This window comes from Tiliqua scincoides, chromosome 3 (genome assembly GCF_035046505.1).
Source record: "Tiliqua scincoides isolate rTilSci1 chromosome 3, rTilSci1.hap2, whole genome shotgun sequence".
NCBI classification, from domain to species: domain Eukaryota; kingdom Metazoa; phylum Chordata; class Lepidosauria; order Squamata; family Scincidae; genus Tiliqua; species Tiliqua scincoides.
The window spans coordinates 68,309,836-68,598,193 of record NC_089823.1 but is presented as its reverse complement, the minus strand read 5'-3'; the positions used below and the strand labels follow the sequence as shown (position 1 = coordinate 68,598,193).

Below are 288,358 nucleotides of genomic sequence, written 5' to 3'. Positions count from 1 at the left end.
ATTAGCTTATTTGTAGTTTATCAGTATAGGTGGGGTTTTTTTGTGATAACTAAATACAAACACATAGCAGTGCTTTCTGCAGTTCTCATTTTTGTAAAAAAAAAATTTTTTTTAAAACCATTCTCTAACACTTCTACATTCATGTGGCTGCATCTGCTGACACTATATCATCTATGTTGCCTACCTAGTACACTTTTAAAACAATTATAATTATAGTTTATAAAAATGCACCCTTGGAATAAAAATACATAACATCACTTTCTCCACTTCTAACTTTGGAAAACACCAAAATCCACCAAAAAACAACAACTGTTTTCACCCATCTCTATACCAGGGTCCCCCTAACTTACCTGGGGGAAACCTAGAGGGAACAGGCTTGCAGGGTGAGAGGGAAGCTCAAGGCAAGGAGGAGACAGGGCCCAAGGCCAGCAGCAGGTGGAGTACTTGCCTGGAGAGCGGAGGCACACCAGGCTCCAGCCTTTTGGCTCTCACAAGCAGTGAGGAGAGGGGCTGGGAGAGGCCAGTCAGTGTTTTAACCCTCCCATGGAGGAAGGGGCAGGGCCTGGAGGGGCTGGTCATGAGCATAAAGCCCAGGTGGGCCAAGGATGAAGTCAGTCTGGGGGTAGGCAGCTGGAGGGAGCAGAACCCAGCCTGCCTATGCACCAAAGATTGGCTAGGAGCCCAAAAGCCCTAGCAGCTGGGGGAGAAGGGTCTGGGTGATGCAAGCCCCTTCCCCCCACACTCTCTTCTGAGGTCCCAGTGGCTGTGATAGAAGGTAATAAAGAATGAAGGGTAATATGCTATTAGGGCAAATGCTTAAAGGTAATATGCCATTTAGAGCAAATGCTTGGAGGCTTGAAAAGCCACACTGTTTTCTTTTAGGGAAAAGCCTGGAAATTGCTAACTTGGCAAGCTCTGCTAACTATCAAGGTTGCTCAAGGTGTCTAGTTACTGGCAAGAGAACAACACATAGATAACAGGAAGAAATAGAATGCTAGGGAGGCTTCTGCCTTTTCGGCTCCCTGTTTGAATGGCCAAACAGATAACAATGAGCAGAAGAATGCCCAAAGGCAGCTTAACAATAATGATATTTATATAACACCTTTCTTGGTCATCAGATTTCTCCTCAGACTTTATTCAAGGTGGTTTACATAGGCAGGCTATTTAAATCCCTGTAGGGTTTTTTTTACAATTGAAAGAAGGTTCTATCTTTCAAGAACCACAACATTTCAGATGTTTCTTTCTGATCTGGTTTCACATTCTGGCCTCCATCCTCCCACGCTCAGAGTAGATGGAATAATTCCGCTCAGCTTGTCAGCTGCTTCAAGGTGGCCTCAAATTGGCGACCTGTGGATGTTATCTTCAGGCAAACAGAGGCTCTACTCTCTAGACCAGACCTCCTGTTTACAGTTTTAAAAATGTTATTCTTTCATGCTTTTTAGAGCAAAGGACAATGTTATTGTCTTAGCCAGAAGCCTTACATTAAAACACTGGAAGAATTATTTCAGAACACAGAAGTGCCAAAGATATCACCATGTTTGTCTGTCAGTTATTCTTCCAAAGCTTCAAAATTAGTCTTTGTCCTTAAAGTGTAACCTATATATATATACAGTGGTGCCTCGCAAAACGAATGCCTCGCACACCGAAAAACTCGCAAGACGAAAGCGTTTTTGCGGTTTTTTTCTGGTGACTTGCAAGACTAATTTTTCTATGCCGTGCTTCGCAAGATGAATTTTTTCTATGGCCGTGCTTCGCAAGATGAATTTTTAAAATTAAAAAGTTGAAGTTTTGTGCTTGAAATTTTTGAAATCCTCTGTACAGTATGTATGCCTTTAAAGAGCACTTAATAAACACTTTGTAAACCAAATTTGACTTTGTTCTGACTTTTTTTGCCCATAGGAACGCATTAATTAAATTTCAATGCATTCCTATGGGAAACCGCGCTTCGCAAGATGAAATTTTCGCAATACGAAACGACTTGCGGAATGAATTAATTTCGTCTTGCAAGGCACCACTGTATTGCCTGATTTTATTAAAGGCTTGATTAAAACAGAAACACAAACAAATAAGAATAATGAAAACTATGTCCAGCACAATCAGTTAGCCTCACAGAGAAGCAGCTTAATAAGCAGTTTTGCTGGGTTCACAGACATGGGAATTTGGGCAAAGAGAGTTGCATCTCAAAGATTAAACTCTTTTTTTTTTTTGGCAACAGTATGTGGGCAAGCCAAGATGTTACAAGATGGGAAAGCACACATATTTGCAACAGTGTTGTACAGAAAGGTTTTGGTATTATCAGTTGGCAGGCTGAAATAGGGTTTTTTAGCTAGCAAGATACAAACACCTGCAGAGACCAGTTTAGAAAAGAAAACATTCATGAGAAAGCCCCTGTTTGAGTTGTAATTGATATGGAGAACATGTAATGTGTTTAAAGGTAAAGGTAAATGAGAAATGGATTACTCATTTGAAAGAAATCCTATATACAGTGAGAGTTTGGTTTGTTTATTTTAAAATACATGAAAGGTATATCACTATAGACCCCTTAAATAATACAAATAATAATAATACAGGTATTTCTATACCACCTTTCTTGGTCCTCAGATTTCTCCTTAGACTTTATTCAAGGCGGTTTACATAGGCAGGCAATTTAAATCCCCGTAGGGATTTTTACAATTTGAAAGAAGGTTTCTATCTTTCAAGAAACCACAACATTCAGATGTTTCTTTCTTGATCTGGTCGAACATTCTGGCTTCCATCCTCCTACGCTCAGAGCAGATGGAATAGCTTGGCTCAGCTTGTCAGCTACTTCAAGGTCGCACAGTGCCGGTGGCCTCGAACTGGCGACCTGTGGATGTTATCTTCAGGCAAATGGAGGCTCAACTCTCTAGACCAGACCTCCTGCCCCTCCTTTTAAATGTACTCAAAGTAACAGGTCACAAATAGAATTAAGGCATAGAGTAAAAGCAAGTTCAAAGGATGTTGCTTAACAAAGGTTGGCAGAAAGCCCCACAGTGTTTTGCTGAGAACAGGAGAAGGAGTGAAGGAGAGATAAGCAGGTGGCTCAACCAAGGCCATCCTTAATCAAGAAAGAAGATGTATGCCAAGAAATAAGGTCTAAAGACTTGCCAAAAGGCCAGTTCAAAATAAAAATAAGGTTACAGTGCGCTCTACTGGTTCTTGAAAACTCTATATTCCATATGTTTAAATGTATAATTTTGCCTTATTTGGAACCTGTAACTTGAAGCTCACCAATCAAATGTCTCTAAGGCCATCTACAGCCTATGAAGAGTTAGCCCCATCTATGATGTCAAACTTCAGCCAATGGGAAGTTCAAAATCTTCAAACAAAGGACCCAAAATGTTATAAAGCAGGGGTGCTCACACTTTTTTGGCTCGAGAGCTACTTTGAAACCCAGCAAGGCCCGGAGATCTACCAGAGTTTTTTTACAATGTTCACGCCATCATAACATATAACATTTATGTGTACAATGTATGTTGGTGTACCTTGCATAACCGCATGAGCCAATATTGCACAACACAACATAATTAACTATAAACATTTTTTGTAATTACTTGAGTTTACTTTGATGACTTACACTGAAGTGAATCAGCCAAGGATGCATAGTCTGGGCAGTAGCTGCTGACAGCCAGCCTCAAGCACACTTCCAAATGTTCATCAGTCGTGGTGGAACTATACTTGGACTTAATGATCTTCCTGTAGGAAAAGGCTGACTCACATAAATAAGTGGAGCCCTTCCTGCCTCAGGTGCTCTTATATCCCTGAGGGCCCTATTGCCTTCAAGTGGCTGCAGCTGTGCAGCACACTCTGCTGGATGCCCAGGCCTTACCCTTAAAGGGGCCATTGCTGACACCACATCTACCTCCTCACCAGATCTTGCTTGATTCCAATACAAGTGGGGGGGGGGGAGAAGATCTCTATACAGAACAGTGCAAAAACAGGGGAAAGGTGTGGGGGAGGGAAGATCCAGTGCAAAACCCCTTGCACACAGAACCAACAGATGGAAGTTGGGGGGGGGGCAGATCTCCATACATACCAGTGCATAAACAGGGGAAAGGTGTGGAGGAGGGAAGATCTCTGTATAGACATCACAGCAAGACCAGTGCAAAACCCCTTGCACACAGAACCAACAGATGGAAGTTGTGGGGGGGCAGATCTCCATACATACCAGTGCAAAAGCAGGGGAAAGGTAAGTCAGCCCCAGTAGAGTCAACAGGGCTCACTCCCAAGGATGTGTGGACAGGAGAGAAGCCTGCCAGCGGCTCCCCTCCCAGGGAGGAGCCTGTCAGGGGCTCACTCCCTGGGCTCACTCCCTAGGCTCCCTGGGCTCACTCCCTGGGCTCACAAGCCTGCCAGGGGCTCACTCCCAGGGATGTGTGGAAGGGAGAGAAGCCTGCGATCGACTCATTTTGTCTCGTGATCGACTGGTAGATCGCGATCGACATATTGAGCACCCCTGTTATAAAGGGTCTGGCTAAGATTGACACTTGCTCTCAGTGCTTTGGACAGGAGTTCCTTGAGATACCCGTTGCTGGCAATGTAATAAAGGCTTGCAGACGATCACCCTGACTACTGAGTCTTGCTTTGAACCTTGCAACAGCTGGACCATTGCTCTGGGAGACAGAACCTCCAGGAACCAACCACTATCTCTTGCAAATACAAGGGTCCCTCCTCAAGCCAGGACCCCACATTCTATTTATGTTATTTGATTATGTGATTGTTTGTGAGCTGCACTGAATGCTTCATATTGAGGCAGAAGTGTAGCATATAAATGATTTAAAGAAAAATAAATATCCATGCAGATTCTGAAATGGTCAAAGTAAACCTTGGTAACTGAAAAATTCCATTATATGAGAGTCTGTGGTATGCATGAGAAAAGAGAAGGAAATTTAAGCAGGAGAATACCGGTAGTATAAAAAAATTCATATTAATGTGGCTGTAGAAAAGAAAATCATATCTCTGTAGGATGGCATGATCCACGTTCCCCTTTAAAATAACTCATTTCCTGTGATCTATTTTTGCACAAGATGGAAATAATGATGGTGCCCCTTTTCTTTATTCAGCATTTTTGTTCTCATGCAGGAAATCAGTAATGACAAAGTTGAAACAGAATGCAAAATAGGTATGGCAAAACATTATTGACCTCTCTAGATCCAGTACCTTCAAAGTTAATGGGTGCTTATTCTTTGACATCAAACAGAGCAGAATTTGACCCTTAATGTATACAATGACAGTGTTTTAAAACTCCATTAGCTGCAGAATTAAAACAAGGTTAGAAAAATCTAAATACAGAAAAGCAAGGAAATGCAAGGCACCCAAACCCCATGATCAAAACAGAAACCTACAGCCCAATCCTAACTGGGTCTTGCACTGCCAGAATGCTCATTGACACTGATACTTTTAAATTGCAAAAATATATAAAATATTACAATTTCATGTGTTAATTTATATTCTTAAAGTATTAAATCAAGTTTAGATTCGATAAGTCAATATTGCATAAATTTCAATTTCCCACCAAATTTCCATTTTTGTTTCTGAAAAGAGAAAGAAAAACCCATTTTTTCCATGGCTTTGACATTTCTTGAAATTTTATATCTCTAGTCCTGTCATTGATCAAATTAATTTTGCTGTCTGCTCCAGTTCAGAAATTGCTAGAAAATACTTCCTTTGTTACACTGACCACACAAGGAAGGAAGGAATCACTTGCAGCCTAATCCTATTCAAATATCATCCCAGTGTTGCACAGATGCTGATGTGGTGTCCATCATATCCTAAGCCAATTCAGCAACTTACCCCTCACAGTAACACTGGCACAGTCTTTCCCAGCAATGTTGACAGTGCCCGTGGAAACCCAACACAGCCCATCACCCATGGAGCAGCACCCTGACCCCAATATGTTGTTGGCACAACGTATATTCCTGTTTGGTCTCTCTGCTGGTGGAGTTGCACTGGCATCAGAGTTATATATAATCACAGTTTCATCAGAAGCATATATGTATATCAGAAGCATTTAATCAGAAGCACACACACACACACACACACACACACACACACACACAGGGCTTTTTTTCTAATGGAACATGGGGGGACGGAGTTCCGGCACCTTTTTGCAGGCGCCCCTCCCCTTTGGAGGCATTCCAGGAGGGGGGGAGCAAAATAGAGGCATTTGCTGGGTGGGTGCTGGGAGGTGCAGGGTGGGTGGGCGCCTGGCCCCTGCCTGACCGCACAATGACCCGCTCCTGCCCCCATCTCCAAGCTCTTGCCTCAGCCCAGCCTGCCTCCCCTCCCCCGCGCTCTGCTTCCCAGCGCAGCTTCCAAGCGGTGGAGGGCACGGGGGACACGCGAGGAGGACAGGCAGCCAGCCGCCGCCGAGGAGGACGGACAGCCAGCCGAGGAGGACGGACAGCCAGCCAGCCAGCCAGGGAGAAGGGCTGCGGCACCCATGGAACGCCCAGGTACTGGCTTGGCGGAGGAGGAGGGGAAGGAAACTGGCTGGTGCAGCCCCGTGCCAATCTGCAGCACGAGCCTAGGCGTGTCTACTCAGAAGTATGTCTCATTGTGCTCAATGGGGCTTGCTCCTGGGAAAGGGTGCATAGCCTTGCAGCCTGAGAGCCCAAGCCTGTCTACTCAGAAATAAGTTCCACTGTGTTCAATGGGGCTTACTCCCGGGAAAGTGTCATAGCCTTGCAGCCTGAGTAGACAGGCAGAGGAAGGGCTCTGTGGCTGCAGTCCTCTCCACACTTTCCTGGGAGGAAGCCCCACTGCCTCTAATGGGACTGACTTCTGAGTAGACAGGCACAGGATTGGGCCCTGAGGCTGCCATCCTATCCACAGTAAGCCCCATTCACTAAAGTGGACTTCTGAGTAGACATGCATAGGATTGGGCTCTTAGGCTGCAGTCCTAGGCACTTTCCTGGGAGTAAGCTCCACTGACTAGAACAAGACTTATTTCAGAGTAGACATACCTAGGATTGGGCTCTTAATCCTGGCAGAGATATATATCTGCACCCATTTTCACATGCTAAGGGCAGGTGAAAAGGGATTCTATGTGTGTACACATGCTGTCCAGCCTTGCCAGAGATCCTCCTCATCCTTCCCCCACAAGCATGTCCTCCGCCAGCCAGCCAGCGTTTGCAGCTCCTCTCCAGCAATGCACAGCAGCTGCTCAGGGCAGCATACAATTGCATGCCAAGCGCCTTCCCAAAGACACAGAGTATTCTGATACCTGAATTAAACCATATTTAATTGCTTGTTTGCAAACGTAGCTGTTTCTATGTGCACCTAAGGACCCCTCTTGTGTAAGAATTCCTTTTTTGTTCTTACTCCCACAGTTGCTTAGAGTAATTTTACTACATGGAACTCATGTAAGCCATTTTTTGGAATCCATTCACTGCTTCCTCTCCTCGAAGTAGTGTCACACTACATACTACATGCTACAAGTGCACCTGTACAGTATTTTTCCCCATGTGTAGAAAAAGTAGCTAGGGGGAAGGGGATGTGGAGATTGACAGCCCAATCCTACGCATGTCTACTCAGAAGTAAGTTCATCTTTAGGGGGGAAGCACAAAAAAAATATTTTATTTCTCCAATAAAAAATGGTTTATAAATAAATAAATGAATGAATGAATGAATAAATAAATAAAAGATTAACAAGTTGTGAGTTCCTGCACCTTTTTATTTACAAAAAAGCACTGTGTGTGTGTGTGTGTGTGTGTGTGTGTGTGTGTGTAAATTCAGCATCCATAGTGTATTTGTCAGCAGGCAGACTTCTACATCAGCAGGGCTGTCATTGCACAGGTGTAGGTGGAGATATGTTGGTGTATCTCAAGGCTAGGATTGGACCTTTGATACTCTCACCTCATCCTATATTTTACCAGCTTTCCATGGTCCGTCCATTAAGGAAACATCCAGGACCATTAAAGAGTTGTTTGCTCCTCATTCAAATATATCCTTGGGCCATTTACCAATAATCTGTTTAACAGAAGCATTACCCACTTGCAGCCATTACCTTATCTCATAACACCAGATTATGACAGACACTATATAATTCAGCACCACCAAAGGCAACTATTTCTGTAAAGGCTGCCATGAGGAAGATGGAATGTGAAACAATAAAAATATTTCTTCAATATAAAAACAATTATAATAATAGCAAATATTTGATCTTCATAAAATAAGGGACTTTGCACAGTGAAACTATTTTTCATTACAATAGAGGATTACCCTCATATTTTTATAGAATTGCTTTAATTGTTATTCCCCCCTCACTTTTAACTGAAAGTTGGTTTTCAATCACACCAGAGGGTGGGTTTCCAACAACACTAATTATTCTGGATTTTGCACTTGAAAATTCACATCGTCTTATCACAATTTCATCAAAGATTACCCATGGTGTTTTGTTTTTTCAGATACTTTAATGTGGTCAGATTCTGGAGAGAAAAAAAAGAAACTGAAGATGCATACAGATGTACCTCAAAACAGAAACTGGTCCATTTTTTTCTGCTGCAGGGTGAGCCCAGTTTCCCCTTGTCTTGCACTTCAAGTGACATGTACTTTCTTTCAATTTCAGATCCTATTAGTTTTGACCCATTTCCCAAGTGGAAAAGCTGTCTGTCTCATTTTTTTAATGGCTTAAAATGTCACTAGTGTATTTATCCATGTAAATATTCATTTGGCTTTTTCCCCCCAAGCCAATCTTTTTTTCCAAACGTTGGAGGGAGACGGAAGGTTTCTTGGTGACATCACAACTGCCAGCCAATCAATGCTTTCTACAGTTGACTTCTGCTACAAATTGATGGGGCTACTTTCTGGCCTCCCAGGCAGGCCTCTAGCCAAAAATGTTGTGGTCAGTTGGCCTACAGCAATAGTTCCCAAACTTTGTCAACTGGTGGGTCCTTTGACCTACTGGGCCATTTGCGTTGTTCCCTATTAGTGCTATAATCCTATTCAGGCATGCTCCCTTATAAGTAGGGGTTCCATTCTGGACCCCCCTTCCCGTGAATAGCTGAAATGGCAAATACAGGCAAATGCCCATCTCTGTGTTCTGGAGGGGGGGCGTCCTGCTGGAGGGCTTCCCTGGACTTCCCAATACGTTATAAGGCATTAAAAAGTCACTTCCAGTTTGTCCGTGAAACCAAAAGTTACGGGTTTTGAGCCTCAGAGCTCAGCTTGGCACAGACCAGGGCCAGATATCCTCAACCAATGCTGAGCTCAGGGGCCCCTCCAGAGGCAAGGGGAGAAGAAGGTCACATGGGGGTGTGCATTGGGTGGAGGCGGACCCGATCTGTAGATAAATGAATCCATGGGATATGGGATCCATGGATTCCCTGTACATTTCTTAGGGCAGTGGGTTTTTCACAAGGATTCCGCAACTCCCCTGGCTGGTTTCTGTGGCTCCCCGGGGAACCAAAACTCACATTTTGGGAACCACTGGCCTACAGGGATGAGAAATCACAGAACAGCTAAAATATAATCTATTTAAAGTTATTCACTTGTATCACTTTTATGAGCATCTGGGAAGAATACTGCCTGTTCTTTCCGTATAGCTCCTTTCTTCACAAGTAAAAAGACTGAAGGCTTTTTTTCTTCAGTGAATGCTGAGCATTTATGGAGGAGCCTTAGAATTACTGAGAGGCCACGACCCCTATGGCTATGGTCCTGCCCCCAGTCATAGATGCCTGGGGCTTGTTAACTCTCCGGTGTTTGCTGCCTGTCTGGGACTATAAAAACAGGAGGGTTGTGAAGCACCTGGGAGGCCAAAACACATGGCTGAGGACTGCATAAGTTGTGCAGACCTGTTATGTTATATTAGCATCAGCCAAAGTATGCTGAATGTCAAGCTGTGCCTACTTCAAAGTAGAACAAATGACAGAAAAATTCAGTATCCAGAACAGCATTTACCCCTGAGCACGTATTATACATACATCCAAGAAAAATAATCACATGCATTTGATTAGGCGCATCAGCCACAGAGAACCTTCCCTTGACTAGCTCACACATCTGCTGGTCTTGCTCATTGCTACAAGTGAAAGGAACTAATGCTGGCAATGCCTTTTTGTGCAGATGTCCTCTTTTTCCAGGACATGTATTCTTTTTTTTAGCCTCGTGCCCTGTAAAAGAACTTATATGTCCTTTTTTTCTCTGCTAGTGGGCCCCTGCAGGCAGCACATAGCCTTCTCGTAATTAATAAATTATGTTATAAATTATATGTAATATAGTTTTAAATTTAATAATAAGTAATATAGTGTTTAATAACCACATGTAATCAATATACGAGTGTTTTTAGCTTTTATTTTGCCGTGTCCTACATTTTTCTTGGATGTCCTACATTTTGGGGTACCTTATCCTCTTTTGTGATCATGACATCTGGCCAACCTGTTTTTGTGTGATCAGCTATTCTGCAACATACCAAACAGATAGTCTAATAATGTCCGTTACTTTATCATAGGCTCCCTAATCAGTTACGTGTCCCTCAAAATCTTTTTCTGGAAACTTCTTGGATAGTGTTCTTGAAAATGTATGTGTCCTCCTCTCCCCCATTTTTGAATTGTTGTTTAGTAAGGCTTATTTTATTATCTACAAAATCACTCTTGTTGCTCTGTGAAAGAAAAACAGCACAAAGTTACCTGCTGTCCCGCAGCAATACCCCCCTTTTCCATGACATTTTATATATTTTTAAACCTCTTTTTATCAGAGAAATGTTTACAGCACTCTCCACTGAAAAAGCAAAAGTCTTGGTTGTGGTGGTTGTTCTTAAAGGTGTGAGGAGACCACCACCACCAACACTGTGCTGCAGTTTCTCTCTCCTCCCTGAAGAAAGGCTTCCCCCTTTTCTTTACTATAACTGATATGTTTATGAAATTACTGAAACAGGATTGAAGACAGTGGCAAGGTAGGGAGGGAGTCCTCTGCATTCAGTTGCTCCACAGAAATCATCTTTGTGTAGCCCAAGGGATACAAAATAGATATGGAGGCACACTCTAACTTCTGTTACTGTACAAAGGGCATAGAAAACATTATTATACAGCTCTACCACCCCTACATTGCACCTCATAAGGCTTAAGAAAATGAACATTTTCTGAGTTAGCAAGCCCCAAAGGTTTATAAAAGATTCCATGCAGATAAGCAAAACCTATGGTCCAATCCTGTCTAACTCCCTGTGTGACGATGCAGAGGCACCAGCCCAGCTTTCACTGTATCCTGCAGAGGAATCCTGCCTCAGGAAAAGGGGACATGTGTCCCGTTGACGCAGGGTAAACCGCAGCACCCACTATGAGTCAACTCAGACTTGTGCCAGCTCAATCACTGGCACAGGTCAGGCCTGGGAAGGGGGTTGGGATTTGGCATGCACTGCCACTGCTGTTTCTGCCCCCCTCCTTGGCCAAATCTTCCCTCCTTACCGTCCTGTTACCACCTTGTTCTGTCCACCCCCCTCCATTCCACCCTCCCTCGCCCTCTCCCTGCCCTGTTCCACCTCTGGCACTGATTTGCCTGCTCTGGCAGGTCTCCATCGATCTACCAGCATTGGCAGGAAGGCTCCATCCTTCCTGCCAGTGCTTCAGGAGTGCATGCTTTACAGCTGCTTTGCAGCAGCCAGCACCAGTGGAATGTGCGTTTTGCCAGTGGGGCAGCCCAGTAGGATTGGGCCGCTCATGCCTAATGTTATGCTATGCATAAAATTTAATTGCTTAGCAAGTTTTAACACTCTTCCTTATATGGAATAATGGAATCCCCTGTAGCTGTCTGTGATTTTCCTCACATAATTTCTGTTCCCTTGCAGAAGGAAAGTGGCTGAGGACCAGATAGCTCCTATAAAAGAAAGAAAATGCATCTGGGAACAAGAAGATACTTTTCTCAGCTGAGAGCTCTGCAAGGATCCTACTTAGAGGAAACTGATTTCATGCGCATGGAATGTGGAATACGCATGGTTTTAACTCCTCTCATTATGTGGATGGATAACAAGGGGGGCAAAAAATTAGGCCAGATCCTGGTTCTGCCAAATGAGGAAATGGAAGAGACAATTCTAGAGTTGGGTGTACGATGACTGCAATCCTATCACATTTAGGGCCCAATCCTGTCCAATTTTCCAGTGCTGGTGCAGCTGTGCCAGTGGAGAGGCAGTCACAGAGACCTCCTCAAGGTATGGGAACATTTGTTACCTGACCTCGGAGCTGCATTGCATTTGCACCGGTGCTGGAAAGTTGGGTAGGATTGGGCCCTTAGGATCAAACCACACTGAACTCACTCCCATGCAGAGAATGAACTGTAAAGGTGACAATAAACACAAGGTAACACTCGGTGTTTTGTTTGGAAGAGGCAGAATGTTGGATATATTTCTCAAGAAGGATGCACTGTTTTATTACTCAGATTGTGTTTATATCGAATACAGTTATCCTTTCAGCAAGAAATTTCTTGCAGCAAATCTCTTCCAGTCACTTATAAGACACTGTGAATCAGAACAGAATAGGAAAGAATATCGCTAAGATTTTTGGAAAGGTTTCCAAAGAATTAGAAAAGATTTGAACAGCAGCCTGATACCAGTGTAATAATGCTAGGAACCCATGCAAACATTTCTGTTTCCAGAACAGATGTGTTCTTTTATGCAGACACCTATTATATGTTCACATAGAGTTTTAAGACAAAAATGACTGTTCAGGAACTTATGCAATAGCATCAATGGAATTCAGCAAAATGGACTTTTTATATCTTTTGCTGCAGCATATGAAAACTTTGCTCTGTTAATAAAATGAGTACTAAGGACGCACTTGGACTCAAATATTCAGTATCTAAAAACCAAAGACAGGACCATATCATAGGATTCTCTGAGCTTCCTCTGTTGAATTCTAGCCTTGGCAGTGAGCACTGACAGGGCTGCCAACCCTCCAGGAATCAGTATCCATCTCCAGGCAACTACTGAAAACAATCTTGGAGATTTCCACTGGGGCGCCAGGAATTTCCAACATTACATCATGTTGGAAAAGAAACCTCCAGGAATAGCTTCAGTGGGAGCTGGCAACTCTATGCCTTGAGGGAATTGTATAGCTGCATATGCTTTCCTAAGTGTGGATTGGCTGTGAGCACATCACTGCAGTTGGATGCATGATTAGGTGGCTGCAATGGCATACAAAAAGCCTATGTGCTGTACAGAGCTGAGCTGGTGGCAGTCACATGACAATATTAGCACAAAACCGAGTATTTTCTAGTCTAGTGGCAAGCCAGTCACACAACTTGCCTCTTCATGCCTACATTAATGTATACTTTGTGACTCTTTATATGAGAATAAAAGGCAGTGGTGCTTCAAAAAAAAAATTACAGACATGTCAGAAAGGCACCCAGGCAGCCCTCAAATATGAGAAAAGTCTTAAGTTAGAATATTGGTTGGGGGGAAAGAAGAGGTGTTCTTCAAATGAAGCAGTAACCAATCAAAAATTTATTTTTAAATTTAGATGAAGCAAATGAGAACAAGCCTGGGATTGGAAAATGAACTGGCTTCTCACTGACAAGGGCAGTTACTTACAGCTTCAGCACTGCAAACAATTATAACAGGGCAATCTTTATGATCATGTGGAAAGACTGAAATAAACTCTAAGGGCTGGACACCTTTTGCTGTGTCTGGGAATGTGATCATGTCAGTGGCTGAAGGTCAAGTTTCTTGGAGAGCTAATGTATCCAAAAGGTGTTTGTTCATCACAACACAGCTCATAACTTAACAACGAATGGGCAGATGAACAATTAAAGGAGATGAACAATGGGCAGCACAATCCTAACTTGCTCTGGAACAGGCTGGCCAGCAGGTCTGCACTGTATCCAGCCAAAGTCTGGGGCTGGCTGAGGCTTAAAAAATTCCCCTTACCCTGGGAAGAGCCACAGTGGTCCCAATGGGTCTACTCAGATCTGTGCCACCTAAATTGGTGTTGTAAATCCAAGCAGAACAGAGCAGCCTGGAGCCGCTCAGCACCACCCAGAAACAGGGCTAGGATCTGGCACAACTGGATCTTGTCCCCACCTCCTGCTCCCCGCCTGCCCACTCACAACCCACCACAACCCAATTTTCAGCAACAGTGCCAGTGGAGAAGGAAAGATGCCCTCCCATCTTCATGCTTGCTTTCCAAAGAGACTGAACGAAAAGAGAATGAGGCAGCTGGCAGCATCTGGATGACAGTCCCCGCAAGACACTCCCCCCTCCAGTTTGCCGCCTCCTTCAACCTGCTATCCAAAATGAATGCTTCAGTGAATCTCATCATGGCAAGGCACTTTGATATTATTTTTCAACTACATAGCACTTTTAATATGCAAGGTATGTGCAAAGTTTTCTTTCTCTTCTTTACAACAATTTGCTAGGCAAGTGATTCCTCCTGCCTGACAGATCCAGAACTAAAGCTGAGAGGCAGTAACCTGCCCAAGGCCACCAAGTAAATCTATGATATCTGGGATTAATTTCATTCTTGGCAAGGTGAGTCAATATCTCTGATCAAAGCTCAAGCATGATAAATCCTGGAATCAATTTCGTTTCCCTTCCAACTCTGCTAACTGGTTTGCTTCTAGCTAGATCGTTCTAGAGCAGCAATTTGCAACCTTTTTCTTTTCACAGCACACTGACAAAGCACTAAAATTGTCAAGGCGCCATATCTGTTTTTTTGACAATTCATAAGGCACACCATGCTGCTGACAGGGGCTTATATCCCCAATGGCCCTATTAATAAATGACCCTCCCCCAAACTCCCACGGCATACCTATGGAGCATTTGCAGCACACCAAAGTGCCACAATACACTGGTTGAAAAAATCACCTAGAAATTTGGGCACAGACTCAGCAAGGAAGCTAAAAATGTTTTCTTCAGTGCATGTACTATAGTATAGTGTGTCTGAATATAACAAAGAATGTGTAGTCTGAGCAGTCATATTCCATAGCTATGTCTTACCAGACCCTGAACAGTCCATTAAGTGGCAGTGACTTAATCAGAGATAGGAAAGTTGCAGTGTCTTGCATACATATTAACTAATGATCATATCTTTATACCAATCCAGAACAAATTGCCTTGAGAAACACATCATCTAATGGCAAGTTATACAGCTACTGCTGGACATAGCCCAGGCTCTGGTGCATATAATAGCATTATCATTGTGTTTATTCATCACTGGCAGCACAATGAGAAAGAACTTAATTCCAGCTTAAAACAGAAACCTAAATGTGGACAGCTTGACTGCCTTGCTGTTTAGCATCTTCATATACTACATAATACTTTAGTGGCATACTTTACTGAAAGGCAGAGCATAGCTTATATAAATAAATGTATAGCACTAGAGTGGACTCTTAAGTGTTTGCAGAATAGTGCTAGTTGCTATTTTCCTTCCATTCACAGTTCTCTGGCTCCAGCTCTATGATTTGTATCCGAAGCACTGAACACAGGTTCCACTGCAGCTAAGGTAGGCTGTGACAAAAGTGCCACTGAAATCACAAAAACAAGTTGCTTGTTACTAATTGTTATTAGTGCCCTTGGCTTCAATGAGTTTTATGACTGATTTAGGGTGGATTGAGGATATAACGTCTAATTGACATGCAACTATCTTCATCTGTCTCAAACTCTTCTCACACAAGGGGTTGAATGTCACTGTATCACTTGCAGATGTCAGCTACAGTACAGTTATAGCAGCACTGATTTGCAGTCCTTTTGGGGTCAGGGAATTCATGGAACCTAACAGATTTTATGTCAAGGAAATTGCCTGTTTCCTTTAAAGTATTGCTTCCAAGCTATAGAAAAGTAGAAGTCCATTCAGAGACAATAAAACTTTCCCTTAATTCCTCCTGCACAGCCCCTCCTCAAACACTTACTCCCTCTCTCTGTCTTTTTAGGCATGGCTCATTTGGCACCAATGGAACCTTCCCTCCCACGGGTAATAGCTTCAGGAGTGCAAATTTCATCAGGATTATAGTGAGTTAAATATATCCTCTCTGCCTACCATGGTCCTGATCCTAATCTCTCTCTCTCTCACACACACACACATCTCTCTCTCTCACACACACACACTTCACACACACACGCACGCGCGCGCACACACACAGCATTGGCAGGCCAAATTACGCATTGACTTAACAGTTGTTCATTAAGCATATTCATTGTTGCATATAAACTATCCACTAGTCCAGTGTTTCTCAAACTCTGAGTCAGGACCCACTAGGTGGGTCCCCATTCATTTCAATATTTTATTTTTAATATATTAGACTTGATGCTATCATGGTATATGACTGCATTCAGGGAAATGTTACAGATCTGCCCTTTTAACAGGCTACTCTGTATATGCATTTAACAATGAAAGTCAATGGGGCATAGTCCTGGGTATATGTGGGTAAGATTGCAGTCAAGGATTGTTAAAAATTTTCCTGCTTGTTAAGAACATAAGAACAGCCCCACTGGATCAGACCATAGGTCCATCTAGTCCAGCTTCCTGTATCTCACAGCGGCCCACCAAATGCCCCAGGGAGCACACCAGATAACAAGAGACCTGCATCCTGGTGCCCTCCCTTGCATTGGCATTCTGACATAGCCGATTTCTAAAATCAGGAGGTTGCACATACACATCATGGCTTGTAACCCGTAATTGATTTTTCCTCCAGAAACTTGTCCAATTCCCTTTTAAAGGCACCCAGGCCAGATGCTGTCACCACATCCTGTGGCAAGGAGTTCCACAGACCGACCACACGCTGAGTAAAGTAATATTTTCTTTTGTCTGTCCTAACCCTTCCAACACTCAATTTTAGTGGATGTCCTCTGGTTCTGGTGTTATGTGAGAGTGTAAAGAGCATCTCCCTATCCACTCTGTCCATCCCCTGCATAATTTTGTATGTCTCAATCATGTCCCCCCTCAGGCGTCTGTCACTTCCGGTCATGACATCACTTCCGGTTCTCATTCTCATTCTAAAAATGAGATTCTCATTCTAAAAAATGGGTCCCAGTGCTAAAATTGTGAGAACCATTGCACTAGTTTAAAAAACAAACAAACCTTTCCTAGGATAGCTTTTGTCAGAGCACCACCTATTCTAACTTATCTTTTGCCTGGAATTCAAACTTGGGTTTTGCTGATGTGGAAATCAGGGGGAAAGGAAATCAAAGGAGTGCTGGTAACTGATTTGAAGTGCATTTTTTAATATGGCATTTTCTATATTTCTAATTATGCAGGTAAGTTTTAGTGCAGTTTCCAGTCAACTTAATTTGCTGGAGGAATTTGCAGCTGGCTGAAGCCTATGAGCTAAGGCTTGGAAAGTGTAATGTGTGCCTAGATGGACACAGCTTGCAAGAAATGGCTGCTTCATTATTAATAATTTGTATGGTCTTTGTGAACTATGCAATGTATTTTTCAGTCCTTAAATCATTCAACTGCATATCAATCCTGAGAGGCCTCTAGATTTCAGAAATTGTTCCCCACAACCCTCTTATCAGCATCTGGGCCAGACATTTTTTCCTTCCAGGTAGTAACCTTGACTTCTGCTTCCTTATTCACAAAATAGGGAAAACAATACAAAATGTACCTTTATATCTCACAGAAAAGATGTAAGGCCTGGTTAATATTTCTGAGGTATCCCTGAGCACGTGTAATGTGTCATTATTTGATTTTATTATTTTACTGAACACTAGGAAACACCTTTTTCCCATTTTCACTTAAATTTATAGGAATATGATTTGCTTGTGGGGCTTTTGTTGCTTGTACCACATAGACTTTCATTTCTTTCAGATATTAAAAATTCAAATGAAAAATAATTTTCTAGTTTAGTTATGTCATTTACTGGTTTGCTAAGCTATATCATTAGGTGTTAATGAGGCAAACATTATTCCTTAATGTTTTAATGCTGCCCAGCACATTGTTGTTCTGAGTGTGCATTTTAAATCTGCTTACCATTGTTGGAACTATAAATACATGTTTTATCTTATTGTACCCTTTCCATAGCCCAAACTCTTCAAATGAAGTCTTATGAAGTGTTTGCTTTAGTTGTTGGGGAAACTGTTCCCCATGCCTTTCTCAGGATTGCGCCTTTCACCCAACTTTCCAGCATCAAGGTAATGACAATGCAGCTCTGAGGGTAGGGAACAAACATTCCCTTACCTTGAGGAGGCCTCCGTGACTGCTCCCCCCAACTGACTTTTTCCCCAGTCAGAACTGTACTTCCTATTTTACAGTTAAAAAAAAAATTATATTCTGCCTTTTGTTTAAAAAACCAAAAGCACAAAGCAGTGAACAATAATTTAAAATCTAATACCAACATAAAAATAACTATATAGTAAAAACAAGAGTTAAATTAGCAGCAATTCCTAAAAACAGAAAAATTAATAACAGAAAAATATTCCATCCCACGCTCTAGAACCAAAATATAGTTCCAAAAGTTCAATGAAACATGTCTTCCATTGTGAAAGGGAGAAAATAAGGTGCATATCCCTAAGGTGGGAGTCCAAGATGTTGGCACTATGGCTAAAAGATCAGTGGGCACTGATCCCACTGTGCCCCACTGTGCCACACTGATCCCATTGTGCCCACAGTGGGCACAGTTGCCCACTGACCTTAGGTGGAATAGACTTGCAGAGTGGGGCCTCCAAGGAGGGTATGCTCATAAGAGAGAAGGGGTCCTTCAAGTATTAAGGACCCAGATTCTTTAGGATTTAAATGTCAATTCAAGTCCTTTGAATTGAACCTGGAAACGAATGCAGCTCTTGTAAAATAGGTGTTCTCTAAATGGCTAATTCCAGCCAGTAACATTCTCTACCAGTAGAAGTTTCCAAACTTGTCAAAGGCAGCTCCACATAGAAAGCATTACAATCTAGTAGTCTGACTATGTCCAAAATACGCATTTCTGTTTTCTGGTTATTGTGTCAGAAAAAAACGGAGAGCCTTACAGCCCAATCCTATCCCCGGCGGCTCTACCAGGTGCAGCAGTGCCAAAATGGCTACTGCAGCATCCAGAAGCACCACCAGTACTGCCTGAGACCTCCTCAGTAGAAGGGGACATTTCTCCCCTTCCACAGGGGCCGCAATGGGTTTTTGCCAGCACAGACTGGAAGAGAAAAGTATCTGACTTTTCAGACCAGCATGAAGGATAGCATATGGCAGAGCATGGCTCCGCTGGTCCCACTGCCTCCCGCCCCAGTTTCTCCCCCTGCCCCATCCTCCTTCCACCCTGGAACACCTCTCCCCTGCCCCCACGGCTCTCACTGCGTCCTGGAGTTCCTATTGTGCTCCAGGTGGTGTCTGTCCAGTGCTGAGCTCAGTGCAGACTGGTACTGGGCCAGCACTGGTGCTGATTCCTCTCAGGGTGTCACGGACATGCCTTATGGTGCTGGAGCTTAGCGCTGGCATTGAGACATGTGAGGATTGGGTCCTAAATCAGTAGGCTTTCTGTGTAAGTACACAGGTGGGTAGAGCTTATATGGAACTCATGCTAAGCCAGTTTGTGGCATACCAAGGGCTATGAACCAACAGTAGGCTCAGCATCATGGGTGTACTGTATCCCATCCATCTGAGAAGAATGGCTCCATGGGGTCACCCAGACCACTGCATTCTGCTATCTAGTCTCTTCAAGCCCCAAGACAAGAAGACTTCAGGAACAGTTCACCATTAAAGAATACTGCACACAAGATTTTCTTCAGAAAATATGATCAAAGGGCAATGTTTACATCTAAATCACCTTGAATATCATAGCTTCACTACTAATCCATACTTAGGGTACATTTTTAATCATGAACCTTCTGCTTTTTTTACTTGATATGTCATGTGGGTGCAGTTCTGTGTAAGTGTACTCATATACTTCATGGTCTTACAGGGCAAAGGAGATCATGGTCATCATATTGAGGTCATCATATTGTCACCTGTGTGACAGAACAGGTCACAAGATCAGGAGCACTAAAACTGCAGGTCCAAATGGGTTACAAAGTCTTGCATGGGCTTGAAAAAAATGTTACATTGGAAATGTTACATCAGTCAATCATCACTCTGCTTCAAAGAAAGTTTGCTTCAAAAGTTTGACAAGATCTGTAATGGCTCTGTTTTCCTTCTGTTTTTTGCCTATCTTTTCTTATTTTTGAACGTTTGTAGCCCTCCAAAGGATTTGGGGTGCTATAGCTTCTCTAAAGCAAAACTGCGTCATAGTCGCGTTTACTTGCAGGTAGGCAGACGGCCTTGGCTGCTGGTCAGGCCAGGCAAAGGGGAATGTGAGGACATCAGAAGGGTCCTGATCCGATGGAGCTGGAGTGCAACAGAAGGCAGCCTTCCCCCCTGCCCCAAAAAGAACAAGAAAGAGGCTTGAATGGTAAGGGGAAAGTTTTCTATTTTGCACTTGCAAAGCCAGGAGGGTCTTTATTCTGATGTGCCTGAAATAGAACAACTTTAAACTGGGTACTGGGGAGGGCTGGAAATCTCACTAATTCTTTGGGGGGGGGGGTGTTATTGCAGGCAGACTACAGATTAAGCCCCATTGACCACTATGGGACTTACTTTAGAGTAGACATGCTCTGTCTACTCACCCAATCCACCACTTAGGATTGGGTTCACAGGCTGCAATCCTACCCACACTTTCCTGAGAGTAAGCCCCATTGACCACAATAGGACTTACTTCAGAGTAGATTCACTTGGTGGAACAGGACTGGCTCCCCCTTATTTAATTATTTTATTTTAATTTAATTATTTATAATTATTTATTTTAATTGCTTGATGATGTCACTTCTGGCCATGACATCACTTCCAATGGGTCCTGGACAGATTGTCATTCTAAAAAGTGGGTCCCAGTGCTAAAAGTTTGAGAACTGCTGCAATAAGTTGTTAGTAAGTTGACACCGGGTGTGTGTGTGAGAGAGACTCTACAAGTTTTCAAAATCACTAAAATCAGAATTTGGAGGAATAAGACCATATGTATTGGCAACCTTCAGTCTCGAAAGACTATGGTATCGCGCTCTGAAAGGTGGTTCTGGCACAGCGTCTAGTGTGGCTGAAAAGGCCAATCCGGGAGTGACAATCCCTTCCACACCGGGAGCAAGTGCAGTCTGTCCCTGGTCTGTCTCCCTGGCTATGGGCCTTCCTTCTTTGCCTCTTAGCCTCAGACTGTTGGCAAAGTGTCTCTTCAAACTGGGAAAGGCCATGCTGCACAGCCTGCCTCCAAGCGGGCCGCTCAGAGGCCAGGGTTTCCCACTTGTTGAGGTCCATCCCTAAGGCCTTCAGATCCCTCTTGCAGATGTCCTTGTATCGCAGCTGTGGTCTACCTGTAGGGCGCTTTCCTTGCACGAGTTCTCCATAGAGGAGATCCTTTGGGATCCGGCCATCATCCATTCTCACGACATGACCGAGCCAACGCAGGCGTCTCTGTTTCAGCAGTGAATACATGCTAGGGATTCCAGCACGTTCCAGGACTGTGTTGTTTGGAACTTTGTCCTGCCAGGTGATGCCGAGGATGCGTCGGAGGCAGCGCATGTGGAAAGCGCTCAGTTTCCTCTCCTGTTGTGAGCGAAGAGTCCATGACTCGCTGCAGTACAGAAGTGTACTCAGGACTCAAGCTCTGTAGACCTGGATCTTGGTATGTTCCGTCAGCTTCTTGTTGGACCAGACTCTCTTTGTGAGTCTGGAAAACGTGGTAGCTGCTTTACCAATGCGCTTGTTTAGCTCGGTATCGAGAGAATGAGTGTCGGACATCGTTGAGCCAAGGTACACAAAGTCATGGACAACCTCCAGTTCATGCTCAGAGATTGTAATGCAGGGAGATGAGTCCACATCCTGAACCATGACCTGTGTTTTCTTCAGGCTGATTGTCAGTCCAAAATCTTGCCAGGCCTTGCTAAAACGATCCATGAGCTGCTGGAGATCTTTGGCAGAGTGGGTAGTGACAGCTGCATCGTCGGCAAAGAGGAAGTCACACAGACATTTCAGCTGGACTTTGGACTTTGCTCTCAGTCTGGAGAGGTTGAAGAGCTTTCCGTCTGATCTGGTCCGGAGATAGATGCCTTCTGTAGCAGTTCCAAAGGCCTGCTTCAGCAGGACAGCGAAGAAAATCCCAAACAAGGTTGGTGCAAGAACACAGCCCTGCTTCACTCCGCTTCGGATGTCAAAAGGGTCTGATGTGGAGCCATCGAAGACAACAGTGCCCTTCATGTCCTTGTGGAAAGATCTGATGATGCTGAGGAGCCTGGGTGGACATCCAATCTTGGGGAGAATCTTGAAGAGGCCGTCTCTGCTGACCAGGTCGAAAGCCTTTGTGAGATCTATGAAGGCTATAAAGAGTGGCTGTCGTTGTTCCCTGCATTTCTCCTGCAGTTGTCTAAGGGAGAATACCATATCAGTGGTGGACCTGTTGGCTCGGAATCCACACTGCGATTCTGGATAGACGCTCTCTGCAAGTACCTGGAGCCTCTTTAGTACAACTTGGGCAAACAGCTTTCCTACAACGCTAAGGAGAGAGATGCCGCGGTAGTTGTTGCAGTCACCCCTGTCACCTTTGTTCTTGTACAGCGTGATGATGTTTGCATCCCTCATGTCTTGAGGTACTCCACCTTCTCTCCAGCAGAGACAGAGGATTTCATGCAGCTCAGTGACAATGATCTCTTTGCAGCATTTTAGGACTTCAGCAGGGATGCTGTCTTTTCCAGGTGCCTTGCCAAAGGCAAGGGAGTCCAGGGCCACGTGAAGTTCTTCTAGGGTTGGTTCACTGTCAAGCTCTTCCAGCACAGGCAGGCACTCAATGTTGTTCAGTGCTTCTTCGGTGACTACATTTTCTCTGGAATATAGCTCAGAGTAGTGCTGCACCCAGCGTTCCATCTGCTGCGCCCGATCCTGGATGACCTCGCCTGTGGCAGACTTCAGAGGGGCAATTTTCTTCTGTGTTGGACCTAGGGCCTGCTTGATACCATCATACATCCCCTTGATGTTGCCCGTGTCAGCTGCTATCTGTATCTCAGAACAGAGCTGGAGCCAGTAGTCGTTAGCACATCTCCTGGCAGTCTGTTGGAATAAGACCATCATGTTATATATCAATCAATGCATAATTTCATGCAGAATGCAATGTAACAATCCACATTGAAATATCTGTGTTCTAACGAAAGGTACAGCCAAAAAACCGGTGGGGGCAGGGTGATGGTACATCACCACGCCCACCTGGAGCGTTGCCCTGCCCACTACATGGGGTGATGCGAATCCTAGTGATGCCACTGCAAACAGTTGCATGCACAAGATGTGAATTGATCTGTCATCATGCCTGGGCTTCTCCAGAGACAAGAGCTCCAAGGCCAACCCTTCTGCTGAGATTGGGCATGTGTTACCAACTGGGAAGTCAAGCCCACCTATCTAGGTAAAGGAGTGCAAGCAGTTGCCAGGTGAGTTCCCATCATCCAATCATATGGCCTTATAACATCATCAAACCAAGATGCGTGAAGATCATGTTCAGATGCTTGGGTGCATTTTCTCAGGTCTGCCATTGGAACTAGCTGCTGGTTTGCAACTGGTGTGCAGAAGGCACACCACTTCCTCCCCTTCTGATGTGCAGAAGGCACACCACTTAGAAGGTCAGCATTTCTCAACGTAAGTCAACTAGCAATAGGAACTATATTTCCAGCTAGACATGTTGTTTTGCTTGCTCTTTCTACTCCAAGTTGGCCTGCAAACTTTCCCAGTGCAGCAATACATTGGGGTTTTGTGTGCTCTTCTCTCAAGTAGCTACTAGGCTCACCCTGGTGGGCATTACTAGTTACTACATCCAATTTTGTCAAGCTTGCTCTTTGTGGCCATCTATTCAGGGCAGTGCAACCAAGAATGCCACCTGATGCCACCTTGGGTCTGCTGCCTCTGCACTACAAAGCAAAGCAAAACCTTTGCCTTGCACTGTTGTCAAATTCCTTTGCTCCTTCATTCCCATTGTCCCTAGAAATAAAAGAGAATATTATCACACTTCCAGGTTTGGTGCCAGCATCTGAGGAGCACGATAAGGAAGGAAATTATCTTTGTCTTGCTCGAGTGAGCAGGAAACCGATTATTGTAGCTTGCATTGGCAGTGGATTGGAGGGACACACAGTTTCTAATACTGTTAATAAATCTATTGATTTTGAAATGCTGAAAACCCTAATACTGTAGCTTTTTCATTCATTCCAGAGATGTATAGCAAGAAGAAAAGGGTGTATATAAACTTGCACCTTATTTATATGGTGAATATAGCTAAAATCTATGAATGTTTTAAAAAACAGACAAAACCTGGAATATTCATATTTTGTCTGGAAACTGGAATAGGAAAAAACCTAAAGACATAAAATTATCAAGAAGTGAAATGGACCTCAAATTTCATATTTTGGAAAACCAAAAATAGTCTCTCAGACTGGTATTCATGCGAGCTGAACACATAATCATAATAATTGACCACACACACACAAACATTCAATATGCAGTTGAAGAACGTGACATATTTTTAAAGACCACAAGTCTGGTATTTTAAACCCTAGAGTGTTATACAGTGGAATTAATTAGATAATACATCTATTTGACTTGGAAGTTATTTCACTTGTCAGAAAGCAAACTTGGACTGCAGACAGATGACACTGTTCCAGCTCACACTGAAACTGCAAGCAAGGACGAGAAATAACAGGCAACTGAGAGGGCTGACAACTTTCCGCATTGGAGCTGTCACAAGTATAAATACTGCAGATCTGTAACCTGGGTGCAGAAGCCTTCAAATGAGTGGCTGGCCTCTCAGAAGGCTAATTGTGTAACAAAGCAAACACTCTGGAACTTTTCCAGTCACTTGACAGTATAAGAGTGGTTGTCAGCCTGATATTTTAGGCATATATTCCCTTATGCATCACAGATTACGAGGCACTACAGAGGAAGCATCTCTGTACAGCTTCTTTTTGTTTTATGTTTTCGTTCTTAAAGGAACGAGGTTTTACTAAAGCCTAGTTCACTGTTTCTCAAACCATGGGGTGGGACCCACTAGGTGGGTCGCGAGCCAATTTCAGGTGGGTCTCCATTTCAATTTTTAATTTTTAATAAATTAGACTTGATATGGTATGTGGCTGCATTTGGGGAAATGTTACAGATCTGTACTTTTAACAAGCTACTATGTAAGTTCTTTTAACAATGCTAGCAAATGGAACTTACTCCTGGGTCTGTGTGGGTAGGATTGTAGCCTAGAATTGTTAAAAATTTCCCTGCTTCATGATGTCACTTCTGGTCATGACATCACTTCCGGTGGGTTCTCAAAAGTGGGTCCCGCTGCTAAATGTGTGAGAACCACTGGCCTAGTTCATCCATCCCCTTGGGATAACAGAACAAAGCTCCTGAATTCTGTTCTGTAAGGGAAGGAACAGAGGGCAAAATGGGCACAGCTCCTAATGGTTAGCAACAGCAACCTTTTCCTTTGCTCTCCCCTGTACTGAGAATGAACTGGGAAAAAGTCAGCATTTGCTGCCACCATCAAAGCTAGGAAACCCAGACAGGAAGAGGCTGCCTTGGGAAAGCTCTCCCCTAAGCTGAAAGCCCCTAAATCTGAAGCATTCCTTAAAATCAAACAGAGGTTAAAATGCAAGAGCAAATAAAACTATAATCCCTGACAAAGCTAACTGGATACACTAGATACCATGCTGTTCCAGGGACTTAGTTTTAACACCCTCTTTTGCAACAAGGTGAGCAGGCAGTCTCCTCTTGTGAAAAAATCAAATGCTTCCAACATTGCACCTGGGCAAATCACAAAGGGAGTATGTGTGCCTTGCTTTATATAGCATGGAGGTGCTTTACCTGTGTAGTTGGATATTGGAAGAGAGTCACCTGGGATCCTTACTTTTGTGCTCTTGGGACTCAGGTGGTGTTTAGGATCTAATGAACTGGCTTATGGTTGTTTTTTGTCTAATAGTTAGCTAAGAATATGCTCAAACAATAAACAACAAAACTGTGGGGATAGGAATAGCTACTGTGCCTGGAGATGACCAGCAGCCTTTCAGGATGTTGCGGCCTCACAAAAGTTTCTGGAGTGCTGAAAAGATCAAGAAATTAGATGAAAAAATTAGGGTTTTTACCACATATCTTGTGTGGCCAGGATCCAAATAATACTGTAATCAGTTCTGGATTTGGATATTTACATCATCAGCTTCTCATGCTATATATACCATGGCAAACCACATTCTAGTTTCAAAAGCAGGCTGTAATATGGGTATGAGCAGTGTTTTTTTTGTAAAAAAAAAAAAAAAGGAAAGAAAAGAAAAGAAAAGATGCAGAAACTCACAACTTGTTAATCTTTTATTTATTTATTTATTTTTAAACCATTTTTTATTGGAGAAATAAAATATTTTTTATGTGCTTCCCCCCTAAAGATGAACTTACTTCTGAGTAGACATGCATAGGATTGGGCTGTCAATCTCCACATCCCCTTCCCCCTAGCTACTTTTTCTACACATGGGGAAAAATACTGTACAGGTGCACTTGTAGCATGTAGTATGTAGTGTGGCACTACTTCAAGGAGAGGAAGCAGTGAATGGATTCTGAAAAATAGCTTACATGAGTTCCATGTAATCAACTGTGTTCTAAGCAACTGTGGGAGTAAGAACAAAAAAGGAATTCTTACATGAGAGGGGTCCTCAGGTGCACATAGAAACAGCTACGTTTGCAAACAAGCTATTAAATATGTTTTAATTCAGGTATCAGAATACTCTGTGTCTTTGGGAATGCACTTGGCATGCAGTTTGTATGTTCTCTGCTGCCCTGAGCAGCTGCTGTGCATTGCTGGAGAGGAGCTGCAAATGCTGGCTGGTGGAGGACATGCTTGTGGGGGAAGGATGAGGAGGATCTCTGGCAAGGCTGAACAGCATGTTGTACACACGTAGAATCCCTTTTCACCTGCCCTTAGCATGTGAAAACGGGTGCAGATATATATCTCTGCCAGGATTAAGAGCCTAATCCTAGGTATGTCTACACTGAAGTAAGTCTCATTCTAGTCAATGGAGCTTACTCCCAGGAAAGTGCCTAGGATTGCAGCCTAAGAGCCCAATCCTATGCATGTCTACTCAGAAGTCCACTTTAGTGAATGGGGCTTACTGTGGATAGGATGGCAGCCTCAGGGCCCAATCCTGTGCCTGTCTACTCAGAAGTCAGTCCCATTAGAGTCAATGGGGCTTCCTCCCAGGAAAGTGTGGAGAGGACTGCAGCTCAGAGCCAAAGCCTATGGCTGTCTCCTCAGAAGTCAGTCCCATTAGAGGACTTTGAAGCTGCGCAAGGAAGCAGAGCGCAGGGGGAGGGGAGGCGGGCTGGGCTCAGGTGAGAGCTTGGGGGTGGGGGCAGGAGGGGGTTGTTGTGCAGTCAGGCAGGGGCCAGGCACCCGCCCACCCCAGCAAATGTCTCTTTGCTCCTCCCCCTTCCTGGAATGCCTCCGGAGGGGAGGGGCCCCTGCAGAACAGTGCCGGAACGCCATCCCCCTGCATTCCATTAGAAAAAAAGCCCTAGGTATAAGTACCTGCTGCTGAAAGAAAAACAATCCTACCTTATGCAGGAAAGCTCTTGGGTGTGCCTACAGAAGCTCTTCCGGATCCCACAGCATTAACTGCAGAGCTACTGTGTTAGGATAGGGCAGTTAACTACAAAAAATAAAGAAATGCAAATTTGACCCATTCTTGCTTCAGTGGTCAGTGTTGCTGGCATGAGCTAGTAAAATGAATCAAGATCTCAGAATTAAAATAGGTTTCTAATAATAGTGTGAAACATGGACATATGAAAAAAGTAGCCCAATCCTATCCTCTGCCACATTACAGCATGCAGCTGTGCCAATGAAGTAAGAGCTGAATGGGAGGGGGTAATGAAGTAAGAGCTGGTGGGGGGGGGGCGGACAGGTGTAGGCTGGCCGATTGTCTCTGCATCTCCTTGGACCTGTGCTAGCCAATTTGCTGGTGCAAGTCCAAGGAAAACCAGTGAGTGTGTTGGGTTGCAAAATGTATAGGAGCCAGTGGACGTCGCTACTGCCTGATCCACCCCCTCCTGCCCTTGACATGCTCCCAATACCTCCCACTTCCCACCCATGAATTCCCCCCCACACACACCAGCCTACCTGCCTGTCTGGGGTCCGTGTTGGACGCTGTAGCTGCTTTGAGACAGTGATATCAAATGGCCTGGCAGCAGTGCAATCTTTACACAGTCACGGAGCCTTTTATACAAGCGGGTCACTAGTCCCACTGGTGTAAAAGGGCCATAGGACTGGGCTGTAAGTATGACAAGTTGAAATTCATGAAACAACCATGTGTTAGCTGAGAGAGAAATATGAAAAGTAACTGAGGCCCCAATGCTAACCAACTTTCCAGCACTGGGTGAATCCACGAGGGACACAATGGAGCTCTTCAGAGCGACAGGAAGGGAAGGGAGTGGTGATGCAGGTGACCATGGAAAGGAGGGAGAGATTGGCCTAGAACAGTGATTTTCAACCTTTTTCATCTAATGGCACGCTGACAAGGTACTAAAATTGTCAAGGCACACTATCAGTTTTTGGACAATTGTCAAGGCACACCTTTCTGTTGGTGGGAGGCTCATATCCCCAATGGTCCTATTAATAAATGATCCTCCAACAAACTCCCGCGGCACACCTGGGGCCCATTTGCAGCACACAAGTGTGCCAGGGCACAGTGGTTGAAAATGGCTGGCCTAGAAGATCTCCTCAGTGCAGCTACCCCTCCATTCAGCCTGCTCTGGTTCATGCACACAAGGGCCTCATCGCGCCTTGAGGGCACCCCATGCGTCCGGACAACCGCAGGGACCCTCTAACCCAGTGTGGCCTGGTTGTACTGACTTGGCTGCCTCTCCATCCATGCCTGCAAGTTTCCCTTTCAGGCAAGGTCTCTTTTTCTCCCTCTCTGACTCACAGGGCTGGCTCAAGCTCCCCTGCCTTCCAATGGGGGCAGAGCCCCAACCCCAGCCCGACCCCTCCTTACCATGACACACCTGCCCCAGCCACACAAGTGGCTCGGAGACTGGAGCCTGCAGCTGGTCAATGCAGATGCTGCAAGCAAAGGTGGTGCATCTGCATGGACATCACTTCGCCCAGCTTCTAAGTCAAGGACATCCTCAAGCCAAAGCAGCAGCACCTGGGGGCCCCCTTGAATGACCCTTCCCTGCTGCTACCCTTGTCTCTTGCCTCCTGGACTGCCACTTTTAGATGGGGAGAACAAGGAGAATGATGACTGTCGAAATGTCAAGGAGACATAGGACTTTAGCTGGGGAGCTACGTGCAGGCAGTGCTGCAGGGCACCTGTAAGCCCAAAGTTCTGGCGAGGGAGCCAATGCAGGACTCTGAAGCCGGTGAGTCCCAGACCGGCATGGCTAGGGTCCTAAAGGGCCACATAGATGAAGGGAAGGCTTTGTTGGGGAATAACCATCAACCCATCAGGTAGGCCCAGCCAAGTCTGGCTTGCAGAGTGCCCCAAGATCCACACTCTTCAAGCCCCAAGACCATCAATTTCAATGTAGATTTTGATACTGCTATTGAAAAACTTGCACACCATTGAGTAAATTTGTGTACACTGGCATTAAATTCTTTTACTTTAGTTACAACGCTCCAAGGGTTGGGGGGTGCAATACTTGCCTTGCCCCGGGTGCAGGCAACCCACGCTACACCACTGGGTCTATGGGCCTATAGGATGGACTATGGGAAGTAATGAGTAGGTGGGGCAAAGGCACGAGTATCTTTGCTTAAAGGGTGGGGTGAGGGGGGAAGAAACCAGGGTTGCGTGGTGGGTGGGGAGGCAGGTGAGGCAGAGTCCTTTGGAAAGCACCGCTGCCATGGGAGGCACCCAAGCACCCACAACCCATGCGCTCTGCTCTGCGGCGGCGGTGCTTTCTGAGGGACTCCAGAGGGGAGGCTCTGCCTCACCTGCCTCCCCACCCACAGCACAACCCAGGAAGCATCACCTCTGCTGACAGGCACTGTGATGCATGTCCATCTATCAGCTCACCACAACCCCCTTGAAACACGCTGGTGACTGAGGCTGCAACCCTATCCACACTTGCCTGGGAGTAAGCCCCACTGACTGTAATGGGACTTACTTCTGAGTAGACCTGAATAGGTTTGGGCTCTGACACCCCTTCTGAAGGTTAACCTCCTTCACTGCATCCAAAAGCATGGGAGGAGCCCAAACCCATGCAGGTCTACTCAGAAGTAAGTGCCAATATAGTCAATGGGGCTTACTCCCAGGAAAGTGTGGGTAGGGTTGTGGACTCAGGGTGCCGTCTCCCCAAGGACAAGAATCATTAGCGTCATTGAGCATCACGAACACTCCCTGGTGAGCCTCTGACTAAGCTTGTGCTCAGCCCTCAAGCGCCCCACCTGCGTGGTCCATTTCACTCTCTGTTTCGCTTAGCTCTATAATCAGGTGCCCGTTGCGAGTCTGCTAAGCTCTCATTGAACCAACCGCTTGTCAATCAGAACGCAAGACTTGCGTCAGAAGGAGCGAAGGGATCCCTCCTTTCGGAATGTCGTCCCGTCACTAAGGAGACAGGTCCAGCCGCCTGCGGTGGAACTGTTTCCCTCACGCAAACTGCGCATGCCTCTCGTTCTAATTTGTGAATGGCTAAAGTGGCTGTCAGTCACATTTAAGTCCTAGAACAAGCTCCTCCTCCAGCTCCTTTGAATCCCGTGACCCACTGAAGAAGAATCGGTGGGAAGATTGTTATCCAGGCTCTATCATTGGTCTAAAGGTCCTGTCAATCAAGGTGAACCGCGCCTTCGCTCCTGATTCTAGAGTATGCGCTTGATAAGTGGTCTATGCGGTTGTCAATCAGCGGTGGAGGCGGGCCGGGCTGGGATTGTGTAGCCGGCTGGTTGACACTTCCTCTTTCCTCTGAGCCTGGTTAGGTGGAGGGGTGTTGGTGGCGGTAGCAGCAGCGATGGGGTTGTGGCGGGCCGGGATGACCTTTTGGGCGGTGGCGGCCCTTGTGGCAGGTGAGGCTTCGAGTCCGCTGCCTGAACTTCCCGGGTCGTTGTCGGGAAGGCAGCAGGCCTGCCCTGGCTCAGTCCCCGGAGGCTCCGCTCCATCAGCAGTACCGTTGATGGGGGGAGGGGGAAGAAGGGCCACCTACAGCCCTAGACTGTGCATGTGTACTCAGAAGTAAGTCCCATTATAATCGATGGCGCTTACTCCCAGGTAAGTGTGTATAGCATTGCAGCTGTGCAGGCCAATGCTATGCATGTCTACTCAGAGGTAAGTCCCATTATAGTCATTGGGCTTACTCCCAGGTAAGTGCATAGGATTGCAGCCATACAGCCCAATCCTATGCAAGCCTGAGAGGTATGTCTCATTCTAGTCAATGAGGCTTACTCCTAAGTTAGTGTATATAGGGTTGCAGCTGTGCAGACCAATCCTATGCATGTCTACTCAGAGGTAAGTCCCATTATAGTCATTGGGCTTATTATTAACAGTTTTTATATACCGCTTTTCAACTAAAAGCGCTTTTCAACTCCCAATGGGCTCCCAATTGGGCTGTAGCTGTACAGCCCAATCCTATGCAAGCCTGAGAGGTAAGTCCCATTCTAGTCAATGAGGCTTACTCCTAGGTTAGTCTGTATAGGGTTGCAGCTGTACAGGCCAATCCAATGCATGTTTATTCAGAGGTCAGTCCCTTGGTCAAGGGAACTTATTTCTAGGTAAGTGTGGATAGGATTGTAGCCTTAGTAAGGATTAGATGCAGGGCTGTGCTTGGGGAGTGTCCAGGGTCATGCTGGGTAAGAGCCAAGAGGCTTGATTGAGGGATGCTCCATGTTGGGGGGTGGGGTGTTGAAGAAAGCAGGGCTGGGTTGTGCTATGGAGTGAGTAGAGGGGAGGGTGGGTAGGTAGCTGGTAAGTGGTTGTAGTGCAGAAAAGTATTGAAGGAAAAGAAGTGCTGGGATATTGCGAAACCACAGTGGGGTTTGGGGTTTTTCTTCTGTTGTACCTGTGTGTAACTTGGGAAGAGCTGTTCTCAGGGTGGTGGCTAGCCTAGGAATCTGCCTTATACCAAGCCAGACCCTTTGGTCCTCTAGGTTAGTAGTTTTGATAGATCTCTGGAATTTCAGACAGAAATTTTTCTCTGCAATTTTTCAGGAGTTTTTCTGTATGCCAAGCAGATGTCCTGCCACTGAACCACAGCCTTCCTCTGTGACAATTATGAGCTACTTAGAGTCTGTTTTCCTTTGCATCTTTGTTGTTGGTGTAATATCTCTAAGAGGAAGATTCTAGAGGAAGAGGGCTGGTTCAGGTTTCAGGGTTGCTTAGAATGTTATGCAGCACGTACTGACCTAACACTAAACTTGTAACTGAGAAGAGCTCGTGCTCCTAACAGAACAGTGACATTCTGCCTTTACTCTCTTGTCTGCCTAGTGTGCTCCTTGTATTGGTACATACATGTTGAAGGGTTGTTGGTTGAAGGTACATACATGTTGAATGTTGAAGGGTAGCTTAAAGTTCAGCTTGGCTACCTCTGCCAAATTACGTGACAGAGGTTTGCATGTAACTGTCTCCTGATCTGTCTCCCTCTCTTAATGAAAAGCTGTGGAGGAGAAGAGTAGTCCTTAATCCTCTGGCCTTGGACTGTTTTACTACTCAAAGCTGTGTGGAATTCTTCCATCTATGAATGGAATATTTTCCCCTTATGTGTTTAAATACAGTAGGGGGCAATTTTGAGTGTCTGTTTTGAGCACCCGCTATTCCAGTATACCACGTGACAAATGCTCTCAGCACTCTCTCTCTCTTTAAATAATGAGAGATTTATTATCTACCCATTAAACCCATCAGATTATTATACCCTTGGATAATACCCAAGGAACCAGGGCAAAGAGTGAGGACTTGGCAGCTCCTGTAGAGCAGCATCATTCACTGTCCTAGTTATTACAGTTAACTTTTTGCTTCAAACAGTTCTGCTTCTACTTGGGGTATTTCATCTTGTTCCTTTTGTCAGTCTTGATCTTGGCTAGTCTGAGGAAGTTCAGCTTCTTTGCCTTGTATGGAGTGGGAATGGGAACAGGATCTTGTGACATGGTTTGACTTGTTGGGACAATCCAGGCTGCTGTGGACAAATTCATTTCTGTACTTTCTTTCACTAGTTAAGCCAAGCTCAGATTCAATATGAATCTGAAGACTGTATACATCAAATAATCTATTTTACTTGTTTGCACAGTTAAACATAGTAAACAGCATTGATTCAAAGTCGCTTAAAACTAGCATCACATGCCTTTGATGGAAGAAAGAATCATATCTGTGAATGGCAAAACTAAAAAACATGTGAGGGAAGACCTTTATAATTCATGATCAGCTGACCACATGCAGCAACTGCTAGCAGCTAGAGCTGTCAACTTGAGCCCATGCTATTTGAACAAAAATGGACTTTAAAGATATCCAAGGAGACAATTCCATTGACCTTTTTATTTACTAAGTGGACTGCATGTTTTCAGCCCATCACATGACTCCTTCATTTAAAAAGTACAGAATTAAAAAGTACAAATCTGTGAAGAATGGACTTGTAAGCAAAATATATGCTAATAAGCTTCATCTGGGATACAGAATGTAGAACATTTGTTGTACATACATAGTATGAACAGTCTTAAACTTATGTTCAAACGCAGCAAGTATGTTCAAATATCTAAAATAGCATTGGGTTTGAAAAGTCCAAAGTAACTGGTTCTTCTCATTTATGAGAAGTGTTTTTTTTACTTTATATAGATCATGGCTGTAAACATAATTCCAATATTAAAATCTCCATATATGTTAATTGTAATTTTTTATATCAACAACCCAATCTTCCTGTCCGAAACACTGGGAAAAAAGGGTGTTATCCTAATACTAAATGTACAGTACTTGTAAATCGGTTCCATTGACTTTAGGAGGCCTTGCATCCAAGTAAAGATGCTTATTTCAATTAGGGGGTCCATAGCTGAAGTGGGAATCCACTTCAGTATACTTTTATAGAAACAAATATACTTTTTGGATTTTTCTCTTGAATGAAAGAAAACTTCCCCTTTTTAGGAGAAGGAAAATACTGTGTTTCTGAATCTTAAAATTGTACACACTATTCAGTAGTTTATGTAACTGAACAATACTTGTTTCCATAAGAGAATTTTAAAAAATGCTTGCTAGACTAAGTAGATCTTTGGAGGCAAATGCAACCACCCTTGCCTTCTGTGTCAGCAAGCTATCTGCAGATCTCCCTTAGGCAATGTACTTTACACAAGCTAACCTACATATTTTGTGATAGCTGTAGCACGTTTAATTTTCTAATAGAATTCGTAAACTGTTAATGATATGGTTGATTGGTGCCATCTTCCTCAGTCTTTAGACAGAACAGAGCAACTGATCTAAGAAAAAATTCCAGGATTTATTTAACAACCTTCCCTGAAACTAGTATTTTTGTTTGTCCTTTGTCCAGATGACCTGACGGGTGGATAATGTTTACAGATACCACACTGTTGGTGTAAGCTAGTACTGGTGTTTTAGAACAGTATATGTTTACTGTAAATACTGTAAATACTCTGTTTTCACCATAAAGCTTTGAATGTGGTTTAGACTTGCTCTCAAGGTTAATGAGATCAGAGTGATGGAAGAAGAATGTTGCAGCTGAAGAACAGTGCTGTATGGAGGCATTTGCATGGTGTTTGTCTTATCCTATGAAGCACCATTCTGCTTCCAGAGCCTGTAGGGCCAGGAACAGTAACTGGGAACTGTGGGCCAAATCTAAGAGTTGTCACCTAATCCCCCAGTTGCCAGTCTAGTGACTAATCAGGTGTGGAGAAAGTGACATCTATAGCAGTGGAACAAAGAGTTGGGGGCTGAGGTGCTGTCCCATAGCCTCTCTTACTCTGTGAAAGTGGCTCTCCAGAAAAAAACTAGGAATGTAGAATCTGGTGTCAAAGGTCCTAGGATAGGAAGGAGAGAGCACCTACCCATGGACTCAGCCCTAGATGATAATTGTGTGTGTTTGTGTGCCAATGGCTCTGTGTAGCCCAGCTCTACAGCAAAATTATCTCATCATTGGAAAGCTAATATACAAATAGCCTATTGCTTTACCTGTTTTTATCTTTATTAATTGACACTTTTGCTTATTTGGTACTCTGTTTTGGCTACCTTACTGAAGTATATATAAATGTACTGTCCTATAACTAGGTAAGAAGATGTTCAGAGAGCCAAAATTCAACCAGAGCTTGGTCTGAAACAGGGGTGCCCAAACCCCTTGAGGTTTGTGCCCTTGAAGACTCCCAGTGCTGACCTCAGGGTCCAATGAGCCTCTGGTCCTCCGGAGACTTACTGGAGCCCACACTGGCCCTACACAACTGCTTTCCATGTGAGGGTGACTGTTTGACCTCTCATGTGAGCTGTGGGATAAAGGCTTCCTCCACTGCTTCCTGTTTCACGTCTGTGATGCAGTAGCAGCAGCAAAAGAAAGGCCAGCCTTGCTTTGTGCAAGGCCGTTTATAGGCCTTGAGCTATTGCAAGACTTTCATTCATTCATATAAGTTCATCTTTAATATATTCATTTATGTAAACTTATGTAAATGTATTCAAATTTGAAATGTAAATTAATCCTTTTTTTCCCCCGGGCCCCCGACACAGTGTCAGAGAGATAATGTGGCCCTCCTGCCATAAACTTTGGACACCTCTGGTCTAAAATGTGTCAGAGTAAGATAGCTGAAAGGATTGCACCACTTTAAAATGTGAGCAGGGAGTTGCCTTTTTAAATACTCCCAATGTAAAAGCAAACCCCTCTCTCCAAACAGAAAATGAGCACTGTAGACAAGGACTAGGGTTAGAAACTTCCTGGATGTGCTTGTTTACTGTTTGCAAGGAAGTTTAAATGCAGTCTTGTGGACAAAAGAAGTAGTATCTGCTATTTTCACCTGAAGCAGTGCAGTCCATTCTCCTACAATATTTTTGACTCAGCCAAAGGATCCTGCCACCCAAACAGTGAGGAATTGTTCAGAGTAGTATCTTCATCAGTATTATCCTTCTATTTCAGGTACTTTTGCAAATGAATTCAATGTATTAAGATCTCCCGAGTCCGTTGTTTTTCGTGAAGGAAGTTGGCCAATACCCGGAGAGCGAATTCCAGATGTGGCAGCATTATCTATGGGCTTCTCTATTGAGGAAGTATGTGACTCAGTGTGTCTTTCAGTACTGTGATTGATGTATGATCACCACTTCTGGAAATAATGAAGCAGACTTGACCTATACATTCACTACACTTTTTTTAAGTACTTTGCTATTTTGGGAATTTTAAACAGAAGCACAATCTGATTTCCTTCTGTTTTATCAAATCAAGATATTATTGCTATGCATGAACTATCACAACAATATTGCTTATATCTACTAATGTCAAGTAGCATGAACTCTGCATACCCTAATTGTTACTTTCTTCCCTGTTTGCATTACAGATTGAAAATAACAAGTTTATATGAGCCTAGCTTTCACTGTATTTTGTGTGTGTGTGTGTGTTATACGCTTTATTAACAAAAAAATGTATCTTAATGTGTTGTAGGACCTCTCCTGGCCTGGACTAGCAGTGGGTGACCTCTTCCGGCGTCCTCGAGCTACAGTTCTGGTCACAGTAACAGGGATAGATAAGCTAACGCTGCCTCAGACTGGCATATCTTATCCAGTTGAGAATGTAAGTACAGTCAAGCTCTAGATTCAGGTGTTGAAAACCTGTTGGTATAGAAAAGAGTTTTTACTTTACACCAGTGTTATTCAAACTGTGAGGTGCGGCTCATTAGGGAGGCGCCAGGAACTCAAAGGGGAGGTGCCGGATGTGCTGTCACAGCGATACAGTCACACCCCTGGGCAGAATACTCTATTGATTCAATAAAATACCCATTTACTCTAATGGGACTTACTTCTGAGTAGACACACGTAGACTTGAGCTGTGCATCTCCTAGTATAGGAGACAAAACAGCTTCCTAACCAAACCCTTATCAGCTCTGATATATTTTCATGGTCTATTTTTGTTTTCCCCACCAGCTGCTGGAAAAATTATAATTTCATTAAATTAATAAAGGGTTCAGTCCTATCCAAGGAGAATGGGAGAAATGACTAGTTGGATTGGGGTCCACAGGGGTGTGTGTGTGTGTAATGTTGGTCGGACTGGTTGTTCACAAAGTTCATTTGATAAAATAATTCTATTGGTATGCGTACAAAGTTAAAAAATGTATCTTCCTAGACCAGACAAAATCTGCCTACTCCAGTATGCTGTCTCCAACAGTGATCAGCAGCTGATAATTTGTAAAGCATGTATATTGCTGTGTATTAATAATATATTTTTAAGATCTGCATTTAATTAATGATTTAATATAATTAATATTAATATAGTTGATATTTCTGGCCACTTCCTGTTTAATGATGTCACTTCCAGCCCACAGGAACATGATTGGGAGTCATGGCCAACAGCCATGGGGGTCAAGGGAGCCACTGGCCGGAAAAGTTTGAGTACCACTTTTTTTACACAGATCTACTTCTTTCCTTTTGCACTTTGCATGCTTCATTTCTGTGTTTCTCAGATGAAGTGCAAACTTTGGTAGAAGAATAGAAGACTGAAGTCTGACCAAAGTTTGTGTTTTTAATAAATCGGCAGAAGCCAAAGACAAATTCTATGATGACCTGATCACCACTATCAAGAAGATCCCCATAAAAGAGCCATTGTTCATCCTCGGCGATTTCAATGCTAGGGTTGGTGCTGATCACAGTTCATGGACCACTTGCCAATGAAAATGGCCAACGCCTGCTAGAGTTTTGCTATCATCACGGTCACTGTGTCAGCAACACATTCTTCAACATTAAGCCCCAACATAGAGTCTCTTGGAGACACCCAAGATCAAAGCACTGGCACCAGCTCGACCTGATTCTCACCAGATGCTCCAGCCTTCCCAGCATCAAGATCACACGCAGCTATCAGGGTGCTGCCTGCGACACTGACCACTCCCTGGTGTGCAGCAGAGTGAAACTGCAAATAAAGCAACTGTACCACACGAAAAAGGAAGGAAGACCTCACATTGATACCAGCAAGACCGGGATCAGAGAAAAGTAGAGGAATTTGCACAAGCGCTTGAGGAATCTCTTCCAGGCCCGGCCAACGCAAACGCATCCAACAGATGGGAACATTTCAAGAATGCCGTTTACAACAACGTCCATATTTGGCAAGAAGACCAACAAGATGGCAGACCAGTTTGAAGCCCACTCTGAGGAGTTGACACCAGTCATTGAGGAAAAGAGGAGAGCTCTAGCAGCATACAAGCCCTGTCCCAGTGAGTGCAACCTGCAGGTCCTCTGAGCTGCTCGCAGCAAAGTCCAGCAGACTGCCAGGAGATGTGCTAACGACTACTGGCTCCAGCTCTGCTCCCAGATACAGATAGCAGCTGACATAGGCAACATCAAGGGGATGTATGATGGCGTCAAGCAGGCCCTAGGTCCAACACAGAAGAAAATTGCCCCTCTGAAGTCTGCCACAGGCGAGGTCATCCAGGACCGGGAGCAGCAGATGGAACGCTGGGTGCAGCACTACTCTGAGCTATATTCCAGAGAAAATGTAGTCACCGAAGAAGCACTGAACAACATTGAGTGCCTGCCTGTGTTGGAGGAGCTTGACAGTGAACCAACCCTAGAAGAACTTCACGTGGCCCTGGACTCCCTTGCCTTTGGCAAGGCACCTGGAAAAGACAGCATCCCTGCTCAAGTCCTAAAGTGCTGCAAAGAGATCATCCTCACTGAGCTGCATGAAATCATCTGTCTCTGCTGGAGAGAAGGTGGAGTACCTCAAGACATGAGGGATGCAAACATCATCATGCTGTACAAGAACAAAGGCGACGGGTGACTGCAACAACTACCGTGGCATCTCTCTCCTTAGAGTTGTAGGAAAGTTGTTTGCCCTAGTTGCACTAAAGAGGCTCCAGGTACTTGCAGAGAGCGTTTATCCAGAATCACAGTGCAGATTCCGAGCCAACAGGTCCACCACTGGTATGGTATTCTCCCTTAGACAACTGCAGGAGAAATGCAGGGAACAACGACAGCCACTCTTTATATCCTTCATAGATCTGACGAAGGCTTTCGACCTGGTCAGCAGGGACGGCCTCTTCAAGATCCTCCCCAAGATCGGATGTCCACCCAGGCTCCTCAGCATCATCAGATCCTTCCACAAGGACATAAAGGGCACTGTTTTGATGGCTCCACATCAGACCCCTTTGACATCCGAAGTGTCGTGAAGCAGGGCTGTGTTCTTGCACCAACCTTGTTTGGGATTTTCTTTGCTATCATGCTGAAGTATGCCTTTGGAACTGCAACAGAAGGCATCTATCTCCGGACCAGATCAGATGGAAAGCTCTTCAACCTCTCCAGACTGACAGCAAAGTCCAAAGTCCAGCTGAAATGTCTGCGTGACTTCCTCTTTGCCAATGATGCAGCTGTCACTACCCACTCTGCCAAAGATCTCCAGCAGCTCATGGATCATTTTAGCAAGACCTGCCAAGATTTTGGACTGACGATCAGCCTGAAGAAAACACAGGTCATGGTTCAGGATGTGGACTCACCTCCCTGCATTACAATCTCTGCACATGAACTGGAGGTTGTCCATGACTTTGTGTACCTTGGCTCAACGATGTCCGACACTCTTTCTCTCGGTACCGAGCTAAACAAACGCATCGGTAAAGCAGCTACCACGTTTTCCAGACTCACAAAGAGAGTCTGGTCCAACAAGAAGCTGACGGAACATACCAAGATCCAGGTCTACAGAGCTTGCATCCTGAGTACACTTCTGTACTGCAGCGAGTCATGGACTCTTCGCTCACAACAGGAGAGGAAACTGAACACTTGCCACATGCGCTGCCTCTGACGCATTCTCGGCATCACCTGGCAGGACAAAGTTCCAAACAACACAGTCCTGGAACGTGCTGGAATCCCTAGCATGTATGCACTGCTGAAACAGAGGCGCCTGCGTTGGCTTGGTCATGTCGTGAGAATGGATGATGGCCGGATCCCAAAGGATCTCCTCTGTGGAGAACTCGTGCAAGGAAAGCGCCCTACAGGTAGACCACAGCTGCGATACAAGGACATCTGCAAGAGGGATCTGAAGGCCTTAGGAGTGGACCTCAACAAGTGGGGAAACCCTGGCCTCTGAGCGGCCCGCTTTGAGGCAGGCTGTGCAGCATGGCCTTTCCCAGTTTGAAGAGACACTTGGCCAACAGTCTGAGGCAAAGAAGGAAGGCCCATAGCCAGGGGGACAGACCAGGGACAGACTGCACTTGCTCCCGGTGTGGAAGGGATTGTCACTCCTGAATCGGCCTTTTCAGCCACACTAGACGCTGTTCCAGAACCACCATTCAGAGCGCGATGCCATAGTCTTTCGAGACTGAAGGTTGCCAACAACAACAGGCTAACTGCCTCTTCTTCCCCCCCCCCCCTGCAATTTCTGCACAAGATTGTGGTCTGAAGCTTCTGTTTTGGTTGTTGCTGTTCTTTGTGTTGCATCCCAGCTACTTCAGGTGTAGGGAGCGCGAAGAACATTCTCTTCTGTTTCCTATTGTGACATCAAGATTAGATTATTATAATGCGCTCTACATGGGGCTGCCCTGAAGGCGGTCCAGAAGTTACAGCTAGTACAGAATGCAGCGCCCTGTGTTGTTGCTGGAGGTCAGTGGTTTGACTCTGTCACACAGCTACTTCGGTAGCTGCACTGGCTGCTGGTTCATTTCCAGGTCCAATTCAAGGTGCTGGTTTTGACCTTTAAAGCCCTAAATGGCTTGGGACGAGCATATTTGAGAGACCGCCTTCTCCTGTACAATCCGGTCCGTTCTCTTAGGTCAGGGGTCAGCAACCTGCTGCTCTAGAGCCGCATGTGGCTCTTTCAGCTGTCTGCTGCAGCTCCTTCTGGTGAAAGTGGCAAAGGGGTTAACAGGAGGTACCTGTGTTGGGAGGGCAGGCTGCTTCCCTCCGTCCCCTGAGCTCACTGCCCTCCTCTCCCTTCACCCCCACCTGCCCCGCATTGGTTTCCCTTTTCAATTTTGCCCGCTCTGCAGGCTTAAGCTTCTTGTTTTTCCCTTCCCCAACTCTCCAGCAGGCTCAGCCAATCAGCATCCAGCAGGCTCCTGGCTTTTTCTGTTGGAATGGCTCAGGGCCCTTCACTGGCTGACCACAGGCCAATCCTGAGCTGCCTTCCTCCTCAGCCATTGCGAGCCCTTGCAGCCTGCCTTTCCCCAAGCAGGTCCCCACCCAGTGCAAGGAGAGGCTTTTCCTCCACAGCAGAGGAGACATCCTGTGTGTCTACTCAGTAGTAAGCCCCATTACAGTGGATGAAGCTTGCTCCCAGGAAAGGGTGCCTGGGATTGCAGCCTTGGCACCTGCTCCTATGCGTGTCTACTCAGTTGTAAGCCCCATTACAGAGGATGAAGCTTACTCCCAGGAAAGGGTGCCTGGGATGGCAGCCTTGAAGCCTGCTCAAGGCCAAGCGCAAGGACAGGTGAGTGGGAGCCCGAGCAAGTCTGTTCCAGAGTAAGCCCTGATGTAGTCCCTGGGCTACTCCCAGGAAGGTGTGGAGGGCTGTATCCTTAGCCTCCTCCTGTGCATGTCTACTCACAAGTAAGCCCCGCTGTAGTCAGTGGGGCTTCATCCCAGGAAGGTGTGGAGGGCTGCAGCCTCAGCCCCCTCCTATGCAGGTCTACTCACAAGTAGTCAGTGAGGCTTCCTCCCAGGAAAGTGTGGAGAGGACTGCAGCCTGAGAGCTCCAACCAACTTGTCTGCTCAAAAGTCCCATTGTAGCCAATGGGGCTTACTCCCAGCTTAGTGTGGAGAGGGTTGCAGCCTGAGGGAGGGAGGGAGGGAGGGCAGGCAGGCAGGGCAGAAGCTGGCCTGTGGTCGCCCCCCCCACCTTCCCCCCCAGCTCTGGCTTCTTCTCTTCCCCACCTCTGGAGTCTGTGTCCTTTTTTCCTTCCAGCAGGGTGCCTCTGGAAGGTGGGGGGAGTTCTTTAGTATCCATGTAAGATAAGCAGATGTCATAACCGCCATATGTATTGGAATCCTGGATGATCTGGTGAGGAGGTAGATGTGGTGTCAGCAGTGGCCCCTTTAAGGGTAAGGCCTGGGCATCCAGCAGAGTGTGCTGCACAGCTGCAGCCACTTGAAGGCAATAGGGGCCTCAGGGACATAAGAGCACCTGAGGCAGGAAGGGTTTGTGGGTTGTAGAAGGAGTGCAAGTTGGAGAGGAGGGCTGGGCTGATTGACTTTGACTTGGATACTCTGACTGATTTGACTGGCTTACTTTGGAATCTGACCTTGGACTGTGACTTGGCTGATTGACTTTGGACTCTGCCCTGGATACTCTGACTTTGTTACTAATGGACTGCTGGAGACACTGGAGTCTGAAGTGTGGCTGCTGTGCCCAAGACCTGCTGAGGACCAAGGGTCTGCTGTAGTGGTGGGAGGGAGGCTGCTGGCAGGAGAGAGGACCTCTGCAGGTTGAACAGGCGAGCTACCCTGGAGGTGGGGTCCAGCAGGAGTGCAGGGCAGAACCAGGTCATTTGTTGGGGGAAAGAAAGAGAGCTAATTTGCTTAAAGTGGGCTTAATTCTCCAGGCAGAGAATGGCCTTGGAATCAGGCAAAACACCATAGAGGAACAGGCATCTGAAAACACAGGACAAGAATGTATGACAAAACTAACTAAAAGCTACAAGAGGGGGCTACATTATAAAAATGGGACCTATAAGAGCATAAAGGTGAAAAAAAAACTATATATGCAGTGTTATCTTCATTTTAGATGTCAAAAGGGTTTTGTGGCTCCTGAGGTTTTTTTTCCTATGGAAAATGGGTCCACATGGCTCTTTGAGTGTTTAAGGTTGCCGACCCCTGTCTTAGGTCATCAGAGGAGGCCCTCTTGGTTGTGCTGCCACACAGAGGGTAGGGAGATTGCAGCTAGAAACAGCCTTCTTGGTGTGTTAAGGAATTCTCTCCCCTTTGAGCTGAGAACAGCTACCTCTTTGTTAACCTTCCAGCAAGGTCTGAAGACATTTTTATTTAGGAAAGCCTGAGGCCCTATAATGGCTGCTTTTAGGAGTTTATTTAATGGTTCTTACTGCTGGATGCTCTGTTTTATATTTCCTTTAACTGTATTTTACAGTTTTATCTGTATTGTCATTTTTTAATGTGTTTGATTTTTAGCTGCCTTGGGTGCCCTTTAGAGAGAAAGGCGAATTACAAGTCACATAAATAATAAATATTGTAGCTCTGAGAGTCACAAAAGGACTTTTAATATCCTGATTGTGTGGTATATTCTGGTTCTGTTGCTTACAAGGAAAATCCCTTTTTGCTCAACTGAGACCAGTTGTTTTCTCTCCCTCCCCCACATGTGCATGGGAGTCTGCATAAGCAGCGCAAAGGGGCATTAGGGTGAATGGGAGACTTGTGCGTCTCTTCCATTTTCTTGTCCAGCTCTTTGTCTTGATTCAAGTTACCTTATCCTTTGGAACTAGAGTGGAGACCTAGATGGGCATTTCAGAAGCTCTCACTGTTTTCTCTCATCCTGATAGCCTTTTGCACTTCCTGTGCATACCTTACAGATGGAAATGGCTTTAAGCATATTGAAAGCCTCTATACAAGGATGCTTTGCTTGCATTGATTGGGAATATGCCCTTTGTATTCATTGGAAGTATTCTACAAAGCAGAAATACAACAGAAAATAAAAGTGCTGGTCATTTTGTTTCTTCCTTATTTTGTTGATTGTTATACAAATGTAAAAGCAATAAAATTTATATGATTTTTCTGATATGTTATTTGCTATGAATTTTGTGAGCTGCCTTGAGCTTTTGGAGAGACAGGCTATAAATGCCTTAAATAAATAATGCCTTAAATAAGTTAAAGCCCCAAATTTAAAATGCTGAACAACAAACCAAAGAACGAAGCTGGACATGGACTGTATTCTTGGCGTGTAATTGGAAAAGTGCAACTTGCCCCACTTTGGTTTTATCTGTACACCAAAGAAGAATGCACATTAACTTTATTTAAAACTCCTTTAATAGAGCTATTTGCATTAAATTATCAAGTACGATGGCATTTTAAGTAGAGATCAGTCATCTAGCAATCTATGTATCCAAGTAGAAATTCAAGCTCAGTACATTTCCAACTTAAACCTTAATGAAATTGCAGCCTTGCCCCATGAGGACACAGTTATGATTTGTGGGGTAAACTAAATGGGGTATAACAGTACACAGGAAACTGCCTTATGCTGAGTTAGACCATTGGTCCATTTAGCTAAGTATTATCTTCACTGGCAGCAGTTCTCCAGGGTTCCATACCTGTCTTTCCCAGCCCCAAGATGGAACCTTCCTCATGCAAAGCTTGTGCACTGAAGCTGAACTACAGCCCTATCCCCATCCCGTGCCTTAATCTTAGTCAAATGTATTTAATCAATTCCCTGGGGTCAAATGTATAATTCCCTGGGACCAAATGCTGTTTGCTTTGGTAAGCTGCATGAAGATCCTGGGATCTTATACCACTATTTGTCTTGTAAAGAAGTGCAGTGGTAATTCTAATAAGATAGAAGACTATCTTAGTACTGCTTCTTAAAATCATGATTTTATACATATTTTCAGCGCAGCTGCTTTTAAATCCTGATCTTAGAAAAATACTTCTGTAGTTTTTAGGAAAATGGGTAATATCTTTATGGTATATAAATTGATGCCACATTACAGAAGGCTATTTTTGTGAAAGTTTATGTTTGAATTATGTTGGGGACAATTCATAAGCAATTATATATGCAGTGAAAAGTTAACCTTCCACCCCATAAATGTTAGAAAGTCTTCCTTACTGGCATTTTTCTTTATGTTCTAGGCAGTTCCTTTCAGTTTGGATGGTGTGGCAAATGCAATTCATACCTTGTTTTCTGAGGAAACCCCTGTAGTGGTACAGCTAGCTCCTAGTGAAGAGGTAAGCACACATTCCTTCCTGAAAACCCCAGAAACAATTTAAATTGCATGCTTTGTACCCTTCCCAGCAGCACAGTGGTATACAACTTTTCATATTGGAGAATAGCTGCTTTATCAATAGAAGGTATTTTTTTTTCAAAGCACTAATTCACTTTCATCACGATTGTTCTTTCAGAGGGTGTATATGGTGGGAAAGGCAAACTCCGTATTTGAAGACCTTTCAGTCACACTGCGGCAGCTTCGGAATAGATTATTCCAGGATAATTCTATTCTTGCTTCCCTTCCTCTTAACTCGCTGAGCAGAAACAATGAGGTAAGTCATGAGATGTTGGGCACAGTGTTACAGTGGTTAGACTGTTGATACTTGGACCAGGAAGACCAAATCCTTATGTAGTCATAAAGGTTACTTGGGCCAGTCACTATGTCTTAACCTAATGGACCTTGCAGGATTGTTGCAAGGATAAGAGGAGGAATAACAGATGCCACCCTGAGCAACTTGGAGGAAATTTATTTTTCACAGTAGTATACTATCTATTCCGTTCCTTATTTGATAAAAATGCTATTGCTTTGCTTTTTCAAATGATATATGCTCTAGTTTGGGGTGTTTTGCATCAATAGGGCCATAGTTCAGTGGTGGAGCTCTGCATGCAGAAAGTCTCAGGTTCAGTGCTTGGCATCTCCAGGTAAAGGTGGGAAAGAGCCTGTTAGATATTCCAGACAGTCAGTATAGACAATGTTTCCCAACATGGAAACACGGAATTTTCCTTTGAGGGACGTGGCTACCAGCGGTGATGGTGGGACAGTGGTGGTGATGGTACTTTCGAGTTTGTGCTGCTGCCGCCAGATTTTTAAAAGGGTTTTTTCCTTATCTGGCAGTGGTGGTTGAAATCTGTGAACATCACATTTCTGCTGCTGCCAAGTAAGTCCAAAAACCCCCTTCTTTACTGCAGTGGCACAAACCTCAAAGTGTTGTCACTGATTCCAGGGATGGCCCCACAAGGACTTAGTGGTTTGAGTAAAGGTTGGGAACCACTGGTATAGGCAATTCAGAACAAGATGGACAATAGTCTGGCTTGGTGCAAAGCAGCTTCATATGCTTATATTTTCTCAAGCATTTGTTCATTCCAACATTGAGCATTATGTGCATACTGTTAAAGTTCTAGCTGCAAGTGGTGGCTACTTGCACTTCTGGCACTGACGTGCACATCTCCTCTGCGCTCAGATCTGTGCACTTGACCATTCATCTCAGGTCTTGATCAAGCCATGAGATTCATTTGCCAGTCACTTGTACATTTTGAGCCATCAGGCAAAAGTGTGAGAGTGATTCTAGCACCTGTCATTAATATTTTTTTGACTTTTGGACTCTTTGGCATAAATTAAACCCTCACTTGGTTCCTGTCCAAAAAAACCTCAACTATTCTTTCCTTAGGTTGATCTACTCTTTCTGTCAGAATTGCAAGTCCTGCATGATATCACAAGCTTGGTAAGCAAAAATTCTAAATAAACACTTAATTCTCCTATCAGATTGGCGTAATCTAAGCAAAAAAAAAAAAGGATGCCAATTGGCACCATGGTGGCAGCCACCATTTTCTGGCTGTGTAATTTTTCAGACTGTTTGAAGCCAGTTGGCTAAGGAAGTCTTAAAGTGGAAAGAAGTGTATATGCAGGTCACAGGAACTTCAGAAAGGTCTGTGATAACTTTGTGGTATATTGAAATTTGTGAGAATATAAAACTGTTGTGTAGCTTCATCATTCCAGATGAATTGGCAGGCTGTCAAGCACCAAGAAGCAATCTTCTAGAACAGCAACTGCCAAAACCTGGCCCATGAACCTGATCTGGAGTCTGCAAACAGCCTTCCCTGTCGTGCACAAAGCTTACTGTTCTTTGCTGCACCATCTTTCAATCCAATTGTCTCACAGAGCCGTGCTGAGCAGTTGCCTCCACTGTTCATCGCCCAGCAGGCTGTGTGCCCAGATTTCCAGGTGGAAGCAGCTGCCCAGCATGACTTTGTGAGACTATCAGATAGAAAGATAAGATGGTGCAGCGTGGAACGGTAAGCTCTGCACACGATGGTGAAGGCTTTTCCCTTATACAGCGGTCTGTGGTCTGGAGACCACTGCTAGAAGGAGTTGTTAGGAAATGCTGCTTGGAAGAAACCTGCTTTTTCCTTTCTCCCCATTACCTATCCTGATTACATTTTTTTCCTGTTGTCTCCCAAGCTATCCAGGCACAAGCATTTGGCAAAGGATCATTCACCAGACCTATATTCTCTAGAGCTGTCAGGGTTGGAAGAAATTGGTAAACGATATGGGGAAGATTCTCAACAGTTCAAAGATGCCTCTCAGATTCTTGCAGACTCTCTGCAAAAGGTAACAAGCAGACTGTGTAATTTCTCGCAAAGGTTTGAAATGGTAGCCTAAATCAAAGGAACATGTTGCTGCATACTGCCGGATTGCTTTTTCCCTTTAGAAATTTTTAACCGTTAACAGATTTGTGTGGCAAATCTGTTTAGCTTTTTAAAAATGGAAGTTCCTTGGATGAATGCTTTTTGGGCACAATCCTATCCTGCGCTGGAACAGGCAAGCCAAGAGGCTTGTGCTGTATCCAGCGCAGCATTGTGGCCCCAACGGCTCAGCCAAAGGCAAGGGGAAACATTTCCTCTGGGTAAGGGCTGCTGGTGCCTCTGGGTCTCCTCAGATTAGGGCGCAACTCTGAGGAGAGCGGAGCGGCTTGAAGCTGCTCTGTTCTCCCTGGGAACGGGGGTTGGGATCCAGCCCCACCTCCCGCTCCCTGCCCGCCCTCCCCCTGCCCAGGAACACCTTCCTTCCGCCTCCCCCTACCTACCTTTCCTTCTTGCATCTGCCCAGGTGGACCGACACAAGACTGAGAGAGGAAGCCGGTGAGGAGGCTTGCTTCATTCTCCGCAGGCCTGCGCTTTTTGGAGTGCTGGCCTGGCTCAAGGAGGCGCAAATGTGCCTTACGGCATGTTTGTGACCCTGCTGGGCCAGCACAAGGGACTTGTGTTGGCCCAAGGGCGCATTTGGATTGCGTCCTTAGTCACAGAATTTTCTTCTCTGGTCCATTCTTAATTATGAATTTGTAACTAGCAATGTGAGTGAAAAAGAGTGGTGACAGAACTGTGTAGATACATTGATGTTGAGGGAATCTGTCTTGCAGCTACTCAAATCCAGATATTCCTTGCTTTTGTAGACACTAATAGTCTGGCCAGGTAATTACAATTGGCAAAGGAAACCTTCATTTTCAGCAATTTCAAAAATGGGATTAGGACTATAATGCAGAGTGACATTTTTAGCCTGCTCCCTGGCACTTTACGTTTACTTCTTACACAGTAGCTCTTGGTGCCTCACTAGAAAGTGTTTCTGAAGTAATGTCCAAAACTGGCTTCAAGTGATGCATGGCATTTCTGTTAGAGGAAGGAAAGATCTGGAAGTGTGCACATGCACACCTACCCACCATCCTGTCTTCTGGATTGTGACTAAGCAAACAGATGGGCCTGGGTACAGCATGTATTGTGACATCTTTTGTATTTCCTAAAACAATTCATTGTAGTAGAAATTCTTAGGAACATTTTAAATACTTGCAAGCAACTGGTTTCCAGATTGCAGCTTTGACATTACCTTTTCCTAATTAGAATGGTCAGTCTAAGTCTTGTTACCCATTGCATCTATTAGCGGAATACAAATCTAGAATTTGAATGACAGAAGAGGCTTCTTGCTGTTCAAAATCAAATGAAATGGTAGACCTTTTGCCATGCAATTTGTGTGGCTGACTCTTTTGGTAGTGTATCTCTGCTGAACTTAAGCTTTCTTCAGTTTGCAGATGAGATGTACAACCTCTATGGTGGGAATGCTGTGGTAGAGGTGGTGACAGTGAAGACGTTTGACACTCCCTTTGTGAGGAAGTCACGATCCATCCTACAGTCCTCAAAGGTAGTATAAAACTTGGTCTCAACAGAGCACAATCCTTGGGGGCTTCAGTTTCCGTAGAGCACTGGTTCTCAAACTCTCTGGGAGTTTGAAAACCAGGGTAAGACTTTTGTTGGGGCAGGGTGGAAAGAAGCGACACGATCACCAGGATCATGCTGCTGTGGGGGGGGGGGGGAAGGGCTGTTTTTAACTTACCTTACCTGCTGCCAGGGCCCAGTTGGTGTGGGGAGCCCCACAGAGCCCTTGGCAGGGCTCCCCACTAGCAGAATGTAAACCTATCGTGATTCACTTCCATTTTCTCTATCACAACCCAGAAGTGGGTCGCAATAGTTTTTTACATTCTGCAATCAGCTCCCTGCCCCCCTGTACCCTGGCAGCAGGTAAGTTGAAAACAGCCACCTTCCCCCAAAGTGGCAGTCCTGGGGATGGTGGTCAAAGCTTCCAACTGTCCTGCCCCTTAAAGGGAAAGGGGCAATGGTTCTTAGACTGTTGGGTCACAACTCACCTGTTTGAGAACCACTGCCATAGAGCATACAAGCAAATGGCCTAGAATGCGGCTTCACTTACTAAGACTGCAGTTTTATCTACACTTATGGGGAGTCAAGCCCCATTGGCTATAATAGGGATTGCTTCTAAGTAGACATGCATAGGAATCGGGCTTCAAGTGATAACTTGCCTATTACATGTCTTCCTTAATTCTCTTTACTACAATAGTAATTTTGAAGACATTTGAATGAAGCAAGGGTGAACAACTTTTTCTGATCCAATGACTTTATTAGAAATGTCATGAGTCAAAAGTTACCATATCTAACTTGGATGACATCATGCTTTGCATACTTTTGCAGACATGGTAGGCACATCAGTGACAGACCAAGTGCATCATGCCCTACAATATTTTTCTGAAATAAACCTCAGATGTGAAAAAACTAGTGATGAGCTAGTCATCCATTGTGTTCTGAAATCAAATTTGGAAAAATAGGCTAGATGGGAGATGGATGCATGGGAGAACCAGAGGCCAGAAGTGAGACCAAACCGGGAAGATCTATTCTGAAATGTTGTTGGTTCTTGAAAGAGAGAACCTCTATGATTGTAAAAATCCCCTTGAGGGATTAAACGCCTGCCTATGTAAACTGCCTTGAATAAAGTCAGAGGAGTAATCCGATGACCAGAAAGGCGGTAATATAAATACCTAGTTGTTATTATTATTATTAGATTTGACTCTGAACTTTTAAAATGTTTGCATTTTAGAAGTGAGTCCATAAACTGCTTACAAGCTTTGTGGCTTGCTAATGTTGCCCTCTGCTGATATGGAAGAATCTGTATTGGGATTTTACATTGGTTGCATTTTATGCCAATGAAGGTCTTACTGAACTGAACAGAACATTGGTTGCAAGAACATAGATGCTTGCTTGCTTAATGCAAGTAACTCCAGACTCTGCTGATAGTGCTTGCCTGGGTTTTTTTGCAATGGCTTATCCAGAATATCCCTTGTGTTTCCTTGTAGCAATCTGTATTTACTATATTGTTTTGGCATGGGAAGGCAGGATATAATTTTTTAAGAAATAAATGAATAGCTAACCACTCACTTCCTTTTTCTTCCTCTCCCTCTTTTATAGGGCACCTCTGAGAACCCATTTAACATAGGATATCCATATAATTTTAACTATGCTGTGGTCTTCAACATAATTCTATGGATCATGATAGGCCTTGCCATCGCAGTGATTGTCATCTCCTACAATCTCTGGAACATGGATCCTGGATATGACAGTATCATTTACAGGATGACCAATCAGAAGATTAGGATGGATTAAATTTCCAATTTATGCTTGAGAGAAGGAGCAAGGCTTCTTCCAGTGCTTTAGCATGGTTCAGTATGAACTCTTTAACAGTGCAACTATTTCTGTGAAGTATCCCCTTGTGTTCTCCTTGAGGATATATTTTTAAGAGGTTAGTAGTGGACATAGTCCACTTGCAGAGCTGAAATTGTACACTGCTGTGAAATCATGACCTAAATTTTATTGACTACATACATGTAAATGATTCCATTGTGTGGCCAGGCAATAGGCATTGAGTTCTAGTGATGCTCCTTTGTACTGTGTGTGACTAAATATGTGAAACAAATGCACTGAAAGTATGTGAGCAATTTGCATTGTTTAAATTCTTTACACTGGAGGTTTAAGATGTCTCTCGAGGATGTTGTAGATTACAAATTATCTGTAAATGTTTGTTAATGTAAATATTTCAGATTACTGTCTTTAGGTAGCTAGTCTTCTTTAAGCTGAACCTTCATCATAAAAGCTCTTGACCAGAATTATCCCATTAAAATAGAATCTGGTTTGTATGTATACTTATGACTGACTCTACAACCTCTATTCATAATGAATGTTTAACAATATTTTTGCAGGGATTATCTATAAGGGGGGAAATTTAGTACATGTCCATTCAACAGAAAGCAGTGGAAATTTCAGGTGCTTATAGCTAAATGTAATGTATCAGAAGTTCCTATTAGTCATAATTTACAAATTCCTGCTTCTGCTCAAAGGCTTCCTCCTTGTGGGGTAAAATTATGGACCAATTATCAAATGTGCAGCTGTGATCTACTATACTACTGTGGGCAACTTGAGGCATGTGAGAAGTACTATTGTTTTAGTGTACATTGCCCTGCATTGATAATATATTAAATGGCATGTGATGGGCTTGTGGTATGCACAAGATTTGGCTTTCAGTACATGGTGAGAAGACAGCCAGAAGGCGAGTCCTGCATATCACAGGAAGGACACATAACTAGCTTACTATGAGCCAAGTGTTGTCATTTGCAGGTACTTCAACCACCTCACCTGTAGTATAAGACTGAATATGTCTTGAAGTGCCTTTAGGGAGCTGACACACCAAGCGTGTTATGGCTTATGAAGAACATCTGAGAGCCAAGGCTATGACTGCAGTTTCAATGTGCAATAAACCATTCACAAGCAACCCAGCCCCTTTCCAAGCTGTTAGTCCCTCACTTGTGTGACTTGGCCCAGTTCCAATATTACCTTACTAAAGATAAAGACCCTACTCAATTTCACCCTAGCATTTTCCTGCAAATGTAGCTATTCCTACAACTGGATCGTTCAGGGCAAGGGTTCGTTCAGGTGTCTTGTTAACCAGGTCCTGACTTGAATAAAAGGCTCTGTCTACACAAGTAACTAAAGAGACTTAACCATATGCTGGATGGCAACTTCATTTTCTGATTTTCTTCGCAAACTGCAAGATAAAAAAATTTCCCATAATATTGTTTCACGCTAGAGATGAATGTGTTATCTAGGCAATCTAAGATGCATTAAAGGAATAAGTGATCTTGTTGTGGACCAGTAGAGATGAGGCTAGCTAAGGAGTCAATTTCTTCTGATTCTAAAACTGTTTCTTGACCAAGTTGAAAATGGATCAGTCTTTTAGCAAACAGTTGGCAGTCTTGTAATGGGCTATGGACTGGATCCAATCTGGAGTAAGGCACACTAAACCTTTGTGTGTGAGGCACACTACTCATTTGTCCTCTCTGTCTATAAACTTCTTGGTATTGCTCAAACTGCATGTTTTGAGTTAGTTCCTGCAAACTGGGTTCTGGTTTGGCAAGGTTTTGAAAGGGGAAGTGGGTTAAAATGAATAGGACTATTCACCAATATTAACCAATTCTATTAACTTCAGCTGGACTCAACCAGGGCTAACTTTCTCTAGTTTACAGTCCTAGTGTGCAAAGAGCAGGGTTGTCTTTCTACTGCCTTGGCTCCTTAAACAGTGGGGCTCACAGAATGAAGCAAGAGCTTACCAAATTATTCTTGCAGTATCATTAATGACAATCCATTATTTAATATGTTGGAAGTGACTAAATTTTAGATTTGAACAAATTCTTGGACCACTCCTTAGCTTAAAAAAAATTTAGGCATCTAATCTTTGAATATTTAAATAACTGGTTCATTTTCCATATTCCCCAAAGTACATGCATGAATTATAAGATGTTTTTCTAAAATGTGTGGAATAATAAATGTGTTGAACTTGCTGACAAATCTGTGTTTAACTGCACATAATGGATAACTACTCTAACATTTCTCATTTTTGTTCTTGCTTAGCATTGTGTTCGTTTGCCTTCTGAACCTCAGCAATTTAAGAGCAGCTTATTAGAAAATGACTCTTATGTGGTAACATATTCATTTTTGCACTCTTGTTCTGCATACTAGCTCAGCCAGAGGTCTTCTTTTGTCCGTTACTTCATGATCCTAAATTTGACTACAGCAGGATCTTATCCTGCTCTTGGCTGTGTCAATAAGCAATATTTGAATCAGGAGGCATCCATCTGTCTCTGAACACTTTTCTGAAATCGCTTTGGAGGTTATGTTCATTGTCCTGCGTAACAATTGATCCTTTTTCACTGTATGCACAACCTAATGCATATTAATTAGGGTTATCAGGCAAGTCCCAAGAGGAAAGAAGAAAAGAATAGCTGGCTGCTTCCATCTGTTCTTGCCACCTTCTTAAGATTCCACAGCTTAAGGTGTAGCTAGAGCAAGCCTGAAAATTAAGGTTATGAATCAAGTGATAGGGGAGCATGTTACTTTTGCTCTGAGCTGACCAGGCATGTATGGCAGCTGGGATGGTAAATTAAGATAATACTTGAGCACCTTTCGGGTTCTTTGGACCTGAAAGAAATTGGCTGTAAAATAGGAAATAAGAGAGGGGTACTTCATTGCCAAAGTGAACCTTAGTGCTGGTTTTAGTAAAACAGGGCAAGTGCTTAGTGGTGACAGCTGGAGCTGGGCACAATTGAGAAATTTCTTTGAGGTATTGGCTTCTGCTTTAAGAAACCCTTGTGAGGCACTAAAAAAGAAAATAAGTTCATTGCATATCACCAACATTTGGTTCATAATACATATGATCAACTTTCATGTGGAAAAGGCACTGAGCATTATGCAAAGATAGATTATGGCCTTTTTCCTAATGCAGGTTTTCGGTGTGTGTTTTTAGGTCCTACATAATGCAATATCTTATGCCTAATGCAGAACCAAATATAGTAATTGCAAAATGGCTTGCACCATTCTGCTGGAGGAAGTAGTGGGCATTCTCTTGCAACTGGAATTTTCCACTGTTGGCCTCGCTGTCAACCATATTCAAACTGTACAGAGCCAAAATATGTGCATGGAAATGAAATTAAGTCAGTTGCTCTGTGTAGAAAGAGCACAGTGTTAAACCTCTGAAAGCAATCCACTAAACTAAAGGGCTTGGAAATTTGTATAAAGTAATGACAAGTCACTCTTCAGTCGCAATATAATTTACACAATATAAGTCCCACAGCAATATTACTTAAAAAGAGATCATTCTGTTTTAAGACTTCCTTTTGATAACAGTGCTTGACATTTTCACAGTTCTTCATACCACACGCTTCATTTTCACTAAAGGACAATCTAAAATTTAGACAAAGCAACAACAGTATTACTCTTATTCAGCATTAATTTCTTGTCATTTCAGTATTACATACTGGGACAAAAGAGAAAGTTAAACACTCTTAAATATCACTAAAGTAAGTGGGACTAGAGCAGGCAGTTGTGCATTTTGGGTCCAGTGATTTCAACGAAACTTTCAGCTGGATTGCACATATTTAGTTTGTGGTTCATTACATAGAGCAAAGCTCTAGACGAGCTACTTTCAACCTGACAAGGCGCTAAAATTGTCAAGGCACACCTATAGATTTTTTACAATTGACAAGGTGCAGCGCACTGCAGGTGGGGGAGGGATCACATCCCCTAATGGCCCTTCTAATACATGACCCTCCCTGAAACTCCTACAGCACACCTGCTGGCCATTGGTGGCACATCAATGTGCTGCAGCACTTGTTGAAAATTGCTGCTCTTGACTATCTCATAGGGCATTCTAGAAAGAATTCTAAAATTTGTGAGGTTTGAAACCAAGTGTGTAAGATTCTGGCAAACACTATATTGTATTGTACTTGTGGCACTGAACGGTCTGCCACTGATTGGCTGAGCAGGCACAGAATGTTCACGTGCTAGAGGAATGGAACAGTCTGATGTCCAGCTTCTAGGAGGGAAAAGTATGTTTGGCTGGGATTCAAACCTCACACGGCAAAAGGCTGGGAAGAGGTGTGGAACTATAGAGAGACCAGGAAGCAAGGAGATGGAAAGAGGTAGAACAGAACAGGAATCTCAGAAAACAGCCCTATGCGTACAATCCTACACATCATGAACGTAGGCTTTCTGATTGCACGTTCAAGTCTACATGTCTATCTTACATGTGTATCTTATACACTTGTAAAAACACTGCCGCAATCTCATTTTCCCAACATTATTTCATTGTATGCATGCAGGATAGTGTCAATAGTACTACAGGTAGAGCCTATATCTATTCGTTAGTTCCGTTCTGTGACTCGATTAAAAACTCATTGTGCTAAATTCTGTAGAGTTAAGCAAATACGCTGCAGCCTGACACTTGGGGCTGTAAGGAAACTAAGGCAGCTGTTATCCATCCCCTCCCCTTCCCTCTGCCTCCCCCCCTTCCCCCTTTCACAGGTGGGATGCTGAGCTTTTAAGACTCCAGTCCTATTCATTTCTACTCAGAAGTAAGCCCCATTGTAGTCAATGGGGCTTACTCCCAGGAAAGTGTGGATTGTAGCCTAAATCTGCTTGTGCTTGCTGGGCTGTTTTGTTTCTGTAGGCTGGAGCACAGAGAGCCTGCACCATCTTGGGGGGAGAATTGGGAAACACTCCCTGGGTTTTTTAAAGCAATCCCCTCTGTTGCTACGGCACCTGACCCTCTGTGTGTGTGTGTGTGTGAGTGAGAGAGAGAGCGCGAGCGAGCGAGTTCCACCTTGCTGCACGTGCTCTGGCTACATTCTGCACCCCTTCCCCTCTTCAGCCTCTTTGCTGGTTCAGGGGCTCCAAGAGTGTTACTGTTCCTTTACAAGGGGAATCTCTTCCATGGCTCCAGGGCTATTTCCCTGCCTGGGCGAGGCAGAGCCTTTTTGCAGTGTTTTGGGCTGCCTGGAAATGGATGGAGAAGCCAGCGCAGGGGAAAGGTGTGTGTGACTTTCAGTTCCCCCCAACCCATTCCCATTGAGACAAATCTGCAGATTAAAAAATCCGTGGATAAATAGGTTGTACCTGTACTTGATGGTGGCAACGTGGAGCTGAAGAAAGGAGAAAAAGATAATGGGGCGGCAATATTGGCAGGAAGGAAGTAGACAGACAAGAAGAATTTGAAGAGCTGGGGAATGAGAGTCAGGGGAATAGGTTTGCTAGTTCAAGATGGAAAATACTGTCAGTCCTGGTTTCTATTCGTGTTAACATAAGAACATAAGAACAGCCCCACTGGATCAGGCCATAGGCCCATCTAGTCCAGCTTCCTGTATCTCACAGCGGCCCACCAAATGCCCCAGGGAGCACACCAGATAACAAGAGACCTCATCCTGGTGCCCTCCCCTGCATCTGGCATTCTGACATAACCCATTTCTAAAATCAGGAGGTTGCGCATACACATCATGGCTTGTACCCCATAATGGATTTTTCCTCCAGAAACTTGTCCAATCCCCTTTTAAAGGCGTCTAGGCTAGACGCCATCACCACATCCTGTGGCAAGGAGTTCCACAGACCGACCACACGCTGAGTAAAGAAATATTTTCTTTTGTCTGTCCTAACCCGCCCAACATTCAATTTTAGTGGATGTCCCCTGGTTCTGGTATTATGTGAGAGTGTAAAGAGCATCTCCCTATCCACTCTGTCCATCCCCTGCATAATTTTGTATGTCTCAATCATGTCCCCCCTCAGGCGTCTCTTTTCTAGGCTTAAGAGGCCCAAACACCGTAGCCTTTCCTCATAAGGAAGGTGCCCCAGCCCTGTAATAATCTTAGTCACTCTCTTTTGCACCTTTTCCATTTCCACTATGTCTTTTTTGAGATGTGGCGACCAGAACTGGACACAATACTCCAGGTGTGGCCTTACCATAGATTTGTACAACGGCATTATAATACTAGCCGTTTTGTTCCCAAGCATAGAATTGGCCTTCTTCACTGCCGCCACACATTGGGTCGACACTTTCATCGACCTGTCCACCACCACCCCAAGATCTCTCTCCTGATCTGTCACAGACAGCTCAGAACCCATCAGCCTATATCTAAAGTTTTGATTTTTTGCCCCAATGTGCATGACTTTACACTTACTGACATTGAAGCGCATCTGCCATTTTGCTGCCCATTCTGCCAGTCTGGAGAGATCCTTCTGGAGCTCCTCACAATCACTTCTGGTCTTCACCACTCGGAAAAGTTTGGTGTCATCTGCAAACTTAGCCACTTCACTGCTCAACCCTGTCTCCAGGTCATTTATGAAGAGGTTGAAAAGCACCGGTCCCAGGACAGATCCTTGGGGCACACTGCTTTTCACCTCTCTCCATTGTGAAAATTGCCCATTGACACCCACTCTCTGCTTCCTGGTCTCCAACCAGTTCTCAATCCACGAGAGGACCTGTCCTCTAATTCCCTGACTGTGGAGTTTTTTCAGTAGCCTTTGGTGAGGGACCGTGTCAAACGCCTTCTGAAAGTCCAGATATATAATGTCCACGGGTTCTCCCGCATCCACATGCCTGTTGACCTTTTCAAAGAATTCTATAAGGTTTGTGAGGCAAGACTTACCCTTACAGAAGCCATGCTGACTCTCCCTCAGCAAGGCTTGTTCGTCTATGTGTTTTGAGATCCTATCTTTGATGAGGCATTCCACCATCTTACCTGGTATGGATGTTAGGCTGACCAGCCTATAGTTTCCCGGGTTCCCCCTCTTTCCCTTTTTAAAAATAGGTGTGACATTTGCTATCCTCCAATCTTCTGGCACCATGGCCGTTTTGAGGGACAAGTTGCATACCTTAGTCAAGAGGTCTGCAACTTTCATTCTTCAATTCCTTAATAACTCTTGGGTGGATGCCATCAGGGCCCGGTGACTTATTGATCTTTAATTTATCAATGAGGTCTGAAACATCTTCTCTTTTAACCTCTATCTGACTTAACTCCTCGGTCAGGTGGGGCCGTTCGGGCAGCAGTATCTGCCCGAGGTCTTCTGCAGTGAAGACAGATGCAAAGAACTCATATAATTTCTCTGCCATCTCTAAGTCTCCTTTTATCTCCCCTTTCCCTCCCTCACCATCCAGAGGGCCAACTGCTTCTCTGGCGGGTTTCCTGCTTCTAACATATTTGAAGAAGCTTTTATTATTCCCCTTAATGTTGCTGGCCATGCGTTCCTCATAGTCTCGCTTGGCCTCCAGTATCACCTTCTTACATTTCTTTTGCCACAGTTTATGTTCCTTTTTATTTTCCTCATTAGGGCAAGACTTCCATTTATGGAAGGAAGCTTCCTTACCCTTCACAGCCTCTCTAACTTGGCTGGTTAGCCATGCGGGCACTCTCCTGGATTTAGTGGAACCCTTCTTTCTTTGCAGTATACACCTCTGCTGGGCCTCTATTACTGTTGTTTTAAGCAGCCTCCATGCACTCTGGAGAGATTGGACTCTTTTTACCCTCCCTTTCAACCTCCTTCTAACCAGCCTCCTCATTTGAGGGAAGTCTGCCCGTCGGAAGTCAAGGGTTTTTGTTAGAGATTTGCCTGGTATTCTTCCCCCAACGAGCACGTCAAAACGGATCGCAGCATGATCACTGTTCCCCAATGGCTCAGTAACGTTTACATCTCTAACCACAATCACAAGGTGTTGCAGCCTTGTGGCCTAGCAATCTTAAGAAGATCAGAAAGTAGAACTGAAGCCTGAATTTTATATATTGATTTAAACTAGCTAGATGACTATTTGGCTGTGTTTCTAATCTAAGAATATTGTCTGCCTTTCTATACTAAATTCTAATTCCTAGCATCCAAGTAAATATCATCTCAAAGTTACATTTTCTGATTTAATGGAGCTTTCTATATAACTCTTTCCAAATACCTTACAAATCTCATGCATGTAATACAGCTCATTAGAAAAATAAAAACATATTTTAACATGTATACACTTGCCTTCATCCGTCTTGTGCTCATTAGACACTTCCTGGGTGTCTTTCATGGACTCCTTTTGGCTGTACCATTCTTGTCCCAGGTCTTCCAGGTTCTGCATTTCTGCCTGCAAACTACTTTGAAGATCTTGATTGTCCTTTAAGAAGTTCTTTACTATCTGTATTCTGTTTAAATTCTAAATAAAAAAATACATTGTGAAGTTTAAAATGTGAACTGAAACCAAGCTGGTAAAAGTTCATTATTTGGATCTCATTCATCTGTAAAGATCTTAATACCTCACCACAAGCATCTGAGAGTCCAATCCTATCCAATTTTCCCGTGCTGGTGCAGCTGTACCAATGGGGTATGCATTGCATCTTGTGTTGGGGCAGCAGTCACAGAGGCCACCTTAAGGTATGGGAACACTTGTTCCCTAACCTTTGGGCTGCATTGTGGCTGCACCATTGCTGGAAAATTGGATAGGATTGGGCTGTGAGGCAATTCAGACTGCTTCAACAAGGCCACCCAGAGAGCATCAGAGAAGAGTACAGTTTTGAACTGGGAGTTCTGGTCTCCAGATCCAACACTTAATCATGCTGTCTGTCCAGGTTCTACATGTGTGTTGCTCTGTCTTTCTAATGCTTCTTGTAAGTACCATGACACTAATTTAACAGGATTTCCACTAATTAATGGAAATGTGTTTGCTTTCTCCGGTCAGGAAAAAAGATCATTCCTTTTAGTTGCCAATTCATCTGAAACACGCAGTATACAATATGTACAGCCTGTCTATTTTCTCCAGACCTAAAACTAGGATGCTAGTATAGAAAAAGCCATGACTATTTGACAGTAAATCAAAGGATGGCATGAGTCATGCTCGGTGTCTTATGGAAGCACAGGAAAATCCATGTGCAGATTGCAAAATCAGACAAAAATAAATCATGCCACAATTTCCAGCAGCACAGACATTTGCTGACTATGGAGTGGCAAATGAAAGGCAGTCTGAGAAGTTTCTAGAATTGTGTTGCATGGACTGTAAGCCTGAATTTCTGTGTTCCTTCTATATGTACCACAGCAGTGCTAATAAATGGAATGGAAGTCTAAAAATGCCTTTCCCCCTACTCTCTTGGAGGTTCAGACACTGGGTAGTCTCCAATTCTGGGGCAATTATTAAACAAAAACGCTCAGTGTTAAAAGTACAATGTAATGACTATGCAAATGGGTTTTATCAAGTAAAAAGAGGGCAGAACTGTTAGAAGTGATTTTGCTCACAATAAAGTCTCAAGCCTTCATAAAAAGATTAACCCTCCAAAATAATATTGTATATCTGATGAGAATGTTCAGAGCCTCAAGATCAACTTTAAAATAGTCCCCAGCACTGATACAGTGGTACAGCTTCTTGTCCCTATTTTGGAACAATATAACAGGTAGGGACTGTATAGTCTGCCCTTTAAAAATCAAAGTCTTTTCCTCCCAGCTAATCCAAATCCTATGTTACAGTGTAGACTTCCCTGACCTAAAGCATTCACTTACAATTGCATCTTCCCAAATGACACCAGAGGGAAAGATTTTCCTAGGAGATCTTCCTAACAAGCTGGTCAGCTAGTCTAGGCTTGGCTAGTATCTTGCCTACGTTTTTATGATGGTTCGATAATGCTGTTTTATTCTAGAGTTTTCCACGTGCTGGGGTTTCAATGTTGGGGGCTGCCATTTACTTTTTCTTGTTTTATAATTGTATGGTTTTTATAACAGTTTAATTGTTTTAATGCTTTATTAGCACTTATTTTGTAATATTGTTAGCTGCCTTGGGTGCCCACTTATAAATTTATTAAATAATTGTACAGGTTGAGTCTCATTATTCGCAAGGGTTCCCTTCCCAGGACTCACATGGATGGCAAAAAACCATCTAAAGCAAATCAATTTAAAAAACAAAGTCCCTTTGCTCAGGTGATTTAAAAACAGCCTTGCTGATGTTTTGAAATGCACAGAGGCATTCGGTCTCTCTCCAGGTGCTTAGGCTTCACTAGGAGGCAGCAATCCCTCCCTTCACCAAGAGCTCCAGCAAGGAGGAAAGAATGGGTGATAATCACTGGCATTTAGTCTTCTTTCATGTGCTCAGGGGGGAGGGAGGGGTTTGCCTTGTACCTAGAGAGAAAATGATTGATAGATTGTCTGCAGGCTGCCCTCTCTCAAATTAACAAGGCTATTGTTAAAGGGATGTTTTCCTTTAATTTAAAGGGTACTTCTCCTCACATTGAGATAGAAAAATCTATGGATAATCAGGTTATCCCTTTTAGGGAGATAACCCAAAAAGGTTTATCCCTTTTTGGGTCCCTTTTAGGGAGAAGAGCAGGATATAAATAAAGTTTATTATTATTTATTATACCTGTAATCACTTGTATGACTATCTCTCTACAACACTAAAAAGCAGTTTTTTAAACTCTGATTTTAAAGGGATGCATTTTTGCCCTTCTCCAGGGATCAGCACATTCCTTCTCATTTGCAGGGGCCATTCATGTTGAGTCAAATCAGTGTATAAAAAATCTGTGTATAACAAGGTTGAACCTATAACATGTTTGAGAAAAGTGCATAGCAAAGTGCTGTGCAGAAACTGCAGCCCTGTTTCCTGACCACTAGAAATCTTGCAGAGCTTTCAACTTCCCTGTTTCCTTCCAAGATTGCCTGCATGCTTTCAAACCTATCTCCTTAGACGAAAGGTTTGCTATTTGGTTTCCCCTTTTTAAAAAAATAAAAATGAAATCATTTATATATTGTAATTGTAAATTACCTTTCCACTTGTAAAAAACCCTTCTTAAGCAATATATAATGAAAACATTATGAGCCAGTTTTCAAAAATTTCCTTCCAAACCAGTCAAATGAATGGGTTACGTATACTGTATGTATGTGTACAGTATACTGTATGTTGTCGCCTGCTCTTTTCATGCTGCTCAAGAAGGCTGTTATCTCAGGGGCAACTTCAAGACAAGATTCAGAACTCGCACAAAATCATGGAATACATAACCAAAAAAACTGTATCCCACCACTTTCTTTGGGTTGTTGAAACTGATCTGACAGAAGGAATCAAAAAGCCTCACACTTTCACTTTCAGCTTTCCAAATTCTAAAACAAGTCAGCAATACTTTGGTTAGAAAACAAAGATGAACAATTCCTTTGTCATTGAAATAGAATGGGTGTTGTTGTTTTATAGATGTGAGGAGTTAATTATGCAAACAAGGAGTGGTAAAGTGGAAGTTCCGGACCCATGCAGCTCTTCTATAAGCCATAGAGGTCCAAGCCGGCTGAACCTCTTACTTTAGCTATCTGAGAAGAACATTGATATGCCAACTAAAGAAAGAAAGCTTAAGGAGAGAAAAAAAATTTCCCACCACTGAGGACCAAGTAGTTGTTAAGCTCCCTGGGATATTAACTCTCAGCAGACCCTTGCATGTTGGATCCCGTAAAACTAAACTTGCTGTAAAATTCAAAAAGGATGTTTTGAGGTCAGTTGCATTAATTCTGCTTTCCTTAGACTAGCAGTATTCTGTCCATCATCTAGACAGGTTTTACCAGTACATGTTGGTTCAAGTTCAAAACAAATTTTATTCACTACAAAAAAGGAACAAATAACTTTGAAATTCAACCATGAGTGCAATCTTTCTTATAGGTTTTATAATTGTTACCTCTTCTGACATCTTTCCTTCCTCTTCTATGAGAAGACTGATTTCATGAAGTCTCTCTTTTATCAGTTCTTTTTCTATTTCACTCATCTGGCTTTGACTCATTTCATCTTCCAGTCCATCAAGCTGATCTTCACCCGGCACATGAACAGCCCAGTCTGATGACAGAAGCTATTTGGTTGGTAAAGACAATAAAATATCTTGGGTCGATGAAAAAATAGTGATCTAAGACTGGGGTCTCCTAACTTTTCAGGATGAAGGCCACATTGTATATTTTACACATTTCAGTGAACTGAAAAAATTCAGTTTTATAAATGAATGAAATTAGATTTAAATGAATGAATAAGTTTTACTTGGATTGTTTTATAATCAGAATGATATGATTCAGAACAAAAGAGAAATGTGACAATGACAAAGAGACAATGCCATGTATACTTTGAGAAATGATACATAATGAATACAGATGTTGGACATTACCAAATCCTCTGACTTAAAAAAAAAAACAAGCTGTGGCGGGCTGGATAAAATCTTGTGGCAGGCCAGATTTGGCCCCCAGGCCATAGTCTGGAGACCCCTGAAGAAGTCAGATATAAAGCCCAGGTTCACAGTGCAATGAAAATGTGATACTGTTTCCAGATCCATGGCATACAAAGTGGGAGGGTAGTTAGAGCCTGGGCAGCAGGCTGCAGGGTGGTGTCCAGGGGCAGTGGCACATGGAAGGGGATTGGCTGAGGCAATGCAGTGTTCTGGGTGTTTCCTGGGCTCTCTGCAGGAGGAAGTGTAGTGCTCATCACTTAAAGTGGTGAGTACTGCTATGTTGGGCCATCCATCCTCCTACATCTTTGTTTGGCTCTAAACTTGAGCCTTTCCAAAAGCAGAGGGTGCAGCGCAGAGGCAACACGATAACACAGGGGAGCGATGTTTCCATGTCACCACATTGCCCCACCACGTAATTCATGCTATAGCACAAATTGCTTTTGGAATTTGACTCAGGTTCATGAATCATTTGTAGTGGGGCATGGGTGGTAGTGGTGGGGAATGTGTTGCTATTTAAGAAACACAACTTGTCTGGAACCCAGCCAGCACTGTTTGTGACATTAAATATGGTTGTCACAATCTCATCATGACACTATGCTTCAGGCCAATCAGTTCAGGAAACTTTGATTTATTTATTTTTAATCCTCTTTGGAGATTATAACTCAATATGGGAGTACACATTTAAGAACATAAACTTTTAACAACACCAACATGACTATTCCTTGGCAGCAATGTCCCTGTTATTTTCTGAACATTCTTTAAAGAATTGTCCTTTTTACTTCAAATCTTTTGTGATATAGCAAAGTGTCTTGAAACAGAGGGGAATTTCAAAAGCAGTTTGTGATATGTCATTTCTGCTTTAGAGAAAAAATCCCACTAGATGTACTTAATCCCTTGGGTATTCCTAAAGTAGCTTACACAGGCCAACACACATTTTGCTTCCTTAAACGTTACACCAATTCCTGGGTATATTTGGGGTGCTGATTCCAAAAATGGCATCCGTTTTGCCCTATCACGTCTAGTTTTGGAGACAGCATAGCCTCTTTAGTGAATGGTTCAAGCAGCTTCCTCATATCTCCAAAGCTAGACGTGATAGGGCAAAATGGATGCCATTTTTGGAATCAGCACCTCAAATTCATATCAAACCACCATAAAGTTTTGGAAAAAGTTTTCTGACCCTCAATTTTGTAGGCCTGTGTTATTGGACCCTGGCACTATATGCCTTCACATAAGTGTGCATACCCAGCCAATTTTGTTTCAAAATGCTCCAAACAGTACAATATCTGTTACCCACAAACTACTTGCCCCATGGTAGATTTACCCAATCATCTATTATAAACAGACAGGGTATTATACAATTGTCACCAGAAATCACTTGGATGGCTGAACTGGTAATTGCAATAGTTAAACTAAACTGTACCATTGTAAACGAAATCACAAATCAACGAATTCTGAAACAGCCTCATGGCATCTTGGAGCACGCAAACAAGCTCTCAGATTGTACTGTAAACCAAATGGCCACACGTGGTGACACTTTTGTAGTAACTATGATGCCTCACTAGAGAACAGAAAGAAATCATAGCAGCCAAACTACGATAAAGAACTGAAAATGTTACCTTTTCTATCCTTGAAGAAGCTGTCTGAGCTTCTGGAACATGCTGGAATTCAGTCAACAAATTCTGAATATGATTTCCAAATGCTTTTAGCCAGGAAGAAGAAACTTTCATATCTGAAGAATGCATTAGTTCGTTGCGGCACTTAATCACCTATTGATGTAGCATGGATAAATATCTTACAAATGTTACAATCCCCGATTGAAGCCACCAATGTTCCCAGTGGCCCCCCTCATTGGGCTATTTCATTATCTGTCTTAGGTTTAGTACAGTGTTTCTCAAGGTTTGTCCTCCACTGTACCACTTCACATGGTCCACCTATTTGAAGACCCACCAGAAGTAACTGGTGATGACATCATCATCAGTTACTTCTGGGTTGAGAGGCCAGATGCAATGTGACAAACACCAGTAAGAGGCTCAGGGTAGATGGGAGGGCTTTTTCGTGAAGAAAAGCATGCTTTGGAGTTCTGCTCACTGAGTCAAGCCTCCTACCACTGCTTGTGTCATATTCCTGATCTCGCTGCCGGCAGCAGGTGTCCAGGGATCCTATGAGTACCACCAGACACAACAAAGAGGCCCTTAATGCAAAGAAGAGGCAATCAATCTCCAGTAGCCTGTACAGTCAGCTAGTATCTGGCAGGGAGTGTCTTTACATAACAAAGGCACTAGACTGGGCTGAATGTTCACTTAACCTAATTGCATAACAACAGGGATTGGAGAACATATCCCCGTTGTTAAGCAGCCCACACCTGTATATTTTACCTGATAATATTTTACATTTGTAAGCATATGCTATCTACTCTGAAATCAGTTCTGTCTTTCCCATAAGTATGATCAGCTCATTATTCCAGAAATCTTTTCAGGTGCATTGTCCAGTTTGAAAATTCTGTTCTGTACATTAACGAACTCTTCATGAGTACTTCATTTGGAATTAGATAAATTCTAAATGTTTATTCCTTTCAAAGAGAGGAACAAGGAGATTGCTAATGTCTGAATGCTTGAAAAATATCAAAACTGACACTAATAATATGAACACTTTAACCTGCACTTATAATCTTTACAAAAGTAAACATGCAAACTGTTCAACAGGTCAGAAGATAGGGAATTTTGGGATTGTCACTAACAAGGGAATCTATGAAGGCATCAGATAGACCAAGACAAATAACTGACTTGAAGCAAATCATCTATATAACGTCCTCTGATTAAAAGTGCTAGAAGACAGCCAGCATGGTGTAGTGGTTAATCAGCCAAGAGTCAAGGACTCAAATCCCTCACTCACATGCAATCCACTGGGGGATCTTTGACCATTCACTGCCTCTCAGTCTAAACAATCTCATGGTGTTGTTGTGAGGATACTGCTGTGAGCTCACTGGAGGAAGAGTAATTAAATATCTCTTGCTCTTCTAATTAGTCCCTCTTCTTCTATCTTCTTTCATGCTATTACTGCTAACAAGTATCACATGCCCTGCCACTCAAAGGTGATAAAAGTCAAGATTTTTGGTTGTACCCTATGGTGCTTCTTCCACTTGTGGCTTCATTTGCAAACAGAGGGAAAGGGGTGATTTTTGCCAATCTCCCCTTCCCACTGCAGCTTCCTCTAACCTTCAAAAACTTGTTCTGGGGGGATTGAGGGATTCATTGTGTATTATTTCTGGCAGTTGCTCACTGTGAGAAGGCACGGTTTAATTTTTTTTAATTCAACTTCACACCTGTCCTGAGTGGGAGTCATTAGATACTAGCTTGTCCTGCCATTAGTGATGTTCCATGAAACAGTTCTCTGTATTTAGATCAGTATTGAATGAAGCTTGCTTGGTTGTACAGATACATCTACCTGGATCTGCTGAAAGATGAGCTAACATGTCCATACAGGTAATGCCAAGAAACTGGGACCCATCATTTGTAATCATGGCTGACACTCTGACCTGTCCTTGAGTCCTGAAAAACCTTGTAGGAAGGACCAGAAACCACATTTTCCCTTCTTGAGATCTTTGAAAACTGGAAAGAATTTGAGAAAAAGCAGTGGTTTTTCTTCCTATGTGCTGGGTTTTTGTGGGAGGTGCAAGCTGCATATTCTGCTTCTACAAATACTCAATGAGAAGGGAAAGAAATCCTCTTGTGCCCTGAGCTTTCTGCTGCTCAAGCATAGAGGGATCACAAGACGGATCATTGTGCTGTGTATGTTGAGCAAGGAGTAGCTGCACTTGTCAAAATAGGTCGGGAGTGGTCACTGGTCACTAATGATGATCTACTGAACAGATTTATGGATCCCTGCTGAGAATTAACAAATGAAATGTCAGTGTCAATTGTGCATTACCTCTCTGATTTTCTTTTGATCAATGTTGCTGAAGTGATTACAGAAGTTGAAAAGATTTAAGAGTGCTGATGCATCGCACTTGTCTGGACCAGATGTATCTGCTTTCCCACGAGGCATATAAGCCTATATACAACAGGGAAGAATGAATGCAGTTAATGTGTTCATTTGTGTTTCAGAAGCAAGTGAATATTATTCTATTTCTAACTGAACATTATGTCAGAGCTCAGGCCTAGTGGAACAATACAGGGCTTGCAGCTATGATTCTGATTCTAACTCTAGCTTTATCATAGACTTGTGGTTCCCAAACTGTGGGTTGCAATCTGATTTTTGGTGGGTCGACAAAGGGTGATGGAAAGATCAGATAACTAATTGCCTCAAATCCTATTCAAAAATGTAGCCAGTAATTACCCTGCCAAGAGCTCAGATCCTGCAGTTTGAAAGAATGTGTAAATACAGGTCTTTTTCTGGTTATTATTACTTATACATAAATAAGTAAAATATTATTTCTTTCTAGATCTTTTTTTTTAAAAGTATGGAAAACCTTGATGGGTCACAATAGAGTGTTGTTTTAAAAAGTGGATCCTGGTGCTAAAAATTTGAGAACCACTGTCATGGACTCATCAAAACTTGCTGAAGAAGACTAAAAATAATGTCTTGATTCGTAGTTGTCCTTTTTTCAACATAGTCCCATATTATATGACACATCATCTCACAAAATTCCATACTACCTAGGGAGCTACATTTAGGACTTTCCTGATAATTTCTGTCACCAAGAATTGTATAACACTCTCATGGCATCTCTGTCTCCTGAACCATGTACCATTTTCTAGAATGAAGCAGAAGGGTGTAGAAGAGATTTATAGCCTAAAATTAATTTTTTCCAAGACAGTTTCAAAAATGCTTTTCATCACATTGATTGCATTACTATCTATTTCACTGCACATACATATGCTTGAAGCCACAATTGGACAGTTTCTCAGAGTATGTATATGATGCATATCTACAATGGAAAAAACACATGTATGATCACCACAAATAACAGTTTTTCACAATTTTTTTCTTTTCTTGGCAGCATGGTAGGAAATTGAGGTTGTCACCTTCTTCACTAGGACAGTGCTGGGACCTCTGATGACTACATAATAGGCAAAAAAACAAAATATGTTTCCATCACCAGTGCAGCTTCATGCCTCATCTGTTACATATCTGGCTCTCATACAGTTGTTAAAAGCAGTCTTTTCTCAGAAAAAAGCAACCATACTAGTATTTATTTGATTAAATACTGTTTTAAGTTACACCATTTCATTATTCCTATTAAGTGAACCTTGAATATGCTACTGCGGTGAATTCCCTGCACTTTCAAGTCCAAAAATAAATAAGAAACAGATATCAAAGTAAACTTTTTTTAAAAGGCAGGGGAGTGAAGAGAGAATGAGATAGTGATTGGCCACCTAGTTTTCAGAGTCACATGATCTGCATTAGTAGATCCTTGGCAACCATTTTTGTATGGCAGGATTTAGGTCCATCTGTCCTACCCAGATGTACACCTTGCAACCCACATGGATATTACATACAGAGAAGTGAAATATGGAGCAGAATCTGGTTCCACATTTGAAATCTATACTATAAGAACGACAAGGTGTTACCTTTGCAAACTCCCATGAGTTAGAAGGCCAGAGCCAAGGTCTGCAGTTTCCCCAATAAATGTCCCCATTTCTCTGTGTGTGATGATTCAAAATCTCTCTTTTCCACTCTTTACATAAGGAACAGGCAGGCTGAAACTGTAAAGGGAAAAAAAAAAAACCAATACAGGTAACCCTGCACCATGTTAATTAGGAATTTCAAACTTTTTACCAAGGGAAGGGATCACATTGGACAGGAAGACACAGATTCAAATCCCACTCAGCCCCAAAGCTTCCTGGATGATCTTGGGCCAGCCACCACCATTTCTCAGCCTACCTCACAGAGTTGTTGTGAGGATAAAAGAAGGGGGAAGAGTTGAGCTTCTTGGAAGATGCAAAATATATAAATGTGATTTACAATGCTATCCTACTCAGAAGTAAGCCCTACTGATTTCAGTTGGACTCCCAGGTAAGTGTATGTAGAACTAGTCTTACAAGATCAAAAAATCTTGAAAGATTTTCCTAGAGGACTAAACTTGCCTGTCCATCAGCATGATGATACATGTACTATCCCATCACCTCCACTGTCAAAAATTACTACACACCAACAATACAGGAGAAGAATGCATAGTCTGAGGCTAACGACTTTCTCTCATCAAGTTCCTTATTACATTACTGCCGAAACCCCTGGGGGCTGGGGATAAGAATAGGCCCTCAGTTTGGTTGTACTTGTTGTAAGAGGCGACTAAACAGCCACCAGGTAGATGGGACTGGACTCGTCAGCCTGGGAAGGCAGCTCATCTAAGAGAAGGAAAACTCTGATCCCAAACCTCCACTGCCTTGTGGCTACATCCAGTTATGGAAAAGGCTTCAGGAGTCAACCTCGAGGCAAAATCTGGAGCCGGAGTCCCTGAGGCAGTTCATGGCTGAACACAGTCACGTTCTGGCAACTCCTGCAACGCCGCTGGAACCAACCGTATTGGTCTCTGCCTTTCCATTGGACCATTTCAGCGACGTGGAGAGCGCCTATCCTCCATACCTACTTTACCCAGGCTTCGCGCACTGGAGAGGGCACTCTGTTCCAGAACCACCATTCAGAGTGTGACACCATAGTCTTCTGAGACTGAAGGATGCCAACAATACTGCCGAAGGAGGGCGCTGGTTACAAGGCGCCACTGCAGCAGGCCAGCCTTTTGTTCCTCCAAGAGGAGCCTGAGCCCTTCATTCTGCCTCCAACTAGACATGATTGACAGCCTGGTATTCCCAGGTCTCCTTTTGTTACATTTAATTTAAAAGTAGCCTTAGGAAGCTGCCAGTTTAAGGAAAGGAAAGGGGGAGGGCCAGGGGTGGAGAAAAGGGATTGCTTGGCTTTCTCTTCTCCGGTTGTTTTGCTGCTAGAGGCTGCAATCCTATCCACATTCCTAGGAGCAAGCCCCATTGACTATAATGGGACTTACTTCTGAGTAGGCATGCACAGATTGGGCTCATAGACTGCAACCCTAGCCACACGTTCCTGGGAGCAAGCCCCATTGACTATAATGGGACTGACTTCTGAGTAGGCATGCACAGATTGGGCTCACAGGCTGCAACCCTATCCACACTTTCCTGGGAGCAAGCCCCATTGACTATACTGGGACTGACTTCTGAGTAAGTCCTTGAGCATAGCCTTGGGCTCTAAAAGTGTCCACTCGTCCAAGCTGCTCCTGCAGTCATGAGAGAAGGATGTCGGGTACCTCCTGTTTCCCCACCACCCTATCCCAGGGATCAAGGAGCCTCTTCGCAAGATTGCAGCCTGGTCCATAAAAAGTTGCTGGGGAAAGATACCGCACGTATGAGTGCGTGTCGCGTGCACCGTGGGAACCAGCAAATGATGAACGCGTGTCAGCGCAGGTGGAGCCCAGCCCAGCTTCAGGCTCCTGGGGCTGTGCCGCGGCTGAGCACGTACCGTCCTCGCTCCTGGGCGGAGGAGATGGCGCGCCCCACTCACCTGCTTGCCTCGGGGGTTGCAGCTCCCGCTGCACTGGCGGCCCGGCGGGGCGAGGCGAGCGGAGCTGCGGGCGACCAGCTGGCGGTGGAAGGCCTGGACCTGCTCCCCGGCGAAGCGCTGCAGGGCCGCCCGCAGCAGCAGCAGGCTGTGCCCGGCCTTCACCCAGTTCTTATACTCGGCGCAGTTGAGCCGCGCGGCCAGCTCCGCCAGCGCCATGGCCAGCCCGACCCGGCCTTCCGCCTCGGCCCCGCGCCAGGCTCCTCCTCCAGGCTCTGCCAGCAGCAGCGAGCCGGCTGTGGTCCTCCCCTGGCTCAGTCTCCCCTTTGCAAAGATGTGAAGCTCTCTGTAAGGGGACGGGGTAGAGCTGGGGCAGGTCCTTCCTTCCTTGCTTGCTGAAGGACTAGAGGCTGGCTAAGAGCCCATCCTCTGCCTGTCTACTCGGAAGTAAGTCCCAGTATAGTCAATGGGGCTTACTCCCAGGAAAGAGTGGATAGGATTGTAGCCTGAGAGCCCCTGCCTATGCATGTCTACTCAGAAGTAAGTCCCAGTATAGTCAATAGGGCTTACTCCCAGGAAAGTGTGGATAGGGTTGGAGCCTAATGTTTTGGGTAGGGGGCAGTGTGCAGAGGTTAATAACAAAAGCGTAGGAAATCAAAAGTAGTAAACCATGCATTGGCTTCTCTGCAACAAGACTTTTCCATATCCTGTTCGTTGACTGAAAACCAGAGTCTCACACACTCAAACTTTTCTAAAGATTCATACAAGGAAGAAAGGCTAATCTTCTGAGAAGACCCACTCTTTTCAACTATGTAAGGGTCCGATCCTGTCCAACTTCCTAGTGCTGGGCAGCTGCAATGCAGTCCTGGGGTAAGGAAACAAATGTTCCCTTCTCTGAAGGAGGCCTCCCTGACAGTCTCCCCCTATAGGATACTGCACATGCCTATTGGCATAGCTGCACCAGTGCTGAAAATTTGGAAAGGATTGGTCCCTAAATCTCCCCCTCCCACACAGAGCATCTAATGTTTTACAATTGTCAGCTATTACTGTATACATTAAACAGGTTATACTGTTTGCACTGATATACACATCACCTCCCCACCGTGAGTGCAGGGGGGTAGCAACAAGCTTTAGGGGGGCAACAAGCTGAGCTTGACACTAGTGACCAAAATTGTGAAACGTATGTACAAATAATACCATCAGGTTTATATATAATATATTATTATTAATATAATTAATATTATATTAATAATATAATATTAAAAGATAATTTAATGCAGAATGCAATGAAACAAACAGCATTAGAATATCTGTATTCTATAAAAGTTATGGCCAATTAACCAGAAAATGAAAACACAACTGTCTTTTAGAACAAAAAGATTTATTTAACTCAAAACCGACCACTGAGACAATTATCAAGGCCTTCCTCTGGATGGAAAGTCTAAAGCACATGGAATTCTTTAGTTCTGGGGGAAAAATGACTAAGTGGGGTCAGAGCCACATAACAGAGACTTAGAACAGTGTTTCTCAACTAGTAGTACTCGTACCACTGCTGGTACTCCTGGGACCCTCAGTCCCCTGCAATCTTGCAGAGACTAGCAATGCAACATGACAAGCAGCAGTAGAAGGCTCAGTTCAGCAGGCAGAGCTTCAGTGAGCACTTTCTGCACACTCGAAAAAGTCATCCTGTCTGCCCTGACCCTCTTAGTGGTCACATGGTGTCTGTCCTCCCAATCCAGAAGCAACTGGTAAAGACATCATTACCAGTTACTTCTGGTGATACTTTAAATAGGTGAACCATTCATAGTGGTACAGTGGGAGACAAATATTGAGAAACACTAACTTTTTCCTTATTATTGGAAAAAAATTGATAGAACTAGAGCTGAGTCATCCAAATGATAGGCTGCAAGTTTAGGTCGGATAGAACTTCTATTTCCCACAATATATAGCTTCCACTCCCACAAGATGTCATGATAGCCACCAGCCTCAAGGCAAGATTCACAGAAGACAGCCATTTATAATCACAAAAACTTCAGATTCCAGTGTAAACAATGGGGGATGGCTGTTATCTTCAGGCACCACTTGGTTTCTTGGAAGGATCTGGTCCGCCCCAGTGGAAGCAGAATATTGGACTTGGTCCAACAAGACACCTCTTGGACGCCTATTAATTATGTAGTGTATGGTTGCCCTTGAACAGGTATGTCTGCACATTAAATTAAGGTAAATGACTCAAAGTGTTATCTGGAAATTAAACTGAATTCTGGATTGATAATCTATAATATTATCTACATAGCTAAGATGAACCTCCATCCTTTCAATGCTCTTTATTTTTCCAAGCTAGGTTTTTGTCTGTAAAATTCTCCTCAATTATGTCAGTGACATAATTGACATTATTGACAATTGGCATTATTATGTCAATTCTAAATTTCATCCATTTCCATAAACATGGGTTTGTTACAACTGAGTCTGGAGACCAAGTCCTATGACGAAGGTAAAAAAACTTGCTATGTTAAGTCTAGGTTTAAAAAAAGACTAAGGGGGTATACATGTAATCACTTGCATGACAAGGTCCAACATTGTTATACATGGATTTCTTATACACGGATTTGACTCAACATAAATGGCCACTGCAAATGAGAAGGAATGTGCTGATCAATGGAGAAGAGAGAAAATGCATCCCTTTAAAATCAGTTTTAAAAACTGCTTTTCTGCTCTACTGTTGTAGAGAGACAGTCATGCAAATGATTACAGGTATAACCTAATTATCTAAGGATTTTTCTATCTCAATGCTATGAGAAGGGCCCTTTAAACTAAGGAAAACAGTCATTTCACAATAGACTGTTAATGACAATCCATCAATCATTCTCTCTCCAGACTTCACTCCAAGGCAAGTGACCCCTTCCTTTCCCCTGAGCACATGAATGAAAGATAATCACTTTGCTCTGGGTGGAGGGGTCCTGGCACTGAGTGAAGCTTTTCTAAGCACCTGGAGAGAGAATTATTGGATTGTCTTCTTAATGCTCTATCTTACATCACAAGGGTCAGTAAGGCTGTTTTTAAATCACCTAGCAAAAGGACATTGTTTATTAAATGGATTTGCTTTAATGCGATTTTTGCCATCCTTGTGAGTTCTGGGAACAGAACCCTCACAAATAATGAGACTCAAACTGTATGTTAATTGTCTTCAAGTATCTCAAGGGATGTCACATGGAACGTACAAGTGTATTTACTGCCTGTGGCTCCTGTGGGCAGGACTAGAACCAGTGCATTGAAACTTCAGGGAAGCAGATCTGGATGAAACATTTGGGAAGAATTTCCTAACCGTTAAGAGCTGTCTGAGACTAGAAAAGTCTGCCTCATGCAGTAGTGGGCGCTCTCCTCATTTGAGGTTTTCAAGCAGAGGCTGGTCACCTGTCAGGGATGCTCTAGTAGTTGCCTGCATTGTGTGGGGGAGGTTGAACTTGATGGCCTCCAAGTTCTCTTCCAGCTCCATTATCTTTAAATTATTAGTTTCATTATTGTGTTATTGGAATGACAATATTCTATAAAGTATGGATTTTCACATTATGGCTTCTACATGAAAGCTGTTCAATGGCCCCTATGTGATAGATGCACCATGTAGGCATCTTTAATATGTATATAACTTATTACTTGAATTATAAACATGTGGAGCTTCCACACTGCCTCCAGATATTTCTGTGGTTGCTGTGGGTGGCATGGAGAGACAATAGTGGGATACCACATGGTAAGCTACTCTGAAAAGTACAGCTGTCATAAGGAACAAACACCCCAGAGACTGCTTCAAAGTAGTTGCCATGCAACACTTGTAACTTGAAGAATGGTTAAAACCCACAAAATGCCTTTAGGTTCCCACAAGGGCTTGGTACCCTTAGTAGGGCTTCTATCCCCCACATCCCATTATTAAACTGTTTCTTTAACTTGCCTGAGCGTTGATTCATTTGCCATGCAGCACAGAGTACTGTTCTTAAAAAAAAGTCATCACAAGGTCTGGTGGATACATCAAATTAGTTGCAGGTCATGTTGGACAACTAAAGCCATTGCTTTGTAAGAAATTTTTGCAAAGTGAGTGGAAGTATGAAGATCTCATACACACACCACTTTCTACTTGTCAGTTTTAACTTCTAGAGATATCACATTTGTTGAGAGGACACTGGTTATCTCCTACTGCATAATTTGATACACTGAGAAAGGCAATGATGAACCACCCAGAAACAGAATAATATAACTCCACAGCAGGCAGTTTAAGTTCACTGCCTTCACACAAACAATTTTGAAGTGAAAAGTCACAGAAATGTTTAAATCTAGTTTATTAAATATTGCTTCTGGGGGGACATGTTTACAACAAGTCCAATGTTTAAATGTCAGGATTCAAAGCAGTCATATTAAAATACAGCTTCAATATAAAGTTTGTCACAGTTTTACAGTATCCAAAAATGACAGACCTGCCTTTAAAAAAAAGACTATTACACCAAGACATAAGAAAAAACATTTAAATAAGCAAGTTTGGCATTTTCATAATCTTTGTAGTATAAAACAGAATATTAACTCTATTTACTGGCAAGCGGATACATAAATCTATTTCTAGTTTGAAATGTCTCCTTAAAACATTATACAGAGCGGTGTACAAAAAATCTGATGAAAGTGCATCCCTGAAAGTAGGCCAATCCATTGTATTAGCTCTTTTTAAAATGTGACACATGAAAATGTCTCTTCCATTTTATATAACTGAAGGCTTTATTTCAGAGAAATTTTTTTTGTCTCTTCATCTCATTTTTACCCTCTCTTTAAAAATAGCCTATGGACGCCCACCAGGGGGCAGTGTAAGGTTAGCCATTAAATCACGAACAGCTGCAAAGATTGTACATTCACCTAAAACAAGGGAAAGAAACACAAATTAGCTAGTGAAGCAAGCTGAATGATGGCACTGATAAACTTAATGAATTCAATTTGTAATCTGTCGTGTCACAACGCCAATTTTACAAAGATATAAATATACCCAGGTGCAAAATGCCATATAAAACTGCTTTCCAATGACCTACCACAAAGTATTCAGCCGGTTAGTGTAGAAAGTAAGCCAACATATTGGTAAAGCAGAGGTTACTGCACTCTGCTCCAAACAGGCTAGCCTGAATCCTCCAAATGCTAGCAAAGATACTCCTCTGTACACTTAACAGAGCCAACTGTGGCACACATCATGGAGACCAGGATTCAGAATTCAGCTTAGTCATGCAACAGTAGGTAGCCTTGGGTAAGGGCGTATTTCTAAGCCTGACATAATTTACAGGACTGTTGAGGATAAATTGAGATAATCCCCACATGTGCTGCCCTGAGTTTCTTGTGGGAAACAAATGTGATTGATAAATACTCTGGAATACCAAGCAACCCAGTAATGGATGATGTACTACTGCCTCACGAAAAGAATAGTATCATGTACTATTAGAGAAGGACAGAAAAATGAGTCGGAATTAGGCCCTCTTGTTAAGCAGGTCTCTCAAAAGGCATGCAGAAAAGAAATCTATCTGCTGAGTCCATGCAGCAGGCCTAGCCTTTCTTGAACATAGCACACTCCTAATAGGCATTCATACTCAAAATCTCTGAGCCACCATTTCAAATGAAGCAGCTTGAATGTTTCTTGCAAGGCAGAACTCGCATACCCAAGGATCACAAGCTACATAACCTCTGCTTCTTGGATTGTTTTTTCCTTTATGAATCTTGGCAGGGACTTGAATACACAGCAAGCGTTTCTAGAAGACAACCTTTTACTTAAATATGCATTGTGCTTCCCTTTACAATTACAAAATATTGTGAAAAGAAGCTATGTGGTCTTCTTCTACAGTTAATGTGTACATTTATGGATCTGAATTTCACTATAATAATGGGCCAATACTGGAAACTTAATCACCAAATGATTGTGTTCAATAAATATTTCAGGTAAAGCAGCATGAGTAACTCAAGCCAGACTGCCAGTGCCTTGCTGGTAAAGAAAATGCTTATTTAGTTACATATAAAAACAAGTACAGTATTTCTCTCCCATAATTGCCACTGTGTACACAGCTGAAAGGTAATCAGCTTTTTGGTACATACATGGGTAGCATTCACAAGATTCCAATTGCCAGTGACACAGCACAGATTGTGGATAGCTCACCTTGAACCTTTTACCCAACTAGAAACATATGGCTAACTGTCCCCAAATCAGTTACCTCAGTGACGATCTGGGATTCAGGATGGAGCATTACCAAAAGTAAAGGCAAGAATCTGAAGACCCATATCCACACCACATCAATCCCACAAGCTGCTCCAGTGTAGTAAAATAGCACGTACATCCACATAGTGCAGTTTAAAAACTGAGGCACATCTATGCTATACAACTATACTACACTTATCCCACCATATTTAAACTTAATGACTCCAATAATTTCTGTATCTCAATCAAAAGGCAGTTAACAAGAATATTCATGGTGGGGGGTGGAAGAGAAGAATCTGCTGTGGAGAAGTTAGTGTCTCGGGTAAAGACATATCCAGCCAGCTTTAAAAATTCCATACCCAAGAAAAAACTGTTCCAAAAAATTGCTTTTCAAAAGTTTCTAACACTTTTATTAAAGGAAAAATGAAACCAGATACAAAAGAGTTTCTCACAGAAACAGAGCAGGCAGCACAAGATAGAAGATACAGTCAAGGTGAGATGTTAGTCATGGGATACAGAAAGTAAAAGCCAGTGCTGTAATATGTTACTTTGTGGAGTAATTTATAAGTAGTTCCATCTTCCTGCCCTCCAGGCTTTCCTCAAAGGAGTACAGTTGAGAACAAGACAGGTAGTGAAACCTTGTAACAGTAAAATTCCAAGTAGTGGGGAGACATATTCCTACAGTGCAAGATGACTAACAAGCACTAGTTTTCACAGAAATATACACACAGGGCTCACATGACAATGCTAAAATATAGCGTAGCTATGACTACAATAGCATGAGCCAAGTCCTTAAGTGCATTGCACTTCCTTGGTCAATGTCATAAAGTCCATGTTGTGTCAATAATACAACTCTTCTGGCATCACAGCGAGGTATAGTCAACAATTTTTTACAGACATGCATTAACCTGAAACCAGATCTCAGAGATCATTCTAGAGGAAGCCAATAGAAAACAAAGCAACACTCATAGTAAAATGCAATTTAAAAACTTTAAAAGTTAGAGTCTGTCCATTCAAGCATGCAGAAGATTTGACCTACTGGACATGTACAGTACCTGGTCGTGGTGAATTCAGTTCTGCAAACCTCTTTAGAATATTGCTGACCATCATGGGAGCAGCAACTGAAGAGTTTTGCTGCCTGGGAATGTCTGCTTGTTGCGTTGTACCAGAAGCCATATCATAAATGATTGGGACAATTATGCTCACAGCTTCCTGTGACACTGTCGTTTTCTGTGTTAGCTGAAGCTGTGAACAGAGTAAACACAAAGGTGGTAACGATTTTGCAATACAGAACTGCTATAGACTGTTATCCTGGCTACATCATGCTTTTTATCTCAATCCTGGAGCCAGGCCCACTGGCCAGGAGCCTGGTTATTACAACTTGCATGTGAATTCACTTCTTTCTTTGCCCAACAGAAAAATGCAAAGTGAGGCTGCCAACCTGAGACTTAGACCGTTTCAAAACAATTGAACTAAGTGCCAAGAATTTGGTTCCAACTTCTTTATTGTGCCTTTGGGCACAATAGAGACTAATATATAGATACAGGTGGAGCCTATTTATCTGTTCCGTGACACTGCATGATTAACAAAAAACGTGTTGTGCTAAATTCCACAGTTACGCAAATACACTGCAGCCTGACACTTCCGGATGGAAGGAAACTAAGGCAGCTGTTATCAATCCCCTCCCCTCCACTCCATACTCAGCCCTCCCTGTTGCCAGCTGTCCCATTGAGCTTTTAAGAATCCAGCCCTATGCGCTTCTACTCAGAAGTAAGCCCCATTGTAGTCACCTGCGCGCGCCATTGTAGCCATTGTAGTCACCTGCGCGTGCACGCACGTGCACGCGCATGTGTGTGTGAGAGAGAGAGAGAGAGAGCAGAAGAGCTAGAAATCAAGCTCCACCTTGCTGCATGTGCTCTGGCTACAGAGGTTTTCCACACACACCCCATTCCCCTCTTCAGCCTCTTTGCTGGCTCAGGGGCTCCAGGAATGTTCCTTGCAAGGGGAACCTCTTCCAGGGCTATTTCCCTGCCTGTGCGAGGCGGAGCCTTTTTGCAGTGTTTTGGGCTGCCTGGAAAGGGAGCGAGATGCCAGTGTGGAAAGATTGTTGAGATGCCAAAGGAGGCAAAGGTGTGTGTGACTTTCAGTAACCCCACCCCATTTACGATGAGACAAATGTGAAGATAAAAAATCCGTGGATAAATAGGCTGCACCTGTACATGGTTTACAATCTACACTGCTGAGTACAATAAGGAAACTGGACAATTTAGAAAGAAGAATTTAGTTATATTTCATTTGAGTGTACAGAATGGTACAAAACTCTTAGGAATTAAGCAATACTAAGTTCACTATCCATCCTTCTTCAAGTTTCCAAAGTGAACAGTCTAACACTGAGAATGTAAAAGGATACCCAAACTGAAGTAACTTCAGCTGGGTGACTTTTTAAATAATATCGACCATTACAGGCAGTGATTTTAACCACATTTACCAATCTCATCAACTAAGTGAACCTACATAGCAGTTTTACTACCAACAGCCATCTTTACACATGTACCCTTCAAAACCATATTTTTAGGAAAATTTAGGTACCCTTTTGCATACCATCTCAAAACAAAGTTCATTTTAGGGCCTAATTTGAAGATTAATTGCTAGATTGGTTACAGAAAGTTTATATATTGGCCACTACTTTTAGCTTCAGGGTATAAGACAGAACAATTTAGCTCACCAGGATATGGATAATATGTACTGTCATTACGTACCCCAGTCACTACTTCAGCAGTGACTGAAGGAAGACACATTTAGACTACCCATTGCAACTAGGCATGACACTGCCAGAGGTTGCAGCAAACATGGAACAATTAAGGCTAATTTAGCTGCTATACTTACAAAGAACAGCATTTTGGATTTCAGCACAACTGCAGGTGTTCCTGGAGGTGCAATCGGAGGAGCACTTGGAGGAATTGTTAAACAAAACTGTACATTCCATTTCAGCTGGCTTGTTTGATCAGGAAACTGTTTTAATAAAACATACCATCAAGATACATTTTAAAGTGAAGTAAAGCAGCCTGAATGGTGAAGAAAACACACAGAATTTTGCAATAATGTAAAACGAACTTGCCAGCTCTAATTTCATGATGTGTACACAGTCCCGGAGAATATGCGTAGGTGCCCCTAGAAGCTTCGTAAAGGCTATTAGAGTGTTGGCTTTGAAGGGTGGTCCAGCAACCTACAGTAAATACAGTATGTTATCAATATTTGTTTAGACAGCTCCATGATTGTGCACCAGTCCTATGATCCTGCTCTTAATGCATACCATACACCTCAGCCCCACTGAAATCCAACACCGCAAGATGATGCGTATCTGATTGATCTTACAAAATTCAGCAAATCTTGGCTTTCACCTAAGTTTCCAGTACTCACAGTTGCAGAGAAACTTGAAAACCTTGAATATGTGTAGCAGCAAAGTTCACTGAAGTCTGTGAACACAAGTAATCTGACTGCGGTTTCTTGTTGGAGCATGGGGCTACTACACCTGGCAAACTTCCTCACTATGGACTACTGGTTTCTGCTTTGTTTTATGAAAGCCAATCTCTGCCTTTTGCATCTTTTTCTGAATACCCATAAAAATCACAGTCCACCCTCTGCTCTATTCTCTTAGCATCCAATAAAATTCCACAGACTCCTTCCCCTTAAACATTTGCAGGGATAATTACAGAAAATAATGTATACTAACTTTGCCAATTTTCTTAATTAATCCTTCAACCACATATCAATGTTCCTAAAAGAGCAAGAAGCAGGATTATTTAACTAATAAAACAGATGAAGTACATACTCTGGTTTCAAAGAATTTCTCCAAAACAGGCAATTCCTCTGGTTTCCACTGCCCTGCATTTTCAGGCGCTACTTTCAGCTGCAAGGTTTGGTTGGTTTTAGGGTTGAGGGCAACTCTGCACTTCAGGGCATCTGTCTTGAACATTATCACACCTGGTTCATTGGAGTTTATTAGCTGCAGCTGTTTAAAAGGAAACCAAGCATTTAATTGGAATGCCACACAGAAGCTCTTTTCCACACTTCAGTATACTTTTTAAAAAAGTGAACAATACCAATCTTAAGCTTGGCTGCATGTAAATTTAGACCAATTTCATTCAGAATTAGAGCTCACCTCCATAGCAGCAGCAACTGTTGGCTTACCCAAGGTGACAAATGACTTTTGAAGTAGCACACATTGCCCCCACTATAAACAAGATACTCTTCAATGATTCAGCAAGATGCACTAACTTGTTTTCACTTTCACCTGCTGTGAGTAAATTGGCTTTTCTGACTCCACCAAGGTGGTTATTGCTCTATAGAAGAGCATATAAGCAGCCATAACCAGGGGTGGCACAACTCAGAATACCAGTTGATAGTATCTAGGCCTCTACACAAGTATAAAAAAAGAAATTGCTGTATTACTGGAGCAGTTTCTTCACACATAGAAGCGCAGGACTTCTGGTTTGATTTAAAGGGACCATGCAAATGAAATAACTCCTTTGTTCACATAGGTTCCTGTAAGTCAAACCAGAAGTCCTTCACTTTGTATTTGAAGAAACCACACCAAGAACAAGGTACAGAAGTAAATGTTCTGCTTTTGCTTGCTTTTAGTGGGCAGAAAACAGGTCAGCATGGCTGTGGGAACAGGCTGTGGGAGGCCTGGAGTGAAGTACACCCCGAATCCATCACCCCTCAGCCCCTCTGCAATCTGCTGCAGATGCAAACCACATCACTTAATGGATGGGCCATAATTAGCAATGGATCACTTATGGATTGTGTCCCAACTCTCAAAACGACACAGCTTCATTGTCAGAAGCTCCTTCTGCTCCGCAATGTTGCACTCATGGGATGAATCCTTGCATGAGGGCAATAGTCCTCAGGGCCAGTTGAAGCTATTGAGCTACTTCAGTAGCCCAACAGTGTTGCCCTCTTTGCTGTTGCAAACCCCCCCCCCCACACACACCCCTTACCTGCCCTTTCCTCCATGTGGGTTGTTTAACAAAGCATGAAATGTGGAGGCTGCCTACAGCAGCAATTTTTAACCACTGTGCCACAGCACATTGGTGTGCTGCAAATGATGTGCAGGTGTGCTGTGGGAATTTGGGGTAGGGTCATATATTACTAGGACCATTGAAGCGGCAGCATGCTTTACAGTGTGCTTTGTCAACTGTCAAAAAACGGATGGTGTGCCTTGATAATTTTAGTACCTTCAGTTCATTTTAGCACCATGAGATGAAAAAGGTTGAAAATCACTGGCCTAGAGAGCTAAACATTTCAATTCTTTAAATACCGTTTCCTGCTGGATAATCCTCTGAAGATGTCTTCTCATAATAACTGATCCAAGGAAACGTTCAAGTGGCGAACAGAGATAGCTTCCAGCCAGCCCTGGCATAAGCCCAGGTGTAGGAGAGGGCAGCAGCAGAATGTTCAAGGCACTGTGAGTGAGAATTGTGGGTATGGATGCAGCCCAAGAACGGTGAGGTAGTTTACGAGGTGGAGGCATGTTGGATGGCATTACTTGGGAACCTAGTAGAAAGAAAAAAGTACAGTCAGTGGGTCATTGTGCAAAACAGACTTTGCTATTCCTTTCAGACTTCCATAGATTAATCTTCTCCACAGACTTTTCAGCTTATTTCGCATTTTATGTTTATAAGTGCCAGATAAAGATCTTTTACAATTAGAGATATTATTGTTGAATATCTTGATACTAAGTTGACTGAGCATCTTTTCACCTTCCAGAAGTTTGAAGACTTAACAATTCCAGCAGCTTAATAAACCTGTACATTCAAATATGAAGCTTTCCTCCAGGTCAAATGGCAGAATGATCTGCATTGACCTTCACTATGTACAGATGCTATGACCAAAAGTTAAAGCTGATGCCTGGATTTCCTGTCTGAAAGCTCTCCAGGAAAAAGGAAACACAGTAGCAGATGAGGCACCGAAACAGTATGACCCATCCTGTTTCTGTCAGAATTAAAAGCAGTATGCAACATACACCTTTCCTAGCCAAGAAATTGAAACAACCTGGATGATTCACACCAAGACAAAATGATCCAACTATCCCATCAAGAAGTATCAAGCAACTATCTACCAGTGTAGAACACTCTAAAGCTCCCTACATAGATGGATTATTACTAATCCTGGATGACAGCCAAGTTGTATGAACTTTATATGGTAACTCTGAATGCATAAGACAGTGAAAAGTACATTTCAAGGATGCTGGATTTTGTCATTTTGAAGACAGATAAGCCACTTACTGGAGCCTTGTGTGCAGTTGATAAGTTACCAGACCACAACCAACTGTCAAAACTATTCTGGAGCTTAGGTATAATGTCCAAGTTCAACTTGGAATACTCAGTTTCACTGACACTGAGTATTAATTTCTCAATTAATTAATTAGGGCTGGAGGTCTGGTCTAGAGGGTAGAGCCTCCGTTTGCCTGAAGATAGCATCAGCAAGTCAGCAGTTCGAGGTCACCAGCACTGTGAATGGTGAGACCTTGAAGCAGCTGACAAGCCAAGCCGAGTTATTCCACCTGCTCTTTGGTGTGAGTTAAGAAGTGTCTTGTCAGCTTGAGTGGGAGGAAACTGGAGGCCAGAATGTGATACCAGATCAGAAAGATCCATCTGAAATGTTGTGGTTCTTGAAAGGTAGAACCTTTCAATTGTAAAAATCCCTACGGGGATTTAGAACAGTCTGCTTTTGTAAACCATCTTGAATAAAATCTGAGAAGAAATCTGACGACCAAGAAAGGAGGTATATAAATACCTGTATTTTTATTATTATTAATTTACTTGGGTTTGTTTAAGGAGGGAATTATCAATAATCAGTAAACTTCAATCTGCTTGAACTACAAAGCTGGACTGTCATTACAACAAGAGAGTTTTGTAGTGAAATACTGAATCAAGGATTGAACACCCACGGCCTTTATTAGAAATAGATTTTGTCTTTTTGTGCATCATACCCACTGTCAGTATTACTTACTTGTGCCAGCTCGTGGGGAATGAGAGGCATCTGGGACTGGAGAATGTAAAGAAGGGTTGGCTGGAGACATTCCAGGCATCCGTGCTGCTGGAGAGGGACCAGGTACCTGAGGTGAGCCTGGCCAATTGCCTGCACGTTGACTGGGGGACATCACAGTGTATGGTGAACTAGGATCTAAGGTACCTATAGAAAACGCAAGAGATTTGAAGGCCATGTTCTCTGGCAGTAACTCGAGTACTAAAAAATAGCACTGCTGCTAGGCTGCGGGGGCCCTGTGGCAAAGACCTACATTGGGCCTTCTATAGTACTCCTACCCATTTCCTGATGGTGCATTGGGTGTTAACTGCTATCTATAGCAGACTCATGTCATGCTATAAACTTGAATGCTTATAGTGACCTGTTAAAGCAAGAAACACTTCACCAGTAAGTTTTTAAACATTAATGGGTGTGTGGGGGAGGTCCCTGGATCCACTGATAACTGAATGTGCATAGGGGGCCCACCTGCTTGCATAATTTTACTTTGTTTTATTCAGAACAAGTGGTATACTTATATACCACTTTTAAAATCCTATTGGCACTATCATTAATAAGCCCTCTAAAGCAGGTGAGGGACATTTTGGACAGGGGACCATTTCTAAACTTTAAATTACAAGGCTGGGCCAAGACAACATTCCATGACAACACCACTTCCTAATTCTGCAGTAGTGCAAACCTCTGTGCATTTGAGAATTGGCTGCTGCCATTTCAGAGTCAGTATCTCAAACAAGACAAGAGCACAGCCATTCCCAGAGACAGAAGAAGGTGAGCTACTCTGTTTCTCAAGTGTAGATTCTCTCACTCTGTAACTACCCAAGCTTACCATGTGGGCTAGCAAAACTTGCACTTGGTCCCATTGTGATTCCAAGAGATGAGGGGGAAGGAGTTGGACCAAATGATGCTGGTGATGGTGCTCTTAATGCACCACTTGGAGAGCTTGCAGAATGTAGAGTTCCTAAAAGAGATGTTCAAAACAAAACTAATTAGATTACTCTCTAAGATTATGCAAAGTGACACTAAAAACAAATCACAACATAGCACATTTCATTTCAGAACCTTAATGACTCTGAATGTCTAACTCCTGTTGCTGAGGAAAGCCCTCTTACCTGGTGACTGTGAGAGCATCATGGAAGGCGATGGTGTGACAGTATTGTGGTAGGATGTGGGGGGTGATATCAAAGGGTAAGCTCCTGGTGCTCCTGTCTGTTTTGAAGACTGCTGAAATTTAAAAAGTTCATAGTTATAATAAAATACAGGTTTTAAAAATACTCCATTCTTAAGGTCTCATATCTGGGAAAGATCTGATCCTCAGGCATCTGACTTATCCAAAGTTATTTCTGATAAATCACATAGGATGCAGGAGCCTAACTTTAAATTTCCATTTCCCATATGTAGCTGTTCTCTTCCAACTATCTAGTCATGAATTATTTGTCTATTGCAGTGGTCCTTACACTTTTAGCACCCACTTTTTAGAATCAGAATCTGTCAGGACCCACCAGAAGTGATGTCATGACAGGAAGTGACTGTCATCAAGCAAGAAAATTTTTAATAATCCTAGGCTGCAATCCTACCCACACATATCCAGGAGTAAGCCCCATTCACTATCATTGTTAAAAGCATATACAGAGTAGTCTGTTTAAAGTATACATCTGTAACATTTCCCCAAATGTAGTCACATACCATAGGAGCATCAAATTTAATATATTAAAAATAAAATATTGAAATGAATGGGGTCCCACCTGAAATTGGTTCATGACCCACCTAGTGGGTTCTGACCCACAGTTTGAGAACCACTGGTCTATTGTATACTTCCTCATAGGAGCAAAGCCATCTTCAAACTTGTGTCTTGGGCTTTTACTCCCAAATAAAGTTTGAATCAAATTAAAATTCCTATATGTATCAGCTTGCATGCTGCTACAGTCAGCAAACTATCCATGCATACTCATTTGCCAAAAAAGTGATCTACTTAAGATCCCAATTGTATTCAGATGTTGCACCAATGGCACACAGAAGCCACTGCAACATCCATCATATCCTAAGCCAGTCCTGGCAATGACACACCAATGCTGGTGTAAAAAGGGCCAAATGCTGTCCTGGCAAATCAACACTGTTGGAGCCCTTCCCAGTTAACACCCCCAGCATCTCTGGAATGTCTGTGCATCTCAGCATGTCTGTGTGATGCTGGCACATCATCCGTGTGACATCAATATGTCTTCAGTGTATCTCCAAGCCAGGCACTACCCCCAACTATGGGAAGATGCCCCAAGGACACTTCACACAAACACAATATGACGCAAGTATGCCACAGCATCCCCACACCCTACTGGAGTTACAGTAGCATGAGTAGCAAAGGGGAAAAGCTCCTGCACCTAGGGTTCAAGTGCCATCATCCCACTCACACATACCTATCTAAGCCATTGCAAGTTATCCAAGAGATCGCCACCTACCAGTTGACAGTGAGGTTGCCAGCTGCACCAGTTGGTTTACTGTCTATCATGGAGTTTGAACACATCTCTTAGTAGGTGGGCTTCTAAACAGACAGGGCTGCTGTTGCACCAGCATATGTGGAGATACACTGGCAGTTCTCAAAGACAGGATTGGGCCTTTAATCATAGGAGCTTTGCCTTTATTTGCTGTGTAATCTTTCATATTTGTAAACACACAAACACACAAACACACACACACAACCTGCTGCTGAGGTTGAAGTTGTGATAGCAAAGAATCCATCATGTCTCCTCCAATAGGAGAAGGTGGATTATCATCTTCATTGACAGATCGTCTTCGTGCATCCTGATTGCTGTCAACAAACATATTCAGGAATGTCTGTGAATACAGAATATTTAGGTTCATTATCCAACCGTTTCCCATTATGCCTCTCAGATATATAGACAAATTTTAGTAGCAACATATAACAAACCTATATCTATATCAACCTTTCAAGTATTCTACAGCAGCTTCTCTCCAAATCTCCAAGGATTAAAATATAAAGCTGCAGAATTCTATTTCACAATAGGATCAGAAGTCATAAATCCATCTAGTAGTTGCTACTTGCCCTTGGCAACTGTAGCTTTTTCTAGTCAAAGATTTAACAGGATAAACCATTCTACCCTTAAAAGGAAAAAAAAAGTATCTAGCCCAGAATCAAGCATAAAAGTCATCTTGATCTAATCAACTGCACTACCAAAATTAACTAAGCCACAAAAGCTTCTAGAAGTTTAATGTCTTTATTTCCAAATGTAACTGAAGTCAGTCTATTTGACTACAGTATTATGGAACTTAATTCTAACAAATTAACAATGTAATTCAATGCAAAGCTTGGGGGAGGGGGAGAATCCAAGCAAGCTTTAAGAAATGCACACTTATAATGACAGAACCATAAATTGTTTCACAGTCTTGTATTTATACAAATATGAAGTTGCCTTAGAAATCCGTCTGTTGATCCATCCAGCTCAGTACTAGGATGTCAGGAAACCATTTTCAAGACCAGCCTTGCTACCTAAACTTTTTAACTCAAAGACTGAATCTGGGACTTCATGCATACAAAGAATGTGTATTACTTACTGACCTACAGTCCACTTCTGTACTGGTTTCGAGCAGCCTTATATCTAGTGCAGTGTTTCAAAATGTCAGCACAGAAAGCATGCAGCTCAGAGAATGTCACTGGCCAATATCTACACTAGATGCTGTAATTATTCCCCATGATGCAGACAAGAAAAATTGTTTCCTAGTGCTGGGCAACTTACAGTGCAATCCTAGCTTGCGGTGGAACAAGCAGGCCAGTTGGCCTGCGCTGTATCCAGCACAAGTTTCAGGCTAGCTGAGGCTGAGCCTGAGGCAAGGAGAAAAAAATTTCCTTTGCTCCAGGGAGAATCACAGCAGCCCCAATGAGGTTACTTGGATCTATACTACTTGAAGAGGTGGTGCAAATCCAAACAGCCTTGGGGTGGTCCAGGCTGCCTGGAAACAGAGCCAGGATCTGACATAAGTGGATCCGCCTCCTTCCCTCCCCATGTCCCCCTCAGACCCACACACTGGTATGGAAAGGCCAGAACAAACTAAGGAGGCACAACCCCTTTGCGACCCTCCCGGGTCAGGCAAAGGACTTGCACCAGCCCAGCACTGGATCAGATTCCGCCCTTAGATGTTTAAAACTGAAATTTAGAGGGACTATAACAGGCAGTATTTCAAAGGCCATTTTCTCTTAAGCAAAATTTTCAATAAAGTCAATGAGCACCCACCCACAGCCCTCTTTAATTAAACTGCAGGATACAAACACAGTCACCTTTAATCCTGGTGCAGGGTAAAAACCTTCAACGATTTTACTGTTGTCAAAAAGACTATAAGCTCCATCACGAATTGCCACAACCCCACGGCTCTGGCAGTAAATGTCAATGCAATACATATTCCTAAAGGCCAGCCTGATGTGTGTGGGTGACTGAGGCAGGATTGAGAAACACTGATAGGCAGTGTTGGTGCGCTGTGTCAATCCCAGCATTGGCACAGTCGGGAGCTTATTAATAGCATTTAATGGAGCCTGAGTATCAAACAGAACCTGCAAGGAAACAGAGAACTTGCTTAGTTTCACAAGAACAAGCCATAGATACCTAGCCATGAAACACAATTAACATAAATGCTGCTGTGAAGCAATTTTTACATTGGATATTATCCTGCTGGCTTATTCCCTGTGTGTTAAAATGTTCATACCACAATTCCCCCCCACCCCACACATTTTTATTCCAAAAAAATTGCCTATTAACAGCAGATTAACTGTAGCTCTGAGTCACTGGAGATTTCCTCTCCTGCAGCCACAAGTCATTGTGACCCTTGTGTAAACTGAACAGTTTACATGTTCCTGAATTCCTGCTGAACAGTTAAAGAGCCTGTACTTTACTACATTCTGCATTTCTAATTAAATATTCAGTTTAGAAGATTTTTGTTTTTCAGTAAATGACATCCCCCCCCCCAAAAAAAAAGAATGTGTTACCTGTAACAGCTGTACTACATTTGGTGATTTATTGAACATTTCCTGGAGCTGGTGCAGGATAGTATTATGACAGTTACTGCAACCTGAGTTTGGTCCAACTGTTCCCAGCGATATATGGAATTTCTGGTGGGCAGAATTCCACTGAATGCTGATCTAGAAATACAATGAACAAGTTGAGGGGGAAAAAATCCTAATACCAAAAGATAGTTTCACAGCTCTGTATATACACATGAACGCACAAGGATTAAAACAAACAGAATCGGATACAAGTAGATTTACCATATGTCAAACAAAACATAATAGGCATAGCAGCAGTTTGAAGATTTACACAGAAGAGTATTTTCATTTGACAAAACAATTGGCTACCTAGTATATAGCACTGCCTCAGGGAGCTATAACTTAATGGAAGAACACATACTTAGAATACAGAAGATCCCAGGTTTGAATTCCATCATCTTCACTAAAAGGATCTCAGTGAACAGGGATGGGAACAATCTCTCACAGTAGGCTATAATGGGCTAGAGCAGCCATTTTCAAACACTGTATAATGGCACACTGGTGTGCCATGAGCGGTCCACAGGTGTGCCACAGGAATTTGGGGGAAGGTCATTTATTAATAAGGCCAATGAAGGATATAAACCCACTGGCAATATGGTGTGCCTTGTCAATTGTCAAAAACCTGTCAGTGTGCCTTGTCAGTGTGTCGTGAGATAAAAAGGTTGAAAATCGCGGGCTAGAGGGACCAATGCTCCAACACAGTACAAGGCAGCTTTACATGAATTTTGGCACCATTATATTTGATGATCCTATTCTTGTAATTGACTTGGCATTCTGAGAAGTCCAGTGGTAGAGAAGCAGAAAGAACACATTAGTATAGCGTTCTTCAATCTGTGGATTGGGACCCCAATGGGGTCACAAAGCCTCATTTTGGGGATTGCAGCAAACTTTCAAAGCCTGTGCAAGAGAAGGCGTGGATCCAATCCAATCATGGTGCTACCTCATCAAAACTGAGTTCTTGATACAATCCTGCACAGCCTCTTTTTGCTATCTTGCCCTGCAGCTCCAAAGGCCAGCCCTGCTTAGGCTGCTACCTCACAGAGTTGTTATGAAGACACAAAAGGTAGGGGGAAATGGGGGCAGATCAGGTCCTGCGAGGGGGCAAGATTGGCAGCGGGCCCCCAGTCCCATACTTCATTTTTTTATTTACTGGGGTTGCACCATGAAATAGGTTGAAGACCACTGTCTTAGTGGACTGTATTATCCCCATGTGTGGACATTCTGTTATTCCTCCCTCCCCTCATGCTCTGATAAACGAGAGTTTAATCCAAGACTGCAATACAAGCACACATTAGTTTGCTAGCTCAAATGTAATAGCCAACCACGCTTGCCACAAATGAGGAAGTAACTATTTAAGCTGAGCATGTTAGAGTAAGAGGGAGACTGAGGACAGAAGCCTGAGGTTCAGTCATGCAATACCAAACCAAACCAAACCACTTAAATAACTCACTTAAGAGAGGAACTAAAGTATAAGAAAAACGCAGAACAGAACTAGCTGGTGCATACATTAGTATGGGAACAAGTTTTACAATCAACTAGATCCGCATTTAAAAAAAAATGAAAACAAAACTCAAGAAATATTGTTAAGATCTATTAATACAACTTCAAGAGGGTGCTAAAAGAAGAAAAAAGATTACTTACAGAACTTCCCTTGGTAGTTCCATAACAAAGAATTAGCTTCCGGTAATTATAGATCCGGACCTCCGAGAAAACATTTAGATGGCTGGGTATTTCTTCAGGAGATAGAAGTGGAGGTAGGAGAGAAGAGATGCAAAAAAGTATAAATTGCTTCAGTAAAGCTTTCACATCAAAACATGAGCAAAGCAAAATGTCTTCATACCTGGTAAGGTTCGGGCAAATTCCAACACACATTCATATAATCGAGCAATACTGTTCCAGTCATTAAGGAACATCTCAACTACTTTTCGGCCACCAACTGGTTCTGACAACTGGCTTTCATATGTCAAGTAAACATGACGAGTTGGTCCTACAAAGTTAGAGGGCGGTCAAGTAATTCAGACATTTGGAAAGTGAAAGCAGAATGTGGAAAATAAGGGAATTGCAACTCTTACCTTGCTCCCTGGAAGAAGTGCTGTTAAGCGGGCAATTTGCAAATACCAGTTCAGCCACCCATGTGCGGTTATTTCTACCTTGCAATCGGAAAGTGCAATCAAGAAGGGAACGGTCCAGTGCCTTCTGGGTTTCCTCACTTGTACCCTTACATGGAGGAATTCTGTTCAAAAGAGAGGAGAGACAAGGAACTTGATGTAGTCTCTATCCACACAATTCAACTTATCATGCTTAATATTTTCAGGATAACATTTAACTTTTTCAATTAAAAGAAGTGTTATGTCAGGGAAATTTTGAATTGCTCCTCGGAACTTTAAAATACAAGCAGTACACAAAATGCATTTTGAACAATGCAGTTATGATCCTGTACACAGGACTGAGAATAGCATGCAAAACATGATCAGAGTTATAGATTTTAATATAAACATACTGAGTCTCAAGAGTGTATAAACACACAGAAGTGGCAGAATTCCTTCCTAGTGGGCAGGGTCTAAGAGAGGGGGGTCAGAAAGGGGAGGGGACCCAGGAGCCAAAGGAGTGGGCCCAGAAATTCCTGGGATCTGACATTTTCCAATCTCACCAAGACTCACTGCCCATGTGGGTTACTGGGGGCATTATCATGGACACATGGCAGCGACTACTGCCAGGAGCCATACACACCAGGCCCAGGAATGCATACATTCCTTAACAGTGTCACATATGGGAGGAAAGTGAACTGCTACAGCAGCTCTTTCACTAGTGGATCTGCTAATCACGAAGGAGTGTGTAGGAGCTCAGCAACACAGCTGCAGGATTGCAGCTGCTACAGAAGACATTTTTGGTGTACACACGGTACTTTCCATTCCAATGTGAGCCTAAATACAATGATCCGAATCTCCTGAAATGAATTTCTATATTTGAAAGATTTTTGAGAGATTTGGAAATGTGTTTGGTTTTCCGTATTACTGTATCTAGCTGCCAAATCTCGGCAAGCAGGTAGACCTGAGCTCTGCAGTTGGAAGACTGGTAGACCTGGGGTGCAAAGACTGTTACTACTTTCCCTCTGCCTGTTTTACCCCCATTCTGCCCACCCCCATTGTCACCCCCCACTCTGTTTCACCCCCTCCAACTTTGGGAAGGGGCCCAAAAGAAACTTTGTACCCCTGATAAAATTCCTCTCAGAGGCCCTGCTAGTGGGTCTATAATTATCTAATAGCCAACTAAACAAATTTATATTCTAGGAAATTCATTAAAAATTGACTTCAGATAATGCTCTTTGGCTCCAAGGCATAATGATGGCTTAAGAATGTACCTGCACTAGAGTTGGCCAGCAGATGCAGTATGTAAAGGAGGTTTTGGTCAAAATATTTTTTGCTTGTGGCAAAATGGACTGTTTCCACACAGGTAATGTGTGAAAATGTTTTCTGGAACCTTTTGATTAGCCTACCAAAGGAAACACACAGATCATAGAGAAGCCAAATCAGAACTATCTGGTTAAAAACCAATTAGAAGCTTTCAGGGAGATAAAGAGATGGGTCAACAAAGAGATATACAGAGGCGTTACTATTTCCCTGGTTGGGGCAGCAACTTTAATCTTTGTTTAGCGGGGTGAGAATGTATGACAGAACAAAGAGGAAAATCCTCCTAACTGAGATTTCATCTTGTCTGGACTTTTCCTCATCAGACATAATGGGAGCATATAACCCATGTTGTCAGTCTAATGGTCCCTACCTACTCAACTTCAGTTATGCATATTTTGCAGATCCCTGCCAAGGTTTCTGCTTCCTTCAAAGATGAAGACAGTATCTTCAGCTAAAATACAAAAATATTTTGACCGAACACCTTGTTTACATTGAGAAAGTGTTCTGGTTTTAATTCTATGACATGCTGCGTAGCAAATAGTTCTTCCCTTTCCGCTTATACAATATTTTAGTTATTAAAAAGCATAGCAAAATCTCTTTACTTTAATAAACGAATAGCATGACTGAAGCCATCTCCTTCCACCTGGACTCCTTGATGGGGAATCTCCATACTGGATAACTAAAATAAACACACACAGAGTCTGTCACTTTAATTTTACATTTTCATAGCAAGAGAAAGATACAAGTTAAATAGCACCACTGTTGCTGGCCCACATACACAACAACGTGACGTTCTGACACAATAGCAAACACTATAGGACAGTTAAATCCAGTTAGGAGGTAGCAATTCCATTTCTTCAGAAGAGCAAAAAGAAGGGATATCCCCTTCGGGACAGAATTCATTTTTGCTCATAAAAACTGTTACAGTATATATGAAAATTGGGTGAGTATGCTTATTTTATGGACTATCCAAAAAGGGGTAATGCACATTCACAACACCCCATGCAGTGGGAGTTTACATTTTATTTTTAAGCTTCATTCCTCATTCAAAGAAAATAAATCAGTTCTGTAATCCTAAACATCTATTGCATATTTAATACAAGCCATACAACACAGTGATGATTCAGAAGGCACCTGAAGCAGTACCATACTAAGAAGTCAGAATGGTCACAAGAGATTCAAAGAACAGGGGCAGATGGGTTGCTCTGTATGTGGCAATTCCCTGCATCTTCCTGGGGCACTGAAATAAAGATTTGCCTAGATATGTCTAGTTACTGCAGGAAACTCTACATTTCATATCTACTTGACAAACCCTTGCCTCTCTAGAAGCTAAGAAACTGCACTACAACTTACTTCCAACTTCAGAGAGGCCTCATTCCTTCACCTGCTGCACCTGCTCATAGAACTGCATATATGCATTTGCAAAGACTGACAACAAGACCACTGATTAACAATTAAGCACTAGTATTTATAGTTGACAATATCTATTACAAATTGGGAAAACCTTTTACCATGCTGGGCTCTTTTCCATTACAAAGTCCCAATTTAGGAGAGAAATGCTGCTTATCATTAAAGACCCCACTCTCCAGTGGGAGGATGGCATCATCCCATTTGTTACTTACCTCCATACGAAGTCCTATAAATGGCATATTTGTATCACACATTGCTACAATGTGAGCTAGAACTTTATTGAAGGCACACATTTCTCCAGATCGTTTTGGCTTCTTGGGTTCTATAGGGCATGGGTCACCAGACAACTAGAAGATAGTATAATAGCCTCTTTTAGCGAGATGCAATCTCCAGCAGTTTACATAGATGAATCTTTATTCTATGTTTTAAACTATAGGAATGTGGAATACGACATGAAATTTACCCACTATTTATCAAGGAACATATCTGGTTACTTGGTAAAATTTGTAACTGTTACTTCTGCCTTACAAATACTAATTTACAAATACTAAACTCTGACATGTATTTCATAGGCCAGAAAAATCCTAGGTATCCAAATGTCTGGTGGCCAAAATGTTAGTGCTAGCTCATGAGTAACCTAAAATTTCATAACTTTAAATCATAAGACAATGAGTTCTGGCATTTTATTCGTATATTAACATGTGGATGTCTTAGTAACCCATTTTCTGACTGGTAAAGCTTTTTGTCACTTAATCACATGACAACCATTTCCAGAAGAGTAGCTACACTAGTCTATTGCAGCAAACATAAAGAAGTGTCTTATGGCACCCTGAAGACTAATACATTTACTTTAGCATGTTTGTAGACTGGAGTCTACCACCAGATGAATCAACTAAAATTTTCAGTAGGTAGAGTAGCCTAATTATGTGACACATACAAAGTATTTATGATTGTAAAGTATGTAAACAATGAAAATAAAAGGATTAATATGAAAATGCAATTTTTATTGCTTGATATATCAAGCAATTTGCAGCAGTTTGCATCTAAATAGAATAATATTTTGGTTAAAAAAGGCATTTTTAAATATATAGATGAAGTCTGTATGTGTCCCAGCAGATACCATCACATATCTTAGGTGTGTGAGAAATGGGGGAATGCCTTTTTTAAGTGGCACTTCTTATCAGTGTATATATAATAGTATATTTACTTTTTAAGTGTTTTATATATTGCCCAATCATTCAAGGGATCTTTAGTCTATCAAAAGATAGACTTTTACAGCATTTGGGCCTCTTCAGCCTAGAAAAGAGACACTTGAGGGGGGACATGATTGAGACATACAAAATTATGCAGGGGATGGACAGAGTGGATAAGGAGATGCTCTTTACACTCTCACGTAACACCCGAACCAGGGGACATCCACTAAAATTGAGTGTTGGGAGAGTTAGAACAGACAAAAGAAAATATTTCTTTACTCAGCGTGTGGCTGGTCTGTGGAACTCTTTGCCACAGGAGGTGGTGATGGCGACTGGCCTGGACGCCTTTAAAAGGGGATTGGACAAGTTTCTGGTGGAAAAATCCATTACGGGGTACAATCCATGATGTGTATGCGCAACCTCCTGATTTTAGAAATGCATTATGTCAGAATGTCAGATGCAAGGGAGGGCACCAGGATGCAGGTCTCTTGTTATCTGGTGTGCTCCCAGGGGCATTTGGTGGGCCGCTGTGAGATACAGGAAGCTGGACTAGATGGGCCTATGGCCTGATCCAGTGGGGCTGTTCTTATGTAAAAGGTTTAAAATGGATTAATCTAGGGCCATATGACCACTGAAAACAATTTGACCCACTGAGCAGTCATACACGGTCAAATAATTGTCAACTCTTTTTAATGTATTAACTATGAGAACACAAAGTAATCTAATACACAGCTGATCTGATATTACATAAAGTTAATGAATTAGTTGCTTCATAATAAGTAAGCTTTTTAAAAAGTGTAATTAATTATTCTAACTGAACAATGTTAAGATTTCAATAAATGTGATCGGTTTTGTAACAGTTGTGCTATGTAGACAACAAGCCAATTCTTCAAGCATCATCACATCATGACTTCATAGAATATGAGACATTTGATGATGATCAATAACTAGGAGGCCAATTGACAATATCTGACCTGTCAACTGACCAGGATACCAAAGCTAGAAAATCTGCTCTGTTATATGATCCTATTTATTACCCCATTGCAACTTGTATAAGACACTGCAAAAATTTATGAATACAAAATAGTACAGGTGCAGCCTATTTATCCACGGATTTTTTATCTTCAGATTTGTCTCAACACGAATGGGGTGGAGGAACCGAAAGTCACACACACCTTTGCCTCCTTTGCCCTGCGCTGGCATCTTAATCCATTTCCAGGCAGCCCAAAACACTTTAAAAAGGCTCTGCCTCACCCAGGCAGGGAAACAGCCCTGGAGCCCCGGAAGAGGTTCCCCTTGCAAACGAACAGTAACACTCCTGGAGCCCCTGAGCCAGCAAAGAGGCTGAAGAGGGGAAGGAGGGGGCCAAAAATCTCTGTAGCCAGAACATGTGCAGCAAGGTGGAGCTCTCTCTCTCTCTCACTCACTCACACAGGGGCAGGTGTGGTAGCAACAGAGGGGATTGCTTTAAAAAAACCCAGAGAGTGTTTGCCAAATCCCCCCCCCCCATGAGATGGTGCAGGCAATCACAAGCAAGCCTTCCCACCAAGCAAAGCAGGAGATATAGCCTACAATCCTCTCCACACTTTCCTGGGAGTAAGCCCCATTGACTACAATGGGGCTCACTTCTGAGTAGAAACGCATGGGGTTGGACTCTTAAAAGATCAGCATCCCATGTGAAACAAGCCAGGCAGCTGGCAACGGGGAAGGCTGATTACAGAGGGGAGGGGATTGATAACAGCTGCCTTAGTTTCCTTCCTTCAGGAAGTGTCAGGCTGCAGTGTAGTTGCGTAACTCTATGGAATTTAGCACAACACGTTTTTTGTTAATCGCGCCGAGTCATGGAACGGAACTAACGCGGATAAATAGGCTCCACCTGTATGTCCTGATTTCAGAAAACTGTCTAAAAACAGAGAAGAGACATTATCTTCCATCGGCCAGAGAGCTCAAGTGTCATGTTTAAATCAAGACCAGTTAATCTTATCCAGGTATATCTCACAGTTCACCTACAACAAAGAGATGCCATGTACAATCTACACCAAATTCAATACCTGTTGTCAAACACGTACCTTGCGCTTCGTGCCGACTTTTGCTTGTTTCCCACTTTTTGTATCTAAAACCAGTTCCTCAATATTTGGTTTAAACTGCTGCAACAAAACTGCAGTAGCAGGGTTATCATCTCCTTCAGCATAGGTCACAGAGAGAAAGTAATACTTGTATTCCAGTTGTGTGGGATTGCTGGGAACGTCGAACATTTCTACTACCTACATAGTTAAAATCATTACTTTGACATAGCTAGAAAATATTTAGAGGTTAAATCACCCCTCCCATCACATTAGTTTGCTCTAAACAAGTTTTTAACAGCCGACATGGAAGTATTATTATGACTGCAGGCTTCATAACAAATGTACATGTTCAAACCAAAACCATTTGTATTTTTTCATCAACCTGGCAGAGTTCAACCTACAGTTTGGCAGACATGTTTATCTATTCTCGACATTTTTGTAGTACTTCTTCCAAATTACAGTACACAAATCACACATTGAAACTTAACATCCTGGTTATTTTAAATTAAGGATTTAAAAGACAATGGACAACTCATTTTGCATGACAAACAGGACTCATAAGACTTGAGTTTTTCAAACAAAAGCGATCCCTCCCCCTTCCAATGCTACCCAACAAGGTGCTTTTGAAAATTCAGGGAGTTCTAAAAGGCTACTGAAATATGGCTGAGAGGGGACTCCTGTTCCAAAACAAAATCCAAAATCCTATTCTACTCTCTTCTGTCTACTTGCTTGTATTCTAGGTAATGGAGTAGGAATTTTAGACTGGTCTCACTTCCTATTCCCTCAGATTAACTGCCAACCTACAGGCCAGATCGGGTCCCAAGCAACTTGGTTTCGCATGGCTCAAATTTTAATCAGGGTTTGCCCTCAGTTTTACTCATAAGAAAAGTATTTTCAAGTCAAGAAAGGTTCCACACATTCACGTCTTCTTCCTTTTATTTTATATGACGTGTATATGTAATATGTAAATTCCAGAGAACAGAGTGACCCCTGAGAATCCAGAGTTGGCAATACCCTGCCATAGATTAACTGCTATAAAATTAGGCAGTATGCTGGTTGGGAATAAAAGATAATGTGATCATGAGCAACATCCCAGTAGTTTAAAGCAGTAAAGTTTAAGATCAAAGAAGTAACTGCACCTAGCCTATCTTAAAACTACCTGTTTTACTTCATTCATTCCAAAAACAGAGGTTCATTTGCAGACATTCACTTACAATATAGTACTGTGGAAGTCGGGTGAGCTTGATAAAAAGTTTGTGAGTAGAGAGATTTCCCACAGGATGAGTAGCATAATTAGCTAGCTGTAGTGTTTCGCTGCTGACAGTAGGCAAATGTTTTATTGATTGTTTGCAACGCTGCTGTCCAAGCCAAAACCTTAATTAAAAAAATAGAAAAACCAGGAAACACAAAACCATTAGTATTCATGTACTGGAACATTTCTGCTTGCCTTCCACAGATGTTAAAGCTTTTAGAATTTACTAGAATGCATCATGTTTTTGACCTCCTTGCAATCTATAGTATCCAAAGTGAGTGAATCCTGACTAAGCAAAACTGAAACCAATGAGGCAAGCTGAGGTCAGTGAGACTTAAGGTAGTCATGACCAATGGGACTTAGGGCCCAATCCTAACCAGCATCAGGTATCACAAACATGCTATAAAACACGTTTGCAGCACCCAGAATGTAAGGAGTGTAGGCACCGAGCCTCAGCACTGGAAAGAGGACTCTGAGAAGCTGCAGGTGGTAAGTGGCACTGCTGTGCAGTGGTGTGGCTTTTCAGGGTGGGGGAAGATAGGGAGGGTAGAAGTGAGCAGGAGAAGGGAAGCTTTGTAGGGGGATGGAGATGGCAGGCTCTGCCACCATTTTCTAACCTACTTCTCGACCCTGGCATCCCAATACAGACCTCCTCACATCTGTGCCCACCCAAAAGCAGCACAGATTCGAGACACATTGGTGCCATGGCTGTGTTACCCAAGAGACTCCCGGCGCTAGCCTAGCACCCACAGGATCCAAAGGTAGCTATTTCAGTGGCGCTGGAGCCCTAGGCACCACCAGGGATAGGTCTAGGCTGCCCATCAGGATTCATTTTCTTTGGGTATAACCCATACAGAACAGAATTTTAATTCCAAACAAAAAATTTAATAGGGCCATTTCACAAATTTGGCTTTTCAAATGCACACCTAAGATGTTTCACATGTATACATGCACCAACATGACAAATGTGTTCGTGCATATCACACAGGTACACTTGTCAGGGAGTCAGAATTATCCGCAGCTTCTCAATAAGTGTACAGCGGGTAGCAAACAAAGGCTTGCTACTACAGAGCATACTAAATTGCCCATATTATTCCCATAAATATAGAAAGAAGTTTCCACACAAACATGTTGCCAGTTCTGTCCAATTTTACTTCTATATATAGTCTTTGCATTTTGGAAAACTTAAGTTACATGAATATAATTCTTATATATTTTGGACTTATTTACATGGTTCCTAAAATGCTTGAGGCATAAATAGATCTCTGCCAAGAACTGTGTGCAGTTGAAAAGAACTTGGTAAAAAAGGAAAGACTCCAACAAATGGGAAGTCTTTATCTTTGATGCCTTATACTAAGCTTAATCACATGTAGGAGGCATATGGTATCTAAACTATTTACGAACAGTGCACACAAATTAGAAATAGAATGAACACATCATAAGCAACACTACCAAGTAAAAGTTTTCACCACAAACACACTGTGTAAATGGAACAGGAAAAAAGAAAAGGTTCTTGGAAGAAAATGTGTAACCATCTCAAACAAAATTTGCTAATAAATTTATGGCAACAAAGACTCATATGGCCAACAAAACCGCTTTCAACAAATGAAAGCAGTGAAATACAATGCCATTACAAAGTTCTATTTACTTTCAGAATGAGGTTGCAACAGTATTTTAAATGCACATACTACCACAAAAATGGAAAATCCTTAAAAAAAACAATTTTTAACCACCTTGGAATCCAGGTGAAAAAATCCAGTTCTTGCTGATTAATGTTATTTTCAAGGGCTGGAATGATCAACTGACAGCTAATTACTTTCGTCTGCCTCTTCATCTAAGAAGAGTATTCCCCAAACATGTATACAAGCTTCTAAGCTTGGGGGAGGAGGGGAATTAGTGAAGAAAAAGGAGTAAGAAGAAGGGGGTGAGAGGAACAGGTTTGCCAAATACAGTTGCATTTAAAGAGAAAATAACTTTAAAAAAGGAAACTAGAGTTACTGGAAATGAAAGTAATTTATAAATACTAGAGAAGACACAGCAGATAGTATAATGGGTACTAAAATCACAACCACACAGCCTACTCACTTCAGTTGCTGGAGCCAAGTAATGATACGCTTCATGTCATCATTAACAGACTTCTCTATATCATCCAGTGTCTGTTGGTCTACAGAGATATTTTTAAGTGGTAATTAATCAAGTAACACTTTCATTTAATTTGGAAAATTAGATCTAGACTTTAAGGAACACACACACTAACTTAACTATATAATTTAAGTTCAAATATTTAAAAGGTTATCACATTATCTCTTTAAGAAGAATCAGCAATGCTGGAACAAAAAAGTTACTGAAACTTGTTGGGTTCCCCATTACAAACTGATGTGGCACAAGCCACGAATGTAACATAGACAGATTTCAGGCTCTGTTAAATCATAATTTACAGCACTCTGTATGAACAAAATGCAAACTCCATTTAACCAGTAAAGTATTACCTACATGCTTTAGGATGCATTTTAAAATAAACTTTATATGTGTAAAATGAAATAAAGAGAAACTGGGGCACTGGATTAGAACAACGGTGTCTACAGTCCCTTATTTCATTTCTAAAAGCAGCCCTATCCAGGTACTTCAAGATACGTCCTAGCAAAGCATTCTATGAAATATGGTATAGAAAATTTCATTTATATTTCAGCATTCTTCTCTTAGCTAATAAGAAACCAGGATGAATGGATGACACAAGCATTCCAGCTATAAACAATTCCAGTTCCTACTTTCTATAAATTCAGTGTTTGTTTTGGCTTAGCTATCACCACTGCCAGTAACAAGCAGGTCCACAGATAACACTGCTCTATACTTTAAGCGCACTATGTGGCCATTCCTTGAATACACTATGAATCTACATTCCTGCGCCTCCTCACCATTCGATATACTTCATTTCTGTATATAGGATTCTATTTTCATTCTATTTCCAAGGTCAGAGATAAACAGCTAATTCGGCAATCCCTACTAAGGATTTTTAATAAAATTTAGAAAGAAACACATCACTCAAAATACAGCTAGGTCTTATTTACTTACCAATTCCATAAAGCATTAGTTGAAACATTCCAGAATGAAGATCTACAAAAACATGTAGACATTCAGATCGACCACATGGCTCCAGAATAGGTATAACAAGTGTTGGGAGAGCTGTTTCTATAAAAGCTAAAATTAAAAAATTAGTGAGCTGAGGCTCAAAGTTCACTCTTGCATAATCAAATAAAAATTTCCCAGTACCAAAACTGTATAGCCCCACCATGAATATAAATACAGTACTTTGTAAAGAAAGTTTTACACTTAATTATGTTATAGCCAGGCACTAATAAAATTATTTATTAAATATATTATTAATAATACAGGTATAACCTAATTATCCACAGATTTTTCTCCCATGGTTTTATCAACACAATGAGAAAGACCCTTTCAATTAAAGGAAAAAAGGCTCCTTTAAACTCCTTTTAAAAACAGCCTTGCTTAGCAGGCAGGCAATCAATCATTCTCCCTCCAGGCACTTAGAACAGCTTCACCCCTCCCTTCCCCCTGGAGCAGAGGAGAGCATGCGAAGTGATTATCACCTAGGCTGTTGCTTCCCTGGGAGAGAAGCCTTTCTAAGTGCCTGGAGAGAGATTGATTGATTGATTGATTGATTGATTGATCGATTGATTGATTGATCGATCGATTGATCGATTGATTGATTGATTGATTGATTGATTGTCTGCTTGCACAATCTTCTGCATTACAATGGTAAGGAGGCTATTTTTAAATCACTGAGCAAAGAGACATTAGTTTTTTAAAAATGGATTTCATTTAACGCAATGAAATTTTCAGCATCTGTTCTGAGAATGGAACCCTCGTAGATGCCAAGACTCAACCTGTACTATAATACAGTAAATATAATACAATATAATTTGTATAATATTAATAAAATTGTTAATGAAATATGATCAATTCAATTAAAAATAATGAATCATTATGAAATTATTGCTATTTGTGCCCTTTCAATTAAGTATAGTTTCAAAACGGAAGTATATAAAGTTCAGATACCACATACAATTATCATTAACATTGTGACCCTTAAGAATGGCTTTTAGTTCCTGGAGTTTCTGATGAGCTCTTGCATGGACGCTGTCTATCAGGAGCTTCTCTACAGACAAGTGGTCTATCTAAGAAGAAAAGTGTTAAAGCAGTTACTTAAAATACATAACTATCAACAAAACTAAATTTAAACATCAGCTCACAATTGTAAATTATTTTGAGCTGAAATGTCTAGAGCAGATCCAACAAATATTAATACTGGTTTTGTTTCATCTAAATGCAGTAGTATGTCAGTCTCAGTTACAACTCAACTGCCTTCCTAAAATCTGAACTTATATAGTGTCTTTTCTTAAATCTATAATACTGCATTCCATACAGTGAGATCACAAAACGGTCATATAACCACAATATGGTTTGGGAAGCAACTTTCTTTCCGCAACAAGAGCTTTCACCTACATTTCAGTTTCACCTATATTTCACCTGCAGTTCAGTTCCTAGGCTCACAGTTCTCCCTGGAGAGCCAGATGGCAGTGGTGGTTAGGGGTATGCTCACGCAGGCCCAGCTGGTGCACCAGCTGTGACTGTATTAGTCGACCTAACCATGGTGGTCCATGCCCTAGTGACTTCAAGATTGATTACTGTGACACCCTCTATCTGGGCTAACCTTGAAGATGGTTTGAAGCTGCAGTTAGAGCAGAATGCGGCAGCCACGATGGTTACTGGAGCTAGGCGGTTTGATTCTGTCAGACTGCTGCTTTGGCAACTGCACTGGTTGCCCATTCGTTTCTGGACCCAATTCAAGGTGCTGGTATTGACCTTTAAAGCCCTTAATGGTTTGGGGACCAGGTTATTTGAGAGACCGCCTTCTTCCATATATTCCAGCCTGCCTTCTTAGGTCATCTGAGGGGGCTTTCCTCCAAGTGCTGCCTTTCTCCCAAGTTAGGGGGATGGCAGCAGAGGGGTGAGCCTTCTTGGTAGCAGCACCACAATTATGGAATTTCCTGCTGGGGGAATTAAGACCTAACCCATCCCTCATGGTTTTGGAAAGGGCTCAAAATGTTTTTCTTCCGTCTGGTTGATGGGTTGTCTGCTTGCTGTGCCACTGTAGCAGCACCTTGGTTGTTAGTAGTTTGCTCTCCTCCAAATGGTTATTTATTTTTTGTGATTTTATTTGTTGTTTTTATATGTTGCATATTTTAACTGGAAATTGTAAGCCATCTTGGGCATCTGCTTCAGCAGAGGAAAGGTGGGCAAAAAATCTTTTAAGTAAATTTCTAACAAGGCATGAATTTTTATAGTTGCCAGGCCCAATCCGATACTTCACAATTTCCACCACTGCCAAGATGAAAATGAGAAGTTCTTCAATGTTGGTAAAGAAGTGAAGATTAGTAACTATAACAGGTTTAATGGGGATTTGTTATGCATATACCTTAGGGAAACCAGGTTCTTGATGCTATGGAGCAACAACATACCCAAGGACAGTGGTATTACTAGAGGGGAGTGGGTCATACTGGATGACATGCATGGGGGGGTGACACCACTACTGGCCAAAACTGTAAAATCTTGGTATTTTCAAATACAGGTGTACGCCACTTAACGACGGGGATACGTTCTCCAATTCCTGTTATGTGATTAGGCCATTAGGTGAACATTCAGTCCAATCTATTGCCTTTGTTGTGCAAATAGAAAGTACATACATTTAGGCTGTGTGTATGGTATTCTAATTTAAAGGTGCAATCTTAATGATGCGGGGGTGGGGCAATGATGTATCATCATGACCTCCACCCACTGCATCAGGGGTGGTCCATCAGAGGAGTGACGCACTGGTCTCTGGCAATGGTTGACGCAAATTCTTGTGATGCCACTGCCCAAGGAATTAGATGAAGACTAATAATACAGCTACCACCACCCCTTTAGAGATTAACTTCCTCAACTGTTAACCTGAGCAAAAGAAGTTTCTTTAAATAACAAAGAGGATAGTGTACGCTTAGGCTTGTCATCATTGCCCTAACCCAAATACTTTCTTAGCACTCCACTCTTGTCTCAACTTAGTCTTGTCAATTGTTTTGTAACTCCCTGACCCCTTTTAGTGGCTATGACCAATGGGCTGGGACCTCCATATGTGTAGCCTGAGGATTACATCATTGCTGGGCAGCAAGATTCTGTGAGTTCTGACCAGCCACTCACCTGGCTGTAATCTCACTAATTGGGGTAATGGAGGCAAAGGAGGAGGCTCAAAAATGGACAAGAGAAGACAAGGAGAGAGAGGAGGATGAAATAGGAGTGGAAGAAATGGGAAAAGGAGAAAACAAAAGGAGATGATCCCAAGGTGGAATTGAATGACAAAGAAAAGAGAAGTACAGCTGGGAAAAGTGGTACAAAGAACTGGAAGGCACTGAGAAGAAGTGAGAGCTCCCTAGGAGAGCAGAGAACGAGGAAGAAGGGGAAGGGTGAACAAGCCTGGAGGGGGAGATCAAGGCTACAGGAAAGCAATCAGGAAGCTCCCAGCCACTCTTAGACTTCCACTATGACTTTTCTCCACCCTTCCCTGAGCCAGCCCCAACCTAGACTCCTCCCTTCCAGGGAGTGTGGGTGCCCCAAGAGAAGCTTCCTTAGCAGCTGGGGCTCTCGGGCAGATGAAGAGGATTGGTCTAAGTCCAAGAGAAGGGGAAAGCAACAGGTAGGTTTCGCTACAGGATGCTGACAACAGTCCTCTAACCCCATCCCTTATTTGAGTACAACCCCTGCAATAAAGGTCTTGTATTAGCATCATATCTGTGCCTACAGTCCTCTTTGTGCCACTTCCTCTTCTCATTTTGTCACTTCCCTCTCCTTCGGATATAGGGCTTCTATCACGGGGTGGGGCCAAAGGGAGTGATGTGACCACAGTGTCCTTTTTGAGATTGTTCTGCCAAGGCCTTGCTCATACAAATTTTCAGGAACTGAATGCAGTAATATCTGGTCATCCCTCAAAATTAAGACAAAACTAATTGCAAAGTTATACTTCACTTAGAATCACATTATATTCAATTTACTTATGCTTCACATTACCGAAGAGCCAAAAATACTGTCCAACTACTCATGAAACAACCAGTTTTTAAATTCTTAACAATCTGCAAGATGCTTCTCAAGAACATGTGGAATAACTCCACCTCCCATTCCAAAATTTTTATATAGATACAAAAGCGGGATGCGGGAAGAGTGCGGGGCTCAATGCAGCCCCGAGGTAAGGGAATAAATGTTCCCATACCTTGAGGAGGTCTCTGTGACTAATTCCCCACCACAGGATAAGTGCACGCCCCACTGGCCCGGCTGCACCGGTATTGGGAAATTAGGCATAGGATTGGGTCCTTAGTTTGCTAACCCTATTACCTTCAAAAGAGTACAGAGTCAGAAGATATCTGTATGTGGGGTGGGAGAGAGGAAACATTCCAAGAGATTAGAACTGCTAAATTTTGCAATAATGGGCAGACAATGAAGTTCCATCAATTCACTGTACTTGTGGAAGAAATAACTGTTGAATTTCCATAACATATAATTGAGCTCCCTTGACACATATTCAACAAGCTACTAAGCTTAAACAGTAATTTAAATAGAAGTAGAGACAGGAAAGAGAAGCCAAGCACTCTACTGCATAAGAGATATCAACTTTAAAAACATTCATTAAAATTATATGCCAACTGTGCCAAGAACAATATTTACCTTCATAGCCCTTTCAATTAATTTGGAATCACAGGCCGGAAGGGGAGGTTCATGAGAAATTTGCAATGGTTTTGACACATCATTCTCATCAATCTTAATGGTGACCTTATGAAGAGATGCAGTTCCTGTTTTTCTCCCAACAACCTGCTGGCTTAATATAGAAATGGTGGGTTAACTAAATTGTTAATACTCCTGAAGATTCTTTGCATAAAAACATGTCAATAATATTATCATTAGTGAAATTTTTAAAAAGCAGAAAATCCATGTCTGTTCCACCATGAATTCTCATCTCTGGTTCCTGTATCAAGGCTTTAGAGAATCACTCTCATGTGTCTCTCACAGGCATAGAACAGCCTCCTATAAATGTCTGCAATCCAATAAAATTTGTTATTTTGGTTTCTTCAGAACCCATACATATTCTAAGAAACCCATACGAATTACAAAGCCTAATAGAGGAGGCCATTACTAATCCACCTGCTGTGACACAGTGGTTGAAAAGCACTGCTCTAGAGGCACCCAAAATACCGTCAAGTACTTCAACCAGAACAGCTTGGGCAGTAACATTAGTCTGAATAAATAGCAAGACTATCAGCCTTGCAAATGTTTTAAAGGACAGAAATGAGGAACCAAATGCCTACATTTCACATAACACTAAGCCAGTGACTTTCAACCATTGTGCCATGGCACATTGGCCTGCCACAAATGGTCTACAGATGTGTCACAGGAGTTTGGAATAGTCATTTATTAGTAGGGCCATTGGGGGACGCGAGCCCCCTACTGGCAGTGTGGTGTGCCTTGTCAATTGTAAAAAAAAACTGGTGTGCCTTTACAATTTTAGCACTTTGTCAGTGTGCCATGAGATGAAAAAGATTGAAAATTGCTGCACTAAGCTAAGATGAATTATTTTTAAGGAATACTAAAAGATTTGAATACCCCACTAATTCTAAAACCACAGCAGATCCCAAGCACTATTGAAAAGCAGATAATAGATTTAAGCTGTAGAGCTAAACACAGACCTGGTCTAAGACCTAGTAAGTCACCTCATGCTGACTTGATAATTTATGTGTTATCTTGGATCTTTAGCAGCATTATCATGTGCAGTTTCCATGGCATTCCATCTCAGGAACCCACCTCAAAATATCCATTACTGTTTTGCGGGTTTGTTTGGTTTTTTCCCTAATGCATAACGTTCATACTGTTAGACTTGGTCACCCATACTAGGGTCCACTGGATGCAATGGAACTTCCAAGTAAACATGCATAGGACTGCACTGTAAGATACTTAAATTTGATAGCAGAGGCACTCCGAGGCTTTCCATATTCAGGCTGTGAAGTTTCATTGCAATAGTTACACAGTACTGTATTTGGTCACTTAGATGACATAAGATTTCAATGACTTTACTTACTTCCAAACAGAGAGGGAGAGACATTTGCCCGTATGATATCGTTCCACTTGCACAAGGTCACCCCAGCGTTCTCGAATCAGCATTAAAGTCTGTGAATGTAAAACTTCCAACTGCAGTGACAAGCAGAAGGAGTCTGTAGGACTCAGGTTAAGTCAATACAGTAAGTGTTGTTGCAGGCAGTCTTCTTGAGTTCCCATTAAATTTGTTTACTTTTACATTTCACCTTAGGCTTGCTGCCTTTTGCTGTTTCCATCACAAACACTGCTGCTGCTAACTAAATGTTTTAAAGCCAAACACACCACAGAATTATCTAGAGTCCAACACACGTTCTACAACATAAATGAATCTAGACTGATTCCCAAACTTTTAAGCATCAGGGCCCATCTTAAAAAAAGTTACACATTACCAGCTGCTCAAGCCTCTGTGGTAGTGGAGGTAAGTTTGATTGGCTAGCAGTGGTCTGCCCAGCATTGATGCACATAGTCTAATCTGCCTTGTCAATTTCACGGCCTACCAACAATTGGGCTGTTACCCACAGGTGGGCCGCAGACAATTTGGGAACTGCTGATCTAGACCTATATAAAAAAACTTCATTCAAGTACTGAACACACATACAACATCTATTTCAAACATATGCATACTGTTTAACTCAAAGTAACTATGCAGGCAAAATTTCCCCCTCACCCATGTGACTTTTATATTAATATTTCACACAGCAAGAAGAATCTGTCTTCAATTCATACCACTGTTTGCCTATTACTTATTCATGTTGTATCTCATACAGATGTAAAAAACAAACCCCTAACACTGATGCTTTTATTTAGCAGTAACATATGCTTTCTCAAATATATTTATCTAACACGTATTTTGTGCAGATTACAGATCTCTCCCTAGTCTGGCTTTACAAATTGTCAATATGCACCCAATTATTAGGGGCCACTTTACATTAAACATGTAGCTTACTCTTCAGATTATGGTTTTGGCTGTAAACAGCAGGAACAGGGGTTGGTTAAAACTGGGACAGCAATTTGAAGGGAGAGGGTTTTTTGTTTGTTTGGTTTGCTTTTAAATCCTCCAACAGAGTCCTGGTGACAACCCCTCCCTTCCAAGATGCTACTGGCACCAACAGCAACCTGTCTTCCAAGGTTAAATAGCAGCTGGGGATGAGTTTTCATCCCAATCAATCATCGGGGAGGGGTTTAAAACCCATCTCCCTTGTTATGGTTCCAATCATGATCATCTCCCCCCACCACAGCTCTTATATACCCCTTTCTCAAAGGAAGAACAAACTACACATTTAACATAACATGTATTTTGGTCCTAGCACACTTACTAAAAACACCAAGTACCAATCTATTCCTCTCTTGGAAGCAACTCAGGCTACCAGGACAACCAAACCATGATGTCCTGCATTTAGTTTGAATTATTTCTCAGCCACAATAAGAAGAATGAAAGCGGAGACAAAAGGCAAGTAAATGGCTACTGGACTTTCTTTCCCCTACTGCAAAACAAAGGAAAGAACCCCCCAACACCTGCTTTTCTTGCCCCAGAAAATGGTGAAATAGGCGTCCCCAAACAATAAGTAGCTGGATGCCTTTTCAGCAACCACAGGAGAAAAACAGGTTATAACTGTGACTGAAACAGTCCCATAACCTTCTGTGTAACAGAAAGGAAACGGGTATAAGAACAGGCAAGGAAAGAATTAATACAGCAGCAATGGAACAGCTGCAGATTCAGTGAGAATCTGCAAACTACTTATCCTACTCAAAAAAGCCTTATTGTCTGAATGCATAGTCTCATCCCTATTTTACACATCCTATTTTGAGGTACAAATCACAGAGTTAGTTTTAAAGAAGGATACGTAGGCAGTTGTACATGTCCTGAAGTGGTTTCTCATCAGCAAACAGCCGGGACTGGACCAACTGGTGGATGAAGTTGATCTGCATACTGTGAACCAAGGCTCGACCATCTTCCATTAAAATAAGAATTAAAAATAAAATATTTGTTTTGATGCAGCTTAAAACATGACATAATACTACTTAAATAGTTTGTTAAAAGCCTCATACATTACTGGAAAGTAGTGAGGATTTCTAAATGCTTGGAGAGTACCTATTGATAATGTTACTTTGAGAACACGAAACTGGGGATACAGAGTAAAATACTAAAAGAGACATCATCAAGATTTAAGATGGCCAGAAGAATATAATTTCCCTTAAGAACATTTACTCCATTAGAAGAGTTAATGGAGTATATCAGTTTGAGGCCAGCACTCAAAAACAAGCAGCATTCAATTTACGATAATGACTTTTGGTATTACCTCCAGTCTCTTTGTCCTCAACCAGGATTTCCAGCTTGAGAAGGCGCCATGGGACATCAGGGTCATCTCCCATCACTGTCAAGGTGGCCTCAAATTCACCCTCAACACGAAACTTTACACGACCATTAGCTAGAAATAGCCAAGACGCTCTCTTTTAAATGATTCATCATAAAAGAAATCTTGTATTTTTTTTAAAAAACTCAGTTCTTCATGTATTCTACACATGCACTATGTATATCATGCAGTTCCACATAATATTCCTAAAATGGTGTACAATTAAATGGTTAAAACCAGAAAATATAACCATAATAAAAGAAATTAATCAGAAAACAGAAATCTAGTTAGAAGACTCACAACCATATTGCACAGTAGGCACATTACAAAAGAAAACTAAGATGTTTTTTTCCCCAGAAACCCAGCTACCACAAGCCTGAAAAATTAAAACATCTGAATGAGCCACCTGAATGCTGACAATAAAGCACCAAAGTTAGGCACCACAACCAAGAAGGGTTAAAAAGGGTTACTACAGCCTCAATCCTGATTTGAAGTTTGTGTGCTCAGACAGATTTCCCACAGGCAACAAACCTCCTGAAATGACTTAAAAACCTGGAAGGCATAAATAGGAATAGGCAGAAGTGTCTGCAAATGGTGTTATTTATTTTTCTCAGAAATAAGCCCACTGTGTTCAGTAAGACTTAGTTTATAATCCTCTCTCACCGGAAACAAACATCTCTAAGGATAGGTATTCAGAGCCCAAATCTTAGAGGACCTTCACAGTAAACAGCATCTTAAACTGAGCTTAAAAGCAGGCCACTACAACCAAAATGTGTGTCGTGTACTCTCTATGCTTTATTCCATCAACAGGTGGACAGCTTTATTTTGTGCACTGTTGTGAAGTTTATGAACTGTTTTTGCAAGGGCAGCACCATGTAAAAGGCATGGCAGTCAAGGAGAGCCCTTAACAAATCATGAAAGACTGTGGCATAGTTTCCACGGTCCATGAAACAGTACCTATGTATGCAGGAATGGATCCAAGAGTGTTCATACATTGTGAATCTGATCCTTCAGAGGAACCTGAATAGGATTCAAAGAATTCACACTTCCACTAGGTCACAGTGGCTATCATCCATCAGGTACAGTTTTATCAAGATTCAGTTTGCATTTCTCATCAAACCTATCAAGCCCAAGACTTTAAAGCCAATTGCTCTAGACAGAAATTCAGTGGCCCCACTGCCACTCTTGGATTCAGTAAAAAGAAAAGAGTTTGGTATCACTATATTGAGGTTCATACTGCAAACCAAATTGAGAGTCTCCCAGCAGGGAAGAACATAAGAACAGCCCCACTGGATCAGGCCATAGGCCCATCTAGTCCAGCTTCCTGTATCTCACAGCGGCCCACCAAATGCCACAGGGAGCACACCTGATAACAAGAGACCTCATCCTGGTGCCCTCCCTTGCATCTGACGTAGCCCATTTCTAAAATCAGGAGGTTGCACATACACATCATGGTTTGTAACCCATAATGGATTTTTCCTCCAGAAACTTGTCCAATCCCCTTTTAAAGGCATCCAGGTCAGATGCCATCACCACATCCTGTGGCAAAGAGTTCCACAGACTGACCACATGCTGAATAAAGAAATATTTTCTTTTATCTGTCCTAACTCTCCCAACACTCAATTTTAGTGGATGTCCCCTGGTTCTGCTGTTATGTGAGAGTGTAAAGAGCATCTCTCTAGCCACTTTATCCTTCCCATGCATAATTTTGTATGTCTCAATCATGTCCCCCCTCAGGTGTCTCTTTTCTAGGCTGAAGAGGCCCAAACGCCATAGCCTTTCCTCATAAGGAAGATGCCCCAGCCCTGTAATCATCTTAGTCACTCTTTTTTGCACCTTTTCCATTTCCACTATATCCTTTTTGAGATGTGGTGACCAGAACTGAACACAGTACTCCAGGTGTGGCCTTACCATAGATTTGTACAACGGCATTATAATATTAGCTGTTTTGTTCTCAATACCTTTTCTAATGATCCCCAGCATAGAATTGGCTTTCTTCACTGCCACCGCACATTGGGTCGACACTTTCATCGATTTGTCCACCACCACCCCAAGATCTCTCTCCTGATCTGTCACAGACAGCTCAGAATCCATTAGCTTATATGTGAAGTTTTGATTTTTTGCCCCAATGTGCATGACTTTACACTTACTGACATTGAAGCGCATCTGCCATTTTGCTGCCCATTCTGCCAGTCTGGAGAGATCCTTCTGGAGCTCCTCACAATCACTTCTGGTCTTCACCATTTGGAAAAGTTTGGTGTCGACTGCAAACTTAGCCACCTCACTGCTCAACCCTGTCTCCAGGTCATTTATGAAGAGGTTGAAAAGCACCGGTCCCAGGACAGATCCTTGGGGCACACCGCTTTTCACCTATCACCATTGTGAAAATTGCCCATTGGCACCCACTCTCTGTTTCCTGGCCGTCAACCAGTTCTCAATCCAGGAGGACCTGCCCTCTAACTCCCTGACTGTGGAGTTTTTTCAGTAGCCTTTGGTGAGGGACCGTGTCAAACGCCTTCTGAAAGTCCAGATATATAATGCCCACGGGTTCTCCCGCATCCACATGCCTGTTGACCTTTTCAAAGAATTCTATAAGGTTCGTGAGGCGAGACTTACCCTTGCAGAAGCCATGCTGATTCTCCCTCAGCAGGGCCTGTTCGTCTATGTGTTTTGAGATTCTATCTTTGATGAGGCATTCCACCATCTTACCCGCTATAGATGTTAGACTGACCGACCTATAGTTTCCTGGATCCCCACTCTTTCCCTTTTTAAAGATGGGCATGACATTTGCTGTCCTCCAATCCTCTGGCACCGTGGCCGTTTTGAGGGACAAGTTGCATATTTTAGTCAAGAGATCAGCAACTTCATTCTTCAATTCCTTAATAATTCTTGGGTGGATGCCATCAGGGCCCGGTGACTTATTGATCTTTAATTTATCAATGAGATCTGAAACATCTTCTCTTTCAACCTCTATCTGACTTAATTCCTTAGTCAGGAGGGGCCATTTGGGCAGCGGTATTTGCCGTGAAGACAGATGCAAAGAACTCATTTAATTTCTCTGCCATCTCTTAGTCTCCTTTTATTTCCCATTTCCCTCCCTCACCATCCAGAGGGCCAACCGCTTCTCTGGCGGGTTTCCTGCTTCTAACATATTTCAAAAAGCTTTTATTATTCCCCTTAATGCTGTTGGCCATGTGTTCCTCATAGTCTCGCTTGGCCTCCCATATCACCTTCTTACATTTCTTTTGCCACAGTTTATGTTCCTTTTTATTCTCCTCATTAGGGCAAGACTTCCATTTATGGAAGGAAGCTACCTTGCCCTTTACGGCCTCTCTAACTTGGCTGGTTGGAATGCGGGCACCCTCCTGGACTTAGTGGAGCCCTTCTTCCTTTGCGATATACACTTCCGCTGGGCCTCTATTACTGTTGTTTTAAGCAGCCTCCATGCACCCTGGAGAGATTGGATTCTTTTTACTTTCCCTTAAATTGACCCAGTCAATATGAGGATAATTGAAGTCCCCCATGATTACAACCCTGTCCCTCTTTGTCACCTCCCTGATCTATTTCCTCATCTCAAGGTACCCTTCCCGTTTCTGGTCTGGAGGACGATAGTACGCCCCCAGTATTACATCACTCCTCAGGCCTGGTAATTTAACCCATAGAGTTTCTATGGAGTCGGACCTGCTGTCAATCTCTACCAGCAGTCTGGTTCCATTCTGGTTCAAGTGAAGCCCGTCCCTCTTGTACAGGCCCTGCTAATCCCAAAACGTTCCCCAGTACCTAACAAATCTAAACCCCTCCTCCCTACACCACCGTCTCATCCACACATTGAGACCCCTGATCTCCGCCTGCCTAGCTGGCCCTGCATGAGTAACAGGTAGCACTTCCGAGAATGCTACCTTTGAGGGCCTGGCTTTCAGCTTCCTACCTAATAGCCTAAATTTGGCCTCCAGGACCTCACAGCTACACTTGCCCACGTCATTGGTGCCGATATGCACCACAACCACTACCTCCTCCCCAGCACTATCTACCAGCTTTATATATACACATACCCCTTCCCTGCCAACAACAGCGCCCAGCAAATGCATTGCTGCTGTGCTGCTGATTTCCAGTTCCCCTGATGGGTTATGACCCATCAGTTTGGGAACCACTGCATTAAACATACAGTAATAGCCAGCAAATACCATGTATGGAAAATCTCACGGGGCTGAGCAGAACTTGGTCATTGCTCACTAAAACAGATAAGATAATGCATGCAAACTACTTGTACTCAAACAGATAGAGATCATGCTCTAAATAACTCCTTTTGGGCATAGCCATGTCTATTATACATCTAATGGAAGTTCTGGTTGTGTCTTTCGACTCCAACAGCAATCTTTCCAAATCACACTTGAAACTGCCCTTGAAACTTCACAAACACTGTTTGAGTTTGGCAGATTACTAGTAAGAAAAAAGTCTTCTCCAGCGATACTTAGTAAGTCATCCAAGTCTCTGGACCACAGCCCTATCATATTTCAGCCTTTTTATGGATTGAATGAAAGGAAATGTACATCTTATAAGCAGACTTCTAAATCTTTAATGGCTGCCTACCTGCCATTACTTCTAATTCTGCTAACCCACAAGTCTATTTCTACAAACTTTGAATTAAGAAATTCAAACTTTGCAAGCAGCAGTTTGTTCAAAGAAATCAGAAAATAAGTAATTCACAAAAACAGATTTTCTTATCACATAATTTTGGAGGGTAGCTGAAATTAAGAAAAGTTTCCATAATTTGATCAATAAATGATCCTTCCAGATGTTTGAATACAAAAGACATTTCAGAGTCTTCTTAAGTTGTTCATGAACTTTAATCCTTCACTTAAATCTATATTCAGAACTTTAGTTATTCTGAAGTAAAATAGTTAAAACAACTGCTTACCAACTGTAAGATTTGCCAACTGTGGTGGAAGGTCTGTTGTTACCAGCCGATGGCGAAGAATCTGGTTTAACTGATGAAGAGTAGTTTGTTTCTCAATTTTTGTTATTGGATCAGGAGGAATTATTTTATCCTGTGAAAGGTAAACATGGGCATTCAGTCATCCAAAATTTCTTTAAGCAAGTAGTGAGAACAAAACCCCAGTGTCCAGATTATATTGTCATATTGGCCACGATTCAGAAACGAGTGAGCTCATGCTTACAGTAAATTGATGGAACTTTTGTCACTCTTTCAACCGCTGTCTCTCCATGCCATATCATGTACAGTACTCCTTTTAAAATAAAAGGTGTTTCAAAAGCAGTTTGCTGAGTAGTGGAGCAAATATTGGAATATAAGTCTAGGGCCCCCTTGACTGGAAGCTTATGGAACTAGTTACACCACTTTGAAAACTTGCAATTGTATAAACAAACAGAACTTATCAGAATATATAGCCATGTTACCAATACTAGTCCCATCAATTCACAGAATCCATTACATTTTCACTAGTGTCTCACACAAAGCATTATTTAGGCTGCAATCCTAGGCACACTTACTTGTGAGTAAGTCCCACAGAATGCAACAGAACTTGCTTCTGAGGAGACATGCATTCGATTCTACTCTAAAGGAACTGTGAAGCAACTGGCACACAAGGCTTTTGGAGAACAGAACGCATGATGTACTGAGCCTTCACTGAACAGTAGTTAATACATACAGCAGTAGCCTTATAATAAGAAAATCCCTTCTGGATCAGGCCAAAGGGTCATCTAGTCCCTCTTCCTGTATCTCACAGAGGCCCATCAGATCCCTCAGGAAGCACACAAAACAAAAAGATACCTGCATCCTGTTGCCGCTCCCTTGCAACTGGCATTCCAATATAGCCTACTTCTAAAACCAGGAGGCTGCACATACCCATCAAGACTTGTGATGGACTTTTCTTTTAGAAATCTGTCTAGTCCCCTTTTAAAGGCATCTAGGCAAGATGCCATCATCACATCCTGCGACAAGGAGTTCCATAGACTAATTACACGCTGGGTAAAGAAATATTTCCTTTTGTCTGTTCTAACTCTCCGGACACTCAATTTCTTACTTAGTGACAAATATTCTAGTTGAGCTTCAGTTACTGGGGTTTTAAATAGCCTCCTACAAACCTGCCGCTGAACAAAGTTCAGTAACTGCAAATATAAATTTTCACATGCAGAAAAGCTGCAAAGGATAACCATCTCCTGCACGTAAACCGTGATAAACAATGAAAGAAGCACATTCATTACTTATATGTTAGAGCAATTTACCCGTATACATGTTGGCAATCGTGGATATGACCCAGTTGTCAGGACATCAATAGCATATGGGATTGCAAAACTGGGTAGACGAGCGTGAACCAAAGCATCTCTAGCTAGTGACGCTAAACGATCGGCAGTGTCAACAAACAAAATTGCTTGCTGATCTAGAAAGCTTGATATCATCTGCAAGAAATATATATTTATATGTATACACACACACAAATTCCTTTTAAATTCACTCTCAGCTAATTTGTCAACAACTTTATAAAGCTTTTCATATATATATCCCAACAAATTCCACTGTTTAACCTGCTCAAAAGGCTACTGTTTTTGATGAAAGAAATACTGCATTGGTTCTGAAAACCTCACTGAACCACATGGGTAAAGTAAAGATTTTAGTTTTCTATGCAAACAAACTGCTCTTAAGAATAAAGTAAATATTTCAAAAATATGCAAACAAAATACATGCTGCTTTGTAAGGATTGGTAACTGAAAGGAAGATAAGCACATGTAAGTTTTGCAGTGGATATAATTATTAACAAGAAATAGCATAAAAGATCAAGGCTAGGATCCACAAATCACTTACGCAAGCATACGTTTACTTTAAATGACTGGTTTCTATTGACCTCAGAACAGACCAAGCCAGTACTAAGTACTCTGGATTGCACTGCAGTTTCACAAACTAACAGCCCACTCCTAACCAATTTTCTAGTGCTGACACAGTTGTGATGCAGCTCCAAGGTAAGGAAAGAAGTGTTCCCTCAATTTGAGGAGGCCTCCATGATTGCCCCACAACTAACGAATGCAGCATGCACCCCATTGACATTGGAAAGTTGGTTAGGATTGAGTAGTAACACACACATAATAAATTTTAGTAAATTTTTACTGTTGTGCAGTAACAGAATTTTCTGAAAATACGATGCCATTGGCACTAGATCTACCATATTTAAACATTTTCCAACAACATAAGGTTTGTTGCCGTTTAAGAGAAATCTGCTTCTTAATTTTGTTTCAGAATACGTTTCAGTTGTAAAGTTAATTGTCATTTTTACTTTACGTTCCTCTCTAACACACTGCTGGATTATTAGGCTGCAAATGGAAGGTTTTCATTAGTTGAAGATTAGGAATGAAATCATGGGTGGTTTGGTCTTTCTGTGTTTGGCCCTCTTAACTGTGACCAGAAGTTTGAAAAGGTGACCATTTAACACATATGAAAGAAAACAAAGCTATTTAACTTATTGTAACAAATGCTCAACAACTTCTGAGCACTTAGAATGTCAGTAACCAGCCTTCCAATTACCTCAGCTAGATTCAACACAGAAATGATCCTATTCCCATTAAATTCAACTGAGAATTCATAAACAATCTCAAACTTACCGCACATTTTTCTACCTTTCCAGCATTATTGGCCCATTTTACCAAAGCTAACAATCGAACAAACAGCTGCCGGGTGCGACTTGCAAACTGCACTATTTCTATTTTTCTGCAAAGAAACAAATTGCATTTAGTAAGTCTGTTCAATTACTATAAAAAAATAGATAGTAAAAGGTAACAATGAGATAAGCCACTAGTGACTCCTCTCAGAATACTAGGCCATCACTGCAATCAGATACCACAGTACAAGTATTTAGGACAGGAGACAGGCTGCATTGTATTTACAGTGAGACTAACCTGCCCAAAGGGTATGCACTGTTGCATTAACTAAGTGTGAGGACTGTAAACTATTTGCTTTCATATGAAGATCTAAGAATGCAGGAAGTGCTTTTAGTTTGTTCTTCTCCTGTATATGCTCAAGTTTGCTTAAGAGCAGGGGTGCCCAAACCCAGCCCTGGGGCCACTTGCGACCCTCAAGGACTCCCAATCCAGCCCTCAGGGAGATCCCAGTCTCCAATGAGCTTCTGGCCCTCCAGAGATGTGCTGGAGCCTGCACTGGCCTGAAGCAAATGCTCTCAGTGTGGTCAACTGTTCGACCTTCTGTGTGAGCTATGAGAGGAGGGCTCCCTCCTCTGCTCGCTGTTTCACGTCTGTGAAGCAGCAGCAGCAGCAAAGGAAAGGCTGGCCTTTTATAGGCCTTGAGCTATTGCAAGACCTTCATTCGTTCATACAAGTTCCATCTCTAATATATTTATTTATGTAGATTTATTCACATTTGAAATGTAAATTCTCCCCCCTCCCCGCTCCCAACACAGTGTCAGAGAAATGATGAGGCCCTCCTGCCAAAAAGTTTGGACACTCCTGCTTAAGAGTAAGAAATTTAGGGTGCAACCCTAACCAACTTTCTAGCACCTAGGTAAGGACAATGCAGCTCTGAAGTAAGGATTGGGCTCCAAGTTGTTTAAATTTTATTAACTATAAACTGTCTTGATTTTCTCTTTTATAGAAAGATAATTTTAATAAAAATAAAATATTCCTGTTCTTCTGAGAGATTTTTTAAAAATCTATTGCTATTCTATTTCTCTACATCAGTGTTTCTCAAACTTTAGTCTGGATCCACTAGGTGGGTCATGAGCCAATTTCAGGTGGGTCCCCATTCATTTCAATATTTTATTTTTAATATATTAGATTTGATGCTACCATGGTATGCGACTGAATCTGAGGAAATGTAGCAGATCTGCACTTTTAACAGGCTACTAGGAACAATGGAGGTTTTTAACAATGATAGCAAATTAGACTTACTCCTGGGTAAGTGTGGGTAGGATTGCAGCCTAGAATTGCTAAATATATTCCTGCTTGATGATGCCACTTACGGTCATGACATCACTTCCTGTATGCCTGACATTCTCATTTTAAAAAGTGGGTCCTGGTTTTAAAGGATTGAGAACCACTGCTCTATATAGTTTAATCACTAGCACCAAATACTAAATCAAGGACAGTTAAGCTAGTTAATTAAAATATCCCCTAAAGCTGTTGCAGTCAAGAGCAGGACACCAACAGTGTTATAATCAATGACTAAGTATTCACAGTGACACACTTTCAGCAACTTCAATTTACCACAGGCTACAGGCAAATCTCAATGTAATGCAAGGCAACACAGATAATTTGATTTTCTAATAATGAATACAAAGCCACTGTAAATAGGAAATCCCAGCAAAACGACTCTAGTTCCTACCAGCACTTAGAACAGCAAACTCTAGTTATGTTTTGTTACAGACACTCCCAAACACGTGTGCAGTTTAAACTGACTTCATCTCGGTTTCAGAGCCAGGCAGGCCTCCCTGATCTGTGAAAAGGGGTGAGATTTTGCTGGCTCCCAAAAAGGCGCCTCTATGGTTGATTAAATCTGGGTGCTTGAGATCTGATAAAAAGGATAGCTGGCAAGAACAAAGCTCTGCCTGAATGTTAAATCAAATTACAATTGCCCAACTGGGTAGTTCTTACCAGGCTCTGGGCCAAGAAGTCTCCCAACCTGAGCCTGATGTCACACATCCTGCATGTAACATTCTTCAGCAGGAATCCCATGAGGGCCATCTTTCTCTCCACCAAAATATCTTGAGGTTTCTGTCCCAGTAGGAACCTCCATTTTTTAACAGGCTTACTAAGGTGTGCTTTGAGGTTTCTCCTCCACTTTTTGGTGTCACTTCAGAAACTAGCTGGGGTGTCCATGATTGTTTGGAGGCTTCTTGTCCCAGAAGTAAGTCTCTTCCATTTCTTGGTCTTTTCCTCCTCTGAAACCTGGAAACTTTGCAGCCCTGCTTTGCTGCTCGGGAAGGACTTCGCACTCAAGCCATAATAATTACAATTACAACTGTAACCAGCAGACTAGGATAGGTGATCTCCCCCTCCCTTTTTTTATCTTCACAGCGCTCGCTCTTGCGCTCTCCCCCCCAAGATTCAATTACCTTTTCCAACTAACCTTGCTGTCCAAATAAAGCTATTTGAAAGTATCTATCTCCTGTGTAACTGACCTGAAATTAAATGTGCCTTTTACTTGTTATCTATATTTCTTTTAAAAACTATCTTCTTTGAGGAGCTCTATCTTGTGGTTATTGTCAGCCTAATTTTGAGGCACTTAGAGATTGTTTGCACCATTACACCATGTCAATGGTGCCAGAACTTTGTCACACTGCTAAATTTGATCTCTCACTTGCTAATATCCCCAATTTCAGTTATATGTGTGCATGTGCATGACACGTGTAAGATACATGTGAAGGAGCAGTGTTGGCAATAGTCTATAGTAGTATTTCCAGCCTTGAAAAAAACATTAAACAATCACTTAGAACAGCAGTCACAGAAACTATCATTAGCACTTTCCCTTCAAAGCAGGATTTGCAATCCTGGCTAGGATAAAATGGCAAACTATGGTTTATACTCATTGGATTGAAAAGGGGAGCAGAAAACAGACAAGAAGCAAGTTCACCCTTCGAGCACGAAACCATGATTTGGTGTTACAAGTGAACTAGCCCAATACTGTGCTATACATCTGAGTTGAGATGCACACAGTAAAGGCAAGGTGAATATTAATCTACAGAACAGGAGCATAATTGAATCAGCTCTTTCATCTTAAACAACTAATCATGCAATCCTATACATGACAACTCAAAAGTAAGTTCAATGAGTTTAATGGCACTTACTCTCAGGCAAGTGTGTATAGGATTGCACCTGAAGGGGGGAAAAACAATTGGCCTAACTATTTCTCAATCACCCCATATCTAAGAGTCATTTTTAATCTGTCCTAATTGCTATTACTCACCTTTCCATATCAGTCTTTCTTGGCAATCTGTTTTTGTTGAAGAAAAAAAAAAGAAACAGCAGCATTATGTTGTGTCAAAGAAAACAAAATCATTACACTACAGTTTGTGAGAAGTTCCACATTTCACCACTCCACCAATTACACATTACATTTTGTACAATTAACTACATTCCAAAACACACTTATAGGACAATTTTGTCTTCCTGAAGTTTGTTATTCTTGTACCCATTTCCTAACACATTTCTGCCCAGCCCACAGGTGGTACACATTCAGTCCCTGTTGTATATATGCAACATTGGGCAGAAATTGCCTAAACTGTGTTCCTGTGGGTGACAAATGAAGTACAGTATAAAAGGAAAAACATGCACCATCAAACACACAACATATGCAAGTCCACCATGCATCTTTCGACTCCAATTCACACTTCACATATTCCCCAAAGGAAACACAAATGTAAATCTGAAAAGTAACCTACAGTGCAAAGTGTGAGCCAGCAGTAATTGCACTATCCTATATCTCTAAGTCCAACATTTTTCCCACTATGAAAGTCAAACAAGTTTGGAGTTACAGATCCAGTGATTTTTAGTTCTGGGGAGTGTGTACACTAGTAATGCCACTACAGTATTAGTCAACAGAATGATAAATACCCTACTTATAGCAGCTTTCAATATGCACTTTTACAAACAGTATGCTAGAACACAACTATAACGATTCACAAACCACTATAAACCGAGTTTGAATCCATATAGCCCCACTAAAATCAATGCAGCTTAACACAAATGTGAATATTTCAGAGCAACACGTTTCAGGCTGTTGGTGTAATTCATATGCAAAACAGCAACTGCTGCTGCAATATCTTGAAAATGAATTGGTTTATCATAACTTTCATAGCTTTCAAGGCCAAGAGCTTACTTCTTCAAATTCCTGAAGAGACTGGAACAATTAATTGATGTGCATGCATCACTGCTGCCAGCTTCAACTCATTAAGATAGCTATGTGTGATTTAAAGTCTAACCCACACTCCCATATTAATTACTTGGACTGTGACATACAGAGGCCCATGTTTGGTCCTCCCTATTCCATGAACTGCTCTAGCCAGCATTTAAGTCTTTCCCTGCAGCAGCACAGACACCACCATTCAATCTACTATCATAAAGGACTTGTCACAGACACACAGCTGTAATGGGAGATGACTGAAAGACGCCTCAGTGAAGGAACTTGTGTCTTTTCCCAGAAATGTTCTAGCCATACAGCGTGCAATGTTCTAAAGCTGAGCTACAAATTTCACATAAAGTATATAACTTGCTTTGTTGTTTAATTTACTGTATATCCAGATTTCATGAGGTCTGGCTACTGCAAAAATTGCAGGAATTGGAAACATACAGGGGTATATATGACAGTCTTCAAAGCACAACAAAGAGGCTCTTAATGAGGCAGTCAGGTCTCCCATAGCCTGCAGAGTGTGTTTACACAACAGAGGCTCTTAATGCAAAGAGGCATTAAGAGGCATTTATCTATCTCCAGTAGCCTGTGCATCCAGCTAGTTTCTGGCAGGGAATGTCTGTTTACACAACAAAGACACTAAACTGGGCAGAATGTTCACTTAACAACCTAATTGCATAACAGGAATGAGAGAATATCTCTATCATTAAGTGGCACACACCTGAAATCCAAACAAATAGGATGCTTCCCCCAATAATTTATACAGGTGGGTAACAGGGAGAGGTGGAAGACTAGAATAGACAACTCAGTTCACACCTCTTACAGTGATTAGCAGGCTGTCCTGAGAAACTGAAATACAAGATCTAACCCAGAGCACAGCAAATTGCCAGCTATAGCCCAACTCACATATGCCATCATCATGGAAGCAAAATTGTTTTCCAGCAGGACAAAAACAGGGACATTTTCCCAGATTTATCACAAAGCAAACATTCAATAAGAAACAAACAGCCAATTATAACAAACATTACCTGTACACATCAGATGTTTTCAAACACTCTTTAAGCTCTACATCTGTGATTTTCAACCATTTTTCCATTCATGGCACACTGGCAAAGCACTAAAATTGTCCAGACACACCATAAGTTTGTTTTTTCTTTTTACAACTGACAAAATGCACAGCACTGCTGGTTGAGGACTCACATCCCCCAATGCAGCTATTTTCAACCACTGCGCCACAGCAGTTGGTGTGCCGCAAGTGGTCCACAGGTGTGCCACAGAAATTTTGGGGGAAGATCAATTATTAGTAGGGCCACTGGGAGTGTGGGGTGTGAGCCCCCAACCAGCAGCATGGTGTGCCTTGTCAGTTGTCCAAGACCCGTTGGTGTGCCTTGACCATTTTAGTGCCTTGTCAGTGTGCCGTGAGATGAAAAAGGTGGAAAACTGCTGCCCACCGGCTCCACTAAGAACGTAAGAAGAGCCCTGCTGGGTCAAGCCAAAGGCCCATCTAGTCCAGCTTCCTGTGCCTCGAGGTGGCCCCCAAGGGCTTCAAGACAAGACACAACCTGTGCCCTGGTGCCCTCCCTGCACCTGGCTCTGAGGCAGCCTGCCTCTAAAACCAGGAGCTTGCATGTACCTCCCAGATACTGTAACCTGTGATGAGACTTTCCTCCAGAAACCTGTCCAGTCCCTCTCAGAGGCATCTAGGCAAGAGCCACCACTGCTTCCTGTGGCAGGGAGTTCCACAGACTAGTCACACCTTAAGAGGCGCACCGGGGGAGGGCGGGGGGGGGCCACCGAGCCAGGGGCACTCCTCGGACGGGCGCCTGCGCGGGGAAGGGGGAGCTACTCACAGGTCGGCGAGGACGGTGAGCTCCGCGTAGGTGCGGTGCAGCAGGAAGTCGATGAGGGTGCTGAGCCGCGGCGGCGGAGCCGGGGCCGGAGCGGGCCCCCCCCCGGCCGGGACCAGCTGGTGGCTCTCCAGTTGCACCGGCGCCATCGCTGCGCTGCGAGCCCTCAGAGCCTCCCTCACTCCGCACCGGCGACGGCACGAGCAGGACAGGAGAAGCAGCGGCGTTCCACACGCTCCCTCAGCCCGCAGGCGCCATCGCTGGTGGGGCGGGCACTCCGCCGGAAGTGATCCGAGGGTGGCGCCGGACCGGAAAGAGAACCCTTCCGGCTCCATGCGACGGGCGGGGGTGGAGTGACGCGCCGGGCTTCCTTGTGCCGGAAGTGCCGTTGGAGGGGCAGGGGGCGCTAGAGGCGCAGCCAGTGCTGGGGCGGGGCGGGACGGGGCGACTCCTTCCCTGACGCTGACTGCTGGCCTCAGCAGTTTCATGAGAGCCCAGCCTGTGCATGTCTACTCAGAAGTAAGCCCCATTGTAGTCAATGGGACTTACTCCCAGGAAAGGGTGGAGAGCCTGGCAACCTTAGAGCCACATTCTATGCATGTCTACTCAGAAGTAAGTCCCATTAGAGTCAATGGGACTTACTCCCAGAAAAGGATAGGATTGTGGCCTTCGAGCCCAAGCCTATGCATGTCTACTCGGAAGTAAGTTCCATTGTAGTCAGTGGGGTTTACTCCCAGGAAAGGGTGGATAGGGTTTCGACCTGACTCAGGAAGAAATTCAGCTCTGTTTGTACTGAGAGAAGCTGCACCTGTTGTACATGCCTCTCCCTCTGCATGGTAAAGGCAGAGAAACCGTGTCAGGAAAAATAAGAGCCAAATCTAGGATTATGTTTGGAAAGTGGCATTTGGTCTTCTCAGCACCCCAATCTAAGCTCTTCAATGTTGATAACCTGGCACCTGAGCGGACATGCTTGAGACACAAAATTATGCAGGGGGTGGACAGAGAGATGCTCTTTTCCCTCTCACACAACACCAGAACCAGGGCACATCCACTCAAATGGAGTGTTGGAGAGTCAGGACAGACAAAAGAAAATATTTCTTTACTCAGTGTGTGGTTAGTCTGTGGAACTCCTTGCCACAGGAAGTGGTGATGGTGTCTGGCCTGGATGCCTTTAAAAGGAGACTGGACAAATTTCTGGAGGAAAAGTCCATCACGGGTTATAAGCCATGATGGGTATGTGCAACCTCTTGGAAGTGGGCTACCTCAGAATGCAGAGGAGGACATCAGGATGCAGGTCTCTTGTTGTCTTGTATGCTTCCTGAGGCATCTGGTGGGCAACTGTGAAATACAGGAAGCTGGACCAGATGAGCTTTGGCTTGATCCAGTGGGGCTCTTCTGATCTTATGTTCTTATCTAAACATATTACATCAAAGCAAAATTGCTTTGTTTTGTTAGGGCAGTGTTTTTCCTGTTTTTACCACTGTCAGGGTCCAGGGGGAAAAAAGAATACCCCCAGGTAGCTGCCCTGCTGCCACCATCCCAAAAGCCAGGATCACGAGAGGTATTCCCTGGGCTGAATCCCCCTTCCTTATAACATAACTCTTTAGTGGGTCCTCTTTAGTTCCTCTCTTTTACTCTCTAGAAGAAGGGAGTAATGGTTCCAGGTCTCTCAATAAGGCCCAAACAAAAAGGAATGAGGAACACAGAATTTATTAAGATCCATTAACAAATAAAAGGATTTAATATAAATCCAAATATAAGAACATAAGAACAGCCCCACTGGATCAGGCCATAGGCCCATCTAGTCCAGCTTCCTGTATCTCACAGCGGCCCACCAAATGCCCCAGGGAGCACACCAGATAACAAGAGACCTCATCCTGGTGCCCTCCCCTACATCTGGCATTCTGACTTAACCCATTCCTAAAATCAGGAGGTTGCGCATACACATCATGGTTTGTACCCCATAATGGATTTTTCCTCCAGAAATTCGTCCAATCCCCTTTTAAAGGCGTCTAGGCTAGACGCCAGCACCACATCCTGTGGCAAGGAGTTCCACAGACCGACCACACGCTGAGTAAAGAAATATTTTCTTTTGTCTGTCCTAACCCGCCCAACATTCAATTTTAGTGGATGTCCCCTGGTTCTGGTATTATGTGAGAGTGTAAAGAGCATCTCCCTATCCACTCTGTCCATCCCCTGCATAATTTTGTATGTCTCAATCATGTCCCCCCTCAAGCGTCTCTTTTCTAGGCTGAAGAGGCCCAAACGCCGTAGCCTTTCCTCATAAGGAAGGTGCCCCAGCCCCGTAATCATCTTAGTCGCTCTCTTTTGCACCTTTTCCATTTCCACTATGTCTTTTTTGAGATGCGGCGACCAGAACTGGACACAATACTCCAGGTGTGGCCTTACCATAGATTTGTACAACGGCATTATAATACTAGCCGTTTTGTTCTCAATACCCTTCCTAATGATCCCAAGCATAGAATTGGCCTTCTTCACTGCCGCCGCACATTGGGTCGACACTTTCATCGACTTGTCCACCACCACCCCAAGATCTCTCTCCTGATCTGTCACAGACAGCTCAGAACCCATCAGCCTATATCTAAAGTTTTGATTTTTTGCCCCAATGTGCATGACTTTACACTTACTGACATTGAAGCGCATCTGCCATTTTGCTGCCCATTCTGCCAGTCTGGAGAGATCCTTCTGGAGCTCCTCACAATCACTTCTGGTCTTCACCACTCGGAAAAGTTTGGTGTCATCTGCAAACTTAGCCACTTCACTGCTCAACCCTGTCTCCAGGTCATTTATGAAGAGGTTGAAAAGCACCGGTCCCAGGACAGATCCTTGGGGCACACCGCTTTTCACCTCTCTCCATTGTGAAAATTGCCCATTGACACCTACTCTCTGCTTCCTGGCCTCCAACCAGTTCTCAATCCACGAGAGGACCTGTCCTCTAATTCCCTGACTGTGGAGTTTTTTCAGTAGCCTTTGGTGAGGGACCGTGTCAAACGCCTTCTGAAAGTCCAGATATATAATGTCCACGGGTTCTCCCGCATCCACATGCCTGTTGACCTTTTCAAAGAATTCTATAAGGTTTGTGAGGCAAGACTTACCCTTACAGAAGCCATGCTGACTCTCCCTCAGCAAGGCCTGTTCGTCTATGTGTTTTGAGATCCTATCTTTGATGAGGCATTCCACCATCTTACCCGGTATGGATGTTAGGCTGACCGGCCTATAGTTTCCCGGGTCCCCCCTCTTTCCCTTTTTAAAAATAGGCGTGACATTTGCTATCCTCCAATCTTCTGGTACCGTGGCCGTTTTGAGGGACAAGTTGCATACCTTAGTCAAGAGATCTGCAACTTCATTCTTCAATTCCTTAATAACCCTTGGGTGGATGCCATCAGGGCCCGGTGACTTATTGATCTTTAATTTTCGTAGTTGGCTAAAGCACTACGAAAAAAAGGAGGCTCCCCAAACCCTTTTTATGAACTTGCTAAAGAAAAAAACTACAAAGATAAAAACTGTAACGCAATCTAACCTTGTTTTCTGACTAATCAGACTTGGTTTAATTTCTCTAACAGTGCCAAAATGAAACTAACTCTCCTTCAGATCTCATCCATCAAGGAGACCGTAAAAGTTCTCTTCTCTAAAGGTTTTTATCCTCTTTACTAATAAACCCAGCCCTTCTCACCTGGATCTTTTACACCTGAGGAGTCCCAACTACTCTAACACCAATGGAAGAAGCAAAGATCTACACAAAACACAGTTTCATGACAACCAAGTTATATTTTTTGTGATTATTCTTATTGTTTTGGTTTTTATAGGATTGTTTTTGGCTACCCTGAAAGGACTTTTCCTAAAGAGCAGTGTAAGGGGCTGCTAGGATTTGTCCTTGTACTTGTATTACAAATATTGCAGACTGCAAGTATTGCAGAATACAAATATTGTAAACAAATACAATATGGGTATATCCACCTAATTTATTAGGGTCAAAGTGAACATAGGAAGCTGCCTCATACCATGTCAGATCCCTTGACCATTTAACTCAGTATTGTTAACACTGACTGGCAGCAGCACTCTAAATTTTCAGACAGGAATTTTTCTCTGCTCTACATGGAGATGCCAGAAATTGAACAATGCATATGCTCCATGTCCAGGCTCCAACTCATCACAGTCCATTTATTCTTGAGTATTCCTATCAGTTCATCAACTTGCTATGCTCCAGATGAATTGTGTTATTAGTGTTTAGTCACAAATGGGACAGAGATTTTCAAAAATGAATGCCTTTCATAGCATTTGTATTGCACAATGCAGCATTTTTCAAACAGTGGGTCAGGACCCACTAGGTGGATCGCAATCCAATTTCAGATGGGTCCTTATTCATTTCGATATGTATTTTATTTTTCATATATTAGACTTTATGCTACCATATATAACTGTATTTGGGGATATGTTACAGATCTGTACTTTTAACAGGCTACTCTGTACTATATATGCTTTTAACAGTGGCTTTCTTCTGGGGAAGTGTGCCTAAGATTGCTGCCCTTGGGATGTTTGGGGGATTTGATTTTGTTGAATGGGGGGGGGGTGTTGTAAAAATTTTCCTACTTGATGATGTCACTGCCAGGTTAATGACATCACTTTCAGTTCGTCCCACCAGATGTCATTTTTAAAAGTGGGTCCTGGTGCTAAAAAGTTTGAGAATCACTGGTGTATAGTATTTTATTTACAATCTGTTATAACAGCTTCCCTACTTATGAACAGGTTAGGTTCAGGTGCCTGTTCTTAAGTCATTTTGTTCTTGAGTCCAACATCATCAGTAGCAAACATGCATTGATCTTGCTGTGAAATAGGAAATTAATGTTTTGTTACTCCATTGCAGCTAATCAGGGCCCACTTTTACTTTCCCTTGAATCTGGTATCCACCCCAATCTGCCAGCTCTCACATATCTCACAATACTTCCAGCAAGGGAAACCCCAACCAGTTATATTCATACCTTGTTACAGAGGGCTTCTGTATTTTGCTGTTGTCACTAAAAGTGCGAGCTGAAAGTCTTTACTCAAACCTTGCTTTAGCCACAGTCTGATTTGGTATCCTTAATCATCACTCTCCTCCCCTTCCCATCCTTCCAATCTGCAAAATGACAATAACAGTAGCTTTCTTACAGAATTTCTTGTAAGGATTATTGCAAAATAATATATGTGAAGTGCTTTTAGCACTCTAAAGCACTATATAAGTGTTCAGCATTCCATCCATTCATTCATTTACTGAAAGACAAAAATACAGACTATACAGCACAGGGTAATGTCATACACAAAGTAATGTTTCATCATCCTCTCTTTCCCAAGCAACTGGTGTTTCCAGAGCAGTCTTACAGGACCAATTTATTTAAAGATTACTGGAGATTTGCATGTCTTGTAATTGTAAATACAGATGTATGTATATTTGTTTATATAACATGTAGTTAGCCTTAGTTTTCAAGTAACATCTTTAAGGGCCCAGTCTTATCCAGTTTTCCAGCACCAGTGCAGCCACAACACATATCCCAAGGTAAGGGAACAAATGTTCCGATACCTTAAGGAGGCCTCTGTGACTGCCACCACAAGATGCAGTACGTGCCCCATTGGCACAGCTGTACCAGCACTGGAAAATTGGATAAGATTGGGCCCTAAGACTGTAATGCTATTCACAATGACCTGGGAGTAAGCCCTGTTGAACACAATGAGACTGAGTAAACATGCATAGGATTGCACTATAAAACTAGGTTATCAGAATTTCCAATCACAATGGCCTTAGGTCAAATTGACTCTATTAATAAAAGGGGAAATTGTGAGATTGAATATGGATATGTATGATTCATTGTATAAGAGAAATAGAAATATTTTGGTATAAATACTTGGTGGCTAAATTATTCCTAGAAAATTCAGTTTACTGTCACAAACTATTAGTTTGTCAATTGTGAAAGGCTTTTAAAATCTATAATAGAGCAGTCTTTGCATGAGCAGTGGAGTTAATTAGTTGTCTATTTGCGATGCTTTAATGTGGCCTTTTGTGGAGGGATCCAGATGTAATTATATTTGAAATGGCAGCTTGAAAACAGAATAAGTCATTTATATTTTTCCCATTTGATTTTTTAGACTATTTAGTACAGAGTTATCATTTGCTGGCAGTGACTAGTGCCAAACAATCAGTGTAATAGGGTTTATCCAGCCAACCGTTTCAGAGTCTGCCCCACCACATTTTTGCATTTCAGAGACAGCCCTGCAAGTTCTGATTAAGGGACAATATTATAATACACAGTTCATACACAAATAGATGGGGAGTAGCCACAGCAGGCTACCAAGTGATTTTCAGCCCGAGATGTATGTATGCCACAGATGATCATGGTTCTTTCCACCATGTTTAATTCTCTTAAATATTTTATTAATTATCCTCACACTAATTTATCCTTAAACCAAACCAGTTTTCAGCTCTCACTAGACTGGTGAGACATCTCACTAGACTGCTCTCACTAGACATGCTGTTAATATTATGCGGGGGTAATCTTTCTTGCCTACCCCAAACCCATTGTTACTCATTTAAAATTCACTGTACACTTGAGCCAGGAATTCATCCTACATGAGCCAAGGGACCATGGTTGATTATGGAAGAGAAGCAGAGAAGTCTACATCTTACATTTTTCTTAATTCTATCAGAAGGCTGCTCAGAGCCATTCTACTGTAATATGTAGCATTGTTCTGATGTGGAAATACCCAAGGACATGGAAGGTTTTGTGCCAGTAGCAGATTGATCCACATCATTGGGATTTTCCATTTGATTTAGCAATGTTACACATTGAGGAGCAACAAAGTTAGGTAGCATGTCCTAGGACTCTGAATATGCTGCAGTAGAAAATGATTATTCTGGTTTGCATACTAATATAGCAGATGTCATAACTGCTCCTGTACTATTGCTACGGACCCTGCAAGGGGTGTTTAGTTCAACTGTTCAAAGGGTTTTGACGGCAGCATAGGACAGGCAACAATGCTTTACTTGGCATCTCTGGCCTTTTCATTGGCCCTGGGGCTGTGAACAGAAGTACAACTGTGCACCTATGATAAGGAGTGTGTGAGACAAATGTGGCAAAGTATTATGTCTGTTCCACTTACCTTGAACCAACATGTGCTCTTGCATTAGCTAAAGCCAATTCATGGAGTTATTCATTTGAAGCCAGAGGTGGTGGTTGGCTATTGTTGTGTGAGGGCTGACTAATACTCAAGAGGCCAGTTTACATTTCTTACATTTCTTGCAGTGCAATCCTATACATGGTCACTTGGAAATAAATTTCACTTATTCTCAAGTAAGAGTACTTAGAATTTCAGCCTTAATGGTCCAGGGTGCTTCCTTAATGAGCTACTTCCTTTGAAGTGGAGAAAGGTGATTCATCCTCTCCCATCCCCAGCCAAGGATGTTTTGTGAGGTCAGTATGAAAAATGACTGCAGTTTCTGGCAGCTTCTGAGTGAAAAAGACAGATATTGGAGTGGACCTGAAAAGAAACTATGGAATCTAGCCAGTGGCGATAGGATCTCAAAACACATAGACGAAGAGGCCTTGCTGAGGGAGAGTCAGCATGGCTTCTGTAAGGGTAAGTCTTGCCTCACAAACCTTATAGAATTCTTTGGAAAGGTCAACAGGCATGTGGATGTGGGAGAACCCATGGACATTATATATCTGGACTTTCAGAAGGCGTTTGACACGGTCCCTCACCAAAGGCTACTGAAAAAACTCCACAGTCAGGGAATTAGAGGACAGGTCCTCTCGTGGATTGAGAACTGGTTGGAGGCCAGGAAGCAGAGAGTGGGTGTCAATGGGCAATTTTCACAATGGAGAGAGGTGAAAAACGGTGTGCCCCAAGGATCTGTCCTGGGACCGGTGCTTTTCAACCTCTTCATAAATGACCTGGAGACAGGGTTGAGCAGTGAAGTGGCTAAGTTTGCAGACGACACCAAACTTTTCCGAGTGGTAAAGACCAGAAGTGATTGTGAGGAGCTCCAGAAGGATCTCTCCAGACTGGCAGAATGGGCAGCAAAATGGCAGATGCGCTTCAATGTCAGTAAGTGTAAAGTCATGCTCATTGGGGCAAAAAATCAAAACTTTAGATATAGGCTGATGGGTTCTGAGCTGTCTGTGACAGATCAGGAGAGAGATCTTGGGGTGGTGGTGGACAGGTCGATGAAAGTGTCGACCCAATGTGCGGCGGCAGTGAAGAAGGCCAATTCTATGCTTGGGATCATTAGGAAGGGTATTGAGAACAAAACGGCTAGTATTATAATGCCGTTGTACAAATCTATGGTAAGGCCACACCTGGAGTATTGTGTCCAGTTCTGGTCGCCGCATCTCAAAAAAGACATAGTGGAAATGGAAAAGGTGCAAAAGAGAGCGACTAAGATGATTACGGGGCTGGGGCACCTTCCTTATGAGGAAAGGCTACGGCGTTTGGGCCTCTTCAGCCTAGAAAAGAGACGCTTGAGGGGGGACATGATTGAGACATACAAAATTATGCAGGGAATGGACAGAGTGGATAGGGAGATGCTCTTTACACTCTCACATAATACCAGAACCAGGGGACATCCACTAAAATTGAGTGTTGGGCAGGTTAGGACAGACAAAAGAAAATATTTCTTTACTCAGCGTGTGGTCGGTCTGTGGAACTCCTTGCCACAGGATGTAGTGCTGGCGTCTAGCCTAGACGCCTTTAAAAGGGGATTGGACAAGTTTCTGGAGGAAAAATCCATTATGGGGTACAAGCCATGATGTGTATGCGCAACCTCCTGATTTTAGAAATGGGTTAAGTCAGAATGCCAGATGTAGGGGAGGGCACCAGGATGAGGTCTCTTGTTATCTGGTGTGCTACCTGGGGCATTTGGTGGGCCGCTGTGAGATACAGGAAGCTGGACTAGATGGGCCTATGGCCTGATCCAGTGGGGCTGTTCTTATGTTCTTATGGCGTCGCTAGGGAGTGGTGCAGGCCACACCCGGTGATGCGCTAAAATCGCGCCTTTACGAGCAACCGTGTTATGCCATATACCGTTGGATGCTGAATGACCAGCGGAACACAATGCAAAAAGCCCCGTTGAGATTGCTCCTTTCCTCCAAAAGTTATGGCCAAAAAACCGGAAGGAAAAATGCATGGAGCCCTATGGAAAGTGAAAGTCAGCCGTGTCACGCGTTTACTCGCAAGTAGGCAAACCAGCCTTAATGCAGCATCAGAAAGGGCAGGCTGAGAGGACTGCAACCTCAGAATGGTTCTGCTCCAATGAATGCAGCCCCAAAACTCCTGAGGAGGAGGTCCCTCCCCCCAGCTGTGAGTGTATGGAGCCCTATGGGAAGCAAAGCAGCCTCACGTAGCGTTTACTCGCGAGTAGGCAGGCATGCCTTGACTTGTGATTAGGCCTTGTATTGGCAACCTTCAGTCTTGAAAGACTATGGTATCGCGCTCTGAAAGGTGGTTCTGGCACAGCGTCTAGTGTGGCTGAAAAGGCCAATCCGGGAGTGACAATCCCTTCCACACCGGGAGCAAGTGCAGTCTGTCCCTGGTCTGTCTCCCTGGCTATGGGCCTTCCTTCTTTGCCTCTTAGCCTCAGACTGTTGGCAAAGTGTCTCTTCAAACTGGGAAAGGCCATGCTGCACAGCCTGCCTCCAAGCGGGCCGCTCAGAGGCCAGGGTTTCCCACTTGTTGAGGTCCATCCCTAAGGCCTTCAGATCCCTCTTGCAGATGTCCTTGTATCGCAGCTGTGGTCTACCTGTAGGGCGCTTTCCTTGCACGAGTTAGGCCAGGCAAAGGGGAATGTGAGGACACCAGAATGGTCCTGATCCGATGGGACTGGAGTGCAACAAAAGACCCAGAAGGCAGCCTCCGCCCCCCCCCCCATCAGAAAGGACCAACAAAGAGGCTTGAACTGGTAAGGGGAAAGTTTTCTATTTTGCACTTGCAGTTTCCCTCACAGCCCAATCCTATCCCCACTTTCCTGGGAGTAAGCCCCATTGACTCTAATAGGACTTACTTCTGAGTAGACAGGCATAGGATTGTGCTCTGAGGCTGGACTTCTATCCCCACTTTCCTGGGGGTAAGCCCCATTAATGGGACTTACTTCTGAGTAGACAGGCATAGGATTGGGCTCTTAGACTTGTAAAGCCAGGTGGGTCTTTGTATTGATGTGTTTGAAATAGAAGGACTTTCACTTGGGCACTGGGGAGGGCTGGATATCTCACTGATTCTTTTGGGGGGGGTTGTTATTGCAGGCAGACTACAGAGAAAATTCATTTGGAACAGGACTGGTGCCCCCTTATTTAATTATTTCTTTTATTTTAATTTAACTTTTTATAATTATTTATTTTAATTTTGCTTGATGATGTCACTTCTGGCCATGACATCACTTCCAATGGGTCCTGGACAGACTGTCATTCTAAAAAGTGGGTCCCAGTGCTAAAAGTATGAGAACTGCTGCAATAAGGTGTTAGTAAGTTGACATGGGTGTGTGTGTGTGTGTGACTCCACAAGTTTTCAAAATCACTAAAATCAGAATTTGGAGGAATAATCCCATCATGTTATATCAATCAATGCATAAATTCATTCAGAATGCAATGAAACAAACCGCATTGAAATATCTGTGCTCTATCAAAAGGTACTGCCAAAAAACCAGTGGGGGCAGGTCAATGGTAATCACCACACCGACCATCTGGGGTGTTGCCCCACCCACTGCATGGGGTGATGCACAGGCCTCCCGCACCAGGTGACGCAAATCCTAGTGACACCACTGAATCTAGCTGCACCTTAGGGTATAGGAATGTCTCTCTGCGAGTTGATATAACATGTTGCTTATATAAGAATACTTTGTTAGTTACCTCCATCCAAAGCTCAAAGCTTTGTCAATAAAACAAACTTTGCAAAGACACAGTGATCTTCTAGTGATCTCTCCTCCAGAGAAAGCCAGAATCTGGTCAGTGTTGCCCTTAGAACGTCTCATGTCTGGAAATGGGGAGTACATGTAACAATAGCTTTGGACTGTCTATCTCCATTTAATAAAAATATGAGAAAAAATGAAGAGCTTTGCTGATTAGACCAAGGGACCATCCAGCCCAGCTTCCTCCTTTTTACAGTGGCACACTAGATGCCTCTGGAAGCACACAAGGTATCAGGATACCTGTATCATGTTGCCACTCCCTTGCATCTCTCATTCAGAGATTGGCTACCTCTAAAACCCAGAGGTTCCATACAACCATTATGTCTGGTAACGTGGATTGGATGTTTCCTCCATAAATCTGTCCTGTCTTCATTTAAAATGCATATAGGCCAGGTGCCATCACAATATCTTGTGACAAGTAGTTCTGTAGATTAATTTGCATATATGAAGGTTGGAGTATCTTTCTTCACCCAGCACTTGCTCAGACTTTCATGTATGTAAATCTACCTTATTTCACTGCGAACTACTCTTTATAGCTACCACAAAAATTATTTTCTACCCTCACAGGGCCCAATCCTATCCAACTTTTCAGCACCGGTGCAGCCGCGGTGCAGCCCCGAGGCAAAGGAACAAATGTTCCCTTACCTTGTGGAGGCCTCCATAACTACCCTCCCACCACAAGATGCAGCACACACCCCATTGGCATGGCTACACCAGGGCTGGAAAGTTGGATAGGATTTGGTCTACAATTTACAATTTAGTTAGTTCTTTGTTCCAGCTATATGACCTGCATATTTTCACTGTAAAAGTATTGCAGTGGGCAGCTCTCTGAGCCATGTAGAAATAGGAGCAAAATAGCACCATTCCTTGACCTTGACCCCACCTCTTACAAAGGCTTGGAAAGAAAGGGGAAAAAAACAACTTTGATGTGGCAGGGCAGGAGCAGAGAGATTAATTACTGTGTTCAGTCATCCCCCTTTAGAAGCTGATAGTCTCATCAATAATTCCATTGGTTTTCCCTGGCCACTTCTTAACACTATTTGTAGATTTTGAAAGCAAACACTAAGCATGTATCTTGACATAAAATAATGTGGAGAAGTTATTTCCTTGGTAGGACCTGGTGCTGGGGAAATATCAGGGAAAGTAAATCTGATTAGTCATATGCAGAGAAGGATTGCAGCTGTGGACTATTCTGCCCAGTGACCTTGGCCAAGTTACAAAGAGGCAGCTGACTAATGAATCCATACTCTTACCCCAGTCCACAGACAGCAAAGCCAGTGTACTTGGATTTAGGCTGATTGGTATCCAAGTCTTAAACACATTTACCTGGAAACAGGGTCTACTGATGCCAATGAAACATGTTGCCAAGTAAGTGTGCTGATGGACATAGTTTTTAGGTTCAAGTCAATTGGATAAAGTCAATCCAGCATAGAACCAACATCTGTGTAACTGGGGGCCCAATCCTATCCAGCTTTCTAGCATTGATGTAGCCGTGCCAATGGGGCATGCACTGCATCCTGTGGTGGCAGAGCAGTCACAGAGGCCTCCTCAAGGCAAGGGAATGTTTCTTCTCTTATCTTGGGGTTGCACTGCAGCTGCATCAGTGCTGGAAAGTTTAATAGAACTGGGCTTTAGATTGTGAGTAGGATTAATATCTTTTTGAGATATCTATGCATTTATCAGTTGCCTAACAGGCAATAATCAACAGGTGAAGCTTTTTCAGCATGGAAATAAAAGGAACAGCTTCAGCTGTTAATTTCTATCACAGTTAGTAAAGGCAGGAGATCTCTCTCCATAAAAAGGTGGTCATCCAAGTCATTGTGGAGTATTGCAGGGAAAGTACCATGAAAATAACTTACTCTGGAGTATTGAGTCACTCAGTACTTTGTTCTAAAACTTATTCTGATATAGCCTAGAATGCAGATTTCCTTCTAATAGTTTAGGACTAGGTCTTTAAAAAAACAAATTAATAGAACTTACAGCATAATCCTATGAATATGTACTCTGACATACGTTCCATTCTTCCAGTGGGGGCTTACTTCTTAGTAAGCAATATTTTGGGTTGCAGCCTTAATTTACATAGTGTTTCAGAATGTTAATTCATTTGTTCATTGAAGAGATTGATCTGTAGAGACCGTGGAGGCACTGGCTCCAGATCTCTCATCACAAGAGAGAACAGAGAAACAGATTGTTAAAACAGTTTGCAGGCAGAAGAAAAGAGAATTGGAAAGATTGAAGTGAGGGAGTTGTGAGTTATTTGAAGCATCCTTTGGCTACATGTGCTCTGTTTGGGATCCTAGAGTAAGGTTAGTAGCTGTAGCCCAATCCTATCCAACTTTCCAGCACCGGTGCAGCTGCAATGCAGCCCCAAGGTAAGGAAACAAATGTTCCCATACCTTGAGGAGGCCTCTGTGACTGCCCCCCACCACAGGGTGTAGTGCACAACCCATTGGCACAGTTGCAGTGGCACTGGAAAATTGGATAGGATTTGGCCCTGTGTTGTCCATTTGTGGGAGTGTATTTACCTCCAGTATTTTCTGCTTGTATATCTGTACATTAAATATATGATGAGCAGTCCAATCCTAACTAAAGCCCCAGCATGGGACTACTCAGGCCTGTGCCTGCAAAATAGCTGGCACAAGTCTAAGCAGCCCCATGTACGGAAATCAGACCCGGGAAGGTGAATAGGATACAGCAGTAGCCATTGCTATCAATCCCACCCTCTCCTGGGCCCAATCATTCCCCTCCCCACACTCTCCCTCCCTGTTATACCTCCCCCTGCCCTCATTCCACCTTCCCCTACCACCTGGTGCAAGATTTGCCTTGTCCAAGACCAACACCTGCTCCACTGGTGTTAAGTAGGTGTAGGATTGTGCCAAAACTCATGTAATTATCATGTACAAAAGCCAAATATGACAAAGTGCGCAATCCTAACCCCTTATGTCAGTGCTCTCCAGCACTGACATAAGGGCAATGCAGCTCTGAGGTAAGGGAACAAACATTCCCTTACTTTGAGGAGGCCTCCATGAGTGCCACCCAACTGCAGGATGCAGCACATGTCCCATTGGCACCGCTGTGCCAGTGCTGGAAAGCACTGACATAAAGGGTTAGGATTGTGCCCAAAGTCTCCAGATTCCACAAGTCTCAAATACTGTTTAATTTAAAGGAAGCTAAATCCTGAGATTCTGAAGCATCTGAAACTCATTACTGCTTGGGGGAAATTGGTACTGTAGTGTATAACATGAGAATTAGGCAAAATTACAGATTACTAGAAACATGGGACTGCTCCCACAAAATGGCATCTTCATGTTGGATTTTGACCTGATCCACAGTACTGTGTAGAATCATTGTTCATATGATATAATCCCAGCATGAATTTCTTTGCCACTGTTTGCAGCAACGAATGCTGTGGAACACAGGGTATGCTGTGTCAACCATACAGTATGATTGATAATATTAACATATCAGTGGTGATTGGTAAGAACTCAGCTGCTTTATAGATTGCACCGAGTTTCTTCACAATTGCATTTTACTGGTGCTTGCTCCTAACATTTTGTGAAGCACTAGTTTTGTTTTTTGTTATTTTCCAGCATATAATTCTGTAAATAGTGTTTGTTTATTCATTATTAGCTTGATTATGGCATTTGCCTAATTTAAATTTGAGGAAGGTGAAACTATGCACTTCACAATATAACCTACTGATAGTAACATACAGTGATTATACAGTGTAAGGAGTTCCCTTTCCTCCCACAAAAATCACAGGCTATTAGTGGGACCCACATGTGATCATATTCAAAGCTTGGATTCAGTTTGCAATTGTGTACCAACCTTAGGAGTTTTTTTAATCTATTATAATGTTTGCTGAAAGCCACTGAAAATACTACTTTTGTATGCTAAATCATCCAAGCCTCTGGAGAAGGTAAAAGATAAATGGGGTATATAATCACATTCTTATGCAGTATATACAGTCTGCAATGGGCTTTGAAATCAAAACCGTTATTTGCCATCTGAGCAGCATCTTAACAGTTTTTAGATGTTGAGGTTTCGTACAGCAGTGATTTTCTTGTGACTCATTCACCTCACATACCAAATACTCTTACCCTTACTTCATTCTGGACCCAAATAATGTTAAGAGTCTGAAAGATATCTGTAGTCATTCTGTTTCGAACTTTCAGCCACCTCCATTTACAGCAGTTACATTCCACCAGAAAAAAAAATAGTAGCTTCTGGGGTATACTAAAATGGTGGTAGCACTAGAGAAAAATGCTCTGAAATCACTGTGAGAATCTAAAGGAGCAATCCTATCTTTTGATTATACCTGTAGAATGGGATCAAATCATTACTAAATGTGCACTAGCAGAACAAAATGATATGATGTAGTGAATCTACACAAATGTAATTGTACTGTTGTGCTGATGACAGGTCACCACTAACAAAGCAAACCTTAAAAGCACACAACACTGATAGTATGGCTGTGGTTTTCAAACTGCGGGAGTTTGAAACCCACAGTAAGTCTTTGCGGGGGCGGGGGGCAGCAGGAGAAGGCAGTGACGCGATCCCCAGGATCATGTCGCTCAGGGGGTGCAGGGACTGGGGTGTACTCACCAGTCCCTGCAGGAGCTGTCTCTTTGTGGGGGGAGCCCTGCACGAGCGCCTGCAGGGCGCCCCAGGTCAGGGAAAGGGAGAGTGGAGCAATCTGCTCTGCCTCCGCAAAAGCGGAAGTGAACCGCGATTGCCCCACTCTCCCTTTCCCTGACTTGGGGAGCCCTGCAGGTGCTCGGGCCGGGCCCCACACACAGGGACAGCTGCTGCAGGGACTGGTGAGTGCACCCCAGTCCCTGCAGCCCCATCAGAAGGGAAAGCGGAGCGATTGTGCTCCACTTCCAGTTTTGCAGAGCGGCGCACGATCGCTCCACTTTCACTTTTCCTGATCTGGGGAGCCCTGCCGAAGGTTGCGCAGAGCTCCCCGCACCCCCAGGAGGCTGCAGGAGGCTTGGGCAAGTGCACCCAAGCCCCTGCAGCCTCCCTGAGCGGCGCGATCCTGCGGATCGCCTTCCCCCTGTCTCCCCCCATCTCCTGGCTGCCCCTGCCCCTTAAGGGGGCAGAGGCCAAGACCCACAGGCTGGGGCGTTGCGACACCCCAGTTTGAAAACCACTGGTATATGTCCTTATGCTGGAAAGCACTGACATAAGGGGTTAGGATTGCGCCCTAAGATTATTACTGGGCTGGGGCATCTTCCTTATCAGGAAAGGCTACGGCATTTGGGCCTTTTTAGCCTAGAAAAGAGGTGCCTGAGGAGGGGGACATGATTGAGACATACAAAATTATGCAGGGGATGGACAGAGTGGATAGGGAGATGCTCTTTACACTCTCACATAACACCAGAACCAGGGGACATCCACTAAAATTGAGTGTTGGGAGAGTTAGGACAGCCAAAAGAAAATATTTCTTTACTCAGCCTGTGGTTGGTCTACCCCTGGGGGCTGGGGATAAGAACAGGCCCTCGGTTTGGCTGTACTTGTTGTAAGAGGCAACTAAACGGCCACTGGCTAGATGGGACTTGTTAGCCTGGGAAGGCAGCTCATCTGAGAGAAGGAAAACTCTGATCCAAAACCTCCACTGTCTTGTGGCTACATCCTGTTATGGAAAAGGCTTCAGGAGTCAACCTCGAGGCAAAATTCAGAGCTGGAGTCTCTGAGACAGTTCATGGCTGAAGACAGTCACGTTCTGGTAACTCCTGCGATGCCGCTGGAACCAACCGTATTTGCTTCTGCCTTTCCATTGGACCATTTCCGCAACGTGGAGAGGGGGGATTTGCTGCATGGGTAACAGCCTATCCTCCATACCTACTATACCCAGGCTTTGCAAACTGGAGAGGACACTCTGTTCCAGAACCATCATTCGGAGCGCGATACCATAGTCTTCCGAGACTGAAGGATGCCAACAAGAAGGTTGGTCTGTGGAACTCCTTGCCGCAGGATGTGGTGACGGCATCTGGCCTGGATGCCTTTAAAAGGGGATTGGACAAATTTCTGAAGGAAAAATCCATTACAGATTACAAGACACGATGTGTATGTGCAACCTCCTGATTTTAGAAATGGGCTATGTCAGATGCAAGGGAGGGCACCAGGACGCAGGTCTCTTGTTATCTGGTGTGCTCCCTGGGGCATTTGGTGGGCCGCTGTGAGATACAGAAAGCTGGACTAGATGGGCCTATGGCCTGATCCGGTGGGGCTGTTCTTATGTTCAATGAAGAATTCCAGACAGCTTCACCCTACAATCACATTTGCCTCCATCTTCTTGGCTTTGTCAGAGGAAAAGAAAATGCTTCAGCAAGAGAACACCAAGACATATAGCACTGGCCTACATCACTCTGCCCTGAACGTGTAGATCACAACTAGTACCCATGGTGATGCTGAACTTTGATGAAAGGATAAAGAGAGTAATTTGCACAAACTATCAAGGTTAATGTCCGAGGCAGGGGTGAGTGCAGAGTTGCCCAGCACCACCCCAAGGGATGCCACTGAGGGGAAATGGGACATTGTCTACCTCAGAATAAGACACTCTATAGTTACTTAAGCTTTTTAAAAAGGGTTTTTGTTTTGTTTTTAGCAAATCCCTCCTCCTTCAGTTTGTTTCACTACAATACTTGGTGTTAGCAGTTTGGTAGAAAGTTTTAGTTATTTATAAACACATAACTGCTCCATTTCATAAACTTCGTAAATTGCAGTGTTTTACGACACCTTAAATACCAATAAACATAAAAGCATTTAAATTCGAAATGTAGGATAGATAACTCTCTCTTCCCTCATGTGTATCTGTGCTTATGTTTTTCAGGAATAAGATTCAAATAGAAGGAAATGAAAGAGTGACTACCGGTAAAGTATGTTGTTATTTTGCATGCTAATTAATAACTATATGTTCAAATGACTTCATTTGTTTTATATTTGTATCATACATTTATGTATACATAATTGAAGAATAACATAAGTGATCATGCAGTCTGGATAAGGAGAACAGTTTTCACATATTTGCTATGCTGCTTTTAAAGCAGCAAATGTGAATCTTTTAAAAACCTTAGTTGCCTGGATTGCACAGAAAAGTTACTGGATAAGCTAGTGCTTGTTTCTCTTTCAGATATGACCAAATCATAATGGAATTCACTTTCCTTGCTGAAGGGCTAACTCCAATACAAATGAAAAAAAAATTGGTAATATCTATTGTTAAGGAAACGAGTAGACAATTTAATTGGGGAGACAGAGTTTGGGCAGTTTCTTTCAGTCCTTAAAACCAATTTACAATTTCACCAAGTCTCAGATTGAAAAAGCCTATTACATTCACCATTCAGGCCTCAGTCCAGGAGCTGCATTAGAGCTTTTATCACAAAATAGATCCACCTGTAAGAAGGATTTGTATACTTCTTATGCTATGGTAACCAAATGTCTTTCCAGAGAAAAGCATTTATATATATATATATATATATATATATATATATATATATATATATATATATAGTTTTGAGTGTAGCTGTCTTCACCTGCGAATGCATCTATCACTATGGTTCTGCCCAAAGTATTGCTTGATGGGGATCAGAAATTAAAAAAAAAATTGTATTCTTTAATAGCTGGAATTCTCTCCAGACTTGGAATATGATACCCAGTAAAGTCTGAGAAGGGGACAATCTTCAGATAACAGTGGAAGACAAAGGGTTTGGAGCCAGCTTGCAGATTGAATTGCAGAAAGAGAAACAGAAAGAGATGGCAGGAAGCCTCAATCCAACCCTCAGGACCTCCTTTTGCCCGTGGTCAGATGGATGGGTTTGACTAATGGGGGGGACCAATGAGATGCTGCTGTTTTCTGTCTGGTTCTTTGTTCTAACAGAGCTGCTGATAATTCCCCAGGGCCCTGACATTAAATGGGGTCCTAAGTAGGGTTGCCACTCAGCGTTTAATGGTGGCCAGGGATGGACTTACCCTATGAGAACTGAATGTGAACAGCACACACAGCTGTCAAATACCCTGACCCATATCCCAGTTGCTGACTCAACCAGGATGCTTCATCTGGGAGTAGGGAGCATAGGGGAGGATCAGGTGCCAAAGGACCCTGTTAAAAAATCTTCCCTGGGCCCATCTCTCTGCAGCCTTGGCTGAGCAGTAACTTGCCAAAGGTTGCACAAGCCTGAGATTTTTAATAACATGTCCAGCCAGTATTGCACAAGAGTAACTTTCCACATAGTCAAAATTATTTCCCAGTGCTCCAAATACAACAATTTTTTGGAATGTTGTGAACTGCAAACGTATAGGTCTATGAAGAGCTATTTTGCTCCAGCTGTATTTTCCTATGAGCTAAGCATTCAGAAACATGAGTCACTTGAAAGCTGCAAAATGAAATGGGTACTACTGAATAGGAGCAGTCTTCTGGATCATTATATAGATCCTTTTCTTGAAACCCTCACAATCCCTGCTTTAATATCCGTGATTGAGGAAAGTATCCAACAGATTCCCGAGGCAATAAACTGTGACCAGTTTTTCAGTTTTCACTTAAAAAGAAGCTTTGTTTCAAATAATGGAGGGAGCATTACTAGGTATTTTCTCAATGAAGTTAATTCAGAGCATAGCCTGCTTGTTTGGGTGGAAGGCCTCCAAACTTGCTCTGTATGTGTGCGCGCGCCTTTGTGCTTTTTTAACTCTCCAGTTTAATTTGTTCAATGAATTTCTGGATTTATAAAAACAGATTTTCCTCTCAAAAATAGAAAACGAAAGCAATGAAGTTTCATTTACCAATCAGATGATCTTTAAAAATATGGGCTATGTGAGAAACATATTTAAGTACTGGTTATGTGACTGTCAACGTAGCTGCATAGCTTAGGTAGTTTCTAAGTTTTCTCTGCTTGCCAACAAGTCAGACAGTCGTTGAGATATAAATGTATCTTTGACTTGTATATGGAGGTGGCTTTGCCATCAACTTTAGTCAACAGCAACAGCTTGTGGGTGGAATCGAGCTTACCGTGCACATACATCCGTATTTATTAGCTGCATGTTCATAACTCTTTCCCCTCCTGTATTTCATTCTCACACTAGCTGGTCATGTGATGCTACATTCATCTATTCTCACACCTGCAATGACACTTAGGAAAGGTGTGAGTATCATTGCAGGTGGGAGAATAGAGTCATTCCATGTGGGAAACCAAGAGTGCCTTTTTAAACACCTGTGTATTTACACTGACAGCTGAAGAAAGGTATTGTGGTCTGGCACCAGGTTGCTTGGGACCCTAAGGTAAAGCTCTGCCCTGGGATTCCTTCATGGTGCTTCTCATCTGCAACCTGATCGCATAATGTGTGGCCACTGCTACTGAAGATTCTGGTGTTGGTCCAGCCTGGCTGCTCCCTGACACTGCCCCAATAGGGACACAATAGCAAACAACTAAGCAGGGTCAATCCCTCAATATTCCTTAGCAAAGATGATCAACAAGGACCAAAAGGTATTTGAAAAACAACCCAATTCGATCCAGGATTGTGCTGCTGGGCAGTTGAAGTTGTGACAACATAAGTCTCTTCCGCTGTAGTAAAATGGCTGCTGAAAGAGATAGCAGCACTGCAGCTCCATCACCAGACTCCCACCCACTGGAACTGGTAAGTCATTATGAGAGTGGGGGTGGACAGAGGGCTGACTGGGGGCAAAACTGGATGGGGAGGGGTGCACACTGGATCCTATCCCCCTGCCCCTTTTCACAGACATACTCCACCAAAACTGGTGATGTATGTCTGCGGAGACCCATAGTGACCCTATAGGCAGACCAAGGGCTTATCGAAAGATAAGTAAAAATAATTACTAGCCTTTTTGGTATGGCAGGGAATAGGATTGGGCCCTCAAGCTTGTTTCTTGAGAAGATATCTAACAATCATGACCTGAAGATTCCATGTGCTGATGAATTCACCAACTTTCTTGGAAGTCTGTTTTAACAGTTCATCACCCTCACCACTGAACCACTGTGCTTTCTTTTGTTTTGAATTTGCTCAGCATTATCAAGCAGATTGAATTGTGTGATCTCTGCAGAAGATCCTTACTTGAACTTTGCTGAGTAATCAGTGCTGTCTTAGCTTTTGCTGATCTTGGGCCAGAACTAGCCAATCTGACCACTTGTTTGTCTCTGATATGGCATACAAGACATTCTCTGAATTTGCCAAGCAGAAATGTAAGATACTTGTTCCAAGGTCTTTCCAGATTCCAGAGTTAGACAAGTTAACAACTCAGAGTTGCAAATTGCACAACAGCTGTGCCCTAGGGATTTGCCAGCATACATAGTGTGCCTCATATGCACATCCATTGTAACAGAAAAAATGCATTTCAGATTAGAATGAGATGCATTGTATTTGATCTGGATCATACTGGACAGCAGGCAGCATTGTATAATTATGAAAGAACCTATTGTAAATTATATTATTTAGGAACAAAAATAACTGCTAGCTAAAATGAGGTATCAGCTATTAGGTTGCATTTGCAATTTTGTACTTCTGTTTGGCTTGACTCACAGTAAAGATGTCAAAATGAGAAGTGTCTCAATTAAAAGAATGGCAAGGGCAACTGAACAGGTAGAACTTATCAATACTGTACTGCTGGCACAGAAAGGTGTCAGACTGATGGGTCAAAAGAAGCACATTCTCAATGTCTATCCATGATACATGCTCTGCAAATATAAAACAATAAAAATATTTTAAATTGGGAGCCACTACATCCTTTGGATTTGTCTTTCTAGTTGCACCTGGACCATGCCCGTGAACTGTACTGGGTGGTAGTTCTGTGGAGCTCTGAGATGGTCATGTGGAGCTGTGGTATCTTAATGAGGAAATCTTTTAATAACCTTTCTGGCATTAGCTGTTTTCGTTGCTGTGGCAAACTTCAGCTTGCCATTTGTAGCACACAGTCTGCATCTGTTTTGCCAAGGTAGAGTGTGGGATATTGCATTTTGTTAGCATTCAGAGTGCACATTGTTGTACAAAGGGCAGTGCAATTTATCTTTCCTAAGCAAAACATTCATAGTTTTTGTCAGTGCTATGTGGATTGTGGTTGCAATGTATTATATAGGCACCCGGCTATAACTTGTGGCCTAATTTCTGAAGGAAAGTGACATGCCTGTTTCCTTCTGCTAAATCATATTCTTTTCATTAGTGTCTCAAACAGGCTGTTCCATAAAACTAAATATTAAGACATTTGGAGGTTGTATCAGCCTCTGCCCTCACCCCCAATAATCAAAGCTTTGCAATGCATTTTCCATGTTAGACAAAATTTTGTTTATGTTCTCCAGCACTTGAAGATACAAGCAAGGTGGACATGATATTCCTCAGTGCAATCATTATGGGTAGCATTGTTCGTTTTCAAAAGGCACATGCACAGCTCAACACAGTTCTGAATTCAGGTTGTGTAACTGTGATACATCATATCTCTCTCTCTGCATATAAGAAAGGGAACATGTCACTGTGTTTTCCTACCAATGCCACAAAATGCATATCTCCTATGATTCCTTAAAAATTAAAAAAGGGTGGGACTGCCAACACCAATAAAGCTATTCCCTCTCCAAGAGAACAATTTCTTTTTGCTTACTTTAGGATGGTATGAGTGAGACATTGCACTATTATTGCTGAAGTGATAGATGCATATATCAAAAATATGGTTTGGGCCACATTTTTGTGCAAAACAGGCCCTCTTGTACAAACCAATTAGAAGTAATTGCTATTGTTTTCTGCAATTTCTAACACGATACCTTGTACTCCTACACTGGCAATGCAGCAAATATGAACAGGTGTATAGAGTCCCACTGGCAATGCATCATCATCAACATCATCATATGAAGTTGTCTTATATTGACTCAGTCTATTGGCCTTATAGCTCAGTGCCATCTACTCCAACTAGCAGTTGCTTTCCAGGGTCCCAAGCAGGAGATTTTCCAGTCCTGCTACCTAAGGGCCTAGTCCTAATAATAATAATAATAATAATAACTTTATTTTTATCCCGCCTTTCTCCCCAAAGGGACTCAAGGCGGCTTACAACATATAAAAACATAATTTAAAAACAGATAAAAACATATTAACACATCATAAAAAAAAACAGCAGTCAGAGTAAAAAAATAGGTAAAAAGAGCATAGAGCAGCAGCAAGTCATAAAAGAATCAGGCCTGTAAAAAATATTAAAAGATGTTAAAAGGCCGAGAACTCAGAAGGCCTGTTTAAACAGAAGGGTCTTCAGGCCTCGGCGAAAGGTCTCAAGAGAGGGAGCCATTCTTAAGTCAGGGGGAAGGGAGTTCCATAGCGTTGGTGCCACTACTGAGAAGGCCCTATTTCTTGCAGCCGCCCCACGTACCTCCCTAGGCGGCGGCACTTGTAAAAAGGCCTTCTCTGATGACCTAAGAGGACGAGCCGGATTGTACGGGAGCAGGCGATCTCTAAGATACCCTGGTCCAGAGTAGTATAGGGCTTTAAAGGTCAATACCAGCACCTTGAATTGGGCCCGGAAATGAATGGGCAGCCAATGCAGCTGCTGGAGAAGCGGACTGTCAGAGTCGAACCACCTACCTCCAGTAACCACACAGGCCGCCGCATTCTGCACTAGTTGCAGTTTCCGAACCGTCTTCAAGGGCAGCCCCACATAGAGCACGTTACAGTAATCTAATCTCGATGTCACAGAGGCATGGATCACCGTGGCCAGGTCTGCACGATCCAAGTACGACCGCAGCTGGCGCACCAGCCGAAGCTGAGCGAAGGCCCCCCTAGCCACAGCCGCCACCTGGGAATCCAGGAGCAGCTGCGAGTCCAGGTGGACCCCCAAGCTGCGGACCTGCTCCTTCAGAGGGAGTGCAACCCCATTCAGCGCAAGCCGATAGTCCAGCACCTGCATCGAGGATTTCCGAACCAGGAGAGCCTCTGTCTTATCCGGATTTAATTTCAGCTTGTTAGCCCCCATCCAGATCCTCACTGCCTCTAGACAGCACTCCAGGCCCTCAACCGCCACCCTGGAGTCTGGAGGAAAGGAGAGATAGAGCTGGGTGTCATCGGCATATTGATGGCACCCCACTCCAAACCCCCGGATGACCTCTCCCAGTGGTTTCATGTAGATGTTAAATAGCATGGGGGACAGAATTGAGCCCTGTGGCACCCTGCATCTCAAGGGCCAGGGTGTCGAACAGGCATCCCCCAGCACCACCATCTGGGACCGACCCTCCAAGTAGGAGCGGAACCACCGCAAAACAGTGCCTCCAGCTCCCAACTCGGCCAATCGGCCCAGAAGGATACCATGGTCGATGGTATCGAAAGCCGCTGAGAGGTCCAGCAAGACCAACAGGGACGCACTCCCTCTGTCCAGTCCCTGGCGTAGGTCCTATCCAATTCTCCAGCACCAAGGCAGCTGCAATGCAGCCCCAAGGTAAGGGAACAAATGTTCCCATACCTTAAGACGGCCTCTGTGACTGCCTCCTCACCACAGGGTGCAGTGCATGCCCCATTGGCACAGCTGCACCGGCACTGCAAAATTGGATAGGATTGGGTCCTAAGACCCTTTAACTGGAGATGCCAAAGACTGAACCTGGAATTTTCTGTGTTCACAGTATGTGCTCTGTCATTGAGCTATGGTATCCATACTTGCCATAACATATCACTGCCACACAAGGTTACTATTGTGGCATTGAAAGGTATGGAAAGATAGAGAATTGGTAGGCCATGAAAAGCAACTCTTAACCTGGATTTTTTAAAAATAATAAAGGACTCAAAGAGTGGCATGTTTGCACACTGGATAATATAGGAATGCTACTGGCACCACCACAACCACTATGGCTGAGTTGCTGTTCATAGCATCACTAACCATGAATTACCCCTTAATTCCTTAAGTGTAACCCTCTCACTATTTCAATTATGGGACAAAGACAGAGTAATATGCCTGAATTAATCTTTGCCTGCCAAGCATGAACCTGGTCAAAAAGTTAGGATTTCCAGAGTCAGACAGTTTTTCTTTCAGGATATATACAGTTATTCTCTGATTTTTTAACACTCAGTCTCTGACTTTTCTTCAAGATAGCGATGACATTTTTCTTAGAGACTTGATTGTGTTAATCAAATTTCAGCTCTTGTTTTTCTCCCTCTATGCCATCTGCATGTTAATTATACCATTTTAACAAGAAAATTTCCAACAATAGCTTGTGGTTGGATGCAACCTATATACAATCTGACATCACATTAGCTCAAATAACCTTTTTTTCTTACAGCAACTTTGCACTTGACAAAGATGCAGAGGAACAGGAAGCAGGCATACTCTGTACTTCCTGTTATCCTGCATGTATATCAAAATGCACAAATTGTCCCTTCAACAGGAGATGACACGTCCCACCAAGTGGCAGTAGAAGGGGAGGAAGGAAGAGTTCCATTCTGAACATGTGAGACACTGCAGAAAGTGGCAACACAAGATAGCTACACTTCCTCCCCCACCCCACCCCACCCCCAAAGAACTTCTCTGTCATATCTGAAACCACTTTCATAAGGAGTGTTTTGGCTGACTGAGGATAATGAATTGAGCATGTGCTGAATTATTGTTTTCATGGACACAGGGCACTTGCTCCAGAGAGGGAAAATGTTTACTGTTCATAAGAATGAATTTGGGAAACTTTTTTAGATTTGTTCAACTTGTCATGTATTTTTCCCTGATTTATGGAATTTAACCTCTTCAGCTACCATAATTCTGTAAATTATAGTCGGATCCTTTCAAGTTGTGCCTGCTAGATGATAGTAAGATAATAATAGACCCCTATAGCAGGCAGAACAAAACATCACACAACTGTAGTGGATTTACCCTCACATAGCAATACTATGTGATTACTGTGCCAGCATTATGCTATACAGGTGCAACCTATTTATCTGTGGATTTGTCTCAAGAAGAATGGGATGGGGGGGAACTGAAAGTCCAACACACCTTTGCCTCCTTTGCCTGTGCTGAAGTCCAACACACCTTTGCCTATGCTGGTGTCTCTCTCAAGGCAGCACAAAACACTTCCAAAAGGCTCCACCTGGCATAGGCAGGGAAATAGCCCTGGAAGAGGCTCCCCTTGCAGAAGGAGCAGTAACACTCCTGGATCCCCTGAGGCAGCAGAGGCTGGAGAGGGAGAGGGGGAGGCCCCCCCAAAACCTCTGTAGCCAGAAAACATGCAGCAAGGTGGAGCGCTCCCAATTCCCCCCCCCTCTCTCTCTCACACACACACAGGGACAGGTGCAGTAGTAACAGAGGGGATTGCTTTAAAAAACCCAGAGAGTGTTTCCCAATTCCCCTCCTCCAGACTGAGATGGTGCAGGCTCCCCATGCTCCAGCCTACACAAACAAAACAGCCCAGCAAGCCACAGCATGAAATTTAGGCTACAATCCAATCCAAACTTTCCTGGGAGTAAGCCCCATTGACTAGAATGGAGCTTACTTCTGAGTAGAAATGCACAGGACTGGACTCTTAAAAGCACAGCATCCCACCTGTGAAAGGGGGGGAGAGAAGAGCTGGCAATGGGGAGGGCTGAGTACAAAGCAGAGAAGGGGGAGGTAATTGAGAACCTCTTAGTTTCTTTCCAGACCCAAGTGTCAGGCTGCATCATATTTGCATAACTCTGCAATTTAGCACTGAAGGGAACTCACAGGCATAAATAGGCTCTACCCTTATAATTCTCTGATCATGTATCTAGAATACATAAGACTCAGTAACTAGGGCCAGTGAAAGCTGGCATTGGCATTGATGCCTGATCTCCCCCCCCTTTCTAAATGCATTGGGGGGGAGCTCTCATTAGGGTAATAGAAATGCATTGAAAGTTGATTAAAGCTAGTGGAAAAGCAGAACTGTATAGGCTGAGATTGAGGTACCACATTTTGTAATAAATTTGTTTTGTACTATACAATTAATTTTGTCATGACCCAGGCACTGTGGAAGTCCAGGCCCAGAGGATTTGTCCCCTGCCTCCCACAGTCCTGAAGGTAACTCATATATCCAAATACATGGCTGCATCACTCAGACTCTGTGTCTACAGAACTAGGGATACACAAGGGGGAATTTTGGTGAATGGACACTGCACAAAGGAAAAATCCAAAGTAGCTTAATGCTTTTATTAGGACCAACCAAAGAGTAATAAAGCATCAACAGTGAGCTTTCAAATCTACAGAACTCTTCATCATCAGGCTACTTGATAGGCAGAAAGGCAGGGGGAACAGTCCCAACAATATGCAACTTGTAAAACTAAAGATAGAACTTTGCGGGGGTTATATAGACATTTATCAGTTTCTGAAAGATATGAAATGGTTTCAGCACACAGACTAATGGATAAAGAAATGGCAGCTCATATTTTGGAAGTATAATATCTGAAAGTGTACACATTCTAGTGTTCAGAGCTTATTTGAAACTCACAGCTTCCTTCAAAAGCAAAACAGAACAGAGACAAGGGAGACTTTATCTTGTCAAAGCAGATGATTTTGCATGATGGGAATACTTTTGCATAAACCACAAAAACAGCAAAAAAAAACAACAAAAAGAACAAATATCTATTCATTCAACTAGTTATAAAGACAAAGCATCCACCTCACTACATTGGCTACCGATTTGTTTCCAGACATGATTCAAGGTGCTGGTTATTACTTTTAAAGCCTATATGGATTAGGACCAAAATATCTCAAGGACCCCTTTCCCCCTATGTGAATCTGTCCTTGTTAGATCCCTCAGAGAGGATCCCTTGCAAGTACCACCACTTTCTGAATACAGTTGAGACTCTGTGAGAAAACCTTTTTAGTGGAACTCCTGTCCATATCCAGTCTCCGCAAGCTGAAAAGAATCCATAAGATCATATCAGAAAATAACAATACAGAGTACATGATGTGGTAGATACATGCAGTTGTATCTGTAAGTGCTTTGCTAAGTGGTCACTGAGTAATCATCCATCTCACCTCACAGGCCAAGCTGTAAAAAGCCATCACGCTTCTTGGAACAGCTCTGCTGGACATCTCTTTGTGGAAGCAGTGGTGGGAGAGAAATATACCTACTTTGTGGCCAGCATCTCTACAGTGGAAGTTCAATAATGAGCTCTTACTTGTGTTCAGTTGGATCCAGCACAAGTCTTTCTTCACTATCACTCAAGTTGTTTGGCCAAGAGCTCAGCAGAAAATCACAGAACCATCCTGATTCTGTAACTGGGAGAAGGCACTCTGGAGTGATCATATCCACAGCCTTAGGCATTTCCTCATTCAAGAGCTCAACCAAGGCAGCAGCAGGATCACCAGTCCCTTTGACAAGAAAATCCCCCAGAAATCCTTCTGGATCCATAAGCCTCCAGGGGCAGACCATCCTAATAAGTGCATCACCCATGTTGAGATTGCATGCTGCAGGTAGACTAAACCCTAGTGATCTGATAATGAGAAAGGAATAGGTTGTTACTTCCACAACGCTTGGTCAGAAAGTCTGCCTGTGGGAGTGGTCTAGCCACCCTCTGATGCACTGGTCCAATATTCTTTTCACTTCTGCAAAACAAGATAAGAATTCTGAGCAGCAGAAGGTAAGACAATACAGCTAGCAAATGAATTGCTGCACTATTGGGATGTCAACCTTTTTCATCTCTCTGCACACTGAGAAGGCACTAAAATTGTTAAAGCACACCATCACACATTTTGACAATTGACAAGGCACACTATGCTGCTGGTGTGAAGCTCACAATGGCCCTTCCCCAAATTCCCATGGCACACCTGCAGGGGATTCATGACACACCAGTGTGCCATGATACACTGGTTGAAAATTGCTGGTATAAGATATATGCCTTTGTTGCAGAAAAAATTAAATTTCTGCAAAAAAGAAACTTGTATACAGGTTGAGTTTCATTATTCACAAGGGTTCCCTTACAAGAACTCAAAATGCACCGGATGGCAAGAAATGCAGGATAGCAAATCAATTTTAAAAACAAAGTTTCTTTCTGGTGATTTAAAAACAGCCTTGCTGACCTCTGTGACGTTAGGATAGAGTCATCCCTACAACCCAACAATCAGTCTCTCTCAAAGTGCTTGGAAAGGCTTCACTCCGACCCCTCCCTTCACCAGTGCAAAGTATATTTCTGTGCTCAGGTGGAAGAGAGGGGTCTTGGGCTGAAGCTGCCTGAAGATAGAATGATGGATTGTCAGCCTGCTGCCCTCCCTCTCTCATTGTTAAATGACTGTTTTCCTTTCATTTAAAGGGCAATTCTCATTGCACTGAGAAAAATCTATGACTGATTATACCTGTAATGGCTTGCATGACTATCTCTCTCTACAACAGTAAAGAAAAGCGGTTTTTTAAAACTTATTTTAAAGGGATGCATTTTTCCCCTTCTCCAGGGATCAGCACATCCCTTCTCATTTGGTTGAGTCAAATCCGTGTATAACAAGGCTGGACCTGTACTCTGAAGAAACTTTTAGCAAAATGAGCAGATTTGTATATACAGGTATGCACCGCCTAATGACAGGGATGCGTTCCTGCACCCGTCATCAAGTGATGCCTGATGCTAAACGAAGCCTCTAAAGCCAAGGGGAGCTGTGTTCCCTTGCCTCCAAGGGTTTTCCCTGAGCCCCACAAAGACAGCATGCATTTCCATACTGGCTCTATAAGGCTCAAAATGGCTGAAAAGACACAACTTCGTTTCCTTGGGTAAACCGGAAGTTGCGTCTTTTCAGCTGTTTGGGCTATTCTGAGCCTCACAGAGGCAGCACATAGACACACACTGCCTCTGTGGGACTCAGAAAAGCCTCCAGAGGCAAGGGGAGCACAGCTGTCCTCGGCTTCAGAGGCATGGAGGGGGGAACAGTGACCGGCGATGGACCATCGCATCGCCCGTCGCTGGTCAGAGTGTCACAAAGCAGCATTCACCTGTATTATTTTGCAAGGTATATTCCAGGTATAGAATCTGAGATTCTTTTGTTGAATACCAAAACTTCAGCACTGGAGGATTTTGAACTACATGTCAAGACTCATTATTCCAGAGGGTTCTGTTCCAAGAACTCACATGGATGGCCAAAAAACGTACTATAGCAAATCAATTTAAAAAACAAAGTTTTTTTGCTCTGGTGATTTAAAACAGCCTTGCTGACCTTTTGAAATGCACACAGAGGTAATCAGTCTGTCTCCAGGAGATTAGGCTTCACTAGGAGACAGCAATCCCTCCCTTCACCAGGAGACCAGCAAGAGGGGGAAAGAATGGAGAAGGAGATAATCGCTGCCATTTAGCCTTCTTTCAGGTGCTATGGGGGGAGAATGCATTGATGGATTCCTGCAGAGAGAATGATTGATGGATTGTCAGATGGCTGTCCTCTCTGGCATTATTAAACAACTGTTTTCCTTTAATTTAAAGGGCCCTTCTCATCAGCTTTGAGACAGAAAAGTCTGCAGATACTTAGGTTATACCTGTTATCACTTGTATGACTGTCTCTCTGCAACAGCAAAAAGCAGTTTTTTAAACTGTTATTTTAAAGGGGTGCATATTTTCCCCTTCTCCAGGGATCAGCACATTCCTTTTCATTTGCAGGGATCATTCATGTTGAGTCAAATTTGTGTATAAAAAATCCATGTATAACAAGGCTGGACCTGTATAAACATATTTTATGTTTAAAATATGCTAATAAAATAAACATCTTTTATGATTCTGTGGTCAGATAGACTCAATGTTATGCTCACACCGTTAAGCTTTCTAACACACTCTGGATTCATACAGTGGGCCAAATAGCATTAATGGCATCTGCATTAGGCAGGAACCGATGTCATTTAGAAGGTGATGACCATAAATAAGCACTTTTTCTAATGTAGGAATTCATAAGCTGCTAATAACAGAAAATATGCAAATCTTGATCATATTTTCATGAGATGGGAGAGCCCAATTATCATACGGGCTACCCTTTCAGCAGCACTGCTTCTACTGAGGCATCACTTGCAGCTAAGCAGCTAACAGCAGCTGATGGTGGTGCTGGGAGAGTCAAATTGTCATGGAGGGCAGATAAAGAATTTCCACGGGCCTTATGTGTGATACCTCTGCTCTAGATTATATTGCAAGCAGCTACCTTTAATTGTATTAGTACATGTGAAAAAAAAAAACACATTTTGTTCTATCATCAACAAGATTTCAGAACTTCTCAAGGTCTTAAAAACTGGATATCCAGCCAATTGTTTTGAAAAGACATGAAGGAAACAAAGATTAATATCTTGACCGAGAAATAAAGCTAGCACCTTAGGATACAGAGTAGATAGCTGGGGCACAGTAAAGTTAAGCAAGCAGTTGAAAAAGATGAACACAAGCCACGCAATGAAGGGTACACCCCAAGATATACACACTGGTGCATTTATACTCTTCAGCAACTGCTTCACTATATGTCCTGTCCTGTTTCTTCCCCCCTCCAATTACTGTACTTGCTGAAACAGATTCACTTCTTGCCTGTAACTTTTGACATGTATTTGACCATGATGGAAGTCTATTTGAAAATGTTTATTGTTGTGTCTTCCCACAGCTTTGCTCTGCACTACCAGTTTAGACTTCAAGATGTGGGTAAACAGCTAAGGCCCAAATCCTAGCCCACTTTCCAGCACTGCCATAGCTGTGCCAGTGGGATGTGTGCTGCATCCTACAATTGGGGGGCACTCACGGTGGCCTCCTCAGGTTAGAGAATGTTTGTTTCCTTACCTCAGAGCTGCATTGTCCTTATGTCAGTGCTGGAAAGTGGGTTAGGATTGTGCCCTAAAACAGAATTCCTGCATGCCTAACATCAAGTGGAGTAACCATCCCAGCAGGCAGTTGATAGCCTTTAATTTCAAAATGGCCAGGAAACCCAACAAAAATTAACATGCTGATCTAGAAGATAAAAAGTCTCCAAATGGAAAAGCTGACAGAAAGGAAGGAGGGCTAGCAATTAAAAGCGAGAAGCTACACTGTATGTCAAATACTGCAAAGTCCAACTATTTAAGACTGTAATAGTCTAAGGGCCCAATCCTATCCAATTTTCCAGTGCTGGTGCAACTGTGCTAATGGGGCATGCACTGCATCTTGTAGTGGGACAGCAGTCACAGTGGTTTTCTTAAGGTATGGGAACATTTGTTCCCCTTACCATGGGGCTGTATTGTAGTTGCACCGGGGCTGGAAAATTGGATAGGATTGGGCCCTAATACGCCCAATCCCATCCAACTTTCCAGCATCTGTGCTGCCATCATGCAGCCCCAAGGTAAAGGAAAAAATGTTCCCTTACTTTGAGGTCTCTATGTCTCCCTCTCCAACTCAGGATGTAGTGCATGCCCCATTTGTAGCAGTGCAATGCTACTTGGGAAGCACCCAGGGTTTAGAACCTTGGTGCCTGAGGGAGAGTGCTAAAAGCAGAAGCACTCTGAGGGTTTGAAAGTTAGAACTAGAGCAGCAAGGAGTCAGAGCAATGAATGAGACACAGCAGACATTCAGAGGATTGATGCAGGGAGAGCTGAGCTGGAAGTAGGACGGTATGAGATTGAGAGAGAAGTCCGTCCTCCCGGCTAGCTTCCTCAGACTTTTATTCATTCTCAAAACACATGATGCAGAACTATGCAATAGGGCGAATTACTGAAGGTTGCTAAGATTATACTGACTGCCTACTAGCTAGTTCTAGCTTGACCACAATACACATTCCTGAGATATGCGCTTCTTCATAACATCCTGTTTACCGGCTCTGGACGAAGACACTCAGCGTATTATCAAGGCCAAGAGTTTCCTCTTTCTCAGACGCAGGTGTGCCTGCTGTCATTGTTGCCAAATACTGCTAAAGCATCTCAAAGCCTAGCACCTGTGCACATAAACACTACACCATTGGTACACCAGCACCTGCACTGGAAAATTGGATAGGATTGGGCTGTAATACTGCAGTGACTTGACTGCCTCTCTGGACTTATTTGTTCCCCAAATGACTCAATGGTATATGTTAGGTCTTGCTTTGTTTTTTGTTTCACAGTTTAATGTGAAAATTAATTTTTTTTTCTTCTTACCTGTTATGATACTTTGTACTTTTATTATGGAGCTTTGTAAGCTGCCTTGGACATTTGCTTTGGTATGGGAAGGGCAGGATATATATTTCTCAAATAAAAGAATAGGATAAATACTGCTGGATACAAAAGAAAACATAAGAGCCCCACTGGATAAGGCCAAGGTCCATCTGGTTCAGCTTCCTGTATCTCACAATGGCCCACCAGATGCTTCAGGGTGCACACAAGACCACAAGAGACCCACATCCTGCTGCCCTCCCTCGCATCTGCCACTGAGGTAGTCTTTTTCTAAAATCAGGAGGCTGCACATACCTATCACAGCTTGTAACCTGGGATGGACTTTTTCTCCAGAAATCTATCCAATTCTCTTTTCAAGGCATCCAGGTTGGATGCCATCACCACATCCTGTGGCAAGGAGTTCCACAGACTAATTGCACACTGGGTACAGGAATGACACACTGGGTAAAGAGCGGCAACGTACTGCAAATCGAGTAAGGGCACAACCCTATATGTGTCTACTCAGAAACAAGTCTCATTGTGTTCAAAGGAGGTTTACTCCCAGGAAAGTGCATACAGGATTAGAGCCCGAGGCTGCCATCCTAGCCACACTTTCCTGGGAGTAAGCCCCATTGAACAGCATGGGACTTACTTCTGAGTACACCTGCACAGGCTTGTGCCCTAAGACACGCTGCTCTTTCTCATCGCCTAGGAACAATCAATAGACGGAGGCGTCTTCTCCTGCCGACAGAAGACACGGCTCTTCAGACCCAGCGGCACCTCGGCCTCCCTTCGTGGGGCTTTGTCCAGCGCAGCCTGCCGGGGCGCCTCAGGGCCTTCCTCCCCACTGCGCCCAACGGCCGTTTCCCGCTTCGCAGCGCCGCCCGGCTCCTGCCCCACCCACGCGTCAGCCTTTGGCTGGCCCCTGGGACTGGCCGAGGGGGAGGGAGACCTGGGAGAGGAAGGGGTGGATCAATTCTGGGCCTCCAGCACGGAGGGTGACGTCATTATCCGGGCTCTCCGCGGCGGCGCTGTTAGCACGGCGGGTCACAATGGAACCCAAACGGAGCCCAACCGAAAGGAAACGGCTCGCCTCAGTGAGCGCGGCCTGGCGGGGCTAAGCCTGGCCCCGCTCGGCCTCCGTCGTCATCAGCATCATCAGCGTCCATCTTCACCCAACGCTGTCAGGCCGCGGCCCCTCCCCCACGCCACACACACACCGCCAGCCAGCCCCGCCACAGGGCAGTGGCGACCCCCAGCCCGCGCCGGTCCCCCGTACGAGGAGACGCGAGGCCTGCCGGCTGCTGCGCCTGGGCACCCAGCAGGGAGGGGGGCGGCCGGCTGGCCGCTGTGGGAGTGACTGAGTGACAGGCACGCAGGGAAGGGAAGGGAGGGGGCACGCTCGCCGTCGCGGGCGCTGTTTGGGTGGCGGGGCCGGCGCCGCCGCGTTGAGTCGGAGTCTGCGCCGCCGCCACTGCTGCTGGCCGAGCCCTGCCAGGCCGCCATATTGCCCGGGACACAGACGCTCTGCCTGCGCCGCGGCTCTGCCTCTCCCGTCGCAGCGCGGCGCCTCCTCCCTCCAGGGCGAGCTCCCCTGTCGCCTCCCGCACCCGGCCTCGCAGCGCAGCTCCCGCCCCGCCCTTCCTCCTCCTCCGGGCACTGAGCGTCTCCGATTCCCCCGGACGGGGAGGAGCGCAGCCTGTAGGCCCAGCGCAGCCGGAGCCGCCTGGCAGGAAAGAACGCAGCAGCCCGGGCTTTGCGGCCGGGAAGCGGCGGCCCCGAGCAGCTGGTGACGCAAAGCTGAAAAGCGCGGAGAGCCGCCCAGGCGCCCCCGAAAGGAGGCTCGAGCGGCTTCGCGGCGGCACAGCGGGCGGCTCGTCGCACCGCCTGCGCCGGCCTCTCCAGCAGCGGCAGCAGCAGCCCGGCATGAGAGACGGCAGCCCCGCAGGTCGTTGCGGCTCCTGCCGCCTGGGATGAGCAACTCTCCTGCCACACCCGCCGCAGCCGCCTCCTCCCCTCGGCAGCAGAACCAGCAGCAGCGGCGGCGCCTGAGAGCGGAGCGGGCACCGGCGCCGGGAGCAGCGGCGGCCGCAGCGGAAACGAGGGACGCTTTGTGGGGGTGAGCGAGCCGGGAAGGGCTGGGCGGCGGCGGCGGGGAGGGGAGCGAGGCTCGGGGCGGCGGCGTGCGTGTCGCTGTGTTTTGGAGCGGGAGGGGAAAATGGCTGACGGCTCTCCATTCTCTGCCCGGCCTGTCCTGGGCCTTGCGGGAGGACGGGGCGCGCACGCCCCTGTCCGCAGCCCCGGGTGGAGGCGCTGCTGACACGACCCTCCCCGAGGAGCCGGCGAAGGAGGCGAACGGGCTTCCCGCACGCCGCCCCCTGCACCGGCTTCTTCTTTCGCTTCACGCTCAACGCCATTACTGAGGCGGAGTGGCTGGGATGGTGCAGGCCTGGGCCGCGCCAGGAAATCGGGCCTGCTCGGCTCTTTCTCGGCCGGCCTCCAGCGGCCAGGCCCGGCCAGCCTGCGCTCTCCTCCTCCTGTAAACATGATGGTCGTGGGTGCAGGTGTCTGTGTCATGGCTGCGCTCTGCGCCTCCGGGGGAGCTTCCGCGGCCAGTCCCCCGGCTCCAGAAGACCATCCCCTGCATCTCCCTGCATCTCAGCTGCTCCTGCCCTTAGAATCCTCGTTGCGCTGCGTTGACGCCGACATCGGAGTCTGGTTCGTGGAGGCTCAAGAAAGCACCATCGAGTAGGGCTCTGTGCGTGTGAGGACAGTTCCTGTGCAGTCTTTCTGCACATAGGATCCTCTTTGTGGGATGCTTGTGTCGAACTGCACATTTGCCCTTCCTAGCAGGGCCTGGTGACAAATCACCCATTGATTTTAGTACAGCAGGCTTTGCAACTGTAGCAGATGTAACTGGAAGAGGCAGTGGGGTTCTTTTCAAAACTCATTGTAGGCCAAGCATAAAAGGAAATGTCAGGTTGCAGTTCTGGGAAAAGTTAAGTTGCTTTAACCACCTATTGGGATGTAAATAAACATGCATGCAGAGAATTGGGTTCCATGCTGTACTGTACTCTGAAAATCTTGGCATTTTTGAGAGCACTTTTAAAACTTGGTAAATGTTCTCCCAGCAGGATGCTGTTCTGTCAGCGTCTTAATTTTGTACAGGACGTATTAAACTGATCCTGGTGCAAATTCTGTTTAGGTGGAGTTTTTCTGCACTGACGTAGACTTGATACATGGGGGTGTGGCTAGTGTGTAATATGTAGAGACATGGACCTGTAAGTTAAGGCTGTCCAGTTGTTTGTGCAGTGTAGATGGTTTTGTAGCAACTTGCACTTTTTAAATGGCTAGTAATGAAAATGGCTGATAAAGGTTTGTGTCAATAGTTGTTGTATTATTACTATTATTATTAACAGTATTTATATACCACTTTTCAACAAAAGTTCACAAAGCAGTTTACAGAGAAAAATCAAACAACTAATGGCTTAGTAATAAGTTAGTATTCTACTAAGTTCTCCAACTAGAAACAAATGTTTACCAGAAAAAAACTTTCAGTGATTGAATTTACCAGCTTTATGAGAAGTTTGGATTTGGGTTGTTCATGGTTGTAATAGTGTCTGCAGCATTTGAGGAAATAATGGATAAATCATGAAGATGATGCAGACAACCTAATACTTTTTTTAAGAACAGGGTGGGGTGCATTTTCATGCTGATGTTCAAAATCTGCTTTTAAAGGAATTGAACATTTGTAAATTAGACAGGCACAGTCCGTTAGGGAATATTTGTACAGTATAACACATTTGGAACAAAGGATTGTTGGGATTTATGGATCGCTTTAAAAAAATCAATATAATCTGGAATAAATTGCATATGGTTTCTTCACTTATTTATTGAGAAGAAATTGGCATTCATGTTCATCCTCAACATGATTTCCGTAAGCAAGCTTCCATTGATTTGAAATGCAATGTCCTTCCAAGTAAGAGTGCTACCCATTCTATCTTGGATGTATATCTTAGTGAAATCACTGAGAGTTGCCTCCAAGTACTTTCTGGGTGGGCTGTGTAAGCATACTTGCAAGACTTCTCTAGACAACTTCTCATTTTTTATAGGTTTTTCTGTGTTTTTTTTCTCTCATAGACCTCCCATAAATAGTTCTTAAGATGAAAATGTATAGAACTTCCTCCTGGTGACTTCTTTTCATTGGTTCACTTTCAGTTCCTTCATGCTTTGCTGAACTGATCATTCTAATAATTTTCTGTTGAATTCCGGCCAGTTTCTTAAAGTACCAGGTGAAGAATAAGAACAAAGTGCTTTGCTCCTTAGAACCTTACCTTTATTATACCATAAATATTAAAATATAATTTATATTGTATGTAAATTAATTTTAAAATTTAAATATATTTACATTATGTATTCTATTATTGCAATGTAATAACAAAGTCCTATATTGCAACCTGTGTTTAAATTCTGAAATGCTGTAAATGTTACAAAACCAATATTGTTAAAGGGGGAAAAAATAACTAGCTGTGACAACTGCAGCAGTTATAGTCAAGAATGTTCATGCTCTCCTCTTTTGCATGAGAGAAGGAATTATCATTTCAAATGATATGTCTCAGTTCAAAGAGGAACAGATAATATTGTACAAAAGTTTTCTTGAACCATCTGGAAACACATAGTATTAGAAAAGGTGTTCTGGAAAATGATATTTTAATAGTTATTATTGAAAGAGTTGACTTGGGGCCCAGTCCTATCCAAATTTCCAGCACTGGTGCTGCCACAATGCTGCCTTAAGGTAAAAGAACAAATGTTTGCATACCTTGAGGAGACCTCTGTGACTGCCCCCTCCCCTGCACTACAGGATGCAGTACATGCCCCATTGACATGGCTGCACCTGCACTGGAAAGTTGGATAGGATTGGGCCCTTAGTTATTTGAATAATTAAAACGGCATCTTTTCTGTTGCCTTTGTTTTTACGATTGTCAACTGCCTGTAGTTTTTACTGTGTTACCAAAAACATTCAACATACTGTTATAGGAAAAATCACAATTTTGACTTGTATTTTTATATCCTTGGAATGCATAGGAACTGTGTGTCAGTGGAACTGCAGCACTTGTTAAAACTTTCTTTGTCCTTCATAAGAAAACCACATTCATGTGAAAATCATTCCATAATAATTTGACTGTCCAAATATCTCTTGTGTCTTGTTTTTAGGTGCTTGATTGGTTCGCACAATTACAGTATATATCCAGTTGAAATCAGTGGAACTTTGCTTGCCTAATTAACAAATGGATCCCGAAAGCATTTTTACTTGGAAGTAAGTCTTTTAATTTAATAGAACTTCCTTTCAAGTAAATGAATTTAAGATTATAACGAGCCTGATAGCTCGTTTTGATAATTTTGATAGCTGCTGGAGCCAGCTACTGGAGCCAGGAGAACAGAAAGTTGTTTTTTGTCTTCTCCCCCCCACCCCCCAGCTTGAGCTAGGTTGTCATAGGTTCTGGGCAAAACGTTTGATATGTGCTTAGAAGTAGGGTTGTTTATGTTAACATTTTTAGCATTTGTAGAAATTAATTGCAACAATAACTTCCTATGTTGATTACACTCCTACAAAATTCAACAAGACTTGCCCTACAAAGTGAAGTGTAATATGTACTGCTTTGTTCCCCTGTGGTGTTTTCTTTTACGACTCAGTGCTCTTGCTTTTCTTCAAAGGGGTATTGATTCACTAGTACTTGTCTTGTTGCAGACTAGTTGCTATAGTATAGCCTATGATAACCTGCTATATGTTTTGTGATAGGTCTTTGCTTAACATGCTATCCATTTGTAGTTCTTTGTCCACTTTACATTATGAGCTATAGCTATAAAGTGTCAATAAATGACATTGCATTGTCACATAGTCTGTCTTCTGCAAGAACTGTTTCATTTATATGCCATGATAGTTAAGAATGTTTGTGTTTTTTAATTGTGTTTTCTGATTACAACATTGTACTGGTCCTTGACAAAGTCAGTAGTTCTGGTGGCATGCATAGGATAGTACTAAGTATCATTATTTTCCTGTTCTGCCATGCCCCCACTCTGCATCTGAGTTCTTTGCATCTGTCTTCACGGCAGAAGACCTCGGGCAGATACCGCTGCCCGAACGGCCCCTCCTGACCGAGGAGTTAAGTCAGATAGAGGTTAAAAGAGAAGATGTTTCAGACCTCATTGATAAATTAAAGATCAATAAGTCACCGGGCCCTGATGGCATCCACCCAAGGGTTATTAAGGAATTGAAGAATGAAGTTGCAGATCTCTTGACTAAGGTATGCAACTTGTCCCTCAAAACGGCCATGGTGCTAGAAGATTGGAGGATAGCAAATGTCACACCTATTTTTAAAAAGGGAAAGAGGGGGGACCCGGGAAACTATAGGCCGGTCAGCCTAACATCCATACCGGGTAAGATGGTGGAATGCCTCATCAAAGATAGGATCTCAAAACACATAGACGAACAGGCCTTGCTGAGGGAGAGTCAGCATGGCTTCTGTAAGGGTAAGTCTTGCCTCACGAACCTTATAGAATTCTTTGAAAAGGTCAACAGGCATGTGGATGCGGGAGAACCCGTGGACATTATATATCTGGACTTTCAGAAGGCGTTTGACACGGTCCCTCACCAAAGGCTACTGAAAAAACTCCACAGTCAGGGAATTAGAGGACAGGTCCTCTTGTGGATTGAGAACTGGTTGGAGGCCAGGAAGCAGAGAGTGGGTGTCAATGGGCAATTTTCACAATGGAGAGAGGTGAAAAACGGTGTGCCCCAAGGATCTGTCCTGGGACCGGTGCTTTTCAACCTCTTCATAAATGACCTGGAGACAGGGTTGAGCAGTGAAGTGGCTAAGTTTGCAGACGACACCAAACTTTTCCGAGTGGTAAAGACCAGAAGTGATTGTGAGGAGCTCCAGAAGGATCTCTCCAGACTGGCAGAATGGGCAGCAAAATGGCAGATGCGCTTCAATGTCAGTAAGTGTAAAGTCATGCACATTGGGGCAAAAAATCAAAACTTTAGATATAGGCTGATGGGTTCTGAGCTGTCTGTGACAGATCAGGAGAGAGTTCTTGGGGTAGTGGTGGACAGGTCGATGAAAGTGTCGACCCAATATGCGGCGGCAGTGAAGAAGGCCAATTCTATGCTTGGGATCATTAGGAAGGGTATTGAGAACAAAACGGCTAGTATTATAATGCCGTTGTACAAATCTATGGTAAGGCCACACCTGGAGTATTGTGTCCAGTTCTGGTCGCCGCATCTCAAAAAAGACATAGTGGAAATGGAAAAGGTGCAAAAGAGAGCGACTAAGATGATTACGGGGCTGGGGCACCTTCCTTATGAGGAAAGGCTACGGCGTTTGGGCCTCTTCAGCCTAGAAAAGAGACGCTTGAGGGGGGACATGATTGAGACATACAAAATTATGCAGGGGATGGACAGAGTGGATAGGGAGATGCTCTTTACACTCTCACATAATACCAGAACCAGGGGACATCCACTAAAATTGAGTGTTGGGCGGGTTAGGACAGACAAAAGAAAATATTTCTTTACTCAGCGCGTGGTCGGTCTATGGAACTCCTTGCCACAGGATGTGGTGCTGGCGTCTAGCCTAGACGCCTTTAAAAGGGGATTGGACGAGTTTCTGGAAGAAAAATCCATTATGGGGTACAAGCCATGATGAGTATGCGCAACCTCCTGATTTTAGAAATGGGTTAAGTCAGAATGCCAGATGTAGGGGAGGGCACCAGGATGAGGTCTCTTGTTATCTGGTGTGCTCCCTGGGGCATTTGGTGGGCCGCTGTGAGATACAGGAAGCTGGACTAGATGGGCCTATGGCCTGATCCAGTGGGGCTGTTCTTATGTTCTTCTGCCAGTAACCAACATTGACAGGGTCTTTCAGATTGTGTAGTGATTCCACTGTTTCTCAGGCTGGAGTTACTGCATTTATTTGGTGCCTTTGGCTTCTTTGCTAATTCTGTAAATTGTGACAGTTCAGGAACTAAGGGTTTGTTTTTCCTTAAGTATTATATATTTTGCAGTTTGCATATTTTCTGTTCTAATATCTTTGACTCTTGCTCAAAAAGTGAGTTTTCTTTGAAGCATTTAAACTTAATTGTAAGTTCATTAGTTGCTTCAAACACAAAAAGCTTTACTTGAACAACAACTGTATGCTTTAACAATTACAACCAGAATTTGGTTGTGAATGATCTTTTTTCCTCTGTCTTTCAAATATTGTGGTATAATGAAATTTTTGTCACTGTTTAGTTTTTCCCCTGAAACATCAGTTGTACCCAAGGTACCTTGTCTTCATTTTGGTTTCAAGCCTACCCTATCCTAAGGCAGTGTGATCAGGTGCTAAGAAAGTAAGGGCCCAATCCTATCCAACTTTCCAGCACAACTGCAGTGCAGCCCCAAGGTAAGGGAACAAATGCTACCATACCTTGAGGAGGCCTCTGTGACTGCCTCCCCACCACAGGATACAGTGTACACCCCATTGACTCAGCTGCACCAGCACTGAAAAATTGGATAGGATTGGGCCCTAAGGCTGCAATCCAGTGCACACTTTCCTGGAAGTAAGCACCAGTGAACGCAAAGGGTCTTACTTCTGAGCAAACATGCTTAGGTTTGTGCTGTAATATTTGTTTCCCATTTTGATAAAACAGTCTTGTTGTGTTTATCAGCTTTGACCAATTAGGTGGCAATTCAGAACTTTTTACAACTCATTGTAGCATGAGGTCTGCCTGACTGATGCTGGTTTTGTTTACCAACGTATTATCGGCTGCATTTTTTGGGGGGATGGTATTGATAATGGCTTATATCCTAAGAAAGTTAGTATTTCTAAATACAATTGAAATATCATATTAAGTTAATAGCTTAGGAGTTCTCAAATTCCCTCTGTCCCACCGCAACCCACCTTCTTCTGTTAATAGACCTCAGAAGGTCTCCGCAGGCCTCTAGAAGCAACCGGAAGTCACTGTCACAAATTCAGATGTTACTTTCCGGCTGCTTCTGGAGGCCTGCAGAGGCCTGGTGTGACTTTCAATTGTATCCAGAGGTCTCCGATTTGGAGCCAATTGGTTGCAACAGCAGATGGAAGGACTCAACCCAGGACTCGCCTGATATCGGGTTGCGACCCTCCTGACCCACAGTTTGAGAAACCCTGACAAGTTAATCATAACTAACCTTAGTTAGTAGTGCATAGTTATGACCAACTATCTTTGGATACATTCTAATATTTTGTATGTGAATGCTCCTACTTTAATGTAAACAATTATTCTTTTAACGTATCTTTTAAGGTTATTGTTACCTTTCTAAGGTTTCAGATGATTCTGTACCCGATTCTTATTCTGTTCTTTAGATCTAACAAAATTTCATGCAACAACAACAACCTAATCACGCTCACTTATGTTAATAAAGACAGTAGTGTCACTTAAGTAGGCTCTGCAGATACTTAAGTTATTTTGAGCATGATGTCAGAGGAGTGGTTTTCAATCTTTTTTGTCTCAGGGCACACTGACAAGGTACTAAAATTTTCAAGGCACACCAACAGTTTTTTGACAATTGACAAGGCACACCATGCTGTTGGTGGGAGGCTCACATCCCCCAATGGCCCTATTAATAAGTGACCCTCCACCAAACTCCCGCGGCACACCTGCAAACCATTCGTGGCACACCAGTGTGCCACAGTACAATGGTTGAAAATGGCTGTGTTAGAGGCCTTGAGAAGTAAAGTTCTGTCCAATGTATTGTAAATGGCATATTTGAAAAAATACGGACAGATCTTATGCTTCACTGACACCCACAAGCTATTCCAGTCCTCTGGCACATGCAAAAGACTTGGGGAACCGGAAGGGTTAATGGCAATAATAAATAATTGCCTAAGCTAAAATCTATGTGTCCCTCCTCTGGAGGCCTCCAGCTACTTCTTTCATGATGGGGATATCTGATGGGTCAGAAGTCCCTTTAGCATTGTTTTGGGCCAAGCACTGCTGCAGTTTGAGAAACTTGGTTGAAAAATGGTGCTGTCTGGGTTAAAAAAAGAGAGCTTGCAAGACTTATACACCACCTCAAAGTTTGCAGCTTAACTTTCCATTTCCATTTAGTAGAGCACAGTTAGCTCAGAAGAGGTACCTCGTGCTTTTCTTGTCTGGGCAGTACTGACTTGGGTGAGTTGGCTATTGGTCAAGTTTGTATCTATTATCTTTTTTTTTAAAAGCTTTTTGATATATTCCATATCCCTGGTCATTTTTGTTGCCTTCTCTGTTGCTTCCATTTGTTGTGCTTTTGGCTGAAGTAGCAAAATATGGACACTATGTAGACTTAGGATGAGGGAAAAATAGGACCAAATGTGGCTTATGGTCAGTTCAAGAATGCATAGAGCAGTGGAAAGCTATTGTAGTATCTGAGAGACTTAGCTGCAAATAAGGACTTCCACTGTTCAGATCTTACCATTGCAATGAACTTGCTTGGTCACCTTAGGCTAGCTACTCCCTCTCAGCCTCAGTTTCCCAGGTGCAGTATGGGGATTATACTTGATGTTGTTGTAAGAAGGCACTATCAAATGCTAAGTGGGGTTACAAAACAAGGTGTAGTATGAATGCACAAGTGTCACAGGGCATAAAGTGGTTGTGTGTAGGGGGGGGAGGAAAGAAGTTCCAAAGGAAGCTGCTAATAATGAAAAAGCAGTCACAGTATCGAAGGCTTGTGGATGCTAGGCACAAAGTAAGAAATATTGCTATGTGAGCTGTGTTGTCTGTAACTCAGTTGAAGTTTAGGAATTATCCTATTGTCCTGGTTAATTATTCCTCCCTAATGTTTGCCTATTTCAGTATTGCTATAGCTTGAGCTCATGGTTAAATCTGATGAATTATCTAAGTAATTTATTAAAAAGGACAGGCTGTGAGGATCCTTCTACTGTCAAAATGCCATAGTTCCTGATACATTGGCTTTGAGACACTGTCCCCTAGTTATTGCACTCTCAAACCCTTACTGAAAGGACAATGTTAATTAGTATGGTGAGAAGGTTAACCTCTATCTTAGTTCTGGACTGGCCCTGGTGCCAGACAATTTCCCTGTATAACCTTCATACTTATGAAGTAGATGGGGCTGGTTTTTTGAAAAAACTTTAGGTGAAACAAATTATCTATCTGATGAATTCCTGGACTTGTATCAGCATTTGACATTGCTTTGTTGGTGTTGCTGTTGTGACATGAGACTTCTCTCGCATAGTGGAGGGTTGGATGGTGGATTTCTCTGTTGTGCTGAGCATTGGGGCAGGCAGAAACATCTCTGTTCCATAACTCAGCATGATTGAGGCATTGGGGGACCTCTGGAACACACACAGGACTTTGAAGGAGGGAACTTGTCTGGTCTACAGGCTGCTCTCTGGACTTTTACAAAGAAAAAGAAAGAATATCTTGCACAATTTCAGCGGAATTCTGATTAGGTTATATTAGAAGCACAGGCAATTTGATTGCTTGATCATTAAAAATGGCACATCTAGACATGATTAAGATGTATAACACTCTCAAACTTAAGATATGAGGCAAATAAAAATCTTCATAGTCTGAATTGTGGCAAAAAATTACTATATTTAAAAACAGGTAAATGTGACCTAGTTGGGCCTTTCCTAGGCTTTGTAAGTATCTGGACCACCACTAAGAAAGACCTGTTGAGTAGCTTTCAAATCTTATATATTCCAATGAAAGAATCTGAAGCAAGGCCTTCTGTGCTATCATGGAGAAAGTAGAGTGGGGAGACACAACATACATTTTCTCAAATATGCAAGGAAGGTGCAGTCTTGGCCACCATTGCATCCTTCTCTTTCTGGCTGTTGGAGAAAGATTACCCAGGCCTATGGCACCTCAATTCTTGTTCCAGTTACTGAAGTAAATTGATCTTGGTCATCATGTTGGCATCCTTCAGTCTCGGAAGACCATGGTGTCACGCTCTGAATGGTGGCTCTGGAACAGAGTGTCCTCTCCAGTGCGCGAAGCCTGGGTAAAGTAGGTATGGAGGATAGGCTGTTACCCATGCAGCAAATCCCCCCTCTCCACGTCGCTGAAATGGTCCAATGGAAAGGCAGAAGCCAATACGGTTGGTTCCAGCGGCGTCGCAGGAGTTGCCAGAACGTGACTGTGTTCAGCCATGAACTGCCTCAGGGACTCCGGCTCCGGATTTTGCCTCGAGGTTGACTCCTGAAGCCTTTTCCACAACTGGATGTAGCCACAAGGCAGTGAAGGTTTGGGATCAGAGTTTTCCTTCTCTCAGATGAGCTGCCTTCCCAGGCTGACGAGTCCCATCTACCCGGTGGCTGTTTAGTCGCCTCTTATGACAAGTACAGCCAAACTGAGGGCCTATTCTTATCCAGTATATATATTTCTATATTTGCATGCCATGTTTTTGCCAAGAAACTGAAAAAAGTATATTGTTTTATAGCAGGAGTGCCCAAACCCTGGCCTGAGGGCCATTTGCAGCCTTTGGGGACCCCCAATCCGGCCTGCGGGTAGCCCTCAGTCTCCAATGAACCTCCGGCTCTCCGAAGACTTGCTGGAGCCTCTGCTGGCCCAACGTGACTACTCTCAGCACGAGGGCTGACTGTTTGACCTCTCGCATGAGCTAAGGTCAAAACTTCATGGGTGACTGGAGTTTTGATTTTGGGCTTTCCACACTGAAATACAACATCAAGTCTATGAACCAGGTTTACTTTGCCCTACTCACATTAATATGCCTGTGTTTTATACAGCAGTTACAATGTCCTGCAGTGTTTTAGTTTTGACTCCCTTGAATTAACCTCTAGCCTCACCTGAATTTGGCATGAGAAAATGAGTATTGTCTTGTATAACTTTGTACTGAAATGCTCATTCTGTGCTCCTGATTGATGATGATTACATATTTTTTTATCTTCTACAGCAGGGATGCTCAAACCCCGACCCGGGGGCCACTTGCAGCCCTCAGGGGCTCCCAATCCGGCCCGCGGGGAGCCCCCAGTCTCCATGGAGCCTCTGGCCCTCCAGAGACTTGCTGGAGACACAACTGCTCTCAGTGTGAAGATGACTGTTCGACCTGAGCTGTGGGACAAGGGCTCCCTCCACTACTTGCTATTTCATGTCTGATGCAGCAGTGGCAGCGAAGGAAAGGCCCGCCTTGCTTTGTGCAAGGCCTTTTATAGGCCTTGAGCTACTGCAAGACCTTCATTCATTCATATAAGTTCCATTTTTCTTTTTAGCAGGGGGAGAGTAACTGGCCCACCTCACCCCAGCACTGTCTGTTCTAGTGGCTATCTGCTGGTATTCATTTGCATCTTTTAGATTGTGAGCCCTTTTGGGACAGGGAACCATTTAGTTATTTGATTTTTCTCTGTAAACCGCTTTGTGAACTTTTAGTTGAAAAGCGGTATATAAATACTGCTAATAATAAATAATCTCTAATACAGTCATTTATGTAAATTTATTCAAATTTTAAATTTAAATTATTTTTTTTCCCAGCCCCCCCAACACAGTGTCAGAGAGATTATGTGACCCTCCTGCCAAAAAGTTTGGACACTCCTGTTCTACAGCAATACTTGGGCTTTCATCCACTTGACTTTTATTGCTTTGCTCTTTCAACTGTTCTCAGTTATAACCACGTTTCAGATTTTGTCCACATTCTTTCCTCTTTCATCTAACGGTGTTCATTGATGTACTTATATTTGTTTTTCTTTTTTCTGTTTAGGTTTTGCACATATTCACATGTTATACAGTTTATAAATATAGTTATGTTATTCACGGGATGTAATAAATATGCAAGCTAAATAAGGCTGTGCTTTGGCAGTCATTCATCCGTGTTTTGACTTCCATCGATGTTCTGATCCATAATCAGACAAAAGTGCAAGGTATTGCTTTATCTTTGTTCCTTTCCAGGCCTTGCTATTTGTAATGTCAGTATTGGTCCTATCTGATGTAGATGAAGCTTTAAGTGGAGATCATACATTTTTGTATTTTTCACTTGCTTTGGATTTCTGTGTTGAATTTGTTTAAATAATTATAGCAGGTTGCAATCTGGCATGGTAATCCTGTGAACAGGCAAACATGGTTCAGCTTCATTGACATTTGAGATGCTGTATGTGCATATGGTTGGAGTCTTGCACAGAACTGAATTTAAAATCCAAATATGGTACTGATTTTTCTGGCCAGCTTATACATCAGTGGAATGTGTATAGAACTGATGTATTAATAAAACCTGTGGTCAAATGGTAGCATGTAAAAAATCACAATATTTTTTCTTTGAATTTTTAGCCTATAGCGTCTAGCTTTCCAAAATAGTGTAAATGAAAATTTAGACTTTGTTGCCCAAAATCTTCTGAAAAACATGATGTGACACTGAACATCCTGTGTTAACTTCCATGATTTGGGACTTGTGTACTTTAATGTACCCTTAAAGAATTATCTTATCCTATTCGTACTGCCACATGTACTTTGTTCAGTATTTGAGACCCTATTTTCAATAACACTACTGACTGCGGGTTTGGCAGGTACCCATACGAGCTAGGGCTTCTCAGTTGAAGTTCCAACCTTGAAGCATGCATTCCTAGAAGAGGTCCGCTAGGCTTCCATGCTGTGTATCTTTGGGTATTGGGTTAAAATATTGAGTCTTCCGAGACATTAATTTTTGTGTCTTTTTGCTTTAGTTCCTGTTAATGCTTGTATTTCACTGCTTTTGTTTTGAGAGTGTCTGCTGGATTGGCTATATGCCATGGTTTGGTTTTTGTGTGATATTTTGCTGTAAACTGCTTTGAACTTTACTTTTAAAAAGTGTAACAGTTTTAAAAAATTAAGCATTGCAAGTTTGGACAGCTAAAGCTAACATTGAACTTGTTTATATTGATATAATGCAAACCGAAGCACATTGGATATGCAAGAGGCAGTGACTTTGCGGTTCATATAATAGGGAAATTATGGCCTACAGTCCATTAAGGAAACATATACATTCTTGAAATTTATAGTAAATATAGTACAGTTTTAAAAAATGACAAGTTAAAATTATCACCCAAAAATTTAGGCTTTTTAAATAGAAATGGTTGTGAGCACATTTCAGGTTGATCTCAGCCTTGCCTCCTACTGGTTTTATGCATATTTTCAAATTTAAACTCCATTGGAAATTACAGACAGCATTCTGTACTCAAGACTGAATGTGGGGTAAGAAGAGTTTGTGTTCCTCCTTTTACAATATTTTTGGTTCAGGCAGTGGGGGACAGGCTAAACCGATTTGTATCCATGATGATAAACTCAAAATATTGCATATGTGAGAATTTCACCTGTTTGGTCCCCATTTTAACTGTGCTTTTATTGATCCAAATGGAAGGTTTTTGTTTTTGTTTACATGGCCATGGAGAACCTCAGAATTAATAGTAGTAGTAAGCACTTCCACAGCTTTTGCAACCTTCACTTTGGTGTATTATCTTGCATTTTCTAACCTAGTTATAACTAGTAACAATGAATAGCATTGCACAACACTTAATGAAGGTTCTAAAATCTTTTATTTGAATAACTGAAGTACTTCAGGGATGGGAACTCAAGTCAGGTGACTCAAGTTCGAGTTGCAAAAAGCAGTATTTTTTGTTGACACATTTATACTCGAGCTGTATGTGGAAGATTCAAGTCAAGGGCCCCTTGACTTGGCACACGTCCCCACGCATGCAGACTTGAGTCTGTGTCTGGGTGTGCTTGCTTACTGCTATTGCAGCGTAAAAACTCGTGGAGCCATCATTCAGACCTGGTGAGCAGCAGAGAAGTTCTAGCCAGGAGGCAGGGAAGGGTTAATGTTTGCTTTTGCATCTGAGCAGGAGGGGAGGAGGCGGGAGCAGATGCTTTTGCCTGTCTCTTAAAGAACTGATGATCATTGGATGAAGAATGGGTGTTCTGATATTTTCCCAAGGCGTTTCTTGCCTTAGGATTGCCTGGAGAAGCCCGGGGAGGAGGCAGGGAAGCGGGAGTAGGCAGGAGGCAATCACGCTTGCCAAGCACATGGCTCCATTGTTACTTGGGAGGAGGGAGCCTCATTGAATGACTGGCTGCAGTGGGACTACTTGTGAGTAGAGCTGCAAAGGATCAGGTCTTCCTGGTAAGCCTTGCAGCTGCTGCATGCGACACTCCTCCCTCTTGCCACTTCTGTCCCTGCTCTCTTGCAGTACGTCCCACCCCCTCCCACCTTGTTTACAGATGGAATGGGGACATTAGGGAAGTGTTTAAAGAGAACTCCAACACACATACACCCCTACCTACCTACCTACCTACCTCTCTCTCTCTCTCTCTCTCTCTCTCTCTCTCTCTGTAGAGGCCCAGTTTTTTTTTCCAGCAGGCTTTTAAAGGGGGCAACTAGTGACTTGAGTCCTATCGAGTCACAAAAGGGTGACTTGGAAAGTGTCCCCATTATGACTCATTTTTTAGTAGAGTCACAGGGGGGTGGAGGCTCATGACTCGACTTGAGTCAAGCCACGCTGGATTTGCTCATCCCTAAAGTATTGTAAATGAAAATGAGTACGTATTTGGATGATTCTTTGGTGGATCATAACTTAGGGCGCAATCCTAACCAACTTTCCAGCACTGTCATAAGGGCAATGCAATTCCAAGGAAAGGGAACAAACATAGCATTCCCTTGAGGAGGCTTCTGTGACTGCTTCCCAACTGCCGGATGCAGCACATACCCCACTGACACAGCTATGCCAGTGCTAGAAAGTTGGTTAGGTTTGTGGCCTTAAGCAGATAATGAAAAAAAAACCCAGCATACATAATAATCACCATCAAGAAGTAGTAGTAGTAGTAGTAGTAGTAGTAGTAGTAGTAGTAGTAGTAGTAGTAATAATAAACTCAAGTCAGAGTACCTGTCTGTTGTGTATGTGAAACAGGACCAGCTACAGATAAGATAGTAGTTTCTATATGCTTGTAGGACTTGTTGGTATGAAGAAGTATATATATATTAAAAGGAAAAGAAAAACTAAAGTAGTCTGTAGTAGTCTACTGCTCCTTCAGGCAGGACGTTGAATTAGCAGGCAGGAATCTTAAGGCTCACATTTTCCTAACCCTCTTGTGCACAGAAACTAGAAATTCCAGATCTTGGTTTGCAGTAAAATATGGTCTGCATGTTAATTTGAACCTGGCAAACTATAGTTTGCATCCACCAAGAATGGAAGTTTCTAATCTTGGCACACAAAGCAAAGAGGGAAGATGTGAGCCTAGGTTTAATATCTACTTGTTAACTTCTTATTTAAAACATGGTTTTAGTGCAGTGTTTCCTAAAGTGTGGGTCGCAATCTGATTGGTGGGTTCTGAAACTGACAAGGAGAATATATTGAGCCCTATAGAATGTGAGAGTTTGCTGCACGTGATGTCTACTTGTGAGTAGGCAACCAAGTCTCAGCGCTTATCGAAGGCCAGGTGAAGGGGAATGCAAGAGTGGTTCTGATCTGATGAATGTGGAGCTCAACAAGTGCTCCAGAAAGTATCTGTCTCTCCCCCCCCCCCCCGCAACATAATAAAAAGGATAAAAACATAGACTTGAACAGCTGTTAAAGTGAAACTTTTAAAAAGTCTCATGAAGTTGGTATACTTCCATTAGAGAGTTGATTGAAAAAGTAGATTCTAGTGCTAAAAAGTTTGGGAACCACTAAAATATAAGTGTCTTCCCTTGCAGCACAATTATTTAAGTTAAAGCGAAGGATTACCTGCATCTCAAATACATTTTCTGTATTTTGGACTAATGGTAGGGCCTGCTCTGGAAATACCCAGCCTGTAAAAATCTATCTGTTTAATTTCTCAAACCAGATACTCTTGGAGACCTTTTGGCGAGACCTTAAGACCTTTTTATTCAGGGTGGCATTCGATAGCTGACATTAATAGCTGGCATTTTAAATCAAATGTAATTCACAGTCTGTGTGATCCATTGGGGTTTGTTTTGTTTTTACCATTTGTAAGCTGCTTTGATTGCCCTCACCAGGAGAAAGGTGAGCTATAAATAAATAAAAAGCGAAAAGCAAAAATGCACTGGAATATTCTGCCTGTGATGGGGGCAAGGTTTTCATGTGTTGGGTGCCTAAATACTTGGAGATATGTCTAGAAGGATCGTGAAATCATACTGTAAACTGGTAGTAAATTGTGACCTACTTGAGGATGCTGTGAACTGGCACTCTTCAGCATTCACTGTGTATCTTGGTCCTGGACATAAATTCAATGTTTATTTCTATTATATGCACGTGTGCTGTATTCTTTGACAAAGTAAGTTTTCTGTATTTTGGGAAAATACTCAGAACCAGTAAGCTGGAATGGTGGTCTCTCATTTCTCATTGCAAAACTACTAGTTGTATAGAGTTATTATTGAACAGTTTGACACACTAGTAAATCTGTACTGCCAAAGACAGTTGACTCATAAAGTGAAAATTATCATTGCGATTTAATGCAGTGCTTGTAACGGCTAAGAATGATAAAAAAACACTGTAGCATCTCAGTACACACGAGGAATCCTCTCATCACTCTATTTTGATTTTTAGATGCAAAGTTTCTTTCAACTTTGATTAATTTTAATATTGATTAATCTTAGCACTGCAGTCATTAAAATATGAGAAACTGTGCTGTCCATATTCAGAATTTTAGGTATCTATTTCCTTATAGGCTTGTCTATTAATATTAAAATATTATAAAATTTTATGATTAGAAATTCAATATGCAAGTAAATATGTGAGCAGTATGCAAGTAAAACTCAGCTATAGGCAGTGGGCAACATACATGGATAGCTGTTGATTTACATGGTATTAATTTGCATATTTTCAAAATATATAGTGTAACTTATAAATTAAGGCCATAAGTCTAAATTACACTGGCAGTTTTTGAAATAACATGGTCAGTCTATGAGAAGGGATGATACTGGGAGTATCAGATATCTAAAGACACCCCAGCAGATTCTGAGGAAAATTGTAAGCGCTAAAACTGTCTCAGCTCTATTTAGCTGCTGCATAAACTTATGATGCGCTTCCAGTGCTCATCTGTGGAGGACACGTTCCTTAAAGTTGCATGAAATGCAGCTCATGCACTAAGCTGGAGCACACTTGGCCTTTTCATTGGCAGTAGGTGGTAGGATATGCACAAGCAATGGTGTACCCTGTGTGTGTGTTGGTTGTTTGCCACTACTGCTTTCTTTCTAACACTCGAGGGAGATGCAGCTGCAGAAGCGAACGGCTGCGTACCCAACTGTGTTTGGCTGGGGGAGGGAGGAAGGAAGGAGAATCCTTTCAGTTGGCAGTCCTTGGGTAAGGGCACACTGTGCAACTGACTCCTGGGTAGGTGCGTAAAAGTCTAGCAGACTGGGGTGTTCGCATGAAGATTTGCAGGTGGGAAATGCACTTTTGTTTTCCTCATTGCTTTCTCAATTATTGACATACGCTGCCTTCTTCCTCAACCCTCTCCCTATGCCATCTTAAGCAAGCAGAAGTCACCAGTAGTCCACATGAGTGTTAAATGACTTCCCCAACCTAATTTATACAAACCCCATTGCTGCTTATGGGAAAAATGTTTTTAATTAATGCATTTTCAGTCTACAGATGTGCCCCCATATCTGCGGGGGTTCTGGTCTGGAAGCCCCCATGGTTACCTGAAACCATGGATACAGGCGAACACCTGCCGCCACCCTCTGGGGACAGCTCCCGTCACCTCCAGAAGGTCCTCTAAGCCCAACAGAGGCCGTGGACCTCTGTCCGTGGCCTCTAGCTGGTTCAGACTGAGCTTGGCAGCTCAAATAATACAACTTCCAGTTGCGCGGAGAAACAGAAAGTGAGAAACCTGGAGAGCTTCCCTGGGTCTCCTCATACCTTATGAGGCATTAAAAATGTCACTAATGGTTTCTCTGTGCAACCGAATGTTGCATTATTAGAGCTGCTGAGCTCGGTCTGAGCCTGCTAGAGGCCATGGACAGATGTCTGCAGCGCCTACTGGGGTCAGAGGACCCTCCGGAGGGAAGCGGAGCACATGAGCGTCCCACAGACCCGATCCATGGATAACTGAATCTGCGGATACAGCTCCCCCATACTCATAGATTTCAAGGAACTCAACCCTTGCGTCAATTGAGAGCTGCCTGTATTTTCATCTCTTTGGATATTGTACTACATCCTTTTAACTCTCTTGAAATTTTCAATACTGTAGAACTTCCTTGAACAATTGTATACTGAGATGGTTCCTTGGCTGCCAAGCAGTAATACAGAAAGTGCAAAAATTTTAGATTAGGTTTTAAAATGGCACACCTGGATACTTGCTTTGAAAATGCATTATGTTGGGTAGTTGTATCCACTAAAGCTATACAGACTGTACCTTTTCTTTTAGAAAACCTGTAATTTGCACACGAGTGCCTTCAGAAATGTTGAAAGCAACCTTTTATTAGAAGCCTGATTTAATGTATATTACTTTGATAGCTGAGACAGGCTCACTTAAAAAGGTGTGTGTACTTAAAGGAAATATGCATCTTAAAGTAACACCTGTTGTTTATGTCTGCTTTTTGGAATACAAAGACAACTCTTCATAAAGGAGATGCTGTTAATCTGTGTTGATCAAATAATCAATACAATTTCTTTATGCTCCCCATAAAATTGATTAATTGGTAAGGTATTGGTGACATCACAAAACAGATAATTAGATCTGATTTTTAAGTACAGGCATCTCTTGTTCGCGTGTCTCAAAAACACGTCAATTAAAAAATTTTATCATAGGAATGCATGTAAATGGTACAAGTTAGAGGGAAAGTCATAACTGTCTACTTCGTAAAATAAGTTCATTTATGATTGCAGTTATTTATTAACCGTACTCATTATTGGGTGAGTCAGCAGTTGATATCAATAGTAAAGATTCGTTGTTACCAGATTTTGGATCTTGCAATGTGCTCAAAAAATATAACAATGTCTTTTGGGTGGCTTTCATTTTCTTGTATAGCCTTCACTACAGCATCAAATGTTTTGTTGATATAATAATCTTTAAACTTACTAATTGTACCTTGATCCACTGGCTGGGTTGGAATGTGGTGTTTGGGAGAAGATGGATGGATGATGATGATTAAACAATATTTATATACGACTTTTCAACAAAAAAGTTCACAAAGCAGTTTATAGGCAAGTTCAGATAATTAAATGACTCACAATATAAAAAGGTGCAGAAGAAACACCAGCAAACAGTCAAGATAAAGACACTGTGCTGGGGTGAAAAGAGACTCTCCCTTGGCTAAATATAAGAGAAGTACCTCTTGAAAAGTGCATCTTGCCAAATTAGCAGGGGGTAACTTGAATATTTTCACAAAGATCTTGAATTGAAGTTGGATGTCTGGGAGCATTATCCACTAAGACAATGGTTCCCAAACTCTGAGTGGGAACCCCCCCCCACAGCGTGTGCACCCCCTCTGCTCCACTCCCCTTGCCTCCAGAGGGACCTCTGAGCTCAGTAGAGGTCAAGGACATCTGTCCCTGGCCTCTGCAGAGCTCAGACTGAACTCTAAAGCTACAAAAACGCAACTTCTGCTTCTACGGAGAAAGAAAAAAGTTTAGAATGCCTTAGAAGGCATTAAAAATGGTTTCTCTGTGAAACCAGAAGTTGCATTTTTTTAGCTTTACAGCTCAGTCTGATCTGGGCAGAGACCGGGGATGGATGTTCTCGACCTCTACTGAACTCAGAGGCCCCTCTGGAGGTGAGGGAAGTGAAGCTCCCCTTGCCTTTGGGAGTAATGGCCCCCCCAGGAGGGCACCGATGGGCATTTGCCTGTATCTGCAGTTTTAGGTATGGGGGGGTCCAGAATGGAACCCCCATGGTTAAGGGGGCATGCTTGTATATTGTATAGGGCAGTGGGTTTTTTACAAGGATTCTGTGGCTCCCTTGGCTGGTTTCTGCAGTTTGGGAACCACTGCACTGAGTAAGATTTTAAAAGTGAGAGTCTCAGGTTCACAATACTGATGTTTTATTTTTGACATATGATAATCACAGAAAATATGACCAGTAATTCATACCATGGTATTTGAAACAAAATGAACTGGTAAAAGATTTTTCACATAGTCTTTGAGCACATAGGGGTTTGGAGAATGATACACAAGCACTGGGTTTAGCATCACAGCCTAAGAGTAAGAGGTAATGAATGTTCATGGCTGGTATTCTCTTATAAAAAATAACCACTCTGTTCAGATTGAAAATCTGTTGCAGAATACCCTTTGTCCTCAACAATAGCCTTCACAGTCTCCACAACCTGCGTAGCAGCTATGCCATCAGCAAATGCAGCCTCCCATTCATCTATGTTCAGCTAACCAAATCCTTGTCTGCAGTTAGTGAACCAACCAGCAGTTGCATTCCTGGCCCACTGCTGCCCAGGACCAGAGCCACAGAACTCTGCCCTTCAGGAGACTGCCACCGCCTCACTTACCAGAGCCTCATGTAGTGTCCCTGATCCTCAGAAAGCTTTCTGAGGTCTCTGGGAGGACTTTGAACACTACTTCTGGTTTTCATTGGAAAAATAGAAGTAATGTTTAATGGTTCTCTGGAAGCTTCAGAAGGCTTTCGGAGGGTCAGGGGATGCCACACAAAGCTGTCCTGCCTTAGGCAGTGTGGTTGGCGGTGGGGGGGTCACCCCCACAGGTATCGGAAGTGTGGCACCCTGGAGCATTTGTCCTCCCTGCGCTCCCTCCAGGAAGACCACTACCAACCAGAACTAGTATTGAATGGGCTATCTCCATCCTTTTGTATTTCTTCATACGTAGTTTGTGTGCAGTTTTCCTGGGCCAGGAACATGCTTACAGATATGTTGCACTGATTTTGATCTTCATATACTCCACATTCGCTCCATGTGTTTTATAATAGAACTTGAAGTAGATGAGGTTTTCTTTGCACTTGTAGATGTCCTTGATGGAGCACTTTTTCTTCTCATGATGTCTCAAATGATATGACAGTGCTCTCACTTGCATCAAACATTCAATACATGCTTTCCTCGCAGAAGGCAGTTGACCACATCTAATTTCACTTCAACTGTGATTGTTTTTCATGCATTTTTAACTTTAGGCTCCCCAGACAATGCAGATGGACATTTTCCCAAACATGGTTGATAGGAAAATGGAGTGTTGTGCTTAACACTCTGTGTTAAATAGAGTATGTGAAACAACATCTCAGAAGCATCTTGTGTAACTATGCTGCCAGCTGAACATGTGGGAGTGCATGGGAAATTTGACTGTTTCAGAAATTTGTGCATGTAAATTAGGTTTTGATATTAAACAAGATCATACCATGAGAGGTGCCTGTATGTTGAATGAAAAATTGATTTCACGCAAGTTATTCCTTAACTTAGGAGAGATTTTCACTAGGATATCTGCATCTTTAAAAAAACAATTATTCATGCATGTACTTATTTTCTTACTGGCCATTTGGGCTGTGTCCAGGCTTCTGCTAGTACAGGGGTGTCAAACTCATTTCATATGGAGGGCCACATAGCATTCATGATGCCTGCTGGGCCGGAAGTGATGTCATTAGGCAAGAAGTGATGTCATTAAACAAGTCATAACCAAAAAATAAACACTTTTTTCTCACTTAGAAACTCAGCTGCAAATAACAAAAGAGAAAATAGACAAATCTTGATCATATTTCAAGATATGAGAGAGCCCAATTTTCATGTGGGCTGCCCTTTCAACAGTAACACCTCAGCACTACTCAGCAGCTGAAAGCCTGAGGGCCATATAAAAAGCTTTTGCGGGCCACATCTGGCCCCCGGGCCTTACGTTTGACACCCCTGTGCTAGTACAGGGAGGGTCACAGAAGAAGGCTTTCCCAGCCCTTCTCTCCATTGTAATGCTACACCCACAATAAGCTCCTCTTGCATGTTGGAGGATAGCACTGTTGGGCAGGGCCTAGGAGAGGAGGGTAAATTTGTACCTGGGCCCAGGGTCAGAAAGGGGGCCCAAGAACCAAAGGAGAGGGCCCAGAAATTTGCTGGGATCTGACATTTTCCAACCTCACCCAGACTCACTGCCCATGTGGGTTGCTGGGGGCATTATCATGGGTACATGGCGGCGACTACTGCCAGGAGCCATACACAACAGACCCAGGAATGCATATATTCGTTAACAGTGTCACATCTGGGAGGAAACTGACCTGCTACAGTAGCTCTTTGGCTTGTGCATCTGCTAACCATGAAGGAGTGTATAGGAACTCAGTGACACAGCTGAGGGACTGCAGCTACTGCAGATATCAGTTTTGGTGTACACAGGACACTTTCCATTCTAGTGTGAGCCTAAATACAATGATCCGAATCTCCTGCAATGATTTTCTATATTTGAAAGATTTTAGAGAGTCTTAGGAGTGTGTTTGGTTTTCCATATTACTATATCTAGTTGCAGTCATCAGGCAGGCAGATAGACCTGAGCTCTGCATTGGAAAGACTGGTAGATCTGGGCTCCAAAGACTATTTTGGCTGTTGCCACTTACCCCCTGCCTGTTTTGCCCCCATTCTGTCCACCCCCCATTACCACTCCCCACTCTGTTTTACCTCCTCCATCTTTGGGAAGGGGCCCAAAGAAACTTTGTATCCCCTGATAAAATTCCTCTCAGAGGCCCTGCTATTGGGGTAGGAAGAGAGTCTTCTTCTACAAGCTTCTTTCTTTTTGCGCTAGCTTGGATGTATTTCATTGAGATATAACAGATTGATGTTCACTTAGCTGTGTAAAGCATCATGGGCACAGATAAGTTAGTTTGGGGTATCCTACTTGCAGTAAAGACGTCCTGAAGTTTTATCCCATGACTATGGAACAAATCCAAAAGTTGCCTTTCTTGGATGGAAGAACTCTTCCTTTAGATCCAACCTCATATTGCTATGCGATTGGTAGTGTGTTAAATTTTAGGTTATCTACTGAGTAGCTTTAGTCTGACACATCTGTGGTTGCAGACTAGCTTCATTTGAATCATTGGAAGCTTTGGATTAATGGCATTTGAAGGTATATTGTACATGATGAAAATCTGTGTAAAGTAGTTAGATGGAGGAATAATCAATGAGAGACTTCCCTAGTTTGAGTGAAAGCTGTCATTTACAGTAGTTCTATTTTAAGAAGTTGTGATTATTCATCAACAAGAACTGTTTCATTCCCTGGCAGTTAAAATCTTTAAATGCTAAACCAGTTACACTATTACGTATTATATGGTATTCCAATTTGGATTAGGGCAGCAAACCATGACTTGGAGCAAGTCCAGGCAAAATTTCTTAGGGCAATTTTGGGGATACTTGTGCTCCCTGTGCTGACTTGTGTTTGGAAACAGGGCAGAAACTCCTGCTAACCAGAGCCTGGCTGTTGTCCATTTGGTACTGGTTGAGCATACATTACAATTCGTCACCAGGAAGTCTGGTAAACTTGATGCCTAGCGAGCTCAACCTTTGTACATGGTCAAGCTTCATAAGGGAGAAAATTGAGTCAATAGGGATCTCTTTTTTGGCAAACTTTCCAGGGAACTTCTCTCAAAACTCTCACTTGCTCTCCCTCCACTACTCTTTGTTTTTCCTCCAATCTTTTTAATATATTATCCCTTGAAGTTCTTTTCGTAAACTTTATCACTATCTCTCTTGGCTTATTATTCAATCTCGCATATCTAGAATTGACTCTGTATGCAGTATTGATTATCTCTTTAATCTGATCCTTCTCCAGTTCCAACTCCATTGTCAACCATTCTTCTCTTCGACTTCTGGTGTCTTCTGAAGATTTTTCTTTAAGGTTCTGTATTCTGATAATAAATGCTTTTTCCATCTCCTGTCTCATTACAGAAGTCTCTAGTTCTTTGTTTTCCTTTTGCATTTGATCCATTCTCTTTTCCATCTCCTCCATACTTTGTTTCCTTCGTATCTCTCTCTAAATTCTTGACATCCTGTTTATTTTTTGTAATCTGATCCTGCATACTTGTCAGGGAGGAGTTTATTTGCTTCATTTGTTCAGGGAGGAGTTTATTTGCTTCATTTGTTCAGAGAGTTTGCCTATCTCTTCTTTCATATCATTTCTAAAATCTTTCAACAGATCCAGGCTTTGAAGTAATGAAGTCAGGCTTTCCCTCCTGTGCTCCATAGCTGCATATGTAGCAATTTGTGATCCAACTAATGGTGATGTCTTAGGTGTAGTCTTACTAACTTCCTTTTTTGATGTCATTCTTTCCTTTTTACTATTCTTCTCTTTCTTAATAAAAAAGAGGTTCTTTTAATCCGTCTTGTCCCTTAAAATGACAATCTCAATATTTAAAAACACATCAATTCAAAGACCACAATAGTCACAATTCAATAACCACAAACACTTATAGACACAAATTACATTAATCTAGCAATTAAAAAATCTATCGATTTTCTTACTTCACCTTCTTGGGCTAATCCCCAAGTTTTATATCCAAAAAGGATATCTTGCTCCACCTTTTTGTAAGGCTAATCCCCAAGTTTTATATCCAAAGAGGGTATCTTGCTTCACTTTCTTGTAAGGCCTTCAAGTTTTATATCCATAAAATGTGGATCAGTAATCCAATTCAGTCAATACCATTATCAATTCAGATCAATGTGTCTTTAAAAGCTCTCTCAGGTCTCTAGCTATAACAACAAAAATGAATTGTTCCAGTGGTTAAAAAATCCACCAAGTCATATTTTCTTGCTTCACCTTCTTATAAGGCTAATCCCCAAGTTTTATAATCCAAGTCATCCAAGTCTTATATCCAAAAAGGGTGGATCAATAGTCCAATTCAAGTCAATAACACTGTCAAATCAAGTTAATATCTCTTTAAATACTCAGTCCTGAATCCAGCTTCAAGCCTCTTGCAACGACAGTCCTAAATCCAGTTTCAAGCCTTTTGCAACGAAAACGAAAGTAGAATTACTATTTAACTGTTAAAAGTTAGTTGTTTATTCCTTTTCCATGCATACCATTACAACAGGGTGATCTTTTATCTTCCCTTATTTATTTAGTCTTATCTTTCGTCTTTTCTTCCAATTGCCCTTATTACAAAAAGAAAAAAAAAAATGCTCCAGCAGGGGCTTCTTTACATCCGAGTTTGCTGCTTTCCCCTCTGGGTGGCTGCCAGCCAATGTAAATAATCTTAAAGTTATCTTTCCCTCCTTCCAACCTCTTGATTGCAATTCTTTTATAGCCTTTTAATGCCTCCCAGCACTGTCTGTTCTAGTGGCTGTCTGCTGGTATTCTTTTTGCATCTTTTTAGATTGTGAGCCCTTTTGGGACAGGGAGCCATTTAGTTATTTGATTTTTCTCTGTAAACCGCTTTGTGAACATTTAGTTGAAAAGCGGTATATAAATACTGTTATTATTATTATTATTATTATTATTTAATGAACTGATTACTCACGGTTTAAAACCTTTGTTCGCTCTAATGTTGTATCTAGTGGGCCGTGGGGGGGGAGCCACCAGCTATCTGAATCTCTCCAAGATGGCGACCGGATGCGATGTGATCCAGCATAGAGCAAAATCGGGATATCTCTGAAACTGCCGTCTCTAGAGATAGTCCCAATTCACGCTCTCAGCTTTCGTTCCTTCTTCTTGGCAATGAAGAGTTCCTCATTATTGAGGTCCTCTGGAAAACACATCTATTTAGCAGTTTCCCCGGGAGTCCTCTCAGGTTCCCTGCTACTGCACTGAGTGTTAACTCCGCCTCCGAGTCAATAGGGATCTCACTAGACTACCTGAACATGTGTTCATACTCCGAGGTCTACCAAAGGATTGCAGTTAGATTGCTGGATATTGAAATTCAAAGTCTTTGTGAACTGGCAACGAAGGTTTGCTCTCCCTTAAATCATTCCATCCCATACCTGTTTGGGAAAATGGCAACCTACCTTTCCTCATTGGTAGACCCCAGAGAATGATGCACTGTAACTCTGGCAAGATTCAATGTTGTTCCCTAAAGGGTGACAGCTGGGAGATACCGCAAGATTTCCTACCAAGATTGTCTTTGCCCTTGTATTGGGGGAGGGTTGGCTCTCTTTTACACATACTCTTCTATTGTCCATGACATAACAGTACCCGCTCCACCTATTTGATGCCCACCCTGGTTAATAGGGATGGTCTTTCAGATATGGCAAAAATAAAGCTTCTTCTAAACGATTGCTCACCTGTGGAGTTGAAAGAGGTTTTGAAATTTATGATGGTGGCAATAAACAAACTATGGTATAGATAGTGCTTCAAGCCTCTTGATGGGGTGGAAATTTGTTAGCTAATGCAAGATTGACGTTTCTGGTTTTAGACTTTACATTTTTTTATTTTATGCTTTGTAGCTATTAAGGATAATTTTTTTGGCTTTATTTAATCTTATAATCTGACATAGGTTGTAATATTGTAAGAAACCATTACCCTACCAGCAGGGTAGGGTATTCTACCCTGAATATTGTACCCTGAATATGTATATTATTCTGAATATACATCAGGAAGAGTTGTTGTTTTTCCTGATGCTATTATGCTGTTCCTTAAGTGTTCTTCCATTCTTCTCTTTAAGGTATCTATTTTATTTAGGTTGTTTCAGAGATTTCTAATGTAAAAGCTTTGAAAGTAAATGGATGGCATCCCAAGTTGTGTTTCCTCTTGTGAAAGGAAGGAACTCTCCTGCAAGTGAAATGCTCCTTCTGCTCACAAAGTTTCTATTTGCAGAGGAATCTTCCACTGGTGGGAGTGCTAGTCAGGATGTTGTCTGTAGTTTTACATCAATGTGGGGAAAGGCTATCAAAGAAATTTTGAACTTATTTAAAAGGCCATAATAAAAAGAGTGTTTGTAGTGGGCAGTGGGAAACAATGGGGCAATGAAAGGGAAGATGCTTAAATTGGAAAGGGAAATATTTCCATTGATAGCATACAGCAGTGGTTCTCAAACTTTTAGCACTGGGACCCACTTTTTAGAATGAGAATCTGTCAGGATGCACTGGAAGTTATGTCATGACTGGAAGTAACATCAAGCAGGAACATTTTTAACAATCCTAGCAATCCTACCCACACTTACCCAGGAGTGAGTCCCATTTACTATCATTGTTAAAAGCATTTACATAGTAGCCTGTTAACAGTACAGGTCTGTAACATTCCCCCAAATACAGTGACATACCATGGTAGCATCAAGTCTAATATATTAAAAATAAAATATTGAAATGAACGGGAACCCACTTGAAATTGGCTCACGACCACCTAGTGGGTCCCAATCTGCAGTTTGAGAAACACTGCTATGTACTTGATTGTCTTCTGCTATCTGATAAAAAAAAATAAAAATACAAAGGCCCGTTCTCTATCACATGAAAAGTTAAATGACAGTTTGTCTCAAATTGAGAAATACCTTGCCTTTGAAGGCAGTGCAGTATCCTCCACAGTACATTAGGTTGGAGGCAAAGACCTGAGTGGAACATAAAGAGCTGCTAGTGCTGTTCCACAAATGCTTTCACAAGAGTTCAATACAGTAAATTCTGTAGCAATCAGCTTCCACTAATCCAGTTGTCTCCCTTCACCTTGCTTAGTGGGTTGGTAAGCAAACACTGGCACTCAGCAGAGATGCCCTGGTCACCACTGCAAGCCACAGACAGGCTCAGGGAGGGAATCATTGTGGTCATGCTAATGGCATCCTTGGCTGAGCATAATCTGTCAGCCAAGACCTGCCCTTGCTGTTTCTTCTCTGGAGCAGAAGAGGGTCACTCTCAGCCAAATATGACTAAACTGCTGAGTCCTAAACTTCCATTCCCTGGCTCCAGAGCCAGGGAATGGGGGAGCAGGTGACACAAGGTGGCAACCACAATTGTTGCTTGACAACCCAAGTCCAGTCAACAAATGTGGAATGCTCCTAATAGTCCTTGTGCCTCTGCAAGAAAATTCATAACCTTACGGAAGCAAAAAGAAAGAAAGGCAAAGACATCTTGCATACAACCCAGTATAATGAGAATCAAGAGACCATTAACTAATTTCCCAGTTACTGTGTGTGTGTAAAAATGGTGAGAATTTGGCTAAAATACATATATAGATTGAGTATCACTTATTCAGGCTACAGGTCCAGCCTATTTATACACGGATTTTTTATACACGGATTTGACTCAACTCGAATGGCCCCCACAAATGAGAAGGAATGTGCTGATCCCTGGAGAAGGGGGAAATGGACCCCTTTAAAATCAGTTTAAAAAACTGAACAGTCCTTTAACAGTAGCCTCCCTAATGAGAGAGAGAGAGAGAGAGAGGGCAGCTAGCAGACAATCCATCAATCCTCCTTTCTCCAGGCGACCCCTCCCTTCCCCCTGAGCAGTGAAAGAAAGATAATTTGCATTGGTGAAGGGAGGTGTCATAGTGAAGCCTTTCTAAGCACTTTGAGAGAGACTGATTGTTGGATTGTTGTCTTAATGACTCTGTCTTAACATCACAAAGGTCAGCAAGGCTGTTTTTAAATTACTGCAGCAAAGAAACTTTGTTTTTTAAGTTGATTTGCTATAGTACATTTTTTGCCATCCATGTAAGTGCTTGGAACAGAACCCACAGGAATAATTAGCCTCAACCTGTACTTGAGATAGGAAGGTGTCTGGATTTTGGATTTGTCTGGATTTCAGAATATGAGAAATGTCTCTTGCTCTTTTCACTATTACCTGTACAGATGTCTGCTGGACATTTTTCAACAATGTCTGTACAGTTACACACCACAGAGCAGAGAATACAACTTACAATCAGTACCTGCACTATATGTGGGAATGAGCACAAGACCTTCTAGTGTTCACACTACAGAAAACAAGACTTAGACAAAAATGTCGGATTTCAGAATAGTCCAGATAGGGGGTAGTCGACCTGTAGTTAATGTTTTGTGGGAGCAAAAGACATTGTATATATAGGAGGCAATAATAGGGTTTGGATTCAGTTTGCCATTCTTGAAGCTTCATAAATGAATTGTGAGTAGTTTGGCATTTGGGTGATGGGGTAGATGCTTGCCCTCTGCGCCTCTGTCATGGTGTGATGTCTTGACTGCCTTCTTGGACTAATTTGTTCTCCTTTCGGATAACTTGACAATGTGTTGGTTTTTTTGTTTGGTTTGTTTTTAATGCGTTTACTTACTGTTGTGATACACTGTACATTTTATTTTGGAGTTTTGTAAACCGCCTTGGGTATTTGTTTCGGCATTGGAAAGACAGGATATAATTTTTCAAATAAAATAGTGTAGTACAATACTAGGTATAGAAACAATCAATCAATCAATCAACAGTATTTATATACCGCTTTTCAACTAAAAGTTCACAAAGCGGTTTACAGAGAAAAATCAAATAACGTAAATGGCTCCCTGTCCCAAAAGGGCTCACAATCTAAAAAGATGCAAATGAATACCAGCAGACTGCCACTAGAACAGACAGTGCTGGGGTGAGGTGGGCCAATTACTCTCCCCCTGCTAAAAAAAAGGAGCACCCACTTGAAAAAGTGCCTCTTACCCAATTAGCAGGGGTAACACTTTAAAGAAACACTTTAAACCTTGTGAAAGGGCACCCGTAAAAGTAGTATGGCTGCAGTTGAACCTTACAGTAGGAAAATTTGATAATCAGAACAAATTTGAACATCTCTTAAACATGTCTTTAGGAAGTTCAGAAAAATTTGAAATGGAAAAATACTGGTCCATCAAAGTTAGCAGAAGAACCTGAAGGAGCTGCCCCAAGATTGCTTTTTGTAGGAAGGATTTGTGTGTGAGAAAAATGCAGTGGATTAGATCTAATATTTTGTTAAGCAGCACTCTATCTCCAAAGCGCCTCTTGTATAAAGCGCTTCTCTGCTAAAGGTTAGGATTCACATTGGTATTTTTTTAAGACAAAAGATAAGTTGGCAGTGTAATGTTTGCTACTTAAAATTGTTCAGACCTCATATAACTTCATATTTTTATCTGATTTAATATAAGGATAACGTGTAGTATCTGCAGTGCATTTCAGTATTAGGAATTATAGTGCATTTCAGTATTAATAATGAAGTATGCAAGAATGATCTATAATGCTATATTGAGTGAATAGTTTGGATAAGATTATTGAAACTGAATAAAGACATTTCCACATATCATTTACCAACAGTAGTAGTAGTGTTTAACAGTAACTGGATGGTTTCACTTCTTAGCTGCATTTCGTCGAAGAAGTATTCTCTTATGTTACAGCCCATTTCATACACTGTTTAGCTTTCATGGATTATTGCTGGAGAAAGAGAGCTAAGTGGTTGAACTTCAAGATGTTTGCCTCTCATACAATCATGAAACAAGTGCTGAAGCAATTTTGGGACTGCATAGCATGAGAATATAATAGCGGAAGAGCAAGCAGTAGCGGAAGAGCAAGCAGGCTTCAGAGAGGAATGATCTACTATTGGTCAGCATACGATGTTGCAACATTTAGTTGAGAAATATATCTCGTGTAGAATGACCTCTGTGCTGCCTTCATAGATCTAAAGTCAACATTAGATTCAAGAAGCTTTGGGAGAAGTTGAAGGCTATTAACTTTGATTGACACTTGATTTTTCTTATTCAGTCTGCCATACCAACTTTGCATGTTCCATCTATTGGAAGTTGTCTTGCCAAATTCGTGTTCTAAACTTGACTTAGAGCAGCGGTCCCCAACCTTTGTGGCACCAGGGACCGGTATTGTGGAAGACAGTTTTGGTATCAGTCCATGGACCTAGGTTTTGGGGACCCCTGGCCTAGAGAACTTATGCCCACTTTAAAGCTAATTAGTTCCCCCAGCTCAACCACAGCAGGCTCTAGCAGTATGCAAAAACTACCACTGTACCCCAGCACTAGTACTAGTAGCTATTCCATGTGTCAGTCCATGTGTCGGTTTGTTGTATGTCCACTAGTCCATTGGTCAGGTTGCCAGACGCTCAATCCACAGGTCCATTAAACAGTTAGCCAGTCCTGTTAACAGGTCAGTGAGTCAATCCATTAGTCAGTAAGCCAGAAAATCAGTCCAATAAGCTAGCAAGTCTTCTCTCCCTTGTCTTCTCTCTCTCTCTCCAACTACAACCCACAGACATTCACTGCTCCAGGTACTGCTTTTATTCCTGTAATGACCTGGCTGCCTCTAGTGGCTGCAGCTGTGTAGCGCACCCATTGCTGAAAGCCCAGGCTTTAAGGCCATGTCTCCCAGACTCGCTAGAACAAAGGGTCACCACATGCTAACTCCTCATAATATCTTCTGTGATTCCAGTACAGAAGTACCACTGGAATGTTATTGCCAGTTTCTTTCGGGTTGGGAGGTCAGACACATCATGACAAACACCAATAAGAGGTTCAGGGCAGATGGGAGGCCTTTTTTGAGTGTGCAAAAAGTACACACTGGAGCTCTGCCTGCCGAGCCTCCTACTGCTGCTTGTGTTGCATTGCTGGTCTTGCTGCCAGATGGGGGGAATCTGGGGGTCCTGTGGGTACCACCACCACCTCAAGCACCACTGATGGTATGAGTACCACTGGTTGGGAAGTGCAACTTTAGAGTATTTTGAAAGACACATTGAAGAGGTCATTTTATGCATAAAAATTATAGAACAAATGTACAGTGTTTGTAATTCAATAAATAGCTTTCTGGGAAGCATGTTTGGTAGTTTGCAGACGGTGCTGGTGGGGGGGAACTTTGAATAATTAAAATGTTGTAACCATCTTTTTGGCAGTAGCTGTGACTTGTGGTCTGATCCTGAAATGTGCAACTCTAGCAAATAATGGGTTGCTGAATACAGTAACTAAGAAAGAATTACCTTCCTATTCTGTGTGTATTGTAATTAGAAAGTCTGAATAACTGTCTCGGTTTTGCTTTGGTATGTTATTGTTTATGACCAACAGTTAAAACAACCTAGTTGAAGTGCATTTTTTAAAAATCCTGTTTCAAGACATTTGTTGAAACTGAGAGTTCTTGCATGTGTGGTGACTTTCAAGTCAGGCACATGTCCAAGATCAGTAGTCCTCACTACCAGTTGTATATGGGAACAACTGCTATTCTCTCTTCTTCCCACCACAATGCATCTTTCAATCCCTTTATGTTGTTGCAACCACTGCCCAGTTTAGAGAAAGAGAATGCAGCACTATAGAAACTGAGAGCATACACCTGCAGCTGCTGTAGTACTGCCCTAATTTCCACTGGCTATATATGATGGCAGTAGGAATGTAGAGGAATAGAAATAATTGCTATGGTAATAAGGGGGGGAAGCCACTGGAATTTTAGTCGTTTAAGTTGTCCACCAGATTTGTGTGATTAGAGCTTTCATGAAAAGCCCCAAATACCTTTTTATTTAACCACTGGGGTGTCTTCTGTTTGTTTTTGTTATTCTTTAAATTCTTTCAACAAAAAAATCCTAGTGACCTACATAACATTACACAACTTTGAGCTATTGCTTTCTACACCTGTTAGTAGGATCATAGAAAACCGCCTTGTACTGAAACCTTGGTCCATCCAGCTCAGTATTCTCTATGCAAACCGACATAAACTCTCCATGGTTCCAGAAAAGGGTCTTTCCTGGCCCTACCTGAGGTGCCAGGGATTGAACCTGGGACATTTGGCATGCAAAGTGTGTGCCTCTACCACTGTACTATGGTTCTAGTAACAGTATTGTTTTTTACTGTAGTGTATCATAATGCTGTGAGATGGTTTGAGAACATGTTTGAAAAGTTCAAGATAAAGTTTCAATCAATTGAAATGCTAGGAAGATGGAATTGCAGATGGTGCAGTTTGCCATGAAATAGGCCGTAACTGATTTATAGCCAAATGGCAAACTTCATGGATGTAAATTAGTTATACTGTAACTCCAACTATTCATTTTACTTAGAACCAGGGTGGTTGAAGCAAGTTGAAATGGTGGAATTTTTCACTCTTATGTAGTTACTATCGCCATTAGAATGTGTTTAATGTCTAGGTTCTTAATTACAGAGTTGTGTTGGTTATGGAAGAATTTGTATGGAGTATGTATCGAACTTTAACTGCCTTAGGGCGCAATCCTAACCCTTATGCCGTGCTTTCCAGCACTGGCATAACGGTGCCAATGGGACATTTGCTGCATCCTGCAGTTGGGTGTCGCTCACGGAGGCCTCCTCAAAGTAAGGGAATGTTTGTTCCCTTACCTCAGAGCTGCATTGCCCTTATGTCAGTGCTGGAGAGCACTGACATAACATAAGGGGTTAGGATTGCGCCCTGAATGAGTTACAGGGGCCCCCCTGTATCCACGGATCCCATATCTGTGGATTCACTTATCCATGATCCACTTATCTGCCCCTCCCCCTCTGGAGAGGTGGGGTCCCCTCACCATTGGAGGGTCCTCTGAGCACAGCAGAGGCAACATGTATCCTTCCATGGTTTCTGCTGAGCTCAATCTGAGCCTTAGAGTGAAAAGGTCACTTCTGATTTTAAACAGAATCTTTTTAATGCTTTATAAAGTATTAGAGGCCTAGGGAAGCAATATTGTGTTTGCCTGAGTAGTGGGGGTAGTTTTTCCATCTGAGCAATAAAGACAAGCACTTGATTTTGAGCCATCTCATTGACCTATTGAGCCCATCTGATTTCCACTAGCAGGCAAATCACAAACTTGGGTGACCCAAGTATCTAGTCTCAAAGGAGAACCCTGGTTTAACACTCAGATTAATAAAACAGAAGAGCGTTCCCTAAAACTGCCACCTTTTATCATCTTTTCTTTGGTCTTGGGTGGTAGCACTAATCTACCATTTCAGTTTAAATCTGGTTACAGAATGGAATGGACTGTGAGTGGGTGCTAGACTGACATGCATAGGGCACAATAGGTCACAATTTTGTCAACCCTGTGTAACTAAAAGCAGAAGTTCTTACGGTTCTTTGGAATTGATTGTCTGAATTAAGGTGTTGATTCACAGGGTTTGGCAGTGAAAACTTTTGCTCAACTGCATACTACTGGAGAGAGAGATAAGAATTCACTAGTGACATTAAGAACATAAGAACAGCCCCACTGGATCAGGCCATAGGCCCATCTGGTCCAGCTTCCTGTATCTCACAGCGGCCCACCAAATGCCCCAGGGAGCACACCAGATAACAAGAGACCTCATCCTGGTGCCCTCCCTTGCATCTGGCATTCTGACATAACCCATTTCTAAAATCAGGAGGTTGCGCATACACATCATGGCTTGTACCCCATAATGGATTTTTCCTCCAGAAACTTGTCCAATCCCCTTTTAAAGGCGTCTAGGCTAGACGCCAGCACCACATCCTGTGGCAAGGAGTTCCACAGACCAACCACACGCTGAGTAAAGAAATATTTTCTTTTGTCTGTCCTAACCCGCCCAACACTCAATTTTAGTGGATGTCCCCTGGTTCTGGTATTATGTGAGAGTGTAAAGAGCATCTCCCTATCCACTCTGTCCATCCCCTGCATAATTTTGTATGTCTCAATCATGTCCCCCCTCAGGCGTCTCTTTTCTAGGCTGAAGAGGCCCAAACGCCATAGCCTTTCCTCATAAGGAAGGTGCCCCAGCCCCGTAATCAACTTAGTCGCTCTCTTTTGCACCTTTTCCATTTCCACTATGTCTTTTTTGAGATGCGGCGACCAGAACTGGACACAATACTCCAGGTGTGGCCTTACCATAGATTTGTACAATGGCATTATAATACTAGCCGTTTTGTTCTCAATACCCTTCCTAATGATCCCAAGCATAGAATTGGCCTTCTTCACTGCCGCCGCACATTGGGTCGACACTTTCATTGACCTGTCCACCACCACCCCAAGATTTCTCTCCTGATCTGTCACAGACAGCTCAGAACCCATCAGCCTATATCTAAAGTTTTGATTTTTTGCCCCAATGTGCATGACTTTACACTTACTGACATTGAAAATTAAATTTACACTTACTGACATTTAAAATTAAATATTGCTTAGTAATGTCTGTTCAGTGCTCTGTCCATGTCTTCCGCATGGCTTAGTGGAATGAGCAAATAGGAATTAAGTAGGACTGTCAAAATTTAAATAAACATCTAAGCCAAGATTTCTGATGAAAAAATAATTTAGGCATAACTTCATGCTGAACATTAATTTTTTCTACTTTCATCTGGTGGACAGAAAGTGCCTCTGACAGTGATTCCATTCATGTTGTATCTTAACATGATACAGTTATCATTTCTGAAACAAACTGTATGCACAGCCAATAGTGAAGGAGTTACTTTCCCTGAAAGTTGAGCATTGTGTGAAACGGTACTTATAAGAGACATTATTGAACTATGAGGCAGGAAACTAGCACTGATTGGCTCCATTGTACCTACTGTTCCCATTGGCCGCAATAGCTGTCAAGGGCGTAGAGTACTGAAGTGAAATAGGCATTTGTTTTAATCTCCTGTGTATGAACCGAGGAAACTTTCTCCTCCCCCTCCCGGCCGCCCCCCCCCCCGGACAACTTGTATTCATCTGCTGAATTCCAGAAGTAGGCTACCTCAGAATGCCAGGTTACATACATTTGTCACTCCTCCCTGCACATCCCTGATCTCGTCTGATCTTGGAAGCTAAGCAGGATCAGGCCTGGTTAGTGCTTGGATGGGAGACCGCATGGGAATACTGGTTGCTGTAGGCTTATACCATAGTCTTTTGAGACTGAAGGTTGCCAACCAAGGAGTGGTAGAAGAATGCAGGTGTCTTGTTGTCTTGTGTGCTTCTTGAGGCATTCTGTGAAGTACACTGTGGGCCACTGTGAAGTACAGGAAGTTGGATTAGATGGGCCTTTGGCCTGATCTAACAGGGCTGTTCTGTTTCATGCATTTACAGCCTCTGCCTGACAGATAGAACTCATGCACTGGGGGGGGGGGGGGTGAGGAGCAAAGGTGCAATATGGCATTAAGGGAGCAGACCTGCAGTAATTGACTCCTTTTTCAGCAACAGTTGCCATGTCAAATGGTTCTGGGAACAAAAGGGCATGTGCAAACTGCTTCCTTTCCCAGCACAACCATTGCTCAGGATGTGTGCTACTTCATGCTCCCCCCCCCCACTTGTTGGCCAGGCCAGTGAAGGAAAAGATGTGTCAGTAGTTGGTTGCACACTGACAACAAACTGTATTGAGAAAGGGGTAGAGGGAGGTTATGTATGCAGAGTGGTCATGTCCAGAAAGAGACGGAGGAAGGAGAAGAAGGCAACTGTAGCTTAGCACACTGACAAGTTGAAGAGAAAATCCAAGGGTGAGGCGTGGCTGGGCAACCAAATTACAGAACCTTGAGAGTGAGGACCAGCTAAGCCAAACCCGCCAGAGAAGCGGTTGGCCCTCTGGATGGTGAGGGAGGGAAAGGGGAGATAAAAGGAGACTTAGAGATGGCAGAGAAATTAAATGAGTTCTTTGCATCTGTCTTCACGGCAGAAGACCTCAGGCAGGTACAGCTGCCTGAATGGCCCCTCCTGACCAAGGAATTATGTCAGATAGAGGTTAAAAGAGAAGATGTTTCAGACCTCATTGATAAATTAAAGATCAATAAGTCACCTTGATGGCATCCACCCAAGTGTTATTAAGGAATTGAAGAATGAAGTTGCTGATCTCTTGACTAAAGTATGCAACTTGTCCCTCAAAACGGCCATGGTGCCAGAGGATTGGAGGATAGCAAATGTTACACTGATCTTTAAAAAGGGAAGGAAGGGGGACCCAGGAAACTATAGGTTGGTCAGCCTAACATCTATAGCGGGTAAGATGGTGGAATGCCTCATCAAAGATAGAATGTCAAAACACATAGATGAACAAGCCTTGCTGAGGGAGAATCAGCATGGCTTCTGAAAGGGTAAGTCTTGCCTCACAAACCTTATAGAATTCTTTGAAAAGGTCAACAGGCGTGTGGATGCGGGAGAACCCATGGACATTATATATCTGGACTTTCAGAAGGCGTTTGACACGGTCCCTCACCAAAGGCTACTGAAAAAACTCCACAGTCAGGGAATTAGAGGACAGGTCCTCTCCTGGATTGAGACCTGGTTGAAGACCAGGAAACAGAGAGTGGGTGTCAATGGGCAATTTTCACAATGGAGATAGGTGAAATGCGGTGTGCCCCAAGGATCTGTCCTGGAACCGGTGCTCTTCAACCTCTTCATAAATGACCTTGAGACAGGGTTGAGCAGTGAGGTGGCTAAGTTTGCAGATGACACCAAACTTTTCCAAGTGGTGAAGACCAGAAGTGATTGCGAGGAGCTCCAGAAGAATCTCTCCAAACTGGCAGAATGGGCAGCAAAATGGCAGATGCATTTCAATGTCAGTAAGTGTAAAGTCATGCACATTGGGGCAAAAAAATCAAAATTTCACATATGGGCTGATGGGTTCTAAGCTGTCTGTGACAGATCAGGAAAGTGGTGGTGGTGGCGGACAGGTCAATGAAAGTGTTGACCCAGTGTGCGGCGGCAGTGAAGAAAGCCAATTCTATGCTGGGGATCATTAGAAAAGGTATTGAGAACAAAACGGCTAATATTATAATGCCGTTGTACAAATTGATAGTAAGGCCACACCTGGAGTATTGCGTCCAGTTGTGGTCACATCTCAAAAAGGACATAGTGGAAATGGAAAAGGTGCAAAAGAGGGTGACTAAGATTATCACTGGGCTGGGGCACCTTCCTTGTGAGGAAAGGCTACGGCGTTTGGGCCTCTTCAGCCTAGAAAAGAGGCGCCTGAGGGGGGACATGATTGAGACATACAAAATTATGTATGGGAAGGATAAAGTGGCCAGAGAGATACTCTTTACACTCTCACATAACTCCAGAACCAGGGGACATCCACTAAAATTGAGTGTTGGGAGAGTTAGGACAGACAAAAGAAAATATTTATTTGCTCAGCATGTGGTTGGTCTGTGGAACTCCTTACCACAGGATGTGGTGATGGCATCTGGCCTGGACGCCTTTAAAAGGGGATTGGACAAGTTTCTGGAGGAAAAATCCATTACAGGTTACAAGCCATGATGTCTATGTGCAACCTCCTGATTTTAGAAATGGGCTATGTCAGATGCAAGGGAGGGCACCAGGATGCAGGTCTCTTGTTATCTGGTTTGCTCCCTGTGGCATTTGGTGGGCCGCTGTGAGATACAGGAAGCTGGACTAGATGGGCCTATGGCCTGATCCAGTGGGGCTGCTCTTATGTTCTTTTGGGTTGTATTCTCAAAGACAGATGTGTGAAAAGGTCAATTTAACTGGGGCATAATTATGATAATGGCAGAAACCAGTGATCATTAAGAAAGGTATAGAGAATGACTGCTAACAAATCAGGGGCTTTGCAAATCCCATTCATTATGGCACCTAGATATTTTGTTGTAGTGTGTAGTATTTTCATGTAGTATGTTTGACAATTCACTGCATTTCAGACTTGAATCTACAGAAGTGCAGTTCTTCTTGCTGGAGTGCCTTTGTGCAAGAGAATGTAATTAATGCATGTTTTTGTCACTTTGAAAATTCCAGCTCAGCAAGAATTGTATCATCTCTGGTAGCAAATTTGACAGCTGAATTATTTGTTTAGTGACATTTGTGTTTGCATGTATTGTGGTGAACTGTTCGTGGGCATTTAGTCTGGACATCAAGTAAGAACTGCAGTCATGTGCAGTCACATGCAAAACTGTGAACTTTTAGTTGAAAAGCGGTATATAAATACTGTTAATAATAATAATAATAATAATAATAATAATAATAATAATAATAATAATATAATTGGCATAAGGTGGGAGGGAAAAGGAACTTGTGAAGGAGCATGAGAAAAAGATGTGAAGTATGTACACATTTTACATCAGAATATGTTCTGTATGACATATGTTCATGAAGTTGTATAAAATCTAATTTGTACTATTCACTGTGGTACCACATGATTTTTTTTTTGCCATTGTTAAACATTAAAAACCTAGAAGCTGAAGCACTTGTGTGGCTCTTAAATCCAAAGCAGATCTGCCTTGCATTGTATTGCCCCATACAAGACAATGGTGTGGCCACATTTGGAATGCCCGGTTCTAGTTGCCGGATGCATTTGGAATTGGGACTGTGGTGGAGGGAAAATGCTAAAGCCCCCTATGCCTGTTGTGGTTTTGCCCCATTTTGTGGCTTACTGTCACACTCTTTTGAAAAACAAAAAATGCTGCAACATGTTATGCATTCTGTGTTATGTCTAGTTTGCCCTAAGGCAGTGGTTCCCAAACTTTCTCAATCCATGTCTCCCTTGACCTACTGACAATTGGCTACAGCTCCCCATTACAGCATTTTTTTTTTTTGAAGGTGGGCTAAGCCCAGCTTCAGTAGTACTTCCATTTTTCTCCCTGAAAATAATTGGGACAAGGGGAGCTAGGCATGCTTTCTTCTCTGTCACAATGGCAACAGATTTTTAGAAGCTACTGACATCAGCAGTGGCAGATGCAGAAGCAAAGTTTTACTTGAATGCTCCTGTCTTTGCAAACCAGGAAAAACCTGATGCCCGCAGCCAGGGAAAGAAGTGCTTTGCTCTTGCCTCCTGGAGGAGGGGATCAGAGGAAGCCATTCAGCCTCTCGTCTCCCTCCCCACCTGCGTTCCCACAATTAACCATTTTGATAACGCTTTTCTTGTGCTAACCACCACACCAAAAATGTGAAAGTAAAATAACAGGAACAAATAACTGGTGCGGAAGGCCCATTTGGACTCAGGCAATGCCAGCAAGCCAAGCAGGAGAGAAAATGCAGCACTCTATGATTTTCTCCAGCTTTTCCTCTGAAAATGCTGACTTTCAGGAAGGGGAGGTGCTTCAAGGGTTAAATCTGCACCTCCTGAGGTTGCTATTGGTGGCTCTGCAGGGAGTTGCAGCTCACAGTTTGGGAACCACTGTCCTAAGGGCATGTCTGATTGAGGCTTATAAAACTACACATGGTGTGGAGTGAGTGGATAGAGCTGGGGTCGGCAACCTGCCATTCTGGAGCCGCAAGCGGCTCTTTGAGCCTTCGGCTGCGGCTCTGTGCGGGGCCAACCCGTCCCGGGGGAGGGGCTCGCCCCTCCCACGACGCAGCCACCGCTCACCAGCCCGAGCATACAGGCTGCGGCTGCGCCCCATAGGAGTGGGCGCGAACGGCTGGCGGAGCAGCTCTTCCGCCGAGAGCGAGCCCCCGCCGCCGCACATTCCCGAGCCACAGCCCGAGCACACGGGCTGCAGCTGCGCCCCATTGGAGAGGGTGCAAACGACTGGCGGAGCGAGCCCCCGCTGCCGCACGTTCCCTCCTGCCGGAGCCGCAGCCTGAGCCTGTGCGTGTCTCCTCAGAAGTAAGTCCCATTGAACACCCTGATGATCCCCCCTTCCCACAAGCAGCCCTGACCCCAGGGAGCCAAGGCAAAAGCAAGCAATTGAATGCAGCTGCTCTCTCCTCCTTCCAAGCTCAGACCACAATCCTGTGCATGTCTCCTCAGAAGTAAGTCCCATTGAACACCCTGATGATCTCCCCTTCCCACAAGCAGCCCTGACCCCAGGGAGCCAAGGCAAAAGCAAGCAATTGAATGCAGCTGCTCTCTCCTCCTTCCAAGCTCAGAGCACAATCCTGTGCATGTCTCCTCAGAAGTAAGTCCCATTGAACACCCTGATGATCCCCCCCTTCCCACAAGCAGCTCTGACCCCAGGGAGCCAAGGCAAAAGCAAGCAGTTGAATGCAGCTGCTCTCTCCTCCTTCCAAGCTCAGAGCACAATCCTGTGCGTGTCTCCTCAGAAGTAAGTCCCATTGTGCTTGCTCCCAGGAAAGTGTGCACAAGATTACAGCCTTCAAACTCCCCACTCAGCACCCCCCTGTCACTCACTTACACTCTCACTGCTCCATTTCCTTCACTTGGAAACTTGAAAGGGGTTTGGAGACCCCTACACCAGATGGTATTCTGTATATGTTTGTATACTGTATGTGTAACATACTGTACATGTAGCACCAAAGCATATTTCATGGTTGTGAAGTAATCACTGTTAGTATGCCTTTTATTTTATGCAGTTTTGAACTCTTAGCTTGTTTGTTCAGGAGCACTTTTGTGAACAGTGTTAAGTAGTACTAAGTGGTCTTGTTCAGAGGTAGTATTGTGTGGAAAGGCATTTACAGAAGTACAGAAGTAAATGACAGTAAAGAATGACAGTATCCTTCACAAGCAGTTCACCTGTGCACAATCTAAAACTGTTGTTCTCCAACTGTGGGTCTGGACCTGATTTTTAGTGGGACCTCTAAGAGGGGAGTGTATTATATAACTGGGACCTATAAGAGGGGAGCGCAAACTATATATGCAGTGTTATCTTCATTTTAGATGTCAAAAGGGTTTTGTGGCTCCCAAGGTTTGCTTTTTTCTGGAAAACGGGTCCAAATGGCTCTTTGCCTGTCTAAGGTTGCAGACCCCTGGGATAGAGAAACACTGGAAGAGGAGATTTCTAATGAAACTGACAGGAATTTAGGGGAAACAAAAGTACTACTTCATACAGTGCATAATTAGTCTGTGGGATTTGTTGGCAGGAGAAGTGGTGGCCACTAGCTTGAATGGCTTTAAAGGGGGATTGGACAGGTTTATGGAGGAAAGGTCTATCAGTTGGTATTAGTTGTGATGCCTATATGCTACCTCTGGGGTGAGCAGCTTTTATCCTGTTGGACTGCTATGGGAGACAGGGTGGTGGACTAGATTGGCTTTTGGCCTGATCGGCTGCAGTTTCTTATGTTCATAGCACAGGTCAACACACATTTTGCTTCCTTAAACGTTACACCAATTTCTGGGTGTATTTGGGGTGCCAATTCCAAAAATGGCATCGGTTTTGCACTGTCACGTCTAGTTTTGGAAATATAGTATAGCGTCTTTAGTGAATGGTTCAGGCAGCTTCCTCATGAGGAAGACTACAGCATGGCTTCCTCATGAGGAAGCTGTTTGAACCATTCACTAATGAGGCTATACTATATTGCCAAAACTAGACGTGATAGGGCAAAACTGATGCAATTTTTGGAATCAGCACCCCAAATTCATACCAAACCACCATAAGGTTTGGGAAAAACTTTTCTGACCCTCAATTTTGTAAGCCTGTGTAATTAGTCAGATCACTGAACTGATGTCGCTTCCCTAATATTTAAGTATAATGAGAACAGGTGAAAGAGACAATATTTTATCTGACCCATGTATGTTGATTTCGGACTTATAATTAGCTTTATGTGCCTAACTGCCTGTGGCAAGTACAAGTGGTTCCTCTTTAGGAGAGTCTTTTTTTACTGCATTACCCTGTGTTCACAGAGAATTGTGCTGTGGAGGCTGCATTTCCCTTCTTATCCTTGAAAAATCTTGTGCTAAGCCTCTATGCTTGTAACCCTTTCAACTCTGTGAAAGCAGCATATGCATCTACTTCTACTATACCAGAGATTTTCAATCTTTTTCAGCTCACGGCGCACTGACAAGAAGCTGAAATTGTCAAGACACACCACCATTTTTAATTACATTAAATTACTATATTACAATTAAAGTACAATTAAGTAATTAAATCATTACATGACAAAGAAATTCACCTCAAGCTGAAATCAAACTCCTCCAAACATCAAAAGATTTTTCTCATAGAAGTTACCTTGAACCAAACATCCCTTGGAAAGGGAAGAGGGAATTGCATATGGTTTCTGGAAAGGAGAAAAATATATTTGGAAGTGGTGGTTAAATTTTTTTCAGAAGTGTCAGAACATGTTGGCAAAGAGGTCAGAGCACATGGTGTACTGGAGAAATGTAGAGTGAGAGGCAATGAGGTGGCATGATCAAAACAAGGTTTGGGATCTATCTGGGGGTGGGGAGAGGGAATATGAGGCAAAGGATTCCAAGACCTTTGGAAAGTGGGAATGAGCTAGGAAGAGAGGTGTTAACTGTGTATGTAAGATTTTAGGATGGGGGGAAAGGAATGAGTGGTGTGTGCAGGAGGGAGTGAGGTGGAGGAGAAGGTGAAGGAGAAGAGGAGAGGCAGATATGCTAATTGCAAGACAAGAAGTGCCCTGTGAGTGGAGGCAATGCAAGGAGGGTAGCTTTTGGGGCATTGCTAGCAGATAAAAAACTGGAAGGAAAGGTGACTCTCCATGACCCTTTTTCAACCTTCAGTAAGTGGCCTCTGGAAGACTCCTGCTGCTTGCTTGCTTCTGCCTGGCTGGCATGCTTGCTCACTCTCACTCACAGAGCAGTTCCCATCCAGAGCTCCTCTGAGCTTCTTCAGCTGCCCAGTCAGTTATTGTAGAAGAGTGGTGCTCCCCCCATGCTAGAGATGGGCACAAGCAGGGACCGGTGCCCTGGCCTTTCTGTTGCGGCAGCTCCCCTCACTAGCAGCCAGAGCTGCCAGCCCTGCCCGCAACCATTCCGGTCCCCACACCATTGAACATGCAAGGGCAGGGCTCGGGAGTGGACGCTGTTGGGCCAGCGGGCGGACAATGGGGTAACAGGCGGACAGAGAGCCTTTAGTGACTGGGCGATTGAAAGAGGAGAGGGCTCCCTAACGAGCCCAGGGATGAGGCTCTTGATAAAGAAGGGTTGTGGCCAGTCATAGAGACCCAGTGCAGAGAGCAGAGGAAAGGAGGAGGAACTTGGGTGTTGTAACCTCTCTGTCTTCCCCGTCTGAAGCCCATTCGAGGGAGTTAGTCTTCCACCCTGCACAGGATCTCCAGAGCAGTAGCAGCTTTCAACCGCTTCTTCCAAGCACATTGCTGTGCAAGGCTTAAAGCTGCCGCTCACCTGTGTGGCCACTATCTGTCTTCTCTGGTCCTGCAGCTCGCTAGTGTACTGTGGTACAGTGGTTCAAAACTGCTATACTATATTGTAGCTCAGTGGTTTTCAAACTGGGGTGTCACGATGACCCAGCCAGAGAGCCCTGGCCACTTTCCCCTTAAAGGGTGGGGGCAGGGGGGAGGCTGTGCAATATGTTTGTGTTTACTTGCAAGTAAGCAGACACTCCTTGGCTTGTGTGGAAGGTTCGGCAAAGGAGAGTGTAAGGCTACCAGAATGGTCCCAATATGATGAACATGGAGCTCAACTAGTGCTCCAGAAGGCAGCTCCTTCCACCGCAGAACCATTAAAAAGAGACTTGAAATAGTAAGGCTTTTTTCTTATTAGTATTGTGAAGTTAGGTGGGCCCTGATGGTGTGTAATTTTTAAAAGTGGGTTCCAGTGCTGAAAAAGCTTGGGAACCAATGCTTTATTGCCTCATTTCCTCTCCTCATCACTCTGGTGTTTTAATGGTGTTAGGAAGGAAGCTCTGAATCTCAATCTAGCCCAAAAAGAAAATCTGTTGTCTTTGAAATTGATTTTGTCCCAAATCGCACTGAACTGTCTTAAGTATAAGAACTCAAATTGAACTGGGTTCTGGGTAGGGCTGAAAATCTAACCATATTGGGTGGGCGGTTGAGGTTTTTTACAGGCAGGCTACAAAGAACATTCACTTGGTAGAAAAGGACTGTTTCCCCATCTCCTCCCTCATTTGTTTTACTTTAATTATTTATAATCATTTTAATTTATTATATAATATATAATTATATATTTAATTTATTAATCATTAATAAATAATTATTGCCTGCCTATCTAGGGAAAATCACACAATTTCAGTGGTTGCCATGGGCAATTTCAGTGCTTGTTGCATTCTCTGGAAAGCGCTTCCTATTTGTTAATGCCACTTCCAGGCTATTGACATCACTTTTGGTGGGTCCCAGACAGATTGTCATGCTAAAAAGGGGGTCCTGTTGCTCCAAGTTTGAGAACCACTGTTTAAGTCTTGCATGCAGCCCCTGTAAAACTCCCAACACCAGTGACTCACATCTTTCTGAGCTTTGGGGCAATTTGTATAAATATCATTTTTTAAATGGTGTAGAGCTGTAACATAGTTCAGGTGGCAGATCCTCAGAATTGGACTGGAAGCAAATAACTTTGACCTGACCAGAATAACTGAAGTTAGTAAAATTTTGTTTTTGGCTGTCAAATTACTTTATTCTTAGACTAAGTTCAGAAATCACATTCCAGTTCTCTCAGGCACCAAACCCGGGCTGGATCTGGTGCCTGGGAAAAGCCTTCCCTGTGCTGTGTAGCGCTTACTGTTCCGCTCTGCAGCCTCTTATCTTTCAAGCCTATCTGCTCAGAAACTTGCAACAGGTAGCCCCTTCCACCTGGAAATCAGGATGCAGAACCTGTTGGGGTGACCTGAGCATCAGAACCTGGAGCATCAGAAGTGGCTGCCTGGCGCCAGTTTCTGAGTAGATTGGCTTGAAAAATGAGAGGCTGCAGAGCAGAATTGTAAGTGCTGCGCAGCATGGTGAAGTCTTTCCAGATGCTGTGGGCCATGGTTTGGAGACAGCTGCTCTAAACCTAGGTTTAATAGTAGTGATTCCCAAACTAAGCCATGGCTCCCCAGAAACCAGCCAAGGGAGCTGTGGAATCCTCAAGAAAACCTGCCAAATTATACAAGGTACAGGTTGAGTCTCATTATTTGCAAGGGTTCCGTTCCAAGTTCCAAGATGGTAAAAAACATGCTATTGCAAATCAATTTAAAAAACAAAGTATCTTTGATCTGGTGATGAAAAACAGCCTTGCTGACTTTTGTAATGCACACAGAGGCAATCAGTCTCTCTTCAGGAGCTTAGGATTCACTAGGAGGCAGCAATCGCTCCCTTCACCCGGAGCCCCAGCAAAGAATGGAGAAGGTGATAATTGCTGCCATTTAGCCTTCTTTCATGTACTCAGGGGGAAGGGATGAGTGAAGCCTGCAGAGAGAATGATTGATGGATTGTCAGCTGGCTGCCCTCTCTGGCATTATTAAACAACTGTTTTCTTTTAATTTAAAGGGCCCTTCTCATCAGCTTTGAGATAGCTGGATGAGATGTGTGGATACTTAGGTTATTATCACTTGTATGACTGTCTGCAACAGTAAAAAGCAGATTTTTAAACTGTGATTTTAAAGGGGTGCAATTAGCACCCAGCAATTCTCCAGCAATTAGCACATTCCTTCCCATTTGCAGGAGCTATTTGTGTTGAGTCAAATCCGTGTATAACAAAGTTGGGCCGGTATAGCTGAGGTTTTTAAACTGGGGCATCATGATGCCTCAACCTGAGAAGCCTTGGCCCTTTAGGGATGGGGGAAGACAGAAGACAGTGACACAGTCCCCAGGATTATGCTGTTGCCAGGGACTAGAGGGTTTTTTTGCTTACTTGCAGCCAGTGCCGGAATCCTCGGGGGTCTGGGGAGCCTACTGCAGGGCTCCCCATGCTTCCTAATATCTAAAAATAGCAAAAAGGAGGCACTTCCTCAGTTTCATGACAAAAACCAAAAGTATCCCCTTTTTGTCATATTTAGATATTAGGAGATGCAGGGAGCCCTGACTCCCCAGACCTGCCAGGACTCTGACACTGGCTGAAGGTAAGTGTTTTTTTTTGTTTTCTTTTTTTTTAAAGAAAACCCTCCTGTCCCCGATAGCAGCACGATCCTGGGGATCGCATTGCTGCCTTAGTCCCTCACACTTACCTCTGCCACACAGACTTACCTCTCCTCTCAAACTCCTGAAGAGTTTCCAGAAAACTAGAGTACTCCTGAAGAGTTTGAGAACCAACGATATATAGGATTGTAGCCACAGCCAATGGGTCAAGGGAGCTACAAGTCAAAAGAGTTTGGGAACTGCTATTTTAGGGGAATTGCTGTGGGTAGCACCCTCCATTTCCTTTAACTATAGATTACTAGCATGTCCAAATTAGGCAAACTATGGTTGGTGCTTTCATCTAGTTCCAGGCAATTTGAAATGGATTTTGAGGCTATCCTAGTTAGTGCTAGCTATTTGGCAAACAATAGGAGGGAACTGGCATATAAAGAGCACACAAACCTGTTGTAGATCCTCAGTCTTCAAACTGTGTTCTGGAAGATGATCTGAACTGAGCTTTAGAGTTTACACAGTGATGATTCTTAACTAAGATTAATTTCCAATACCTTAACTTTCTTGTGTAATAGTTTGGCACAAAATATAAATTCAGACAATTTAGTATAGTGTTATCTGGTATTACTAACTTATTTAAACTATTGTAGATACTCGCCTATAGCAGAGGTGTCCTAAGTTTTTGGCAGGAGTGCCACATCATCTCTCTGAAACTGTGTTGGGGGCCAGGGAAAAAAAAGAATTGATTTACATTTAAAATTTGAATAAATTTACATAAGTTTACATAAATGAATATACCGTATTTTTAGCTCCATAAGACGCACCTGACCATAAGATGCACCTAGTTTTTAGAGGAGGAAAACAGGAAAAAAAATATTCTGAACCAAATAGTGTAATAAAATATTTAATAAACTATAACAGAATAACATTTGAACCATGTAAAATGAACAGCAGTCAACAGTGGCATTAAGAACCATTATCACTGTCATTAACAAATGGAGAGACTTAAAGGTTTGAGTACTCTAGTTTTCTGGAAACCCCAAGAACTCATCATCGCTAGAGTCAGAATTTATGAAGCTCATTTGCTCACAATCACTGACATCACTTTCTTTGCTGTCTTCATATAAGAAGACACGTCTTCACTTCCATCTAAGTCAGGGGTGCCCAAACCCTGGCCCGGGGGCCACTTGCGGCCCTCAAGGCCTCTCAATGCGGCCCTCAGGGAGCCCCCAGTCTCCAATGAGCCTCTGGCCCTCCGGAGATTTGTTGAAGCCCACACTGACCCAACGCAACTTCTCTCAGTGTGAGGGCGACTGTTTGACCTCTCGTGTGAGCTGTGGGATGAAAGCTCCCTCCACTGCTTGCTCTTTCACATCTGTGATGCGGCAGCGGCAGCTAAGGAAAGGTCAGCCTTGCTTTTTGCAAGGCCTCTTATAGGCATTGAGCTATTGCAAGACCTTGATTCATTTATATAAGTTCATCTTCAATATATTCATTTATGTAAACTTATGTAAATTTATTCAAATTTTAAATGTAGATTAATTATTTATTTCCCCGGCCCCCGACACAGTGTCAGAGAGATGATGTGGCCCTCCTGCCAAAAACTTTGGACACCCCTGATCTAAGGCATTGCTAATGCCACATTTTTTGACATTTTTTGAATGTGAGCATAAACTGGCATGCAGATCCCCCCGCTTCTTAGGGTGAATGGGATCATAAACTGGCATGAAGATCCCCCCCCTTCTTAGGGTGAATGGGATCATAAACAGGCATGGATCCTCCCCTTCTTAGCGTGAATGGGATCATAAACTGGCATGAAGATTCCTCCCTTTATTAGGGTGAATGGGATCATAAACTGGCATGAAGATCCCTCCCTTCTTAGGGGGAATGGGATCATAAACTGGCATGAAGATCCCTCCCTTTATTAGGGTGAATGGGATCATAAACTGGCATGAAGATCCCCCCCTTTATTAGGGTGAATGGGATCATAAACGGGCATGAAGATCCCCCCCTTTATTAGGGTGAATGGGATCATACACTGGCATGAAGATCCCCCCTTCATTAAGGTCCCCAGCGTGCACTCTTTTTTGTAGTATTCGCTCCATAAGACGCACTCGCTTTCCCCCCCACTTTTTGGGGGGGGAAAAAGTGCGTCTTATGGAGCGAAAAATACGATATTAAAGATGAATTTATATGAATGAATGAACGCCTTGCAATAGCTCAAGGCCTATAAAAGGCCTTGCACGAAGCAAGGCTGGCCTTTCCTTTGCTGCTGCTACTGCATCATGGACATAAAACCACAAGCAGTGGAGGGAGCCCTCATCCCACAGCTCATGCATTGGGCCAGTGTGGGCTCCAACAAATATCTGGAGGCTCATTGGAGACTGGGGGCTCCCTGAGGGCTGCATTGAGAGGCCGCAAGTGGCCCCAGGGCCAGGTTTGGGCACCCCTGGCCTATAGTATGGAAAATTTATCTCCTAGGTCACTCAGGGCAGAGCTTTTCAACTCCTGAAAAGTTTCCTTTCAAGTAGTTGCATCTTGATCATTAGAAGCAATGCAGAGATCATTAGAGGGCTGTTAATTTCTATGGTGATTTCTTCCTGGGAAATTCCAGCCAAAGTTAACCTTTTATTCTCCTCCAGAGAAAAGGGCTCAAGGCTCGCATTGAAAATAGCCTTGTTCCACTTTGCAAATGCTTCATTTTGCAGAGGTTTTTTTTTTCTTTCTCAACACCAGGGTGTCATTCTCATTTCCATTTGAAACAGTCCCAGGCTACAATTCAGTGCACCATTATTTAAGGATAACACCCATGGAAAGTAATGGATCTACTTATGAGTAAAAAGGGTTGCAACTATGTGCAGCTGCTCTTGCTCATCTCTCTGCTGTGAATTGAATTGCACACTCCCAGTTATGTGTTATAAGTTGTATTTAATATGTAGAGCTTCTGGTGTAACATACCAGGCAGCTTAAAGGCGGACTTGATTCATGGTTCTCCTGCAGTGGTTTCCAACCTTTTTCACTTGCATATCCCTTGGCAGCCTATTTCCATAAATTGTACTCCTTATATTAGCAAAATGTGTGTAATAATATAAGCCCTCATCTCCTCTATATTAAAAACCATACATAATGTATTCATAACAGTATTTTCTCTTTTTATCTGTTTGAAGAACTGAAGAGTATGTGTTTGCGCAGTTTTGCACCAGAAGTGTCCTGAGAAATTCTTGGTGATTGATCACTTTCCATATTATGTTTCAGCTTTTTTTACTGTGCTGGTTTTCAATCATTGGTTCATACATGGATTGATGACCAAAAACTAGCTATTGGTGGGGCTTTCACAGCCAGTTAGCTACCTCCCTTCCTGCCTTGCTGGCCCTGCAAGGCATTCTGGAGCATTACCTGCCTTTTTCTTCCATTATGCCATTCTTTTTCAAGTACCCCTAAAGGTCCTGTTGATTGCCCCTGGGGCGACATGTACCCCAGGTTGGGAACCACTTTTTTACTGGTATGTTGTTTACAGTGCATTTAGTCTGATAGTGTTTACAAAACGGTTGTGAAGACCAGAATTTAAAAAGTTAAAGAATAAAAATGTATCTTATGAGCTTTTACTATATGTTTAATAAATTAGAGACTATACTTGGATAACAATTACTGGTAGGTTATTTTTCAGGATCTGGCCTCTGGTAAAATCAGACAAAACTATAGTCAGACATTCCTCTAAGTTAACCCCTGACTTATCTGAGGGTCATAGAAAATTCCATTATTTTTGGCTCAAAACCTTCCCTCGACTTCTCAGTGAAATCGACTTATAGGCGAGTATCTTTGGTGCTTAGCTCCCCCCCCCCCGACCTTAGGGGGGCAATTGACAACTTAGTATTTTTTGTATTGGCAACCTTCAGTCTCGAAAGACTATGGTATCGCGCTCTGAATGGTGGTTCTGGCACAGCGTCTAGTGTGGCTGAAAAGGCCAATCCGGGAGTGACAATCCCTTCCACACCGGGAGCAAGTGCAGTCTGTCCCTGGTCTGTCTCCCTGGCTATGGGCCTTCCTTCTTTGCCTCTTAGCCTCAGACTGTTGGCAAAGTGTCTCTTCAAACTGGGAAAGGCCATGCTGCACAGCCTGCCTCCAAGCGGGCCGCTCAGAGGCCAGGGTTTCCCACTTGTTGAGGTCCATCCCTAAGGCCTTCAGATCCCTCTTGCAGATGTCCTTGTATCGCAGCTGTGGTCTGCCTGTAGGGCGCTTTCCTTGCACGAGTTCTCCATAGAGGAGATCCTTTGGGATCCGGCCATCATCCATTCTCACGACATGACCAAGCCAACGCAGGCGTCTCTGTTTCAGCAGTGAATACATGCTAGGGATTCCAGCACGTTCCAGGACTGTGTTGTTTGGAACTTTGTCCTGCCAGGTGATGCCGAGGATGCGTCGGAGGCAGTGCATGTGGAAAGCGCTCAGTTTCCTCTCCTGTTGTGAGTGAAGAGTCCATGACTCGCTGCAGTACAGAAGTGTACTCAGGACGCAAGCTCAGTATGCTTTAAAAATGTTTTCCCATGTAAATGTGACTTTAAACTGTAAATGAAAAGCAGTTGCAAATAACAAAGTGAACAAGGTACTCAGACTAGTGAACATGTACTTTTAAAAAAAATCAACTTATTTCAGTATTGTTTTTTCTTTAAACATCAGTTAAAGGTTGATGTTTGATCTAATTTAGGTTGTTCTTTTTGATATAGGAACAACGGCTTAAGTTTCTTTTAGTCTGAAATGTGTATCCTACTGTGCTATCTCCTTTTTTGTCGGGTTGTCATTTAGTTACATTGTCAATGCTAGAACAACTCAGTAGGGTTTAAATAGTAATTTTATTGCAGCTGAATTAAACAAGTAAAATATATGTTATATAAGTACTGTATCAAATTAAAATGTCCACATACCATCTGAAATTGAAAGGCCAAACAAAGCAGTCTTGCAGCACTTCTACAAAATACTTAAGCTTTGGCAAATACAGGAGATAGGAGCTGATGAACCACACTGTGGAGCTGCTGTGAACAAGTGTTTGCACTCTTAGTCTAGCAAGTCTAATAGTTTATTGCTATATTGCCAGTATCCTGGTAATAAATATGTGTCCTGGCAGAAGTGTTATGTATTCTTCTTGTATAATTTGACTAGCGGTTTTGTGAATAGGCAAAGTTAAAACTTCAGCACTTTAACTAGTCGCAGCATATCCACTTGGCTTTTTTAAGTGCATTCTTTTGCTTCACAGACTGCTGCTGTACAGAGTACAAAAAATATGTTCTTCAAAGCATTTTGCTATCTGGAAAGGGGGAGTAGGTTACTTAATCACAGGAAATGTGCTTTATGAAATTGGCCATGTTAATGGTTGTTTGACCTTAGAGGGACAATTGAGCCATGTGGAATTCTTGTGTGGATTTATGTGTGGAGAGGAAAGTTTTGAGAAAGGTATTTAAGTGGGAACATTTGCATTTGCATGTTCAATTCCAAGTTTAGATTTCAAAAATTTACATGCTATCTTAAATGTCTCTCTTCCAGGTTATGCAATGGTCTCTGCAAAATGGCTTGTTCTTGAGTTGGAGGTTTTTAAAACAGACATATGCTGGTACTTCAACTTTATTAAGCGGACTATAAATTTTTCTCTCGCAACAACTACATAAGCAGACAAAATTGCAAAAATCTGCCCTGTTTCGAGTATGACAGCCACGACCCGTGGCTCTCCAGTTGGAGGGAATGACAGCCAGGGCCAGGCTCCTGATGGACAGTCGCAACCTCCTCTGCAGCAGAATCAGGTACCGTATATAGTCATACCATTAAGCAAAATTTGGATGTGTTTGAGCATAACTGTTCATAGCACTAATTTGCTCTGCACTTAAAACAATATACTTGTGTTCCAACTTTTATGTCTTAAGCGATAGAAAAGATTCCAGACCAGGTGGTAGGGTACTCTGCCATTTATCAAACTCCTTTCTTTGGTGAGATATTCTCTTTGATTGTTAATTGTCTTACAAACTGAGATAGTCTGTATCAATGTTACAGCAGCCTTGTGAAATAAACCCACAGAAGTTATTTGTCCACATCTGTTAGCCATTTTTTGACAGATCGGTGGTCTTAAAAGTAGAAAAGAGCCAACTCTGTTGCAGTATGCAAAAAAATCACCTCCTAGGTGCAAACAGACACAATCTGTCTTGCTACAGACAACAGGCATGTAGATTATTGATATGCCTGAATTATAGCTACATGCATATACTAGAGACTATGGCTAAAACTATCTGCTGCATATATTATATAAATATTTGCTGCAGTGTTTCTTGTACTAGAAATACTGCACTCTGTATGACACAGTTCAAAGGTATAATATTACTGTGGTGTTTAAAAAGTGACTGAAAAAAATCTAAGTGTTTTTTTTCACTGAAACTTAAACAGTTTAAGTTCAACAGAAACTTAAACAGCTGACATGCTAATGTAAATTATGTAAATCTTGTCAGGAAATACTGGGGCTAATTAGAAGAGCTTTTTCCTCTTACTGTTCTCAGCACCAGTTAGGAACTGGGTGGAAAGTGATTTTTCCTTCAGTTTTTGAGCATGCTTAAAAGACAAAGTGCTTGTCCACTGGGAGCGGTCTGAGTGCTTTTGACATCTTTAGCTTGCTGGAAAGTCTTAGCAGTGCTTGGTGGAACCTACGCTATCTCATGTCCCAAGAGATCTTGAAGACCTCTTCACAGCTATTTGTGGTAAAAATTAGAACCTAAAAGCAGAGATTTTGGACCCAGAGAGCTGTGAATGGAAGAAGAAAATGCTCTTGCATCTCTTGATTTGGGATAACTTTTTCATGCAGTATTCTGCTAGGTTGGAAGCAGCCCTTTTGTGAGACTACAGACCAAATCCTAGCAAAATTTCTCACACTGACAAAGCTGTGCCAATGGGGCATGTACTTCATCCTGCAGTTGGGTGGCAGTCATGGAGGCCTCCTCAAGGTAAGGGAATGTATGTTCCCTTACCTTGGAGCTGCATTGACTTTACCTTGGTGCTGGAATGTTGTTTAGGATTGTGCCCTAAGATGCTTTTGTTTTAGCAGAAGGGCCCCTTCTGACTTGGATTTGAATGACTATTTAGGGTGGGAGGAGTTTTTCTTTAGAAAGCAGGCATTGAATTTAATATCTTTCAGGAAAGAAGAAATCTATTTACTGTATTTCATATTACCTGAATTTGTTTGAAGTAGTAGCTGTTTGTTAGAAGTAAGCCTCTGATATCCCCACTTTGAATTATTGTGAACATCTCAAACTAAAAATTAGCAAACAATGCATAAATATGATTAAATGTGTAAAAAAAAAAAAAGTATGGCATTGGAGGCAAGGTGGAAGAAATTGGTATATCCTTAATGGTCAGGGAGCGGGAAGAGGTAGGTGTATCATTGAAGGCACTGCATGAGAGAGAAAGAAACATGAAACTTCATTAAATTGTACCCTGACTCCTCGGTATAAGGAACTTAAATAACAAGAAATCCCCATTCAAGAACCTTGTGCGCAAAGATAGGAAAAATTTGTGTCAAACAGGTAACTCGTCTGTAGTTAAATGCAATTGCACAGATACACAGTGTAGCTTATCTTCACAGGTTAGTTAAAAATTATATATTGATTTGAGCGGTTTCACTTAACTACTTAATTTCTAATCCAGACCTCCTCCCCTGATTCTTCAAATGAGAATTCCCCTGCTACCCCTCCTGATGAACAGGGTCAAGGTGATGCTCCACCACAGCTTGAAGATGAAGAGCCTGCATTTCCACACACTGACCTGGCCAAGTTGGATGATATGATTAACAGGTAATTCCTTTATCTGTCTTATGCGTTTTTGGTAGTTATAATGAGTTACAGATACCTGCTATTAAAAATTCAGTTGTCTGCATTCTAGATACTTCCTTTAGGATTCTTAAAATCAAAACAGCACAATGAATGGTCAAAGGATTGTAAGAAATAAGTGCAGCAGATATTCCCCAGCAATGCCTGTGGCTTGGCTCAAAATATATATAATATTTCGCACACCTTCAGGAGATGCATAAAAACCTGACTTTTTTGGTCTTTGGAAAGAGGTGATTTGGTGGGGATTTTTTATTTTATTTTATACTTTTTTTGGTTAGTTTGCACTGTTTATCTTGATTTGTAAGCCACCTTGTGGTGAGAAAGGTGCAACAGAAATGTTTTAATAAAAAAAATGTTTTCCCAATTAAAGACATTGAAAGGGGGCAGCTAGATTGTACTGCAAAACTAAATTAATGTGTTCTAACTTTCAATATACCTGGTGTTTGAATGTTTCCTTAGGCCTCGATGGGTTGTTCCTGTATTGCCTAAAGGGGAATTAGAAGTTCTTCTAGAAGCTGCTATTGATCTTAGTAAAAAAGGTAAGCAGAAAAAGAGAACAACAGATGTAGCACCTGGCCGCAATGATAAACAGGCATGCACAACTTAACAAACATTCACTTAACAGTGAACAGTGGTCAAAGCACAATAAAGATGCTCTTAATGAGGCAATCGTGTCTCCCATAGCCTGCAGCAGAGTGTCTGTTTACACAGTAGAGAGGCTCTTAATGCAAAGAAGAGGCAGTCTATCTCCAGTAGCCTGTGCAGCCAGCTAGTATCTGGCAGGGAGTGTCTGTTTACACAGCAAAGGCTGGATTGGACTGGATGTTCATTTAATGACCTAACCGCATAACAGGGATAGGACAACGTATCCCCGTTAAGTGGCGCACACCTGTATTTTATTTTGTACTCTGTATTGGTATGCTGTAAAGCTAAATGTATGAACATATAAAGTTGTTTTATGCATAGGCAAACCACTGTTGCATCTAAGAATTGATTAAATTGTCTGATAGCATCTCACAGGCAGGGCTTCCCTTTCCCACCCCTAACAGAAGTTGCCAGGAATTGAACCTGGGGCTCATACAAAGCCCGTTTCAGCACACTGTTCTAAAAATAGGATGTATTCAGTGAAAAGAAGAAATAAACTAGTTTGTCATTATGTTGCTTGGGGAGGATAACAGGTTTGTAGAATTAACCATGCCATAATAAGAGCATGAGATAATGTATATCAAGTGCTTGAGCAATTTAAAGCAAGGGTGTCAAACTCGTTTCATACAGAGGGCCAAAGTTAGCATTCATGGCTGCTGAGGGCCAGAAGTGATGTCATAAGCAGGAAGTGATCTCACTAAACAGATGATGACAAGAGTAGTAGGCATTTGTTCTCACATAGAAACCCATTAGCTGCAAATGACAGAAAAGAAAATGTGGAAATTGTGTTCATATTTTCAAGATATGACCCAATTATAAAGCTATATAATTGCCCATTTATAACAGGTGCCAGGTAAATTGCTTTTGGAGGCTGCATTCAGCCCGTGGGCCTTTTGTTTTACACCCTACTCTAAAGCATTACCTAAATAGAAGTAGTTGTATCTCATTTTAAAGGAATGTGTACTGAATTGCATCCTAGGTCAGATGTGGCAGCCTAATTCTTGCTATATATCAGTGATGTGACAAAGCATTCAGGTGACCCAATGCAGACAAAATGCATATTAGTTTTAAAATTTCAGATTGATCACCCTTGCAGACAGGAGTAATAGCATGGGAGAGATGCCTTTAAAGCAGTGGTTCCCAAACTTTCCAGTTCCGTGGCCCACCTCATCCTTCCCAGTGAGTCATGACACAGTGCTCCTTTTGGTGCAGCCATACCTTATTAGGAGGGCTGGAGTCCTCTTATGAGTTGTGCCAGGTCAGCAACCTATTCTGTGGGCTTTATAGGACTTGCAGAAATGCCTGGGAGTGACTTCCAGTAAAAGAGAAAGTTGGGTCCGAAAACCAGAGGTTGCTTCCAGCCACTTCTGCAGGACATTCTGAGGCCTGCGGAAGCCAGTAGAGTGGGTTGCCAGCTAAGCATGACCTCTCAGTGCTTCAAGAATGGTTCTGATTTTGAACTAGCCACAGGTAGGTTGAGTGAGGGGAGAGTAGCTAATGACCCACAAGTGGGTTGCATCCCACACTTTGGGAAATACTGCTTTAGATAACTTTGAGAGGAATATCTTTGTGAAGGCTGAAATACATTTAACTGTAAAGTACATGGTCAGGCTATAGCACACTGATTTGAAACCACAGCTGCAGAAATGGCATGTTTGTGCAATAGACCTTTCCTGCCCCCCATCCTTTGTGCTTCTTGAGAAAGCTATTTCTTAGGGCTGGAGAACCTACTGCAGTGGTTCTCAAACTTGCAGGAAGTTTGAGCTCTGCAGTAAGTCTTTGCAGGGGGGAAGCAGCGACACAGTCTCCAGGATCTCATTGCTTTGGAGGGGCACAGGGCTTGGCTGGACTCATCACAGCCAACAGCAACCTTCCAGGGGTGCAGGGAGCCCTGCGCCAGCCTCCGCAGCATGCAGAGACTGTGAAAATAACGATCAGGACTCACTTCCAGTTTTGCGATTGCAAACCTTAGCTTTTTGGTGAGTAAAATATGGGGCTGAGGGAAGGGGCAGAAGACCGGAAACGCAGTTGCATGAGCAACATTCTCTTTTTAACAACTCTGAATCCAGGTCCAGTTATCTTGCATACAACACCTACATTTAGATCAATGTGTTTTAGTAATTGTCATTATGACCCAAAAGCAAATTTTCTAAATAAATACCTCAGTATTTAGTACAAAAATTACTAAACCAAGTCCCTTTTACAATCATTTTTCCTTTCTGAATTTGTGTGCCTTTACTAAAATAGATAATTGTATAAGGATAACATCTGAAGAATTATTGACTCAAATATGCTGTTAAGTATGTGTTGTCATTCTTTATCTGACAATAGAGAATAATTTGTGTGAATGAGATTTGTTCAGCCAACTAGAATTTGTTTTTATTTGAAAGACCGAATAAACTTCCAGTCCGCTGCAGTCAAATTGCAAATCATGGTTAACCTGAAAACTTTGGATTTTACTCTTGGAAAAAAAAGTCTTTATATCAGTTCATTGCATAATATATGAATGTTTGTAGACTTGACATTCTTTTTAGCTTAATCCAGATGTCTGAAATGGAGGAAGATGTATTGATACAGTTGTGATAAAATTGTAAAAAGTTATACAGAAATAATTTGTCCAGCTTGGAAAATGTTAAATTGGGCATCAGGTTGTGAACTGTTTGCTTGAAATGGTGGCAAGTGGGGGGGGGGAGTAAGAAGAGAAATAGGAAATAATTTAGATAGAGCATAACACACGAACCCTGCTCATTAGCTATTGCAAACCATAGACTTGCTAGAATACTCAGAGACAACTGAATACTTAATGTTTGTAATTTCAAGCTGCTTGGCTGAAATCCTGTAGGGTTAGGGACATTAGAAAAATGAACAATGGTTAGTATGGCACTTGCAAATTGGGTGTAGAATATATGCAGTCTTTATCTCTCTCTAAAATTTATTTAGGTATAACAGCTAGGCATATTTACATAATGCAGTGGTTCCCATAATACAGTGATGAGCCATGTCTCCCAGGGGAGCTGCGGAATCTTCATGAAAAACCTGCTACCCTATACATTGTATAGGATTGTAGGCCTAATGGGGAGTCGCGGCCAATGGCCCAGTAGGCCAAGGAAGCTACCAGTAAAAAAGTTTGGAAACCATTGACATAATGCATTTCCAAACTCTTTTTTAAAGAAAATTTGAACACGTTGTGTTGGTGGCATGCTGTGATTTTAGATTTTTTTCAAACCATTTTCTTCACTGACGTCTATGTATTTTTTTTACACAGGTCTTGATGTTAAAAGTGAGGCATGTCAGCGATTCTTTCGAGATGGGTTAACAATTTCTTTTACAAAAATCCTTACAGATGAGGCAGTGAGTGGTTGGAAGTTTGAGATTCATGTAAGTGTTTATCTACTAACTCATGTAATTATGTGCTATCAAAAACTTTTGTAAGTTAGAGAATTAACTGCTCATGAGTTTTATGGAAAATTACTTTCTTGTGCTGTATGGCTCCTTAAACAGATCAAAATAAGAAAATATTTTGTGTAATAAGATTTAGAACTTACTTTTACTCTAATAAGGTTTATATGTTGAAATTCCACAATTAGTTAAAATTGCTAAACTTTGTTTTTTTCTTAATAGAGGTGTATCATTAACAATACACACCGCCTAGTTGAACTATGTGTGGCAAAGCTGGCCCAAGATTGGTTTCCTCTTCTTGAACTTCTTGCAATGGCCTTAAATCCTCATTGCAAATTCCATCTTTACAATGGTACACGTCCCTCTGAAACAGTTCCTGCTGGAGTTCAACTGGCTGAAGATGAACTTTACGCTCGTCCTCCAGATCCACGGTCACCAAAGGTGTGTTGATTTGAACTTCTATACAAAGAACCCTATATTAACCTTACTTTAGTCATCGCTGGACTTTGTGTTCTTCAGTTGTGGCTAAGCCATCCATAGAGGAAGTCAGTGAATCAGAAACTGGGAGTTTTGTTTGTGTTTTTTTTAGTGCAGTCTTTTTGTATGCTTGCCACAGTCTGCATTGTGGTTTGGCAGGGGCTGCCAGGAACCTGCAAAATAACATCAGGGCTTGATATGAATTTCTGATGTTTGCACAGTTGTAGTCATTGATGCTTCCATCATGAAACAATTTTTGATATTGTAGCTTCCAGCTGAACTTGTGGGCTGATGTTAAAGTCCTAAGGGGCAACTTGGACCTGATGTGTTTTCATCCGTTTATTGTTGGAAACCCAGGTCAGCTAGAGTTCACTTGTTGACCTATTTGAAATCTGTCCTTTAGAATCCAAAGAAAAGAGATCTGTGGAGTGTCTTTGGCCTGGTCAAGAAGTAATATTTCCCAAACTTTAACCTATAGCATTCCATGATATTCTTGTATGGGTATCCCATACCCCTTTTTCCTAGCTTGTCTTCCTTATTATGAATCTGTTTGCCTTTTTGCCTGTCCGTCTTAACTATGCTTTTTTCTTTCATGTAGACTTAATGCAGGTTCACTTTTAGCCAGATTTTGAAACTAGGGTTTGAAGATGGTAAAAATTGGGTAATTGTGAACCTTGAACACTTGTATGCTACTTTTCAGTAGTCTTCAGTAGGCTTGCAGCAGCAATAAACCAGCAAGATGTGATTGAGCAACATTATAAAGTAGCTTCTTACAATAGGTAATGAAAGAACTGAGCAAAACTATCAAAATTTGGCTTGTCAAAAAAGAACAGTCTTCATCAGTCTTTGGAAGGTTGAAAGGAAGGTTAAAAAGAAGGAGGTCATTCAGTCCTGTTGGGGAGAGGGTGCTCCAGAGTATGGACTCCACAATCAAGAATGTCTGTCCCATGTAACCACTAACAGTACATCAGATATAAAAGGATAAAAGAGCAGGGTCATGCATCAGCAGACCAGACTCAAACGGAAGGAGGTGGTACTTCTGATGCCTTGAACCCAAGCTGTTTAAAACTTCCATTGTCACAGGCACTGATTCAGACATCTGTTGCCTCCCTAGAGTCTAATGAGAAGGAGAAAGGCAGGTGGGTATCACATGCATGTTGATAATGACCTCTCTTAGCAGATAACATGTTAAATAGCTTGGGGATGATGGAATATTGGGAAGACCTTATAGGTCAAGGAGGTAGATGAAGACTCACCAGCATGAACCAGCACAGCAACATACCTGATTCAGATAGGCATTAAGTATGGTAAAGATAATTGTAGGCATGCAGAATCGCAATCAGAAAAGGGAATATTGGGGTGAAATAGAAAATTATAACTTCATTGTGGGGAGAGAGAGTGTGTGTGTGTAAATAAAAATAAATAGTATTGCTTTAAAGTCCCATTTCTCCAGGAGCCTCTCCAAATAAAGTCTCAGTTCAGAACTGAAAACCTGAGAAGAGTTCAATATATCTTCTGTTCTGTATTCTACAAAATTGTTTCACGGTTATCCTGTGTTCGCATCTAGTTTCTATCATAAAAAGAGTACTGTGCTGTGACTCAAGATAACAGATATTTTAAGTCAGTTGAGCAGTATTTCATTTCTATTAAACTCTTAATTGGTGGTGGTGCTGAAACTTTAAACACAAACGTGAAAATAAAGTTAAATTACATAAGAGAATACTTGCAATTAAAGGATTGTTTTTTATGATGCTTGACACAAATGACTTTTTGCTTTGAAGGTAGGAAAAAATTATTCAAATTAAGAGTATATTCTACTTTCGAACAGAAAGTAGTTTACATAACAAAATAAATACAATATTCATTTCTAACTCCAGGCAAAGGGTGCACACAGTTTGTTCTGAGAGAAATGTGTTTCTGGTGGTAGAAATTACTTCTAAAGCAGGAAAAATTGTTTTGCAGGGCTGGCTGGTAGATCTCATCAACAAGTTTGGCACGTTAAATGGGTTTCAGATCCTACATGATCGTTTTATGAGTGGATCGGCATTGAATGTTCAGATTATTGCAGCTCTCATCAAGTAAGTTTGTTTAAAGTGTTTATTTGAAATGTGTCAACTGTTACTGTAGAGCAGGACCAAGCACAAACATTTCTCAGAATAATTCATGTATCTCTCTCTCAATATGGACTTAGCTGTAGTTTATTTGTGTAGCTTCCATGTGTGCATTTGCCCTTTATTCAAATGTAAAGGGTATTTCAGTGTTTTATGTAGTCTTAAAATTCCTGCCTTTATGATCTCATAAGACTGTTAATATTTATATTATCAAGACATTCCTCAGTGTGCATTAAAAGAAAAATATGAAATGGTCATATTGATTACCTTTCTGGTTGAACAGTAGATTGAAGTGTTTCTTTCCTGGGTAGGTTGCCATTTTTATTACTCTAGAACCGTGATTTTCAACCTTTTTCATTTCACAGCCCACTGACAAGGTACTAAAGTAGTTGAGGCACACCATTGATTTTTTGACAATTGACAAGGCACACCTTGTTGTTGGTGGGGGGCTCACATCTCCCAATGGCCCTACTAATAAATGACTCTCCTCCAAACTCCCGCAGCACACCTGCAGATCACCCACGGCTGAAAATGGCTGCTCTGGAACAATGTATATGTATAACGTTATATAGTCCTGAAGCTTTATTTATTCTTAGCTCATGAAATTTTTTTGAACATGTTGAAACTGATTTTCTTTGTGAAGTTCATAAGTAGACACATTCCCTAACTTGCTTAGAAAAGAGCCAACTAAATTTTTTCAGTTTGCGAGCCCCTAGATGAGAGCAATCTAGGAGCTGAAGTATAGTAAAATTTTGTTAATTAGCTGCAAAGGACCTCGGTTTTTTTGTATTTTGTTTTTGCTTTGATCTAGCAAACTCAGCTTTGGGACACTTTCTCTTAATTGACAATTACATTGCTTAGGAAACTACAGAAATGATAAAACTGATTAGAGCAAAGGTTAGTCATAGGGTATCAGAGTTCTCCCAGCAGCAGTTTTGTGGCTGTACGAGAACTTGGAATGTTAAGTGTCACTTTTCTGAGGCTGTACCTGGTGCAGGAGCCCAACCCATTATCTGATTTCTGTACAATCAATAGTGATAATTCTTATATGGAAAATTTTGCATATTGAATGTATTATCTGAGTTGGAACAAGAGTATTTAAATATGTGTCTTGCAGTTATGCTCTATCTTTTTTGGGTACAATGCTATGTCTGTCTGTCTGTGGGCCTTAAAGCTTAAGATGCCACCTTTCTGAGTACCAGTTTGAGATGTATGTACAATGTCATCCAGATAAGCTTGTTGCCCATCCTGCAAGTCAAACACTGAGGACCTATTTCCTTTGCAGCACCTTGTCTGTACTGATGGATTAGGATCATAGTATATTGATTACCCTTGCTTGCAATATCTGCACCTTTGTAACTCCAATAGCTTGTGGTTCTCAATATAACATTTTTTAGTTGTGGTTGTCCTGAACGAACAACTATCAGGTATGAGATATAGGATGGCAAAATACATACTCATTAAATAGTTTACAGATCAGACTTTAGTAATTTTTACTTTCATCATTTCCTCTAAACTGTACTGTTTGCTTACCTAAAATACTACTTTGAGTCAGCTTTCCCATTACATTGTGACTTTTTTTCCCCTTCTAGACCATTTGGACAGTGCTATGAGTTTCTAACACTGCATACAGTGAAGAAATACTTCCTTCCAATTATAGAAATGGTTCCGCAGTTCTTAGAAAACTTAACTGATGATGAACTGAAAAAAGAAGCCAAGAATGAAGCCAAAAATGATGCTTTGTCAATGATAATCAAATCTCTAAAGAACTTAGCCTCAAGAGTTCCAGGACAAGAGGAAACTGTAAAAAACTTAGAAATATTTAGATTAAAAATGATACTTAGGTAAGGCTCTCTTTTCTGTTCGGGTGACTGTTGTTGGTGTTCTGTTGCGCAGTTCTTACACCTATATTTCCCCACAGGTTGTTGCAAATTTCATCTTTCAATGGAAAAATGAATGCTCTAAATGAAGTTAATAAGGTAATATCTAGTGTGTCATATTATACCCATCGACACGGCAATCCTGAAGAAGAGGAATGGCTTACAGCAGAAAGAATGGCAGTAAGTTCACTAGCTTTTATTTGCTAGTAATCTGTTCTTTAAATGCTTTTTCTATCTTTCTTCCCAGAACCTGTTTTCACTAATGTCTAATAAAAATGGCCATAGTAACTTAGTGGTGCTCAACATTTCTTATAAACCTTTCTCATGTTATGACATAAGAACATAAGAACAGCCCCACTGGATCAGGCCATAGGCCCATCTAGTCCAGCTTCCTGTATCTCACAGCGGCCCACCAAATGCCCCAGGGAGCACCCCAGATAACAAGAGACCTCATCCTGGTGCCCTCCCTTGCATCTGGCATTCTGACATAACCCATTTCTAAAATCAGGAGGTTGCGCATACACATCATGGCTTGTACCCCATAATGGATTTTTCCTCCAGAAACTTGTCCAATCCCCTTTTAAAGGCGTCTAGGCTAGACGCCAGCACCACATCCTGTGACAAGGAGTTCCACAGACCGACCACACGCTGAGTAAACATGACAAACCTGTTGTAAACCCTAAGCTGAGGTTTTAGTGTAGTGTTGTAAGCAGGTTGTATAACCTTTTTCTTTTTTGTGTTGTAGCGCTCAAGGTACAGAAAAAGACAGACCTAGGTTCACTTTTAAAGGGAAAGAATGGAATATTGAGTTAAAATGCATTACTCTATCAGAAATTGCACATGTCACTTTTGGTTTCCTGCAGTGCTTGAATTTCTGAGACTGGAATGTACCTCAATTGCAGACTTACTAAGAACAGGCAAAACAGGCGTGTGCTCCAAACTTACTTGCTTTTAGTACAATGGATATTGGATCTAGACTGGATCTCTTTACTTCTGGTGCCTTTTCGACATAGCTTGTGGTGTCTTGTGGTGTACTTGTGGTGTCTGCTGCGCACGTGCAATGTATCTGTACTATGCCTGGAAGTGGTATAAAATCTATAGTTAAAATATTTTTAAAAAAGAACAACCTGGGGCCCTTTGTTCCACATCTTTCCACCATTATAGTTGGTGGCTTCACTATTTTTAGAGTTTTGTAGTGAACAGTTTATTGTATGAAATATAATTAAAATAAAGGGGTGTCCCTGCTTTTCATCTCATATTTCTTTGCCCTTTTTAATTATAGGAGTGGATCCAGCAGAATAATATTTTATCAATTGTGTTAAGGGATAGTCTACATCAACCTCAGTATGTAGAAAAATTAGAGAAAATTCTTCGATTTGTCATCAAAGAAAAGGCCCTCACTTTGCAAGACCTTGACAACATTTGGGCCGCACAGGTAAGGACTAAATAGTTGTCATTCAAGTGGGAGAAGTTATATTTTGCATTACCTGTTATGTGGGAGTTGGTATCTAAGTTGCTTATGTCTTGTGGTGTTGGTAATTGAACTGAAGTGTTAATTCCATGTTCTCTCTGTGAATTCCACACACATTGTGTTAGTTTTTTTCTGTGAGTGACACAACATATTGATTAGTTCACATGCTTCATGACAGAAGAGGCACGTGTAGTATGCTAATAAACTTTATTTAAATACTGGTTCTTTCTCTGGTGGGTTCTCTAAGGCGGGGTCAGTCTTCCTGAGGTGGATAGCTCAGGAGCTACCCACCTTAGGAAGACTGACCCCGCCATGGAGTCCACTGAGAAAGAGGAATTCGCGGGTAAGCTCAGATCTCCCCTTTTCTTTCTTGTGATGCTAAACTTAAGAAGTTAACTATGATAAGTTGAATGACTAATGGTAGATTGTGCTGAGCAGTTTGACCTATAGTTGTAAGCCTGTCTGTTTTCTCAGACATTATCCATTACAATCTAATTATTATTTAATATATTGCTTTTAGAACCAAAGCCTTTTATGATGAAATTTCCATGAAACATGGACATTCTAACAAGTAAAAATTGCAAAGCAGTAAGGTTTAGTGGTGTTGCTATAGGTCTTAGATTGCTGATCTAAAATGTATATTTAATGTGTGGGTAAAAAAACCTCAGGAGTTTTTTCCACTGCTGGTTGTGGGTTATCAGTGCTTCTCTAAGAAAGAGTAGAGTGATTTGAAATTGAACAGACTGTGATTATGGAACCTTCCTTGTTATGTCAAGTTGGGGAAAAATATGCTAATGATTAAAAAGTCAAGATGCCAAAAGATAAGTGAGTTTAAAAGTCAGAGGTGTTTACTTTTTATTCAGCCTATCACTAAAGCATGAGAGTAAGGTGATAGGAAAGTGCTAGTTGATGCATGAATTATTTAATGGTCACTGTAAATACAGGTCAGTTCCTTTTGGAGGGATATTTTATGGGAAATGGCTTTATTAAAATAAATACTTTTTTTATGGCCTCTGTTAATGTGTTCTTAATATGTTTTTATCTGTCTTAAATCATGCTTTTTAAAATTGTTTTTTACATGTTGTAAGCCGCCCTGGGTCCCTTTTAGGGAGAAGGGCGGGATACAAATAAAGTTGTTTATTATTATTATTATTATTATTATTATTATTATTATTATTATTATCCAAGTCTTTCCTAAAATATGGGACAGTTTGTCTCAATATAGAGATGACAGCTAAAGGTTTTAATGTTTCTTATCAAGGCAGGAAAACATGAAGCCATTGTGAAGAATGTACATGACCTCCTTGCAAAATTGGCTTGGGATTTCTCTCCTGAACAACTTGACCATCTATTTGATTGTTTTAAGGTAAAAGTTTATATTCATCTGAGCCCAACTAGGTAGAGTACAAAAAATGTTCAAATAATATTACTATTGTAAATAACATAGGCTAAGTTTTTGTTGGCATCCTTCAGTCTCAGCAGACTATGGTATCGTGCTCTGAATGGTGGTTCTGGAACAGTGTCCTCTCCAGTGCGTGAGGCCTGAGTAATGTAGATATGGAGGATAGACTGTCACCCATGCAGCAAATCCTCCTTCTCTACATCGCTGAAATGGTCCAATGGAAAGGCAGAAGCCAATACAGTTGGTTCCAGTGGCATCGCAGGAGTTGCCAGAGCATGACTGTATACAGCCGCAAACTGCCTCAAGGACTCCAGCTCCAGATTTTGCCTCAAGGTTGTCTCCTGAAGCCTTTTCCATAACTGGATATAGCCACAAGGCAGTAGAGGTTTGGGATCAGAGTTTTCCTTCTCTCAGATGAGCAGCCTTCCCAAGTTTCATCTATCCAGTGGCTGTTTAGTCGCCTCTTATGACAAGTACAGCCAAACTGAGGGCCTATTCTTGTCCCCAGCCCCCAGGGGAAAGTTTTACAGGTTTCATAATTAGACAAGCTAAACATTTAGGTCTTTGTGCTGCGAATGTGTTTAGCATGAAAAATGGTAAACATTTATTAGAAGAATTTTGTGTTTAGAAAATAGCCACTATTGATGATAGAGCAAATCTATAACATTTTTGAGATTATAGCTTAATAAGATAAAATTGTGTGTGAAACAATTTAATCAAATAATGCACTTTAATCCATCAGAAATAATCATGCACACCTGACTATATATAAACCTTTCTGGCTGCAGTCAGGATAAGTCAGGATCCCTGGGGCATTTGGTGGGCCACTGTGAGATACAGGAAGCAGGACTAGATGGGTCTATGGCCTGATCCAGTGGGGCTGTTCTTATGTTAATACTTGTTTTGTGATGATATCTCTGCCACAAAATGTACTTCCAGCACAGATTGTTTTCTGGGAATAGTGTAAAATTAGGCTGGTACAGTCATCCCCCCTGCATTTGTGGGGGATCCATTCCAGCTTGTCTCTTGTGAATACAGGGGAATCCTATATAAAGCATTGTACAATGCTCCCCCTGCACCCATTACCTTCTTATTTCTATACTTAAATTCTTTTATGTACTTGCTTCACACAGGAAGTATTTCTTGCTTAACACAGTAATGCAATATGCAGGCATGCAGCATAGAGGGACACAGCCAGAAGGTTAATAGGACGCAGGAACTGTCTGTTCTGTTAAAATTTGGTTAGTCTCCTCCCTCTAGCATGTACAGAGAACAGAAAGTAGTGGGCATGGTGGGGGCTGCAGAGGACCACAGATAAGTGAAATCATGGATATGGGGAGATAACTGTACTTAAAATAAACTAGTATTAAACAGGATTTTATTTGCATTTGTGCTCTTCTGAAATGGAGCCATGCCTTCACTCTGAATGAGAAAAAAGTTGAAGAAAGTGTTTTCTGTCTGACTTTTCATAATTCATATTGTGAATGAAACAATTAAAATTCTAACTGATTACATATTTAATTCATTCAAATGAAGTCTTTGAACATGATCTAAAAATAACTTTTTAGTTTTCATTAAACTAATCATTGCTGGCATCTAAATTGGTGTTCCTGCGTTATAATAGACTTATACATGTGCACCATATTTAAAATAGTTGTCCAGTAAATAGTATTGCGTATGCTAATTTTTGTTTTAAAAACTTGTGATGTTAAATCTGTATTTACTTGATTAGACCATTATATGTAGAACTAAATTATTAAAAGTAGTGGTGGTATTTGTTTTCTAGGCAAGCTGGACAAATGCAAGCAAAAAGCAACGTGAAAAGCTACTCGAGCTAATTCGTCGTCTTGCAGAAGATGATAAAGATGGTGTAATGGCACACAAAGTACTGAACCTTCTGTGGAATTTAGCACATAGTGATGATGTTCCAGTTGATATCATGGACCAGGCTCTCAGTGCCCACATTAAAATCTTAGATTATAGTTGTTCTCAGGTAAATATATTTTGTGCTTCGTTTTAATCAGTTGATTTTGCAGAAGTGAGTTTGCTGTTACATCTGCTGTTAATGTTGACTTGTGATACTACTGTTAACCAGTAACCGATTCTGGTATGGAGAGAGTGCACAAGCTATGGTTTGCCAGTTCAGATGTAACGGCATCTGGTTTCTGTATAAGCAAAAGTTATTGACTGTTTACAACTCTGTAATTGATTTAAAACTATGACTTCCTGGACTTTCTGAACTGGACCAGTGGGTAGTGTAGCTGTGAACCAGTTACATAGTGACTGAAACAAGGAATCAAGAATGTATAAACTGTTTGTAAATTACAGATCTGCTAATTGCTAAAATAAATATTTGCTTTTTAAGGATCGAGATACTCAAAAAATACAATGGATAGATCGTTTTATAGAAGAACTTCGCACAAATGACAAGTGGGTAATTCCTGCACTGAAACAAATTAGGGAAATTTGTAGTTTGTTTGGTGAAGCACCACAGAACTTGAGGTGAGACTTCAGTCTTAACTTTTTATTCTCTAATGCATTGGGCTGGATAGATATCAAACCTTATATGCAGTGGCATATCTAAGGGGGATAGCAAATGCAGCAGGCTTGGGGGGGCAGCAATACTGTATTGCAGCGTGACTTCCATTGGGTTGCTGCAGCCCTGCCGACTCACAGGAGGCTGAAGCAACAGTCATTTGCACAAAACCTCCCGCCTGCCCGCCCAAATAAGCGCACCTGTCCCAGAAAACATGGAATGGCAAGTGCTGCGGCTGGGTCCTCCCCCTCCTCACCGGGGCCAAAGCTCAGAGCCCAGCCAGGAGCCTCCCTCCATTTGCCTGTGCCTCCTGCCCCACATCCCCTGCTGCCCAGGGACACCTCCCCAGAGGCTGCGCCCTGGCAAGCCCAGCAGGCACCTCCATCACCCCTTGCGCTTCAGCCCAGCGGGTTGGTCAGCATCCCTCTCTCTCCTGCATGCTCTCAGACACACATGCACCCCCCCTCTCTCACACACAGAGCCAGGCTCCTGTGTGCCAGCAGGGCTGTGGCAGCCCAATGAAAGTCGAACAGGGGGTTGTTGTGCATTCTTGCCCCCAGGCATATTTGTCCCCTCCCCCCAGCCTGTAGCCTCCACAATCTCTCTACTACACAAAAGTCCCCCCCCACACACTCGCATACAGGCTGCCCCCTTCTCACACACGGATGCTTTGTTCCCCCCACACACACACGGTGGGGGGGCACCGTCACTCACCTCATCCAGCAGCTGAATGTAAGTCCCCCCACAGCTGGCAGCAGCCTGCCATCACCAAGAATCTCCTTTGTAAGAATGCCAGTGTTTGCTTCTTGCACAAGCCCCAGGTAAGGCTCAGTTCTTACGAGGAATCCAGAGGTTCAGTATGTCTTGCAAACTCTGTAAGGCTGCAGTCCAGTGGGACTTACTTCTGAGTAGATATGAATACAATTGCACTGTAAAATTGCTACAACAACTTTCAACAAGTGCTTGCTATTTCAAAATATTAGCTAACATTTCTCATTCACTTTAACAAATAAAAAGACCCAATTTAATTAATTATATTTGATGACATTGCGGGGGACGGGGGCTACAGAATCTTCTTTGCACTGGGTTTCAACTGGGTTAGCTACGACACTGCTTATATGTCCATGTTTTGAGGACTTTTTGGCAGTTATGTAATTAACCAATGTAATGTAATAGATGTAATAGAATTTCTTTTTATATTAATCATACAAGTTGGAATAGAAGTTTTATGTACAATTCTTTGCAAAGGTTTGGCCATTCTCCTCCCCCAGTAGAGCTGTCAGTATAGTCTGGCTCAAAATTGCCATAACAAGAAGTACGCTGTTTCAGTGGTACTTACAGGCCAAATGACTTCAAATGAATTAAACATGAAACACAGACCATGTTACATGGAAGACAAATTATAGGGAACTCAGACAGGGATAATTTATTGACCCCAAAATATCAGTACTGTTTGGCAGATATCTGGTCTTAACAGTCATGCTTTTTTGCCCTAGAGGCTAACAGACACAATTTGTCACTGGCAAGGAAAAAATAGACATAGTTCTCTTACCAATCCCTAATACCTTTGATCTTATTATAGTGTTTATGACATGTCCAACAACTGAGCAAACCATAGAATAAACACCATATATACATTGGGGCTTGACATTTATTTGTTAATAGGAATTCCTTGTTGGACTGAACCATGTTCAAAATGTCAAGATTTCAAAAGCAAATTGTGTTTTGACGTGGTGGGTGGGATTGTTCTTCCAAGAAAGTTCTGCTTGATATATACAAGTCTTCAAACTTAATGAGTTCCATTTTTTAACTAACTAATGAAATTGACTGTAAAGAGGAGAATGAATAGTTGCATATACAGGTGCAGCCTATTTATCCATGGATTTTTTATCTGAGGATTTGTCTCAATGGGGTGGGGGGAACTGAAAGTCACACACACCTTTGCCTCCTTTGCCTTTCACTGGCAGGATCCGTTTCCAGGCAGCCCAAAACACTGCAAAAAGGCTCCGACTGGCACAGGCAGGGAAATAGCCCTGGAGCCCCTGAGCCAGCAAAGAGGCTGAAGAGGGGAAGGGGGGCAGAAATCCTCCGTAGCCAGAGCACGTGCAGCAAGGTGGAGCTCTTTCACTCACACACACACACACAGGGGCAGGTTCGGTAGCAACAGAAGGGATTGCTTTAAAAAACCCAGGGAGTGTTTGCCCAATTCCCCCCCCCCCCCAAGATGCTGCAGGCTCTCTGTGCTCCAGCCTATGGAAACAGAACAGCCCAGCAAGGCTACAATCCTCTCCACACTTTCCTGGGAGTAAGCTTACTAGAATGGGACTTACTTCTGAGTAAAAACGCATAGGACTGGACTCTCAAAAGGTCAGCATCCCACCTGTGAAAGAAATGGGACAGCTGGAGGGCTGAGTACATGGGGGGAGGGGATTGATAACAGCTGCCTTAGTTTCCTTCCATCCGGGAGTGTCAGGCTGCAGCGTATTTGTGTAACTCTGTGGAACCTAGCACAACGCGTTTTTGTTAATCGCGCTGAGTCACAGAACAGAACTAATGCGGATAAATAGGCTCCACCTGTAATGCATATTTTTAATGGAAAGACCAAGGTATCTTTTCAGTATATTTGGATAAATGTCACTGTTCTAGATAACTGCATCTTTTTTGTTTAAGCTTAACTTACTTTGACCTGTTACATTGTTGTTTGATGGTACTGAGGGTAATTTGGGCTTCTGTGTTGTGTGTAAAGCAAGATAAAATTTTATTTTCTCTGTCATAACTTTTTCATGTTTGTGTTTAACTACAGTCAAACTCAGCGAAGCCCCCATGTGTTTTATCGCCATGACTTAATCAATCAACTTCAGACCAATCATGCATTGGTAACTTTAGTTGCAGAAAATCTTTCAGCATATATGGAAAGCATGAGACAGTATGCTAAAGGTAAGTTGATTTGAAAATTGTTAATGTTGTAATTCTGCTAAGCAAATGCATTGCTGTTTATTTCATTTTCATACACTAGTTTATATCCAAACCTTGTCTGTTCAGTCATGGCTAAGTAATCTTAAAATAGAAGCCATAGGATCTAATATTGGCTAGCTTCTGGTAACTTTTCATACAAAGGTTTGAAATATAATAATCCCATTAAATAAAGGTACATCTAAAAATTCAGCATATAATTATAGTTAAAAGCTGATTTAAATATAATTAAAAGCCAATTTGAATAATAGAAGTCTTTAGTGTATTGTTGCATGTCCCGTCTAATATATAGATTACTGGAAAACTTAAAAATGTTAAGTAGTGGGTTTCAAGCATTTAATTTCTAAAATATGTGTTTTAACAAACTATTAACATTGCAGAGCATGGAGAATATGATCCACAAACAGTAAGACCAGGGAGTAGATACAGTCATGTGCAAGAAGTCCAAGAGCGGCTGAACTTCCTAAGGTTGGTTTGAGTAAAATCTGTTTTCTATTGGGTTAGAATGTTCAACAATGTTTGCTATTTGAAAAGCAAAGCAATTTTCATTCCTGTTCAAAGCTTTTCTAGGAAAATTCAGGTGATTGATACTACTTCTGCACAGTGTTTCTAAGATACTCACTTAGAAACAAGTCCCACTTAGATGTCTCAACTTTGAATCCACCTGCTGTAATGCTCAATTTCTTAATCTGTCTTGCTCCTATGTCCTCAACAGCCAATCTTTGTCTCTCATTCTCATGTACTTGCTCTTCAGTGCAAGTACTAAAGCCCTTTGTTCTAGTCAGTGGTGCTACTGCTTCGTCGTTGTTTCATCCAGAAAGGTGGAAGTATAAAATAGATGTTCCTTTTTATCCTAGTGCAGTCTTGTGTCTTGTTGAAACATGATTAAAATAAACAGATTTTGGGATAAGAGCTCTGCAATCCACAGATACTAAGAGTACCTTCCCTACATATCAAATGCACTTTGGAAATCCAGGCTAGAAGGGGGACATCCAGTTTTGTGCCAAGCTAAATAGTAATTTGGGATCAAAATTGTCTTTAATCTGATAGCAAACTTATCTGAAAAAATCATGGAAGCAGGAAGTTCTTAATAGAGTGCCTGTTCTGTGTAGTTTCTATGTAGTCACAGAAATAAGGGGTCTGTTCCTGTGTAGAGCACCTTCAGAAAATTCTAAGGCTTTCGGGAGGAAAGTGTGCTTGCTCTCATTCCAGGGCTCCCTAACTTAAAGGAGGGCTCCCTAACTTAAAGGAGGGCTCCCTAACTTAAAGTGTGGTTGATCACCTTTGATTCTCATGTAACTGCCACATGACCAGTAGCTTCCAAATACCACTCTGTAGTAATTTGTAGTACAGCCATAGTGGGGTCTTTTTTCTTTCTCTTCCCCCCTCTTCACTTTTGACTTTTGAGCTGTCTGCCCCACTTTGATTCTACTAATCCTGTAGCTGGAGTGCCATATGAATGCACACCATTTTCACAGGAAATATAACTTTAAATGAATGTGACATTCCTAGGATCACTTGTGCTGTCAGTCTCACTGATACAGTGGGGCTTCCTTCCAAGTAAACAAGCAATTGCCAACTGCTTCCAGAGAGATCTCTGTTAAGTCCTTTGCAGCAAAAATAAGTCTTTTGGCATCTCAAAGACAATATACACACTTTCATTGAGGGGGAAAAAAAGAAGCTGATCAAAATAGCCATGCAATGCAAAAAGTATTGTTTGTGACACTTCAGCATATGGATCTGCAAAAAAATCAATATATGATTTTTGTAGGACTAAAAGATATACAATGAAAATAACTGCATACTGGTCCAAAAGCAAACTTTATTTATTTGGGAGCTTGACATCAGACCAAGGCAGTTATATTTCTTTAAAATGTTCTGTCTTTCTTTTACACCTAGAGTCCTATGATTTCTTACCTTCTGTCTTATGACCTCAATATGCGGTTGATTTATTTGAGGGGGAAAATAGTCATGAGAGTGATTAAAGTTGCTGTATGTTGCATACAAATTATTGTTTTTCTTTGTTGATTTTGCTAATTGAGATTTTTAAAATGTTTGGATACATTGGTGAGACATTAAAGGAGGGTTTAGTTGTACTCAGGGGTGTTGCTGGTTGTCCAGTATTAGTGCATAGAATTATAATTACTTCTTTCTCTTTGTTTTCTGCAAGATTTTTACTGAAGGATGGTCAGCTATGGCTATGTGCTCCTCAGGCAAAACAAATATGGAAGTGTCTAGCGGAAAATGCAGTCTACCTGTGTGATCGTGAAGCCTGTTTTAAATGGTATTCTAAACTCATGGGAGAGGAACCTGATTTAGACCCTGACATTAATAAAGACTTCTTTGAAAACAATGTCCTTCAGCTGGACCCTTCACTCTTAACAGAAAATGGAATGAAATGTTTTGAACGTTTCTTCAAAGCTGTGAACTGTCGGGAAGGAAAGCTAGTTGCAAAGAGACGAGCCTATATGATGGATGATCTGGAGTTAATAGGATTAGATTATCTTTGGAGGGTAAGTAAAAAAGTGCACCTAACTATCCAAATTGCAGCTCACAGTTGACAAATGGTATCTTGATGGGTGGGAGAGAGTAGGTTGCTAATTGAGGCCAACAAACTACAAATTCCAGAACTGTAAGGATATATGGATTGTATAGCTCTTTGGAGTAAAGGTTCATTGTGTACCTTGAATATGTGTTACATTTCCTGATAGGCTTTGATTTGTACAAAGCACAAAATCAATACATGCCTGAATGAAAAACTGCAATACACTGCTGATGTCGGGACAAATAGATTGCCACATAGATCTTTTTTAAAAAGTATCCTGATGATGAAACCTGTCTTCTCAATAACCACTGCATCTGCAAAACGTTCTTCCATTACTATTTGGAGAGTTGTGGCTGTTGCCTGACCCATTTTCCCTGGCTTTCATTTCCAAGGAGGTTCCTGCCTTTTTTGTCAAATTCATAATTCTAACATGAATTATGGTAGTGTACTACAGAGTTTCCCTTGAAGACTTTTGGCCACAGCTGTAGCGGTCAAGTGTGACAGTCAAGTATGTAGCGTAGTTCAGCAACTGTCTCTTGGATGTGTATATGCATTCCAGGTCTTTTTGCTGATTTCGACCTAGGAGACAGATGCATTACCTACAAGATAGCTTCCATTTATGTATCACCAATATCTACTGATAATGATTATTATTACAGTATCTATGTACATGGCACTTTATATATTTGTAAGCATGTTTGTTTCATTTAAAAGATTTCTATGTTACTTTTCCACAAAGCAGGTTACAATGTAACATAAAATAGCTAAAATAATAAATTACAGTACAATTGCATGAACCAAAAAATACAGTACAGTAAACAATAGGTGCTTTAAAACCAAGAGAAAACAATGTCATATGTGTGGATTATTAACAGGGTGAAATAATAAAAGCAGCATTAAAAGACTAATAGCAGTTATGAAATATGGGTCCCTGGGGCACCATCCCTTCTCAAAAACTAAGCAAAATAGATGTGTTTTTAAACTTGTCAAGAATATGTTCCCTGCAGGCTGGCACTTCCTACTACTTTGCCCCTTGGGGTTGGTGTAACTGCCAAAATAAACCTGAGCCCTGGCTCTGTTCCTTCTTGTGCTGTTTCTCCCTGGAAAATTGCACCTGGGAATTCACCCCCAACCCCTCCTCCTGACCCAGAATATTCTCACTGCTTCCTGGCAGCACTGCCACAATTTCTCCATCTTAGCCCCGTCTTCTCAACCCAAAGAATAAAACTGGAAGAGACAACTCTCTGATGCACTTTGTACTGGGCTTCTTTCTCTCCACCACTTCCCAGCATCCTGCAGTTGGATGTCACTCACAGAGGCCTCCTCAAAGTAAGAGAATGTTTGTTCCCTTACCTCAGAGCTGCATTGCCCTTAAGTCAGTGCTGACATAAACGCTGACTCACGCGTTCTGGGATAATGGAATCCGTGTGTCCTGAATCTGCAGATACAGTGGACCCCCCTGTACATTTTAAAAAGGATTTATTAAGAGAAATTAAGAAGTAGCCCTCAAGCCTAAGAGTAAAATTACTAAAAGACATATTTAAGACAATTAACACACAGCATAAAAAAACAAGAAAGCTATCTATTCCTAACTAGTTGGATCCATAAGGCTGTTCAGCACCTTTACAGAATGAGAAGGAAACAAAAGTTTCCCGCAGCAGCAGAAATCCAGCCATCTCTGCTTGGATGCAGTTGGAGGCAAAAGGCAAATGCAAACTCAATCAACCATTCTTATTGTCCCCATTGATGATACAGTCTCTTTCCTTGTACTGTTTTGCATGTAGGCATCAAGGTGTCCAGTTTAGAAAAAATTGTCCATTTCATGATCTTCTATTAAAAATGGGAAGTCTTTTGAACTTTTTTTCTAAAGATCATGAGACTCCTTATCTTTACTCCCTCCTCTGGCCCACACAGCTGTTCCAGGCTGCCATTACCTTCCTAAATCACTTCCCCAGTGCCAGAGGAGTATGTTCCAAGGACCAAAGGCAGACTTTACCCCAAACCTTCATACTTTGATGTCTGTTCAGGCATTTGACCTAGTTCTACCAGCTTAACTGGAAATGCTCCCAAGAACCACACAACAAAGCCAGTTCTGGAATATTGATTTCAACTTTTCTAACAATATAGCTCTCAATTAGCATTTCTTCACAAAACGTCACTGGAAACTATCTAAAGAGGGGGATATCCTAAGATTTTCTGGACATTCTTTTTGTGGGTGTGGTGCCTCAGCAGAAAAGGCATGTGTCTTGCTGCCCCCCCTTAACTTTGGATGGTGGCGGTATCCTAATCAAGGACTACCCTTGACTCTCATATGGGGTTGGCAGGATAATGTGGAAGAAGGCAACCCTTGAACATAATTGTCAGCACCTTGAATTGGGCTTGATATTGAATGGGCAGCCAGTGCAACTGCTGGAGCAGCGACATGTTCTTTACTAATCTGTGCCAAGGATATATGCCTTGTATTCCTGTTTTAGGTTGTGATTCAAGGAAATGATGACATTGCCAGTCGAGCAATAGATCTACTAAAGGAGATCTATACCAATCTTGGTCCAAGGTTACAAGTTAATCAGGTAAAAATAATTTTTTATTTTTCTTTAAATAAGTGTGTTTTGTAATTGCGGTTGTATATATAAAAGCATGGCATGTCTTCCTTGGGACTGTTAAGAAAATCATGAACATACATTTAATTTTGCTTTTGTTAGCTGTTTGTTCAATTAAGCTTGCTTACTGATGCTAACAAATCTTGAATTGCTAGATGCTATGTATTTTCACCATCCAGTCAAAGCTCATGCCAGTTATGGTGAAGCATCTGCTAGAATGATCATTGTTGCTGGCATTATTCTAGATTCAAAGTACGCTAGTGGGCATTAATGCCCTGACGCTTCTTTTGCTCATACAGTTTAATCCGTTTACAGTGTACTTATGCAGAGGAAGTTGCACTGTGATCTTAGGCAGTTTACCTCCTAATTCTTTTGGTTTCAGTGAGTGAGTTTAAATATAATTACAATTAGTATGTCATTCTATTTCAGAATAAGTCTGGTTGTACCCAGAGAAAGCAAATCTTCTTTAAACATCATTGAAATCAGTGGAGGCAAGTTAGTCACAACTAACTTGGGCCCCTTTAATTTCAGTGATGCTCACCATTTATATTCATGTATATCTCATCGATAAGTCGAGGGTAAGTTTTAAGTCAAAAAAAAAAATAGAATTTTCACTTCTGGTTTTTTGGCAGCAACAGAAAGCAAAAAGGAACCATTTTATCCTCTTCTGCAAACAGGAAGGCAGATGAAGGCATTCATGGGAGTTGTAGTCTTTGTGAGGAATATATTTCAATACTTCCATAGCAGCAGCTCTCATAAAAACTACAATTTGCATAAGCAGCTTCACCTCTCTTCTTGTTTGGAGAAGGCAAAATAGCTCCTTTTTTGTTTACTTTCTTTTTCTGCCTCAGAAGTATTACTGCTAAGTAGAATGGCTCTGTTTTTTTACTCACCCCCCTGCTTCTCAGCCTCCCCTCCACCTCACCTAGCAGCTGTTCTCAGAAATTTTTCCCCAACTATATTGTCCTGTGTATAAGGCGACCTATGTTTTCAGGGTCAGTTTTAAGGCATAATTTTTTAAATTTGTACACAAGTATATATGGTAATTAAAAGTCGCTTTCTTTGGATGGAACCCAACTTCCATGACAGTAGCAGTGCTGTCCCAACCAACGTACTGGTTTACTGTCAATTTGACACAGTGGTAGCAGTAATTTTTCTCAGTAAACAAACTTAAAAATGTACACTTTACTTGTTACATGGATCACAGAGAAGTGGTTTCAGGGCCAATCTGCATTTTATCCATTGGCTTCAATACACTGTTATACATTTTAGAAGTTTTTTCAAAATCTCCTTGTGGCATATTTTTGTAAGTTATATAAGTGATTTAATTTAGAGAGCACTTTGCTGGAGGTATGTGGGAAATAAGAATTTCTTCAAAGCAGGTCTCCACAATTCCTCTTGTCGTCTGCACCAGTGTAAGTACTTCATCAACCCCAGCTGCCTCCTCTAATGTGGAACATGGGAGGGGTCAAGCATAATTCCTACACAGCTGTCCCCCTGCTTCATTTCAAAGCTGGGAGAAACAACTAGGGTTGATTGTTGAGGCAATGGGCAGCACTAGAGACACTACCGTTGCCTTCTGCCAAAGTGTTCTTTAGATAATATGACTCTCTTACTTTCCTGTAGGTAGTAATCCATGAAGATTTCATTCAATCTTGCTTTGATCGTTTGAAAGCCTCATACGATACATTGTGTGTTTTGGATGGAGATAAAGACAGTATTAACTGTGCAAGGCAAGAAGCAATACGAATGGTGCGAGTGTTGACTGTCTTAAGGGAATATATCAATGAATGTGACAGTGATTATCATGAAGAACGAACAATTCTTCCTATGTCCAGGTTTGTGCAAATCTCAGTAGTACTGTCACTTAAGTTTAAATCCTATAAAAACTTACCTGGAAGTAAATCCCTTTGAACTCAGTGAACCTTCCTTCTGAGTAGACTTGGGTAGGATTGTGCTGTTAGTCCCATACTCATTGTGCAAACCGACAGTGGTAGTAAATGATAAATACCATACTTCTTGTTTCTGTACTACACACATATAAGCAGAAGTCAGACTGGATGTTTCTTATATACATGCTATTATGTCAATTATATACCAAATTTAAAATTTATTCTTTAAACTTCCCTTCGGTTCTTCCCAGTACTTCCCTCATACACCCAAAAGAAAGTAGAGTAGGTGGTGTGTTTGCTATTTTTTTCTGTCCCAGATCTTAAGCAAATGTACATATTAGAATCTTCTGGTATTGCATCTGTTGCTGTATTGTCCCTTCCCAGGCACTATGTAGCTCAGTCTCCTGCACACACATGGCTATCAAGGTGAATGTTCTAATATGTTTTCTACTAACATAATAGTTTTGAATGTTCAGGAAGTGCTTACATTTTTTTCAGTTGAACATTCAGTCTCTTCCTGTCACTGCACTTTTGTAATCCTTTTAAGATTAAAGTGACACTTTTATTATTGTGACTTCCAGACAACTTTAATTAGTCCTTTTCTTCTATTCTCAGAGCTTTTCGTGGTAAACACATTTCTCTAGTTGTTCGTTTTCCAAACCAAGGGCGACAAGTAGAGGATCTGGATGTTTGGTCTCATACAAATGACACAATTGGTTCAGTCAGACGTTGCATTCTTAACCGTATTAAAGCCAATAGCGCACATACAAAAGTAGAATTATTTATTGGAGGTGACCTGGTAGATCCTGCAGATGATAGGAAATTAATTGGACAGCTAAATCTCAAAGATAAAACAGTAAGTATTGTTCATCACAATATATGGTTAAATTGTTCAGTTTTTGTAATTACTTGTTAAAAACAATGTGGAAGATTTTACTGTATGCCTCCCATAATTTTGCTTCCTTTAGTGCTGTTTTGTGTCAGTGCTCTTTGTCCCACTGTAATTTGCAGCTGTCCTAGCCTATGAAGTAGTGCATAATGGGCTACTAAGCTCCCATTTCTGGTCTTTTACCCTAACAATGCATTCTATAGATCTACTTTGCACTGTGCTTGACTTTCCAGAATGGATCACCTGCGTTATAAGTATTACTTGTAGTAGCATTTTTCAGGTACAGGCCAGCAGAATTTGAGGTGGTGCTTTCAGACAAGCTAGCAAATTTACAATATAAAATTTACGATTTCACACCTTTCCAATTTACATCTTTCTTTTCAGCTAATTACTGCCAAGCTTACTCAGATAAGTTCCAATATGCCTTCAAGCCCTGATAGTTCTTCTGATTCCTCCACTGGCTCTCCTGGCAACCATGGCAATCACTATAGTGATGGTCCCAATCCAGAAGTTGAAAGTTGCTTACCTGGAGTTGTAAGTACTCTTACACCCAAACTCTTTAGTACTGGCTGAAAACTCAGACTAATAGTGCTTAATGATGGGAGCTAATATCTCATAACAAGTTTTAAATCTTATTTTAGATCATGTCACTGCATCCTAGATACATCTCATTTCTTTGGCAAGTTGCAGACCTAGGCAGTAGCCTGAATATGCCGCCTCTTAGAGATGGTGCACGCATCCTTATGAAATTAATGCCCCCAGGTAAGATTTGTTTTGGGTGTATTGTTAGCATAGAGATTATCTGAAACATATTTGAAATATATATATTTATCTAGAGGAATATGCAAACCTACAACATAACTTTTCTGAGTTGTCTCCTTAAGATGCGCTTGCATGAAATGCCCAAACTGCTTATTAAACCGCTGCCAAGTTTAAAATTAGTGTGGGGATTCAATGTGAGCTTTTAAATAGAAATCAGAGGTGACAGTGCTCATGGCTGCCATTTTGACATTTTACTAATAATAGTAATAATAATATTTTTCAATAGGTACTTTTGAGTATTCAGAGCACTTCACATATCATGATGTAATTCTTACAGCAACCATGTAAGGCAGTGGTTCCCTTGACCTACTGGGCCATCAGTCATGGCTCCCTACCAGGACTGTAATCCTATACATTGTATATGGTGGAGGGTTTTTTGCAAGGATTCTGTGGCTCCCCTGGCTGGTTTCCGAGGCTCCCTGAGGAGCCATTGCTCACAGTTTGGGAACCACTGATGTAAGGCATCATATGGTGTTATCCTAATAGTGCATCTGAGGCAGAGAGGGAGTGGTTTGCCTAAGGGCCTCCTAGTGAGTTCATGGGAGAAGTGAGAAAGTCCTGATTTGTTGCTCAGTCTGTTTAGCTGCTGTGCTAGACCATCTAGCTAGACCATCATGTATAAATGAAAATCAAATGCACAAACTACTGTAACTCAAGAGTAGTTTAGGGGTTCTGTAGGGATACATTCTGAAAGGAAAATACTCTGCACCATCTCTTTAAGTATAATTATTAAGATCCTTACATGGTCCAGGAGTATTATCTATTCCTTTGTATGAAACTATCTGTATTTGGTACAATTTTAGCATATTTCGACTTCAAAAGACTTGTTTTAGCTTGTATTGTATTCTTAAACATATTGAAGTTGTGCTTTTGTTTCAGATAACACTACTGTAGAGAAACTAAGAGCTATTTGCTTAGACCATGCAAAACTTGGTGACAGTAGCCTTAGTCCATCTCTTGATTCTCTTTTCTTCGGTCCCTCTGCCTCACAAGTGCTATATCTTACAGAGGTTTGTAATATCTCTTTCAATATTAAGATTTGAAAACTTCAAGTAATATTGCTAATGCTGAAATTTGATCACATCAAGGACTTGGATATTTGGAGCACTTTTCCATAGCACTGTATTCTGGGGAAAATTGTTCTGGATAAGGGCTGGTATTGTAGGGTATCTTGTTTAAAAACTTTTTCCCATCCTCTTAAGTACAGAATATGTACTTAAAGTATATTTACTGAATTACTCCTTCTGTCCTGTTACCTTTTTTGCAGGTAGTCTATGCCTTGTTAATGCCTGCCAATTTACCTCTGGGAGAAGATGCCACAGACTTCCAGTACAACTTCTTAAAAAGTGGTGGCTTGCCTCTTGTGCTGAGTATGCTGACTAGAAATAACTTCCTACCAAATGCAGATATGGAAACAAGAAGGGGTGCCTACCTAAATGCTCTAAAAATAGCCAAATTGCTACTAACTGCAATTGGCTATGGCCATGTGAGAGCTGTGGCAGAAGCTTGTCAGCCAGTTGTAGAGGGCACAAGCCCAATGTCACCGGTAATGTTAACTTTCCGTTCTGTTGAAAAAAAGTCTTGTATTTAATTTTGTTGTATTAGCTGTTGGCCATAAAAACACATAATCTGATGTTAACTACTGCAATACATTTAGTAATTACAGGTGAGCATCACTTAGCGACGTTCCAACCAGCAACAGCCCGCATTTGCAACGGTTGCCTCTGGTCCCTGTTCACCCCTCCAGTCTCCAAAGCCAAGGGAAACTGTGCTCCCCTCTCCTCTGGAGGCTTTTCTGAGCCTCACAGAGGCAGTGTGCACCCATTTCGGGAAACCGGAAGTTACGTCTTTTCACCCGAAACGCACATTCTGAGCCTCATAGAGGTGCACGCTGTCTTTGCGAGGCTCAGAAAAGCCTCCGGAGGTGAGGGGGGCTTGGCTCCCCTTGCCTTTAGAGGCTTTGCGTTACGCCAAGCCTTGCTTGGCGATGAGGGTGCTGGTCTGCATCCATGTTGCTAAGCAACGCACAACTATTTCTTTTCATGATCTGTACAGATTCTGTTTCCATTTACCTGTCATTTTGTCAGTTCAAACTGAATGTACTTATTGCAGCCCAGCACCTGGAAATTGTGCCCTTTGGTTATTGTCATCCCTGACCTCGCCCCTCCACATCTCTTGGCTTTGTGGTTTTTTCTATACTTGAGAATTCTTAAAAGGGAATCATTTACATTGCCTTCTGCTGTACTGAGTTTATTTTATTTATTCACATTTTTATACCACCCTTATTCTAAGAAGCACAGGGGGTAGTGGTTTACACCATTCCTTTCCTCCTTTTGTCCTCAGTACAACCCTGTGTGGTAGGTTAGGCTGAGAGATAGTGACTGGCCAAGGGTCCCTCAGGAAGCATCATGTCTGAGTGGGGGTTCAAACCTGGATGTTCCAGGTCTGAGTCCAATTCCCAAACCACTAAACAATCCTGGCTCTCTTAAGTTCAGAATTTAGAAGTTGCTGATAATGGTCCTTTGCTCTTAAATATAGGTTATAGTTAATGAATTTTTACTCAGACAGCATTAAATAAAAACAAAATGACATGGCATAATCAGTGGTGAGCCAAGGATACAAGATTTTAAAGTAGCAGTGAGCTGGTAGTTGTAAGGTGAGTACTCATAGGGCAGAAGAAATGAGTAGGACAGATTCATATACTTTATAGGAAAAATTGTGAACGGATGGGCATGGAGTTTCTACGTAATCCAGAAAAAAGAATGATGTTTAAGTATTAAATTACCAGAACAAGCAATAGATGCAGAAAAGCAAGAAATACTGCATGTAGCAACAAGATCATGATCCTCACAACCGCAGAGAAGTACAACCCTGAAACAATTTCTGCTGCATGTTGGAGTAGGTTCCCTGAAGCCTAGCTGTTTTTCAGATGTTAAGGGCAGAGAAAGAGATGAATATGGTAACTGAATTACAGCTTTTGAACTTTGTCATTGGAAGGTCATTGAGTTTCAAAGCAGATTCCTGAGTTGGCATAAAAATGTACCTTCAAGGATTAACCCAGTACATAGTTACACTGAAAAAATTAAAGTATTTTTAGTTCTATACTCTTGTCTTTTTCCACTGGGTATTTATCCTTTAAAATAATGCAAATAAATTATTCCAGATAAACCAGGCAACTCATGACCAGGCAGTGGTATTGCAGACTGCTCTACAAAACATTCCCAATCCAACCTCAGAGTGCATGCTAAGAAATGTAGCAATACGCCTCGCCCAGCAAATATCTGATGAGGTTAGTACATTTTCTGTACTGTTTCTGACACTCTTTATTCTTGATCCATGAAGCATGGATGCAGAAGCTGCATGGTGATTGTTGGGGCATGAAGTTGTATTTTCCCTAGCAGCTTCTTAAGCTTCCCTAGAAAGAAAAAGAAGACTTTCTCATACCTGAAGCTCTGAGCAGAAATGCACTCACAACCAGCACATGTATCTCTTTCCCTTTGTGTAGATAAACATATTAGTGCATTAAGTTCCATGTGTTAGGGTGCAACTTGAGCAGAAAAATAGCCAGAAAGCTAAGAATTCAGAAGCCACCTTTTTCAAAAAAAGCAGTTCAGAAACGCATTGCAGCGTCTCTGTACATAGTTTGTCTAACAGCTGTGTGACCAGCGCTTTTATGCCAACAAAACTGCAAGGTAAAAATGTATGGGGTAGGGACTTTAACTTTCAGCGCACAAACAAAATGCGATGGGGCAGATTGAGAAATACTTATTTCCACGTATTTTATAGATACGTGGCAGTATTTGAAATGGTCTTGTAGACCTTATCACGAGTAAGATCTGTTGGACTCTTGAACATTGCAACAGAAATAGGGTTGAAATTGCAGAATAAATATCTGAATTGATCTTTCATATAGGACTTGATCACAGTGCAGAAAGAAGCTGTTGTGTTTGCTGCGCACTAACTTATAAATAACATTCCGCTGATATGCTTATTTGGAAATGAAACCATCTTTGTCAATAGCACAACTTGACACTTGTAAAATGTTACAGAGTTGGCCAGAAATGGTTTGTTTTGGTCACTGGAGTACGTCTAGCAGAGGCCCAGGTTTTTAAAACTAGTTTTACTCCATAGATTTTCAATATGCAAATATATTGCTATTTGCTGTAGAGACCTTTGATATGTTTGCAATAGGCTAGGAATGTAAAACCAAAGAATTGAGGACAAAATGTGTTCATGCTATTCCATGAACTCTTGCACAGGCACTAGCCAAAAATTTCCCACATGTATTGCCATAGTGTTTCATGCATTTCTTTACGATATGAGAAATATGATAAATAACAAGGATACAGGCTGTGCCATATGAACTCATAGAAATACACTGCAGTGTGTTTAGGTCCATACTTTATGGAATGTGTTTTTGCTGAGTCAGAAATACCCCTTCTGTGACAGAAGAGGCTCGCCTTTGAACCCATGGCTGAATACTTAACTGTGGTTGTGACTTACACTTCCATCTCACCTTTCTTCCAAGAAATGCAAGGTGGTATACAAGGTTCTTCCTCTCCTCCCTCCCACATTATCCTCAAAATAACCCTGCGATGTTGGTGGCTGGCTCAGGGTCACCTAATGAAGTTGAGTAGGAATTTGAACTTGGGTTTCATCATTCCTATTATACACTAGACTACCTTGGCTGTCATATATTAATGATGTCTGATTGTGCTATATTTCTGTTTTCAGGCTTCAAAGTACATCCCTGATATCTGTGTCATTAGAGCAGTACAGAAAATTGTTTGGGCTTCAGGATGTGGATCAGTACAACTGGTATTCAGCTCAAATGAAGATATTAGTAAAATTTATGAAAAGGTAAGAAATCTTAGGCAATATTTTCTCTGAAGCTAATCTTACTTTGACAAGGAGGGCTGGCTTGTTTTTAATAGTTTAACAACTTCCTCAGTTTTGTTCTTGGTTCACTTTTGAATTCTGCTACTTTCTTTGCAGTGATATTGCCTTTAACAGCTTCTAATTTTATTAAGGAAATACTGACACATTGTGTAATTCAAGCACAACTAACTTCATAGCACTCTTGGATCCCTTTGTCCTCTCATGTCTGTGGGTAGAGGGGAGGCTATAGTATTGGACACTGAGGGTGAAATCCCTTAATTCTACATTCATTTCCAATGAACAGAAACCTTATGCAGATATTAATAGGGTGAAAATGGCCTGTGCATATGTCTACTGTTGGGTATCAGTGGGATTTGCTTATGATCTATTATGTGTATCATTATGGTGGTATAAACTGAGAGGCAGATGAATTGTGATTTGTGCAAGTTTGAAACAAAAGTAGGTTCTTTAAAACATAATCAGTAATTTGCACTAAATATGTACCTTAATTTTCTGCATTAAAAATTATTCCTATAGCTGTGCTAGCAGAAAACATGGCTGCAAATGGCAACTCTATGCTGAGACTAAGATGTTGGCAAGACTATATTGCCTAAATCAACAACCTGCTGATCGTATGCAGCAATTTATAGATTTGAATAGTAAATTCATTGGTCTTTAAGGTGTCACAAAATACAGTACTGTGCTGTTTGCTGCAACAGACTAATATGGCTACTATCTGGAAAGAATTGTATAGTTACTGCTGTTGGATCATCTTCTGAATGTAGGGGTTACTAATCAGATCAGCATGCTGATGGTAGAGAGATTATTGCTCTTTAACCTTTGTATAGAATAACTTGCCCAGGTCCAGAAAAATTGATTGAGAAATTCTGTAAACCCTAAAAAATTCAGTTCAGACTTACAGCTGAAATTGGATTTGAGGGACCAGAAACAGGCTGCAGATCTGTGCAGCCCTTATGTCAATGTGTCCGTGTTTAAGAATATGAATTTCACTTTTACCTGGTGTGGGACCGTTGCTTGTACAGGCCAAATCGGGTTGGAGGTGTTTGTGTGTAATTGTACAGCTCAATTCTGTTTTTTAAATCTAATTTCACTTATGGATGTGACTTGGACCTTGGCATTTGTGAGTTGCAAGTTGCAGTATTTAATAGGTCTATTCCTGATACAGGTTTGTATTTTAAGTGAACGATTAAAGCAGGGGAGATCGGCCTTTAAACTTTAGAACTCCTGGACCTTTAACAATTGCAGAGAAGGGGGAATTTCAGCAGCTGCAACTTGTTGTCTCAATACAACAACCTGTACCTGCTGAAATCCCCCCTACACAATTGTTAAAGGTTCAGGAGCCCTAAAGTTGAAAGGTTGGCCACCCCTGAATTAAAGTAATGGTTGGTTCCTCTTTCCGTATCTATTTTTTGCAACTTGTTTCTGATTAATTTTACAGACAAATGCAGGCAATGAGCCAGATGCAGAAGATGAACAAGTTTGCTGTGAAGCGCTTGAAGCAATGACCCTTTGTTTTGCCTTGATTCCAACGGCATTGGATGCTCTTAGTAAAGAGAAAGCATGGCAGACATTTATCATTGACTTGTTGTTGCATTGCCACAGCAAGTAAGTGACTTTAACTCTTTTTTTATCTCTGTCTTACTGACTCCTTATCAGAAGTGTTAATACGGTAGTTCACGCTACCTGTCCAAAAGGGCAATGGCTGGGCTGTGATTTATTTTCTAAACTATACTGTGGTGCGTATTAGACCATGAGTTGAGCTCTCCCAAACTGAGGAAGTGCCATGGATGCTGTGAGTCATTCCTTCTCTCACATCATGCTAGGATGTAAAAAGAAAGCAGTGAAGGGTGAGAAAGATTATTCATAATTGGAAAGAGGGACGTTCATTAAGGAAAATAGAATATCTGCAGTATGTTTCTCCAGTGCCTACACTGTTTTAATAAGAAGTCTCTATTGACTTCCCCAGAGGGATTGCTGCTTGAAAGGGAGAATATGACAGTAGAAGTTGATGGGGCCGTAACAGAACAGGTTTCAAGAGGCTCTTAAAAAAAAACAACAGATCTAGTACTAGTTCCTCTCTCACATGCCACACCTAATCCTCTTGTACTATCTCTGTCTTGCTTTCTGTGATAGAATAGAAGAACCCTTCCTAGTAAGCTGTATGGCAGTGCGGCTTTGATGGAAGCCTTGCACAGCTGCAAATGTTTGCCATCTGCCAAAGACAGGGCTGCTTGGCAGCAAGAGTGCATACATGGTGCCTCCCTGTCTGGTGGCTGCTTAGCCAGAATGAATTGTGAAGGTAGTGGCTGCAACAGTGTTTGAGCCCTCTCCCCATTCTGTTTTCTTACTCTTCTCAGGATTCCAGAGCTAAATGATGGCAATGATGTCGTCTTATTTACATCTACATTTCTTATAAAGCTCACTTTGTGCAATCTTATGAGACCAGTGTCTGGTTAGCATGGAAAGACTTTAGCTAGAAAATGATGTGAAAAAGTGGACATTTGATTTTTTCCTCAGAATTAGCACTCCCTGCAAAATTATGTAGTCTTGTTTACTTGAGCACAGATACTACTTAGTAACTTTTTAAAAATGGTAACATGTTGTGTTTCATTTGTGTGGTTGGATGCTTAATTTGTGCTAGAAGTAGGTGAAATTTCACACAGTGTCTTCTCAAGTTGGGGCCCAGTCCTATTCAACTTTCCAGTACTGATGCAGCCATGCCAAAGGGCCATATGCCGCATCCTGTAGTGCAGGGGTCTCCAAACTATTTGGCCAGAGGGCCACATCAAATATCTGGCACGGTGTCGGGGGCCAGAAAAATTTTAAATATAAAATTTATATAAATAAATTAGAGATGGAACTTAAGATGAGTGAATAAATGAATGAATGGGCTCATTCAAGCTCTCTGGCCCTTAGAACACCCTCCAGATGCAACCAGAGCACAGTTCCAGTCATGTTCGGCCAAGTGGGCCTGAGGCTCTTAGGGGACAAGAGGCTGGCCGCAGGCCGGATAGAAGCTCGCCATGGGCCGCATCTGGCCCCCGGGCTGGGGTTTGGAGACCCCTACTGTAGTGGGAAGGCAATCACGGAGGCCTCCTCAAGGTAGGTGAGCATTTATCCCTTACCTTGGGGCTGCATTGCTGCTTCATTGATGCTGGAAAATTGGATAGGATTGGGCTATCAGTGTCTTAACAAAAATTCCCAATTTCAGCTTCAGAATGATTTTCCTGCCAAAAATTTGGAGTTATCAAACATCCCAAGGACAAGTACGATCTGTGTTTTCATTGGAAAGGTTGAAAACTTCTAAGATATTTAAAGATTGTAACCTATCTTCAGTCTTCTGCGAAGAGATGCATAAAAATATTTTATATGGATACTTATTTTGCTCACAAATTGTTTGTATTAATAGAAGTGTATCTGGTTAAACATTTTCAGAACTGTTCGTCAGATGGCACAGGAGCAGTTCTTCTTAATGGCTACCAGATGTTGTATGGGACAGAGACCTCTTCTTTTCTTTATAACTCTCCTGTTTACGGTATTGGGGGTAAGGCATTTCATATTTGTGCTTGTACTCATTTCTGTGAGCAATTACTGATATAAAAATGCTTTTCACTTACTGTACTTATCTTTCTAATGTCTCTGTGTAGTTAACAGATGGATATATGAAATACACAACTTAAGGTACCGTAGGTACTCGCCTATAGTAAGGAAAATTTTTTGCCAATTATCACCTCACCTTATCTCAGAGGTCGATCAGAGGGCAGAGCTTTTCAACTCTGAAAAGTTTGTTTCTTGTTCAAGTGGCAGGCAGGCAGGCACCCCTTGCTCATTCGAAACACTGCAGAGATCATTAGTTTCTATGGTAACCACTCTGGGAAATTCCAGCCAAAGGAAACCTCCTCCAGAGGAAAGGGCTCAAGGCTTTAATTGAAGTGAAATGCGATCGCTGCACTTTCACTTTTAGAAAACTGGGGTGCCTTGCAGATGCTCACGCAGGGCTCCCCGCACCCCCCAGGATGCTGCTGCAGGGACTGGCAAGTGCATGCCAGTCCCTGCAGCCCGCTTAGCGTTGCAATCCTGGGGATTGCTTCGCTGCCTCTCCACTGCCTTCCCTACTTCCCCGCAAAGACTTAGTGGCTCTTACTCTCCCAGAGAGTTTGAGAACCACTGCTATAGACAGGCACCCCCCTAAGTCTAACCCCTGACTTATCCAAGCATCCTGTCAAACATTTTGCCCTGGTAAATATTTAAAAAACAATATTACTGGGTGTAAGGGGCCCCTGGATCAGTGGATATGGGGAGATGCCTGTTCTTAGAGCTTCTTTAGGAGAAGAAAGAAAATCACTTCCAGATCTTTGGGCATCAGCCTTATTAGTTTAACTTTCTGATGAAATTTTTTTTCAATTGATTTTGTAGTGTATAGTCTTTGTAAATGTTCTGGTTAAACTACTATGGAGTCCTAAAGCCACTAGCTGTTGACCAGTGCACTATGAATCCTTTTAAAGTGAATTAGAAGCTACTTTCTTATAACCAATTACACTAGTATCTTATAACCAATTACTATAGTTCTTTCAATCATAGTCTGAAGGTTGGTTTGCGAAGTTAGTGACAGAGCATCTCTAACAGACTCTTTTTATATAGGAATTCCAGAATCTTTCAACAACATCCCTTGATTACTGACTTAAATGTGAACCAAATGGAGGTTTAATTCAGTCCAGTTATCCTAATTGACAGTATAAGCATTCCTTGACATCAATACAAATGTTTCTTGGATGCAGAACAGCTCTTTACACACAGGAGTTTCACTTCAAACTCTTATGTAATTTCACAGCCACATGGAGCTGCTTCTGGCATTATGTATGGGGAGGTATTTTGGGCATTGAAAGCATTGTAGGACTTTGATGTATACCCAAGACCATGCAAAGAGGTTTCCGTTGAAGCCCTTGAGTCTGTATAGAGCTGCTAAGATCTCTGAATCTTAGCCTATAGTAAGGCTAAGATTTTTTATTTATTTCTGTAAATAAAAGCATTCTGAGAATATTCTCAGATGTGACTCAAACATTATTCTGAGGTGTGACTTAATTTAAATGTCTTGAAAATTACTCATAAGTTTTTTCTCTCTTACAGAGTACTGCAAGAGAGCGTGCTAAGCATTCAGGGGACTACTTTACTCTCTTAAGACATCTTCTTAATTATGCATACAATAGTAATATTAATGTGCCCAATGCTGAAGTTCTGCTTAATAATGAGATTGACTGGCTTAAAAGGATTCGGGTAGGTGTTATTTTACTGATGATGGTTTATAATTTTTCATGATAGTAGTCTTGATTTCTATCTGTGGGATAAAAGTGCAGAATAAAAATATTCTTAACCCATTTTTGCCCAGCCCACTGGTCTACATATTTAGTCCCTGTTGTGTATATGCAGTTTTGGGCAGAATTGGCTTAAGAAGATACAACAATATGTAACCAATACTGAAATAACTGTTTTCATTTGAAAATTGTTGTTTCAGAATTTGTGACTGAGTCCATTCTTTCATTTTGTTAGGATGAAGTGAAAAGAACAGGAGAAACAGGTGTGGAAGAGACTACCTTAGAAGGTCACCTTGGAGTAACAAAAGAATTATTAGCATTCCAAACTCCTGAAAAAAAATACTATATTGGTTGTGAAAAGGGAGGTGCTAATCTCATTAAAGTAAGTAATTGGAATACAACACACTTTTGCATGCTGTTTTAATTAACTTTGAATATTTTCCATTTTATTTGAATTTTTTAGGGTGTGATGGGCATGGGAGAGGATCATAGAGTATGTAACTGCATGCTAGTGGCCCCAGGTTCAGTACCAGAGTTCCTTTCTGAAACCTTGGTGTGTAAACATTATTGAACTAGATATGGAAGACCAATGGCCTGGCTCAGTACAAGTTTGATAGGCTCATGTGATGGCAGCAGCTACTTCCATGAAGGGGTGCAAGGAGAAAAGTTATAGGGATTACTTCCAGCCTCAGAACTATAAATTGAAGACACTTCCATTAGCTCCCTGTGCTTCCTTATTGTTCATGCCTTCTCCACATCTCTATCCTTATACTCGCTCTGAACTGTTCCCTTGGTGTGTAAACAGGTTGAGACTAATTATTGAGTTCCTTTCCAAGCACTCACTGTGGATGGCAAAAAACTGCACTGTAGCAAATCAACTTAAAAAACAAAGTTTCTTTGCTCCAGTGATTTAAAAACAGCCTTGCTGACCCTTGTGATATTAAGACAGAGATATTAAGACAACAGTTCAACAATCAGTCTCTCTCAAAGTGCTTAGAAAGGCTTCACTTCGACCCCTCCCTTCACCAATGCAAAGTATCTTTCTTTCTCTGCTCGGGGAAGGGAGGGGTCACCTGGAGAAAGAAGGATTGATGGATTGTCAGCCAGCTCCCCCCCCCCCCATATTAAGGAGGCTATTGTTAAAGGACTGTTCAGTTTTTTAAACTGATTTTAAAGGGATGCATTTTCCCCCTCTCCAGGGATCAGCACATTCCTTCTCATTTGCAGGGGCCATTCCTGTTGAGTCAAATCCATGTATAAAAAATACGTGTATAAATAGGCTGAACCTGTAGTTGCACCCAACAAACTTGGTGGTATTAGGAAGTGCTTATGATCAGGGCAATACTTTAATTACTAACTGAATTTTTTCTCTTCGTTTTTTTAGGAATTGATAGATGACTTCATCTTTCCAGCCTCTAATGTTTACTTACAGTACATGAGGAATGGAGAACTGCCCGCTGAGCAGGCCATACCAGTCTGTAGTTCCCCAGCTACCATTAATGCAGGATTTGAACTGCTAGTAGCACTAGCTGTGGGCTGCGTCCGAAACCTCAAACAAATAGTAGATACCTTGACTGAAATGTATTATATAGGCACTGCAATAACTAGTATGTATTTCATATTCTATGTAATATAAAAGTGTGCAATTATTTATTATGCAGGAATTCCATATATGTATTTGTGAGGCTTAAAGAACTACATATTTTCCTGTTTTCCTTAGAAAAAATATTCCTTAAAAGTTACTTATTACTTTTTCAAAAACACTATTTCTCAGTCTTTTCTTAAAGACAAGCATTAGATACATTAACTGTAATTGGTAAGAAGAATTAATGGATGTAAATCTGTGCCTGAATGCCCTGCATGTTTGTTAATGCCCCTGAGGAATTTCTCATTATCAGCTTGCTTCAGAGGGTCCACACATACTGGTGTGGCTTTTTTTGGAAGTCATGAGGTTCTAGCAGCAAGGGGTAGAAGCTCCCATGTATAGGAGGAAGTTCTTTCTCCTCCTTCTCTTTGGAACTTGCCCTATATCTAAGAAGCCAAATCTAAGCAAACGAATATTCATTAAGTTAGCAGGAGTGTAGAAGATCTTGAAAGAAGTATTATGATTTCAGAGGGAAATATGTGCACTTGAGTTGGCAATCTCTTATCTATGTGCAAATATGAAATCTGTGTTTGGGAATGTTGCATTAACCAATGGTTCCCAAAGTGTGAGCCGTGGCTCCCAGGGGAGCTGCAGAAGCCACCAGGGAGCCTCTCATGAAAAACCCACTGCACTACACAATGTATAGAATTGTAGTCCTAATGGGGAGCTGCAGACGATGGCCTAGTAGGTCAAGGGAAATGTCAGTCAAAAAAGTTTGGGAAAGTGCATTCATTTGCTTACTAAGTCCCATTGATAATTGGGACTGATTTCAAAATGAGTTTGTTCAGTACCAGAGAAGTAAATGACCTTGTTTATCATAATTTTTAAAATTTTGTTTCAAAGTTGACTTTTCTCATGTCTGATTTCTCCTAGCCTGTGAAGCATTAACAGAATGGGAGTACCTTCCACCTGTTGGACCACGACCGCCAAAGGGATTTGTAGGGTTAAAAAATGCTGGTGCCACATGTTACATGAATTCTGTGATTCAGCAACTATACATGATTCCCGCCATCAGGAATGGAATCCTTGCAATTGAGGGCACAGGCAGTGATGTCGATGATGATATGTCAGGGGATGAAAAGCAAGACAATGAGGTAACACTAGTTTGCTAGATAAATATTAATTAGTTTCTTATTCTATTCCTTTTATACTTAGCATGCAAACATTACCCTAATACTAAGAACGTCATTGGGACTGACCAGAGAAGAGAACAAACCTGTTGTTCCCATAAACCTGTGTGTTTAATTACAATGGATTCAGTAAATAAGACCTCAATTTTTTAATAGTTCTACATCTAGTTCAGTTTATCTTCCTAATGGAATGAGTGCACCTAGAAGTGACTAAGCTGTGGTTTGTATCTGTGAGGGGCCAACTTTTCCCAGTGGTCAGGGAAGCTTCTTGTATAGCTGGCAAGAGCCATTTTGATTGTCCCACACTCACCAAGGCTATGCTGCATCTGGGGCATTCTGAGAAAAATCACAATTGTAGTTGCTAGGAGATAGCTATGCAGGAAACACACTTCTGCAAACAATGAGAAAAAATAATTTTAAAATAAGGAAAAATTGAACTAAAAATAAATGGGGAGTAACCAAATGTAAGGCTAGTTGACTTTAACAAAAATCAAAGAAGTAACAAAAACAATTTTCTTGTATAATCATTTGGACGTTGGTTTGAGAACTTTTATGGAGCACAGTGTTCCACATATACCTGCATTTCTTCTAAACTGCCAGAACTTTTTTGCTGGGTTATATGAACTGGGCATTTGGTTTCTGTAAATGTGTATATTTTTGTGTTTTATAAGATTATATGAATGACTACTGCATTTTTTCAAAATTATTTTAAAGAGCAATGCTGACCCACGAGATGATGTATTTGGCTACCCACATCAGTATGAAGATAAACCAGCTTCAAGTAAAACAGAAGATAGAAAAGAATACAACATAGGCGTATTAAGACATCTCCAGGTCATCTTTGGTCACTTAGCAGCTTCTAGGTTACAGTACTATGTACCAAGAGGGTTTTGGAAGCAATTTAGGTAAATGAGACATTAACTTACATTGATCTGTGTTCATGTGAACTCTTACAACTTAGTGATCGTTTAACGAAATTAATTGAATCTACGTTCTTAAAAATGACACATGTACCTTTTAAACTAGGTGGTAAACAAGATAAGGGATCTAGAAGAACAAAATGTATTCCCTGATGGAGGAGGGGCATTCCATACAGATGGGTTAGCCTCTTGGCCAATCATGAGGCAAGACCAGTTGGAACTCATGGCTGGGCTTCCAACTTCCCAGATAAGTCCTGCCTTGCAACAAGAGCAACTCCAGTTGCAAATTTGCAGAAAGCAAAGAATTTTCTTGCCTTCTTCCTCCCAAAGATTCCACAGATAGAGATGGCCCTTCAAGGGAGCAGAGGGAATCAGTTTTCTGTGGTGGCAAGCAGCCAGTTGCTGTTGTCGGAAGCATTTAATTTAACACTTTTGCGGGAGAAAAGTCTCCAGCCATAGCTGCTTTTTTTTTTTTTACTGTCAGCTTGTTTTTCGCCAGTGGAGGAGAGCGGTGTCTTAAAGCCAACATGACTGCTGTGGTCACCAAGTTGAAGACATGCTGAGGCTGGCAGGGTTGAAGACTGGTCCTCATTGCTTAGCAATGGCAGCAGGCAGTAGGGCCATTGGCAGGTTACCTAGTAGGTGCCTGGTTTGGCATGAGCTGGAGGTCAGGGCAGTGCTTAGTAGGGTGGTGAAGAGCCCCAAGCCTGTCCAACAGCAAAGATAATCTCCAGGACGATCCTTAGGAGAACAGTCACCATTTTGGTTCCTAAAAGCTTACTTTTTTTCCTTTGGCTATGCTTTAGAACAGGGGTGTCCAAAGTTTTTGGGAGGAGGGCCACATTGTCTCTGACACTGTGTCAGGGGGCTGGGGTAAAGAATTTACATCTCAAATTTGAATAAATTTACATAAGTTTACATAAATGAATATATTAAAGATGAACTTATATGAATGAATGAAGGTCTTGCATTAGCTCAAGGCCTATAAAAGGCCTTGCACAAAGCAAGGCTGGCCTTTCTTTTGCTGCCGCTACTGCATCACAGATGTGAAACAACAAGCAGTGGAGGGAGCCCTCATCCCACAGCTCATGCGAGAGGTCAAACAGTCGCCCTCACGCTGAGAGCGGTTGCGTTGGGCCAGTGTGGGCTCCAACAAATCTCCGGAAGACCAGAGTCTCATTGGAGACTGGGGGCTCCCTGAGGGCCGCATTGAGAGGGCACCCGGTTTGGGCACCCCTGCTTTAGAACACTGCCAATAACAGTCACTTCTGCTGTGGAACATTGTTTTAACACAGCAGTTTTCAAGCACTGGTGTGGCCAAGATGTGCCACATGTCTAGAGTAGACAGGCAGTAGCCGCATGGTAGAAGCGGCTGCTTTAAGCCTCACATGGCAGCACAAGTGAAAGAAGCAGCCAGCAAAGGAGCTAGTCACGGCTGCTTTTAGCTTCCGCTTTGATGCTCTTCTACTCACTCAGTCCTGCTGCTGACCAACAATAAGGCGGTCCTTGCCTGCCCCGCACACTGATTGGGAAGCTAGAGAAGCCAAGAGGAGCTTTGGGTGGGAGCAGTGTTGAGAGTGAATGAGTAACAAAGCAAGAATGCATGCCAGAAGGTGGGTAATGCAAGCGACTGAAGCGACAGTCTGCCAAGGCCACTAACAGAAGGATTGACTGGCTGGAAAGGGTCCTTGAAAAAAATTTTCCTTGCCAGTTTGCCTGCAATGCCCCAAAGCAACCCTCCCTGCATTGCCTCTACTAACAGGACACATTATGGCTTTAACAGTAAGGGCATTATTCGCACTCTCTTCCTTTTGTGCACAAGCAGGCACATCTCTCTCCTCTTCTCCCCCAGGCCACTCTGTCCCACACACACATTTCTCCCCCTCTGAAATCTCATAATTGCAATTAACACCTCTCTTAAGTGTCCTTCCCCTTGCTTGTCCCTACCTTCTGGAGGATCAGAATCAGTTGTCTTGCATTTTCTCTCTCTCCTCACCCCTAGTTGAACCGTTCAGTCATTTCAATTGTGTCTCATCATTGACCTTCACCCTACATTTCTCCAGTATGTGCTCAATCTGACCTCTCTTTACCAACACTTTCTGGCACTTCTGATAACAATTTGACTACCCTACTTCAAAACATTTTTCCTCCTTTCTAGAAAACATATGCACTTCCCTCTCCAATCGTAGTTTCTGAAAGTAACTTTATGAGAAAGATCTATTCAAGTTCAGAGAAGTGTGATTTCAGCTTGATGTGAATTTCTTTAATTGTCATGTAATGATTTAATTGTATTTATATTAATTACAAATTAATTGTAATTAAGTAAAAAAACTGGTAGTGTGGAGTGACAATTTTAGCACCTTCTCAGTGTACCATGAGTTGATAAAGGTTGAAAATAACTGGTTTAATAGTTGGTACAGCTGGTTTTAACTTTCATCTGTGCTAATCAGCTGTGAGTCTGCAAAAAAAAAAAAGGAACAAGCCACCCATGGTTTTTGATAGGGGCTTAGACATAATCTCTGAGGGAAAGGGACCATCTAAGCCCTCAGGGAAATGCCTTTTCCTCCACAGAAGTAGTTTGAGGAACAAATTGAAACCCAATTTAACCAATGCATGCAAGGGGCAATTGAGGAGACTACTGGCATTTCTCATAAGCAAGTATATGCTAATAAGGGACACTGGGCAAGGCAAGGCAGTTGCTAAATGTAAAATGCAAAATATATTTTAAGATGAAGATATAGGGCTGGTTCAGACATAGTCCGGGTGTATAAGACATACATATGGCCAGGTGCAAGAAGTCTTAGGCTCATGTTTCTTCCTGTACAGGGGGAGAACCGCTTAACCACATAAATTCCTACATGAGTAAATTCTTGGTAATGTGATCACTGTACTTGCAAAAGTGGTGTGATAGGATCATAGGATAAGAATTTAATCATGCGAGTTCACAGTAACAGTTCTGCATATTGTGGGAGAAGGTGTTGATGCCCGAAGCTGGCTTCTATGCCTTGTTGCATGTACAACCTACCCATTGTATGTGATCAAGAATATTAGGCTGCATACATTAATGGCTCAGCACACTTGTGGATTGCTGGACAAATACAAATATGTAGATATGTTAGTATAAAATATATGTAATGGTGATGTAAATTATTTGAATATTTTTTCATCCCACTTTCATTATTATATTCTTTTTTGAAACAGTGAAACATTATTAATAAAATGTTTTTCATTCTAGACTTTGGGGTGAGCCTGTAAATCTACGTGAACAGCATGATGCTTTAGAATTCTTTAATTCCTTGGTGGATAGTCTAGATGAAGCTTTAAAAGCCTTGGGTCACCCAGCAATGTTAAGTAAAGTTTTGGGAGGATCCTTTGCTGATCAGAAAATTTGTCAAGGCTGTCCACATAGGTAAGTGTTACATTATCTCATTAGGGTGATTGCATCTCGTTTCTTTTCTCTTAGAAACAAAGCTTGTTACAATGATAGTCGGTCTTTTCAACTAAAAGATACTGTACTCTTTTTCCATATAAAGCAGTGGTACTCAAACGTTTCCAGCCAGTGGCTCCCTTGACCCCTGTGGCTGTTGGCCATGACTCCCCATCATGTTCCTGAGGGCTGGAAGTGGCATCATTAAACAGGAAGTGGCCAGAAATATTAATTATATTAAATATATTAAATATAATATTATAATATTATATTATAATATTATATTAAATATTAAATATATATTAACTATATTAATATTAATTATATTAATCATATCATTAATTAAATGCAGATCTTAAAAATATATTATTAATACACAGCAATATACATGCTTTATAAATGATCAGCTGCTGATCACTGTTGGAGACAGGATGCTGGAGTAGGTAGATTTTGTCTGGTCCAGGAGGACTCATTTTTTAAAACTTTGTAAGCATACCAATAGAATTGTTTTATCAAATGAACTTTGTGAACAACCAGTCTGACCAACATTACACACACACACCCCTGACCAACTAATCATTTCTCCCATTCTGCTTGGTTAGGATTGAACCCTTTATTAATTTAATGAAATTAAATTTTTCTAGCAGCTGGTGGGGAAAACAAAAATAGACCATGAAAATATATCAGAGCTGATAAGGGTTTGGTTAGGAAGCTGATTTGTCCCTTATACACAGCTCAAGCCTCTCATGTCTACTGAGAAGTAAGTCCCATTAGAGTCAATGGGGCTTACTCCCAGGAAAGTGTGGATAGGATTGGGCTGGCAATTACTTCATCAATGACTGATAAGTATTCCCTTCAAATAGCAAGATTCATCATCTTAAAAATACAGCCTTTCCTCTTCAGTCAAACAACAAGATTAATAAATCATGTTAAGAACAGTACCCTTTTTCTGATCCTGGCCAAGTAAAGTGTGTGCTTGTCTCTCCCTTCCCTCTTTGCCAAGTGCATGGAAGCAACTTTGAGTCCTGATGATTGGTAAAATAGGAAGTGTTTTAAAATAGGAGGGGAGGAAAGCGGGAAGGTTTAGAGATCAAAAGGGGGGAGTGGAAGAGGAGGGGGTTGAAAAGAGAGATTTCACTTTGATGAGAAGTGATCCCAGGCTGGGAACTAGAAACCAACCAGACAAGGATCAGTGAGGGTTAAGGACTGCAAGCAGAGCATGCTCGGAAGAGGGGGGGGGGCAGCAGCCACTCTTGCAGCTGAGCAACTCCTGTTTCTTCTACTTTAAAAAAAAGCGAAGACCACTGGCTTGTATTTTGCCCAGGGGTGTGACTGTATCACAGTGAGAGGACATCCCTCGCCTTCCCTTGGAGTTCCTGGCGCCGCCCTAAAGAGCTGCACCTCACAGTTTGAATAACACTGACATAAGGGGACATAGAGACCTATTAGGGGTGGCTCACATCAGCAGTTTCACCTGTACATCAACAGCCATGACTGCTTTCTTAGCTGTGTGTTTGTAGCTTCACATGATCATGTGAAGAATGTCAGGATAAACCAGGCAGTACACAGACATAATTACAGAGATTCCCATGACTGTATAAAGTACTGGTGCAACTTCCAAAACATGTCTGCTCTGGCAGTATGAACTAGGTTGCACACACAAATACGTGCATACTTTAAAAAATGGCCAAGTAGGAGCACTAATGCATATAAATAATAATAATAAAACTTTATTTTTATCCCGTCCTTCTCCCCAAAGGGACCCAGGGCGGCTTACAACATATTAAAAAAACAAAAACAAATTAAAACATAATTTAACAGATAAAAACATATTAAAATGCATATGGTAGGCTAATTTTGTGAGCCAGCTTTGGACTTGTCAGATACTCAGATGGTAATTTATTATTACTTTTTGATTATTGTGTGTTTGTACCCATTATTAAATTTTGGGAGGGCGTGTTTAGAAATGTCCATGTAAATGATTGAGTTGCCAGCAGCTGAGACTGCTGTTCCTTTCTCTGTGAGTGGGGAAATTGCATATCAAGTTGCTGCATTTATTGCAACTTGTGCTGAACCCTTTTTGCAAAACAACAAAAAACAAAACATTTTGAGGATCCTTTTTATAAAGAGAGAAGGCCTAAGCATTGAGACAGATAATCCATCTGAAATAGTTAACTCACTGTTCATGGGTTAGGCTTAGATTCAGAAATTTGCGTACTTGGTAGAATTCTGCTCCTTCTAAGGTAGTGGTTCTCAACCTGGGGTACGTGTAACCCCAGGGGTACTTGCCAAGACCTTTAGGGTAACTCGAAAAAGAATTGAATAAAGGAAGGAAATGGCAGGTCTGTATTAGAATGCCTTGCTGGGCTGGCAAGGCACGAAGGAAGGCAGCTATCTACAAAAGCCTCACCAACTGCTAGTTTTTGGCCATCCAAGTATGTATTATTGGATATGGAACAGTAGTTGAAAACATAACTTTGAAGTAGCAGCAACAGTATTATTTACAAACATTTTGTTAATATGAGGGGTACAGTTTATGGAAAGGGGCTGCCAAGGGATACGCAAGTGAAAAAAATGTTGAGAACTATTGTTCTAAGGCTTGATCATGTACTATGCTTGGGATCATTAAAAAAGGAATTGAGAATAAAACGACCAAACTACACCAGCTTGGCTTGCGCTGTTTGCCACAGGGAAATTTTATGTGTTGGAGGTCTCCTCAAGTTAAGGGAGCATTCATTCCCTTGTCCCAAGGAAAGCCCCAGTCAGGTCTACTTGGACCCATGCCAGCAAAATCACTGGCACAAGTCATTAGTTGATCCCTGTTGGCGAATCAGGTCCAGGAAGCGGGATAGGATATGCCATGTACCAGCACTACCAATCCTGCCCCCTCCTATACCTGATCCACGCACTCTCTCACTGTCCACCCCACCACCCCTACACTGCTTAGCAGTGAATTTATTTTATCTGGCATGCACTGCTACTTACACTGTCACTGGTGGTGAGGCTTTGGCTTTCCCACTGGTGGGCCTAGTCGGTTGCTGTTGCAGTGTGCCTTATAGCATGTTTGTGACAGCATGGGCCAGTGGAGCACTATCTGCCAGCACAGCTATAGGTTATGATTGTGCTCTAAACTTGTTAGCATTGTTTCATGATGTGTAGAACTAGTAGACAGCACTTTTTTACCCACTATGTCAACAATTAATAGGTACGAATGTGAAGAGTCTTTTACAACGCTGAATGTAGATATAAGAAATCACCAAAACCTGCTTGATTCCTTGGAACAGTATGTCAAAGGAGACTTACTGGAAGGTGCAAATGCATATCATTGTGAAAAATGCAACAAGAAGGTACCTTTTTGAAATATACTATGTTTTTTCAAGATCTTCTGAACTTCGTTGAACCCATAACCAAGTTAGCTTAACTCTGCAAGATCTAAATCCAGTATAAGATAACTAGTCTTTTATTTTTCAATATCAAGTCAAGCTTTATGTTTGCAGCCTATGTGTTTGGTTGATAAGCAATTTATCTATGTGAACTAACTTGCAAATTTTTATTTCTTAGGTTGATACAGTGAAACGCTTATTGATTAAGAAGCTGCCACCAGTTCTTGCTATCCAGTTAAAACGTTTTGACTATGACTGGGAAAGGGAATGTGCAATCAAGTTCAATGATTATTTTGAATTTCCGCGAGAGTTGGACATGGAACCATATACTGTGGCAGGGGTAGCTAAATTAGAAGGGGATGATGTAAATCCTGAAAATCAGCTGATTCAGAATGAACAATCTGAAAATGAGCATTCTGGGAGTACTAAATACAGACTAGTGGGCGTGTTGGTGCACAGTGGTCAGGCCAGTGGTGGACATTACTATTCTTACATTATTCAGAGAAATGGTGGAGATGGTGAAAAAAATCGATGGTATAAATTTGATGATGGTGATGTAACAGAATGCAAAATGGATGACGATGAAGAAATGAAAAATCAGTGTTTTGGTGGAGAGTACATGGGCGAAGTATTTGATCACATGATGAAGCGCATGTCCTACAGACGTCAGAAAAGGTGGTGGAATGCTTACATTCTTTTTTATGAACGTATGGACACAGTAGACAAAGACAATGAACTAATAAAATATATTTCAGAACTTACTATGACCACTAAACCCCATCAAATTAAAATGCCATCTGCCATTGAGCGAAGTGTACGGAAGCAAAATGTGCAGTTCATGCATAACCGTATGCAGTACAGTCTTGAATATTTCCAGTTCATAAAGAAATTACTGACTTGTAACAGCGTCTACTTAAATCCTCCTCCAGGTTAGTGTTTGAATATTCAAAATAAAAAACTAATTGACAAGAGTTTGCGAAAGTGCATGGCATTTAACATTATTAAGTGTACATTTTTTGTAAAACTTTTTTATCTGAAGTTAATTTAGTTGACATTTTGATATGGATTCCCATTATCTAAAAATGAAGACAGTTTTCTTGATATTAGAATTATAGGTGTCTAAATTTTTTCTTTGTGTCTTCAATGTTACATTTTGCTGAGAGTATCTGCCTTTTGCTAATAAACACAAAATAACATTGTGCATTGCTTCCCAAACATTTTAGCACCAGAAGCCACTTTCTAAAATGACAATCTATCACAATCCACTAGACCCAAAAAATAAAAATAAAACGAGATCTAGAAAGAAACAATATTTTTATTTAACTGCAGGTTGAATACCCTTTATCTGGAATTCTAAAATATGGAATATTCCTAAATATGGAACATTTTTGAGCACCAACATGACTTTTTTGCCCAAAGAAATAAAATCGCAAACTATATTCCATGCACAAAATTATTAAAAATATTGTATGAAGTTACCTTCAGGCCATGTGTACTAAGGCGTACATGAAACATAAACGATTTTGTGTTTAGATTTGGGCCTCCTCCCCAAAATCTTTCATTATGTATATACAAATATTCCAAAATACAGAAAAATCCAAAACATATCCCAAGCTCTTCAGATAAGAGATGCCCAACCTCTATTAGTTAATTAAGCCTCTGAATGTCTAAAAATAGACATTGTGACTCACTTCCATTTTGTGACTGTGAAACTGGAAGTGGGTTGTGATCTCTATTTTTATAAATTGTGAGACTTAGGGCGGTATCCATAGGCTAGGCCTGTGAAGGGGTCCATAGGTTCCTTGTATTCCATGGGAGCTGGTAGTGCCAAAAGTTTAAAACCCTCCAGCAGCCACACCATCCTAGCAATCGCATCACTGCATTTTCTCTTCTCTACCCCTTTAAGGCAGTGGTTCTTGAACTTTTCCGGCCTGCAGCTCTCCATTGGCCACAGCTCCCCGTTACAACACCTCTCCTCAGTTACCCCCAAAATGGGGGTGAAGGTGTTAGAATTGTACACTAGAAACAAAATCAACAGCTGCCAGCACTCTGAGGCTGCAATCCTAACCACACATACCTGAGAGTAAGCCCCATTTAACAAAATAGGACTTACTTCTGAGTAGACCTGGTTAGGATTGTGCCCTGAGTTTGTTAGCAGCACACCTGGAGGGTTTTGGAAAGGGAGGGGGGAAGTGATGAATTTGCTGGGGGAGGGGAAGACTTTGTTTTGTGTGTATCTGTTAATTGCAAACTGATGCAAACTCAGACCCAGAGACTGTTTGACTGCAATCCTAACCTCACTTTCCTGGGAGTAAGTCCCACTGCACACAATAGGACTTACTTCTGAGTACACCTAGCTAGGATTGTGCCTTTTGTCTTACAATAGTAGGCAACATGGGAAGTACCCCCCCCCAAGGAGGCAGGAGGAAAAAGGGGGGTGTCTGAAAAGGAATGAGTATTTTTATTTTTTAATCAATTTTTGGAGACAAAGCCATCAGGCGTGGCTTTTTTTTCTTTTTTGTAGGGGGAGAAAAAAGAGAAAGGTGAAGATCCTTGGTTAAGCTGACAGAGACCTCAGCCTATAGGTCTACTCAGAAGTAAGTCCCATTTGAGTCAATGGGGCTTACTCCCAGGAAAGTGTGGATAGGATTGCAGTCACACTGGGCAAGATTACAACTCGCCCTCCACAGTAGATGGGTGCATGCTCACACACATACACCCCAACATGCAGCTGCCACCCCTATTCCCCCCAGCAAGACGGAGGAATGCAGGCTGGGAAATTTGGGCTCCCTCCTTCCCAAGCAGAGGAAAGCGCTTGCACACAGCTTCTCCCAGTCAGCCTTCTCTCTGCACCTTCCAGCCAGCCCTCCCAGCCTCTCTGCTAGCCTTCTCTCTGCTGTGCACCTCCCAGCCAACCTTTCTCTCAGTTTGGTGGGGAGGCTCCACCACCTCCCCCTACCATGTTTCACACGCCCTCCCCACCTCACACTGCCCCACCCACCTTGTTCACAGCTGCAGAAAAGCAGCTACCTCTCTCCCCCAGATGCCTCAGGACGCCCCTGGGAGTTAGCCACGCCTCCCTAGGGAGGCCCAAAGCACAGATTGAATACCTCAGTCTTAAGGGACCTGAAGCAGGGCTTTCACTAGCTTTCAGTGGTTTGGGAACTACTGCTTTACAGTCCTTCCATGATACCCAGAAGGCTGAACTGGAGAGCAAGACATGCAGTTAGGGACTTCCAGGCCAGGCAAAAGACTGAAACTGGGTTCACACATAATCTGTGGCATGCCGATTACAGATCCAATCTTTGCATCTGCAGATTTTGTATCCATGGATTCTACTCAACACGGGTCCTCCAACCTGTGTTGAGGGTAGACCTGTACCCTCCATGCACAACCAGAGGTGTCTTCCAGCTACTTTCAGAGAATGTTTTGAGGCGCGTCTAAGACACACTTCTAGTTTTATGAAAACTTCATGTTTATACCAATACTGTATTGCAAATGTAGATCCAAAGGTCAACTATGTTGTCAGTCAGTATCGCTGCTAAAATTTCAAAGTTTAATTTTTTAGATAGTTTGATCTAAGAACTTAAATGTACTTTATGAGTTTGATCAGCTATTTTCTAGCTGTATTGTACCTGTTCTAAAAAAAAAATCACAGTATCATATGTTCCATTTTTCTTTAGGACAAGATCATCTATTGCCTGAAGCAGAAGAAATAACCATGATTAGTGTTCAACTTGCAGCTAGATTTCTCTTCACTACAGGATTTCATACAAAGAAAATAGTCCGTGGTCCTGCCAGTGATTGGTATACTTGACTTTAAGTATATTTGTGGAGTCATAAACTTAAACATGGTAGAACATAATCTTCCAAAGATTGGAATTGTAGCAGATTAATGAAGTGGAATTACTGAACTGTATTTAGTTTTTGAATTTGTTGAAGAAATCCAGGTTCACCCTACTTGAATGTTAACACTGATGCATATGTTACACTGCTGATTTTTTCAGCAGTTGTTAAGTTATCAGGATCTATTTGTGGAATTTTAGGTTCCTCTTCCTAGTGTTAATTTTTCCTATTTTTCTTTCGTCTGAAATTTTTATTCACAGTTAGTAATTACTTAGCTGTGACATTAATTATAGTTAATGCTAACCAGGATTTGAAGCTGGTTGTCAAATCCAGGTTAAGAAGGCTGATAAATGTTAACCCTCATTGTTAACTTCAGCACTGATGTTAACACTTATGGTCCTTGGGAGAAGAAAACAGCCTTGTAACCAATTGTGAGATGCTGAAATTTATGCTTAGTTTTAATGTTATCTCTGTGGTATATTGGATGCCACATAAGGCTCTACAGTGTGCATGAACAGTCGGTTTGAATGCTGTACTACCAACACAATGCTATAATTCAGGGCTCTACTTTTAATTTATAGGTCTTTTGCCCGAAAACAAGATGGTAGTATAATTAATTTATAAACTCTTTTTCAGGTATGATGCTCTGTGCATTCTCCTTCGTCATAGCAAGAATGTACGTTTTTGGTTTGCACACAATGTCCTTTTCAATGTTTCAAATCGCTTCTCTGAATATCTGTTGGAATGCCCCAGTGCTGAAGTGAGGGGAGCTTTTGCAAAACTTATAGTATTTATTGCACATTTTTCATTACAAGATGGACCATGTCCTTCACCTTTTGCTTCACCCGGACCTTCTAGTCAGGTATGCTTAATTTTGCTATGAGAATGTGACATTAGAGAGCTGTTAGATATTGCCAATGTATAGTAGCACAACACTTAACCTGCTTTGATGTAAGGGCATCTTAATGGGTAGTAGTTTAGGGTATTTATGCTGATGTATGTACTGTGGTCTTGGCTACATTTCTGAAGGTTTTTGCTTCAAATCTGTTGTTCTTCTACTTCACTGATTTGGCTTGGGGAGTCAGAAATAATCAATGCTTGCTACATCGCTCCCTTCTATGTTGTATGCTGAGAAGTTTAATCACAGTGTAGTGTACTGGGCAGCTCCACAATTGGAGGTCATCACTTGATGACATAGCGAAACAAAACGTTTTAGAGTTTTAAAAATTGGGGAAGAGACATTGGAAGCATACATTTTTTATTAAAAATAAAGAACCATCAAGAAAATTTTATTACATTGTAGACTGAGGCATACGTCAGGTCTAGTTTGTCACCTAACAAGGTGTTACATGAAGCAATGTAACTTGCATTTCACTATATTCGTGTTCAGTCAATACAACTACTAATGGCAGTACTCTTGGAGATTTAGGGCGCAGTCCTAACCCCATATGTCAGAACTTTCCAGCATTGGCATAGTAGTACCAATGGGATGTGTGCTGCATCCTGCAGTTGGGTGTCACTCACAGAGGCCTCCTCAAAGTAAGGGAATGTTTGTTCCCTTACCTCAGAGCTGCATTGCCCTTAAGTCAGTGCTGGAAAGTTAGGATTGCACCCTTAGACACATTATTTCCACCTTTAAATAGAGTTTTGTTTTTTTTTATTGAAAAAGATCTGCCAGATCTGTAGTTGAAAGAAGTTAGAAGCTGGCTAAAATTCTATTTGTTCATGCACGGTTTAAAAAGATCTGGGAATTATTAAGTACTAGCAGAATCACCTTGTATAAATCAAAGGCGCATTGCTTGGAAAGTTTGTGGGTGGCATTTTGGAAAGGTGGTTGCAATCTCACTAAGTCATATGCATAAACCAAGAGAGATGCTGATCAATACTTATTTTGTGAAAAGGATCATTTGTCATTTTTGGTTGCTGTAAATCTTTGTATGGGTCTTTGGGGCTGTAACTCCTCTATGTAAGCAGTGTTTTGTATTTACTTCAGTTTTAGATTGGAATGTGTTTTGATGAACCTTGTTATACAATGAGCAAAACTGCTTAATGTGCTGTATTTACTCATGTATAAGTTTCAAAGAGAACCAAAAATTGACCTGAAAACATGGGTCAACTTATACATGGATCATTGTGGTGAATGAAGCTTCTAAGAGCAGCTACCTGGTGAGGTGGTGGTAGGACTGGGCTGAAAAGCAAGGCACAGGGGGTTTGGGAAAAGGAGCAATTTTACTTACCTGTAATTGTTCTGAGGCAGCAACAGAAAGCAAGCAAAAAAAGTAGCCATTTTAGCTTTTTCTCCAGACAGGAAGAGAAGTGAAGAGGCTTATGGGAATTATAGTTTGTGTGAGGGCTGCTGCTATGGAAGTGTAGGACTGTACTCCCAAAGCATATAACAACCACAAGCCCCTTCATCTCCCTTCCTGTTTGGAGAAGAAGGTAAAATGCCTTCTTTTTTCTCTTTGCTGCTGCCTCAGAACAATTCCTGGTAAGTCATTTTCAAAGAATTTCACACACCCCTAAGCTGTCGTCATCCCAATTTATCTGAGGTTCATAGAAAATTCCATGATTTTGGCTCAAAATCTGCCCTCAGCTTGTCTGTGAGATCAACTTATACTCAAGTACCTACAGCAAGTTTGTTTTGTATTTAATGTACTTATTTTTTAAAGCTTGATATGTTTTCTTGTTTTGTTTTGTAGGCCTATGACAACTTAAGTTTAAGTGACCACTTGCTGAGAGCTGTACTGAATCTCCTTAGAAGGGAAGTGTCTGAGCATGGGCGCCATTTGCAGCAATACTTCAACTTGTTTGTGATGTATGCCAATTTAGGTAATGTGTTGCGTATTTCATCCTAAAGTTTCTGTACATAGTAAGCTGTTTATTTTTTTCTTCCCTCTTTTTGTTCTCGCAATAAAATGTGAGGTAAGTGACGCTGAGAGGTAGCGACTGGCCCTTGGTCACCCAGGAAGCTTTGTGGCTTAGCATGGATTTGAACCTGAATCTTCCAGGTCAAAGACCAACTCCAGATTCAAGTCTTGTTTAAATCTTTGTCTTTTTTTCACATCTGTTTTTTGCCCTGTTTTGGGCTTTGCAATTTTATATCGGTGCACTCTGAATGCATTGATTTTAGGAAAGTGAGATAGAAAAACAGCAATATTATTTTGAAGAAAGGCAAGATACAAATTTTTTAAGTGACAAATAGAAACTAATACATATAAAGCTTTGTGCCGCATTATTATAGCACACTGGGTGTTTAATAATGCTGCACAAATTGTTGTGGATAGCTGAACCTTTCAGTTTTCACACTATGTTCCAGTGAACTCTGGGGTTCTTTTCTATAAATATCAGGTAAACTTTCCTGAAAGACAGTTTGCCCATTGTGATCAGTCTCCACCTGCATTCAACAACTGCAAGTTACTACAGTCCAGCCTATTTATATACGAATTTTTTATACACTGATTTGACTCAACAGGAATGGCCACTGCAAATGAGAAGGAATATGCTCATCCCTGAAGAAGGGGGAAAATGCACCCCTTTTAAAAAAACTGAACAGTCCTTTAACAGTAGCTTCCTTTTGTCAGCCAGAGGGAAGCTGGCTGACAATCCATCAATCCTTCTCTCTCCAGTGGCCCCTCCCTTCCCCCTGAGCACACTTTGCATTTGTGAAGGGAGGGGCTGAATGAAGCACCTTTGTAAGCCCAGGAGGATGACTGATTGATGGTGGATTGTCTTCTTAATGACTCTTATCTTGCATCAAAGATTAGCAAGGCTGTTTTGAAATCACCAGAGCAAAGAAACTTTGTTTTTTAAATTGATTTGCTATAGTGCCTTTTTTGCCATCCAAGTGAGTGCTTGGAAAGGAACCCACACGAATAATTAGTCTCAACCTTTATTGGATGTATTATAGCATACACTTTCTGCTGCTGTGAGACAAAGGTGAAATCCAACAAGCCTGGCTATAATAGCCAGATGAAGGGAGGGGAATGACACTGTTTAGTGGGTAACTAATTCTTCGGGATTCAGGCCTCTGATGGGCATGGACTTTTGGCCTGGCTGACCCTTGGCGCTGGTCTTTTTGCCAGCACCCCAAATAAGCTGAGTGTGTATCCCAGAATAGTCACCTATCCCCAGAACCTATCAAGGGCTACTGGGACAACAATAGATACTTGTTCCCTCCCACTTTTAGATACATATATCTAAAATCAGATTAGTCTCCAGAGCTAAGCAGGGCATATGGGTCCCTTGTAAGGCAGAAAACAGAAGTAAAGAGAAACATTGCGGTCTTTGTATTAGTTAAGTATAATATTAGTTTTAAATAGTGCAATAGGGTCAGGGGAAGCCAGATTGGGTTGTAGTGCATAATGGTTGAAAGTCATGTGTAACCCCTAAAAGTCAAGTACCTTCTTCAGGTGCTAGAAGTTCACCTTTGTGCATTTTTACGATCCCATTTCCGGATGGCTAAATGTTTGGATTAGCACTAAACTCTCATCCATAGATTTCTCAAATGCAAATGGATGCCTGCAATTTGGTTGGAGAAATTATTTTTAAAAATAGTATGTGATTAATAAATCACTCCCATATATATCATAGGTAGAGGTATTTGTTTCTGGTGAGTAAGATAGGATTACAGCCTAAGGGCACAATCCTAACCAGGTCTACTCAGAAGTAAGTCCTATTTTGTTCAGTGGGGCTTACTCTCAGGAAAGTGTGGTTAGGACTGCAGCCTATGTCTTACTGCACACAATGGATACCGATGCCCGAACGGCCCCTCCTGACCGAGGAGTTAAGTCAGATAGAGGTTAAAAGAGAAGATGTTTCAGATCTCATTGATAAATTAAAGATCAATAAGTCACCGGGCCCTGATGGCATCCACCCAAGAGTTATTAAGGAATTGAAGAATGAAGTTGCAGATCTCTTGACTAAGATATACAACTTGTCCCTCAAAATGGCCACAGTGCCAGAGGATGGGAGGATAGCAAATGTTACACTGATCTTTAAAAAGGGAAGGAAGGGGGACCCAGGAAACTATAGGTCGGTCAGCCTAACATCTATACCGCGTAAGATGGTGGAATGCCTCATCAAAGATAGGATCTCAAAACACATAGATGAACAGGCCTTGCTGAGGGAGAATAGGCATGGCTTCTATAAGGGTAAGTCTTGCAGAACCTTATAGAATTCTTTGAAAAGGTCAACAGGCATGTGGATGTGGGAGAACCCTTGGACATTATATATCTGGACTTTCAGAAGGCGTTCGACACGGTCCCTCACCAAAGGCTACTGCAAAAACTCCACAGTCAGGGAATTAGAGGACAGGTCCTCTCATGGATTGAGAACTGGTTGAAGGCCAGGAAACAGAGAGTGGGTGTCAATGGGCAATTTTCGCAATGGAGAGAGGTGAAAAGCGGTGTGCCCCAAGGATCTGTCCTGGGACCGGTGCTTTTCAACCTCTTCATTAATGACCTGGAGACGGGTGAGCAGTGAGGTTGCAAAGTTTGCGGACAACACCAAACTTTTCCGAGTGGTGAAGACTAGAAGTGATTGTGAGGAGCTCCAGCAGGATCTCTCCAGACTGGCAGAATGGGCAGCAAAATGGCAGATGCGCTTCAATGTCAGTAAGTGTAAAGTCATGCACATTGGGGCAAAAAATCAAAACTTTAGATATAGGCTGATGGGTTCTGAGCTGTCTGTGACAGATCAGGAGAGAGATCTTGGGGTGGTGGTGGACAGGTCGATGAAAGTGTCGACCCAATGTGCGGCGGCAGTGAAGAAGGCCAATTCTATGCTTGGGATCATTAGGAAGGGTATTGAGAACAAAACGGCTAATATTATAATGCTGTTGTACAAATCTATGGTAAGGCCACACCTGGAGTATTGTGTCCAGTTCTGGTCGCCACATCTCAAAAAAGACATAGTGGAAATGGAAAAGGTGCAAAAGAGAGCGACTAAGATGATTACTGGGCTGGGGCACCTTCCTTATGAGGAAAGGCTACGGTGTTTGGGCCTCTTCAGCCTAGAAAAGAGACGCCTGAGGGGAGACATGACTGAGATATAAAAAATTATGCAAGGGATGGACAGAGAGGATAGGGAGATGCTCTTTACACTCTCACATAACACCAGAACCAGGGGACATCCACTAAAATTGAGTGTTGGGAGAGTTAGAACAGAGAAAAGAAAATATTTCTTTACTCAGCGTGTAGTAGGTCCGTGGAACACCTTGCCACAGGATGTGGTGATGGCGTCTAGCCTGGATGCCTTTAAAAGGGGATTGGACAAGTTTCTGGAGGAAAAATCCATTACGGGTTACAAGCCATGATGTGTATGCGCAACCTCCTGATTTTAGATGCAAGGGAGGGCACCAGGATGAGGTCTCTTGTTATCTGGTGTGCTCCCTGGGACATTTGGTGGGCCGCTGTGAGATACAGGAAGCTGGACTAGATGGGCCTATGGCCTGATCCAGTGGGGCTGTTCTTATGTTCTTATGAGTTACTTCTGAGTAAGTTTTTTCAGATATCTCTAATCCGTTTTAGAGCCATTGTAGTTTAACTCCGCTGAGCTGCACTATTGATATTGAAGAAATGCACTTACTCTGTCATTTACCCTTTTCAATTGTCTTTCCTGCTTAAACCACTGGCTCCCAACCTCTGGTCTGTGAGACCCTCAGAAAAAAACAAGATCACCTTTGATCACTTCCAGTGTATCACTGAATAAGCATTCCCCCATGGACCACCAGAGAGAGCTACATAGTTGGCTGTGGCAGTGGGAAATCCATTCTCTACCATCTCTGGTAGCCTATGGGGCAGTGCTCCCTCAGGAGATGCTCCCCCATGGACCACCAGAGAGGGCGGAGAATGGAGCACCTGCAGCCTCAACCGGCAACAAAATCTTACCTATAAAAATCTAATACATCTCTATTAAATCTTCTTTAATAATTACATTGTATTTTTTTGCGTGCAGGGGGTTGCATGTGGTCCAAGACAATTTCATTTTTGCTTCACTGGTCCGTGGGCCACTGAAGGTTGGGAACCAGTGTGTTAAAGGTTCAGCACAAGATTTGAGATGAAAGTGTAAATGATTCAATTGAATAGCTTAATGTATTTTTTTAAGTTCTAATTATTTTCCCTCTTCAGGTGTAGCAGAAAAAACACAGCTTTTAAAACTAAATGTACCTGCAACGTTTATGCTTGTGGCGCTAGATGAAGGCCCAGGTCCTCCAATCAAATACCAGTATGCTGAATTGGGCAAGCTATACACTGTGGTATCCCAGCTAATCCGCTGTTGCAATGTGTCATCACGTATGCAGTCTTCTATAAATGGTACAATTAATTATTAAGTTATGTTACTACACAGATCTGTGTTTATTTCAGTCAACTGTTTCATATATCATTGATAATGAGAAGTTCAAAGTAATTTAAAACTTAAGATACAAGCTTGCAACATCCAGGCAAAGATTGTCTGATGCAGTGATAGGAGATTAAAAAATTTCTCCTTCATGTGGAGCCATATCCTTTCTTAGCAGGAGCAGCAACAGGAGTACTTACTCGCTTCACATACACATGCTTTTCATTTTGGTTTGGGGGAGGGTGCTTTAAATGCTTGGTTTCCTTTGGGAGAAAAGAGCCCTTTTCTGTTCTTGCAGCAAGAGATTAGTACCTCCTTAAAAAAAGAGGGAGGGAAAAATGTACCCTTTTTTCATTCCTTCACCTAGTGCCTGTTGTAGGTGGTTCTATTCATCCTGACTCAGTGGAGAAGCCATAACATGACCTAAGTAGCTGGCTGTAGTCTGGAACCCTGTGGCACCAGGAAAGGCTGTGAAAACATTACATTCAAAAGAGCACCTCAGGCAGGTGGGAGGTTCTGCCAGTGGTGGAGCTGTATTAAAATGACACATGTTCTTTCACCACACAAATCAGAAGCAGTCTCCTCATACTGACTCTTAGAGATATGTTAAGCAGCCAAGGCTTAAGAGTCGGAGCTCAGCAAGAAGAGGGTGAGCTCAGCAGCACAGGGCAGACAACTGACATCTGAGCTGCACAGCTTCCTGAGGCAAAGCAAATTGTCATGACATCAGAAGGGCACAACAGTTGAGCCCTCATCCAGAGACAAGATAATAAACATAAGAGCACCAGATCCCAGTACACCATGAATGTGTGTTTTACTTCAAAGAATTCTTCTGTTGTGAACAACTGGGATGTATAGTGACAATGCTAGTTTGGGCTGTTTCAGCCACAGTAGCAAAAATAGGTGTGCTTCATCACTGAGAATTTCCCTGTCAATGAATTCCCATCTTTTACATAGCCAGGTGTTAACAGCTAACTGCAGTGATGACAATTGTGATAATACAAGATTGGTAATACAAGATACTGTAGAAATGGTCCATGAAGTAATCCCAGATTATGACATTTATAGTAAAATGGTACCTTATAGATTTCCGTAATTCAAAACAGAAAAAAACGGTAAATGTTTCTTCTTAGGTAATCCTCCACTTAGCAACCCCTATGGTGATCCTAATTTATCACAGCCAATAATGGCACTTCAGCAGAATGTGGCAGACATTTTGTTCGTGCGAACTAGTTATGTGAAAAAAATAATTGAAGACTGCAGTAACTCAGAAGAGACCATCAAGTTACTTCGTTTCTGCTGTTGGGAGAATCCTCAGTTCTCATCTACAGTCCTCAGTGAACTACTTTGGCAGGTAAAAAAAGATAACAGAGGAAAGAGTATAACTAACCTAATTGAATCAGAGTGAAAATGATTAATGCAGAGAAGACACTTGATAAGTTGAAGAATGTAAAATTTACAACTTGCTTTCTATCAAAATTTTTGCTCATTTTATTAAATGCATTTATATATTACCTCCTATCTTTGTTTCAAGGTAGTTTGCAACATATTTAAAGTACAAGACAACATTAAAACAGGTCAAAATCAGAACACACCCGATCTTTAATCTGTTGATTAAAATAGCATCAAAATTAATTTGAGCTTGAAATTCTGCGGAAGAGAATATATTCCTTCCACAAGCATCTGGTAACATTACTGGTGACTAAGAGGATCACAGGGATTGTTTCATTTACCATTGTCACTGACCGCTGAGTTGCATCTGTCCCTGAATGAGCTACGCTAGTAATGGCTGACAACTGCAGTGCGTTATTTGGAAATTAGTAAAATCTTCAAGATGGAAAAATATGGAACAACTTTTGATGGAAAGCAGCTTCATCTGTAATTGCAAAATAGCACAGTTTTGTCTTATATCACCAAAAACTAAATAGTAGTTCGTGTATAATGCCAAACCATGACTTATGAGTACATACTACTTATGTTCTCCACTTAAATACTTTCTGGTTTGCTATGAACTGGGATGTAACTATATGAGGTGTGCAAGGGGAAGTTGGAGTGTGCAAGCCCAAGGCTTGTGGCCATAGCACCAAACCATAGGGAACCCACTCTGATGCCTTCTTTCATTGAAAATAGCTTGGTGTGATCATTTATTGAAAAGAAAAGGATCACATTTTCACATACAATCGTATTGCTTGTAGTGTTCAAATGGAGTAGATCCTATGAGCTTGTTCAGTAGCTATTGTAAAAAACAAAATTTTCCTCTGGAGAAAATGACTGGTGTTCAATTATTAAAACCTTTTAAAATAAACCCCAAATAGCTTTTCTATAACTTGTGGTATCTTTCTTCAGAAGAACCATCACATCTCCTTCATAGTGTTACTTCTGTTTCACACTGTTCGCATATCAGAAATTATGTTAATATTTTCCCCTTATTCCACCTTTTTGTAGGTTGCATATTCATATACATATGAACTTCGACCTTACTTGGATCTGCTTCTGCAAATCTTGCTAATTGAGGACTCTTGGCAAACTCACAGGTTAGCACTTTAAATTTTTATGCTGAATACAGCTTTACTAATGTGAAACTTCTTTGTGAGGGGCTTGTGCACACCTCAGTGATAGCATGAGGTTATTGTGCATAAGACTCTGACTTTATGCTTGCACAATACATTGCGCAAAGAGGTCACACATGCATTTGCCAATAACTTGTGCAGTTTTTTTTGTATGCACAACATGCAGTGCAAAATGACACATTTCTTAAGGTCCTTAAGATACAACTCTATATTTATGGGGAAACTTCAGGTTTCAGTGGCTTACTGAAAGAATTAATTATCTCATTGAGCATTATTCAAAGAAACGATAATGGCCTCTGGGAAATGCAAGCTGAGTATGCAGCTTATAATTAGGATAAATAAGATGGAGATATTTTGAGGATGAAAATTAATTTACTTAGAGTGGCTAAAAGTGTAGGTTAAGTTCCTGGTTCAGCTTTCATCTCAGATGAGAACTCATTTAGTGGCCTTAGGGCCCAATTCTATCCAACTTTCCAGCACTGGTGCAGCTGCAATGCAACCCCAAGGTACAGAAAGAAATGTTCCCGTACCTTAAGGAGGCCTCTGGGACTACCTCCCCACCACAGGATGCAGTGCACGTCCCATTGGCACGGCTGCACTGGCACTGAAAAATTGGATAAGGATTGGGCCCTTAGACATGTCACAATTCTCGGTTTCAGCCTACCACAGCCATTTTCAACCTTTTTCAGCTCACTGCACACTGTCAAGGCACTAAAATTGTCAAGGCACACTCCCAGTTTTTTTACTTACATTAAATTACTACATTACAATTAATTTTTAATTAATATAATTAATACAATTAAATCATTTCATGACAAAGGGCACAATCCTAACCAGGTCTACTCAGAAGTAAGTCCTATTTTGTTCAATGGGGCTTACTCTCAGGAAAGTGTGGTTAGGATTGCAGCCAAAGGCTAGGGGGGACATTGGGGGGAGAATGTGCCTGTGGGACTTACTTCTGAGTAGACATGCCTAGGATTGGGCTTTTGGTTGCACTCTTTTTTCTCAGCAATTGGCACTTCCCTCTCCTCCTCTCCCCCACCCACCCCCTCCCACAGGCACATTCCCCCCATATCTCATAATTGCAGTTAGCACCTCTCCTACTGTCCCTCCCCTCACTCATCCGCACCTTCCAAAGGTCCAGAATCACTTGCTTCACATTCTCTCTCTCCCCCCCCCGCCAATTGCCTGCTCCTGTATTTCAGAAAAAAGTGTGACCAAAAGCCCAATCCTAGGCATGTCTACTCCGAAGTAAGTCCCATTATAGTCAATGTGGCATGTCTACTCAGAAGTTAAGTCCCATTAAGTCCCTATTAAGTCAATTATAGCTTGCCCCTCTTTTTTGGTTTGTCCCCTTCTCTTGGCCATCCTGCGAATTATTTCACCCAACTTACTAACCCTAGTAAAAGATGGGCTTTTATGTTGGTGAGACTGAATATCTTTCTGTCTGCATTACATCAAGGGAGATTCTCTAAAACTCCTCGCCCAAATAGATTATGTCTGTTTTGTTCAGTTGAACCAGATACTCTGGATCATATCCTTCTTCGGTGCACTGCTCATCACAACCTTAGGTCTCACTTACTTGACTCTTTTCTTTCTTCTTTTCCTGTTTTTCTTGTTGATCCTTTCCCAATTCTTAGTGATTATTCCCCTCCTATTACCAACCTGGTGGCGGAATTTCTAGCGGTAGTTTCTAAGGCCAAAGTCTGAAGTTAATATCTTTAAAGCTGTTCTATTTTATTATGTTATTTATTCTCTGTAAATTCTTAATATGCCAGTAAAGGTATTGAAGTGTAGTCAATGGGGCTTACTCCCAGGAAAGCGTGGATAGGATTGTGGCCCAACGCCCCTCCTTTGAAAGGCAAAGGCAAGGCAGGGAGGGTCGATTTGGGGAACTGCAGGCAACTGTTGCAAGGAAAAAGGACTTAGAAGGACCCTCAGGCAGCCCATTCTTAGGCTGGTGGCCTCAGCAGACTCGCTTGCTTGCTTCCTACCTGCTTGTCTGCCCCTGGCTCCCTCCCTCTCACTCCGCCCAGACCTCCTCCATGCTTTTCTGGTTGCCCAATCAGCATGCTAGGCAGACAAAGGACTTGATACCCAATCCTAGGTGTGTCTACTCAGAAGTAAGCCTCATAATAGTCAACAGGCTTACTTCCAGGTAAATGAGGATCGGGTTGCAGCGTTCCTCTTGCTCAGCAGCAGGAGATGCAAAGCAGCCGCGGCTGCTCCTTTTTTGCCTTCTCCCTGCTGCCTATGTCCTCTGACCCCGCGGCACACCTGAGGCTGCCTCACGGCACACTAGTGTGCCACGACACAGCGGTTGAAAACCGTTGGCCTACCATGTGTTACATGAGGAAAATAAATACAGGTGTACCTTCATAGGGAAGACTTTGGAAATGTATGTAAAGTATCTTATATGTTTAGGAAAACTATAGGATAAATTGCTTGATTCTTTGAATTCTACATTAATAAGCTACAAATGTTGTAGGATCTTTTTAGGAGCGGAATATGCTACCCTAATTAATTGGGGGCACCTTTTTAATTGGTTAAGTGATTACTTAACCCATTTGTGCCCAGTCCATAGATGTAGACATTTGGTCCCTGTTGACTATATGCAACACGGCAGAAATGGCTTAACCTACAATATTCAGTCATAAATACCATTAATGCTGGAATTGATGAAAGGGGATTAAGGAGTATCATATAACTGAACAGAATAGAGAGAAACTAGCATATGCACAAAGTAAAAATTGCATACATCTTACTCCAGCTGTAAACATGTTCTTAGACTAGCACAGTATTTCAGTGTGTGAGTGTTTTAAAATTCAGATAGTTATGTTAACAGAAGTAGGTTGAAGTTTTATGTACAGTTGGAATAAGTCATGCTGATCACAGTTGGAATTGGTTCCAAAGAAATGGAACCTAACTTCCAGTTAAACAATAGGTTCAGTGGAACAACCTCCAGTTAAAGGATAGGACTGCAGCCTTGTTTTTTAAGACATTCATTGAAATAGTGCTATAGACTAGGGGTAGGCAAATTTTCAACATTAGGGATCCTAGACCTTTAATAATTGTGTAGGAGAGAAAATTTCAGCCTGCTGAAATTCCCTCTTCTATACAAAAGGTCCAGGATTCCTAAAGCTGAAAGTTTGCCCACCCCTGCCATAGACCATGGAAATAAATCAGAACATTTCTTAGTTTTTACTATGGGTAGCACTTACTATGGGCACAACAGTGCAAGCACAAAACATCCCCCCCTGCTCACTACAGCCTTTGAAAAGTAATTCCTGACGGCTAATAGACTCTCAGTGACAGTGTGGGGTGTGGTGCAGGGGTTGGCAAAAGGAGGGGGAAATCCCTGGAAGCTAGATGTAGGCACCTTCCCCAAATGGAATGCCGCTTGTGAAAGGTACCTCTGCCCAGTCTCCAGGATTTTTTTTGGAGAAATGGTGTAATAGAACTTTTCTAGGGCATGTCTTGCTTAGTTGTAGTTTTATTGGTAACCCTTTCACTTCTAACCAGGTTCAGTGCAGTTACTCATAGGAAATAAAACTTTTGACTTCAGATACTTTATGGAAGTTTCAGGTAAACATGAAAGGTGATTAATGTATATCAAAAGTAAACAGATGAATTGTTTACTTCCTTCAAATTTCTTTGATAACAGTTAAAATTGGGGAAAATAAAGTGAATAGAGAATAAAGTAAACCTAGAGATCTAAAGCAAACATTACTAACCTAAAATCTTAAGCTGCTGACAATGTGAAATTTCTTTGCGATTAAACTGAAGTTGGACATATAAAGCTACCCCTTGTACATATGATGTACAAACCTGTAATCTATGTGTGAAATTTTGATTTTGATTTTTTTTAATGATTATACTCCTCTCAGGATTCACAATGCACTTAAAGGAATTCCAGATGACCGGGATGGCCTGTTTGATACCATTCAGCGCTCTAAGAACCATTATCAAAAAAGGGCTTACCAGTGTATAAAGTGTATGGTGGCTCTTTTCAGCAACTGTCCTGTAGCCTACCAGATTTTACAGGTGATTTCTTTTCATCTCAATGTCTGTGTGATATTATGTTCTGCTATAATTCAGTGGTGAATAGTCTGTTCCAAAATTTTTTTTTAAAAAATTTCCTATGAAGAGTAGGGCAGGGTTCTTGGAAAATTCTTGGAAGAACTTTAGTTATCAGCAGAATCACTGTGGGTAAATCCATTCTCCATATAGTTTACCCAGATATCAAATCCTCCTCCTTACCCTGTAGTCTGGATAAAAAAGTTTATTAAAAAGAGAAAAGGTAGAGTAATAAATGGGAAACTGTACATCCAGTAAAAAGCTATGTGAAGTGAGGTGTGTTGAAAAACTCACTCAAAAAGTTTGAATGGCTTTCTTTATGTCTATTCAGAGCAATGGAGATCTGAAAAGAAAATGGACCTGGGCAGTAGAGTGGCTTGGAGATGAACTTGAGCGTAGACCGTACACTGGCAATCCACAGTATACATATAACAACTGGTCTCCTCCAGTCCAGAGTAATGAAACATCAAATGGTTACTTTCTGGAGAGATCACACAGTGCAAGAATGACCCTTGCGAAGGCTTGTGAATTGTGCCCAGAGGAGGTAAGGAGTTGGGTGTAAATTAACGTCTACTTTTTGACATTCATTGGTAGTATCAAATAATTACGTTAGAGAATTTCATGTAGAATTTGTATGTTGGTTATGTAGGTGAAATACTAGGTGGCTACAGTTTAAAACTGCATATTACGTTGTCCTGATATTTCTAAAAACTGTTTTTTAGAACTTGAACCATGTTGCCTTTAGTTATGAAACTTTTATGTTTCTAGAATTAAGAGTAATGTTCACCAGGCTTCTGTTTGTATTGACCACAACCAAAATGGAAATATTATTCTAAATGAACTAAAAAGGGAAAATTTAGTCTTGCAGAATGAACTTTATTTTTCCAGTATCTTTCAAATCAAATACTACTCTTAATTAACTGGTAGGCATAGTTTCTCCTCTGGCCTGGAGGAGTTACAAACCTTTATCTTAAGCTCCTTATTTGCAAACAGAAGGCATTTCAGTGGGTGTAAGGAGGGGAAATTTTTTGCTGATCTCCCCTTCATTTTGCAACCCTACGGGCCCAGTGCAGTCCTTTTCTGGAAAGATTGGGGCCACTGACTCCTTGGAGAAGATTTTCAGCAAGCACAGAGGATTGCTGTGCTGAAGAGGATGGGGAAGCTTTTGGGAGCTTCCGTTGTCATATGTTTCTTAGGATTCAAGTTGAACTATTAAGATTTGTGCATGGCAGGGATGAGTTCCTAAATTAATGCAACTGGGTACTTTGACATTTGCAGTAAACATAATGCTACAGTTTGAGGTTCTGGAGAGTCTCCAAACTGTGGGATTGAGCACCAAAAAACCTGTCCCTGTTGTGAACAGAGCTTGCCATTCCACAGGGCAGCTGCATGTCTTCCTCTCCAATCTCCCCAGAATCTTGTGCTGGTCAGCCGCATCTGCCTGGAAATCCAGGCGCAATGCCCGCTGGGGTGACTGGCAGCGGAAGCAGCTGCCCAATTTGAGGTTCTGTCCTGTGGCTGAGAGTTCAGACACCATTTTTTATTCCTTCATATGATACTAACTAGTGATGTGAAACCATCATGCACTAAATGTGGAAATGTGAATGAATTATGAGCATAAAATGTTAGACAATGGTTTAATTTGAAAAGTAGTTTATGGTTTTCATGGGAATGTTCCCCCCCCCCCCATTTTTAGGAACCAGATGATCCAGATGCCCCTGATGAACATGAATCATCCCCACCAGAAGATGCTCCATTGTATCCCCATTCTCCTGGCTCCCAGTACCAACAGGTGAGCAGAGGTTTATCTTGCAGATAAATCTGTCTTTGCATGTGGATACTAAATGAGTACATTCGCTTAGCATTATCACAAGTACATGATAAACATTTCTCCTTAGGGTACCAAGTATAAGTGCTTTTCAGTTACACAGACCATGTATTGTAGAGGGCCCCTTCCAACATGCAGATCGGCTCACTTTTTGAAAAGATCTTATGAGGGCCCACACACAATAGTTATATGGAAACTGGCTATCTACGTGCTTTTCCTGTAGCTGAAGTTATGAACTTAGCCAGCAAGAGAACCTGTAACTACTCACAGGTGCATCCAGAAAAAGTTGAAATTCCCAGAAATGACATTTCCATTTGTTCTTGGGATCACTTTAGAAAGCAAACCAATGAGCACAAAACACCAAAATTTCATACAAATCTTGCAAGGAGTGAATCAACGCTGAGGTTTGACTCTGCTGTATTCTGCTTTGTGTAGTACTATTTGGCTTTGTTGTATAGTCCTAATTAATAGAATTGGGCTTAAAGATTGTTCCAAGTATTGGATTTTAAGTTTTCTTAAACCAAATACTAAACATATTCATGAACACTTTTATAAGTGCCTTTTATAAAGATGACTCAAGATCTAAAAAATTAAACCTGTGTATTTTAATCTGGCATTACACACATTTGTGACTAATAGCTAACTGCACTATTGTTCCCTTTCCTAAATCGTTAATTGTATATCGTTTATCTGTTAATTTCCTTTCCTGCTCATTTTCCTTCATCTTGCTTTCTTTACTGATGATCTCAACAGAGCAGTTGGTAAGTGATATAGATCCAATTCCCTCAAAGTTAAACCACATTTTATTCACAAGTTCCCTTATCTGTCAGTGTGTGGTGTCTTCACTTTCTCACAAAAGCTGGCTCTTTTCACTTCCTAACATGCACAATGGCTATAATTTTATTCCAGTTATAGGTTCATATTGGCCCTACTTCTCATTATACCAAGGAAGGTATACAAATACATAACATCAGCTAGTTTAGTAGGTATTTTACACTGCAATCCAGGGCATGTCTACTCAGAAGTAAGTGTTAAGGAGTTCAAGGGGATTTACTTCCAGGTAAGTGTACACACAATTGCAGCCTTAATTGTTAAAATTGTATGTATTGCATTCATATCTTGAGTCATTTTGTTCAGTTTAGCATAAGACCTGTATTATGCCCTTGAAGAAAGGTATTTCACAATTACCACTTCTTTTCTGTGGTAATTAAAACTACCTTCTCCCTGCTTTTCATTTTTGAAGGTATTTTGATTCAAGAACCTGACATCAACTAGGCAGTATCTTTTTTTTTTTAGTCTCTCTCGCTTCAGCTTTTGCATGAGGTTGGGATCAAATCTCTGTTCAATTACTTTACCTGTTGATTTCAGTACAGATTTATTTGGTGTCTTTACTTTTATGGGACAGGTAAGTGTGAGTGTATTCTAGAGACACACATTTTCAAATGCCAATTATTTCTGACCTAAGTAGCTATATGCAAAAAAAAAAGCAATTCATCCTAAAATTTACTTATCTTTTACAGAATAACCATGTGCATGGACAACCATATACAGGCCCAGCAGCACATCATATGAACAACCCTCAGCGAACTGGCCAACGAGCACAAGAAAATTATGAAGGCAGTGAAGAGGTTTCACCGCCTCAGACAAAAGAATAATGGAAATGCACATAATTAACTTGCTCCATCAAGACTGTGCACCCAGGCCTTACAGTCCAACTTTTCTCTGTGTCTGGCTAATATTTAGAGAAACTATTCCTAATCAACATGGAGTGAAGAGTCTATTCACTGTCTTATCTGCAGAAAATTGCTGTCAATATATAACCTGCCTGCAGTGGAAAGTGTATAGTGTTTTGTAATAAATGGCCTGATGCTAATGTGTAAATGGCAAAGGTGTATATAGTATATTAATGTTTGACTGTTAATTCTTAAGCAAGAAACATTTTTTGTCTTGATGAGACTCACAGATCTACAACAATTAATTTCTTGATATATCTGCTGCGCTCTACAACCAGTGTTGCCTGCCTAATGGCAGTTGGATCAACTCCTCTCCAAAAAAAAAGCCTCTCCATGTCAACCACAAAAATAGTTTCATGTAATTCTTTGCCACTGGAGTCGATTTTACTATGAGCAACGTAATGACTGGTAACCTTTTAATTATTTGGTTGATGTGGAAAATTGGTGATGTAACATTGTTTCTAGGTCTTTTTTCATTGCCTTTTTCATTCTGGTATTAGGTTAATCACTTTGAAGCTATAGTTAAGCTGTAACATTTAGCATGGCTTCACACCAGGTTAGTGTAGCCACTGAGGAAAGAAAAGTTCCAGTTGTCCCAAAGTGACAACTGTGTTCAGAGCCTTTTCTTCTGACACCTAGATTATAAAACAGGGCAGGGAGGGTTGGGCAATGTGACAAACAGGTGGTTTTCAGTTGCACATATGTTCCTCACGTCTGATGTTTGACAGTTCTGTCTCTGGGTGGGATAAAAGAACACTTAGTTTTCAGTAATAGGAAATTAAAAGATTTAAAACAAATATGCAAATTTTTGCTATGCCAGGATGCCTGGAGCATAATAGATTGTATTTGGTGTGCTTGTTTTGTTTCTTTGGTAGAGCTTATTTGATAAACTTCTAACACTTTCCTTTCTACTGCATTGCAGTGAAGTGGAAGTCAACAAAATCACACAATACTTGTGAGTGCCACTGCACCAAGTTAACTTGCTGGTTTTCTGCTCGTTCACAATTCTACTTGAAAGCAAGAATTGTCTTAGCTCTTTGTCCATTACAAAAGAAATCTTAACATTAGAAGCAGGGTTCGATGATTGAAAACAAAAACTACTGGTTAGTCAAATACAAATCTGAGGTCTCTATTCCAGAGGAAACATTTGTTTAAAGGCTTTGAAGAACGAACACGTCAGTAAATACTGTATTTAATTAAAATTGGTAACTTGAATGTGTGTAATTATTTTGGAACATGTCAAAACCAAATACCCCTGCAAAACAGATACAGCCCACCCTATACTATTTAAATATTTGCTGTTTTATTTTATAGAAATTATTTTGCTGAATTCACAAATAGAATTTGATTTAAGAAGACCATTTTTGTCCTGTGGTGTGTGTGTGGTTTTTTTAAAAAACAAAAACAAAGCAGACTGCATAGATAGTTGAATTCTGTGCATAGTACCGAATTCTGGAACTACAGTCGCATTGAGATTTGGTGGACAGAAATTTGACCCTTGACAAGAATAAAAAAGGAAAACTGTAATTTCTTAATGTGACTATCTTGTACTTTTTGTATGTTTTATATATACATATATATTTAATGAGCACAAGCTTGATGGTATTTTTTACAATTGAGTTAATACAAACGCTGCTTATCAAACTGAGGACTTCTAGTTGAAATGAACAAAGTCAGAAAATCATAAGTGAGTTCTTTTGCTTTTAGTGTAATGTGAGTCTTAAACCATTTTTACATATTCTATGTAGCAATGATCACTTTACCCTTCCAGATTTTCTCTAGATAATACATTTTAGATTGGATTGTTTGGAAGCATTTGAGTGAAACATTCCCCATGTTTTTGGGTATGTTCAGTATCAGCTTAAATCAAAATATTAACCTGTTTTTGTATTGGAGCTACAGCAGTTCATATTCATATGGACCATAATAATTGTTAGTCTCTGAAACATGTTTATCTTTGCATATAAAAACATGTTACTTGGCCTTGGAAAAAATTAAGAGTGAAATGATTATGGAAATAGTTTTAAAAGTGCATTACTTTCATAAGATGTAACTTATTTCTCATTTTGTAAGACGTGGCTTTTCAGATTACCAGTTTTGGGGGTCTTGTGGCTAATGCATTGGAAGAGTCTCTCCTGAGATCCTCTTCAGAATTAATATGTAGGAGGAATCTGAGAAAGAACTTCCTTCGTTCTTGAGAAAATGTCACATTCGTTTCAGATGTTCTAAATAATTAATGCATGCTTCTGTCAAAGCTTTGGCAGCAGTCACTTTATAGCTGTAATGTAATACCTCAATACTAATGGCACATATTAAACCAAGTCCTCAAAGTGCCTAAAGGTTTAATTTTACTTTTCCACCATTGAATCCTCATTTTTGTTTATAACAGTTAATGGGAAATCCCTGTCTTCCAGAAGTGATCCGCTCAGCAGTAATCTTCCTTTTTTTCCTAATAGTTTGAGACACATATACAAATTGAATATCTGTAGGAAAAGTTTTTAGTGTGTTTTGTAATCAGAATGTCTTCATGTAAGTAGGTGCGCCCTACAGAAGCAGTTATGTGTGCAAATGAATCTTTGCCACTGTTCAGTGAGTGAATTTTAAAATTAGGTTTTTTGCTAGTGCTGCTAAACCAATCTGGAAAGTAGGTATGCATGACTACCAACTTGCTGGGACTTTGTTTTGTATGTCACTTTGAGGGAGCTTCTGAATGCCAAAAGACATGAGCCTCAGTTTTCATTTTTTTAAATTAGATTCTAGTCTTAGTGCTTGTAGAAAGAAGTGAGAGCATGCCTACCGTATCCTCTGAAGATTCAAAAACCAAAAGAAATAAAACAAATTCAAAATGGAATGTTAAACCTCATGATTGTTAAGCTGACCATAATTAAAGCTGACCATAATTTTTAAAGGATTAGCTTTAGAAAGCCAGATGTGTTTATTGGTTTGCTCCCTAGACTGAGTTATGTTGTAAGTAGTTAAACCTTTTTAGGCTCTGTGTTTGTGTGTTTGTATACATGTATAAAATTAGACTGTGGACATCATTTGTTCATATCAGCAATTACAAGAGAAAATAAACCTATTTGAAACTTCTGGATCAACTTCGAGAGGAAGGAGGAAAATAAGTAGTTTATCCTTGTCTCTCCAGCATACTTTCCTTTAGAAGTGAAGATGGTCTTGCCCCATTCTTGTGGTATTTTGGAATTGCACTTTAAGAACTTGCAGTAAAATGCTTGGATGTATTGGTTTCCATGTTTTGTGGGAAGCATATTTTTCTAGTTTCCCAGGTGGGCACTGTTCACAGGAATATCTCTTGCAGCATAGTTCCTATCCATTTCAGTGGACTATGAATAAAAGTACTGTTTGCTCCTGGGACAATCCCATTTATTCTTCTGGGGTTTGCTCAAGAAAAATTCATATATCATGCATAAACATGCTGCTGGTAACACTATCAAATGTTATATGGCTAAATGTTTATTTTTCATATTCTATAAGGTGAACTGTGCCATTGTTGAAGTAAGCTGTGTTAGGATCTGCATTCTTTTAAAAATATTTTATGAAGAAGGAAATGTAGCATGTTAGAAAATGCTCAGCAGTAGTTTAATTTCAGAAAAATGCAAGCACTTTGTTCCTGTATGAAGATTATGGCAGATACAGAATACAGAGATGGCATAGGGTATTAATGTCCCTTCAAAGTGGTGACTTGTGTGTGATTGGGCTATCATGAATCAGGTGCCTTTCATATTGCCTCATTCACAATTTTTCAAATGAGACAGTTCATACTTTCAGAAGCAAGTTGTCACAAATTTAATGTAATCAAATGACATAAATGCATGTGTGAACTCACCCTTGGTCTCTCATCTTCCTTTGGTAAGTAGGAAAGTGCCCTTGTTGCTTTGAATCTCCCTCGTCATTGAAACCCCAAAAAGGACAGGAAAACATTGTGTCTAATGCATGTAGTTAAACCAGGATAAAATCTGCAGGAATCATCTGTTTCCACTTGCATGGAAGTGGAGCTTAACTAACTTACCTGCAGAAATTGCTATCCTTTGAAGACCGCATGCAGCCTGAACCAGTTGCAGAAAGGAAATCTGTTCCATCTTTATGAATATATCCTTGTGCAAATGCTGTTCCCTCCATGTTTACTCTTAAGTAGGCAGCTTGATATTGGGTGTCAGTGGCTTATGGAAATATTAAATTCTAAATTGCTTATTTGCTTTATTGTATAATAGCAACTAGGCTTTACTTCATTTGTGTAGCTTTCAACAAATCTTATTACATTGGTAACTAGACATGTGGAGTAGATTACCTGAAGCTGTTTGGGGCATTTCTCTCACTGGCCTAGAATGATTAATGAATGAATTTCACAGTTTCCTCAAAAGTAGCAGTATGTTCCACAAATGGTGTACTATTGTGGTGTGAACCATAGCAGGTTCCTAGATGCAAAAGCATAAACGGACAGGTAAATTGCAATATGTCTTTCTGTGTTGAAGATGATGCTTGATTATTCTTCAGAGAAAATATTTGCATCTTTTCTAATGGAACTGTATCTGAGCATACAGGTACGTAACTATATTGGTCTTGTTTGAGATATGGCACTGACCACCTGCATTTAATGCCTGGTTCCAAATCTCAGCTTTCCAAGTAACTAGCAATGTTTTTAATAACTGCTGCTTCCTAAGGGCCAGTTCACACAGACATGGTGCTCTGCATTCTGGCACTTCCAACCATTCCTGGAAACATGTTTGGTGGCAGTAAAGTCAACATCAGACAAGTCAGTTATTGATACAGTCAGCAACAATTTCTGAGATTACTGTGACAAGAAATGGTTCTGTTATGGTCATGGGGATCGCTACTACTATATACCTGTTTGCCCCATGTACAAATTATGCTTGCCAAGCACATATCCAAGGGCTGACATACATCACCTTGAGTGCTTTTTACTATAGAAAGGCAACTGGTAACTTCATAAAGATTTTGTGACAGCCCCAAGTCTGTTCTATCTGCCATGATTAACACCGAAAGATTTTTTCAGCTCTACCTAGTACTACCTAAGTTCCCATCCTTGTCTAAAAATTTGAGATTGTTGAGAAATTTATTATGCCAATTATTGGGTTGAATTGGCTGGCCTTTATACCTACATTTTGCTGCTATTACTTAAACAACTCTAAAAATTGTTACAGTTTGTGGTCTTTCTGTTGAACTGTGTATTTTAATGTGTCAGGTGCCCCTTCTGCTGTAAATTTCCTGAACTTTCTATAGAACACTTGGATTGAATTCTTGTTCTTTTAAAAAACAAAAATATGTAACATTGGGTGCTTAAAGGGTCCTGGATTGCTTATTCCACATCTGATTTGTGTTCTTGTACCTGCCATTTCATTGTTTTGTCTTGGACATATCTTTCTTGCTCAGTGCATAATCTCCCAATTTTTACTTTTTAATAGTCTCCGTGCAGTCACAAATAATGGAGTTCTGTGCATGTGCAGATTCAACCTTGTAAGCTTCCAGAGCTTTGTCAAGCATTTGGCCCTTGCTCTCAAGTGAGAAAAAGCCTGTGTGCACCATCTTCTTTGAGGCAGGAAGAATGCCCAATCCCTCATTGTGTTTGGACTGTCAAAGAAGTATTGTGAGAAACATTTCCCTTTGTTTCACCTCAGTAAAGTTTGGAGACCTTTACCCTCAGTTTTCATCTGTATTCTCTACCTTTGTGTTAGTAGTTTTTATAAACATAATCTTAATAATTGGTCTGTTAGCCCCACCTCATCGTATGACAAAAACTGTCACTGTAGAGCAAAACTCTTCCATGACAAGTAAACCACTTTGTCCCTCTGTTTGAGAGACATGCTGTGGACACCTGTGGACACTAAAAAGAAAAAAGAAATTTCAAGCAGATGAGGAGAAATTGGGAACTTCACTCAAGTTGGTGCTCTGGGAGTTGGCCCTCCTACTGCAGTAATGTTGTAATACCTTCTGCAAACCCGTGTTGTCCTCTGCTTCTGCCAAGGGCTCCCCTAAAGCAAGTGAGTCAGATGATACTGAAATCCTCTACTCTGACCCTTGTGGACATACTCAACAGATCTCTGAAAATGTCTTATGCTGGATGGGCAGCCAGTGCCAGGGATTCCCTCAAAATAAGGTTGAATGCCCTCATTTGAAGCCTAAGTCAAAGGTGCAGAGTGTTGGGACCCTGACATTGCCTTTTTTCCCTTTGTTTTCTGCTGTTGGGGATGTGGTTTTGCACTTGTCTGGTTGCACTCCTGTTTCACTGATGAATAAGCAGTTTTTCAGAGCAGCTGAGCAGACCATGAGATGTGACCTGAGGCACCTCAACAGTTGGATAGCTCACCCTCTGCACCAGCATCATGACTTTTTGTCCGAGTTGCTGATTTTGAGATGCTTATAAAATCATACCCGGAATCAAGGTCACTTCAGCATTCCAAGAAAATCTGAATTTAGAAACCTTTTTTTTCTTCATTGAGCACACAACTCTAGCTGTTGCTAAGTCTTGCAGAACAGGGTCTGGGGTACCTCTGACCTTTTGAGTTCACTGTAACTAGCTGCTGAGAAAAAAAAGCTGTATGTTTCAAAAGCCTGTCCTGCAGCCTGAAGACCCTCTCAGGGACTGAGACAGAAGTCCTCTCGGAGCCTCAAGGGCTAACTCCTTGACTTCTGACAGTTATGTGTGAATAATGACCTGCAGAAGCCAGATCACTCAAACCTGAACCCTGCAAGTCCCAAAGTGTACTTAAACACAATATTAAGTTCCACAGGTGATTACAGGTTTTACCTATTGCTGAAAGGTTCCAATCAAAGTGAATTGTAAGTTTAGTCCCAGACCCTTCAAAATATGCTCAAGTTGGATTTCTAATGTCGGGGGGGGGGGTGGTGGCCAATGAAGGTTCGAAGCAGCACTGGTGCAGGAGCCCTGAAATAATCGGTTCTGCACCCCTAGCGCTCACAGTGGGGTAACCCTAAAAATATGGGGAAAAAATTCAAGGAACAATCCACTCCCAGGTTAACTGAAAGTCCTTAAATACAGCAGGAGGTCTCTTTAGAATTTAACAGTGGGAAAAGGATGAGAAGTGCTGTAGACCTTTTTTTTCTACCCTGTGTGAATGTAGTCCAAGTAGCTAAAACTGTATATGGGTTGTGCCTCGTTATCCACTGGGATTCCTATCCCATCAGGGGATACCAAGTCAGTGGAAAAATAGCTTTTAAAGATCCACTTCCAGGTTTCTTGCTCCTCCATTGTTGCCCTAGAATGCATTGGTATAGATGCTACACACATTCAGCCACTAGATGGGGTAAATAATGGAATCTAGTGGAGTGAAATTATAACTAATAGCATGATAGTAGAAAATTGGATTTTGATGCTTTTTCCCTATTTCAAGGCCTCAGTATCAGTCAAATCAGTGGATACTGAGATCCCAGCTGTAGTTACAAGGTGTTTTATTTCAAAGGCTGAAGAAACAAAACAACAGGGAATGATAGTTGTTGGCCAAGACTTGCAAGAAGATTAAAATTCAAGCAGCGAATAAAGACCCTTCCAAGGCTAATGGGACACTGTCCTTATTGCAGTTGAGTTCTTCCTGGGTCCTGATCCTTATCCTCTCATTGGACCAAGATGGGTGTGCACCCTTTCTGTTTTAGCAGCACTTGCTGCCCATATTGAAGCTGGGCAACATGCTTAAACATTATTGTGCCTGACCTCAGAAACCTGTAATTGATGTCATGAGTCTGGATTATTTATGACCATCCCTGTCTGCCCCTTGACTTTATCAAATAGGCTAGGATACCCAAGCAGTCATTGCATGCTGATCCCAGCAGGTTCATTTGCTAGGTTTATTGTCTTAGAGGGTCATTAGTTGGATCCTGCTGTCTACAAGTTGACCTGACAGCTCTGTCACATCACCTTCCTACAAGGATGCTGTATTCAAAGATTCTCAGGAAAGCACCCCAGGAAAATAGTCTCT

General features: G+C 42.0%; 4 protein-coding genes across 8 annotated transcripts; 2 read left to right on the top strand and 2 right to left on the bottom strand.

Moving 5' to 3' along the window:
- Nucleotides 1–30,805: 30,805 nt before the first annotated feature.
- Nucleotides 30,806–51,209, top strand: ATP6AP2 (ATPase H+ transporting accessory protein 2). The gene is made up of 9 exons (XM_066618926.1): nucleotides 30,806–30,939; nucleotides 35,979–36,109; nucleotides 36,498–36,626; nucleotides 44,822–44,917; nucleotides 45,092–45,229; nucleotides 46,346–46,399; nucleotides 47,137–47,286; nucleotides 48,751–48,867; nucleotides 50,481–51,209. Exons 1-9 carry the CDS (start codon nucleotides 30,885–30,887, stop codon nucleotides 50,673–50,675), a joined length of 1,065 nt encoding a protein of 354 aa, XP_066475023.1. The 5' UTR covers nucleotides 30,806–30,884; the 3' UTR covers nucleotides 50,676–51,209.
- Nucleotides 49,618–70,866, bottom strand: C3HXorf38 (chromosome 3 CXorf38 homolog). 2 transcript variants are annotated; one of them, XM_066618927.1, is made up of 7 exons: nucleotides 70,619–70,866; nucleotides 68,656–68,790; nucleotides 67,013–67,135; nucleotides 64,702–64,851; nucleotides 62,552–62,719; nucleotides 58,899–59,070; nucleotides 49,618–54,302 (listed from the first exon to the last, which is right to left on the bottom strand). In XM_066618927.1, the coding sequence occupies exons 1-7, from the start codon at nucleotides 70,832–70,834 to the stop codon at nucleotides 54,268–54,270; spliced, it is 999 nt and encodes a 332-aa protein (XP_066475024.1). In that variant the 5' UTR covers nucleotides 70,835–70,866; the 3' UTR covers nucleotides 49,618–54,267. The 2 variants fall into 2 exon arrangements, with proteins under 2 accessions (XP_066475024.1, XP_066475025.1); XM_066618928.1 differs by having other exon boundaries at nucleotides 64,702–64,743.
- Nucleotides 70,867–74,928: 4,062 nt separating this feature from the next.
- On the bottom strand, nucleotides 74,929–123,756 carry MED14 (mediator complex subunit 14). 3 transcript variants are annotated; one of them, XM_066621748.1, is made up of 31 exons: nucleotides 123,505–123,756; nucleotides 120,713–120,739; nucleotides 117,400–117,505; nucleotides 116,032–116,205; nucleotides 114,707–114,836; nucleotides 109,735–109,863; nucleotides 109,279–109,386; nucleotides 107,418–107,550; nucleotides 106,013–106,163; nucleotides 102,327–102,438; nucleotides 101,315–101,440; nucleotides 100,328–100,406; nucleotides 98,205–98,364; nucleotides 96,994–97,188; nucleotides 93,944–94,078; nucleotides 92,924–93,000; nucleotides 90,984–91,144; nucleotides 90,752–90,898; nucleotides 90,553–90,644; nucleotides 88,855–89,007; nucleotides 88,153–88,422; nucleotides 86,559–86,693; nucleotides 84,977–85,088; nucleotides 84,694–84,825; nucleotides 83,835–84,017; nucleotides 82,141–82,376; nucleotides 80,653–80,832; nucleotides 79,939–80,046; nucleotides 79,707–79,832; nucleotides 77,876–78,065; nucleotides 74,929–75,505 (listed from the first exon to the last, which is right to left on the bottom strand). In XM_066621748.1, exons 1-31 carry the CDS (start codon nucleotides 123,648–123,650, stop codon nucleotides 75,432–75,434), a joined length of 4,287 nt encoding a protein of 1,428 aa, XP_066477845.1. In that variant the 5' UTR covers nucleotides 123,651–123,756; the 3' UTR covers nucleotides 74,929–75,431. The 3 variants fall into 3 exon arrangements, with proteins under 3 accessions (XP_066477845.1, XP_066477846.1, XP_066477847.1); XM_066621749.1 differs by having other exon boundaries at nucleotides 84,977–85,085; XM_066621750.1 differs by lacking the exon at nucleotides 116,032–116,205.
- Nucleotides 123,757–158,521: 34,765 nt separating this feature from the next.
- On the top strand, nucleotides 158,522–286,061 carry USP9X (ubiquitin specific peptidase 9 X-linked). Of its 2 annotated transcripts, none has more exons than XM_066622570.1 (45): nucleotides 158,522–158,578; nucleotides 210,318–210,571; nucleotides 212,457–212,602; nucleotides 213,098–213,177; nucleotides 216,549–216,661; nucleotides 216,905–217,123; nucleotides 219,122–219,237; nucleotides 220,863–221,114; nucleotides 221,192–221,330; nucleotides 222,433–222,585; nucleotides 223,883–223,987; nucleotides 225,810–226,016; nucleotides 226,389–226,525; nucleotides 229,363–229,496; nucleotides 229,913–230,000; nucleotides 231,703–232,045; nucleotides 234,552–234,647; nucleotides 236,304–236,515; nucleotides 237,185–237,425; nucleotides 237,843–237,992; nucleotides 238,100–238,220; nucleotides 239,160–239,290; nucleotides 239,548–239,826; nucleotides 241,444–241,569; nucleotides 243,015–243,140; nucleotides 244,618–244,784; nucleotides 246,615–246,723; nucleotides 248,307–248,453; nucleotides 248,727–248,873; nucleotides 249,876–250,098; nucleotides 251,010–251,230; nucleotides 251,981–252,171; nucleotides 255,422–255,595; nucleotides 258,819–258,960; nucleotides 259,175–259,925; nucleotides 262,680–262,803; nucleotides 263,479–263,704; nucleotides 265,542–265,671; nucleotides 269,970–270,155; nucleotides 271,314–271,534; nucleotides 272,626–272,714; nucleotides 276,638–276,794; nucleotides 277,159–277,371; nucleotides 278,524–278,619; nucleotides 280,176–286,061. In XM_066622570.1, the coding sequence occupies exons 2-45, from the start codon at nucleotides 210,476–210,478 to the stop codon at nucleotides 280,308–280,310; spliced, it is 7,659 nt and encodes a 2,552-aa protein (XP_066478667.1). In that variant the 5' UTR covers nucleotides 158,522–158,578; nucleotides 210,318–210,475; the 3' UTR covers nucleotides 280,311–286,061. The 2 variants fall into 2 exon arrangements, with proteins under 2 accessions (XP_066478667.1, XP_066478668.1); XM_066622571.1 differs by lacking the exon at nucleotides 280,176–286,061 and adding an exon at nucleotides 279,409–280,159.
- Nucleotides 286,062–288,358: the final 2,297 nt, after the last annotated feature.

Coding starts and splice junctions, on each gene's coding strand:
- ATP6AP2 (XM_066618926.1), top strand. CDS start 30,885: ATGGGGTTGTGGCGGGCCGGGATGACCTTTTGGGCGGTGGCGGCCCTT. Junction 45,230..46,345: donor CGCTGAGCAGAAACAATGAG/GTAAGTCATGAG, acceptor TTCTTTCCTTAG/GTTGATCTACTCTTTCTGTC. Junction 48,868..50,480: donor CCATCCTACAGTCCTCAAAG/GTAGTATAAAAC, acceptor CCTCTTTTATAG/GGCACCTCTGAGAACCCATT.
- C3HXorf38 (XM_066618927.1), bottom strand. CDS start 70,834: ATGGCGCTGGCGGAGCTGGCCGCGCGGCTCAACTGCGCCGAGTATAAG. Junction 68,791..70,618: donor GCAACCCCCGAGGCAAGCAG/GTGAGTGGGGCG, acceptor TTCCCTTTACAG/TTTCAGCCTGCCTGTTCCTT. Junction 62,720..64,701: donor CTTCTTCAAGGATAGAAAAG/GTAACATTTTCA, acceptor CCAACCAAATAG/CTTCTGTCATCAGACTGGGC.
- MED14 (XM_066621748.1), bottom strand. CDS start 123,650: ATGGCGCCGGTGCAACTGGAGAGCCACCAGCTGGTCCCGGCCGGGGGG. Junction 88,423..88,854: donor ATGTAGTACAGCTGTTACAG/GTAACACATTCT, acceptor GTTTCCTTGCAG/GTTCTGTTTGATACTCAGGC. Junction 84,826..84,976: donor GATGCTCTCACAGTCACCAG/GTAAGAGGGCTT, acceptor CATCTCTTTTAG/GAACTCTACATTCTGCAAGC.
- USP9X (XM_066622570.1), top strand. CDS start 210,476: ATGACAGCCACGACCCGTGGCTCTCCAGTTGGAGGGAATGACAGCCAG. Junction 234,648..236,303: donor CAAGGTTACAAGTTAATCAG/GTAAAAATAATT, acceptor ACTTTCCTGTAG/GTAGTAATCCATGAAGATTT. Junction 248,454..248,726: donor ACTGGCTTAAAAGGATTCGG/GTAGGTGTTATT, acceptor TCATTTTGTTAG/GATGAAGTGAAAAGAACAGG.